General features: G+C 46.5%; 1 protein-coding gene and 1 long non-coding RNA gene across 7 annotated transcripts; one reads left to right on the top strand and one right to left on the bottom strand.

Moving 5' to 3' along the window:
* Positions 1-63,047: 63,047 nt before the first annotated feature.
* LOC119458592 (uncharacterized) lies at positions 63,048-187,538 on the bottom strand. 4 transcript variants are annotated; one of them, XM_049671288.1, is made up of 11 exons: positions 187,427-187,538; positions 167,619-167,746; positions 142,439-142,513; positions 124,990-125,135; positions 123,344-123,384; positions 108,200-108,305; positions 103,990-104,130; positions 95,265-95,406; positions 84,471-84,593; positions 78,215-78,258; positions 63,048-63,250 (listed from the first exon to the last, which is right to left on the bottom strand). In XM_049671288.1, exons 2-11 carry the CDS (start codon positions 167,646-167,648, stop codon positions 63,217-63,219), a joined length of 882 nt encoding a protein of 293 aa, XP_049527245.1. In that variant the 5' UTR covers positions 167,649-167,746; positions 187,427-187,538; the 3' UTR covers positions 63,048-63,216. The 4 variants fall into 4 exon arrangements, with proteins under 4 accessions (XP_049527245.1, XP_049527243.1, XP_037576361.1 ...); XM_049671286.1 differs by lacking the exon at positions 187,427-187,538 and adding an exon at positions 178,434-178,626; XM_037720433.2 differs by lacking the exon at positions 187,427-187,538 and adding an exon at positions 178,434-178,621 and having other exon boundaries at positions 142,451-142,513.
* On the top strand, positions 145,774-157,930 carry LOC125947016 (uncharacterized). 3 transcript variants are annotated; one of them, XR_007468070.1, is made up of 4 exons: positions 145,774-146,191; positions 147,060-147,153; positions 151,614-151,878; positions 157,491-157,930. It is a non-coding gene; the product is annotated as an uncharacterized LOC125947016 (long non-coding RNA). The 3 variants fall into 3 exon arrangements; XR_007468072.1 differs by lacking the exons at positions 145,774-146,191; positions 147,060-147,153 and adding an exon at positions 149,871-150,557; XR_007468071.1 differs by lacking the exons at positions 145,774-146,191; positions 147,060-147,153 and adding an exon at positions 149,871-150,566.
* Positions 187,539-288,358: the final 100,820 nt, after the last annotated feature.

Raw genomic sequence — 288,358 nt, 5'->3', positions numbered from 1 at the left:
AGCTTTTGAGGCACGCTCGCCGCACAGCGCGCTTTGTCGCATTTAGCGATAAGCAGCTCGGCCGTAGTGACAAAATTAGTTTGGCGTGTAATGAATTTTAGGGGGACAAGCTTGTGACGTTTTTTTTGTGGTCCCGCAACAACATATCCCTTCTTTCGGTACTCACCCCTGTCGAAAACGCGATGGGCGATTGCCAAGAGTGATAACATGGGAGTGTGTTGCTGGCGCCGGCAGAACGCGTGAAATATAACGCCGAGGAACATACCAGAAACTTGTAATTCCAAAATTACGTCTTCCAAAGGACTGAAAACAGGCCTTGCACGCACGCATTTGTCTTGAGTGCGAGTAGAAGGCATTCTGCGATCGTCTAGCGTGGTCCGGCTGGGAGCCTCTGTTGCATCCGTCTCTGTGTACGTAGCGTACCGTCGCGTCGCCCGAGGCCAAGTTTTGGAAACACGAAGTCGCCGGTGCATTTGTGCGATTAAATTGCAGAAAATATTGCCCGGAAATGGGGGGACGCTTGGAAATCAGATGTTTTCATATTTTACGGTATTGTTTGGGATGAGTCGGGTATTTTATACGTCATGTATGTAAAAGCGAATTGCTTTTGTTTGTAATGCCGCCCATTCACCGCTTTCGCACGTTACGTCTCTACACGCAGTATTCCTATGCCTGAATACAAAAATGACACATGCTTGTAACATGCTGTTACATGCTTGTAAATGCAACATGCTTGCAATTTGCTTTTTTTTAGCTGATGCTGCCCGGTGGAGCTTCATACGGGAACTACTGCTTACTTGGTGTCATAACGTTGTATGAACGCACAAAAAGCGCGGGATGAGCTTTTATGTAGAGAAAAATAATATTTCCGCATTCCACAAGGGGTCTTGCGTCTACTGTGTGAAATTGCACGTGGCACAGATTCGATGGGACCTGACAAGATCGTTCGCCATGATTTTTACCAAATACGAAAACAATTCCGCACAACGACCGTGCGTGGTCGAGCAGAAAATTAAGAAGGCGGGGGGGGCGCAGCCAGCGTGCTAGCTAGCGTTCAAAATGCGTGCGCCCAAATCCGAAAACGGAAGTGATGCATGCCGACGGCTTGGCTCGTTGTAGTCAATTCGGCCGCTGGACTCTATGGGATTGTCCGCTCTTGTTTAATTACAGAAATCATACATGAATATAAATAAATAAATAAATTCCTTTCTCTATGACGTCAGTAAGCATTTCTGGCCGCTTAGGCCGGAGCCGCGGTCTCACTGCGGTCTCGCGCTTGCACTGGAGCGGTATAGACGCTCACCCTTGTCGCCGCGCAAGAACTATCTGCAGCATCTCTGAGCATGACGGTACGCCACGCATTCGGGTTGCGCAAGTCGCAATGAAAGCGGGAAATCTGTTTACCTGTGCCGTGCAGACTGACCGTTGTCGTCTGCAATAGTTATTAATGCGAAAGCATTACATTCGCCATGAGGCAAAAAAGCCGGCGTCGGCCGCAACGAGTGGTACCAAAAATCAATGTGACATCATCAGCGTCTTGAATGAAATCAGTAGCAATACCGAAGAGAGTAAATGGTATGACAACGTTAATTAGTAGTAATTATGAGTAGGTATTGTGAATTGAGGTGAATTACAGTGAAGTGAATTAAAGTTAAAACAAGTTAGAGTAAGGTGACTTAAGGTGAAGCAAAGTAGATTAGAATGAATTAAATTGGGTTAAGGTCGATTAAAGCGGATCACAATATTAACTCGTAGCTACTTGGCGATGAGTTCTGAATGGTTGTGGTCGGGTCATTAAATAACGCAGAGAAAAAGAAGCGAAGAAACGATCGCAAACAGGTTGTAATAGTTAGGAAGTCTTTATTGGTGATAAATAAGACAAGTCATAATGCTTTCGCATTCAAATCACGTAAGGATACTTAAATGACATTATTTTTTGTGTATGCGCGGCTACAGGGCATTCGCTTTAAACCGCACCGCGCCTCTGCCCACCATATCAACCTTTGGAGTAAACCTTCTCTGGTAATAACGTTCATCATCCATCGTTAAAACACGCCGAGTTTGGCTACGTCATAGTGCACAGCTGTCGCTTCACTATCAACCGTACTTTTAATCTTTAAATTATGGAGTTTTACGTGCCAAAACCATGATCTGATTGTGAGGCGCGCCGTAGTGGGGGACTCTGGAAATTTGGACCACCTGGGGTTCTTTAACGTGCACCTAAATCTAAGTGCAAGGGTGTTTTCGCATTTCGCCCCCATCGAAAGGCGGCCGACGTGGCCGGGATTTGATCCCGCGACCTCATGCTCAGTACCCCAACACCATAGCCACTGAGCAACCATGGCGGGTGTCATTTTAATGTTCGGCGCCAACGTCCGTCACATCCAATTACCCTCGCGTTGCAACGGCCGCTCCCGCCATATCCGAGTTGCACTCCACCGCCCGTATACTTCGGCCGGCCGTATGCTGCAGACTGCACTGTCATTGCTTGAAGCTCCTGCTGCATTACGGCGCGAGGCAAGTTTTCTCTCCCTCGCCAGAAACCGGCGTAGTTTTTGCGCGCGTCTAGAGGGCCTTTTTCTATCCCGTTAACCACTGCGATTAGAAAAATCTAGGTAAATAAAAAAATAAATTATGGTGCTTTACGTGACAAAACCACGATCGGATTATGAGGCAAGCCGTAGTGGGGGACTCCGGAATAATTTGTACCACCTAGGATTCTTTAACGTGCACCTAAATCTAAGTACGCGGGTGTTTTTGCAATTCGCCCCCATCGAAAGGCGTCCGCCGTGGGCGGGATTTGATTCTGCGACCTCGTGCTCAGCCAACACCACCTGTTCACTACGATACATGACGTCATGTTACCTGGCGCGACTGCCATAGGATCTAATGGGGGTGCTCCAGAGTAAGCAGCGGTGATTTCGACGTCATCGCTTTCGTCACGCCAGGCTTGGGAATGGAAATATCGGGCCAGGTAGCATGACGTCATGGATCGGAGTGAACAGGCCTTGTGCTATCTAGTTGGTGTTGGCTCAGCAGCCCAACATCATAGCCACTGAGCAACCACGAAGGGTAACATCTAGGTGGCGTTGTATTTGAACTAGGAGCGCCTTCACGGCAACACCTGAAACAAAATGGCAGACCATTACTCAACTCTTCAAATCAGCGTTGCTGCCTAAAAGTACGAGCACATCGAATGTAACGTATAACTAGTGACCACTAATGACTCGAAATCATCAGTTAATAATGGTAACCAATGATACTCATGTAGTCACACTTTTTTAGTGCCAATGACGACGTGCCCGAATCAAGGCTACCACTGTCATACTAAACAGAATGATTTATGATCGCAAGTGACTTGGTTCTACCATCTCGTAGTTTTTATAATTAAATCAGCGTTTTTATGACTTTTCATTTGATATCCATTAAGCTATACTGTATGAAATGCGAGAACATTGAACTGAGCGTGTCACTAGTCATCACTAATAACTGCGCGTAATCGGTCAGCAGTGGTAAACAAATAATAATTTAATGACTTTTGGGAAAGACGAAGTTTCTGCGAGCCAGAACGCTACTTCTGTAGCTCTGCTGTTTTCGCCTGATTTCTCGGTAAATCTCCGGGTAGCCGTCATGGATTGTTGCACGGATGCAAGTTGACGTCCCGGCGCCTCTGCTGGGGATGGCGACTTCAGCGGTGGCTGCGTCTAGGAAGCGGACCGGCCTCCGGAGCGACACCGACAGCGACGATACCAGTGTCTACTCGCTCAGCAGTGCGGACTTCTCCGATGACGACTTTCAGCTTGTGAGGAGCCGCAAGGCGAAACGAAGAAACACCAGGGCTTATTTGTCTTCACGCACGTCGACTGCAGGACCAACTCGGAATAGCACAGTCAGTACAATTTTATTTATACCAGAACTCGCTACCGACAACCTGAGGCGACTCAACCGACATTCTGTCTCGGTGTTTCTCGAAGCGGTGGCGCCAAATCAAGTCACAGATGTCAGAGTCAACGCACGCAAAAATGTCTTGGCTATTGACGTCATACATGAGACGGCACGGATCACTTTGAGCCAGCTTACGGAACTTGGCGGCATGAAGGTCCGCTCGTGCATTCCTCTGGACAGTGATACCACTACTGGTGTCATCAGCGACGTGGACGTCTCCATCTCCAGCGCCGACTTGCCGATTTTAATTAAGCCAGCCGTTGATGGCTTCGCTATCACTCACGTGTCTCGACTCGGCACATCCCGCTGTGTGAAGGTGGTTTTCAAGGGCGAATCTCTTCCCTCACACGTCAAGGTGGGCCACTTTAGACACCCCGTGCGTCCATTTATCCAAAGACCACTCCAATGCCGCAACTGCCTGAGGCTGGGTCACGTGAGCGCTGTGTGCGAGAATACGAGAGTTTGCTCGCACTGCGCACAACCCCACGCTGCAGACTCCTGTGTAGCCACGGTGCTCAAATGCACAAATTGCATTGGGTCCCATGATGCTACCTCAAAGGACTGCCCTAAAATGAGGAAAGAAAGGGCGGTCTTGAAGCAGATGGCAAGAGACCATTCGTCTCGTCGGGAAGCTGTTGCGGCCATTAGAAAGCGACGCTCCCGACGCCGTCGACGCCGTCGGACTTCAAAGAACGAAGGTTCCTCTATGAAGAGCGCGGCACATCCGACAACTCCTCCTCCTCCTCTGCCCCCTAGGCCTGGCGGAGTCGAATCTAATACTGACAAGGTCGTGCCGGAGAACAATACTGAAGCCTGGCCCGCGCTACCAAAGCTACAGCCGCCACCACAGCAGAAGCCACAACCGAAACCACAGCGAATACCCCAGCTGAAGACACAGTCGAAGCCACAGTCATGGCCACAGCCGACGCCACAGCCGCCGCCACAGCCGATGCCACAGCCGACGCCACAGCCAACACCACAGTTGGAGCCACAGCCGACGCCACAGCCGAGGCCACAGGCGGAGCCACAACCGATGCCACAGCCGGCACCACAGTCAGATCAAAGTGTACAGTGCACCGCGGTAGAGTCGAGAATGCCGACTCTCGATAAATTGCCCGAAGTAGACCGGCAAGTGGTTGTGATGCTTCGGTCCCTTGTAAATACCCTTCGTATACTGTTAAGAAAGCTGCATACTCCATCAGCACAAAGTGCAGTGCAAGTACTGGATACTCTCAATCCAGTGCTTGCAAGTCTCGAGTAAGCCCCGTGGCTCACCCATCGCCTCCTATTCACGCAACGACCACTGGCCCTTGGTTCATGTCAGATGTCTTCAACGCACATTACCAGCTATGGAACTTGACTTTGGGGTCATGGTGCCTCGCTGCACACACAATGCTCACTCTATTCCTCTTTTCCTCTTTTTATTCCCCCCTTTCCCTTACCCCTTTTGTAGGGTAGCAAACCGGACGTTCGTCTGGTTGACCTCCCTGCCTTTCCTCTCTTCGCTTTCTCTCTAATGACTTTTGAATTGATATCAATGATGACGTAATGAATAAAGGCTACTGCTTTGACATTAAGTAAGGTGATCCGTGATCACTAGTAACTCAGTCCTGCCACTTCTAGTTATCATAATTGAATCACTGTTTGAATGATTTTCATTTGATATCTAAGACGCAATGCTTTATGAGAGGTAGACTTGGCGTTATCAGTTATCAATGTTAAGCAAGATGCTTATTAAAGCGCGAATGGCCCCAATTACGACGTGCACGAATCAAACTGCTGTACCAGTAAAATAATTAATTCATTATCACTACTGACATTACCATACATGTTCCCAGCAGGTCTAATCGTTCAATTACTTGTTTTATGATATTTCATTTGATATTCATTTCATTGCAGGTGTGTAAAACCGAGAGCACTAAAGATAATATGTCAGTAACCATTGTTCACTAGTTACTATAGTTATATTAATTAGCTTATTGTGAAATTACACAAATAATTGGTCAATAATTCAGTGTAATTACTGATGAGTATTCATAGGTTAAGCTAGAACGCAATTTTTTATCTTTATAAATACGAAATAAAACATTTTAACATGCGCTGCAAATTGACAATAAAAAGCGCGCATAGCCGAGCTTCATGCTTGCATGTATTTCCATAAAGCCAATCGTTCCGCTACTTGTTCCAAATTGGGCAGCGTCATCTTTGCTTGTACATCTGGGCACGAATGTGCATCACAGCTGCACATTCGAGTCTGTGAGCTTTAACGTGATCGACGAGCTCTTTCCCTTCAATACAACGACAGACGAATATTTTGCCCCTGTAGTGCTGCTTCGCCGCATAGTAGCTGAACGAAAGCGCCCCAGGAAAAAAATTTCCGCCAGCGGAATAAAACCAAACTTGACCTACATATGGAGGGAGACCTAGAGTATATGCCACCAGAGTGCAATTAGCGGATGAGTCCTCGCTGCGCTGCAATCAGAACTTAAAAATCCGCCCTTGCATTTTAAACGTGTCTACAAAAGCGTCCCAGGAAAAAAATCCAGCCATTGAAATTAAACGAGACGCCGCATATAGCTTGAGACCATTATCAGGATTAAGTGCCTATAGTGCAATTCGCGAAAAATGAGACATTGCTCAGCAATAGTTCTTTAAAAAATGCTTCCCATCGTGTTACGCAGACCGCATCACCCCCGGGCCGGCTTAGCGCAAATAGTTGATATGCCGGATTCCTGGACTTGTATGTTCGAATACTCGCCGTAGATGACTAAAATGACAGCTAAGCCGACGACAGCGATATCGAGCGTTGTTCCAATTCTGGCGATGCCCGCGGAAAGTCGCTTCGCAAGGACAGAATTGATGGGGAAACAATGCAGGCTGCTCTGCTGAACAAACGAGATAGACGCTGAGCAGAATGTTCGGGAACTCGACGAGATAGTCGCCCGCGTATAGGAAAATGTCGTATTTTTCCTTATGCGCTTAATGTAATCTATGTTGTGTTTTTCACAGGTTCGCGAACAATAAGGGTAATGAAATAATGATATATCTTTTTCTTAGTGTTTTTGTTTTTGTTGATATTTGTCGACAAAAATATCATTTGATATTCATTTCATTGCAGGTGTGTAAAACCGAGAGCACTAAAGATAATATGTCAGTAACCATTGTTCACTAGTTACTATAGTTATATTAATTAGCTTATTGTGAAACGCACGCACGCACGCAAAAATGTCTTGGCCACAGCCGACGCCACAGCCGAGGCCACAGGCGGAGCCACAACCGATGCCACAGCCGGCACCACAGTCAGATCAAAGTGTACAGTGCACCGCGGTAGAGTCGAGAATGCCGACTCTCGATGCGAGACCGGTTGAAAGACTGACGACAGCACATTTGACGCATACACTAACATAGACGAGGTGGAGTTATCCGAGCTGGAGCTGTGGTCTGGAAAAAAATGGAAGGAATATAAGTTTTATGCTTACACACAACGCAACTGAAGAAACAAATTTCAGCACTCTTTCCACGAAACGGTGCTTTCAATTCATCTACGTCAACCCTTATTATATTCTATTGTAGGATTTATGCTAAAAATATGGCACAAAGATTTAACAATCCAAATTCCTATTTTAGCTGCTACTATATTGCAACAACAGGTTTGACAATGCTGATTTCTCAAAAGCGGTCTGAAAACACTGATCAGTTTCTTACAGCTAAATTACATTGATTACTGAATTTCCTATTGACTTGACAATAAGGCACTGGCGGATTAGTTTGTTCAAATTTGTATACTCCTTGTCTTCTTAGTTCTGCAGAATGCCTATTACTGGAAGACGATCTTCCAAAAGTTGTAAGTCACTTGTAAGCGGCCTATGAGCATTTCCTATTATAGACCAATTTGGTTTGTACAGGGGGATTTACGGGAACACAGGAGCGCATGGCTTGCTCAGCGCCTATGTAAGCACCTTCGTACGCATTGCGTGCCAGCGCGACTTGACCCGAAATGTAAATTCGTTCGTTCTCAACAAAAACTGCACGCCTGCCTAATTTTCAGGTAACAACCCCACTGAACACACATTGCCGGTGAACACACACACCCTTTAGTTCAACACCAAATCTATTGTGAGCTAGGGGAAGCACAAGCACTAGTCTCTAGAAGCTAAAATTACGTCATATTACAATCCAGATGGTCTGTCTCCTTCCGATGTCAACTATCAACTAAATGTTGCTTACCTTCAGTGATCTGAACACGACGTAGGTTATTTCAATAGAGAATGTATTCTATGAAGTGACCAAGTCTTACTATGTGGAAAAAAAGTGAGGCAACAAATAAGCAATAAACATGGTGACTGTGAATATATGCATATTGCATAAACTACAACGGACATGACCTATTTAAATTTTAGTTCAACACCAAATCTATTGTGAGCTAGGGGAAGCACAAGCACTAGTCTCTAGAAACTAAAATTACGTCATAATACAATCCAGATGGTCTGTCTCCTTCCGATGTCAACTATCCAACTAAATGTTGCTTACCATCAGTGATCTGAACACGACGTAGGTTATTTCAATAGAGAATCTATTCCATGAAGTGACCAAGTCTTACTATGTGGAAAAAATGTGAGGCAACAAATAAGCAATAAACATGGTGACTGTGAATATATGCATATTGCATAAACTACAACGGACATGACCTATTTAAATTTTAGTTCAACACCAAATCTATTGTGAGCTAGGTGAAGCACATGCACTAGTCTCTAGAAGCTAAAATTATGTCACATTACAATCCAGATGGTCTGTCTCCTTCCGATGTCAACTATCCAACTAAATGTTGCTTACCTTCAGTGATCTGAACACGACGTAGGTTATTTCAATAGAGAATGTATTCCATGAAGTGACCAAGTCTTACTATGTGGAAAAAAAGTGAGGCAACAAATAAGCAATAAACATGGTGACTGTGAATATATGCATATTGCATAAACTACAACGGACATGACCTATTTAAATTTTAGTTCAACACCAAATCTATTGTGAGCTAGGGGAAGCACAAGCACTAGTCTCTAGAAGCTAAAATTACGTCATATTACAATCCAGATGGTCTGTCTCCTTCCGATGTCAACTATCCAACTAAATGTTGCTTACCTTCAGTGATCTGAACACGACGTAGGTTATTTCAATAGAGAATGTATTCCATGAAGTGACCAAGTCTTACTATGTGGAAAAAAAGTGAGGCAACAAATAAGCAATAAACATGGTGACTGTGAATATATGCATATTGCATAAACTACAACGGACATGACCTATTTAAATTTTAGTTCAACACCAAATCTATTGTGAGCTAGGGGAAGCACATGCACTAGTCTCTAGAAGCTAAAATTATGTCACATTACAATCCAGATGGTCTGTCTCCTTCCGATGTCAACTATCCAACTAAATGTTGCTTACCTTCAGTGATCTGAACACGACGTAGGTTATTTCAATAGAGAATGTATTCTATGAAGTGACCAAGTCTTACTATGTGGAAAAAAAGTGAGGCAACAAATAAGCAATAAACATGGTGACTGTGAATATATGCATATTGCATAAACTACAACGGACATGACCTATTTAAATTTTAGTTCAACACCAAATCTATTGTGAGCTAGGGGAAGCACAAGCACTAGTCTCTAGAAGCTAAACTTACGTCATATTACAATCCAGATGGTCTGTCTCCTTCCGATGTCAACTATCCAACTAAATGTTGCTTACCTTCAGTGATCTGAACACGACGTAGGTTATTTCAATAGAGAATGTATTCCATGAAGTGACCAAGTCTTACTATGTGGAAAAAAAGTGAGGCAACAAATAAGCAATAAACATGGTGACTGTGAATATATGCATATTGCATAAACTACAACGGACATGACCTATTTAAATTTTAGTTCAACACCAAATCTATTGTGAGCTAGGGGAAGCACATGCACTAGTCTCTAGAAGCTAAAATTACGTCACATTACAATCCAGATGGTCTGTCTCCTTCCGATGTCAACTATCCAACTAAATGTTGCTTACCTTCAGTGATCTTGCTAGAAACGGCATGCACTGCCCATTATGGTACGGGAAGACCCATTATGATTTTACTTACCTTGTCAACACTGATATAGATTTGCAGATGGAATAATATCAGAAACTCCTGCAACACTATTACAGAATTTTTACTTGCATGGATGTTTGGCACGCACAAGAATTTAGGTACACAAAACACCCTTCCATTATAGCATTACTTATATAGGAATTGAGTGTCTCCCTGTTATCTGCTACATAGAGAAATCAATGAGGATGATCGTATTCCCCGCAATATTGAAAAAGCGCGGTCTTTACCGACCGCACCACTCCCTATGGCCCATTACTTACTACCCACCATGGCAACACTGAAATATTGACAAAGCCACAAAAGCGATGAACACGTGTCAAAGCCACGTACGCTTCACATAAAGCATGATTGTTCACACAAATGAAGCGCTAAAGTGGTCAAAAGTTTCAAAGAATGTTTAATAAATCGGTAACGCTCCACTACATAAGCAAAATGTTTCTAATGCACCTCCTAGAGTTTTGCATTTTGGCTGTCTGTTATACAAATTGGTCACTTCACAATTCAGGGAACTGGCTTAGACATTTCTACAGGCTGATGCACCCGCTGGAAATTGAGCGTGTTCCAATGATGCTTGACCTCAGATTTGGCACCTGTAATTAGAAGGTAAGACAAAAGATTAACAAATATGTTACAGTGAAACTTCGTTATACCGAAACAGGATATAAAAATTATTGTATACAACAAAATGACATTCCCGCTGAAATCCCCGAAGATATCCATGTTTTTATAACCTCGTTTCAACGAAGTAAAATTATCCTGCCAATAGATACACCAAGCTTCAGTTTTCTCCAAAAAAAGAAATGCCCGACCCTTGTAGGCTCGCTTCTGCTTTCCGCAGGGTAGAGCACACATTCGTTGCCGATGTTTAAAACGTTTACGTATTTGCGTTGAATCCACCGTTGAACACTGGTCCTTGTCACCACTACGCGTAGTTGCGCATAAGCAGACTCTAGATCGCCATCGCAGTTTCTCCCACTGCGACACCGCGCAGGCTAGTTAGTGCAGCTATAGGCGTGGCCTCGGAGATTGCGCCGGTGCAATTTCAGAGGCCACGCCTCTTTGTGTGTACCACGTGGTGCTCGTACACGACGAACATTGTTGGTGTCGGAGCGTGTGACCTATTCAACCGCGTCGCCGTTTCGCCGGTTTCGCGATGCTAGAGACAACCCAACTAAAAGCGGTAACGAAAGATCCTCACATTGAAACAGAAGGCAGCTATCGTAAAGGCCATCGTGTCAGATGCTAAGAAGTGGTGTGTTTAGGACGCCGAAGTTTCTTTTGCTGTTTTATTAGAAGTTCAGCGAGCACGTGGCCATGTAGTGGTTCTGCTGGCCGAAAAGCCGTCTTCTCTATACAAGTTGAAATTTGTGCGCGACATTGCGCATATATTGCAGTGAACGGCAGTAATGAATATAATGACGTATATTTGGCTCCCCCTTCAACTTCGCTATAAAAAGATTTTATTGCATATGAATGATAAGAGTTCCCACTCCTACCGCAGCCTTCTTTGCAAACAGTAATTGTTAGAAATCCGGCCTAGGTGACTTCCGTATGCAGATGCAATAATGACATCGCTGCGATTCGGCCTTATCTGTAGCCTCGGTAGCAAGCCCCCGAGATACTACCGTGAAATCCGGATTCTTGGCGATAACGACAGCTTTGTCCAAGAAGGCCAGTGCCACGGTAGGAGGCTGCCACGTCCGCCGGAACTACGTCGCAAGCGGCATTTTTTCGTTTTCACATCATACACATGCTGCAAGCCCTTTTTCGAAATTGTATATTTTGTTGATTTAAACGTAGTAGCAGTTTGCGCCGAAAACCAATTCTACACCGTGTCCTTCACATGTACCAGTTCATGATGCTACGTGCAGGCAGGAACATATATGCGCCGCGCGTCATAGGTTTTCAGAACACGTGACAAGGCCTCCTTTTGGGGTCATGTTAAATGGCAGCGGCGACTCAAGGATGCGCGGCCAAGCGAGGTCACTGGTCAACTTGAACGATGTTCTACGCAACGAATGAGACACTTCCGGGGTAACCGCACTCAGAATGTTCGCGACGTAATTTGTGCCAGGCATGTAGCCCGGATATTTTTTTCAGGGGTAGGGGTGGGGGAGCTAAAGCATCCCGATCGTCCTGACTGCGGTGCTTCGTTCTTTTAAGCTCCCAGGCTTCGGAGAAGCGTTGAGACGCGAATGCCCATAATAGCCGCATGTAGCGAAAGCCCGGTCACCCTACCCCACCTAATACGTCACTGCCCTGAGCGTCCGTGATTTAGAGCAAATTTGCCGGGATTGCTGTAAAACTTTTACTTTAATCCTGGCGACCACATTTCTGACAATGACTTGCACAGATTACGTCCGAGTGAGCATAACCGGAAATGTTCATTCGTTCTATGAATTATCGTTAAGGCTTGCCACATTGCCGGCCACGCGCGTTCTCGAGCTTCGCACGACCCTCGCCTATGTCCCTTGAGTGAGCAAGGCCATCGCAATTGTTCGGAAACCCTATGATGTCAATGTCCTACGTTAGGCTCACTAGTTGCAGCATGAGCAGGCAGATGTGAAGATGCAGAAGATATGTTCCAAGCATTGTATACAGAACAGCCTGAGCGAATCGCGACTATCTTTACATCAGCGAAAGCAGTCAATCTGAAAGCGCTTGAAGCAAGAAATCTATGTGAAAGATATCAATTAGAAATGAATCAGAAGCGAAGAAACAATGTCGTTTCCATTGCACTTGCGGAGCGTGGCAGCCTGAATATGCCACCGACGAGACAAGGCTTGTGTCATTGCTAAGAAAACTGGATTTGAAGGGAGTTTCTGGAATCCCTTGCTATCCAGAAAAAACTACAGAAAAAACGCTGTATCGCTACGGTGGCAATATCCCGCCTGTATACGCAGAATGCCGTCGTTTCGAGCAGTTCATGTTGTGAACAAGGCTTCCGTGCGTCCAATTCTTATTAACACTTTTTGATCGGCGTCCTTTGTTTTTTTCTTCTTGTAACACATGAACTCCAGAACCAAGAGAAAGCATAAGCCAGATGCAGCATTGAATTTGCATTTATTATCCTAGCTGTTGCAAAGTATGGAAGTCAATGTGAGCAAAAAAATTTAAGACGGCAAAATTCTATGTATTAATCATTCTTGTGGTTTAAATTAGGACAGAGAGATTTGTCAAGAACCAAGTGACGCAGCATAAAAAAATTCGGTCCAAACTAGCAGTTAATGAGGACACAAAAATACATATGCCGCAGATGCAGGCCACACCGAGAATTTATTTATTTAAAGGCGCAAACGCGATAGGACATTACATCCGTGTGTTATTCTGAAGGCCAACATCTTGTTCTGTCATTACTGAGGCCGCAATGACGTATTCACATTTTCTGTCATCCTCGCCTCAGTGGTAAGCTCCACCTACTCAGCGGTTGGTTCAGCTTACCGGTAACAGCGTACTCAATTAAAATGAGAATTACATGACAAGCGCCATGGGCTAGTCGTATCACTACTTCAAACCATTACGTTAGTAAGCACCTGGAATAGCATGTCAGGCGAATAGCCAGGCTAACATCTCCAGCATCTCATTAAAGATTGTTTTTCCCTATGTGACACAGAAAGCAGATTAATAACGTAATGACTTGAAGCATGTGATATGACTGGACCATTGCGCTTGCCCAAGTGCTATCTGCCACATACAATGTTTTTTTTTTAATTTGGTTCAGTTGAAAAAAAAAATAAAGCCTTGTAGAATGAGAACATACGGCATGTTCTCATTCTACATGGTCCTTTTTTACTTTAGCTGAACTAAATTTTAAGAACATGTAGCAGACAGCACAATTTGGCTGTGCAAATTGTTCTAAATTACTCGATGAGGTGGCCTATTCTACGAAAAATCTAAACGTTTAACTGAACAGTTGACAGTTACACTAATTAGCTTTTTATTAATTACCTCACTGCACATATTTTTATCTACGAATTGCAGCTAGTGAATATGCCAGGCATATGGCAGTGGTTTATGGCAACGGTTTCGAGATATGCGGTTTCAAACTTGCAGTAAAAATGCAGAGTTTTTTAACTCAATTTTTGAGAAAACGCTGTTTCATACATTGAAGCACACACTAACAGGAACGCCAATGCATTTCGGTGGACACATTCAAAATTGTTATATCGAAACTAGCGTAGTCCTCAAGTCTCGTTCCAAGTCAATATGCATAGCGTGCCCACTAGCTACAATTCGTAGATTAAAATTTGTGCTGCAAAGTAGTTAGTGTTTATTAGCGCAATTAAGTAAATTATTCGAAAAGCATATTGGTTTCTCGTAACGTATTGGCCGCCTTATCGAGTAATTTTGATCAAGGTTTATAATTGTGCTATCTGCCACAGGCAATTTTTAAAAAATTGGTGCAGCTAAAAAAAGACACCATGTATATGACACATAATCCGCTCTGGAACGATAATGTGGCCTTACTTCTAGACTATATTTCCGCATGTCTATGGCACAAGAGGAATAAGAAATGACGTTTTCAGCGTTGCAAATAATTAGCCTTGCGATAACCAAGGCTCATCGTTATGTGGATCACAGGAAACCACTCTCTCATGCATCGTTCTGTTTACCAGCGCTTCAGCTTGCTGATAGAACGCTGCAAGTGTCTGATTTCGCTCAATGCTTGACGCTACGTGAGAGTGGGTACACATACAACAATTTATTTAATTATAAAGGGTACCTCGCAGGTTCCCACTGGGACATTAAGTGAACCAGCATTTACCATATGCCGCTCTACCATAGCCGCTACCGCATCCACCAGCTACCGGTTGGTTTGCTTGCATTGCCTAAAGCACGCCACGCGTACAAGAGGCGCAGCTTAGCGAGCATGCGCCAACCAGACCTGTGCCTGAAAACGTCGCGGCAACAGTATAAAGCGATATATAGCGCTATGCTAAACGTTCGTAACAACCCTAACATTTCAATTTCCCTTCCCTTCCAGAGAAGTGCGTGGGAGGAAATCGCTACCACCGATCCCATAAAACTCTGATAAAATAACGGGTAAACAAGAAACAAAGCAACAATTCACATCAGCATGAGCCGCCGCGGTGGCTCAGTAGGCTAAGGCATTGCGCTGCCGAGCGAGCACGAGATCGTTTTGATTGAGGCGAAATGCAAAAACGCCCGTGTGCTTGCGTTGTATTGCACGTTAAAGAACCCCAGGTGTTCAAAATTAATGCGCAGCCCTCCACTACGGCGTGCCTCATAATCAGAACTGGTTTTGGCATGTAAAACCCAGAAAGAAGAACACAATAGCGTGGAAACGCGTAGATGGCCTGGTTAACCAGAGGAACAAACAAGGAAACAAGATATGGGGCGTGCTGTTGGTGCTCAAATCCCGTCGGCGGCGGCCGCATTAAGGCCGTCTCACATGGTGCGATTTTGCAGTGCGATTTTCGCACCGGAAGTGCGATTTCCGCCGCATGCGACGAAAATCGCAGTCTCAGGGCCGATTCTGCGATTTTCGGCTGTGACCAACCGGTTGGTCGCAGCGTCGCAACGTCGCAGCAATCGCTGCGATTTTCCGACGAAATTGCGCCGAGAGGTATTTCGCGGTCTGTTTTGGAAAACGGCGGCGGTCGCTCAACGCAACGTTTATAGATACTTTTTTGTCTATAAATATTGGCTCAACAAGACTCGAACAGTGCAATTAATACGTAACAACAGCACCGACACGCGAACAGTGCAGATAAAAACTCGTAGGTCAGATTCGGTTCTGTGATTTCTATGCGTTTGTTGACGCGCTACGTTGCTCATCTGGCGACGCTGTTTTTTAGGTTGGCTTCGGGTGCTGATAGCTAAGTACTTTTACGTGATTTTGCGTTATTCACACGTGCTGCGATTTTGTAAATACTACAGGTGTCCCTCACGAGAAGGCATGGCCTTCGGGTGTCGTCCCAATTTTCTCGTTCTGGAGACAACTCGCGATATACGAAAACGCCACAGTTTTATCGCGGTATGCTTTTACGGACGGAACAATTTAAAGAATATGCAACTACAGACAAATTCTATGGTCAATAGGTCAAGCTATACGCGCGACCATTTAGTTCCAGTCGGTTGGTTAGGACTTTCATGCGCATATTCCCCAATAAATTATCTCATTTCAAGGTTCTGTTACTTCCGCTACGAGACGCAAAGCGAACGTGCATATCGTAATGAATGTTCTACAATAGCATATGTAACGCTTTTACTAGGAATAAACAGTCTTGCCAATTTGTTTTCGAAGCAATATTTAAATAGTTTTTTTTTCATTTTTCTGATGCATCATTTTTCTCCTGAATAAAAAAAAACCTTCAGTGTGTTGCAGACTTTGTATCCTTACTGCATCTGTATTAACCCTCACATTAAAAGGTAATTGCACATTTCGCTTACTTCAGTGCTACCAATTACTTTTCTACTTATCCGAGCTTGCTCGAATAAGTAGAAATTATAAAATTCTACTTATCCGAGCTTGCTCTGACTCATATTCACCAAAATTATACTCGGCCGAGCTTTATCTGACAAAAATTCACAAATATTCTACTCAGGCAAACTTGCATCGAGTCATATTCACCAAATATCTACTTAGCCAAGCTTGCTCTGACTTATATTGATCAAAATTCTACTCAGGTGAGCTTGCACTGAGTCATATTCACCAAAAATCTACTTGCCGAGCGTGGTTTGACTCATATTTACTAACATTATACTCGGATGAGCTTTCCCTGACAATATTCACTAAATATTCACATGAATATTCACAATATTCACATGACAATATTTACTAAAAGTCTACTCAACTGAGCTTGCTCTTACTCGTATTCACCAAAATTCTACTCCGTCAGGCTCAAACTAACTTAGACTCATGGTTAGTTCAAAGTCTTAGTGAGCCGACGTTTGAGTGAGTTCACCGTGCTATGTATATTATGTGACCTGTGCGGTGAATAAGCAAACATTGCTTATGAGTACATGTTGCATCGGGTGAAATAAGGACAACTGTAAACACTGCACTTACTTTTCTGGAGTTTAACTGACCGTTGCGTAAAAGCTTCACCTCATTTCGATTCAAGCAAGTGCATTGGATCTGCATCATACTTTTAGCCAATCCTCCTGGCTGTCCTGGCCATTACTGGGTGGCCACATTTTGTACATGTCAACACAAAGTTGAATAAAGGACAGTGGTACAGTATATTAAAAAAAGATGCTTGCATCACTGCAAGTACAACACTCAGAACATGATACAAACACATTCACATAAGATGCGCACAAATGCTAAATACATAAGCAGGCGGAGTCAGTTGGCCACCACTTATTGCAAAAAAAAAAGAGAAAGCACAGGCCAATGCTGCAACGACCACGCATATCCATCCCCTAAGCAGGTACATGGGCTATAGAAGAAATACACGTCCGCGGAACCTAGCAGTGATCTCGAGGTAGCTGCTATGGATGCTTTTGCATTCGCAGCTGGCCACTCAACCACTCAAGTGTGTTCAGTGTGCACTTGTACTTAGGCACATCTTTTATTGTCTATATCTCAAAAATTTAATGTGGCTCCACAAAATTTTGAGAATGTTTGGTTTCTGAGGTTTGCAAAGGTAAATATTTTTATTCCATTCTCGTTCAAGGTGAAGGCTCATACAAAAGCTTAGAGATATTGTCAGTGCCCCTCACTTTCTCTCAGAACATGTTATTGAGATTCTAGCAGCTTTTCAACAACGAGAAAGGAAATAAGCTTCCCCTGTTTTCATCATTGGGTTAATGCAGGCAATTCATGGAGGCATAACGTTTTGCTAATACAATCGGTTCGGGAATACCAGATTAGACTGTACCTTGACACTTTCCTTGCACTTTCTTATTTTGGTCAAATAACCTAGTTTGAAATGGCTCCATTTAGCATGCTCTAACATTGGTCTAATATTGGTTAACTACATGACAAGCTTAACAGACTTGGATGCTGGCTTTCATTTCCAGGAAAGGAACCATAGTGCCTGCTCCAGTTGCGTATGTTTTGGTTATCTGGGGTTTTCAGCCTCACTTTTAAGATATTGTGCTCAAGCAGGTACAAGCACATGTATGCTATTAGCGGATAGTTTCGATAGCTTCTTACTTTACACTTGCCACTATGAATACAAAATTTTTGCGTTCGATTTTGTTGTTAAACAACAAACGCACTCCTAACAAGGTATTTTAAGGTTAGCCGTGGGGCTACGCGGCTGCGCTACGTACTGCAGCGTATTAACTTAAGCTTCTTGATACAGATTCACAGCACACTAACAGCGCAAGAAACAGGACGAGAAAATAGACGACGCCCATGTCTGTCAGAATGATACGATACTACGTAGACAAATGACTGCAGCGCGTAAAAAATGTGGTGTCGGCTTTTACGCCTTTCGAAATATTCAGAGAGCACTTGTATGAATAATTACAGCACACGCGCCGAGACGGACGAACCAGGCTGGCGCTAAGATAAACGTTCACAACACCAATTCCATTGCACGTTCAGTAATTAAACACAGATCATTTGCGGCTTCCTTCAGCGGCAGACGTGAGCTTTTGGGTTGGTGCTTGCTGCTAAGTTTGGTGCAAGAATATTGCTAGGAGCAGGAACCGCTTCTGCACAATCACGAGCAATATACACATACCCTTTCTTCAGAAGCTGACGTTAAGCACGGGCAGCGCGAGGGTCTCTGCGTTGACATGACGACTTCGCTGCAGCCGAATTCCGAATACTGCATATGCGATGACAACAGCTATAGGGGCTTGTTGATAGGTCCTCTTGTAGTTTGTTTAACCGCAGGAAGAACGACACAGGCGTAAAAGACACACGAGACAGTACACAGCGCTGAACGACCACCTGCGAACATATGTTTACGTCCGCCATTTCTCCTCGTATTGATCTTCACAAACCGCTGTTGCTCACTCCAAAACAAAATAATCTTTGAAGCGTTTTTAAATTACAAAACGCACGTATTACTTGGTCCTAATAAAGAGAGGTCAATTATATTATAACGTGCATGTCTTTTTCATTACATTAAAAGAATTTATGCGGCGTGTGCGACAAAATCTGGTAGCAAGCTACCCTGGGCGTCGCCTCAGTCGCATTGTTGACATCGCACCATGTGAAACGGCCGCATCTGCGGAAATCGCAGCTTCGAAAATCGCACTGCAAAATCACACCATGTGAAACAGCCTTTAGAATGGGGGCGAAATGCGAAAATGCCCGTGTGCTGTGCATTGGGTACACGCTAGGGAGCCACAGGTGGTAAAAACTCATCCGAAGTCCCCTACTAAGGCGTACTTCATAATCATATCGCGCTTCCGGCGCGTAAAGCCCCAGATTTTCATTCATTTCAATTACGAGTTCACCTAACGTTTCGCTTTCAGCCCGCGAGATTTAGCATATTCAGATTATGACTTGCGGTACGAACGCCGATGCGAATTAATTTAAGCCATCCACAATTTCTGGGTTAAATTGATAGCGCGAACGAAAATTACGCGCAAAGCGGCGTGTTGCAGAGTCTGCATCCATGAGCAGGCACCAACAAAGATCGTAATATTTTAGAAGTGCCAACCAGCAATCAATAGATTCGAAGCGTGAGTGACTGTAGCTCGACCGAATGTGCAGTACACAGTTACATCACCATCACTGAACGCAAATGAAAAGAATAAAACAGGTGGGTCACACGCAACCAGTACGATACGAGTTGAAACGTAACATGTTGCGAGCAAGCGTAGTAACACGCAACAGCAAGCGCGCGATTTTACGCGAGAACAATGGGGATCAAGATTCCAGGCGGGAATATTTTTGAACGGCGCTACCGCGCCAGCCAGGAATTGAATAACAATAAACATGCCAAACAAATCATGTCGGCTACGCAAGTTTGCCTCATCGCGTTCGTGATCGCCAACAATGCGGGAATGGTGGACACTGGAAGAGCAAGCAGCGTAGTTCTATATCGCCAAACCAGCGACACTAGTTGAAGCCCTAAAGTTTCGGCATGCGTACAGCAGCAGCTGTGATAAGCCTGTCATGAGTAATTAACTCTCTTTAACGTTTGAAAATAAAATTATGGGGTTTTGGGCGCGAAAACCACGATCTGATTATGAGGCACGCCAAAGTGGGGGATTCCGGAATAATTTGGACCACCTTGGATTCGTGAGCGTGCAACGGGTGTTTTAGCATTTCGCCCCCACAGGGACACTAACTATACCGAACGCATTCGACGGACCATGGATGACTGGAATATAATTAGGAATTAAATTTGTCAGTGAAGCGCTATATCTTGCCACCTTGCCAGGATCATCGATAAAAACACGAAAACGCGTCATGAAATAGTTATTCACAATGTGCAAAAAGCAAGCAATAATTTATCTGTGACAAACATGTATCAACGTCTCATTTAAGACGGCGGCAAGCTGACAGTATACTTTTCGAGCGTGTCGCGCGAATCTGACATGCCCATACAAAAGGCATGTGGGGGGTAACAATTCTCTGAAATAAGGCACTTTCGTGCGGTACTCACTTATTTTTCCGTATCGACGAGGGCGGATCCGCTTTCAGAGTCAAAGAAACGACGCCGCGTACTCCGAGGGTTAGTAAGGGTCCTTGGTTAACGCATCGAAGACGCAAAATGGAGAGCACGCTCTGCCAGTTTTCGAAGTCGAAAACAAAGGCGCGAACCGACTTGCCCGAGCAACCGGCGCCGCTTCCCGCCGTGAAAGATGTGAAAGGGAAAAGATTGAAAGGGTAGGTTGCGAGAGAGAACGGCAAATGGAGGTTGAGCTCACATGACCAACGCAACGCCCTCGCTCATGGCTTTCGTCACGTGATAGTTGAAGGCGTCGAGAGAGCGTGGTTGTGAGAGGCGCTATGCAGCCGCAGGGCGCAACACTACATTTGCTACTAGGTACAGCGTTTTGGCGCTGAGCCGTGCTCCCTCAAGGGCTGCAGAAGATAGCGCCAACCTTTCCCTTTCCCTCAAGAACCACTTATCATCACAGCGTTTGACCGCTGGCGCCACGCTGCGCCGCTCGCACGTACCGCGTTTCTAGGTGGTTCCGTTCACCGAGGGCGCTCGAACGCAATGACATGGTTTGCACGAATGCAACCCTTGGAAGCGTGGCTGCATGGCTGAGTGGTTATGGCGCTCGCTTCGAGATCTTGCGTACGCGGGTTCGAAACCCGCTCTGGGTACTTTTTTAGGGGCGAAGCTCCTTATAGCGGCACCCGTTCGTCCCCGTCGTAGTAGGTAGCCACGTCTAGATTTATGAATTGCTCAATAGATGGCGTTGTGTGTCCGTATATGTATGTATACCCATATATACATATATATGTATACGTATAGTATAACCGGAAGCCGACTTCCGGTTCCGTTTCCACTTCCGGTTCCGGAAGCCAGCTTCCGGCTTCCGGAAAACGCTTCCGGCGTTTTATGAAAAAAGAAATCCGAAAGTTGTGTCCGTAGCGCGGAATCGAACCAGGGATCCCTCGCTTCCGAACGCGCGGCGCTAACCACTACGCCACGAAGCCACGCACAACGATGGCAATAAATACCCAACATTAACGAAAGGCCGCGTTTCTAGCGCGTTTCTAACGCGTTTGTGCTAGCGCGTTACGGCCCGTGTAAGAAGCTGGTGTAAGACGCTGTGGCCTCTCCGCCTTACCTTCAACGCGTTTCGAACTCGCTGCCCAAGGCGGTGGCAAGTCAAGTTCAAGTCGAGGAGCGTTTATGAATACGGGGGGTCAACAGTCATGTGATGGCGTCGGCAAACGCGGTGCGCGTTCCGGCATGTGTAAATGGCTGCGTAAGACGCTGTGGACGCTCCCCCTTACTAAAGAGTACTGCACGTTTCTAACGCGTTTGTGCTAGCGTCCCCTTAAGTGGGAGATCCCATGATTCCCTCCGGAGCTTCGCCCACTCACAATCATTCATCCCGTGGATATGCTGTGATTTTTTTTAATATCACGCTTTTCCCTTTTTTTTTCTCTCACTGTTTGCCAGCGCGGTCGCTTGAACCCCGGCGCCACGGCGGCAGTCGTGGTGCCGGGCGCCGACGCGAAGCGGCGGTCGTTGGGGTGTTGCGGAGCGCAGCGTAGCAACACCCCAAATAAATGAATACTGCTCCAGTCAGGTAGACTGCTCCCTCCCTGATAGTGAGATTATATTTGGATCATCAAAACAGTGATGCGTTTATAATACTTTGCGTTCACTAATGGCATGCGCCCTCTTCACCAACGAACTGCTTTTCCACTCGGCACAAACCACTGTACCGTATTGTTGCCAGGGTTTTATTTATCTTAATTCAAAGCAAGAGCCTTGTCTCGCTAGTAGATTGTTTTTTTGTGTATTTGCTTTGTGTGTGTGTGTGTGTGTGTGTGTGTGTGTGTGTGTGTGTGTGTGTGTGTGTGTGTGTGTGTGTGCGTGTGCGTGTGCGTGTGCGTGTGCGTGTGTGTGTGTGTGTGTGTGTGTGTGTGTGTGTGTGTGTGTGTGTGTGTGTGTGTGTGTGTGCGCGCGCGTGTGTGCGTGTGTGCGTGTGTGCGTGTGTGTGTGTGTGTGTGTGTGTGTGTGTGTGTGTGTGAAGATTCCTGTGAGACATACATTTTTATTACAATGAAAGCGTGGAAGCCCTCCCCGTGCAGAAATGGTATTAGTGGCTCAGCGAACTTATCGTCCACGAGTCGACGCCTATAACATTTTGTTGCGATAGTAATTAGGCGAACGCTCGAGGCGCATTCACGCCTTCGGCGTCTCCTTGCTCACCTTGGCCAGTTGACAGGGCACGCACGGCTCGCGCGCGAAGGCTGCGAGGGTATCCACAGACATGAAGTGAGTTTGGCCGGAAAATGACGCAATGAAGTGGACGCAGAGTCAACGCTACGCTCTATGGCTACTGCGGCGGAGCCAGGGCTGTGTTCTACCTACCACTGCTGCCATAAGCGTTGTGCGCACGCACGTTCCCGTTAAGAGCTGATCTGCGGATGTTTTGGTCTGAGCTGTAGACGTGAACCTGAGGTTATCGAATGTTTCATTGGGCACTGACTAACCTTAACGGTATCCCTTGCGTCTCGTCTCGTACCATCGGAATGCGACGCCGACGATGCCGCTACCAGCGCTCCAATCGCGCCAGGGTTAGGGAGCCTACATGCAAGCGCTGCTTTTAAAACGGCGGTTGCATGTAGGCTCCCTAGCGGAGCCTGCATGCAAGCGCTGTTTGAGGGTGGTGACAACTCCGAAATTTTGAACGGTATTCATCGCCAAATTTGGTGAGTAGCCATTTTGATTCCGAATTTCGCTAGAAGTCGCGGCGCATTCCTGCTTTCTTTTGGTCATGCTCTGATGTACCCATTTTGGCACGCGATCTATTAAATTTCTTTAATTTAGTTTTGCACCAATGCGCACACGAAACCTGCATACATCTTTAATATACTAGTTGTCTTTTCCTTTTATTTTAACACATCAAACATTTTTTCCATAGCATACAAAGCAACAATTTATAAGGCACGGTGGCATGCTCATGGTAGCAATTCCTCACGCCAATAATGTGAACTGCAATAAACATTGTCGTTGCCTTCCAGTTGTACATAATATATAAAGGGTGTTTTTCGAAGTGTGCTGTAATAAAAACTGCGCTTACAAGCCTGTTTAACTAAAACGTAGACGTGTCATGCACTGCTCTCAGGCACGCTATCGGTCTCTGGCTGCTGAGGCCAAAGTTTATTTTAAAAATGGAATTAGTTTCACGGCACCAACCGTTGCGGGAAACGTAGTCTGTCGGCTGGTCTTTTCGCCATTTTGATTCCCGCATGCTATATTTGGCGGAAAATTTTACCCGCCAATTTAGCTGGTGGCGGCAAGTACCCTTACAAAGTAGGGAGCCTGTATGCAACGACGTTTTAGGGTGGTGACAGCCTTTGTAAGGGCACTTGCCGCCACCAGCTAAATTGGCGGGTTAAATCTGGGGCACAAAATGGCGAAAGACCAGCGACAAACCACATTTCCCGCCACCCTTGGTGACGGGAAATTAACTTCTTTTAATAAACTTTGGCCTGAGCTGCCAGAGACAAATGGTGCGTCTGAGCGCCGTACACGGCACGTCTACGTTTTAGTTAAACAGGCTAGTAAGAACAGTCTTTATTACAGCACACTTCGAAAAGCACCCTTTATATATTATGTACAACTGGAAGGCAACGTCAATGCTTAATACAGTTCACGTTCTTGGCATGAGATAATGCTACCACGAGATCGCCATCGTGTTTTATAACTTGTTGCTTTACATGTGTCGCACGACATGCAATAGAAAAGTAAGTTTGATGTGTTAAAATAAAAGGGAAATGCAATTAGTATATTAAAGATGTATGCAGGTTTCTTGTGCGCATTGGCGCAAAACTAAATTAAAGAAATTTAGTAGATCGCGTGCGAACATGAGTACATCAGAGCGTGACAAAAAGGCAGAAGACTGGGGACCTAAATGGCTACCCAAGAAACACCGCATATCCACGGGGTGAATGATAATGCGTGGGCGAAGCTCCGGAGGGAATCATCGGTAAACCGTGAATCTTCCGTGTAATTCGCCCAGTCTCGCCACACTAATTCGAACGATTGACTTCCACCAATGACACGCGCCATATGTGACGTCATTCCTATTTTATAACAGCGCCCTTCATTATAATTGCACCATCTCCCGCTTAAGGGGACGCTAGCACAAACGCGTTAGAAACGTGCAGTACTCTCTAGTAAGGGGGAGAGGCCACAGCGTCTTACGCAGCCGTTTACACATGCCGGAACGTGCACCGCGTTTGCCGGCGCCATCACATGACTGCTGAGAGAGTATAACCCCCGTATTCATAAACGCTCCTCGACTTGAACTTGACTTGCCACCGCCTTCAACGCGTTTCGAACGCGCTGCCCAAGGCGGTGGCAAGTCAAGTTCAAGTCGAGGAGCGTTTATGAATACAGGGGTAAGGCGGAGAGGCCACAGCGTCTTACACCAGCTTCTTACACGGGCCGTAACGCGCTAGCACAAACGCGTTAGAAACGCGCAGTCTTTCGTTAATGTTGGGTATTTATTGTCATCGTGGTGCGTGTGTCCATGTGCGCTTCGTGGCGTAGTGGCTAGCGCCGCGCGTTCGGAAGCGAGGAGTCCCTGGTTCGATTCCGCGCTACGGACACAACTTTCGGAATTTTTTTTTCATAAAAGTAGACGTGGCTACCTACTACGACGACGACGACTACTACTACTACTACATACTACAGAGGAGGGACAGACCCACACCCTAAGGAGCTTCGCCCCTAAAAATTTGGCGGTAAATAGCAGTCAAAATTTTGGTGTTGTCACCACCCTAAAACGGCGTTGCATGTAGGCTCCCTAGCAGGGCGCTCTTACTTCTGCTAAGGAGCCTACATGCAACGGAACACCATCCGAAGAGTGCAAGCGCTACGCCGAACCTTGCTATCGCTGCCAATACTGCCAGCATTTTTTTCACAGCTTGGCAGCTCTCGGTATCTTTTCTCGAATAGCCCTCGTTCTTGGGCAGAGCTACTGAGCCTACAAGACTGTAGGCTCTGGAAGCCGGAGTAGGTTCGTGTTTTACTATCTATTTGCCTTCAATGTTTAGTCACTCTGCATAATGTGATTTGTATTATATCACATTTATGTTTCGCAGCCCGTATGCTACGTCACCCACGTTTAATGTACCTGTGTTTCACAAGGAATTTGTGTTTAGTAAAAAAAAACTCCTTTGCAATGCTGCCCTCGAACCCAACTATAGACAAAAGACCAAGGACGGCATTTCGTATATTGTGACTTCGAACACACTAGTACTCCTGCTGGAATACTTTGGTGGCGATGTTTAATGTACGCTCCCTTCTATGAAAACCAGACCAGGAACGCATGAGCTGACCCCCTGCTCAAGTCACTGAATTGCGAACTGTTTCTTCGAGGTGAAGATTCGGGCTCTTCTGCTTCCAATAGACGTGTTGTTTTTAATTGAGGCGTTCTCAGCGACTACGTCCTTTATTGGCCCGGATTAATGCTGATGAATTGTTCAAGACTATACTATGCACAACACCCGCTATGTGTCTATTTGCTTATATAGCGGTGTTGAAAGCTTGCCCCGATTTCATCACTTTAAAAGGTAGCTCAATGGGTCTTTGTAGACATTAAAATGCAAGTAGCATTGCATGTGACCTTTACATCAGTGTTGGTTCACATGAAAATAAGTCGCAGTTTGTACCGAAAGGCGAAGCATTGAGTGTGACAGCAAATTATTAGACAGCTTTTCAAAATAAAGCTTACTATGTAAGTGTGCTACGGTGGCTGCTACTAAGCTTCACGCACCGCTGTGTTGTGGACGATTCCGTGAACGAAAGCGTGAAGTCGCCCTGCGACGCTCAATGCACCAAGCTCTGTTCGCTTACTATAAGTAAATCAACAAGCACACTGTCACGCGTGCACAGGCGAACACGAACACTCCTCAGTTGATTACCGCGGACACTGGTTGTAAGTACGATGGCGCCTTTGCAATGCTGCCCTCTAACCGAACTATAGACAAAAAGACCCAATACGGCATGTCCTATATTATGACTTATAACCCACTCTCGCTTCAACGCAAACCAGGCCAGAGAGATCGCAGCACACACAAAACCGCCAGCTATGCGGGGCTACGTAGCCTTCGAACCTATCGCAGATTTCCTCCAAGATAGAGCGCAGGCGGCCGCGCTCAGCCGCCGCCATCAGCGTAGAAGAGGAGATGCGAACTAACGTGGCCCCTCCCCCGCTCTCCTCCTGTGTGGTGCGAAGACCGGGCAATATACGCGACCGGGCATCCTCCCCGGCTTCTTCCCTTGCGCGCGCGAGAAGACGCCGCCACCGCAACCAGCACCATCCTTCTAGGCTCACCCTCGCAAGCTTTCCCTCGCAGCTAGAGCATACGGCGCGCGGCCGCGTTGTTAACGCACTTGGACTTGATACGGAACCTCACGCCGACGCCGACAGCGGAATTTACCCTGGAGTGTCCACATAATTGCTATCGCAGTAACATCTAACTCTATTCTGCTTCGTAGATCTACTCTTATGCAATACTCCTTGGACCTTTAGGTAATAATTAAATAATTAAGACGACGATGCACACTTAATATTCAATATCACTGCGCGTGAGAAACATGTATGTTGTGCGTACCTTTCTGTCTACATTTTACCGCTTCTCATTATTATTAAGCGCTTTCTTAGACCTCCGCAATCAACAAATTTTTGGAGAGGTATTCTGTAAGCATCCACCTAGTGATATGTCCATTTCGTCTGCTGCTGTAGTGATGATTGGCTGTGGCGCGTACGAAAGCGCACCCCAGCCCAGCCATTCAGAACTTCAACAGCAGACGAAATGGACATGTCCACTAGGTGGACTCTTACGGAATACCTCCCAGATTAGCCGAGATAGCGTGAATACAGTAACACGCAGACGAAATATGGAAGTGCTGCCCAATGAGTGATGCATCGTCAGCGACGGCAAGGTTTAGCGTTATGCTTCAACACTTCCAAAGGTGTGGCGCGTCGCAGCACTCAAGACAACTGCCGCTGGCCATAACGAACCGCACCCCGACACCTACCACGTGTCTCACAACACGGGCGTGAAGAGGAGCCCCCCAGTGGCTTTGCAGGCATTGCAACTCAACGGCACACGAGGTGGGACACAGTCGCCTTTAGCGTTCAGTGAAACATTAGATAACATTACATTGCTGTCTCCTGTTCGTTAAGCTCAGAGCAGTGCGCCCATACAGCGCCTGAACAGGAAGATTAGTGCGCTTATAGGGTGCGTGCAGACAACGTTCATGCCATCAGCGGAAGACAGGGCCTTGGCTAAATTAACCACCGAGCGGATTGATGGGAGCGTTTATAGTGCGTCCAATTCGCTTTCGTTATTTCTGCAGCCGAACGCACTATGCGTCTCTGGATGCTCTTTCTCTCTCTCGCCGCGCACGTGACGCGCATGCGCTGTTGATAGCGAGGCAGCACGACGACGGTGGTGGCGTAGGCGAAGGCGGCGGCCACGACTTGAATGCCCCTCAAGCGTCCGCATAATTGTTATCACTATAAAAGGCCACCCGAGGCCACCAGGAGGTTAACAAAGAAGCTCGAGAACAAGTTAAGGACTGCACAAAGAGCGATGGAACGAAAAATCTTAGGGCTAACGTTAAGAGACAGGAAGAGAACGGTGTGGATCAGAGAACAAACGGGGATAGCCGATATTCTAGTTGACATTAGGCGGAAGAAATGGAGCTGGGCAGGCCATGTAATGCGCAGGGTGGATAACCGGTGGACCATTACGGTTACAGAATGGATACCAAGAGGAGGGAAGCGCTGTCGAGGTCGGCAGAAAACCAGATGGGATGATGAAGTTAGGAAATTTGCAGGCGCAAGTTGGAATACGCTAGCGCACGCCATGGGTAATTGGAGATCGTCCTGCAGTGAACATAAAATATAGGCTGATGATGATGATGAGGCCACCCAAATTACAACCATCATTATACGAAACTATTCATGGCGATGCACACTACTATGGCTCACAGGCGCGCGTCTCCACGGAGTGCCTTTTCCCGCGATAGCAGTATAGGCGGACTCCGCCCACCTTGCAGGTATCACGTTTCTCTGACGAAAAATATCCGGGCCGATCCCTAAGGTAATCCCGTCGGAAAATGTGGGTCGACGACGAAGAAAGCATGAGAAAAACTGACACGTGAAGCACGCGCCAGATGGTTCGAAGTGCGTGAGCAGCACCAGTGCTATGATGGCCCAATGGTTCTCCAAGACTGTCAAGACATGTTCACCATCTGTCTTGTAGTTATTTATGCCATTTTCGGTAGAATTTACCCACGTTAAAGCTATCTAACAGAAAACTCAAGATGTGATGTGCGTTATTGATCGCAAGTTTTTGATAGATGCGGGTGTATATACTCGCGGACAACTTTCTGTGGCAATGAAAGGAAAGCTCCGGAGGCAAAGCACGCACAAGTGAGAGCGCTTCTGAAAACAGTACCGTGTTTTAATCCACGTTGGTTTAGGCTGGGGAAGAGGAAACATAACCGCTTATTAGCAACAGGTAAATAAGAAAGAACACACCACTGAGTGTAAAAGTTTGCTTATTTTGCGGCTTTTCCTTTCCGCGTCTTGGCAAACGGGAAACCGTCGCTTGTGAAAGCGGCGTCCATTCAGCGTCTGTTCCGAGCAACCAAAAGCGCTGTGTAACGCTGCCGGACCACTTGACGCAGTAACACATGTGCAGCATCCCCGCGCCCGTAGCTTTCCCTTCATTGCCACAGAAAGTTGTCCGCGAGTATAGAAATGCCACTTCGATAAACGGAGAGCATACATGCTCGCCCATGACGTACGCAGGCACGCGCAGCTGCCGATGCATATCAACTATCACAATATAAGCATGCTGTATGTCGCATCCTGAAAAAATTGCCGCGTATCTGCGTGCTTCGCTGCAAATGTCGTCGAAAGATGATAGTCTTCTGCCGGCCGTACTACATGAGTGCTGGTCTGATCCGCGGCCACCCGTGATGCTGTTCTCGTACCATTTCCGTCCTGGCATGATAAATGCAATGGAGGTTTGTTTGAACAGATTTCATTTTACCGCATTATTTCATCAAGCGGCCATTTATGTTTTGCCCTGCCTCAGACAGCGCTTCCTTTATGTTGAATCGGCCGCATCTGGCTGGCATTGATAAAATTGAGGAGGCGCTGCGTGAGACATGGACGCCATCTGGCAATACATCGGGAAACATGAGCTTGTGCAGAGGGTTTCCTTCCTCCATGGCAGAGGGCGCTCGTCGGCGCGCAGTCGGGGAACGTCGTTCGTCGGCGCGCATAGCATGGCATTTTCAGCGCAGCTTAAGAAACTAGGGTCTTCAGAGTTACGTATCTATGTATTTTCTATTAAAGGAACACACCTCCTAATACTTACCTAGTGATGTTGCGCCTCAGATATGCGTAGTATTAACTTTGTGATCGATAACGTTTACAAGTATGAACAGCCGTACCAGTTTAAGTAGTGTGGGCGGTAAGCAAGTGGTCCAACTTTGGCCGGGTGGCTGAATCAGGTGACAGACAGCAGACAAACAGACAGACAGACAGACCAAATTTACAGCGTTTAAGTTCCCCAAGAAAGACTATCGTCTTTAAAAGCACTGAGATGTTCTGGCCTAGTTTTTTGCAGCGAAGCTGTTAAGGGCCCACTCTTCGATAGTCGCGTCCGGATGTGGAAAAATCTCTCACTGGCTGTATACTGTATGTGCGAGTGAAAGCGCGCGAAGGCCGCGCGCTTTCACAGGAAGCGAACGCACTGCGGAGAGCAAACACTTCTTCCATCGCGCGAAAGGCCATGGGGGGATAGGAGGGATGGGAGTAAACGTTGGGCTGCGGCACCAAATGCGTATCTTGCGGCCGGGCGCAAGGGGTACTGGCGACTCAATCTCCCACGAGAAAGGAGGACAGCGGGAAGGCAGCGGGGGAGGGAGGGGTTGCGGCTTCTGCTCTGCGAGCAACTTGTACTTTGCGCGGCGCCGAGCAGTCGCGCGCACCCTATCTTGAAAGCTATCTGCAACACAGCTCCTACCTTTGTATGCGCTGTGCTTTCGCCGCTCAGTTTCCGTTGAAGCGTTAGAGCGCATGAACCTTCGCTCGCTGCTGCTGGCGCGCTTGCTCACGCCAGCATTTGGACAGCGAATCTGTGCGGTCACACAAACAACGCCCAGAACTGTTGCGACAGCGGCGGCATTTTGCCCGCGTTCGCACCAAACGCGCGCGGCGTTGGTGACGTGTTTTTGAAGAACGTGCCAACCTTTGCCGTAAACCCTATGGCGGTGTACCGTAGCGACCATGAGAGTATATGATACCTGTCGTCAATAAATAAATAAAAACCACCGGATCATATCTATTTCTTATTTTTAATAGTTTAATAACCAATTACACCATCACATCTTAATAGTCATTATTGGAAATACACGTTTCCCACCATAGCACAGCTTCGCTGGTCTTCCATCTGCACCCCAGTGGAAGGGCCGGAAGGTTTTTTTTTTTTTTGTAGAGGTCCAGAGAGTGTCATTTTTCTATTATTGTGAATCAGAACACAAACAATACAGCATTGCAAACTACCCACTGACTAAGCGTCACTTGATTGCAGAACATCGAACAGCAGGGATAAGGTAATAGGATTATTTACAGAAAAATACGGTGTTTTGCTTCTCAAGAGCGAGAAAACTTTCCCATGACACTCTACGTAGTGGGCAGTCTAGATTATTATAGATCACCTGCCATTGTTTGGCGTGCACTTAAAGGTGGTCTGGGCTCCCCGGTGACCATCTGCTGACGCCAACACGTGGATTGGAGTCGACATATTCCCCAGCCTTACTTGGCTTTATGAAGGTTAGTTGGTTGTACAGCCCACTTATGAAAGGCGCAACCCCTTCCGAAATGTTGCAAATGAAAACATTGTTTTTCGAGCGTGCCGTCCACATGATATAAATGCTTATATACACATGTTATGTCGCACGAAAAGTAAATAGAACTCATAACTCTGAATCCGCTGTCTCTGCAAATCAAGAAAACAGGAATAAAGATTCCGCATCAACGAACCTTTTAGACAAGGTGGGTTTCTAGTGCTGATATTTGTCTATCTGTTTCAAACAGCGGCTTATTTCTCTGTGCTGGTACGCTCTAACAAACCTACAAAGACGGAACTCCTCTGGAGAAGTGGACTTCGAAGAGATATAGCACTTTTTTTTAGCTCGCACTTAATTTTTCGTTCTTGTTCTTGCCGTGAACAGTACACGTCAATTTCTGGCAACATTAAAACAGAGGGAAAAGCAAAGAACAACCTCCACGCCCTATTAGTATGAGGATGAAAGAAGAAGAGGACGAAGGACGGGGCTGACGTTTGTTCGTTATTGTCTGACCGCTTCTATCTTCACCGTCACCGAAGTCCAGGAATCCCGACGGAGGAAGGACGAGATAGTTTTTTGTAGGAAGTAAGTATGCTGTTTCATCCTTCAGGGCAGTACATGTATTTCAACAGAAGGTCGACAATCATTTTTGCTAATGTTTTGAGTGCAGCAATTAAATTAAGGTTGCCAGGAGCAACTGAAATCTCATCGGGCAGTATGTCATGGCTGGGTAGCGTTCCTTTTCTTCCGAAGATCATCTGTCAATGGCCATAGGAGTTCTCAAACATAATTTTTCGGTAAACACGAAGCTTGGGAATACGTCGATGGTGTTTGTCCGTCGTGATTTGGTTGTTTGAGTCCACAATCTGGAAATTTAGCAAGTACGATTTTCCCTACTTCGACTTCCGAGTTCAAAAACACAAAATTTGTGTTACCCTGGACATGAGAACAAATGCGCACTTTAGGCGTTGCTTTTCACCGTGCCGTTGCGAACACTGAAACTGTTTTCTAGGACATTGCTGCAGTACGCCGTAAAATAATTATTGCTAAAAGCAACTTGAGTGGGCAGTCATGTTTCGGCACTGTGCTTCCCTCGTCATATTTTCCCTAACTTTGCAGCAAAAGGAAAACTTGCCTTAAACACATCTGATAGTTTAGTTGCTTTGACGGCTAGCCAGCAAAATAAAAGTGCGCACAAACAACACAGAAGGTGAAATTGTTTATTATTGGTGTGTAAGATCAACGAGCGGATAATAAACCAGACATTCAGCAGTGACAGTAGTAAATTATTTGTAATGTTTATCTGATCGGGTAGGCTTTTTCTCACATGACCGTTTCCTTGCAGCTTTGACCTACGAGAGCTTCCTCGGCAGCCGTCCTGAGAGCAGCAGGAAGACCCCACGACGCTGCCTGCGTTCCGCAATGAGACAAAGGTTTTTGCACACCTATTATGTAGATCATCATCATTAGCAGCAGCCTATATTTAAGTCCACTGCAGGACGAAGGCCTCTCCCTGCGATCTCCAATTACCCCTGTCTTGAGCTAGCTTATTCCAACTTGCGCCTGCAAATTTCCTGACTTCATCGTCCCACCTGGTTTTCTGCCGTCCTCGACTGCGCTTCCCTTGTCTTGGTATCCATTCTGTAACCCTAATGGACCACCGGTTATCCATCCTACGCATTACATGGCCTGCCCCGCTCCATTTCTTTCTTTTAATGTCAACTAGAATATCGGCTATCCCAGTTTGTTCTCTGATCCACACCGCTCTCTTCCTGTCTCTTAACGTTACTCCTAAGATTTTTCGTTCCATCGCTCTTTGTGCGGTCCTTAACTTGTTCTAGAGCTTCTTTGTTAACCTCCAAGTTTCTGCCCCATATGATAGCACCGGTAGAATGCAATGATTGTACACTTTTCTTTTCAATGACAGTGGTAAGCTCCCAGTCAGGATTTGGCAATGCCTGCCGTATGCACTCCAACCCAATTTTATTTTTCTGGAAATTTCTTTCTCAAGGGACCCTGAGTAATTGACCTAGATAAACGTACTCCTTTACAGACTCTAAAGGCTGACGGGCGATCCTGAATTCTTGTTCCCTTGCCAGGCTATTGAACATTGTCTTTGTCTTCTGCATATTCATCTTCAACCCAATTCTTACACATTCTCGATTAAGGTCCTCAATCATCTGTTGTAATTCATCTCCATTGTTGCTGAATAGGACAATGTCATCTGTAAACCGAAAGTTGCTTAGATATTCGCTGTTGATGCTCACTCCTAAGCCTTCCCAGTCTAAGAGCTTGAATACTTCTTCTAAGCATGCGGTGCTTATGCAGATATATTATTGTAAATGGTAGGAGGAGCGTTTCATAAATAGGGTCGAATTCACAGCGGCGTTTCGAGTAATTTCCCTGTACCATTGCCAGGCCGCATTTGCATAAGAGATTTTAGCATCGTGATTAGCTGACATCTTCTCTTGCGCCCTAGAGTAAGGACAAGCTCGGGGACATTTCACCCGCGAGATTGTTGTGAAGAGCTGAAGCTAACGTACTTAGGTGCAGCCATAACTTTGTAAAGAAGGGAGCACAATATATCTCGCACCACAGCGTGCTTCGTATGACCCCATTGGGTGATCTAAGTACCCGAACAAAAATAGCATATTTAAATAGCACACTTCGTGATGTATGCTTGCGTGCCGCTTTCATGCTTTCTAGGCATTCCACTAATTATTAAGTGGGTCCGTATTCCACAAAATATTCTTATGCTAAAATTATAGGCAGCAAGTTAATTATGATCTTGGACATATTATTAGCGTTGGCAACCGTCGAATAGCAAACAGCGACGGCAAAACGTTTCGTGAACTTGGTGCCTAGCTTAATACAAGGCGATTCACTTGGCTGAGCGCATAAAATAAACCGAATTTAACGTGTATATAACAAGATATCCGCAACTGTGAAAATTTTCTACATACCTGCAGTTATTTTTCTTTGATAGTTTCGGTGTACTATGTCCAAGATGCCATTGGACCACGAATTATTCGTCTCGAGAGTTTCAATATCAGCCTAACCGGTCTAAGAAATTTTATGTAAATGTTTCCCTCCGATCTCATGTCTGCTTCTTCATGCTGCTACTTCTTTTAGCGAGCAACACATAAATTGCGCTGCACGTGTTTTTCTTGCATTACAGCCAGCCATTGGAAGATATGGTCGGAGCGCCAAAGGTAAGAATGCAGAAAAGTTTACGGTCTGTAAATGATCGCGTTTGAGCATTAGGGGCCGAATTCAAAAACCGTTTGGTTCGCACATGATCTTCCAATTGACTGTTTGCTTTAGCTAATAATGTGTCAAGCAAGAACGACGTCGCGGGATTAAATCCCGGCCGCAGCGGCCCATTTCAATGGGGCGAAATGCAAAAACGCCCGTGTCTCAAGCAATGGTGGCACGTTAAAGATCCCCTGGTGGTCAAAATTAATTCGGAGCCTCCCTCTGCGGCATGCCTCATAATCAGACAGTGGTTATGGCACGTAAAACCCTAGAATTCGGACTTCAGTTCAGTATTATGTACAGCAATAACATGGGCAGAAATTTACTCATACGAGCAACTTTAGGGTATGAATATGGACCCTCTATAGTAAGTCCTCTTTGTCATCTGTTTGTCGCCTTCACTAATGCACTGAAACAGCGTTGTAACGAAGTTGAAGGGGTAGCCAGAATTTCTTCGCTATTGTGCGTTCTATCTATTAATGCGTTCTATCTATTATTACCGTTTACTGCAATACATGCCCAATGGAGAAGTAAGAAGACGGCTTTGCGACCCACTGAACCGCTACATGGCCACGCATGCGATCAAACTCGACTAAAGCAACAAAAGAATCTTTGGCGTGCGCAACACGCCACTTAGCACCCGGCGCGACAGCCTTTAGATAGCTGTCTTCGGTTCCATCGTGATCGCCTTTCGCTTCCGCTTTCCACATGGCTTGCCGCGCTCGAGCAGCACGTGTCACCCAACACAGCGCTCCGCCGTGTGATCGAGCGGGCAAGTGAACCTCGCCATGCCGGCTTTGCTCGGCCGGCTCGTGGCCTCAGAGATTGCGCAGGTGACAAATTGATCTCAGAAGCCACGCCAAGTTGCTCTGTGCGGCGCGCCGCAAGGAGAGGGAGAAGTGAAGGGACGCCCTGGGCGTGACGCCCAAGATTGTACCTGGAAGATCTCGAAGGCCAGGCCCAGCTGGGTTGCCTGCGCGGCGCATCGTAGAGAATCAGAGAAGTGAATGCACGAATATTTCGCACAGCTGCGCGTAGCCGGCAAGCATGTAACGACTTGCGCTGGCTTCCGTATGATCCCCGAGATTGCGCAGGGGAATTCACGTTGGCCACGCCCATCTGCTCCTGCCTGCGGGGCGTGCAGCGCAGTAGAAATGAACGCACCGTCTAGCGTTGCCTAGCAGCAGCCAGGCCCGCGCAAGAGAGAGGTCAGTGCAAGTGCGATAGTGAGCCGCTGCTTATAAAGTTTTTTTTTCCAGGGGATTTAGCTGCTTGTGCGCAGGTGCGCCACTGTGCGCGGCGCTGAGAAAGATTATACTCGCGGACAACTTTATGTGGCAATGAAGCGAAAGTAACGGACGCGTGGATGCGGCACATGTGTTACCGCGCCAAGTAGTCCGGCACCGTTTGACAGTGCTTTTGGTTGCTCGGAGCAGACGCTGAATCGACGCAGCTTCCACGTGAGACGATTTCGCGTTTGCCCAGACGCGGAAGGGAAAAGCCGCAAGATAAGTAAACTTTTACACTCAGTGGTGTGTTCTGTCTTATTTACCTCTTGCTAATGAGGCGTTTATGCTTTCTCTTCCCCAGCCTAAACGAACATGGATTAAAACGCGGGATTCTTTTCAGTAGCGCTATTACTTGTGCGCGCTTTGCCTCCGTAGCTTTCCCTTCATGACCACAGAAAGTTGTCGGCGTAGTCGACGCGCGGACGCGGGAGCTTTGAACTGCCGCGGCGAGCGAGTGCCGAATCCAGCAGAAGGCGGCGTATACTCGGGGCGCAGCGTTCGGGCATTATTTGGCTTCGGAGGCGCATCTAGTTAATTGTATTTATCGGCAGAACACTTTCACTTTGTTAAAACGAGGTTTTAAATGCACGAATGCTTGTGGGACTTCAAGGGTAATTTAATTTACTTCGTTATATCCATTATTTCCTTATATCCCGTTTCATTACCAGAGATGTTCGAGTGTAGTATGTCCAGCATGAGGACTGAGTCGAATTTTCTTTTAAGAACAATTCAGACGTAAGGGCATTTTGTGGATACGGTCCCAGATTTCCATTCAACATATCTCCTTCCGCGGCCTTTACTTAAATTATTTGTGATTTCATCAGCCATTCTGACGAGTGCATATGCGTGTCTGTGTTTGCGGATAAATTGTATTATATTCCACAGCTGATATACGGGACATTCGCTCCAACGCGTTTTTTTCCAGATGACATTCCGCATGGTTGAATTAGGCTGCCTTGTTGCCGCGAACGTGAAAAGATACCGATCTGAAGGCGTCCTATTGTGGTGTGCTTGCAACAACCATGCAAAAGTGTGTCTGTGGATTGTTTTTTGGGGATTCTCAATCGTATTCGTCCACTGTCAGTGGTTCCAGCAGTGATAACTCACGGCCGAAACGGATAGTGCATGGTCCTCGTGTTGCAATTTCCTAAAAGTGATACAGTGCCTCATCAGCGTGCTGCGGTTTCGGGCACGTATTCACAAAAGTATCTCACGCTGGAATTGTTCGTAAGAGAAAATGCCAGCCAGTTCTTGTACCGAACATATTATTTTGGAAGGTGGCCGGCTAATGGCAAAAAGCCCTGGCGAACAAAAAGTCCTGTGAGTGTGGCTCGAAGTCCCCTTCATCAATACGCAGGGGACGCGACTGTTTGTGCTGGGTGTCAGCTTGGCCGGCGTGGTCACCAGCTGCTGCATCACGGCGCTGCTCATGATGTACTATTTCGCGGAGCCCGAGTGTGGAGAGCTGCCGAACTGGGACTCTCACGGTGACCCCGCCAGTGAGTGATACAAATGCGGTTACGATACTAACTTGCTCACCTTTACGAACTTTGCGTAGATGGGCTGAGAACTTCATATTATCTTAAGAATATAAGTCTATGTTGGTTTGAAGTCATGCCTCCCACTCAATTTTATGCCGCACTTGTCTTCCACAGTTCACGGCCGGCTCATCCTTTTGATGACGACGATGGAGTGTCTATCTGACCACTGACGAAGAGTGAAAAGGAGTAGCATCGAAAAAGGAATCGCTACAAAATAGCGGCTCAAAATCATTTTTTCAATAACTGAAATTAAGAGCCGCTCTATCTGAAGCCTTATGAACAAGACTTGAGCTAATCAAATGAGGTGATTCTGACATGTCTGTTGTGCCGAATTTACTGTAAGGTGGCACAACAAGCATGATCACCGGATATATGAAATTCCTTGCTAGTATTGGGAGTACCTAATACGTACATTGGCGCAGAAATCTCCTCGCTGTTATTTCAATCGCAATAATGAGTGCTGGGCGTGCGGCGCCACCAAATGACGCGGCGTTCTCACATGAGAGCAATTTTGAGACAACGGAACAACAACAGGAAACGAAGTGTTTTAATTCGTAGGATTTGTCTCTTCGTAGTATAGTCGCCACCAAACTAGCTTGTGCATTTTCTAAAGTCACAATGGCTCGCGTACGCACTTGGCACAGTGGATGGCCACATTACTTCCATTTCTTGGTCACAGCGGGTCCGCGGGAACATTCGAACGCGCTGCGAGCAAAAAACTGTCTGTAATGTGGCCATGCACATTGCCAATCCTGCGGTGTGAGCCAAATTTTAAAAGTGCGCGCAATCCTGGTGACGTATCGCGAGCAACGTGGGCGGGACAATGTCGATGTTTTTATTATTGATCACAGCAGGGCGCCATGTCTCAAGGCTCCATCTATTGGCCCCAGTGATAGAAAATTTACTTCACTTTACAGTTATTGCACTCGTGCTTCGAACTATGCACAACTTACTGGTGTCGGTTTCTTGTATTTTCTTCGCCTTCTGAGATTCAGAAGCCACCATTCATGCAATAAACGTACCTCATTAGGTACGTACATACGTTTATTGTGTCTTCTTGACCGTGTCACGTTTATAGGGCTGTTTTCTTCCAAAACAATAACCGACTAGCTCCGCTAGTCACGTTATTAAAGATGTCACCACTTCACCCACGTTGCTTGATATAGTAAATCATTCGCTCTCCCAGACTGTAACGCCATTTGTTTGCTTAGTATACTTTCGCCCAAATTGTCGGAAGATGTGACGCCGTGATAATTGCAGAACGGCAGAGCGCGTGCACCGGCGAGCCCTGCGAGGACACCAAGTGCGAACCGGCCCCTGATAACACCACCTGCGACGGAGTGGTTCGTTCCTTCGCCGACGCGTGTCGCTGCTGCCCGGCGTGCGTCACTGTACTCGGTAAGAGGATGCGGCGGTTAATGCTCAAGTAATGGTGTCTGCTAAACAAAATCCTAAATATGATTTGCTCTTTAGGGTTCATGTTGTCTTTTGTCTCAGTGCTGAAGAGAGTCACTGCGCGTAATTTTGAAAAGTTTGGAAACTCTTTTTTTTTTAGGAGAAAGGTAAATAATTTGTAAATAGGTTCGTCTTATGATAAGGTCGGAACGCGGAAAGGGGGAGGGAAGTGCAAAGCGCCTGTGCTGACTTTGGTGAAGTCTAAGACAAGAGCACTTATAACAAAAGACGACGTAGGCGTCGTGCTTTGAAAAAATTTCGCTAGGCGGACGTTCAATGAGAGCTCGCATTGTGTATGTGTAAAGATGTTGAAAGCAAGTCTAGAAAATAACTATGACCGGCTGTCGAAGCTGAAACTCAGTACCGCAATAACATGGCCATGTGCCTCCCCGCCTGACTTTTCACTGCTTATAAAATTACCACAGCAAAAATCCCGTTAGACCAACAAGCCATGACAGTGAGCCAACAAAATAAGTTGCAATAGAAAACAGTTAGAGTCCTTAAAGAGGCCCTGAAATACCGTGTTATCATAGTAAGACAACGTTGCCCATCAGTTTATCAGGCTCCCGTGGACATTCGAGCCAAATAATATAGCACTGAGTGCAGTAGGGGATATAATATCATGTCGAACGCAATGAAAAAAAAAACACTTCCTCTCGATTCCGCTATGTCGTCTTGCAGCGTCATCGCAAGCAATGGGACCTACAACAACTACTGCCTGATTTTGACATCGCGAGAACATTCTCAGTAATACGTTTATTGGTCATCTGAGATAAACGAAAAAATACATATGTCCGCGATCTAAAAAGAAGTATAGAAAAGCCATTTCATCTTTGCAAGGCGAGTGTAAACACGACCGTTGCACGTTGCTGCACGTACTGCGCTTTGACTTCGAGATGATGAGCGTAGCGTAGATACCACGGCCGCCACGGGTTGGCGCCACAAGCCATTTCGCGTTCAACCTTTGGGTGGGACCAGCGGTAAATTGCACCCTTCCATCCACTTGCCGTCTCCCTTGTGTAGTTTCCAGGATACTGGCGGAAATGAAAGGAGACAGCAAGCCGCTCATCGCTTCGATAGCTGCGTCTAACTTCGGCAGTGTTTCAAGGAATCAAACAAGTTTTGCGGCAGAAAATTCGTGAGACGACGTAATTTAATAGTGACGTCAGTCTATGAGTAGTTAGAAAACTGGGCTCGAATCCACAAAAATCCACAAAATCCACAAAAAATTGTTACGCTTGAATTATTTTTCAGAAGAAAGAATTTTAGCCAGTCCGGATGCCAGGCATATCATTACCGAATGGTGCCAGCCACTGGCAGAGCGAACTTACGAATGAATCGCTCGGTTAAAATTGCCTCTGTTTCATGGCCTCTGCAATACTGGCACCAAGGTTCTCTTGGGACTATTTATAATTTTCGTGTATGCATTTAATTATGTCATATGTTTGAAAGGAAATCTTTGAAAGAGGTTAATTGAAGAGAAGGATAGAAGATTAATAAATTGAGCCACCGATGCTTCATTTTAATTTCTTATGCCGAGCACAATGGATCTACCGCAAACTCCACCGGGTATTTCTACGAAAACTTCCAGTAATATTAGAAAAAAGCCATAGTGAAATAAAAGGTGGGTCGGAGACATGCCGTGAGTGGTGGTGACCATAGTGAAGAAAAAACAGGAAAGAAATATTTATGTTTCTGTATCTGTTACAGAAAATGTAGCGAAAGCAAAATACATCGAGGCCTGACAGAGGCTTCTGCTCCGTTTGGAAAACGGCAACAGCGACTGGTTAGATTCAGTAGAGAAGACAAATGCATCAAGGTCAACTTACAGCATTACAGCAAGAAAAAAAAAGCATTTCCCACCTAAACGTCGTAATAATACATAGGATACTTCATGCAAATAAAACAGTGGTTCATAACACATACGATGCACAAAGAGGATTACATAGGCTCAATAAATAAATGTACCAATACAACATTGCACACAAAATACTGGTGTACCTAAATACATATTCAATCTATAGTAGTAAATTATGCAACTTCCAGGTTATTAAGCTGCCTTGAAAAAACTTAGAAAAAAGAGGCAGAAACAACAGGCACTAGCAATAGTTCATTGCTGCACGCTTTAAATACATAGCCCATCAAAAACTTAAGGAAGTGAAATGCACTCATTTTTACTTTCAAATATTACTACCATAAATATACTACGTGTATTGAAGTCTGTAGACCCTAGAAAATTTAACAGTGCTGAGATTTGGAAAGTTGCGTTACTGACCATAACTGGTTCTTGTTCGTAGGGGCGTGATTAACAGTGGATATTGATTTTTCGGTTTAGCCATGTGGACATATCCAAAAGTTAATAATGCATTGCATCAACTTATAACAATATATCTGAGAGGCTTGAGGTATAGCATGTTTAATTAATAGAGGCTAATTACTGCGATGATTTACCTTGATATTTTGAAAACGTAAGCACTCTCTTTTGTAGTGTAATCAATTTCTTGTAGTCCTTGATATATGTGATGCCCCACACAAATATCACATACGAAATCCTAGAGTGAAATTATTATTATAGCACTATTCTTAATCAAGGAAAAATAATACCAATTATCATAAAGAAACTTCCCGTTTTTTACAACGTTATGCTGTAAGGATAATCACCTGAGTATTGCATGAGAGGGCTTCAACAAACAAAACACCCAGAAACATAGTCTTGTACCTGGTCCAGTTGATCAACACGAAAATGTACGGTAATAACGCAGTGATGCGCTTCGCTAATCGGTGCAAATGGTATGCCTTCAGTTTAGTTATTATTTAGCAGAAGCTTATTGAAGTTTCGCCGGTTTGACAACATATATGCCTGTGTAGTAATTGAACTTTGCAACACTAGTAGCTATGAGTACGCAAAAAACACATTAGTGTCATCCAGCCTTTCTGAGGCAGCTTATCCCTGTTTATAACCTTTCTATCACGTAACTTTGTACATGTCACTCTGTTGACTAAAACGTATTGATACCTATCTGAAAGGTAGCTTTGCAATAACATTAGTGCGTTTGCACATATTCCTTTGTCATAAAGCGACTTTGTCTATAACGACATTATGATTACCAGAATCAACAGCCTTCCTCAGGTTAATGAGCAGTCAGTTTATTATAGCCTTTATGAAAAGAGAACATTGTCAGCCACCCGATTGTGGGACGAAGCTACGAAGGAAACCCATACCTGTTCCGCTGCGGAGAAAAAAGATTGGCCTGGTCTGGGATTTGCAACCTTGGCCAACGCCTTTCCGGGCTGGTTCTCTACCATCTGAGCTAACCAGGAAGGATAGGAGATGGCAGTGCGAGAGGGAATTTTTCGCTCACTCGAATCACAGGGACACAGAATATGGCAAGTCTCTTCTGCGGAATCTCGCTAGATGGAGGAAAATGTAATGAAAAGGAAAGTTGTCACCAACCCGAACGTTGCACCACGCTTTCCTCCGACGAATGTTTTCTCATCTGCGAAGCTTTCTTTCTGAGAAACCCGTATGGGTTACCTTTCTAGCACTGTGCTACATTCGGCCTAGATTATTATTTTTTTTCATGACATTTCCTCTACGTTGCGTAATTTAAATTCTAGGGTTTAACGTCCCAAAACAACCATGTGATTATGAGGCACGTCGTAGTGCTAATTTCGACCACCTCGACTTCGAATGCACGGTACACGAGCGTTTCTGCATTTCTCAACCATTGAAATGTGGCCGTCGTGGCCGGCATTTGATCCCGCGACCTCAGGCTTATCAGCGCAACGCCTTGCACCTTGCGGAATTCTGCAGAGCTCATTTGCCATATTCTACAGCATTTGCTCGCAGTCACTTGTTATTTCATGTTTAGCATTCAATAGCGCCTGTTTACATGGACTTCATCTTAGAAATACCATACTGGGCATCGCGCATGATGTAGTTGATACAGGGTAATTTCTCGCTAATTAGAAAAGTCCAATAGTTAGCATCTGAACGTTAGATTACAGGGGACTCATCGCAAGTGGGAAACGGAAGCGATATTTCCGGACAAGCCATTTAAACTTTCTCATCTGAATTATGGCGATTGTCTCCTCAGGCGTGGCACGACAAACTACGGCAATAAGAGCGCGTGAAACAGAAAGTGGGGGCTTCACCTCGAGGCAATGAGGGTTTTTTTTTTTACGTCACCGGGCGGAGGGTGAAGCACGGAGCGTGGAGCACGGAGCCGCAACATGCTGGCTGTCCCCCGCTCGGTGACGGAAGCTCGAAGTCCCCTTCAGGGGTGCGCCTACGGTCGCGCTGAAGACCTCCAGTTTGATGTCGCGCGCCCTTTTAGCCGTAATTCACAGTGACACAGCTCTTCGGGTTGTAGCGAAGATGATGGACGCTTGCCAATCACCATCACGAGCGCAAGGCGCGGGATCGCTGCTCGTGATAAACCTTGGTGTTCTGACCTTACGGTCGCGTTAGATCCTCCGAATTGCCAATCAATGAACGTCTTAACGATTGGTGGAAGGTACGACTACATTGAAAACGTCCAACATCGAACTTCGGTCCGGCACGCTACCTCCAACCATAACCGACGACGAGTCGCGGCACGTGCCTGCTTCTGAATTGGTCGTGTGATCGGATGTGCGCCGCCAAAGGAACCTTGTTGTCTTCAGCAGCACGAATGACAACAATGTGGTGAACTGGCTCTCTTCTTTCGAGAGGGCAAGCGCGCACAACAAGTAAGACGGTGCCGTAAAGCTGAACAACGTGATCTTTTATCTCGCGGGTGTGGCAAGCCTTTCATACAAGATAAATGAGATCGATTAACAGACTTTGCCGCGTTTAAGGTATATTTCGTGAACGTGCTTGGTAGTTCTGCTGTTCACGAGCTGCGCGTAGAGAAGCGTTTGCGGGAACTAGCACATAAACCGGGTGAATCATTCACGAGGTACATCGAAGACATTCTGCACTTAGCACGACAGTCAACGAGAACATGACGGAGTCGGACAGAATTAAGACTGCATTTTTGTATGTTGCTTGCGAAGAATCTGCGCACAGTAACATAAATTGTTTCTCCGGTTTACGAGGAGCTGCGCAGGAAGCGGCCTTCAACCCGTGGCCCTTCTTCGCACGACGAACATCTCTTTGAATTGGCGGCTGTTTAAGATCCATCAACACTGCTCGCAGAGAAAAATGCGCTTGTGCGTTAGGAGGTTCCCCGTCAGCTCTACTTAGTGCTATTCGCTCAGTCGCAGCACATAGATTCAGCATGAAATCGTCGAGGTTATTCCTGCGCACCGCAAACAGCTGCCTGTAGCGGTGCCTCTAAGTTATGGTGAAGTAGTCACAGACTCCCTCCACTCCCTGCAGCTGCACCTCCGCCTCTCAGTTACGCCGATGTCGTACCTAGGTCCCGACCACAAACTGTTGTCCCGTTGTTTCCCAGACACCTCGTAAGCCGCGTCCTATGAGCTGGTCTGGGCCTACCATCGTGAACTCGTGGCGTACGTGTGATGATCGGTCAATATGCTTTGTGTGTGCCTAAGCCACTCATATCAGCAGCCACTGACGAAGGACTCAGCGGCCTGGTGCCGCATCACCCGTGAGATCCCCTGATACGGCCATGGCACGTCCATTTTACAGCTCTTACAACCCATTATTCTGCCTCGTCATCAGCTTTTAGTCCGTTCACCTTCTCCGCGTCGCCGTTCGCCTTCTCCGCGTCGCCGCTCACAATCTTTGATGTGACTTCGTTCTGTAGTTCGAGAAGCACACAACTTCTTGTCGCAGTGAACGAGGCAAGTACGGCTGCTCCGTCGAACTAAAAAGGTGCTTATCGTCGCCCATCCTAATGTTATAGAGGTTTGTGTTGAACGTGTTTGCACATTCGCTTTTGTGGATAGTGAAGCCGCCCTCTCTAGTACGGAAGCCAAACTGTCGCTTGCTTCGGAAAGTCACTACGCCCCTTTTGGGGGGCCCCTTGGAACAGCACGCGCGCAACATGCTCACCCTTAAGCTGTGAGCAAGGCACTTGTGGCTATTGAGTATGTCCTGTACACAAGCGAGTTCATTGTCATTTCTTCTTGCTCTCATGACATTCTCATTGCTTGGGATGTTCACTCGCGTCATAACGTCGTCATTCATTGCCCATGCGCCGAAATTGAACTATCTATGATGTTAAATATGACATTTGCCGACGTTCCTCTTTTTTTCTTGCTGCTTAAAGAAGATACAAACATTTCCCACAACGCCTGAGCTCTTCTGCCCGTGTGCCGCAGCAGCCTCTCCAATGCAAATGCACCGTTCTTTCCATCGGGTCTATTCCTTACAGGGAAAGCTGTTATGCTACCTTTTGCGGCTATGGACATTACGTACGGCTGTAGTACTGTCTTTCTTTCGAACCCAATTCGTATGCTGTGACACTGATTCCAGGAGAATGCCTTGGCCATGTCGAAGACATCGACGACATGGAAGTCGTCGACGTGTCGGATGGCACAGACTGCCAGCTAACCAACGTTCAATGATTTAGTTACGTCTGATACGTCCTCCACAGATGTTGTTTGATCCTTCCATCGCGGAATACCTTACGCCGGTTCTCTGCCCCGAGCATCTGAGTGTCTTGGACGGATTTCGTTCTTCGTTCGAGGTCACGCAAACATTCGGCCGTACGTTCACCATTACACATTACATGCACACTGGCTCCCACCCGTCATTGTAACCATGCCCGTAACGCAGGTTTGTCACAGAAAGTCATGTTTCAATGAGCAAGTCGACTACATGCTTTGCCGCCAAGGGATTCGACCTGCATATAGTCCACGGGCGAATCTTGCTATCCCTGTTATGAAGAAGGATGGCTCTCTTCGCTTCTGTGTAGATTACCGACGCCTTATCAAGATCACTCGCAAGGGCATATACCCCCTAGTGCAAATTGACGATGCCCAATGAGTGTCTACAAAGCGCAGATTATTTTGCATTCCTTAGATTTGCGGTCGGGCTATTTTCAAGTGACAGTGGTTCATGAACCAAGGACGTCCATTATTGTACCTGACAGCTCGTACCACTTTCATGTCATACTCTTTGGACTCTGTAATGCACCCACAACACTTTATCGCATGATGGACATAGTTTTACGCGGCTTGAAGCGCCACACATGCCTATACTATCTCGATCATGTTGTTGTCTTTGCTCTGGACTTCACCAACCAGCCGCAGCGCCTCAAATGTGTCCTGACATGCTTAACAAATGCCTGCCTAGCACTGAACTTGAAACAGTGCCACTTTGCTGCGAGACAGCTCAGTACATACAGTTATGCTATATCCAAGGCCAGCGTTCTCCCCGATCTTGCCAAACTTCGAGGCGTCACTGAATTCCTTAAACCAACGTTCATAAAGGAACTGCAGAGTTTCGTTAGCCTCTGCTTTTACTTCAACTGGTTCATTTGCAATTTTGAGGGCATCATATCTCCCCCCCCCCCCCTAACGAAGCTGCTCGGATGCAGCGGCATTCTGTTTCGTGGTTATCAGAATGCGATAATGTACTCAAGAATCTGCACAGTCTTCTAACTTCATCCCTAATTTTGTGCTATTACAACCCAACAGCCGCTACAAACGTGCACTCGGGCGCCAGTAATGTTGGCCTCCACATAGACCTTGCACGATGTAATCGTGCGTTAGCTGAATATGCCGTTGCATACGCAAGTCGAACAGTGACAAAAGCCGAGACCAACTACAGTGTGACGGAGAAAGCACTTTTTGGTCATGTCATGTCCTAGCGCCAATAAACCCCATATATCATGCTGTGGTGAAAGAATACTTGCCATCCTCTTGACGGAGGGTTCCACCTGCGACCGGCGCCTCCCGGCAGGAAGCGTCCCCATTCGATGTTGTACCAATATATTTTCTCTCCCTCTCTCTCTCTCTCACACGCTCTCTGGACCCTTACGAAGTTCCGTCCTTATCTATACCGCCACCCATACGATGTCATCACAAACCAGCACGCACTATGGTGGTTTCGGGCACTTCGCCTTCACGACGTATGCGTTGTGTGCCGAAACGGACTTGAAAACTGTTGCGCTAACGTCCTGTCATGCTCTCCGTTGCCTGACATTTTTGTTCCTCAGCGTATCAGCCTCCCATTTCGTCTATTGACATTGCCACCATCGCTTCCGACCACCGCAAGGAGGAGTAAATTGCATCTCTTTTAGAATTTTTCTCAGATTCGCCTACAGGACCAACAACTCGCCCGTTGCGTCGTCAAGTTCACCATTTCGCTATTCTGCGTTGACCCATTCCACCAACGCAATTATTCTTCAGACGGGGCTCAGTGGTTACAATAATTACCTCGAAGTCCGCGTTCCGAAATCGGTGCATTCTTCGACGATGGTCGACAGTGCACACTAAGGGGATTTTCAAAACGTAACAAGGTCTTCTACAGCGCTTCTACTGACGAGAGATGTGCAGCTAATTTCGTAAGTTTGTTCGCTTTTGCCGATTGCCAGTGCCGAAAATCTTCCCCCCACCAGTGACCAGGTACACTGCAGCATGTAACTCTACCTGGCCGACCATTCGGGAGCCTTGGCATCAATTTGTACGGGCTACATTCACTGATATCTGCTGGTAACCGCTGGGCTATCGCCGAAGTTGACGGGCTCACGCCACACGCCGACACCGTCGCCCTCCTGGCAGCTACAGCTGGCGATGTTGCCTCCTTCCTTTTTCTCCGTTTTTATCCTGCGTCACGGTGCGCTCCAGGAACTGCTCAGTGATCCCGGACGCGTCTACTTGTCCGGAATTGTACAAGTCATCCTCGATCCCTGCCCATCGCACAACTACAGCGTACCACCCTCAAAGCAATGGGCTTATTTCTCGGCGACATGCTAACAGAGTGTGTCTCCTCTGACCACACCAATTCGGACCTCGTTCTGCCACATTTCACCTACGCATAGAACACCGCTTCTCAAAGCAGTACTGGTTCTTCACCTTTTTACCTATTGTACTGCCGCCTCCCAAACTACGCTATCAACACAATTCTCCCGTACCACTCGTATGCATCTGAGTGTGCGCCCGTTTCTGCCGCTACGAGACATGCTGAGGAGCAACACGAACTCGCATAGGCCTAAACTTCAACTAAACAGTTGACCAGCCTCACTGAGAACACATGCGCGACAATTTCCTTTCTGATTCACTTGTTCACTTGTGTGGCGGTCATTTCTTTGCAATTCACCTCGTTTCTCTTTGAAAGCACTACCGAAGTAAGAATGCCCTTAACGCATCGCTGAACGCAAATATGCCTAAACTTACGTAACGCATCATACAGTCTTCTTACCTGTGCCGTCGGCGACGAGACATTCTCCATCTGCAGAGTCTCAAGACTTACCACCACTTCGTCATCGTGACGAGTTCTCAGGCCTAGCGGCCTAAGAGCTCGACACGCCACGCTAGCTAATCATCGTCACCCGCGCGATGCACGGAATGGTACTTGTGCTCACACTCGGTGTCAAACTTCACCATTGAGTTAGGCGCTCCGAATTCCCACTCAGTAAATGTCTTTGACCAGACTCACTCAGAACACATGCGCGACCCTTGGCTCACTTGTGTGGCGGTCATTTCCTTGTGATACACCTGGTCTCTCTTTGAAAGTACTACGGAAGTAGGAATGCCCTTAAAGAAGAGAACAGGCTGGCTTCAGGAAGAGATATTCTACGATGCTTCATATCCAAGTCATCAATCAAGGTAATCGAAAAATCTGCGGAGTACAATCAACCTATCTATATGGCTTTCATAGATTATGAAAAAGCATTTAATTCAGTAGAGATACCAGCAGTCATACAGACATTGCGTAATCAAGGCGTACAGGAGACATGCGTGAATATCTTGGCAAATATTTACAAGGATTGTGCAGCAACCTTGGTCTTCCACACGAAAAGTAGAAAGTTACCTATCAAGAAAGGGGTCCGGCAAGGGGACACAATTTCTCCAATACTATTCACTGTATGCTTAGAAGAAGTATTCAAGCTCTTAGACTGGGAAGGCTTAGAAGTGAGGATCAATGTTACGCCTAACGTTAAGAGAAAGGGAGAGAGCGGTGTGGATCACAGAGAAAACGGGGATAGCCGATATTTTAGTTCACCTTAAGAGGGAGAAATGTAGCTAAGCAGGCCATGCCTAGCTACATTTCATGTAGAATACATGAAATGCATGTAGCATGTAGCGTAGGGTGGATTGGGGTGGATAACCGGTGGACCATTAGAGTTACAGAATGGATACCAAGAGAAGGAAAGCGCAGTCGAGGACCGCAGATAACTAGGTGGGGTGATGAAGTTCGGAAATTTACAGGCGCAAGATGGAATCAGCTAGCGCAAGACAGGGGTAATTGGAGAGCACAGGGAGAGGCCTTCGTCCTGCAGTGGATATAAATAGGCTGACGATGATGACGATGAAATGTCTTTGCAGAGTAATTGTCTTTTTTCAGATGAGAAAGTTTGACTGGCTTGCCTGGAGAGTTCGCTTCAATTGAAAGTTTACACGCTGATTGCTAGATGTATTTCTTAATTAGCGACAAATTACACCGAATCACCTGCTACCCCGTGGCTGCCATCACGGACGGCATGTGCACGACGGAACTGAACTTTTCATTCAAAACCGGTATTTAAATAAAATTAGAATAGCCTTCGAAAGAAACACCTCTTATGTTTACCAGGCGTAGGTAACATTGTTGCTAATATTTCTTTCTGCAGGCTTGGACGAAGACTGCTCCAATCGCATCAGCGACCGTCGCGATGCTCGGCAGTGTGGCCTGGACCTTTACTGCAACAAACGCTACTGTACCTGCCAGAAGTACATCAGGGCGCCTTGATTTATTCTAATTAGCGCAACGCACCACGTGCCCACTGCTTTGTTTTCTAAAATATGCCGGCTGAAGATTGCACGTACATGCCTTTTCATCCTTAGATAATTCGAGACCAATAGCACTTGCCGGTAGAATAAACAGGTTTGTTCATTGAGAAGGGGTACGTCAATTTCGTTTGCGTCGCATGCTAAAATCACATCCTGTTGTAGGTATTTCCATCCTGGCACATCATCACTGCGCTACATTCCAACAAGCTAAGCTTTCTTTTTAGACTTCTACTGGTTATTAACCCACGCCGTGCTCCAGTTTTTCACATTGCTTTTATTTTCTGTAGCATCATGCATACATTTTGTATGAATACAGGAACTAGTATGCCTCTAACATCGTAATTCCAGCGGCTTTTATTGCGATAGCAATTATATGGACACTCAAAAGCAGATTGCTGCCGTCGGCGTCGCCGTCGCCGTCGCCGTGAGGTTCCGTATGACGTCATTTGGAGATGAAATCGTCGCCGCGCGCCGAACGCTGTATGTGCGAGTGAAAGGGCGCGAGGGGCGCGTCTTTCACGGGGAGTGAACGCACGGCGGAGAACAAACGCGCGTTCTGCGCCGTGCTCGCTTAAGGGCTGCAGAAGTAGGCGTCTCTTTTCTCCTGTACAATCACCATATATGTAGAGCAAACGCGCCTTCTTCCGACGCGCGAGAGGCCGTTGGGGAGGGGGGGGGAGGGAAGGGAGGCGACGTTTAGATGCGGCACCAAGTGCCTATTTATATCAGAGGCTCCGGCATCAGTCACCAACGCCGCACGCATTTTGAGCGAACGTGGGCAAAACGCCGATGGCGTCGACAACAGTTCTGCATGTTGCCGATGCTGCTGCATGTCCAAGTTTATACAGCTTATAAAGCTAATATCATTACTCCGTATAGCTCTCTACAAGTTTGCTATCGCAATTGATGCTTCGCCTTTCAGGTGAAACTGCGACAACTTTTTTTCTTCGTCGCATATTTTCTGTTTTGTTAAAGTATCAATGCCCGTCATACGATATTCCTCGCGCAGTCTTGGCAGTGGTGGTCGTTATCATGAATGTATCTCTAATCATTCGAAATATTAGTTATATAACAAGCAGCATGCATAACGTTGCACTTGGGAACATCGAGAACAGCTTAACGGTGCGTCCACTTGTCTTTGTCACTTTTGTGGCCTGAGGCACTACGCGTCTCCTGATACCTTATAACCGTCAACACGATGCTTGTATTGAGTATATATTGTATTGTTTTATATTGAAATGGATGCTGTTATGTATGTTGTATGCGTGATTCCAAAGAATGTATGCACTGTTCGCTTCACTTTGCTGAGTGATTGTAGCTTCGGCTATGAGCCATTGGTTTTTTGCTTGCTTACGTGGGTATGAGCCATTGACAATAATGGTTTTCTGTAGACGGACGCGAAAAACATCCCGGGACCCTAGCCATATGCAGCTTCGCTGCAAAAAGCTCGCTCAGAGCTAAAGAACAACAAAAACAGCATAGAATTGTAAGGGCAACATTGAAAACAAACGATTAGAAGCAGCTTGTAAAGATTTTCTTGTGCCTTTGTTATTTCTTCTGCGTCATTTATATCTGTATATCAGCCTGTATGGACAGAAAGCTCTCGCGCTAGCGTTGTTCGTAATAGTCTATTTCGGGCAATTCTCATACTGCCCATAATATAAACGAAGGTAAGAAAAACCTTGCATGAAAAGTGTATTCAAAGAACTAAAGTTTTCGAAAGGTCAGCAAGCTTACGATGCAGCAGCTGCAAAAACGATTGCTGTAGTCGAGAACAGGCATGTAGAAAACAGAGTGAAGATAGAGCTAGCTAGGAGGTGACAAAAGAAGAAGAGGTTGCGGGGGCTTCGTTCTGTTGTTATTCTTTATTCTTATCCGTGTTCTAAACAAACCGAAGACGTATCGGTTCTGCGGTCTCAATTGTCCTTCCTAAATATGGTGCCATTATCAGGATACCCGAATACGCGACTCCTTCAACCCCCTTCACTTCAACGGGTTGAATAACGGGACATTGGTGTCTTGCTTAACACCGAACCATCATGCGCGGGAAGGACGACGACCTAAGATCGTTGGCGACGTAGCTACGAAGGCAACTGCTCTTTCAACACGACTTTAAACATCAACTGCCAGGTTCTGTCCAATAAGCGCAAGACGCTTAAAGCAAATGTCTCAACGCTTACCAGCGTAATTGACACGAGATTTCAGAAGACGCCGACAGAGCGCAATTAACGATGCCTCGAAACCAGATGAAGAGCGTGTCACAGACATTACACCAGGTCAACGCCTAGATAGAATTGCTCACCTAACCGGAATACGCGGAAAGAGAATTTGAAAGAGTTTTGTACTATGAAATGAAGATTGTCGCCGCAACGACCAAGTTAGAAGAATTAATCGTCCTTCTTTTTTCTGGGGTTTTACGTGCCAGAACCAGTTCCAATTATGAGGCGCGCCGTAGTGGAGTGCTCCGGATTAATTTTCACCACCTGAGTTGGAGCAAGTGACACAGCAAACAACAGGAATATAGTGCCCGACCAAGTGAGCACACCGCAAGGTACTAACACGACTGCAAGAGCTAGATAAGTTACCACGGCTTCAGATGAATAAGTTTGATGGGAAAAGAACAGCGTGGCCGATGCTTCGGCATCAGTTGGAGACGTCGGTGCACAACAGCATGAGCATGCTGAAGAGTCAGAAATTTAATTACATTCTCGTTTCCCGCAGCGGAGAGGCAGCGTCTCTAGTAGAACGATTACAGTTCTCCGAGAAAAATTATGAGCATGCATCTTTCCATAATAAGATAATTACCTACCTGAAGAAACTCGCCAGCGTAGAAGCAGTGAGGAGTTCCAAAGATGTAGCTGGCTTGAAGAAAAGTTGCCAGTATACACATGAGTGTTGCAGTCATTAGGAATAGCAATGGTCGGTTACTCCACAGTTGTAGTGCCTGTCATGAAAACTGCACTACCGGAGGACATAAGGATGGAAATGAAGATTAAAGAAATGGATTAAGGCACACGCAACAGATCAGCAACGTCGGGGTCGAACTTAACATCAGCAGAGATCATGCGTAACCTGGAAGAAATTATGGAGCTTTTGAACATCCATATTCGTAGTAGAGAAGAGAGACGCGTGGATAAATAGGACGCGAATGAGTCCCCACGTAGTCTGAGACGAACAAGGCTGTCGACGCTTCTTTTTATTTATCATCAGTTTATTTTCATACATGGTTAAAGAACGTTGCTTAAAAAGCGCATTTTCAGCGAGATGACTGGGCATTAAACTAAACACGAGCACTCAAGTTGAGTGCTCGTATGTATAGAAAAGCCCAATGCATGGGCTTGTCTCGTGGCAGGAAAATAGCACGCGCCATCTTTTGAGTGAGGCTGGGATAAAAAATATGTCCAGAATGTACATCGGAGAAAACAAATATAAAGTAAGCAGATTGGTAATAAACTGAATATATATATACAGGGTGTTTAATTTGAGCTCCACCAAATTTTTTTAAATTGCCTGTGGCAGATAGAACAATTGTAATCCTTGATCTAAGCTACTCGATGAGGCTGCCATTACCTCCACGAGAAATCAAAACGCCTAAATTAATAATTAAATAGTTACGCTAATTAACTTTTCAATTAATTATTTACGGCACGTCTTTCAATCTAACAATTATAGCCAGTGAGTTCGCAAGGCGTATCCACTTGGAACGAATTCTCAGGACTGAACCAGTTTTGAGATATTAATTTCCAAAGTGTCCGACGAAATGCATGGGCGTTCCACCTAACTTTTATTGCGATAGCAATTAAATGGACACTCCAAGCGGATTTTTGCGCTGGCGTCGTCGTCACCATCGCCGTGAGGTTCCGTATACAGTCTAACAGCGATGAAATCGTCGCCGCGTGGCGTATGCTGTATGTACGAGTGAAGGATGAGGAAGAAACTATAAGGCCACCACTAAGGCCCAGTAATGAAGAGCGCTTGCTCCGCTAAGACCCGCTGATCAGTGAAAGCGTGCGAGGTACGCGCGCTTTGACGGGGAGCGAGCGCACGGCGGAGGGCCAACAGGACTTCTTCCGTCGCGCGAAAGGCCGTGGGGGGACGGGAGGGAGGGCCGGGAGGCGACGTTTAGCTGCGGCACCAAATGCGTATGTATCAAAAACGTTGCGAGGCGAGAAGGTTGTAAAGACTTCTGACGCTGCTCGACGAGTGTCCCGTTCTGATCTATTCGACAACCTCCGAGGCCCCCCCCCCCCCTGAGGCACCGGCAACAGTCACCAACGTCGCGCGCGTTCGGCGAGAACGCGGGCAAAACGCCGACGGCGTCGACAACAGTGCTGTGTGTTGCCCGTGCTGCTGCATGTCCAAGTTTATACAGCTGATAAAACTACTATCCTTACTCCGTGTAGCTATCTACTAATTTCCTATCGCAATTGATGCTTCACCTTTCGGGTGAAACTGCGACATTTTCTTAGGAAAACACTGTTTTACGCATTGAAGCACAAAGTTAACTGGGGCGCCCATGCATTTCTTCCGACGCCTTAAAAATTACATATCTCTAAACTGGTTCAGTCCTGGGAATTGGTTCCAACTGGATACGCCTTGCGAACTAAGTGGCATAATTCATAAATTGAAAGATGTGCCGTAAAGTAATTATTTTAGAAGTAATTAGCGCAATTACGTTAATTATTCAAGTAGACATTTAGATTTTTCGTGGAAGTAATGTGTGCCTTTTCGAGTAGTTTAGATCAAGGATTATGATGTTGCTGTCTGCCACGGGCAATTTTTCAAATTTGCGGTGCAGCTAAAATAAAACACCCTGGATATATATATATATATATACATATATATATGATAGTTGGGTCCTGAGCGAAACATCAAGACAAGGTGTTGTGGTAAGTCTGTACGCGTATTGCCTAATCTTGCCCGGCCTTATCGTGCTGTCCCCAAATGTTCTCAGATGTCGGCCCTCCGCAAAAAATGCAGCACAACCAAAAAAGTTGTCGCAGTTTCACCCGAAAGGCGAAGCATCAATTGCGATAGCAACTTAGTAGAGAGCTATACGGAGTAAGGATAGTAGTTTTATCCGCTGTACAAACTTGGACATGCAGCAGCACCGGCAACACACAGCACTGTTGTCGACGCCGTCGGCGTTTTGCCCGCGTTCGCACAAAATGCGTGCGGCGTTGGTGACTTTTGCCGGAGCCTCTGATATAAATAGGCACTTGGTGCCGCAGCTAAACGTCGCCTCCCTGCCCCCCCCCCCCCCCGCCCCCCCACGGCCTTTCGTGCGTCAGAAGAAGGCGCGTTTGCTCTAGATATATGGTGATTGTAAAGGAGGAAAGAGACGCCTACTTCTGCAGCCCTTAAGGGAGCACGGCACATAACGCGCGTTTGTTCTCCGCCGTGCGTTCACTCCCCGTGAAAGCGCGCGTCCCTCGCGCCCTTTCACTCGCACATACAGCGTTCGGCGGCGCGCGGCGACGATTTCATCTCCATTGACGTCATACGGCACCTCACGGCGACGGCGACGCCGACGGCAGAAATCTCCTTTGGAGTGTCCATATAATTGCTATCGCAATAAAACACAGATAGGTTCTCGCAGTAACCAGGCAGGGTGATAGACAACTGGATCAGTAGAATATACGTCACGATCAGGCGATAAACAACTGTCAGCCCTTCCACTGGGGTGGAGATGGAAGACCAGCGAACCTCTTCTATGGCAGCAATAATGTATTTCCAATTATGACTATTAAGATGTGATGATGTAATTGGATATTTGAACTATTAAAGAATGATAAATATATATGATCCGGTGGTTTTCATTTTTTTTAGTGACCCACCTATGTACCCACTATTTCTTAGTGGTAGGCAGTTTCTTACTCTGGGACCTCCTGATGCTGTGTAATATGTAAGCCCGTTTTTTGTACATACAATGACAAAAAATAAACTTTAACTTGAACTTGAACAGGGACCATGGCCTTATGGTCGCTACGGTACACCGCCGTAGGGTGTACGGCGAAGGTTGGCACTTTATTCATAAACACGTCACCAACGCCGCGCGCGTTCGGTGCGAACGCGAGCAAAACGCCGCCGCCGTCGAAAACAGTTGTGCGCGTTGTTTGTGTGACCGCACACAACCGCTGTCAAGGAAGGAAGGAAATCAACTTTATTAAAGGTCCTGCAGGCCACGAGAGCTTTGGGGCTCTCATGGAGCGGGCGTCTCCCACGACGGAACCGGGAGGTTGAGCTTCCTGGCGGCGTCGTGGACCTGCTGGACGGCCCAGAGTTGGGGAGCGAGTTCTTCGCTCCGGATTGCTTCTTCAAACTTGCGCTTGTCCGGTTCAGAGTTTATGTGAGCTTGCGAGCACGGCCAGAGTAAATGATAGACGTTAAGGGATGTATTACAATTGGTGCAATAAGACTTGTCGTAGAGCTCTGGCATGTAGTGGTGTAGTCTGTTTTGCGGGGGGTATGTGTCTGTTTGTAGCATTCTGAGAGTAACCGCTTGAGCTTGAGTGAGCATGCGGTGTGGCGTGCTAAACTCTCTACGTTATAGGTAGTAGTGTTTAGTGATTTCATTCTATGCAGTGGGGGCGTCCTTGTTCTCCGAATGGTCGGGTGAAGCCGCGCGGTCTGTAAGCGCGCGCGCAGCCTCGTTAGCCGCCTCGTTAAGGTTGGGGACGTCGCCGATCTTTGGTCCTAAGTGTGCCGGGAACCAGTATATGACGTGGTGCTTAATCTCTTTCTTTGTGACAATTCTTAGAGCCTGTGCGCAGACCGTGCCCTTTTGAAAAGCTCTAATTGCGGCTATGGAGTCACTGTAGATGTGATAAATATTGTCATTGGTCAGCGCAACGGCGATCGCAACCTGTTCAGCCTGTTCAGGCTTCCTTGCGATTACCGTGGCTGCATGTCTTGTGGATCCGCAGCCGTCCACCATCGCCACTGCGAAAGCTTTGTTTGCCGCGTATGCCGCCGCGTCCACAAAAGCTGAGCTTTCGCGGTTTGCCAAGGCTTGGTTAAGGAGGAATTGTCCTTCGCTTGTCGTCTGCCCCTGTTGTTTTCGGGGTGTACGTTTCTGGGTATAGGTCGGACCGTGATCTTAGCGCGGATGTCCCGTGGGAGGTCCGCAAAGTCTTTTTCTATGTTTCCTTGAGCAAAGCCCAGCTTCGCTAGGATCGTGCGCCCCGGAGGCGTCGTCGAAAGCCTAGCAAGCTGGGCGCGCTGCTGGGCCTCGGTAATTTCTTCCAGGGTGTTGTGCATACCCAGGTGCCCCAGCTTCTCGTTGCTGGTGCTGGTCGGAATGCCGAGGGCTTGCTTGGTGACCTTTCTGATTTGCGCATTGAGTCTGTCTCTTTCGGATCTTGACCAATTGAGCATTGCCGCAACGTATGCGAAGTGACAGGTGACGAACGCGTGTATGAGTTTGACGAGATTATGTTCCTTGAGGCCCCTGTGTCTATTGGCAATTCTTCTGATGAGCCCGATAGCGTTGTTAGTCTTGGTGATGAGCTTCTGAACCGTAGAGGCATTGACGTCTTTAGTCTCTACTATCATACCCAAGACTCTGATTTTGTCGACGCACGGGATGGCGTGTCCCGAATTGGTTCGTACGGTAATTTCCTGATTGTAATCGAAGTCTGTTGAATATGGCCTTCGGCCCTTCTGCGTGGGTCTGCGTACAAGCAGCTCCGACTTGGTAGGCGAGCATCTGAGTCCTGTGGGAATTAGAAATTCTTCTACGGTGTTCACTGCTTCTTGCAAGATGTACTGCACCATACCAGGGGTTCCTTTGGAGACCCACATGGTGATGTCGTCTGCGTATATGGTGTGCTCGAGCCCATGGATCTGTCCGAGTTTCTCGGCAAGTCCCGCCATGGCAAGGTTGAAAAGCATAGGGGAGATGACCGAGCCTTGGGGGGTGCCCTTGCTCCCCAACGAGAGTGTCTCCGTGGAGAGGTCGGCAAATCGGAGCGTAGCCGTCCTATTATCCAAGAATGACTTGACGTACGCGTGGAATCTAGCTCCGAGGTTGAGTTCGGAAATGGTGTCCACAATGTATTGGTGAGATAGGTTATCAAACGCTTTCTCGAGATCCAACCCGAGAATGGCTTTGGCGTTTCTAATGGGGTCATGAATGATTTGGTGCTTGATTAAAATCATGGTGTCTTGAGTTGATAGACCGGGTCTAAATCCTATGAGGGTGTGTGGTAACAGTCCCTTGTTTTCAAGGAATCTGGAGATTCTGTTGTAAACGGCGTGTTCCGCCGCCTTACCCACGCACGACGTGAGCGAAATGGGTCTAAGGTTCTCGACGCCCGAGGGCTTGTTGGGCTTTGGGATGAGAACCGTAGTGGCGTGCTTCCATTCCGGCGGGACCATGCCTGAATCCCAGACCTGATTGATTCGATCCGCTAGGAACCGGATGGAGTCTTCGTCCAAGTTACGAAGGGCCTTGTTACTATTACCGTCGGGACCTGGGGCCGATGTGCCGTTAAGGTTTTGAAGGATGGTCCTGATTTCTTCCAGGTTGAAAGGTTCGTCGAGGTCGGGGTTGTCCGCTCCCGTGTACGGGGAACCGGGTGCTTCTGCGTCGCTTTCGTGGCTGCTCGAGAGTGGCATGTATCTTTCGGCAAGTCTTGCCATAAATTCCTGCTCGTTAGAGTTTTTGAGGTCGCGTTTCGCTATCTTGTCAGCCGCCTTGGTCTGGGAGCTCTTGGTTTGACCCTTGTTAAGAAGATGTTTGAGCAGGTTCCAGGTTTTGCCCGATGTCATGCTGCCATCGGCCCTTGCACATACTTCGTCCCATTGTTGGTTGGAGAGTACCGCACAGTGATTCTCAATGTCTTTGTTCAGCAGTGCGATCTTTTTCCTGAGTCTTCTATTGAGTCTCTGAGTACACCATCTCTGCAATATGGATCTTTTTGCTTCCAGCATGTGAGCGAGCTTAGCATCCATCCCGATTGTCTGGACGTCCGTTTCGATTTCTTTGGTCGCGTTGAGGGCGTCCTCCTTGAGTTCGCGCGTCCACTGTTCTAGTCTAGCCGGCTTTTCGGTACGTTCCTTTCGTACCTGTCTAAACGCATCCCAATCCGTGTATCTCCACTTTCAGAGTGGTTTCGAGGCGATTGCTATTGACGTTTCTACAATGTAATGGTCGCTGCCGAGGTCCTCACCGGTATTATGCCAGGTGGCCCTCTCGACGTTGAGGACGAACGTAAGGTCTGGGGTGGTGTCCCTCGAAACCGAGTTGCCCATCCTGGTGGGGTAGAGCGCGGACGTGATCAGGGTGAGGCCCATCTCTTCCGTATCAGTGGCAAGATTTCTGCCTTTGGCGCTGGTGACGCCATATCCCCATTCTACGTTTGGGGCGTTGAAATCTCCGGCAGTAATCAGCGGGTTGTCTCCGGCTTTGTCCCTGGCCTTCTTCAAAATTCGTCTGAAACTTTGCGTTTTGTGGTTCGGGCTACTGTATGTGCTGAGTGCTAGTATGCTCTTGGCCTTTTTGCCTTTGGGAAACACTTCGATGAGCAAGTGCTCACATTTGCTGTCCGGATTACTTCTGTCAATCTCGGCCCATGCGAGCCTGTTACTAACAAACGTCGCTACACCGCTGCAGGCTTTTGTGGGTGGAACAGCAATTGCTTCATATCCCGGAAGGGTGGGTGTGTCGGTGTTGGTCTCTTGAATGAGTATGATGTCCTGCTTGTCTGTAGTGTGTCTGATGTGTTGTTGCAGGACCGATTTCTTGCTGCGAAAACCGCGACAATTCCATTGCCAGATTATTAGCTTCCCTTGATTGCTAATTTGCGCTTGGTGCCTTTCGGCTGGTTCTCGCTTATTTGCCTTCTCCATTTTTGCTTTCCACTTTGGTTGCGGACTTTACCGCCGTTTTGGGTGTAACGATATCGCTTGTTGCACTGTTCCTTCTGACCATGGGGTAGGCGGGGGGGGGGGGTTGACAAGTGTCGTGGAGTGAGTAAAGACGGTTCTCTCGAGAGCCTCGATCCTGGCGCCAAAGCCCTTCTCCATCACTTCTACCCTGCTCGTTAGGCCGTCGACCGCCTCTACTAGTCTGTCGTGACCCTTCTTGAGCGACTCGACATTGAATTGGAGTTGACCTAGGGTACTAAGGATCTTGTCCAATTTACCGTCTATGTCATTGGCAGGCGTGTCACCTTCCGTGGTCTTGGCCTTGCGTTTCTTGGTGGCTGGTGTGCCCGCGGGTGGGGTTTGACTAGCCGTTTCTGATTCCGCTACGCTGGGGGGAGTCGGACTGGGTGAAGTGTTCATGTGCGTATCCTGTGTCTGTGCGCTTGGTTTGCTGGTTTGCGTTTTAAGCAATCTATTCTCGTTAGCCAGTTCTGTCATTGTGCGTCTGAGTTGAGCGTTCTCGTGCTCGAGTGCTTTGATTCTTTCTAAGATGTCTTTGTGTACATTATTCTCTGGCCGTGCTTGCAAGCTCACCTGAGATTGGTCCCTCAGCGGCCTGCGGTTTGTGGGCAGCGTCCCCGCCGTTGCGGAGGCCTGGCATCCCGTTGTCGCCTTGACTCGCTGGGCCCAGCTGTTGGCTCCGGCCGGGGGTGCGAAGCGCACCCCCGTGGTGGAGCGGTCTCGGCTCCCGGGTGTGCGGGAGCGGCTCCTGCGACCTCTGCTGGCCGATTGGGATCCCGAGCTCCCTCTGGATCTGGAGCGTCCTCTGTGCTCACGCTGTCCGTCTGGCAACTGCGCCGCATCTGCGCCGTTGTGCCTTAAGAGACCAGTCGCCTTATCTCGAATTTTCTTGGCCGCAATGGCTGCCTGCTTGTTCTCGATTCTTCGCTTACGTACCACGTACGGGACCTGGTATCTGTTCTTGCATTCCTTGCTGGCCGTGGGGTGTTTCTCGCCGCACAACGCGCAAGAGACCTCTTCGCAAACGTGATCAGCTCCGGGGTCTGCAATGCGGCAGCCCCTGCAAGTCTGCTTTTCAGGTGCGGGGCATACGTCTGCTCGGTGCCCCAGTTTTCCGCAAGCCTGACATATTGCGATCTGCTTCCTGTAGAGCGAGCACTCTACCCATGCACATCCGTACATCACGTGGTTGGGAACTTTGTATCCTTCGAAGACCACAATCACCGTCCCGGTTTCCTTAATGCGCTTCGCCGCCAGTGCGAGTGGGTTTCTCGGGTTGACGACAGACCTGGTTATCGTTTCTTGCGTGTGGTGGAGCGGAATGTTGCGAATGACTCCCTTGCACGTGTCGTCCGGTGCAGTCTGGTAGGAGGATGCCTCGTACGTCTGTCCGGCGATGGTGATGCTCTGAATTTTCAAATATCCGTGGACATTCTCGGGTAGCGGAGAACTCACGACCATGATGTTCTGTTTGAGGTTTGGGCAACACGCGTCCCCGTGAAAACACGCGTCCCTCGCCCTCGCGAGCTTTTACTCGCACATACAGCATACGGCCAATGAGAGTTTTTATAGCGATAGCAATTATATGGACACTCAAAAGCAGATTTCTGCCGTCGGCGTCGGCGTCGCCGTCGCCGTGAGGTTCCGTATGACGTCAATGGAGATGAAATCGTCGCCGCGCGCCGAACGCTGTATGTGCGAGTGAAAGAGCGCGAGGGGCGCGCGCTTTCACGGGGAGTGAACGCATGGCGGAGAACAAACGCGCGTTCTGCGCCGTGCTCGCTTAAGGGCTGCAGAAGTAGGCGTCTCTTAAGCGAGCACGGAGGGAGGTTAAGGGAGGTTAACCAGTTCAGCACAACCGATTTGCTACCCTACACATGGGAGCGGATGAGGGGGAGGAGAGAGAGAGAGCACACAGCACAGCACACACATCGTCAGTCACAGTCCGTCACTCTTGCGTGGTACGTGACATCACTGTCAGAGCCGCTTGTCCAAGCCCGTTTCTTTTAAAAACCGAAGGCTCCCGCCTTCATCGCCCTTCATCGCCTTCAGCTGCGATCTGTTCTGTCGACATGTGAGAATCACTTCAACTGACATTGGTCTGTTGTCAAGATGCGCTAGAACGGACGCCAGGGACTTGTCTCTGAACATTATATTCAGGACAGTCGCATAGAATGTGTTCTAGCGTCTCCTCGCAAAGATAGGCATTGCAAAGGGCGTTGTCGGCCATTCCAATCGGAAATGAATATGATTTAGTGAATGCCACCCCTAGCCATAAGCGATAAAGCATAGTGGCCTCTCTTCGGCGGAGTCCAGTTGGCATACAGAGATGCATCAAAGAGGGCAGGTGGTATTGACGATTGCTCCAGTTGGTCTGGCCGCTTGGTGTGCACCTTAGAGAGAGCGTGATCTCCTTTGCAAGCACTCGAAGTCTGCTGGCTGCGTCGGACCGTGAGAGTGGTATGACCTCTTCCTGTGTGTCGTCAAGAGCTGCCCGAGCGGCATTATCGGCGTCTTCGTTCCTTATGACACCGTAGTGACTTGGAAGTCACTGAAATTCCACGTGGTGTCCTTTCTCATGTGATGTATGGAGTAGGTATATAATATCGAATACGAGCTGTTCGTATGGCCCGCGACGCAGAGCGTTCCCCAAGGCGGTGCTCTCAGCCCGACGCTATTCAACCTCGCTCTTCTTGGACTTCCTGAATACTTACCAACTACCATCAAGATTTGAATATACGCAGACGACATCTGTGCCTGGACTTCGGCAGTCACACGTCCACAGGTACGTTCGCGGCTTCAAAGAGCAGCAACTTTGACAGCGAGCTACTTGTGTAAACAAGGTCTCAGCATATAAAAAAATGCGCACTAGTGGCATTTACTCGCTTAACACAAGTTTTATTAAGTGGGTGGTGGGCCAAAATTACTGCGAGTGATACGCCTTTTAACCAAGCATCTGAGTAGATTCCGTAGGCATTTTTCTGTGAAAATTGGAAAAAATGTATTTAACACGGAAAGAAAAAATAAATTTCTTTACACGTAGATCACCCGCGCGATCCACAAATATAACTACAAAATGTACGTGCGTTTTTCTCTGCAGCGGTGGGGCTGTGCTGCCACTAAAGATATCAATATCTATTCGGACAACAAGGATATTCGAGGTCTCACAGAAATTGCCAAAGGGCTCTCAGACAGCAACTGCAGTTGTTGGGCACTATATATTTGTGTAACTACAATGCTTCAATCGGCACGGTTTTGTTCCGGGCTGGGTCTTCAGTGCTTGCTGCAAAGCTGATGATTCGGACCCCGACAAGAACAGCATATCGCAGGTTCGAGCAACCACTGCGAGATGCTTCAAGTATTTCAGCTCAACGTCTCGTATCAGCCCCTGGTCGTGGTCTCCTGGGCAGAGAAACCAAGTAAACGGGTGGTAAGGCCCAGCTCTAGAAACAGTAAGGCCACTAGAACAACTAAGAGCTTCACGAGCATTGACATTAAAAACAGTCCTTCTGCAAGAAGCATTTACCTTTAATTAAAAGAAGGCTTGCCATCGGTGGATGTAAACCTGTGAGCATTACTGCTTCACGGCACTCAGCCGATCGGCATCATCGCATAATATTTACAGAGTTACACAAAATTTTACGCCATACCACACCTCACTACGACCTCAGCCGCAGGGCTTTTCAAACAGCGTTGATCACGTAACTAAGGTCGGAGTTGATTCACATTACACGAACTATTTCTCCCTGTAATTATTTCCTCATTCTTCCCAGGAATGGAACCGCCTCCCGCCAAGTCTCATAGATTTCACCGATAACAAACGTTTTTTTTTAAGTATAATAGCTAATATTGTATTGACCCTTTTCGCGGAAAATTTTGTTCTCGAGAAACGAGATGGCGCTTTCGGCGGCGCGCCATCCGTTGCCTCAGCGAAAACGCGTGAATAGGAAACCATTACCGCTTCTGCTCTGTTTCTGTGCGATCAGCTGTCAGAAATGCAACTGGGTTTTCGATCGCGCACTGTGCTCAATTCACGCTGCAAAATGTAGAGCGGTGAATGAACACGTGCGCAGTAGTTGACTGCAAAAATACTGACTGAAATATTAAGAAATGAAATGAGTGTGTGTGTGTGTGCACAAGTTCACGGACCGTTGCTACATACGGACAGCCTGTGTTGCCGGCCCTTCTAGATGTACGACTTTCCTTGTGGACAAAAAAAATTTCACTCATCCGCCAGCGTTGTATCGCTAACCTCCAGAGAAAAGACTTCAACACCGGAACGTCGGCAAGAGTGAGTAACGCTCGTTAAACAATGACAAAGGGAGTAGCACCGCCTCCTGGCATAGTAAGTTTTCCACGCGTTATCTACACACATCGACACCAACTCACAGGCAAGCTTACGTACACTCTATCGCCAACGTATTAAGAATGTGTGAATGGACGAACACTTGAATCAGTGCACCAAAGCATGCGTGACAACGACTACATTGACAGCACATGAATGGTCGAAGCTGAATGTTTCGTGATGGACCACAGGAGTAAGCGAGTTGCTAGCAATATTACATCTTTGCTACACGCTATTAGTACAGAACAGCTACGTTCCAAGCCTTGTGTGCAGCAAGACTGAATCAATTGCAACTGAGCACACCTGCGAGCGATTAGGCAGAAAATAATCAGGTAGTAACCGGCACAGACGCACGTCACTGAGTCAGAAACGTGACTAACAACTTCTTCAGAGTATTTTCCAAATAAAGAGCGAAGAGCAAAACACACTGATCCTGATTCAATTCATAAGCAGGAAACTTGGATAGCTTGGAATACATTTTTAGCCTTGTTTTTAGAACAAGCACCGTATCCGCTGCTCGCGCCGTTTGGGCAAAGCTTAATGAGCTTAATGAGTCCTCTGAAGCTGTCGCCAAAGCTTAGTGTCGACCACTCAGTCAGCGACTACGATATCTTCCGCAAACGAGGTTTCCTGAGACGCTCCGGGCGTCATGCACACCCATTGTAAACACGGAGGTAACGGAGGCAGCTGAGGTAAGCAATGGACGCGTCACCACGTGATCAAACATGGCAGCGGCCACGGATCGCCACGAAAAGGGTCAACAATCAGAAGTAGCTTTATATCATTAGCAGTACTAGACGTATTAGTTATATCTTAATGATCTCTTTAAAATCAGGTGGCCCTGTGTGCATAATGTACAAAAAAAATAATCCGCTACAGACACATACTCGTCACTAGTCGACCCGCCGTGGTTGCTCAGTGGCTATGGTGTTGGGCTGCTGAGCACGAGGTCGCGGGATCGAATCCCGGCCACGGCGGCCGCATTTCGATGGGGCCGAAATGCGAAAACACCCGTGTACTTAGATTTAGGTGCACGTTAAAGAACCCCAGGTGGTCCAAATTTCCGGAGTCCCCCACTACGGCGTGCCTCATAATCAGAACTGGTTTTGGCACGTAAAACCCCATAATTTAATTTTTTTTCGTCACTAGTCGCAATGCAAGGAAGATGCAAGTGCGCATGCTACCGCAAATTGAAAGCCATGAAACAATGTCTCGAGATGATCTTCATCTTTCTTTCCTCTCACAAGTGCACACGTTGTAACTTGAAACCGGAGACACTAAACCTTAGGTAGACAAGTCGGAGACCAAAGTAAAGGGGAAGCCAGATTTTTAAGAGGAGCAAGACACTTCTTCAAAATCTTTCAAGGAACAAGACTGAGCAATTTGAGTACTCATGTCAGCGTCTGACGTCATTGATGTTCGACTGCGGTTAATGTCTGCGCGCCCAGTGCGGTGCAACTCGGCAAGCAAAGTTGAGATGTGCCGAGAGGGCAGGCCGTTGAGAGGAACAACGCTGTAGACGGTGTCGTCGAACGGCGTGCAACGGTGGGAGTGGCGGGAAACGGCGATTATTGCTGTGCCTTGTTGCCCTTGCTGATTCATGCTGCGTCACAATTTCAGGTGCTGGTACGGCTGTGCAGTACGGCTGTGGTTGTAGTGTGACTGCCAGCAACACCCTGGTCTTGAGATGGCATGGTCAGTCCTACCATGGGTTTATCCGGAATAGCGATTTTTTTTTGGGGGGGGGGCATGTTTCCAGTACGCAGGAGGGTGTGGATACGAACTAATTGGTTATATTGTGTATGAGTGACAGGAGGGTGGGGGGAGGTGCAAGGGGCTAGCGCTCTTTTTACCACGTTGTTTTATTTAAATAAGTCTGAATGCTATTTTTTTCAACAAATGGTGACGGAAAAGCTGCAAATTACCACAAGTACATTAAATAACATAATAATCCAGCATATTAAATCACATGTTACAATGGAGTTCGCCGTTGTTGGTGCATGTCAAGCTGATGTAGGTGCGCAAAAGCAAATACTACAACGAAGGGGGAGACAAACGCCACAGACAGGCGGCCACGAACGAACGCTGTATAGAAGGCCAAAATGTGTGCCTCGTTTGGCGGGATAATAAATTCAAAACTATATTCAAACACCCCTAGCCTTCTGTCACCACATTTGAAAATTGCAAGAACATCAGGGACAGCGCTTAGAGTTTTCATTTGATTGCACAAAGCTTAATTTTTTCTATGCAGAACAAAGTGGAGCAAGTTGTTAATCTACAAGTCTTCATAGAACAAACTTCAGACGTTTTCAAAACTAAGTGCGATATCATGTTGCACGAGAAAAAAAAAACTAGGCACAATAAACACGGAGCTGCCATATACCTTAAACAACACAATTAAGATATAACTAAGAAGAAAAAGTATATATGCGCACCATGTCTGCTACAATCCGGCACATACAATATCCCAAGAAACTACTAAGGTCAACCATGGCTGCCACATTCCAGAAAAAATAATTAAAAAGAACTGGGACTACACCAACTATTCAGTTGCACCGTGTCACCTTGCACGTATCTACAATACCCGACATGGTTTCTTCGGCCCAGATCATGTAGGCTCGGTCCACCATAATTCGCAGGTAACATATACCTGTTATTTGAATTATGTCTGTTTTCCTCAATTCACCACTATTATAAAGCTTCTTCGTCCACAGCATTATAGAGCATTGTAGCGGTGCGACTATCGCCTCCAGAGCCGGTGAAGAAGAACATGGATAACGTGCATGTAGCGCGAGAAAAAGAACACGCTAGCGCTCTCTACCTGAGCGGCCGCGGTAGCTGCCACTCCCGAGATCCCACGGCACCATGGCGCTGGCCGATCTAAATTAATTGTGGCCAAGGCTACCTCTTATCGCCGCCTCCCACAAATTGGTGACACCGGACGGCGCAGTCCAGTCATACCAGCCTCAAAGCAGTGACTCTACCAAGGCGAGAGTGACGTGGCCCCACGTGGTCCGGCAGACGTCCCGCGGCTGTAGCGTGTCCTGGAATTCTACATCGATATGCCGGACTTCTGGTTCATCCAGCTGCATAGCCACTTCTGTATCAACCAGCTTCCAGGCACCGGCTGCCACCACCCTACCCCGACTTCTACAAGGACTTGAGGGCAGCCGTCCTTGCTCACTACGCAACCTCCAGCGCTCATTCACAACAGCTCTCGCTATTTCAACCGTCGCGTCATTCCGCGTCTTGTCGTCCCACATCGCCTGGGCCTACCCTTGCTGATCGTCAGCACGCGCCGGCCCCAGCATAACACCTCCACTCGGTCGTGAGTCTCCTCCTCATCTCAAAGGCAGCTGCGCGACGACTCTTTCCAAGGAATTCACTAGGGCAAACGCAAGCGCTTTCTGCCTTTCTACGGCCCTCCACTCTCTTTCCACGGACCTTACCGCACGCTCTCTGCTTACCGTTTGGGGCCTTCTCATTCATCACCGATTCACAGGCTCTCTAACGGGCTCCACTAGGTGCAGATTTCACTCCCGCAGGCACGGCGACGCCATAAGCCCAACCTGCGCGATGCCTTCAGCGACAACCGCAACCCTGATGCTGTCGGCATTCGAGATTTCGCCGCAAGCAGCAGCAGTCGAGCCTCCCGATGTTCTGTGCTCGCACATTCCGCGGATGCAAGACCTACTGAAGGTTTCCAGGATCAGCTCTACCATCTGGCTTCTTCAGCTCGAGAATTGCTTCTACTCGAACAACGTGATTGAGCAACCCTTGCGCTAACTTCTTCAGCTCGAGAATTGCTTCTACTCGAACAACGTGATTGAGCAACCCTTGCGCTAACTCCCAGCAATTCGCGAGATGCCATACGGTATTCTTTCGTAGATCCGACTTTTACCAGGACCGGGCATCTACGAGAACCTGCGGCAGGTAGTGATTTCGCACTACTGCATCACTGTGGCTTCGCCTTGCTCACAACCTATGCTGCCGGTGCTGCCTGGTACATCTGTCACGGATTGCATGACCCCGATACTACCAATGACGACAGCATCTGCTTTCCGTAGCCCCTCTGACAAAAGCCCTGCCAAATTACGCAACAAACGATCAGCGGTCGGACACAGAAGAAGGCGAGCTTCCGCACTGCCTTTCTCCCTCTCGAGCGCGATTGAGCCGCAATTGTTGGCTGACCTGATACAATTGCATATGGCTCATTGAATGTGAACCTGGTTGGCCCGCGAAGTGTAGCCACCGAAGAAATAGGCCAAGCACGCTTAGTAGTTGGCCCGCTAAGCGCAGCCACTGAAGAAGCAGGCCAAGCACGCCTAGTCTTGATGAACACACATGTTTATTGCGTCTGAACGCCGACTACTGCGGCCACTTTTCGCTTGCCCGCTAGGCATGGTGCATCAGCAACACAAAGAGGCAGCGCTGCTTGGGGGCGCTGCATTCCGGCCGGCAACTAAAACATTGCATCACTCCTCCCCTCTTAAGATACAGGCTACGGGGAGTACTTGATAACAGGTCAAGTCAAGTCAATTTATTTCAGGTTTTCGAGTTCTTGTGCCACGCCGCAACTTTGGAGTGCAAGGTACAAGCCATGGCAGGGTTGTCCACAGCACAGCTACTTCCAGATACACTTCCAGGCGATTGTTCCTCATGTAGCACGTCGTCGGGTGCAGCTGGGAGATGTATGTCTGGTTTTTTCTCATGAAGCACATCCGGTACAGTTGGAGAATGGATAGGTGGCTGCTCCAGTTTAGTAAAAGCTTCTGCGCCAGCAGGAAGAAATGTCGCTGTCTGCGCAAGGCGCAAGTGGTCATTTGGTCGGTTCCATGTCAAACCGTCTTGACAAAGGACATAGGCCGACGGTCGATTGACATCCAAAACACTGGTAGGTACCCATGGTGCACCTGTGCGGAAGTTTATCGCATATACTTTATCTCCTGATTGGAGTAATGGTGCCTGCCATGACCCTCTGTCAGCATTCAACTTCTGTTTCAGTTGTTTTAAGAGCACCGATGCTTGTAAAATAGGCCGCAGGACATCTAACGGAGTCTTGAACACTCTCCCCATTAGGATCTCACATGGTGGCCGACCAGTTACTTCATGTGTGGTTGTGCGATAATGAAATAAGAACCTGGAAATATGTGTTTTGAAATCGCCAGAGCCAGACTTCTTAACTTTGTTCTTTACGGTCTGTACCACTCGTTCTGCTGCACCGTGCGAGGCGGGGTGATACGGTGCTACAAGCATGCGGCGTATTCTGTTTCGAGTTAGGAACTGGTACTGTGCACTGGTAAATGCAGGGCCATTTAAAGAGACTATTACGTCAGGGAGGCTGTCCTGAGCGCATGCAATCCTCAGGGCAGAAATGGTAGCTTCTGCAGAAGTGGATGACACAGGGAAAACTTCTATCTACTTCGAGAAAGCATCCACGACGACTAAGAACGTGTGTCCAAGAAATGGTCCCCCAAAATCAATGTGAATCCGTGACCAGGGTCGGTGTGGAAACGACCATGGCATCTGTTGGACCGACTGCGCAGCTCACTGTTAAGCCTGGCACGTAGCGCAGCTTTTCACACTGTTGGCAATGTGATTGTCTTTGCCTGGCCACCAGACATGGCTCCTGGTAATCATTTTGCTTTTTTCAATACCAGGGTGACTGGCGTGAAGTACTCCAAGTACTTGGGCCTGCAGTGATTTTGGAACCACGACTCTTGATCCCCATAGTAAGCAGCCTTCATTTTCTGAGCTTCTTGTGTTGAAAGGGTTCCACTCTGGCCCAGCTAGGAGGCTCTCTCCTTTCAATACAGAATGCACAACGAGACCCAGAACTGGATCGTTCCTGGTGGCCCGTGCCACCACACCAGGTGAAAGAAGTCGTGGATAGGCCTCCGTCAACATGAATATCTCGGCAGGGTCAGGCAGTGCGGTGCTGTTGTTAGGTCGTGGCAGTCTGCTAAGAGCGTCAGCATGGCCAAGCTCTCTCCCAGGCTTGTCTACAAGTGCGTACTTGTACGCGGATAGGTTTATTTGCAGAAACGCAGAGAGATCGGCTTGACCGTTAGTTTGAGCGGCTTGAGTAGCGGCTCTGGCCTGCTACTCTACACATGCTTGCACAGGGACAGGCTTGTTGGCACCCAGCAGTCCGAGAAGTGGCTTGTGGTCAGTGTATACTTCAAACGGTAAGCCCCACAAGTACTGGTGGAACCGATATACACCATACACGAGTGCCAGGGCCTCCCTGTCAAGTTGACTGTAGTTTCGTTCTGCTTTTGACAAGCTCCATGAGGCAAAAGCAATGGGATGTTCTCAGCACCACAGTCAAGCCGACGGACACATGTAGAATTCTTGGACTCCTCATACAGGACAATGGCAAAGCACACGCCGCCATCGCCACGATGAAGACCAGCGCAGAGATCTTAGCCATGCTGAGAAGGGTTTCAATCAAGTAGAAACAGAGGACTGAAGGAAGACGACGCCCTCAGACTAGTGCAGGCATTCATAACATCCACGATAACATATTCGGCCCCGTATCTCAATCTAGACAGGACTCAAAAGAATACACTCGATACCATCATCAGAAAGGCCACCAAGCAAGCCTTCGGCCTACCCATCTATTCGTCGACCCAGCGCCTTCAAGCCATGGGGGCACACAACACAGTCGACGAACTCATAGAAGCCCACCTGTCTAACCAGCGACTCCGCCTGAGCCAGACAAATCATGGCCGCGCGGTGCTGGATAAGATAGGGTGGCGCAAGGAGAGAGCAACAATCAAAAGATACATCCCAACTGAATGGATGGTGACAATCACCACCAAGCCCTTACCCCGAAACATGACGCCGGAGAAAAATGATGGCAGGAGAGAAGCCAGAGCCCAGGCGATTAATACCAAAATGCAGCGGTTGGAGGGAGTCCTATACGTGGATGTGTCCCTCGTCAAGGGCAGCAGCAAAGCAGTGGCGGTGGTAACCGACGGGGAACGGTCGATAAAAAGCGCTACAGTCAACACCAGAGAGTCAGCGCCAGCAGAGGAAGTGGCCATAGCCTTGGCGCTCATCCAACCGGGCGCCAGGGTGGTGGTTACCGACTCCAAAAGAGCTTACGGCGGCTACCGGAAAGGGGTGATCTCCTCATAGGCAGCCGCGATATTAACGAAGAAAAGGGCACCGGAGCGAGCCGTAGAGCTCGTATGGGTGCCTGCCCACACAGATGTAGCCGGAAACGTCATAGCTGATTACCATGCGCGAGCGATGACCCTCCGGGCAAGGCAGGACGCCGTCACCACCAACCCGGTGATCATGTACAGAGAGATTACCTCCGAGTATAGGGAGGATCGGCGCACCTTTCCCGAGCCGCCCCTCACCCTGAGCAGGCAACAACAATCACCAGGCGCATTCAGGCGGCTTCACTTACCCACCCTGCCCTGATGAATAAATTCTACCCATAAACCGAAGAGGACATTTGTCCGTTTTGCAAAAACGCCACAGGCACCCTCGCACACATCCTGATGGAGTGCACTTGACTCAAATCCCCTATTCAAATCCCCTACAGCATGAAGGTTGTTTAAATGCTCAGCATCATTTGCACCTGTGACAAGAATGTCGTCGAAATAGACGGCCACATGTGGTAGCCCTCTCAGCAAGTTCTCCATCTCAAGTTGAAATATAGCAGGAGCTGACGACACTCCAAAAGGCAAGCGGGTGTACTGAAACAACCCCATGTGTGTCGAAATTGTGGCGTACTCTCTGGAGGCCTCATCAAGCACTACTTGCTGATAAGCGTCACGCGAATCCAATTTGGTGAATTTCTGACCCCCTGCAAGGAAAGTCCACAGGTCCTCAATCCTTGGAATTGGATATTTGTCCACTGTCGCTACTGGGTTGATGGTGACATTAAAATCTCCACAGATTCTGATGCGCCCACCCTTTTTTACTACAGGAACAAAAGGTGCAGCCCACCTTTATGTTTTCACTGGAACAAGGATGGAATCTCTCCTTAATCGTTGTATTTCTTGTGTGACTCCATCTGTAAAGGCATATGGCAGAGGGCGAGGCTTGAAGAACTGGTGTGGGGCATTAGAAGGAGCATGTAATGACGCTTTAGCACCTTTGGCCGTACCAAGACCTTCTTCGAACACCTCTGCAAAACCTTGGACAAGGTGTTTGATGTCAGAAAGTGCATGTATATTTACTTCTTGGAGAGGCCGATGCCGAGCTCGCGCATCCAGTTGCGTCCTAGCAGAGTAGGTGAACTGTCCCCGGTCATAAAAATGGGTAGATTCGCCACCTTGCCATGAAACTTCACAAGGACATCAGCCTTGCCTTCAACTTTTTTCAGTTCCCTGGAATATCTTCGCAGAAACACTTGCGAATGCTGCCCATTAAGCGAAGGCACAAACTGTAGAAGCCGCGACTTTGCAATGGCGGAGACGCTTGCCCCCGTGTCCACTTCCATGCGGAGCGGCTTGCCGCAAACCTCAACGGTGACGGTGAACGGCGGAGGCGGTTCGGCGTAGTTAATTTGCCGCATGTCGTAGACTTCTGAAAGCGAAGCTGTAGCGGCATCATCATCTTTTACAGTGTGCACGCGAAGGCAGTTGCTTGACCGCTGCGAACTTCGTGCAGTGGACGAACGCTGCTTGTGAGGACTGCTGCTTCGGGCTTGGCTGTCCTTTCGTTTCGTCTTGCAAACTTTCGCCAGATGACCCCGTTTGTGGCAGTAACTGCAGACGGTCTTCACATGCTTGCATTCGGATGCAAGGTGTCCATCCCAGCAGCGATAGCAGATGACGTCCACGGAGCGTGACGAGACTTGGTGGGTCGAAAAGGTGCCGTTAGGGTTCGCTTGTGCAATCTCCCCGGCATCCTTTTTTGCTGCTTCCATTTCTAGGGCTGTCTGCACTGCATCCTGGAATGTGAGGTCCGCTTTTTCCAGAAATTTTGTTTGAATATGTGCGTTGTTCACACCCCACACCATACGGTCGCGTATCATGTTTTCTAGTTCGGCACCGAAGTTGCAGTGCTCCGAGAGGCTTTTCAGCGCTGCAATGAACCCGCTGATAGATTCGCCTTCCGCGCGAACTCGAGAGTTGAAACGGAAACGCTGCACGACTGCAGATTGCTTCGGGCAATAGTAGTTCCCAAGAACCACAAGAATCTGTTCGAGGGTTTTGTCACTCGGCTTGTCGGGTTTTACCAAGTTGCGAAGTAATACATTCGTCTTGTGCCTGCAACAACTGGTAAATACAGACGTTTGCTTGTCATCGGCGATATCGTTCACCGCGAAAAATGCTTCGAGTCGGGCCACATAGCAGGGCCAGTCCTTTCCTCCCCCCTCGAATGGTTCGAGACTGCCGAAATTTGGCATGGTAAACGGGTGGACGCGCCGTGCGGGTACGTACACTCACTTGAAACATTTCAGCCTCGTCGCCAGTTGATACAATTGCGTATGGCTCATTGAATGTGAACCTGGCTGGCCCGCGAAGTGCAGCCAGCGAAGAAACAGGCCAAGCACGCCTAGTAGCTGGCCCGCTAAGCGCAGGCACTGAAGAAGCAGGCCAAGCACGCGTAGTCTTGATGAACACACATGTTTATTGCGTCTGAACGCCGACTACCGTGGCCATTTATCACTTGCCCGCTAGGCATGGCGCAACAGCAACACAAAGAGGCAGCAATGCATGGGTGCGCTGCATTCCGGCAACTTAAACATTGTATCACGACCCTCGGGAGCTTTCATTCGCACATAAAGCGTACGCACGCGGCGAGCATGTATCGTGTTTGGACTTTATACGGAACATCACAGCGACGGCAGAAATGCACTTGTAGTGTCCATATAGTTGCTGTCGCAATAAAACACCGTTCTCTGCTTTTTTATCAGCTGCAATGAACATACTGCTTCTTCCCGTAGTAACTGCTGCCGCTGAAAGATTTTCCACCATGAACAGGACCTTGCATCACATAGATGTCGCATGACGCCGGTCCATGTCGACGCGCTGATGAAAATTTCTGTTGAAGCTCCAAGTATCCCCAATATTAGGAACGCGACATACGAAGAACAGGAGGAATATTTGCAGTATGTCGCCTTGAAAAAGATAAGTCCACTTCTCGAAACGTTGGCTCCTGCTCTCACCTCGTTCTCGTGTTGCTCATTACCATTATATGTGAAATTCGACAAGCAGACCTGTTAACTCAAAATAGTATAACACGCTCTAAGAACACGTAGCATTAACATAAAAGGCAGGAAGCTATCTTCTTGCGGTCGTGTTGGTGTGCTTGTAGATTAGACCAACAGCAACACGAACACATCTCCACAATGCGTGTATTCATTTCAAGTATTCGCACTTTCGGTACACGTCACCAATGCTCATGACCCCGATATTCCCTATATATCAAACTGGCTGCTGTATTTTGTCCTCCTTGGGGAGGGGAGAAATTGTGTAAGCACTTCATTTGAATTCTTTAAAGAGGCCGAAAACGAGTCTATAGCATTTTTTATTAGCCCCTACTTTATCAAAATAATTCAATTGAATTGTGGGGTTTTACGTGTCAAAACGACGATGTGATTAGGACGCGCGCTGTAGTGCGGGACTCCGGATTAATGTTGACCACCAGGGGGTCTATGATGTGCCCCCAAACCATAATAATTCAAACATTGCGTCCGTGTCACCCCCAATATTTCATGTTTCCTCACAATATAAGCTGCGCGTGTAATCGTAGCTTTTTTTAAAGAAAAACGACATGTCAGCATCGGTTCACATCCAAAGAAGGACAATGACTTCTTCTGCGCATTAGTGTAGCATGTGCTATGTTTTTTAGACTGCGCAAGCTTCGGGATCACCCACATTTTTCGACTGCACTACTCCTGGATTGGTCCATGTGTCTGTTTATTTATTTATTTTTTGAGTAAGCCCACACTTCCAGTAACGGTTTCAGGCGCCCACAGTTGAACAAATGCGTTTGGGTTTAAATATAGCTATATTGTGCTAATTAAGCATTATTACGGCACGTACATAACTCGGCGCTAACTTGGTGTGTCTTTTTGTTGCAAGCTTCTTTTTGACGCCCTTTTTGTTGTCCTGCATGCACTAGAAGGCCTGAAATCTCCTTACTTTGACGAAAGTGGGGAGGAAGTGCCAGCCAGATATCTAGTTCCTACGAATCCGTAATCGATATGAAGTCTTCAAAGAACATCTTGTCTTCAAAACTCAGGCAGAACAAATCCCTGTGTATATCATGGTAATCGAAGCTTTCTTTGTTCTCGGTAACGGTACACTGAAACACAACTCATGGGATACACAATGTGCTGATTCCCTTATTTACATATTACGACTTGCATATTGTTTCAGATCCTAGCGTGATTGCGAATAACATCGTACTGTATACGGCAGAGTAATAATCAGAATACTGAACGGCTTCCTTGTTGACAATTCCGCTGGCGAACATGTCATTGGTACTTCCGCCAAATCTCGATGTTGGTACCGTGTCGTCTAATGCCGGCGAGCAGTTGGAAAACGCCGCTGCTCTTGCTACTGCCGAGAGCAACCATGCTCATGATGTCCGTGTGTTTACATTGCTTGATACCTTGCGCATGCGTCATAACTCACGTGACCGTACTAAGAACACATATACCGCACAACCTTAGTGAAACACCACAGTCGATAGGGGCTGATTAGATATTCATGAGAGTTAGGGATGCCGAGATGGTGCAAGATGTGTTGTCCCAATTATGTGCAATATACGCCTATATAAGATTTTACCATCTGCCCCACTTAACGTGAGCCAATTGAACTGTTTAAAAAAAGGACTCCCTGATACGACGATGCGGCCGACAATGTTTTGCTGGTAGTCGCCTGGCGTAATCAAGGCGGGTCCGCTCGTTCCACACGATCGACTGTAGGGATCTCAAAAGAGGTTTCAAAGTATCAACACTATAATCAATGGATGACAGCGTAAAAGTGACAGGGCCATGGTGTAGCTTTGGGCTACTGCTACGAGCAAGCAACCTCGTCACGCTGCTTGCTACAACATTGCGAACCGTCTATATACGGCAGTAAAAGATACGACTCAAGCCGGAAAAAAGATAGGGGCAGCTTCACACTACTGGTGCGAAGACTGGGCAGACAGCGAAGCTGGCAGCCCCACCTAGATTTATCTCGGTGCGGCCTAATTTTTGCGAGGTTATGCTTCGAGACTCGGCCACATTTTGCGCAAGATCACCCCGGAATCATCGACAGCCCAAGGAGCAACGAACACTCGGTCATTAAATTATCTGGTCACTTCTGGACACTCAAACACTTGCTCGGTTTCGCGGGCCCGTAACTCCGGATTTTCGGTGAATCACCAACGTTTCGCCCCCGCTTAGGCGGCGCCATACTAGAGATCGGACCGAAGTTGTCTCACTCGCTCTCAAGTAGAGGCGCGACGGGTTTCGCTCCGCGCTTCCTCTTCTTCGGGAGTGCCTCTCTTCTTCGGCCGCCCCAACTTCGCCGCGATGTGATCGGTGCGGAGACGGCGGAGCTTTAGTGTCGCCGCGGTTGCGACGTGGAGCTATATATCCCGTAGGTTGGCGGAGTGACGTCACGGCTTAGCTTCGTGTCTGCGAAGCTGCGGCAACCACTCCGCACGGGGCGGTGACGTCATGTCTCGGAAAAGCTAAAGCGAAGCAATGCGGCCCGCACGGTGACGACACGGCTCACGCAGCTGCGGCGAGGCTCGGCGCGGTCTGCGCAGCTGGGACGAAGCATTGCTAGGCGACGCGTGGTAACGTCCTCGCTAGGTGGAGGTTTTACACAGGCGCATGTGCTATTGCGCTTGGTCCCTTTGTGCACAACTTCAAGGATTGGCCCACATTTTTTAGTTGCACTACGCGGCCTAACCAAGAGTTTGAACAGCTCCGCTGTTAAAAGGCAGCAAGCAGTGGTTGCTTGCTAAAAGCTGAAGACAGCGAAAGTCATGCTTCTGCTTTGAATTTGCATCCATTTTTCACCTTTTGCGCCACAACATCGAGACTCGGGAACCAACACTGGGGAAGACTTCGAGCTGAAAAGTGATGAATATGCTTTTTTTCAAATGCGAAGCACAATTCGACATTCGAGCTTATGCAGTTATTCAAGAATTATAAATTTAGGCAAATACTTCTGACTAATTAGATTATCACTGATAACAGAAATATTCACCAGTGTGTTCATGGCGACTGCTAACAAAACACCGTTGGCCCCATCGTCGTATCTCGTAGCCATTTTTGTGACTTGGCCCGCGTTAGCTGGGACACGCGGTATGTATATTGTAGCCCAATTTTTATGGATTGTGGGAGTGCGGAATTTTCCAGTCAGTATGCACCTGCGCCGTCGGTATTGGTTAGAAACGAATGCTTGGCGGAGGGGGCCCAAGAAAGCTTCATTTTTTTTACTTCTAGTAAGCTATTTAAATATACAATAAATCATTACATTCCACGTAAGCTGTTCAAATAAAGTCGTCAATGAGGCGGATAGCGGATAGAAGAAGGTAAAACCAAAATAGAAGGTAAAAATAGCGGTACTTGTCGAATATAGATTCCAAAAAGATTGTGTCGCAAAACTTTTTTTGCGTTGCCTACATGCGGCCGCTTCAGATTTGTTATAGGGAGTGTTGACGTGACCTCACATACGCCCTATTGTTGACTGCTTCAGAGCTTGCACTGTGCTGCTAGAAAAAAGCTAATCAATATAACGCGTAGATTTTCACCGTGCTGACTGTACACATATGCCGGTATGGATGAGGTCATTGCATGCCCGCTACACCTTTTTCATGCTTAGGTGAATCCACTTTGAGCATAAATAAAGCATCGCAATATAATTGTAAAGTACGCTCTCTCTGGATGAAAAGGCGTTGAAATTGCGTCAACACAGCACTATACTGGTGTCTATTTTAGCTCTTTCATCTACTAAAACATGTTCTTTTGCAACAACCTATGATTTTGCCGCCGTGAAATAGTTGCGAAAGCGACCATCATCAACAAAAAGAAAGATGTTTCTTACGCAGGATGTTCGACCCAGTCGGTGCATCTGCCATTGTAACACACCTGAAAAACAACATGTGGTTGGTGAGACATTGTATTCAGCGTAGAAGGCTACAGTGCTGAACCGATGAAGACGAAGACAAGAGGGGCACACAAAGTACACAGACACAGCGCTGACTTTCAAAAAGAATGTTTATTTTGCTGGTGCACAGCTAGTTTTATAGTAAACACTTCCCCCCCAAAAAAAGCAAGATCACACATGCGCAGAGAACCTGCTCATAAGGCTATCGCACCCTAGCTAGGAAGGTCAGGTTTTTTTCACACAACGGTATCGATGGACAACTCACGCACTTATTTCACGCACGTGCAATTGCGGCAGCCTCGATAATTTTTTAGTAGAATAGATTTACTCCTAGATACAATCTTAAATTTCTTGAAGACAGGTTTGCACCCACAGTCGTGACAGTGCACGCCTAGATGATTTTGAATTGTGTTGTAAACATTGTTGTGGTGTTCCCTTAGCCGATCCTTAATGCATCGGCCGGTTTGCCCGATGTAGACTTTACCACATGAGACAGGTATCAAGGTCCATCTAAATAGGTCGCGAAGCTTGGAACGAAAAACGTGCCATAACCTATCGCCAGAGATATCAGTTAGGTGGTGCACGATTGAAACGCGACTAGGTGAGGGGGGAGATAAACACTGAAGTTTGAAGTTTATTTCAGGCAACCAATAAAGTATGTACGCACATATATGTATATATACACACACATACAGTTGCCTAGGGGACCGCCGAAAAGGCAAAAAACCTGACAGGGCGCCTGCCCTCCGAAAACCCAAGTTCACCCCCATAAACACACAATGCTCAGTATTACTGAAACTAGGAAACCTATGCAAAAAAAAAAATTCGAAAATTTTTATCAGAGTGCTGTCATACGAGTCCAAATTACGTTTAAAGTATTTTTGCTGTACTAAAACAACAAATGCTAATTTTGTTCCTATTTCACAGTTGATTAGTTCGTTCTTGGTGATTCCTACCAACCAGTGATTCTGGCTCAAGACTTGGCAAGACTACGTAAACCAGCTAGTATGTCGTGCGGAATGGCGTTTCTCACTAGAACGCGGCGGTTTCATCCCAGTTTTTTTTTATTTCCTTGCGTGTTTGTTCAAAGTGGGGCGTGTGTTTCACTTCAAATTGGCGAAAGATGTGAGTGCAGGTTTCTTGTTATCGTGCAAGTTAACGCTGCGGCATCCGATGCGCTGTCTCTCTTCGTGACTATAAATGCGGAACGCTCCGCGAAGAAAGGTCGCGCTATGTTCGTTCACTCTTCGTAACACAGGCTCTGTGTGTCCGACGGGAAGCCAAATTAGTAAGTCAAATGTTTTCTAAATGACGATGCGCAGCAATGTTGTCTTGTCTGATAACTGTTGGATAGGAACACATGGTGTGGCACGGAATTGCGAATGATTCTTTGAAAAGGTTTCGCATGTTACTATACATTACGACTGTGTGCTGGCCATTGTACTTTTCATCCACTGAAACATGTTTTGTTTGGTCAATTACATTGGTTGCATTATTCTAGATGAATAAAAGCGAAGTTTGCTTGTAACCTCTGTCGAACTGTCATTTATTTCCATCCTATTCGCTCACCTTCGTAAGGAACCTACTGGAGCAATTGCCGTCAATAACAGCCTAATTATCATGACATTAAGACATACACCACTGCTATAGCTTAATGACACGCTTCAGCTGAGGCGAGTCGTAAGCTCGCCTCATCTCAAAGGAAAAATGGCGTTGCGGTCTAAATGCCGAATGCTGAATAAATTCAAACACTCGCGCCAAGCAGCCTAAGATCTTGACGTCACTGTCATTTCCGGTTGTGACGTCACTTTTTATTCTTTATTTTTTGCTTGCTGTTAATTGTCCCCCCCGATACGTATGGCGACGGTTGCAACGAGCCGCTATTTTCTTGACATGTGGTCTTCTATGGAAGCTACGCTACCAGTTTACATATACCTTGTAGGTATCGTATATACGACACACTGGGCATACTGTGTGAGGCGCTGTCGGTGCATGCTTTTACACTGGGCCTTCTCTTGAAAGACAGCGCAAGTTTGCTTACTCCGTGACTCTAATTTCGTAGGTGCGGAAAAAACAACATTAACATTTGCACTCCGGCCAACCTTTTCGAGGTTGCGTGAAATTCTGTGAAAACATGGGATGACTGCCTTCTTTGCATTATTACGACTTTGCCCTTCTGTAACATGCGTCCGTGCGCGACCAGCTCTTTTTGCGCTCTTAAGCATGCCTTCCGCGACACTAACCTGCAAACATAAGGCATATCCAGCTGTACTGAGGCGGGAGACCTGCGACCGAAAGCTTTCATCCGCCTTGTGGACACAGGACTTTTTCAAGGCAATTGTAAGGCAAGAGACTTCTCTTGACGAGTTTTGAGTGTGCAGACCTAAGTGGGAGTAATGGCTCGACGCCCTAGGTTCCAACATCCAGCACACGTGTTGCCTCAAAAACTGGAGGCGCAGTGTAAAAGCATGCACAGACAGCGCCTCACACAATGTGCCCAATGTGTCGTATGTGCGATACCTATCTCATGTGGTAAAGTCTACATGGGCAAACCGGCCGATGCATTACCAACCGGCTAAAGGAACACCACAATAATGTTTGCAACACAATTCAAGGACATCTAGGTGTGCACTCTCGCAACTGTGAGTGTCAAACCTGTCTTCGAAAAAATGTAAGATTGTATCTAGGAGGAAATCGAGCCTCACTAAAGAAATTACGGAGGCTGCCACAATTACACGTGCGGGAAATAAGTGTGTCAGTTGTCCATCGAAAGCCTTGTGTGAAAAAAAGCTAAGCTTCCTAGCCAGGGTGCGATAGCGTTATGAGAATGTTCTGTGCGCATGTGTGATCTCCGTGTTTTTTTTTTCTTTTTTGTCTGTGTGTTCCTTGTTAAGTGTTCACTATAAAACTAGCCGTGCACCGGCAAAAGAAACATTATTTTTGAAAGTCAGCGCTGTGTCTATGTAGTTTGTGTGCTTCTCTTGTGTTCGTTTTCGTCGTTTCCGCGCTGTAGCGTTCTACGATGTTCAACCAACAAGCCCAACTGGTTACTCTGTTCAACATTGTATTCACACTATGGAACAGCAAAGGCAGCGAACGGCGTTCCTTGCCACAAAGCAATTGAAAAGCAAGGTGTCGGGTAGCGTATTAATCAGTGTAATCTTCGCACGCCATCTAACTTAAGAGGAAGCTTAAGCTCGGGGTCACTCCGATGCTGCCTATTCAAATACATATAAAACGTATACATATTCTGATGAGGCACCCTATGGAACGACTTGAATGTAATTTGGTTAAAAGAGAAAGGTAAATTATTATTATTATTATTATTATTATTATTATTATTATTAGAGAAAGTCAATAAAATGTAAAAAGAGAGTTCTATTCTAGTGACATTTTGAAAGCAGAATTTAGATTTAGGTTTGGCATGTTTTACATCAAATTAAAATAATTGCTATGTTTCAAAAAAGTTAGCGTAGCTTGCAGTAGTAGGGCAAGGCTAAGGAAACAGCGGAGCCGATCGGCACGTTGCTGGTGCTGGCATTACAGGTGCTTTTCCGGAATTTATTGATTATTGCTGGGTTATCAAAAACCTATTGACTGTTTATCGATTGGATATCGCAAAGTATTGGCCACGTATATGGGTTAGGCTAAGTACTACCAAGTCATCCCCAGCATTTTCCGGAATATATTGATTATTGATTGATTATCAATTAGCTATTGATTGGCTCTTGATTGGCTATTGCAAGGTAAAGCGAAGCGCAGCTGTGCGCAGTGACGTCATCGCTGGGCGAGTTTTTGCGAACGCTACGCGGCGAAAGGAAAAGCTTGAACAGCTCCGCTGTTAAAAATGGAACCCCGAAGTTCACTAATTTGCACTTCTGCATCAAATACAGATGTAACTGTTCTGTAAACTGCAGCCAATACAGCATCTGAACGGGATAAATAAGGTATAATAATTTATATCGTACGTGAATTAGTTAGTGTTTTCAAGAGTTTTGAAAAGTCCTGCACTCACATGTTACTGATGTCTTTTGAGAGCCATGAATGATACATTACTTTCTTTCTACATTTCATATACTATTAGACGCTGTTTACAGAATTATGATGTCCTTGTTGAATGGTTAGTTGTAAACTTGAGAGTTTAATTTTCTGCAAATTTGCAATTTTCAACAATCTTTATTCAGAAATCGCCGACCTAAACCTACATTTCCCTTGCAATAGTCACTAGATAGTAGCGTTATTTTTTTTTTTCAAATGCAGTGAACCACATCAAATTGCTATCGGCGGTTGCCGAGAAAGACCATTGCTGTGTTCTCCTGTATCGAGATAGGAAGGGGCCCAGGAACATTAAGCTCGGCGGTTTTCATTAAGTACATGGAAACCCAAAATCGTTTTTTTTTCTTTCTTAGCAATTAATTCACCGATTTTAATGCGTTAGCATTAGGAGTGTAAAGTGTACGTGAAAAACAAAACTGGCCATCCCGCCGGTCCTGCAAAAGTGGATGTCTAGTTGATTTTGACAATATGCCGCCGCCCATATTGGTGCTGCAACAACATTGAAATCAGTTGCTAGACTGGTCATTTTATATACGAAAGGCTAGGGACGTCACACCCCACGTCAAGAGCTGGCGTCACCGCGGCAACTTGCGCACCAGTAATCTTTACCGGGAAACGTATGCGGGGAGCGCTACGTGCTTTGCATTGCCATCACGAGCGCCTTATCATCAATTACGTGGTTCGTACGCTTGTGTTGAGCTTGTTCTTTACTGAAACGTATGCTGTTCTGTATGTTGTATGCGTGATTCCGAAGAATGTATGCGCTGTTCGCTTCACTTTGCTGAGTGCTTGTAGCCTCTGCCTTAGGGGGCTATGAGCCATTACATTTTCTGCATGCTTACGGAGGTATGAGAGCCTACGGGGGCACGACCTATTGATGATGATAGTTTTCGGTTCGCGGACGCAAAAAAAAAAACAAAAAACTCCCGGAATCCTAGCCACAGAGAGCTTCGCTGTAAAACGACTACGTTCGTGTGTGAAGTGTACAGGAAGCCGGTCACGTGGTAGAGCTATAATTGGGATGGGAGAAGTAAGTAAAGCGTCTACATAATATATATATATATATATATATATATATATATATATATACCAAGAGAAAGGGATAATGAAGGGGTTCGCTTTTGGTGTTCATGATCGTATTGATACCGAAAAGCCGCCGCAGTGTACGGAACAGTAAGGCCATGGGTAAGCCTAACGGCCGGAATTGGTGCGACCATGTAATAGCCGTCAGGTACAGCTGGTGTGGAAAGCAAGTCGACTTGAGTCACAGATTTAGGCGGTAGTTGAATAGAATCCATGCCGCTTAAACGGCTTGGAGGCGGGTCCACAGGGTCGGCAAGAAGAGGCAAGTAAAGGCGAAGTGGGCCGGCCGAACAGTCAATGAGGGCAGAATGACTGGCGAGAAAAAGCCAGACCAAAAAATGATTTCGTGAGGCTAATGCTCGATGACGGCTAAAAAAACGATGGTGAGTCGCTCAGCAATGGTGAGTCGGGCAGAGCACATGCCAACAATAGCGACAGTTTCTCCGTCGGCGACTCAGACCCTATAACGTTATTAATAGCAGGCGTCACACCGTAACATTGTTAAGCCCTAAGATAATGAAGCCAAGGAAAGCATCGGGACAAATTAGCTGTGGTTGAAATTGAAATGTTGAAAATTATAAAGAAACGTTCGACAGCACGTTACACTCCTGTAACACGTGAAGGCGAAAATCTGCTGCACACTTGGTAATGCGCCGTCTCCCATCGCCGCGTTGCTGCTTTCGCCGTTCGCCTTCGTACGCTCGTTTTCGACGCTCAGCTGCGGCTTCGCGCGCTCGTGTAGCGGGGTCAGACTCGCGCCAACGACGTCTCTCTTCGACTTCACGTTATTGTTCGTGCCAACACGTTCCCGTCTACAGTGCAACCTAAATTTGATGGAGTTGTTAGGAGATGGAGGTGCTGTGAATACAGATGAAAAGCAATCATCGAACCGCTTAACAGAAAGCCTTACCTGGCGCTTAGCTTACTGGTATAAACTACAAGACCTATATTAGCTCCGATTCTTATTGAGTCGACTCTCAAGCAAGAGTGCCGACCTATGCATTGCACTGCTGCTGTGAATAAACTTTGTAATGACAATGTGATGGCCACTCACGTGGTTCCTCCTTTCACAGCGGGCTCCATCAGGTAATGGGTATTCTTCTCCTGCAGGCCCGTCTTTGACGAAAGCATTGGAGCAGCACTTCGCAATGCATCGGCTTTCGTACTCCCTCCCTGGCTGTTTCAAAAGAGGCAAATAATCTGACTAGTGTTCACAAAAACCTTCTACGCTAAAGGTGTCCTAAAAGGGTCGGATTGATCTATTTGCGTGCAATAAACATTTTTGCGTGGTCTTATAACGTTGTCGAACCCTTTCCGCACGTACACGACAACACGCTGCCCCCTTTTCTTAGCTCAGGATCCTTTCTAGCGGCCTTTTTACCGTTTCGTTGCACGCCACCGCGATTTTCTACCAGACACCAAAAGTTAAGCAAGGATAAGTGGGCCAATCGCCAACGCCGCCACTGCCCTTCTCATCCGGTTATCTGCTTTTACTGTGCTAACCCGGCCTCACCAATACCCTCGTCACATCTGCGTGCTCCTTGTCTCTGGCCGATCAATGAGATAAGAAATACTTGTCTAGATAGGCAACGCTATTACCTTTGAAAGCAAACAATAATTACCTTATATAAATGAGGATAGCGTTTCATTTGCGTGATCAACCAACGCTGTGGGTCACCGCCCGATGCTTGCGCCGGCGATTACGTGAATTTGCGGTCAGGATATTGGAACAAAAACATATTGAAATAGCTTTACGTTATAGGGCCCCTGGTCTTGATCGAGCCAATACAGGTGGGCATGCTGAGCGTACATAGTACCACGAAAATGAGAATATATATATATATATATATATATATATGGTCTTCAAATATACGTATTCAAGAAATGTTTGAGTGTGTGATTTGTAACACTTCATACAAGTAACATAAATGACACACAATGTTCTCTTGAGTCGTGCATATACTTAATTTCAACATAAAAGAAGCGTACAATAAAATTAAGCCCACAGAAAAGAAGCAAAGAGACCACACAAGACAACAAAGGTCAATCACATGATGTTAAAAAAAGTTCGGCAGCATTTCACACTTCCGTAACAAGCGAAGACGAAAGCCTGCTGCACACTTGGTAATGCATTAAGTTATGCGATCTGAGAGATCAGACTTCCTTACTTTGCATCCTCTCAGCAGTGCGAAACAGCACTCGCGGTCGAATGCCTTGTTCCCACCGCTTCGCACGTCGCACCTCGTTTCTCGCTTGGTGAGCATTCTCGGCCGTAGCGTACTTACGCAGCCTACCGCGCAATCCGCTGGGCCCCGGGCGAGCGTCCTCCATCGCCGTCTCTCTCGCTTCGCAGTCGACTGTCTCCACAACCGCCGCCGCGTGATCTCAGCGACGCAACACCTGTTTTAGGGGCGAAGCTCCTTAGGGCGTGGGTCTGTCCTTCCTCCGATGTAGTATGTAGCCACCTGTAGTTTTATGAAGTGTTCACTAGATGGCGTAAGTGTCGATCTTTCTATATATAAGTGTATATAATGTCACTAGATGACGCTAGTTTCTCGTATAGTTGATGAAAAAACCTACAATGTAGTGCGACGGGTTACCGCTAGGGGTGTTATAATAAAAGGTGCTCGCTCTTGGCGCGCTTTCTGTTTCGCTCGGAGTCGCCGGATGGAAGACAAGGCTGCGGAGCGGAGAGCACGGAAGGCGGCGGCGGTGCGCTACAATGCAGTGCGACGGGTTACCGCTTGGGGGTGTTATAATAAAAGGTGCTCGCTCTTGGCGCGCTTTCTCTTTCGCTCGGAGTCGCCGGATGGAAGACAAGGCGGAGGAGCGCAGAACACGGAAGGCGGCGGCGGCGCGCGCTTGCAGGCAGAATCCCGCGGTAAGAGACCGCGAGGCCGCGGCTTCATGACAGGCAGCGCGGCGGCGGCGCGAAGACCCCGCAGTGCGAGAACGAGAGGCAGAAGCCGCGCGGCTGCGGCGCAAACTTTGCCGCAACAAGAGGGACGCGGGGTTGGGTGACAGCGAGCTCAACACATTTCGAGTTGCTTTCCGTAACGTCAAATGTGTCATTGTTGACGAGGTTAGCATGCCGTCGCCCGACAACCTCAACGCCATCGATGGGCGGTTAAAGCAGATAACACAATGGCTCAACGAACCCTTTGGAGGTCTCGATATCGTCATGTGCGGTGACCTACGTCAGCTACCACCAGTCCGTGCTAACGAGGTGTACAAGAGGTGTAGAGATGTCGGTGGGCTCTATACTGGGCGAATTATTCGGAGTATTCACTGTTTACCGATGATCCCCCCGGAGCTTCGCTCCATCATCATCATTCACCTCGTGGATATGCTGTGATTTTGTGTATGTGTGCGTGTGTGCGCGTGCGGCTAGTTCCTATCTCCATCCACCCCTCGCTCGGAGAAGGTCACGTGGTTTCTGCGCGCGCCGCTAGCTTTCCTCTTCATCCGGCGTTCGCTCGGAGGTCACGTGATTTTTTGAAACTACTCGACTAGATGCCGCGTTTTTTTTTCAAGGATATCGCGCAACGAGCCATTTATTAACGCGCCTTAAAATCCTTCACGGGAAGGCAGTCATCCTGTTGAAATGCGTGAATGCGCCGGAGGAGTACAAAACATTTATTTGAAACCAGAGGCTCGTGGTTGCTTCAGATGAGCGAGGCGACGACGGTAAGTCGGCCTAGAGCCCCTGCTTCCTGGCAGCAGCCTCTGCCCGCCCCATAACCCAGGCCTGCTCATCCGGGTCGGAGGTGAGCAGTGTGGCCTCCCACTGCTGCGTCGTGGTAATTTGCAAGCCCTGTGGACTACCGCGGGTACGTATATTATGACAGCCTCACAGTATATTGAACAGGTCGGCCCGGGGAGCTCTGCGCAGCTTGCACTGCGGCGTAGAGGTTGCTGCATCGATGTATGAATACAGAATTGGTGTTGGGAAGGAGCCCGCCTGGAGCTATCTCCAGATGAGCTCCTTCCGCTTGGTTACTGATTCGTGAGCTCAGGGTATATAAGTCTGCCTAGTCTGTAATATTGCGTAATTTCACTATACGTCACCATACGATCTCGCGTCGACCACCCAAATTCCTCTGTCTCCTCACTATCCGTTGCGACCTGGGTTGCGCCGTGGGCTCGGGAGGCGAACGCTCGAGTCTGTTGGTGGGCGGCCTCATTGCCGGGTAGTGAGGAGTGGGCTGGGGCGCAATGAATTTGGACAGTGCGATATTTAGTGTTTTGGGCAAGGATTTTATTAGATAGTGGGGAAATGCGTCCTTTAATATAATTGCGAATAGCGGATTTAGAGTCGCAGATAATGAAAGCGTTGAGAGTGTTGGCTATGGCCAAGGCGATGGCCGCCTTTTCCGCCTCCTACGGGTTAGTGGTTTTGATAGAAGCTCCCGATATTGCTTGCCCTACATAGTTTATCACCGCGACCGAAAAAGCATGGCGTCCTTGGATCTCGGCCATGTCAACGTACGCTGCTTTCTGATTAGTTTCATATCGGGTGTGCTGGGCCTTGGCCCGTTCCACCCGTCTTTCGGTGTGATGGGTGGAGATCATATTACGAGCAATGGGAGAATTTTGATATGTGTTCTCTGAAGAGGGTATATATTGATTTTGGGGCTTATGGTAGGGGTGTAACAAATGCCGGCTTCTGAAAGAGTATGGCGCCCGGCTGTAGTTCGCGACAACCTCTCATATTGCGCTGTGAGGTGGGCCTCCACCATCTCCTCTAACGTATGTTGAGTCCTAGCGCGAGAAGCCTCTCCGTAGAGGTGTGGATCGGTACGCCGAGGGCCACCTTATACACCCTTTGTAGAAGTATCTCTACCCAAGACTTGTCAGCCTGCGTTAAGCGTAGATATGGCAGAGAGTACGTAATTCTGCTCAGCACGAAAGCCTGAACAAGTCGGATAGTGTCCGCCTCGTTGATGCCCGCGTGCCTGTTAGTAATCCTGTTTATGAGTCTTATTGTTTGTAGTGTCGGCTTCTCCAACCTGCTTAGCGTTTCAGCATTCTGCCCTTTGTTTTGAATATAAAGTCCGAGGATCCTAACCGTAGGGACTTCTGGGATCGGATTCGCTCCCACTAAGATTATGATCTTTGGTTGGGGGCTGCGAGCACACCGAGTGCCGCGCTGCTCTCAAAGTAGAAGTAATTCTGATTTCTCTGGCGAGCATTCCATTCCTCTAGGTCTGACGTAGTCCAACTATTTGCACTGCCTGCTTGCAGGGTTTCTTCTATGTGCGTGTCTTTCCCTTTGGATACCCAGAGGGTGACGTCATCACCATAGATGCTATGTTTGAGATCTGGAATCTAAGACAGTAAAGGTGGCAACCCTCTAATCGCCAGAATAAAGAGAAAAGGAGACAAAACCGATCCGTCAGGGGTCCCTCGACTGCCTAAGTGAATGGTGTTCCAGCACAGATCACCAAAGTTGATCTCCGCTGTCCTGTTGAGTAGGAAGCCTCTGACATATGAGTAAGTGCGCGGCCCCACACCTAGCTGATGTAGCGATTGAAAAATAGCTGTATGCGTAATGTTATCGAAGGCTTTTGTCAAGTCTAACCCCAATATCACCTTAGTGCCCGCCGCAAAGATTCGATCCAGCACGTCATGCTGAATACGCAGCATGGCGTCCTGAGTCGACAGCCCCAGGCGGAACTGAATCATGGTGGGCGGAAGCTGCGGAGTCTATTAAGGACAACATGCTCCATTAACTTTCCTGAACAGGAAGTAAGCAAATGGGGCGGAGGCTCTCTAAACATAATGTTTTGCCTGGTTTGGGTATGAAGATAATCCTCGCATGTTTCTGTTGCTGTGGGAGCATGCCCTCCTCCCAACATGTGTTCATGTATTACGTTATAGCCTTAATGGAGGTATCGTCAAATTTTTGAAGAGCTTTATTGGTGATTTGATCTGATCCTGGGTAATATTTGGCATTTAACTGAAGCGCCACGGCCCTTACTTCCGCCTCAAGGATGGGAGCATCCATGGTGGGGGGGGTTCGTGACCTGTGTAGACTGGGTGAACTTTGGACGGGTGGGAAGCTATGTATGTTCTTTGGAGGGCTTGTAATAGGTCATCATTGCTGCCCTGAAATTGGTGAGCTAAGCGAAGGAGCTTTTCTCGTTGAGCCAATTTACATGTGGCCGGTTCTAAAAGGTAGCGTATGATCTGCCAGGTACGATAGAAGTTTAGCTGCCCTTGCATATCATCGCAAATTTGATCCCACTGTTGGGAGGTCAACGTTTGGGCATATGCAGCGATTTGTTGGCCCAACTCTGCTACTCTGATCCTCAGTTTCTTATTTAGTCGCTGATGGCGCCATCTGTTGTGAATGCCGCTGCGAGCCTGCCATAAGTGCAGAAGATGGGAATCCACCGCCCCCAATCCGGCAGACTCGGGGACCTCCTCCGTGATAGTGGAGGTGTCTGGAATTAGTGTCGAGGTTCATTCGTCTAGAATATCTATATGAGCAGGAGCGTTTTGGTCTGTGTATGCACGGGATCTGTCCCAATTAGTGAAGCCGCATTTTTATTGCGATAGCAATTATATGGACACTTCAAGCGCATTTCCGCCGTCAGCGTCGCCGTCGTCGTCGCCGCCGTGAGGTTCCGTATAAAGTCCAAGGGCGATAAAATCGTCGCCGCGCGCCGTATGTGCGAGCGAAAGCGCATGGGGGACGCGCCCTATCACGGAAAACGAACGCACGGCGGAGAGCAAACGCGACTTCCGTCGCGCGAAAGGTCATGCGGGTATGGGAGGGAGGGAGCGACGCTGTGCTGCGGCAGCAAATGCGTATCATGCAACCGGGCGCAAGGCGAACTGGCGACGCAATCTCCCACGTGAAAGGAGCAAAGCGGGAAGGCAGCGCGGGAGGGGGGAGTGGGGCTTCTACTCTGCCAACAAATTCGTTCTTGTGCTTTGCGCCGGTGCGGGCTGTCGGTGTAGTCGCGCGCACCGTATGTTGAAAGCGATCTCCAGACGGCTCTGACCTTTGTATGTGCCGTTCTTTCGCAGCTCAGTTTCCGTTGAAGCAATAGACCACACGAACCTTCGCTCGCTGTGGCGGCCGTGCTCGTTCGCGCCAGCATTTTGACAGTGGTTGTCTGCGATCATCGAGCGTGATTTATTCAGGTTTGCTTGTGCGCGCTGACACCACGCTTGTTAATTCAGTTAGTAAGCGAATGTGTCAAGTTTATGCAGCCGATAAAGTTACTATCCCTACTCCTTATAGGTCTCTACGAATTTTCTATCGCGATTGATGCTTCGCCTTTCGGGCGAAACTGTGACATTTTTTTTTGGGGGGGGGGGCTACAAGTTTAGCTGGACCTGCTTGTATCTGTAATTGGGTGATGCAATGGTCACTACCTGGAGTTTCATTTAAATTTTGCCATTTCCTTTGAGGAATGTTGCGAACAAAGGTTAGGTCTGAGGTGGTGTCCCTCGTTGTACTTGTACCAATGCGAGTGGGATAGCTGTGGTCTGCAGTTAGCGTAAGGCGGTGCTGTTGTGGCCGATTCCACAGACATTTGCCTTTGGGTGTAGGCGTTAGGTATCTGCAGCCAATGTGGGCCGCATTAAAATCACCCACGATCAGGAGACTGCGGTGCTGCACCAGCTGGAGAGTCTTGGCGATGAGTGTGCTAAAGCGGTGAGCACGAGATATTGGGGGACTGTACATATTCAGGACAAACAGACTGGGACCGCCTCTTTCACGTGGAATGAGTTCTAACAAAACATGTGCTATACCCATGTCCTCGTCAAAAGTGTGTTGCAATACCGGGTGCTTGCGACGAACTAATATCGCTGTGCTGGGGCTATACGTAGCGTTTTTTGGGCTATAAGATTTGTAGCCGGCTAGCTTCGCTTCTCCCAGAAGCTTCGCTTCTCCCTCTTGCAGGGCAATAATATTGGGAGCATCTCTCTCGGCAACGAACTGCTGGAGGTTGCCTCGCTTGCGGCGGAACCCCCGGCAGTTCCATTGCCAAATCGTGCAGTTAAGGCATTGTGTCATCATAAGGAGGTGCGTAAGCTGCGCAGACGAAATTGGGCAAGTGAGTGCAGTTTGGGATGGTACCTGCATAGGGCGAGGTGTTGGGGTGGCCCACGGTCGATCGTATGGTTTAGTAGCTTTAGAAGCTTTAAATGACTGTGCAGAGTCCCCCTGACGTGTAACTGCGGCGAGTTGCGTGGGCATGTTATCAAGCCGCGTATATGTTGTTTGAACAAAGGTTTCTACTGTATGCACTAATTGCGCTAAGCTCGCTTGAAAATCGTCTAGTTTAGAAATTATTCGTGCGGTCACCTTCCATGGCCTTACGCTTAGGCGGAGGTGAGTTATCAGCCTGGCTAGGTTGTTCCTGCGGGATTGGGCTGTGAGTATCAGATTGTACCGCTGCAGGCTGAATAAGGTTAGGTAGGACCTTGGTTTTCGGCTCCTGATTGCGTTGTAATAACTTTAGCTGGAAGACATCTTTTTCCTATCGTAAAATAATTTCACTTAGCTGTGCGATTCGCACCTCCATGGCTTGTATTTTTTGTCATCGACTGCAGCCTGCTTGGGAGGCCCACAAGCCCAGCTAACCTGAGTGTTCCTGGGTCGGGAGTTAGACCTCGGCCTGATGGGTAGCGGTGGGCCGGAGAGGGAGTGGCTCCTGCTCCGTCCAGCGTCCGACTCCCTGCACTTTTGTTCCCTGGAGTGGCTGGGTATCACTTGAGGTCCTCCCTGGTCCAAGGTTTGTTGTGTAGTAAACTATCAGCCGTTGTAGGAATCGGCGTCGTCGGATTATCCAAAGACTGTAGGCAAAACATCGCCTACAGTCTTTGGAGCGTGCCATGTGCGGGCCTCCGCACACTACGCACTTCGGTTCACACTCGTGTTCCTCCCGCGGATTTTCTTGTGCAGACTTCTGGCACCTCTTGACCGTAGGTGTGAGGCATATGTCCCGGTGATGGCCTATAGCCCGGGAGATGCTACAGGCTTGGATTTTCTTGTTATACAGCAAGCAGCGCATAATCGTTTTTCTATACTTCACGTAGAGGGGGACCATGGGTCCTTCGAAGACAATGATAACAGAGTTAGTGGTGCCCAGACACCGAGCGTGCAGTACTCTGGGTGTATTGTTCTGCAAGCTGCTTATGAAATCAGATTGCGTGTCATACCCGGGGTTCTCATATAGAATACCTTAGCTGAATCGTTTGGAGCAGTGACGTCGGAGCTTAATTTGTAGAGTTTTCCGCCATGCGGGAGCTCTGCCTGGTTGCTGTAGGCCTCTGCTCGTCCTTCGTCCGGTCTTGAAACCAGGACAAGGTTCTGTGCTTGGTTCACCTGAACCACATCCTTGATAGTCGTGGCGTCCGGGAAATTTCCTGATACTGTCGGCGACTTCAACTTCACTCCAGAAGCTAAGGTTTAGTCGGTCATGAGGAGGAACGAGGATTTTGTAGTCATTCGCAGACATCCGCAGCGGGGGTGCGCGATGACGCGGCCTGTGCAGCTGAACTGTGTGAGACGCTTCGCTTGCTGCGACGCTGTTCTTTTGCGACGCTGCTTTTGACGCGCCGGCCTCCTTAGGTGTTGTACTTGCCCCCGTAGAAGCTCCGGTGGCAATCTTCGTCGTAGCTTTTCCACGTCCAAGGGCCTTATGGGCATCCATCCAACCAGGTTGATCAAATTCTTCAGAGGAAAGCTCAGTCCCCTCCAATTCCACCTCCATGTTGGCGGATTGGTAGTCGGTGTCGGTAGCTCAATCGGCGAAGCCGGCGCTAGGCTTAGCGCAGCTGCCGGTGAGCCTGTCTTCGAAGGTGGCACTTCACGAAGGTGGCACTTCACTTCAACGCGTGGGTTTGCCGAAATAACGGGTTCTCCGCGTGCCGGACGACTTCTGGCGTCGATGGTGAAGTTTGGTGCTGATACATGGCAAGAGCCGGTCACTGGAGTTCGAAAAACGCGGAGCCCATGCGAAGCGCTTCCGCTCGGCGTGACCCCCTAGCGGCCTCCTGATTGTGCCGGTTGCCGATTTATAGTTGATACCTCTAATAACTGAATGAAATTATGGGGTTTTACGCGCCAAAACCACGATCTCATTATGAGGCACGCCGTAGTGGGGGACTCCGGCATAACTTCGACCACCAGGGGTTCATTACCGAGCACCTAAATCTAAGTACACCGGTGTTTTCGCATTTCGCCCCCATCGGAATGCGGCCGCCATGTCCGGGATTCCATTCCGCGACCTCGTGATCAGCAGCCCGACACCATAGCCACTGAGCAACCATGGCTGGTTCTCTAATAACTCAGAGAGTTAGTGCTTGTTGTATCGCCATCAAATTGGTACAGTTTTCGTATTGTAAATGGAAAATATGTGTGTTTAAATGCGTCAACATTGTGACAATATTCTGCCAATGTGTGCAGAAGCTTACGGCCGCTTTCACGTGGCTGTGAATAAGGGACATATTTAAACTGGTCAACTTTAGAATTATTATGAAGAATTTGGAATAGAAGCGGTAATGAGGCCAGTTTTGTTTTAGCTTCTAATATCTGATGGCCAGAGGCAACGAACAGGTAAGTAGGGGACTTCTTACGTTTTTAGTTGTAAATCAGCCCAACAGTCTTGCGCTTAACTATTTCAAGCTTTTTTTTCTTGTTAATCTTTGAATGGCGGAACGCATAGTGTAGATAGATAGATAAACTTCAATCCAAAGATAGTTTTGTCTTGTCCCAATGGGGCATTGCTAATGGTCGGGGCCCTAGTCCAGGGCTCCGCTGGCTCTTGCCATCTTCTCTGCTCTCTGGATCAGCTTGAGCTCGTCGTCGAAGGCCGAGCTGGACAGCAGTGTATTAACATACTTCAAAACATGTCTCACCGTGGTCGTGCAAGTCAGGAGTTCGTTGTGCTGGCGTGATAGTCCTAGGCATCGTTCAATGTAGAACAGTTTGCGTAGTGCAGTAGTGGTCGGTATGTGAGTGTCCGATTTCAGATCAGATGTGAACTGAAATGACGTTCAACTGGCATCCTCCGAAAAGTGTTGTCGCGGGAACGTATTCGTGCACGCTCTACCCTGATGCTACAAATCACCCTCGACTTACTGCATTTACTGCAATATTACTATTTCGAAGGCTGCCGCCGTCCATCCACATCAGTGAGCGAGTATGAAAACTTATAACTTTTCTTCCCATTCGTCCATTATTGTAGAAGACTTCGGAGCGCAATTTGTCTCGCGAATCCCCAATGTAACGACAAGATGAAAGCCGTTCATTTGGTAACTGTGCTGCATACCAGCTTCTTATTCAGGAATATTCGACAAAAGAAATAGGCAGTGCAGGAGTACAAAGAGAAAAATGGAACTCGGCTTGCATAGAGACGCCTATATTCGTGCGTGACAGTAAGCATTTGCATATTTTGCTTTAGTAAATAACTCTAAATGAACCATGATAGAGGCTATGTCAAAGCAGACTGTCCAGGACATATTCATTAAATTAAACTACCCTTTATTCCACATACATACTTTCCCTAATATTTAATGTAAAAGAAATGAAGTGACTCTAAGAATGCAACAATTCTTTTCCAGTTTTTTTCTTCTCATGCTTCATCACTGCTTGAAAGAGTATTCCACGTTATCACTAGGATCGGCCCGTCTTCAGCGATCGATGATAAGAAAGTAATCGAATTGATTGAAAGGAATCACTAAATCACACCTTGCCTGATATTTTCTTGGGCGAGGCAATTAAATGCTTCCGGAGAACGTTAAGCAAAGCACTCGCACAAATACCCCCGTCGCCCCCTTTCCACCAAAGCCAGGCCTTTATAGGGGGAAAAAGATCAGTACTTACATCGCAGGCGTACATGCCTATATGTTCACAAACGTTTTCCGGGTAATATATGTTCTTGAGACCATACGAAGGTTTCCACTTCGTATAACTGCCTGTGATTTTTCTCCTTACAAGGCAGTCATTGTGATTCCTGTTGGCTCTCCTGAAATTTAGAAAGTCAAAATAAATGTTTCTGCATGTGTGCTGTAAGTAGTTTCTACGGTGTCAGCAGCAGTCATGTTTGCGAAGTCCTTTAAATACCACAAAATCTTCATGCAATAGTGTAGTTAACAAAAGTACAATGTGATTTTGCGATGTTCTTTCCAATACAAGGTAGTTTCGTGGTGAACGCATAGCTTTCATATTACAGCTGCGGAGGGTTTCCAATGGGAAAAGAAAATAAAAAGCAATTTGAAGAATACGCTGTGGAAATAAAATGTATTTTCAGTAGCAGTGAAGAACTAGCGGTGACGGACATCCCTAAATATGTGGCAATTACTCAGAAACGAAATAGGAAAAATTTGTCAAATAATTTAAAGTTAATTACTTATAGAGCATGCGCCAATTGGCGAATTGAAGTCAAGTGCAGGACCGCGCTGGCGAAGCTGCTTTGGTACCATGTTTGTAAGATGTCGCAGCGCGCCTCAAAGCTGTTTCACATGCTGCGACTGGAGCGGGAAAAAAAATCGGTGCAATCGCACGTGTCTCAATAAGGTTTTTAGGATGCTCATTTCACACGACTGCGATTTCAACGATGTGGCTGGTCTGACGCCCAGGGCTGCTTGCGGCCAGTTTGTGGCATAGGCCGCGTAATTTTTCATATGTAATAAAAAAACTGTACCTTATGATTCACTTGTTTTTAACAGGGGCAAATAATACGCGTGTTTTGTAATTTTAAATTTTCAAATTTTGTTTATATTTGTTTGGGAGTGCGCTACAGCGGCTCCTGAAGTTCAGTGTGAGGAGACATGAACGTTCACAGTTGCTCCAAAGTGCACCTGTTCGCAGTTGGTCGTTCAGCGCTGTCTACTGTTCCATGTGCATTCTATGTCGATGTCGTTCTACCTTTGCTGTAACAAATTAAAAGATGTCCTATCAACAAGCCCACCTAGCTATCCTCATCGCATATGCAGTATTTGGAATTCGGCTGCCGTGAAGTCGTGTTGTCAGCGCAGTAAAATCCACGCGCTACCCGTCTTTAGCGTGAGCTCATGAACAAAATGGGTGTGTATATTGTTCGTAATTGCGCATAAGCGCTGCCGCCTCCTATTCATATTGTGGCACCGTACTCATCAGCAAACACCTACCTGAAAGCCCTTGAAGGAATGTCTGCCCTTGAAGGAATCCGCAAACCAAGTGTGGGATTACTGAACGTGGAATGGAATGAGCGTTGTGAACTACAATCTTAACGCTAGCCCGCGTCGTCAACCGCGGCGCTTGTGCTGTAATTTCATATTGAAGTCATCTCCGAATATTTCTAAATGCCTAAAAACCGACACCACAAACTTTTTAGGAGTTGCAGTCATTGTGCACATAGCATCATAGCATTCTCGCAGGTATGGGCTTTGGCTACTTTCTCTTTCTGTATCTCGCTCTGTTAGTAAACTGTAGAGCACTGCACAGGCTCGTGCTTACCCGAAAGCCCTGGCCCGGGTAGGGCAATTTTGTCACGGGCTCGGGCCGGGCTCGGGTATTTTGACGCGGGCCCGGGCCGGGTTCGGACTTTCTGGTGGTGCGAATGTAACGTACAGCGAGTTATCCTCACGCGTCTCGACTCTGAAAAACCTGTTGCACCGGCGCAACTGCAAGCTACCAGTGCTACTCCTGTGTACTTCCCTTTTCTTCTTCCGTCGTATTTTGCGTTGTTGGCACAGAATGTAAAAGTCCAGAAAGACCGAAGTCGCCTCAAACCAGAGGATGCCATTGTATTCCTTACCTAAATCAGTATAATTAATTATTTCAGCACGGTGCAAGCGCGTTCGCGACTTGCTAATTCTGCAAAGGCGAATTGGTAAAACGATCACTTGTAAGATAAGATAATTCGTCACGCGGCTGAAATATGGCACTGCGTTCATGCATGATTGCACGCATGTTCTCAACCGGTGGCCTAGCAGCAGCGCATTACGCTGAAACATGGCGGCACGAGAAGCATTCTTTCTCCATTTACTCCATCCATGCGCTGCGCTCACGACCGGTCGTGGCTGTGCTTCGGCTATAGTGTACTATAGTACGGTGGAGTGGGACGCGCGGCTAGGGCGGCGCATGCTTTGCAATGAGGCGCCCGACGTGGAAAAATACTGTGGCGGCGCTGCGATAGAAGTGGATTGGGCTGCACCAAGGTCGCGCCTTCGGAAACTGCCGGTGATACTGCTCGGCAGAGTCATTCGTACTATTTCGCGCGCCGGTATTAGCGTTCAGACCGCTCAGATGGTGTGCATAATTGCATATGGCATTTATTTATGCCTTAAGAATAAATTTCTTTCTTTCTCTTATTTATTTTATTTTTTCAATTACGCTTGGTGATCGTTTCCGGTCTCGGGCCGGGTTCGGGCCGGTTTCGGGCCGGGCTCGGGCCTAAGGTAAAGGGGTAGTGGGCCGGGCCGGGCGGGTAACGTAGAATATTTCTGGGCCCGGGTCTCGCCATAAATCTTTTGGTCGTGCTCGGGTGGTTAGCCCAACGAAAAAGCGGGCTCGGGCTGGGCCCGGATTGGGCCTGGGCTGAAAACATCGGCCTGTGCAGTGCTCTAGTACACTGTGAATCTGTACCAGGAGAGAAAGAGAAACCAAAAAGAGGAATGGCTACGACGTCAACCAGACGAGCGTCCGATTTGCTAGAGTCCACTGAGGGTAAGAAAAAGCGGGAACACAAAGAGGAATAAATCAATATGCTGCAGTACATAGTGCGGTGGCGTAGCCCCGCGGAAAACCTGAAATACGTCATTAAATGTCTATTTGTCTGTTTATCAAAAATTCGGGGTAGCTTCCACTAGTGGCGCAAGGCTAAAGACACAGCGGAGCTGATCCGTTCCCACCTGGTAGTGGCTATACGAAATGATAATTTCCAATAGAATCAGGGCAACACTTGACTTCAGCCAACCAAGAGAACAGGCTGGCTTCAGGAAGGGATATTTTACGATGGATCATATCCATGTCATCAATCAGGTAATAGAGAAATTTTCGGAGTACAATCAACCTCTCTACATGGCTTTCATAGATTATGAAAAGGCATTTGATTCAGTAGAGATACCAGCAGTCATAAAGGCATTGCGTAATCAAGGAGTACAAGAGGCATTTGTTAATATCTTCGCATACATCTACAAGGATTCCACAGCTACCTTGGTTCTCCACAAGAAAAGTAGAAAGTTACCTATCAAGAAAGGGGTCAGGCAAGGAGACACAATCTCCCCAATGCTATTCACTGCATGCTTAGAAGAAGTATTCAAGCTCTTAGACTGGGAAGGCTTAGGAGTGAGGATCAACGGCGAATATCTCAGCAACCTTCGGTTTGCAGATGACATTGTCCTATTCAGCAACAATGGAGACGAATTACAACAAATGATTGAGCACCTTAATCGAGAAAGTGTAAGAATTGGGTTGAAGATGAATATGCAGAAGACAATGTTCAATAGCCTGGCAAGGGAACAAGAATTCAGGATCGCCAGTCAGCCTCTAGAGTCTGTAAAGCAGTACGTTTATCTAGGTCAATTACTCACAAGGGACCCTGATCACGAGAAAGAAATTTACAGAAGAATAAAATTGGGTTGGAGTGCATACGGCAGGCATTACCAAATCCTGACTGGGAGCTTACCACTGTCGTTGAAAAGAAAAGTGTAAAGTCATTGCATTCTACCGGTGCTAACATATGGGGCAGAAACTTGGAGGTTAACAAAGAAGCTCGAGAACAAGTTAAGGACCGCACAAAGAGCGATGGAACGAAAAATCTTAGGACTAACGTTAAGAGACAGGAAGATAGCGGTATGGATCAGAGAACAAACGGGGATCGCCGATATTCTAGTTGACATTAAGCGGAAGAAATGGAGCTGGGCAGGCCATGTAATGCGTAGGATGGATAACCGGTGGACCATTAGGGTTACAGAATGGATACCAAGAGAAGGGAAGCGCAGTCGAGGTCGGCAGAAAACCAGATGGGATGATGAAGTTAGTAAATATGCAGGCGCAAGTTGGAATACGCTAGCGCAAGACAGGGGTAATTGGAGATCGCAGGAAGAGGCCTTCGTCCTGCAGTGGACATAAAATATAGGCTGACTGATGATGATGATACGAAGTGATGCTAAGTTATACGAAGTGTATAAGCATTTCCTAGTGGTCCGTGGCATCGGGGAACGCCTCGCGAAGCACTTGCAGTCCGAGCACACGTAGGGGAAGTGGGGTGAACGCTATGCACAGTGTACGGGCGGCGCGCACCAGACGACATGCCAGGATGACATCACGGCTCATGCGCAGTAGCGCGCAGCTAGTGGGAGCTCAGCCGAGCCGCCGCCAGAGGCACCCGCTGCTGTCACGGACACCGTGATCGTTCGGCGCTAATGCGGGGAAATGGAGAAGCGCGGATGGCGTCGGCAGCACCTCTGCGCGTTGCCTCATTGGTGCTGTTACAATTTGTTTATCTCTCTCTCTCGCTCTATTTTCTCTATCTCTGTCGCAAGCATAGCGCGCAACGCGCGCACTCTCACTCGCTCTCGTTTTCTATTTCTCTCTCCCAAGCATGGTGCGACGCAGCATGCTCAACTTCCCTCTCCTTAATGTCCCATATCAAGGCAACATGTTCACGGCACGGAGAGGAGGCGAAGCACACGCCACTCCGCGAGGTGGTTGCTAGGCAACGCAGTAGCAGGCGGCACACATTACGGCCGGCCTAAACAGCTCCGCAGTTTAAGGCGGCCGTAATGCTAGAATTTTTTTATTCTTGGTGGCAAGGCGTATAGTAGGGAGCTATCTTGTGTACTTGCGTAGGCTTCTATACCTACTCCAGCACATTATCTTAATGCGGGTGCTTAAAACCCCTGAATATCGAAACCTTGTGCAACTGCAGCAGATGTTCTGGTTGCTTCACTGGAAATAAAGCAAGCATCCAATTATCTTAACCTAGACATGTACTTAACCTGTATTATATCAATGTTTGAGCATGGTGATAGTAGGCGTTCCGAACTAGATTATTCGACCAAAAGATGAAAATACAACGAGAGCTTCAAGGTACGGTCTATTATGCTATTCCTGACCGGATTGCATTAGCAAAATTCTATGCCTTTTTGAATTGCCCGCGTTATGCCAACGCTCTTAGGCTCTTCCTTGTTGTTACAAAGCTGCTTGAATGTCAATAGCAAATGCATATGCTTCTGATGAAAATGCGAAGCATCGGCATTATCTCTCATTTTATGTGCTTTCTTCGTCAACAAGAATGGAATAAAATTGTTTACTTCTGCATGATTCAGAATCCGAACATTGTTTTAGGAGACCACATTAAAACATTAACATATATAAATAAAAGTGTGCCTGTATATAAGTACAGACTGAACATGTCTAGAGTGGTTGAGTCGTCGGCTGAGGACTGCACCGGCGTCTGTAGCTGCTACCTCGGGGAAACTGCTAGGTTCCACATATGTTTCTCCTATAGGTCATGGACCCGGCAAGCGGCATGACCATGCGTGGTCGCATTGCAGTGTTGGCATGTGGTCTTTTCGTGCGAAAGCTGGCGGCCAACTCGGCCGAAGCGTTGTTCCGTTGGGACATGTATTTAGCATTAGTGTGTATCTTATTATGCGCAAGTGTTTGTATATTCAGGTTGAGCACAAGGCCGGCGGCAGTTAGGCACTGTAACAGTTCCTCCAGCCTACAGAGATGGATGGCAAAATCAATCGAAAAAATAACCCCATCATCTAAGTATCACAGGCACGTTTTCCACTTGAGACCACGCAAAAGGATGTCCATCATACGCTCAAATGTTGCGAGAGCATTGCAAAGCCGGAAACGCATGACACGAAATTCATATAGCCCATCTGGTGTTAAAAAGGCCGTTTTAGGTTGGTCTTCGGGTGCCATGGGGACTTGCGAATAGCCGCTGCGTAAGTCGATAGAAGAAAAGAACTCCGCGCCTTGGAGAGTGTCAAGGGCGTCGTTAATTCTCGGAAGAGAGTAAACATCTTTACGAGTTATTTTGTTAAGACTACAGTAATCGACACAGAATAGACTAGATCCATCCTCCTTCTTAACAAGAACAAGGGGAGATGCCCAGGGGCTATCCGAAGACTGAATGACACCGCGCTTAAGCATGTCAGCTACTTGGTCGTCGATATCGCGGCGCTCTCTCGCGGATACACGATATGGTCCTTGTCGCAGTGGCGCACTGGTACCCGTGTCGATGCGATGACAAACAGTTGACGTGTGTCCCAAGGGAGCATGCTGGCAGTCGAAAGACGAACGAAACTTGTCGAGAAGGCGTAGAAGCTGGGCGCGTTGGGAAACAGTCAACGTGTCGGCGATGGAGCTATGTAGAACATCGGGCGAAGTCGGCTCCAGCGCGGAGTTACAGGTCACTCCGGCAACCTCATGAGTGGCGATGGAACCAGTTGGCATGTCAATGATGGCAGCAGGGTCGACACACTGGACGCGGCCAACGCACTCCCCACAAAGCAAAGTGAGAGGACAGGACAATTGGTTGGAGACGAGCAGTCTACTGAAGCCGGCATGAACGTCCAAAAGAGCGAAAGGCAGCGGGAAACATTTGCGACGAGCGAACGTTTGCGACGAGCGTAAAAAGTGCGCTGGCATCAGCAACAATAATGCATGACACTGTGGCAAGGGCGGATGAGTGCGGTGGAATTGTAACGTCTTCGGCAACACATGTTCTAATTGTTGTACTTGCAGTGATGTAAGTGTTTTTCGATATATTGCACCACAGTCACTTATTCAACTTTGTGCTGAAATGTTCAAAATGTGGCCCCCCAGTAATGGTCGAGATAGCAGTAACAACAAAAAATATGCTGTAGATCCAATGCACTTCTGGCAATCGACATGAGGCGAAGCTTTCTTGCAATGGTCAATTAGATTCTATAAAGCTAACTGCATTGTTTACAGTTCTCCTTATTTTCATCCGACGCAGCACGGACTCCTATTCAATGTTTGCTTGCGCACAGCCCGTGTCGCAACGTTATTGTCATGTAATGTGTACATAGGTCAGTCCAAGCGCGAAGGCTTGGACTGCACACTAAATGGTCGCGCATATAGAACGACGTGGAAACGTCGGATACTATACGCCATGTCATATACTATCATGTCATATCCCCCCAACACAGCATTTGACCGCAGTTGCATATGAATTGCTCCGACCGTAAAAGTATACCGCGCTACAACTGTGGCGTTTTTGTATATGCATCTGTGCGCATCAAACCAGCAAAGACGGCATGCGAAGGCCGTGCCTTCTCGTGAGGGACACCTCGTAGTATTAACAACTCGCAGCGTATGTAAAAAAACTGAAAGACACGCAAACGTACATACTCTCAGCACCCGATCGAAGCTCACGCTAAAAAAGGTCACTTGGTTAGCAATGTAGTATTTCTACAAACGCATACAAATCACGAAACCGAATCTGACCTAGGATGACGTAAATTCGCTTAAAAAGCGTGGACGATAGATAAAGACGAGACACACAAAGCGCTGTGCGTGTCTCGTCTTTACCTACCATGTGTCTCGTCTTTACCTACACATCCACGTCTTTTAAGCGTTTTACATTTTTTTTCATGGTAAACCAGCTCGCCCAACGAAGTGTTCTCACCTAGGAGTTTTTATCCGTTTTGTTCGAGTGCTGGTGTGGATCCACTCAATTATGAATGGCTCCGCTCAACTAGTTGTTCTGTTCAGTGCTTGTTGGGTGACAGCCGCCATTTCCCAAGACAAACCACGAAATTGCTCTCGTGGCTTTCAGCGCAATTTCGACAAAGCGACGAACCGGTTGGTCGCAGTTACGAGGGGAAGGAAGGGAGGAGGGTGGGGGACGCTTGGGACTGCGGTTCCTTTCGTATGTGACCAAAATCGCACATCAGGTATGATGAAAATCGTGTTACGTCCAACCGCCTTCAGAAGAGCACCATAGTATGGCTGGTCAGCTATACTTTTTTTTTTACTGCGTGGTGCAGTCAGCGTGCGTTCACACGTTCACCGCATCTTTACTTCCTCGCTCTCTTTTCTTTCTATTCTCTTCCTCCAGTGAAGAGTAGCCAGGTACAGGCTTTTACGGTTAACATTCCTACCCTGTCTTGCTTTTTGTCTCTCTACTTTTCTTCCTTTCTGCCTTCAGCCGAGCCCATACCTACTCTATCATTTTCACCGGCCCCAGCAAGCACTACAAATGCTGTATGCAAAGAAAGCCGGCAGCACGCAACTCCGTGTCAGGCATCACTCGCGAGCGCATGGAGTCGTAACGAAAACATTTTCCGCTGGCCGATCGAAGTACGTTCATTAATTTAAATTATTTACACAGCGTTTACACACACTGTAAAATAGTGCTTGTGAACCCTATAAACGTTCAACTCTCGCTGGGTCAATGATTATCTACTGCAAAGGTTTCCACGCTACTGTTCCCTGTTTTCTCAACTCCTCGTTCACTCTTCCTCATTACTCCTCTCGTCATTTCAACACTTAGCAGAGTGATGGCAAACTCGCATTTTGTATTTTTTGAGGCTTCCATTTCTATGTAGTGCCATATGAACTCGAACAAGGTTGTACTTACGCTACTTGAATAGGCACGTTCCTCTTGGTGCAGCTAGAAAACGTGTAATCTATTAGCAACAGTACGTGTGTGCTCATGATTTGCCCATCCCGCGGAGCACATTCCTCGTAACCCCTTACGCCATCATGCTTCACTCCCAATCTGAAAGAGAAAATACTATCGTTAAAATAGCAGTCAATGTTCTGCTTTCGTTTGGAGGAGGAGGAATAAACTTTGTTTACAGAAATGAGCAGACGGTAAAATCGTCCGCGGTGGGCGGGGTCCCTAGTCAAGGATGCCGTGGGCTTGAGCCTATAGCTTGGCCCTGCTCACTAGGCAATGCTAGTCTTCAGGGCCCGGGCTTGTCAGCTGGATCTCCCACTGCTCGACGGTTGGTCTCGTGATGTGTTGTGTCGATTGATTTTGTCCACATTCCCATTCCATGTGGTAGAGTGTATTGGGCGCAGAGCAGAAGGCTCATTTGTGAGTACAGCGCATAGGATACATGGCGTGTAGCAGGGTGCCGTGCGAGAATGTGCCGGTCTGTAGTTTGCGGAACATCAGCACCTCTTCTCTTGCCGGCTTGGGATGCGGGGGTGGGCAGATCGTCCTGCCCAGTGTGTAATGACTTAGGATATCGGCATATCTTTTCGGGACGCTACCATGTTGGTCTACGGGAGCTCGTGAACGCGGTGGGGTAGCCCGGAGAAAGTGATCTCGGGCAGCGGCGTTAGCCGCTACATTACCCCCCAGGGACTTGTGTCCCGGGGCCCAGACAATGTACAGTTCTTGAAAATTGACTAGTTTTTCGATGATGCTCAGGGCTTGTTGGAAAATGCAGCCCTTTTGGTCATTTCTACATGCTGTTTGTGAGTCCGTGATGACTGTGATGTGATCTTCACATTCACTTGTTGAGGATCAGGAGCTACGACTTTCCAGGCGAGCATGAAATACCACAGCGGTGTAGATAATGCTCGGTCCTGTCGATGGCTTCCTGCGCGGCATCTTGTTGTTCGCCCGCCGATACCGTGCACGTCCACACGGTCAGGTCGTCTGTGCACATTGCGTGATGGATACCCCTGATATTCTCCAAGAGGCTCGGCAATCCCCGCATCGCTATATTGAACAGCAGCTGGGATCCCGATCACCGACGCCTGGGGGGTTCCTTTCTGCGGTTTTTGGAGCTTCTCTGTCCTGAGGTTACCTAGGCCAATCGTCACCTTTCTACCCGTCAGGAATTCCCGGACGTAGTTGTATGTCCGCCGTGAGCCGTTGGTATGTTGTAGGCTGCTTAGCACTGCTTCGTGTGAGACGTTGTCGAAGGCTCCCTTCACGTCGAGTGCCAGGATGGCACTCTTGTGGCGTGTGCTGAGGCCGTCGATGACGTCTTCTTTTAGATGAAGTAGAATGTCCTGGGTGGAGAGGTGAGGCCGGAAATCGAACATAGTGTTCGGCAGGTGCCCCCTTCTTCCAGGTAGGGCGAGAGTCGATTGTGGACCGTTTGCTCGAAGAGTTTTCCCGCGCACGACGTGATTGTGATCGGGCGCAGGTTCACGTGCTTTCACGAAGCCGGTGTACTACTGGTCTCCCACCTTTCATTGGCATACTTTGCTAAGCTCTCCGTTGCCCCGTATTCCTGGTTATGGAGGGTCTTGTTAATTTTATCCCGGTCGTATTGGGTTCCCCCTCGTACTCCGGGTGAATGACGGGCTGCGCCTTCCATTGTTGCTCCTCTCCGAGGTATTTCTCAGTGATGGCTTCGAGCACTTCTTCCTCGGTGCCCTGGAAGTTGTGCATAAGTCTTTGTATGTGTTGCCCCGTGACAGTTTTTGATTCCGTCTTGACAAGAAGGGTCTCTAGAAAGGCCGAGGTCTTTCTGTTGTTGAGGGTTCCCTGTAGTTGGTCGCAAACTTGATTCCAGTTCTTTCGTCCGAGTTTTTCAGCGTACTCCTCCGCCTGTTGCGAGACTGTGGCAATGCGGATCTTGAGTTTGCGGTTTCTCTCCTGCGTCTTCCATCTCTTCAAAAGTCCTCGCCTGGCCTCCAGAGGCGAAGTAGGTGTGGGTCGACTTCGGGATTGTCCGCAGTGAGTTGGATGGTCTTTGTGTACTTGATAACCAAGTCCATCACGTTGTTGGTCCACTCCTCGATGTCCTCTAGGCTTCTGGGGTGTTCATCTTTCCGGAAAGTGGACCATTCTGTAATTTTGGCCTGACCTAATTTCACGGGAGTTTTGTGGTGCGTGATTTTGGTCTGGAGGATGTGATGGTCGCTGCCCAGAGTTTGCACTGCAACAGGCAATCATTGTCTGCTTGTGCGTTCTGCACCCCGCACCGGTTGCAGATATGTTTATCTGGGTTGGGGCATACGTCCTGCCGGTGGCCGATTTCTCCGCAGGTCTTGCAATACTGTACCGACCTGCAGTATGGGCGGCAACGTTTCTACGGGCTGGCCATATTCACATAAAAAAGAACGTACGGACCTTCGAAGGTGATAACTGCTGAGGGGGATTTGCCGAGCATCCTCGCATGCAGGATGCCACAGTTGTTGGCTGCCAAAAGTTCCGCAAGTCGTTTCTCCGTCGTACACGCAGGGATACCGTGCACGACTCCACGTACTGTTCCTCGGAGTGGTTTGAAGTACGGCGTCATCTTGTGTATGGCCGCCCCTAGTTCGATGCCGTTGATTGAACCGAGCTTGAGTGCGTAGTCCTCGTCTGCGGTGCTGGCAATTATAAGGTTCTGCTTCCACTGCGTTTGGATGGTTACGTTCGCGCAAAATTCTTTGAAAGGGGAACCACTTGCCCTTGCAAGAGCCTCGGTGATCTACTCGTCTGGCCAGCTCGACAGCTTCATCCTGGTTCTTAATCGATACACCACCTTGTAATCATTATTTTGCAGCGGCGGCATGGCACGTTTGGTTAGGGAAAAAATACAGTTCATCTTACGCGGATGAGGCAAATTCCGTAAAAATCTGCATTAAGATAGTCCAGGATAAATACGCGCACAATTTAATCTAATTTTCAAGCATTCACAAAGCTCAAACGTGTAGACTCTTATTTACAAAAAAGAGTTCTTACTCTGCAACTGCAGCTAACAGCAGCATACATTCGATAGTTATGTTGGCCATAGATTTTTAGCGAAGTTAACCCATAAAAAGATTGACAGCCTTTGTCAACTAAAAGCTTTCTGAATTTGGCCCTGATCTTTATGATCGCCCTCAATACGTCTGGGCATAACTGAAATCTGTTCTTCATTCAGTTTTTTTTTCTACATGCCGTTCATGTAAGACTGCCAATATTTGTTATCTTAACTTGGCGCACGGTCATAAGCGTTAACTTTTGAGTAGGCTAAGGCCTACAGCTGTCTGGTCGGGAACCTAATTGTTTCAGCAGATGGTGACTGTAATATCTTCAGTTTCAGTTTCCGAATCTTTTGACAGCTAGCACCACGCCCTCTGGGGCGGACGTTTGGTCCCCGTCCAAGGAAGTCGTTTCATTTACCGCGGCGCTCCGCGCCCTCGGCCTTTGGCCTACTCCGTAGGCCCCGCGTTCCGGCGGCCCCGTCGAGGCAACTACAATTCACGGAAACACTACAGGGACCCTGCGTGATGAAGACAAAAAGCAAGTTCGCGTTTTAAATGTGTCTGTTTCTTGGCATGTTGTTATCAATGAACTACTTTATCCTAGTATTTTTGTTCGCTCCACGGCAGGAGGATCTTGACATACACTTGCATAACATACTTCCGTGTCACGTAAGTACTTGAGAGTCTTCACCAATACAAACATTCGAATTACAAAGTACGACTTGCAAAAGCTATTTGCCGCCGTTGGGAGCCAACCTCACAACCCCGCATTACGCGCAGGTTCTTAGTTGGCTTCATATGGTTGTTATGAACAAAAATTGGGCCCCTAAGTTTCCCTTCTAATTGAATTGAGTCAATTTGTTCGAAATCAACTGATATTTTTTTGTCTGTGAAACAAGCGTGGAAACTTAATTAGCGTTATATACCTAAACCTCGAGAAATCACAGTGAAACCACCGACCCTTCAAATGAAATTTGGTGAAGGCTTAGTTCAAGATCATATTGTCAGATATTGCTAGTGACCTTGGTTCAACTAGTGACAACTACATCTTTGCCCATCGGTATAGCCCGGCAGTGCGTACCTTTGCGTGTCAAGCTAAACGCGGTGAAGTGCCGTTTGTAGGCACAGCAAAGGCCCCCGCTACTCACGATCGTAGAAGCAGCTGCACCATGTTATTTACAGTGGTGTAAATTCCTTTGTGATGAACCACGGCGACCCGGTTTGCAGAACATATGTTCTCAAATTTAACAGCACCTGGCGAACCAAAAAAAGAGCAAAGCAGAGCGATTGTTTATCGTAGATGCCATGTAAAGTACAATATTTTTTTAGAAGTATTAGTGGTCATATATGTGTCATTGGGATATGAATTATATAGACAGTTGAGGGGCTTTCAGACTGATTGATTGTTCAACGTGCGACAGCGCATGCGCTGTCGCGCCACGACCGATCACGGTCATCCAATAGCTTTGTACAGGTGTGTCTTTTGGTGCGGGACACCAGCCTTGTTTAGTGAGCGGAAGAATGTTTACGTCACTATATACTGCGAACAAAACTACGAGCCATGCTTCCTGTAATAATATAATTTACTATTGCTGTAGCCGCCTTATACTTTCTAGTAAACGCCGAAGGCTTGCGTATTCGCAGGAAGACAACACTCCTATAACATAGCGATGTAAATTGTTGCGCGCATTGGTACATGATTACGAATAAGAAAATGCAAGCATGAAATGGGACAAAAACAAAGAATACGACAAGGTGAGTGCTTTATTTTTGTTATTACTAGTTTTTATTCTAAATGGCACAAAATTATAGACATAAAACCTTGTCATTCAGACATGCGCATGTGCAAGGTTATCACACGTGTAATACAATGCGTCTTCCAATAAAATCATGTTCTTTTTTAAGGCAGGAGCCTTAGATCTCAGTTTCAAGATCGTTTGTAACGTACAGACAGTCACGTGACCCAAGGAAGAGCACAAACGAACGTTCCCTGGCTATCGGTCCAGATATCTGTATAATGTTTATGTGAAAAAAAAATAAGGCACTTGCACTTACAAAAAGAAAGCATGTCCAGCCATGTATAAGAGATGAATAATGATTATAAAAGTAATAATGTATAATTAGTGATTCGATTACGGTAGATTAGGGTTGATTAAGGTGGATCATACCTGCGACGTGGCAGAGGGTGCTGAGAATCTCTGGGTGCGGACAGGCCGCCACTGGAAACTGAACCTGGCAACGTTCAATACGCGCACCCTGTCGAGTGAGGCTAGCTTATTTGAAGAATTATTATGTATTGCCTGGGATATTATTGGCCTTAGTGAGGTGAGAAGAACTGGTGAGCCTTACAGAGTGCTGGCTAACGGCCACTTCCTCTGCTACAGAGGTCTTCCAGATAAGAGAGAATTGGGAGTAGGATGTCTAGTCCATAAGGACATAGCGGGCAACATGGATGAATTCTACAGCATTAATGAGATGGTAGAAGTCGTCATAATAAAGCGCAATAGGAGGTATAGAATAAAGGTAGTACAAGCCTACGCCCCAACCTCCAGCCACGATGAAGAAATAGAACACTTTATGAAGAGGTTGAACTTGCGATGAGACAAGTGCAAGATCAGTATACTGTAGTCATGGGCGACTTCAATGCAAAAGTGGGGAAAAGCAGGCTGGTGAGCAAGCAATTGGCAACTACGGCATCGATTCTAGGAACACTAGAGAAGAGAGGTTGGTAGAATTCGCAGATAGGAATCGGCTGTGAATAATGAATACCTTCTTCAGGAAGCGTAGCAACAGGAAGTGGACCTGGAAAATTCCTAATGTGGAAACAAGAAATAAACTATATTGCATTCTCTCTGCCGATCCCAGCATAGTGCAGGATGTAGAAATGTTAGGTAGGGCAAAGTGCAGTGACCATATGTTAGTGAGGTCTAACATTTCTCTCAATTTGAAGAGAGAAAGATGTAACCATCCGCATCGCCAGTGGCCACGGAGCAGGAAGGTAGAAGAGGACGGCGAAGAAGAGAAGCCTGCTTAATAATGGCACAAAAACAGATAAGAAAGGTAAGAAAGATAATAAACAGAAATAGATAAGAAAGATAAGATAATAAACAGAAGAAGAAAGGGAAGAACCGAGACGACACCTCACAGTTCTGCCACGTTCTGCCAAGAACGATTCCGATCGCTGGGCTCCTCGATCGCTGACGTGTCCGAGAGGGGATTGGTCACATTTTAACTAATTTCAGTACTTTGTTCATTATAAAGGTTGTTTCCTTTCCTTTCCAGGGACTGTGAATGCCGGTCTCTGGTCCCGGCCAGGGCTCGCCCTGGTCGGCTAGCCGTCCCACTGAGTCGGTGCCTCTGGAGTGTTTCCTTCGGAACGGAGTGAATACCTTGCCCGAGGTGCTCGTTCCCACGGATGGTGGGTCCATTCGATTGACTGAATCGGAAAGCTTCCAGGAGGAGCTGCGTGCCATAACGGAACATTTCATTGACATCTCGGAGGTGAGGCGGTTTGGCAAGACTGGCATTCTATGTAAGTCGTCTAACGTTCAATGCCTCAATGACTTACTGAACTGCTCGAGATTCGCTAACATCGCGGTTCGTGCATTCGTGCCACCGCATCTTGCATGCGTCAAAGGCATTGTTCGTGGGGTTCCCACTAATATCACTCCTGCGGCCTTCTTAGTGATGCTCTCTCCGGCTGGCGCTGTTTCTGTCTACAGATGCAATAGATCAGTGGGTGATAAACACGTTCCTACTGAGACCGTTATTGTCTCGTTCGCCGGCTTAACGCGCCCCTCCGAGGTGAAGGCATGGCCATATTTATTCCGTGTGGAGACATTGACACCTAGACCCCTGCAGTGCCGAAACTGCTGGAGATATGGACACAGCGCGAATGCTTGCAGATCTTCTGTGAGATGCTGCAGCTGTGGCGGCCCTCATTCCGCATCAGCATGTGACGTAGATGAGCCAAGGTGCTGCTTGTGCGATGGAGCACATATTGCTACGGATAATAACTGTCCTGCGCGAGGGCGGGAGACAGGTGCTTGAGATTGCAGAGAAACGCCACTGTTCTCGTGCGGAAGCCATAGCAGAAATTAAAGAGCGTGATGTTGGATACGCAGCTGCTGCATCCCATCAGTCCACATCCCTAGAAGCCACGGTTTCGGCCGCCGTAGCCGCCGCTATTGACAAGCCAATGCCAATAGTGATGGAGCGACTTTTAAAAACGTTTGCCGAAGGTATTACCAAGATGCTGACTGCTAAATTCAACAGCCTCCTTCAATCGCACTCTACTGTTACTGCTCCCAATTCGGCTACTAGTTCTGCTCAATATTCAAAAGAAACAAACTTGGACCGACAGGCAGAGGTTCAGTCTGAAACCTCCGTGGCTTCTCCGCTATCACCGACTGCGGTGCCCAGCACCTCTTTTGGGCACATGAGGCTTGGAACCATCAGCAATAGACGTAAGAGTTCCCCACTGTCTCCAACTGATTCTCCTAAATCTAAGGCGAAAAAAGAAAACAATATTGAACACCACGAGCCGTGGAATCATCCATACTAGGCTCACAATAGCATCAGTAGGAGTCCTTCAATGGAATTGCCGCTCTATTTGCTCCGCTTACGTTGACCTTCTTTATCTAGTTCATAATCTAATTCCAGATATTATTTTACTTCAAGAATCATGGCTTTCATCACATGAACGATTTACTATTAATAATTTTCGAACATTTCGTTTAGATCGCCCAGGTAGAGGCGGTGGGCTACTAGTGTTAGTTTCCTCAAAAATGTACCACAAGGTAACTGTAACTTTTGAACATGTATGTTCAGACTGTGACATTTTAGGTTTATATTTTTTTACTGCCTGGTTGTGCTGCGTTTACAGTGGCTAATGTGTACTTCCCGAATGGAGTCAAGTGCACTGATGACCTGGACTCATTGTGCCGAAATTGTTCACATGCAATGCTCCTTGCAGGAGACTTTAATTCCCATCATACATCTTGGGGAATGAAAACGGATGTTTGTGGAAAGAGGCTGTGGAATTGGATCAATGATAAGAATTTTCAATGTCACAATTCAGGTCAAATTACTTTTCTACGTGGGCGATTCTCATCTGCATTAGACCTGACTATCTCTTCCGCTCAGATGGCTATTTCATTGTGGGACACCTTTGATAATGGAACAAGTAGCGATCATTTACCCATTACATTTGAAATTATGCTTTCACATCAGGTTTCTATTGTATGGCAAAAACGGCTCATTAATTATAAAACTTATAAGTCAGCTATAAATGCAGGGGTATCATCGTTAAGCCCTAGTGATGAACAGCGGAGGGCTGACTCGGTGGTATCGCTTTTACATTCTTCGATTCAGTCCGCTGAGTTTACGGTGATGTCTGGGAGCTCACCGTCAAACTCAGCTTGGGGGAATGAAGCATGCACACGAGCTTATAGGCGCAGAAAAGCAGCATGGAAAGTTTCAAACATAATCATTCACCGAAAAATTGGTTTGACTATAAATTATATGCAGCAGTATTTAAAAGAACTGCGGCAAAAGCTAAAGAGGAGCAAAAACACGGACTGCATTCATCTTTATCAAAACCAGAAAGAAGATCTGCACTTTTTAGGTTTCTACGGAGCAAAAAATCTTTCCAGCAGTCCGTACGGCCACATTCCGATGTACTATCCCCCAAATAAGCGGCAGATTTACTAGATGACATCGCGAAAGGTCTTGAAGCTCGTTTTTCTTCGCTGTGTCCTAGACCTAGAAGGCTTCATAGTTCGATATACGAGTTTGTAGAAGTCACCATGACAGAATTATCCGATGTCATTTTAACTGCTCATCAATCGGCTCCTGGACCTGACCGTGTCACTACAGCAATGATTAAATTATTATTTAACTCTTTCCCTAATGAGCTTTTGAATATAGTTAGCAGTTCCCTTCAATATACGTGGATCCCGGACTCCTGGAAAATTGCAAAAGTTATACTCTTAGTAAAAAATCAAAACCTCGGATATGTCTTGGACAACATTCGGCCCATTTCCCTTACATCGAATCTAGTCAAAATAATAAAAAACGTAATCCATGTCCGGCTCAATGAATTCACTTCTTCCAAGGGTATTCTGTGCTCGAGGCAAATAGGATTTAGGCCTCATTATTCAATATGGTCAGCTCACGTTGATTTAGAAAGCCGCATTCGACTCGCAGGATTATCAGGAAACGTATCAGCTTTAGTAACTTTAGATATTACAAAAGCATATGACAGTGTCGAGCCTGGAATTTTAATTTCTAGATTAGTGAGCTGTGCTGTTCCATACTATATAGTGGCCTGGATAGAAGAGTTCCTTTCTGATAGAAAATTCTTTTGTTTCAAGGATGGGGTGACATCGGATATGTATAAACAGACGAAAGGCGTACCACAGGGTTCAGTTCTCTCTCCGCTTTTGTTTAATATTTTGTTGTCTTCTGTCCCAACTCATCAGGATGTCCAACTCTACCTCTATGCTGATGACATTGCATTTTTCTCCTCATCACGGGATATCAATACAGTTGCAACAAATTTTGCAATCTTATTTGTCTGCACTCGAGATCTGGCTGGACGGACTGTCATTTTCCCTTAACGTGAAGAAATTTCGCGTTACTTGTATTTCCACTATCAAATCCCATTTTCATTTCTGTTCATTATCGAAATGAGCCAATACCGCAAGTTGCACATGTGAGGTACTTGGGGATAACCTATGATGGTACACTAAACTGGCAACAGCAAATCGAAACAAATGCTAGGAAAGGAGAATGTGCAGTGGTATTCTTGCGCCGTTACAGTAATAAAAAGACGGGTATGCGTACGGCTACGTTGCTGATGATTTACAAACTCTACATCCGCCCTATTCTCGAATTCGGCTGTGTTCCTTTTTCAGGATGTGCAGCATACAAGCTAAGACCTTTAATACAGCTAGAAAGGTAAGCGCTACGTATTTGTCTTGCGTTGCCACGTTTTGTGGCTAATGATGTGCTTTATCTGGAGGCTGGAATTTTCCCGCTTGAGTTCAGGTTTAAGCAACTTACTGTCGTGACTTTTCTTAAGCTTTATGATACATCCCTATCCCGTTTGCAATCCGTTTTCACCATTTATCCCGATTTATTTTTCCAAACACATTGGCGGCGTTATCGACAACCTCAATTGTTTTTGTTCAGACGCTGTTATCAAAACTTCATGTTCGCCTACCGTGCCTGATTTCTCCAAAAACTGATTCGTTAAAGGTTAACTTGATTTCTGATGATATTTTTCTAAAACACGCTAAACTTCTTCCGTCACGCATACCTGAAGGTCTCCTCAAGATCATCTTAATCAATTTCAGTCTCACTTGGTTATTTCTACGGACGCTAGAAGGCCGGAGTGGGCATCTTTTCAAATCAGCTTAACTGGTCTTTTGCTCTTCGTGTAGCAGATTACACCCCAGTACTTCTTGCCAGAATTTCTGGCCATCATTTTAGCCTTACAAAAATTGGGTACCCAGACATCGAAAGTAATAATTGTTACCGATGCGCTGTCGGTTTGTACACATTTAACTTCTACAAATCATTCACACCTACTGAGTATATTTTGGACTCTTGTTCCAGACAATTTGTCTGAAGTCCGCTTTTTATGGGTCCCCGGTCATAGTGGAATTTCTTTAAATGAATCAGCTGACTCGCTCGCATCATTGTCACTAAATGGTCCTGTCTTAAATATCCTTCCTGATTTCGCTTTTATAACAGGTGCTAGATTTAAACGCTTTTTTTTCTAAATTGTACTAAATCATCCCTACTTACCGCAGAGGATTTTCGACATCTAAATTTCCGGTGGAACACGAGCAAATGCGAGGTGACATTATCAAGCTTCCGTTGTAGAGTTCCCCGCCTAAATTTTTACCTTCATAGATCTGGTTTGTCTATAACCAAACTTTGTTCTTTTTGTAATGAACCAGAAACTATGGACCATTTCTTTCTTTCTTGCCGCCGCTTCTCCTCCCTCCGCAGAATGTTCCTAGTATTTCCTACAAGTAAGCTGGGTTTAGCGCTTACTACACCAAACATTTTGTCCTTTGGTGCGTGTCAATTAGGCACAAGCCATGGGTCAATGATTTCTGCTATCCACAAGTTTATTGAAGCGTCAGGAAGGCTTAACTGCTAGGATACCGACCGTGGGACACTTCACATTATTTTTCCCCCTAAATTTATGCATATGCCCTCTGAAATTTTCTGTTGGCATTGAGTTGAATATTGCTATGTATTAAATGTGCCTTTCTCACATTTTGTTTTGTTAGACGCACATTTCAAATCTATTGTGGCCAATCCCCCCTGCGGGTACGAGCCATGTTTTGAGGCAACAACAACAACAATAAACAGATAGAGTCACTATGTCTACGTAGAAACTTTACATTGGCGCAGTCGAGGTCGGGAACCTGCAAATGAAGATCAAGTTGGACATCACGCGCCGTGAGGGGAGACCCGTCATCATGGGCTTCCAACCGGATGGTGAGAGATACGTCAGGCTGCCGGAGGACACCACCCCTCCGAGTCTTCTGAAGACGATTTCCCATGTAACCGAAGCCTCTGCAGATGACCTCGTCACTCAAGGTAGTGCGACTGTCAGCATGAATCTTTATAATTTGGATGCTTGTTTAGGAAGAGCCCGACCGGCACGTGAAATGCAGACGCCAGCTAATTTCACTGATTCTAAGACAGAATGCATCATTCGCGCATTACAAGAAATGCAGATGATGCATATGGCACAGCAGCAGCAGCTGTTAGCACTTGTTATTTCAGCTGCTAATGTGAGAGGGAAGCGCGAAGACCTTTTTGTGAAACCAGACTTGTTTGATGGCACTTCATCAGGCGTAGCCTTTTGGCTAGATTTCTACGAATATGCCTGTAACAAAAACCAATGGACAACAGAAGAGACCACACACGTAATATGAGACCTTTTCTCTGCGGGAACGCACGGATGTAGTTTGACTTGCAAATAACATCGCATGGAAACTCTTCTTGGACGGAATGGAGGAAAAGCTTCTCGAGTGCTTTTCAGATGAATCCTGTAGAGCTCTGGAATAGTGCTATTGTCTACAGGCAGAGAGGCACTAATATCAAAGAGTACGTTTTTGAAAAGTGGCGGTTGCTTCGTACTGCTGACACGACATTGGCGTATTCTTCTGTCATCACTCTTGTTGTACATGATATGAAAAGACATTATAAAAGACAGAATCAAGTGAGGTCGCTTACTACTATGGACGAATTGCTACTAGCACTGACATATGTTACATATCCTGGATACCGTGCACCTGATAAGGGGATGTCTGTCGGCAGAGGCAATTACCGTGACAAGAACACAGCCACATTATTGGGGGCAGAAAAGACTAGCACTGATTGTAACCGACACTGCAGCATGACGCCCAATGTACAGGCTCAGGACTTGGATGAAGAGAAATGCACTGTTGAGGAAACGGTATTTCTCACGAAGACAGGCATTTTGAGTGTCCAGATGCTAGTGGATGGCCGCACTTTGTCAGTCTTGTGCTGGTGCTTCCGTAAGTTTATTCAACGAGAGCCCAGTCGATGCTGACAACATTGTGCGTGGGAAGACAATTCGTGTCTGCGGCTACGATGGTTCTTGTCGAGAATATAATAGACGGACGTCAGCTTATCTGAAGTTTGAAGGTGAAAAATCAAAGGTTCAAGCATTGGTGGTGCCCAGAGTCAATTTTGAATTTATCTTATCAAGAGCTGATATGAATGCGCATGAAGACTAATATCCTCTGGAATGATTTGGTCACGATAGGAACAGGCTGTCATCAACTTCATATCGCCCAAGATACTGATCGTGAACTGTCTTCCGCAGAGGATGTGCCTTTGAAGTTTTCAGAGCTTTTGTGCATTGGCTCATATCCAGAAGCCACAACAGTCCTTGAGGTGCCTTTCCTCTTACGCGACAGCACTATAGTCAAGAGAAAGCCATATAGCCTCAGCCACGAAAAAAAGGTATGGTTAAAGCAGGAGCTTCGGGGAATGCTGGAGGCGAGAATAATCAGGCTTTCTACTTCGTGTTTTGCCTCACCTATTACGATTGTTCCAAAAGAAGATGAGTCATTTCGCCTCTGCACAGATTATAGACTAGTAAACAAGCAAACAGATCTCTTCCCATATGCAATGCCTTGAATTGATGAAATAATTGACGAGACTGGAGGATGCCAATGGTTTTACCGCATTGACCTATGTAAGGGATAATGGCAGGTACCACTAAGAGAGGATACCAAGAAATTTACTGCATTTGTTACCCCTTTCGACTTATACGAGTACAATAGGCTGCCGTTTGGATGGAAAAACTCCGGATCATAGTTTCAAAACATGATGAACAATGTGCTAAAGAACTTCATCGGAAAGTTCTGCAATGTGTATGTCGACGACATAATTGTATACTCGAAAACAAGGGAAGATCATGAAGAGCATCTGGGAAAGGTCCTCGAAGCCCTCAGCACTGCTAGACTGCAGATCAACATTAAAAAAGTGAATTCTTCGGCAAGAAAGTGGTATTCCTTGGAAGAGTATTTGATGGAAGAACCAAGGGCACTAAAGAGGAGAGCGTTCAGCGCATCAAGAAGCTGGCCAAACCCTATGACATTCATTCATAAGAGTGTTCCTTGGGCTCGCAGGTGACTTCCGCGCGTTTATAAAAGACTATGCGAGAAAAACTAAGAGTTTCACTTCTCTGACACAAAAAGGCATGTAGTTCGTATGGTCCGAAGAATGTGAGAATAGCTATCTGGAACTTGTAGAAGCCATATCCTCCGATCCTGTGCTGACCCTCCCAGACTTTGATTTGCCGTTTGAGATTTACACGGACGCATCTCACTACGCTGCTGAAGCCATTCTTTATCAAAGAGATGAAAACGAACAGCCTGGCCGGGAACTCAAGGTCGTTGGATACTATTCTTGTACCTTCACAAAACCACAAGAAAACTACACGACAACAGAAAAGGAAGCACTAGCGGTTGTAATGGCCCGAAGATACTTCAGAAGCTACATGGAAGGCAAACACTTCAAGCTCTTCACTGATAATCAGGCATTAACGTATCTCTTGAAGCTCGCACTGCCAAAGGGCAGAATAGCCCGCTGGGTGAGCGAGATTCAACAATTCATCTTCGACATAACGCATAGGCCAGGCCAGAGGCATCAGGACGCTGATGCATTATCCCGACTCCACGTACCGCAGGATATTTCGAAAGGAAGTGTTAACTTGATGCAACACTAGGAGGGTACGCAAGAGTTGGAGCTGCGCAAGGGGAAATTCTATGTTCATGAAACAAAAGTGCCCACAGTGCTGAAGTTATATCACAGCAGGCCACAATCGGGAGGACATGACGGATTTGGGAAGACCTACCACAAGCTCACCAAGAGGTTTACCTAGAAAAACATGAAAGCAGATGTTGCCAATTATTTCAAAACGTGTCACGAGTGTCAGATGGTTAAATCAATATACAAGCCTCGTGGGAACAGAATGGTACTGCCAGAATACTCAACGATCCCATTCGAAGTCATTCATCTCGATTTTGCTGAGCTCAAAAAGAAAGGTGAAGGCGTTAGAAGAACTCAATCTTTTCTGGTCGCCGTGGATGAATGCACGCGCTTTGTTGCCGCCAAAGCTGGAAGAGAAGATGCGAACTGCGTCATAGCTCTTCTCGAGCGGGACATCTTCAAGAACACTAAAGTAATTGTTGCGGACAATGGACCAGCTTTCAGAAGTGAGAAGTTGTGCAAATGGGCTAGTGAGGAAAACATTGCGATTCGCTACCTAGCACCATATCATCCTGAGGCTAATTCTCTCGCCGAGCGCATGATCCGGGACCACAAAATGTTTATGAAGCTATACCCAGAGTTTAAGGGAGGCTGGAAGAATGCCCTGGAGGCAGCAGTGTTGCACCACAACGGATCCTACACCGCAGGCATAGGGTGCAGCCCATACTTTGCTGCATTCGGCACTATTCCTTGGTTGCCGGCTGACCTGAGAGCTGGGCTTAGTCAACCGGATTCATTTAAAGGAACAGCCAAAGACCCAACTGCAGCGACAGAAATACCGGACGAATATGAAGATGCACTTTGATCGTCGCCACAAAACAAAGATGCCAGAGATCGACCCTGGATTCATGGTACTGGTGCGAAAAGGATTGAACTCAGACTCCATTCACTGGTCCGTACTTCGTTGTTAAACAGCTAAACAACAAGGACTGTTGAAGACCATCTATTATAATGGACCAAGTGGTAGAATTGAAGAGGCATCTGTCGGAAATGTGCTACCATTTTACCATCGCCAGGGCAACGACAGCCGGGCGGGAGAGTGTAGCGATCCACATCGCCAGTGGCCACGGAGCAGGAAGAGAGAAGAGGACGACGACGAAGAGAAGCCTGCTTAAGAATGCCACAATAAACAGATACAGTCACTATGTCTACGTAGAAACTTTACAAAAGAATAAAATTCGTCAAGAAGAAACAGGCCAACCTAGACGCAGTAAGGGTAAAAGCAGACCAATTCAAGCTGGTACTCGCAAAAAAATATGCACCTTTAGAACAGAAAGATGAAGAAAACATATGGGGAATATAATAAACCGTAACTAGGCTGATCCCAGAAGCAGCAATTGAAGTGGGAGGTAAGTCACCAAGGCATCCAGAAGGTAAGCTCTCGCAAGTAACCAAGCCCAAGCTCTCTCTAATAAAGAAACGAAAAAGCATGAAAGTGTCCAACTCAAGAGATCAGATAGAATTCGCTTAACTGTCGAAACTGATCAACAAGAAGAAAGTAAGGGATATCAGAAATTATAACGTGGGAAACACTGAGGAAGCCGTAAAATACGGACGCAGCACAAAATCAGTGAGAAAAAAACTTGGCATAGGGCAAGGCAAGATGTATGTACTGAAAGATAAGCAATATCATCAGCAATTTCGATGACATAGTAAAAGCAGCAAAATAATTCTATACTGATTTATACAGTACCCAGAGCAGCCAAGCTACTTTCATTCCAAAAAGTGATGACCATGCAGGAGATGGAGGATCCTTCTATAACTAGTGATGAAGTCAGAAGAGCCTTGCAAGACATGAGCCAGGGAAAAGCTCCTGGAGAACATGGAATAACAGTAGATTTAATCCAAGATGAAGGAGATATCATGCTTGAAAAGCTTGCGGTCCTTTATAGGCAATGCCTCACAACTTCAAGTGTACCAGAGAGCTGGAAGAACGCCAACATAATACTAATCGATAAGAAGGGAGACGTTAAAGAATTGAAGAATTATAGACCCATTAGCTTTCTTTCAGTACTGATCAAATATTCACCAAGATGATTTTCATTCGAATCAGGGGCAACACTTGACTCCAATCAACCAGGCGAACAGGCTGGCTTCAGGAAGGGATAATGGGCGGACCATTAGAGTTACAGAATGTATACCAAGAGTACGGAAGCGCAGTCGAGGACGGCAGAAGACTAGGTGAGGTGATGAAGTTAGGAAATTTTCAGGCGCAAGTTGGAATCAGCTAGCACAAGACATGGGTAATTGGAGATCACAGGGGTAATTGGAGATCACTTCGTCCTGCAGTGGACATAAATATAGGCTGATGATGATGATGATAATGATGAAGGTAATTAAGGTGAATGAAGGAGGATTAAGGTGGGTTATGGTAGATTAAGGTGGATTAAGATGTAATAAGGAGGATTAGGGTACATTAAGGTCAATTAAGGTGGATGAAAACTGAGATCAAGACTGAGAGCTCGGCGATTGTTGGTAAGATGGGCCAACTTCAATTTGGGGCGCACGCCAACTTCAATTTGGGGTGGGCCAACAGAAATTTGGGGTCGGCAACTGACTTCTGGGTGGGCCAGCTGAAATTCGGGAGTGGTCAACTACATTAGCAGATGGGCCAACTTCAAATTGGGACATGGGCCAACCGAAATGAGGGGGAATGCTTACGCATACTTAGACAACTAAAGGGGAGTTCCTGCATTCTGCAGAGGTGCCCAATTTGCATATACATATATATATATAGAGAGAGAGAGAGAGAGCAGAAAAACCACTTTCGCGTAACTGTTAACATATTGGAATACATTCGTGATGAAGCCAGGACCCAGCTGAAACGTCCTAAATAAATTTGTGTAGGTTTTCAACGTTAAATTTTTCATATATAGTTTCGGCCGGGAACCAGCCTTTATCGAGAGTTGCCAGAACCTGTTACTTTTGAACTATATATATATATATATATATATATATATATATATATATACATTGTACGGCGAAATATTTGCGTAATATTGCTCAGATGCTCTGTACCGATAACATATTCCTACCAATTGGCGCTTGAATCATTTCCTATGTGCAGCTATAATACGTTATCTGGTAGTCTAATAATATACAGTCGATCCCTTAGATATATATATGCAGGGTGTTTCAGCGAACACTTTCAAAATTTATTTAAGGTTGCCTGTGGCAGGTAGCCCTATTCTAATTAATGAGCTGGTCTACTCGAAGAGGCGGACATTACTTGCACAAAAAATTCAAATGCATATTCGAATAATTAGCAAATATTCACTAATTAAGTTTTCAACATAATACCTAATGGCTCATATTGCAATTGACAAATTGTAGCCGTGGAGTTCGCAAGGCTACACTTAAAAATAATTCTCAGGATGACACCAGTTTCGAGATATTAATTCCTGAACTTTGTGGAGAAATGCATTGTCGTTCCCGTTAATTTTGTGCTTCAATGCATAAAGAGATGTTTTTTTAAGAACCTAACTGGAACGCCAATGCATTTCTCCGCAAAGTTCGGGAATTAATATCTCGAAACTGGTGTCATCCCGAGAATTCGTTCCAAGTGGATCGCCTTGCGAACTCCACGGCTACAATTTGTAAATTGCAATACAGGCCATCGGGTAATTAGTTAAACACTTAATTAGTGAATTTTTGTTAATTATTTGATTACGCATTTCAATTTCTTGTGCAAGTGATGTCCCCCTCTTCGAGTAGACCAGCTCATTAACTAGAACTGGGCTATCTGCCACCGGCAACCGTTAAGAATTTTTGAAAGTGTTCGCTGAAACACCCTGTATATCGAATCTGAAGGGGATCGCAAAATAATTCGATATATAGGTAATTTGATATGTAAAGATGATTGAACTGCTGTTCGTTATACACAATAATTCGTTCTATGTGGTTTCGATGTGTGCATATGTCACTGTATATATATCACGCTCATGACAATGACTTCTACCATCATCGTTTAGCGTTTCTTTCACTTAGTACTCATGTCCGAACCCATTTCAGTGGTTTTTGAGTGTTAATCTTTTTCCGCTTTGTCATTGTCCTGTTATCTGAGTCATGCTCATGACTACGACTTCTGCTATTATATATATATATATATATATATATATATCCTCACCATTATCCTATATGTATGTCCACTGCACGACGAAGGCATCTCCCTGCGATTTTCAATTATCCCTGTCTTGTCCAACTTGCGCCTGCAAATTTTCTAACTTCCTTACCACACCTACTATTCTGCCGTCCTCGACTGCGCTTCCCTTCTCTTGGTGCCCATTCTGTACGAGGTTTCGCGAGTTTGTCTCTGTTTGATGGATTTGGGTTTCTTTTCCAAGAAACCCAAACCCTTCAATATAGAGACACACTCGCGGAAACGGCAGCTACTGGAGTCATGGCAGACTCAGTGTACGGGTGGGTAATATAAACCGTGTGAAGGGCAGCCTACCCTCTGCGTATGTCCAATACCTTGGAGACACGACGAAAAGAAAAAAAGAAACCCCGCTCTAGGTCACCAACACCAAAACTTCTCGCTCCTCTCTCCCCCGCCACCCATCAACGGCATTCCCGCGGGTAAAGGGCCCCAGCATCGGTCATCCCAGCCGACCCGCAACGCCGCAGCCACCTCACCCTTTTCGCCTTTTCCGTCTGTTAAGAACAGGTGCCCTGTCCAGGGTCTTCCCACCTTCGACTCTCCCCGCCTCCTCGTTTCTTACGATGGACTTTCTAAAGCTGCACACCGCCACCTCCGCAGAATACCCCCTGAAGAAGGAGCTGGCTGAGCTCCGAAACTTCAGGCTAATACATTCCCTTGTTTGGTTGCAGTCACTCTCTAAGTCCTCATCGATTTTCCCAACCAGACAGGTAATTTGATAGAAATGTTTAGCTTCAAGTCTGACAGCAGATGTGCGCTTAAATTAGGTTGCCGAACGAAAATGATGAGGTCAGCAGCTTACCTCCTACCAGGTCCTGCTCAACGCCACTGTGAAAGAGCCTCCTGCAAACACGTTTACGTGAACATTCGTACACATGCAATAGACAAATCATAAACGGTGAAGCTAACAAAAAGAAGCTGGAGATAGAACTAAGTGTAAGAGTTACCTCAAGTTCACCGTACAATGTCTAACTCAATTAAGGCTCATAAAACTCCGACCAAAACTTATTAAAAAGCATACGTTTCAAAGTTGGAATGACTTCGTCAAAGGGGAAATGGTGAGAGTTCCAAGAATGTTTATCAGCGTTTAGCCTGGCTTCTGGCCTCGACAGGCGCATGTGGTGACCTTTATCATGCCTTGCACATACATTCTCTGGAGTGTTACCGAAGGTCGGTTGGTGTATTGGGTCATTCGTAGTTTCTGAAGGACGTTTGCCACTGTTGGAACGACGGACTTTGGTTGGAACTTTTCTCCCGCGCCATAAAGACAGTGCAGCGATCCAAAAAAGATCAGTGTGTGGTCTACAAGATGCACTGCTCCAAGAGTTCGAAGCATCTTACATCTGTCGACGCAAATAACTTAACTGGAAGAATTCAACAAAGCAAACATGAACTTCGTCATTTCAACAGGGAGCGCAGGGATCCGGTGATCCATTCAAACACCGCATTGACCCTCACGGTGCCATCGTTTTGGGGCGGGAAACTAATTACCAGAGGCGCATACTTTCGGATTCAAGCCGCATCTACGAAATGACCCGAAACATCAGCCACTCCTCGTGAACAGTCCGGAGAAACTATGCTCAAGGTCCAAGAAGGGCCAGCGCATATGTGTCGTAGACAGCAACTAGTATGAAACTTTTATAAGCACCGGTGCACCTGTCGCCATCTCACCCCTGAAGAAAGAGTGGGACGTCTCAAAACGATGAGATTTCAATTATTTTTAATTTTTCTTTTATAAGCTTTATAATTATGATTGTTATATTTATCATGTGAACGTGTATACAAACATGAAAAAGAGAAATGAAAGCAAGCGAGTAATTGATTCAGAAAAAAGACGCTACATCCATCCGCTTGCAGACGAGCGCAAAAAAGAGAGAGAACAAAGAGAGAAGGCCAGAAAAAAAGAGGGGAATAAAGAACAAATCACACATTCCACGCAAGCTTTGTACATGTGCTTGTGCATGTATGGAAATCACGTTAAGTTTTATTCGGTTAGTTCTTCCTAACCAGGCACATCTCTGCACAGTGTTAAATTAGGATGTCTAACAGTAACAAACATTTTTGTCATCTTTAACAGTGCTTTTTTTTTCTTTTATCACAGCTGACTTATTTGAAATTGCTATCTGGTACTTCTTCTAACATCCAAGTTGACGCAGTAACTGATCGAGCTCGGAACAAATAAAACATTTACTCGCCATACCGGCCCTCTGAAAATGAATCTCCAGCGAAGCTGTTGAAAACCACCAATACAACTGCTGAAGGGGGTGTCGAACAGAACCGTTGTGGCCTCATTACACAGGACAAATTATAGCATGTGTGTTACCAACACATTATGTTCTGCCATAGACAAGCGTCCAGTCGGGCGCACTGGCGCCGCTATGTAATTCCGCATTCGTCTTGTATAATTCGCTTTGATGACTTAGGTAAATGCAGAAAATGTTTTCTTACTGCGTCATTAGGATGACAAGGTTGGCATTTCGCCATGCTTTCGAGTGATATTTCTTTACGATCTCAGAAAATGGAAATATTGCATCCCATGGGTCCCAGTAATGTCGACGTTGGGTGAAGATTATGTCGCTTTCTTGCCTTGTTAGCTGCAAAAGATGGCGATATAGTAACAATATAACTAATACTCTACAAAATATTCTTCACAGAAATATTGAAACCACCAACTTACTCTCCACCTTTAACGAAGTCACAAAGCATTGTCAACTTGCTCGCAGGGCATTCCCGTTGCCCTAAAGAAACCTATCACGGCCGCAATCGGTTACGCTTAGGTATCCACGCACTCGTATCCGCACTCGTATGCGCACTCGTATCCCAGCCTCTCGATCTATAGACGTTTCGCGGAGGCCTCCCCTTCGTGTCCCGACTGCGGCGGATACAGCGATTTTAACCATATGCTCTGGGAGTGCCCGTCTTTACAGCACCACACGGATCAAGGGATCTCGCAAGACACATTTTATTTACTGATCAAGAGTCATGACTGGTTCCATCAACTCAAGGCAGTCCAGAAGGCCCATGATGCGGCAGTGAGGCTTGGCCTTCCCGTCCCAACGTGGAAGCGGCCCGCGGTGCTTCCTCCGTAAAAACGAGGGGTGACTACTTCAGGACGTCAATAAAGTTTACTACCTACCTACCTACCAACTAAGCTCAGGCATGTGGGAATAGTGGAGTCGCAATGTGTGCATTACGAAGCAGCTGGCATGACTTATGTGTGGAATATGTCAGTGTAATAAACCTCGCAGACATTCGTAACGCATGGAAAGGTCTTACTTATCCTCTTACCGAAGAAGTTCACTCGTCAAGCTTTAAACGAAATAGGACGCACTACCAAGGAAGTAGATAACGATGCTTACTTTGGTTTGGTAATCAGGATGTTTTCCACTGTGCCTAATAATGAACATCTGGCGACTTCTCGCGTGCTCACGACATATTTTGCTGATTTTAAGAAATGGCAATTAACTGTTATGCTTTATTCGAAGCCTTCCAATGTACTCAGTCACCGTGATCTTGTGTGCAATCAAGGGCGGAAAAGTACAGGTAAATAAGGAGGTTTCTGTGCAAACAAATGGCGGTGCTAAACCTGAATCAAGCGCATGAGCCCATGACGACTCCTGCGGCATCAAATTTTTGCGTCGGGAATGAGAGAGAACAAGAGAACCTGATGTTATACTTCTGAGGCCTATTTCAACACGAAGACGTCAAAACGTCACACGCAGAGCACCTCTATCTAAATAACTACTGTCCAAACGACAGCGTAAATCAGGTAATTAAGTGCCGTCTTTGTGTACAATGTTCGTAACGACAATGAAAACAGCATCTAATATGAATTGACGCGTTGTTAGAACAAGAGCTTATACAAACACCTCTAACTTGTTGCTCAGTGACTTTACCTTCAGTCCACGGATTGAAGTAATGTTGCTTTGCCTTGTACAAAAAATAACAAGGTTAGCAAATTCGTCAGTAAATCCCAGCGGTAAAAGATTTCCACAAGTGACTAGCGGCCCGGAGCGTCAAAATAGCGACACGCGGCGCTGTTGTTCCCGGGTGCCCCAATAACGAGAGGGCCAGGAATATTTCATTGTCCTAAGCAGGCGTGGCCAGCAGAAAGCAACCCATCTTAAAGCCCGCATTTCGATAGCTATATCGTATTGCTCACTTTTCGGCCATTCTCGTCTACTGCTAAATTCTATCAGTTTTCGAGGTGTGTAGTTCGTTTTCACAGTCTCCTCGGTGAACTATGCAAATAACGTTGTTTATATTTCGTTGAAATAGGTAGCCCTTTGTTTGTTGCTGTACGAGAAATATTCAAACCCTCTAAGGTTTCCACAGCTTTTGTACAAAAGTACCTATTCAAGCGTTCCCAAAGGTTATAGCACCGTGATGATGTGTATTGATTATTGCAGCAATGGCCAGCCACTTGATACCACGGTTATCCGGAATATTAGAAAGCCCTGAAGGAACTGTACTTGACACCAAGTTCACATTAAGTGGAAATGTGGGGCATGTTAAGTATAATGTCCGAGGAAGCTTTACCTTTCCTAACCTAATTAGCTTCGCAAATATTTAATAAACGCTCATTTATACTTTTATTTTCATGTGTTACGCGTGGTTATAGTTGCTTTTCCTGAGTGTCCTCGGTGAACTAGAAAAGGTACCGGGTTTATATTTGGGGAAAATACGAAGCACGATAGGCGTAATTCGTAGCCAAAGTTGAAAGTGTGTGCGGTAATTGCGCGTTTTCCAAGTAAATTCCGAACTTAAGCGCTCCGAGGTCGTATTCGTGTTATTTACGAGTGGTGCAAGATTTTGTCTGCTGTCCTTGCATAACTACGAATGCCACCGAGATCACACCTTTCGAAATAAGGGCGATTGTCTCAAAAGGTAATCAGCACACTGGTTAAATGATCTTCTCGTTCGACATTAGGTATTTATGGTATTCATTGCGACACAAGGCACCTCTTGTCTGTATCCGTGATTTGGCCATTTTTATATTCGACGTGGCTGCTTATTAGAGTGTTGGCGGGATATTTCTTGAAGGTTTTATGGAAATGTTAGACATGCACCTAAGATTCAAGTTTGCAACTTTGGATGGTCACGTTTATTTGCAATGACAAGGGAAAATGCCCTGCAATGACAAGAGAACAGAGCTATGCCTGAGCATCGGCTCAGGAACTATAGCCCCAATTCATGGCGATTTGTTTTAGCGAGCTTCGACAGCACCATTCAAGAGTGCCTTGAAAGTTTAACAGTTGCAAAAGTTGCAACCTCTACGAGAATTTCTGTTTACTGACTGGGAAGCCTTTAGAAAAATCCGGAAAACACGCTCCCAGCAAGAGCAACAGAGCACGATAGTTAACCTGTATCAATAGACCGAACAGATCAGGGCAGATATTAAAGCGGCGACTAGGAAGATACAGACCGACCTCGAAGTCGACAGGGTGGATAGTCGGCTGGCACACCTACTCGAAGCAAGAACATCGCTACTGAACAGGTGGTAAGGGCAAAGGCTCAATCGGCGCCTTAGAAAAAAGATCGCAGAGCTTAACAAAGCCATTGAGGAGCACTGTCGGTTACTAAGTCAACAGCAGTGGGATGAAATATGCAATTAGGTTGACGGACAAATGAGAGTGGGCGCCAAGTGGAATTTCCTCAAACACCTGCTCGACGCAACCAATGCTAGATCCAACCAAAGTACTGGAGAGAATTGTACATGAGACCACTAGCCAAGAAGACGGGTCGAAAGCCCTGGATTACCTCGCTTGTCGGTATCTCCCACTGGGCTTGGCCAACCCAGTCGACTACCCAACGTATAGGGGCGGTTCGTGCCCCGAGTTGGACACCCCCTTCAAAGTCTACGAGGTCAGGGAGGCCCTACACTGCCTCAATGCCAGTTCCGTGCCAGGGCCCGATCAAATGAACAATAAGGCTCTTAGAAACTTTGACAACGACTCCATAGCGTCGCTTACAGAAGAAATCAGCAAGGCCTGGCAGACAGGTGAAGTCCCACGAGGTTGGAAGAGGCTCTGGTAATCCTCATTCCGAAGCCCGGCGAAGCTCCAAACCTGTCCAACCTCCCACCGATTTCCCTTACATCCTGCGCAGGAAAGGTAGCGGAACACGTAATTCACAATCGCATTACAAAGCACGTTGAACGCAGCGGTCTCCTGCCCTACAACATGGAGGGCTTCAGACCAGGCCTCTCGATACAAGATGCAATGAAAGTAATCATTGTAATCATTAATCATTAATAAATGTGTGGGATTTGGAGCCGGCACACTTGCCGACATGACGCTTACGCCGCTGTTGCTGGTGCAGGTACCTCTGGCCCTTGTTTCGGCGCTTCGTCTCGAAGCAGCAGAACACGGGGCATGGCCTTTTTTGTCTGAGTCCTGGATAACGTCTGCAATATCTCGCCTATCGTCCACCCGTGTGCATGAATCATCAACTGTCGTTGGCAGCATGCGTGGTGCGAACGGCGGATGGATCAGCGAGGACCAACCAATCGGCTTCGACCAACAGGACCCACGTGCTGCCGATCGAGCTTATATAGACACTCGACACCATGGCTTCGTGGGATTTGGAGCCGGCACACTTGCCGACATGACGCTAACGCCGCTGTTGCTGGTGCAGGTTAGTCATTACATATACATCTGAATCGCAGAAGTTAGTGTGCGCGTTGCCGGCTCCTCCCACGATGCCAAGTGTTTGTACTAAAGTCGCGGATGCAGCATGCACAGATTGCGTCTGAAGGGATTCCGTTATTTTCCAACAGAGTTATCTACTTGATTTTGTTGTTAATTCTCGCGGGGAATGTTGAACTAAATCCCGGGCCTACTGACACACTGGAGATGGAATTGCTGCAAGGTTTGCAAAGTGGGCAGGAAACCTTAATTTCAAAGTTAAACGGCATCGAAGCCAGGTTCGAAAGGAATGAGAACCTACTGATGGAAGTGAAAACTAATCTTAGCCAAACTCAGAAGCAGATAAAGGACATCAGTATGACTGTTACCGAACTGGCAGCTACAATACGGCATCTCATGCAACAGGTGAAAGATTTGCAGAAGAAAACAAACGACCTAGAGAACAGAAGTCGCCGGAAAAATCTTGTTTTCTATGGTGTTGACGATAAACCCTCAGAATCATGGGATGAATCCGAAGCTACGGCAAAGAAGATTTGCAAAACGAGCCTTGGAATTGAACTCGGGTCTCTGGAAAGGGCGCACCGCTTAGGACGCTATAACGAAAATAGAAAAAGACCGATTATTGTTAAATTTTCCTTGTATAAAGAGCGTCAGGCGGTGCTTCTTAATGCTAAAAAATTTAAGAATTCGCAGTACAGCATAGGCAAAGATTACTCATCTGAAACAAGAAATACAAGAAAGAAGTTATGGGAATACGCTAAGGCAAAAAGAGCAGATAAGAACAATAAAGTGAAACTGAATTTCGACAAACTGATCATCAACGGCAGGGCTTTCAGGTGGGATGAAGACAAAGAGGAGGTCTTCCCATTACGTAGGCAGTGACAGACTAGAAAAAAGCAGAGGTACCAATGTCGAGAACTCGTTGCTGTCATCGTGAACTGCCGAAGCATAGTAAACAAAACAGCCTAGCTTTCTGGGTTGATAGAAAGCGTTCACGCTGACATAGTCCTTGGCACTGAATCTTGGTTAAAGCCTTCAATTGCTGATAGTGAGGTGTTCCCAGAAAACTACGTCGTCTATCGCAAAGAGAGGCCCACTGCAGGCGGGGGTGTCTTTTTGCTTGTTCATTCATCATTACGGTCTTCAGAAATTTATTACGAGTGCAATGCACTGGAGTCTGTATGGTGCAAAATAGTCCTATCTGATAATTTCACGTTCACTGTTGGAGTCGTTTATCGTTCGCCCAGCTCAGATATTAGCACAGTGCAAGCATTATATGAAATTCCCACCGAGGCGTCAGCTCAGACGATGCTTCTTGGGGGTGATTTTAATCCCCCTGGGTTATCTTGGTGTAATGATACGTGTACAAGTTCTGGCGGGCGCATGAACCTTGCGATGAAAATATCGTGGACACGTTTGTTCTGAGGCAGTACGTTACCGATACTACTCGCAATTACGCTGTGTCAGACTTGCTGTTTTGTAACTCGCCAGATTTTGTAAGAAATGTGACTGTCATTGCGGGAATTAGCGATCATCCTGCTGTTGTTGCCGTTATTCGAAAAGAAAAAAACCCTGCGAAGTTATCTACGAGTAAAAGAATCTACTTTTATGAGAAGGGTGACTACGATGCGATTTCTAAGGAACTTCGTAATTTATTTTCGGTTTTTGAGCGCTTATCTGAGGAGCGTAGTGTGCCCGATATGTGGGACAACTTTAAAAATATGTTACTCGAGCTGGTAAATGCACATATCCCCAATGCTGATTCTTCACGGCTTAAAAAGCACAAGCAGCCATGGGTAACAAGACATATACTAAAGCTTATCAAGAAAAGGAAAAGGGCGTTTAACGCATTCAAGAAAAACAAATCAGCTGCTCATTTTGCAAAACTACATACGATTACACGCAAATATAAGCTAAAGATAACTACTTCACCGAGCTGAACAACAACATGAAATCAAACCCTAAAATGTTTTGGAAGTACTTGAAACAGTGTGGTTCAGATTCCTTCGGCATACAGGAGCTAAATTATAATGGAACGATAATTACGGAAGACAGGGATAAAGCTGCGTGCCTAAACAACTCTTTTCATTCGGTTTTCTTACCCAACCACACCTGTCATACTCATACACCTACAATGAATATTTCTCCTGTGCTTCCTGTTGAGCTTAGTGTTAATGGAATTGAAAAACTATTGAAGGATGTTGATGAGAGTAAATCTAGTGGTCCGGATGTAATTTCGCCACGTGTAATCAAAAGTTGTGCGGGGCCAATTTCTATGTACCTTTATTTAATTTTTGAAAGATCTTTATCGACAGGTATTTTACCACACGACTGGAAAATTGTGCACGTTGTTCCCATACATAAAGGTGGGTCCAAAAAAGACGTTGGTTAAACTATAGGCCAATATCACTTACGTCTATCCCGTGTAAAATACTTGAACATATCTTATATAAAGAAATAACAAATCATCTAAATGAGCATAAGGTACTGATTAACGAGCAGCATGGCTTTCGTAGGGGACTATCTTGCACAACACAACTAGTTGAATTTTATCATGACATAACATCGAGGGTAGATGCAGGAGGACAGGTAGACGGTGTGTTCCTGGATTTTCGGAAAAGCTTCGACGCTGTGTCACATTCACTCTTATTGTTTAAGCTTAATACCCAAAACATTGATGCAACTGTTTTTAAATGGATTGAAAGTTACCTTTCTCAAAGAAGGCAATGTGTAATACTGAATGGAAAATGCTCCGAATATGCAGATGTTACGTCAGGAGTCCCACAGGGCTCAGTTTTGGTTCCGCTATTATTTTAATTTATATTAACGAAATCTTTGCCGGAATTTCATCTTCTATACGGCTGTTTGCGGATGACTGTGTTGCGTACAAAAAGATTGTCCATCACAATGATACAATTGAACTTGAGAACGAATTATCACTTATTCATGACTGGTGTACTAAATGGAAAATGACTTTGAACATAGCAAAGTGTATGCATATCTCATTTACTAAAAAGAAAAAAACCAATTCAGTCGCGGTATCATCTGAACAATGTACTATTGAAGCAAGGCAGTACGTATAAGTATCTAGGTGTGCTACTCTCGTCTGACTGTTCGTGGAAACCTCACGTAGACAGTATCATTGCCAAAGCTGGTAAAGCTTTGATTTTTATTCTGAGAAACCTGCGATGTTCACATGAGAATTTAAAACATATTGCATATACAACTTGTGTTAAACCAATCTTAGAATATGGCTGTGTTGTGTGGGACCCCACCGAGGTAACCTTCATTGCCGCTCTAGAAGAAATACAAAACCGTGCTGCCAGGTTCATCTTCGGGCGGTACGGAAGGAGGGAGAGCATCACTGCAATGAAGGCTGAGCTATGATGGGAATCTCGTTCTGCTCGCAGCAATAAGCTGAGATTAAAATTTTTATATTCTATTTACTATAATAAAACTGGAATTAATATGAAAATTTACCTACGAAAACCTCATTACATTTCAAAGCGAACTGATCATAGTTGCAAAATCCTCGAGTACTCTGCCCAGACGAACTATGTACATGTATGCCGACTCATTTTTTGTTCGAACAATCAAACAGTGTAATAGGTTGAGTGAACATCAAGTCAATTGTGTGAATGAAGATGTATTTTATTCCATGTTGTAACCCCCCTGCTGTAACGTCTTTGGGCGCTGCGGGGTAATCGATGAATAAAGAATAAAAATCAAGTTTCAAATCATAGACCAAGATATGAAAGACGTGCGGGGCATTCTCGGGCTTGACCTAGAGAAGGCCTTCGACAACATATCACACCGACATATTCTGGAATCCATCTCGGATCTTAACTTAGGACAAGCCTTTCACGGTTACGTAAAATCATTCCTGTAGAACCGCAAAGCCACGTTAAAGCTTGGAGACCACAAATCAGAAGGGTATTCACTCGGACCGAAAGGCACGCCTCAGGGGGCAGTGCTATCGCCCTTGTTGTTCAACCTAGCCCTCAGACAACTGTCGGTATCCCTGTCGGGAATCGAAAGAGTTCACCACACGATATACGCCGATGACATCACCATCTGGTGCACCGGCGGCAGCGAAGGGGAAGTGGAATCGAGCCTACAAGAAGCTGTCGACCGTACTGAAACCTTCCTCGATGGCACAGGCCTACGATGCACGACAACCAAGTCTGAGCTACTTCTCTACCGACCGGTCCGCGAAGGTCCTAAACCCAGGGGTTGGAAGCCCCTGGACGAAGTAGACATAGAACTGCACACCAAAAGCGCGGTGAGCATTCCTAGGGTCGACACCCTAAAGGTGCTGGGAATGTTCATCGAGTCTACCGGAGGCAACATTATGACGCTCAGAAAAATCACGACCAAGACGGAGTGCATGATTGGATTAATCAATAGAATCTCTAACAAGAGGAGCAGTCTAAAGGAGGACAATCTCCTACGGCTATTCCACGCATTCATAATGAGTCACATAATTTACGTGGCTGCAATGCACAAGTGGTACGTTTCTGACAGGAACAAGCTGGACACGCTTATCCGTAAAAGCATCAAAAAAGGTATAGGAGTACCAACAAGCGCCAGCACGGACCGCCTTCTTCAACTAGGTGTACATAATACACTCAACGAAATCATCGAAGCTCAGCAAACGGCTCAAGTATTCCTAGGTATTCCGATTACGATTCCGAAGTATTCCGATTGCGAAGCAAACGGCTCAAGTATTCCAATTCCTAAGCCCGCGAGAATCTCGTGGTCTTAGGAATCGGCTTCACTGTAGCGATGGAACGTACATGTGAAATGTCAGATCACCTACTGGACAGCATTATGGTTGCTCCTTTTCCCAAAAACGTGCATCCACAACACAATGCGAACAGGCGCAAAGCTAGGGCTGTGGCATTGCTCCGGAGGATAAAAGTCTCACCTCACACGGTCACTTTCGTTGACGCAGCCCACTATGGGCACACATCGGACTTCCTAGCAACGGACAAGTCAGTTGTGCGACGGACAAGTCACTTGTGCGGCCTCCATCAGAGACACCATCCAGGGTAGGGCAGAGCAGGCTGCGATTGCTCTGGCACTTCTAGACGATGAAAGAGCTGAAATATTCACTGACTCGAGGGCGGCGGTACGGGCATTTGCCACTGGTACCATCGCGGAGGAAGCACATCGAATTCTCAAAGGCAAAGTCATCCAGCCACATACAATCACGTTGTTCCCGGCACATCTCTAGCCCCAACTCGACTCCTTCCCCAACCTGAGTGATATCGCACACGTCCAAGTGCGCGAACTAACCCTCCGCGCTCACGCCACTGCGATTCGAGGCTCCGTCAATTCGAGGCTCGTCGACTTCCGTGACACTCTCTCCACATATAACGAGGTTACCAAACACTACTACCTTGGTAGGAGACTATACCCTCCCCCACACGGCACACTAACCAGACCTCAAGCTGTCCCACTATGCATGCTTCAGACCGGATTATATCCCAACCTGTATTTATTTCACTACATCAATCCAGACTGCTTTAGTCCAGACTGCTCTAGCTGCGGACAACGTAGAAGTTTAGACCACATGCTCTGGGGATGCCCCTCGTTACAGAGGGGCCCGCCTCGAAGCATTGCAGAGGAGTGGAGCTCTGCTCTTCGGAGCTCCGACCAGTCACGCCAATTTTGGGCTGTCCAGAGAGCCCACGATGCGGCGCGGGAGCTCGGTCACTCCGTCCCGACGTGGGTGTGGCCCGCGGCTTCGTCGCCTCCCTGAGAGGGGGCAACGGAGCTTCTCAGGAACTTCAATAAAGTTCTCTGTCTGTCTGTCCGTCCGTCCGTCTGTCTGTCTGTCTGTCTGTCTCTGTCTGTCTGTCTGCCTGTCTGTCTGTCTTTGTCTGTCTGTTTCAAAAGTCTTCCGCTATGTTGACAATTTTCTATTCCTGTTGGAAGCTGATGTCTTGTATTTTCATGCCTGCATGGGTCAAACTCTGGCCATTTCCTGCAACTGTCTTTCGCCCCTTGTTTTGACTTCTGAAGTTGTCAGCATGCATGTATTAGATGTTTATATTTAATGGATGCGCTGTGTCCTGACCACTTTGTTGGGTGTACGAACAGCGTGCTCTAAGTGTCCACCTACTGGACATGTCGACTTCGGCTGCTGCGGAAATTCTGATTGGCTGGTCTGGGGTACCCGTCAGAAGGAGACAGGCCCCAGCAGACAATGAGCACTTCAGCAGCAAACGAAACGGACTCACAGACTACTACCCCTGTGTTCCCCACTCATGCTTTGACAGCGTTCGCTGAGAGCTTGCTGGAAGAAACCGAAGTAAGCGATATGACGAGTCGTCAAGCTCGTCCATGTGACAGAGGGCGATATGGAAGATAGTTCGCCGTTATTCTGCACATCCACGACGTGGCCCACAACCTCAAGCGAATCGCAGACAAATGTGGTGTGGACTTGGTTTGCTCCGCCACTTAAAAGCTTTCTATAGGTTGTGAGGGCCGTTAAATCCTCTACCAAGAAATCTAGAGCCCGCAAGACAAAACATCGCGAGTGTTTCGTCACTTGCATGGAAGCGATGTTATATTCTCATCCCCTGTCATGAGGCACACGTTATAATTAACCGACCACTGTCTTAATTAGCGGCTAGAAGAAGCGGTCTAGAGTGCTTCCTCGGAGATATATGGTAACCTTGGCATTCATTGCCTTGACTGCGGCTGCGTAACTGATGTTTAACGATGTGAGGTTGTCAAATGTCATCGAGACCAGCTGAAACGAGAAATCATTGAGGCCGTTGAAAAGACCACACTAGACGACATGTGCGTAAGCAAGCCATCGCGTGCGCTGTCAAACAAACAGATTGATTTTCTTGGTTCCTCACATTGATTGGATTGTGCGCATGCTCTGGACCGCTATACGGTGACGTTGTTTTTAGCCCATTATGCCTTTAATTTTCGTTGTTATACTTACGTATTCTTCTTTTGTTGTAGACAGCGCGATCATATATTGCGCTGTGCCAACAAATAAAACTTATTTGCAAGTCCGTGAAATTTCTGTGCCTTTCTTCGGCGTGTCCCGTCTTGTTGCGTTGTTTTACCAGCGGTGCTGTTCAAGCCGACCGTTAGTCCATGCAAAACGAACAGAAAATGTGGGCCGATTCTGGCGGTCCAAGCGCAATGGCACATACCCATATATAAGGTGTTTAAGCTCGAAGATGGCCAATCGAGTGTACGGCGCAAAACCTACGCCTGCCAATGACGTCACCATGCGTCGTCTAGCAACGCTTCGCCCCAGCTGCACCGACCACGCCGAGCCTCGCCACAGCTGCATGAGCCGTGACGTCATCGCGCGCACCGCATTGCTTCGCCTTAGCTTTGTCGACCATGACGTCACCGCGCCGTGCGGAGTATCCCGAGTATCGCTCCGCCGAAGCGGCGGCGAAACGTCGGCGATTCGCAGATGATCCGGAGTAACGAGCCCGTGAAGCCAAGCAAAAGCGTTTTAGCGTCCAGAAGCGTCCGGATACTTTAATGACCGAGTGTTTGTTGATGCTTGGGCTGTCGATGATTCCTGGGTGATCTTGCGCAAAACATGGCCGAGTCTCGAAGCATAACCTCGAAAAATCTGGCCCGAACCAAGATAAGTCTAGGTGTGGTCGCCATCTTCGTTGTTTTCCCACTCTTCGCATCACTAGTGTGAAGGTGCTCATAATTTTATAATCTCAAGAAATTAAGGGGGCGACTGTGGCAAATCAGTGCGTGAAGATGAATTTGTTAGGGTCAAAAAGAGGGCCTCTGTAAGAAATTGCTTCAGCATATGCTCAAAAGCGTTATACGGCCATTTTACGATATATTTCCCAAAGTTTAAGCACGTTAATACATCCTGGAAGGCGTTTTCCATGGTGGCGTGGTGGCTTTTGCGTCGCGGTACTAAGCTGGAGGGCGCGGGATCAAATATTGGCCGCCGCGGCCGCATTTAGATGGAGGTGAAATGCAGGAACGCCCGTGTACAGTAAAGATTTCCTCTATCTATCTATCTATCTCTCTCTCTCTCTCAGTGCAGTGCATGCACCTTTAAGAACCCCAGGTGGGCAAAATTAATCTGAAGTCCACCAAAACGGCGTGCCTCATAGTCATATAGCGGCTTTGTGAAGCAAAACCCCAGAATGTCATTTACTTTTATTGCGAAAGCAATTATATGGACACTCTAGGCAAAATTCCGCCGTCGCCATCGTCGCCGTGAGGTTCGGTATAAAGTCCACGGGCGATCAAATCGTCACCGTGCGCCATACGCTGTATGTGCGAGTGAAAGCATGCGACGGTGAGACGGCAATCGCTGCTCGCGTACGCAAGGGCGGGAAGCGGGAAGGAAGCGCAGCCTTCCAGTCGCGCACAACGCTCTGGAGGGAAGGTACGGAGGTGGAGGGGACGCGCGCTCACGCCCCGCCGGAAGGCTTCGGGGGCAGATAAGAGGGGGGGGGGGGGGGGGGGGGCGTACTGCACTGTGAGCGCCCACCCGCGCAACTGTATCTTGAAAGCTATCTGGGGTGGGGTAGAGTCCGCCCTCCCTTTGTTGTCGCAGCTAAGATCGCGTTGATGCATGCGCCGGCACGAAGCTCAATTCGCTCGCTGCTGCGCTGACTCACTCCAGTGTTTTGACAGCCAGTTTCCGCGCTCATCGAGCGAGATGCGTTCATGTTTGCTTGCGCGCGCATAACACCATGATTATTGATTTAGTTAGTATGCCTATGTTTACAAGTTTATACGGGTGATAAAACTACTATCCTTACTTTGTATAGCTGTCGACTAATTAGCTATCGCAATCGATGCTTCGCCTTTCGAGCGAAACTGCGCCTTTTTTTTGATGGAACAGAGACAAAGTATAACATTTACTCGAAAACAAAATTTTAGCACAGCGTTAGAGGATAAGCACCCATGCTGCCTTCGAATAACATCCACGATTCTCAAAAGCAAGTTCTCGCATTTTCTCTCAAATCAACCAAACCCGTTTTCCTCTAAATCCACACACACTTAATTATCAGAGTAATCTTTCAGTATAGAGGTGTTCTAACCTAGAGCACTGCACGGGCCTGATTTTTCGGCCCGAGCCCGGCCCGGGCCCGCTTTACGAGGCCCGAGCCCAGCCCGGGCCCGTAATACAAAGCCTGAGCCCGGCCCGGGCCCGGGCGTACATGACCGAGACCAGCCCGGGCCCGGCCCGGGCCCGTGGTTCCAAGCCCGGGCCCGGCCCGGGCCCGTGGTTCCAAGCCCGGGCCCGACCCGGGCCCGTGTTACTGAGCCCGGGCCCGGCCCGGGCCCGGGCGTTCATTACTAAGCTTAGCTAGGGCCCGCGTGTGCATGACCAGGCCCGGCCTGTAAGAAAAAAATTCTTTTTTTTTACTTACAGATTGACCGTATCTGCCAGCCACACCTTCTAGAGGTTTACTACGCTGCAGTAAATAAGCAATAAAAGGCCGAAAACTTTGTTTCTCCCACGGGAACGTCAGTAATCCGGCCAATTGCCTGAGCTACTATTTTTCTGGTGGTGCACATGTACTTACCTAGATTTGTAGGATATGGTTCTATGATGTCATTTAGCATGCAAGTATACAGAGCGTTTCATTTTAGCTGAACCAAATTTTTAAAGATTGCCTGTGGCAGATAGGACAATTATAATACTTGATCTAAACTACTCGATGAGGCGGCCATTACTTATACGACAAATCAAAACGCCTAATTGAAGAATTAACATAAATACGCTAAAAACATTTTAATTAAATATTTTATGGCGCATCTTTCAATCTACTAATTATAGCCGCCGAGTTCGCAAGGCGTATCCACTTGGAATGAATTCTCAGGACTTAACCAGTTTCAAGATAATAATTTTCAAAGTGTCCGACGAAATCAATCAAATCAAATCAATTTATTGTCCAGTTGACATGCTGGACGGTCATTTTGTACTAAAAGCTACATATGTAGCTTGACGTGACCCAAAAGACCAGGCAAGGCAATAATACAACAAACAGTGTGCACACATGCACAATAATTCACTATATTTCCAGCTATCGCTGGAATTCCTCAAAGACGAAATAGCTATGAACGCAAAGACAAAAATATTTGTGTCACGGCAAGTTAACAGAATTGGAAAAAGTTTTAACAGAATACATTTTAAACAACACTACAATAACAATACTAGCTAAACAAAACAACGCAACACCAGCTATACAACATAGCATGAGACAGAATTTTACAAGATCAACATTTGCTAAGAAAACGAAACAGGATGTACATTATATACTCAGAACCATACACAAAGGCAAAATGATAATCACATCAGATGCATTACAAGCGACCAAAGTGTCAGCTGAGTTCTTTCTTACTGAAATTACCGCTATTTTTGTATTTGTTCAATGTGAATGGTTGGTAATGTTTTAACGACTGATGCTTATAGAGTGTTCTAAAGTATGAAATTGACCATATCTCGGGATTTCTCGTGTTCGCATTATTGCGACGATGCTCTAAGTAGACTAATTGTTTTATGTAGTTCCAAGCTAATTCTGACATGGATGGCCTAATGGATAGTCAAAACGCCTAATTGAATATTTAAAATAATTACGCGAATGAACTTTTTAATTAATTACATTACGGCACATCTTTCAATCTACGAATTATAGCCGCTGAGTTCGCAAGGCGTATCCACTTGGAACGAATTCCCAGGACTGAACCAGTTTCGAGATATTAATTTTCAAAGTGTCCGATGAAATGCATGGGCGTTCCAGTTTACTTTTTGAGGAAAACGCTGTTTTATGCATTGAAGCACAAAAGTAACTGGCCTTAGCGCAAAAATAATGCCGTAGTATCGAAACTGGTAATAGTGCGATCGCAAAAGAGGTAACATGGAAATAGTTTGAGGAGTGGTTCTTTGTATAATTTATTTTTCCTTATGCGGAAACAATGTTCGTTTTTGCGGAAAAAAATTAGCTTAGCTTGCACTGGCGGCGCAATGCTAAAGAGACAGCGGAGATGATGAGCACCTAGCTAGTCCTGGTTTTTGGGCTAGGCTAAGCACTTACAAGGCATCCCCAGCATTTCCCGGAATTTATTTATTATTGATTGATTCATCATCATCATCATTTCATCATCAGCCTATTTTATGTCCACTGCAGCACGAAGGCCTCTCCCTGCGATCTCCAATTACCCCTGTCTTGCGCTAGGGTATTCGAACTTGCGCCTGCAAATTTCCTAACTTCATCATCCCATCTGGTTTTCTGCCGACCTCGACTGTGCTTCCCTTCTCTCGGTATCCATTCTGTAACCCTAATGGTCCACCGGTTATCCATTCTACGCATTACGTGGCCTGCAATCACATTGATTGATAATCGATTAGCTATTGATTGCCTATCGATTGTCTATTGCAAGATATTGGCCACATATTTGGGATAGGCTAAGCACTGGCAAGTTATCCAAATTTATTTATTATTGATCCATTATTGATTAACTATTGATTGGCTGTCGATTGGCTATCGTAAGGTATTGGCCACGTATTTTGGCTATAGGCTAAAGTCATCCCCAGCATTTTCGGGAATTTATTGATTATGGATCGATTATCGACTAGATATTGATTGACTATCAAATGCCTATCGATAGGCAATTAGTCCCCACCATTCTTAGCTAGACTTAACCAGGCTCGTCTTCGCTAGTTCACAGGTGTATGTGCCATTGCGCTTGGACCCTTTCTGCACTGCTGCCAGGATCGGCCCACAGTTTTGGATTCAGCGGACACATTAGGCCCGGCTGAAACAGCTCTGCTATTAAAAATCAGAACTTCATCTGTTTTACTATTTTCTTTGATAAGATATAGTCATCTGATAAGATATTCAGTCAAGAGAGCGGTGTGGATCTGAGAACAAACGGGGATAACCGATATTCTAGTTGACATTAGGCGGAAAAAATGGAGCTGGGCAGGCCATGTAATGCGTACGATGGATAACCGATGGACCATTAGAGCTACAGAATGGATACCAAGAGAAGGGAAGCGCAGTCCAGGACGGCAGAAAACTAGGGGGGGGGGGGTGATGAAGTTAAGAAATTCGCAGGCGCAAATTGGAATCAGCTAGCTCAAGACACGGTTAATTGGAGATCGCAGGGAGAGGCCTTCGTCCTGCAGTGGACATAAATATAGGCTGATGATGATGATGACAGTCATCTTGCACGTGTCACTTCAGCTTGGCACAGAATGCATTGAACAATGCAATGCATAACGGTGGCGTGTGCTCGAAGGCCTACTTAGGCCCTTCAATGAGCGGGCCCGAGTCTGGCCCGGGCCCGTGGCGTCAAGCCCGAGTCCGGCCCGGGCCTACGGCCTCAAGCCCGAGCCCGGCCCGGGCCCGCGGCCTCAAGCCCGAGCCCGGCCCGGGCCCGCGGACTTAAGCCCGGGCCCGGCCCGAGCCCGCCGACAAACGCTTCGGACGGCCCGGCCCGGCCCGCGGGCCGGGCCGGGCCCGGGCTTTCGGGCCGGCCCGGGCCCGTGCAGTGCTCTATAAATCTAACCTACTCTACGACAATGTATTATTTTTGTGATCAATACTTAAGCAGTGCCCTTGGTGATGTTGGCTGCTTTCAAAGATGCGAATTGTTCTCAGCAGGTACCAAAAAAGTTGTCGCAGTTTCACCTGAAAGGCGAAGCATCAATTGCGATAGCAAACTTGTAGAGAGCTATACGGAGTAATGATAGTAGCTTTATCAGCTGTATAAACTTGGACATGCAGCAGCACCGGCAACACGCAGACCTGTTGTCGACGCCGTCGGCGTTTTGCCCGCGTTCGCAGAAAATGCGTGCGGCGTTGGTGACTGTTGCCGGAGCCTCTGATATAAATAGGCACTTGGTGCCGCTGCTAAACGTCCCCTCCCTTCCCTCCCCCCCCCCTCCCCCCCACGGCCTTTCGTGCATCAGAAGAAGCCGCGCTTTCTCTACATATATGGTGATTATAAAGGAGGAAAGAGACGCCTACTTCTGCAGCCCTTAAGGGAGCACGGCACAGAACGCGCGTTTGTTCTCCGCCGTGCGTTCACTCCCCGTGAAAGCGCGCGTCCCTCGAGCCCTTTCACTCGCACATACAGCGTTCGGCGGCGCGCGGCGACTATTTCCTCTCCATTGACGTCATACGGAACCTCACGGCGACGGCGACGGCAGAAATCTGCTTTGGAGTGTCCATATAATTGCTATCGCAATAAGAGTAGTAAAATACTTCGCGACATACATAAATACATACCACCTTAAGATCGGTTAAATAGAGCAGGATATCTTCACCCAACATATCAAGCCGATTCTGCATCTGAAAATTCATAAACAAAAGCAAAAATGTACAACAGCACAGGAAAAACAATGAATTCAAAAATGCGAAATTGCGTGTTATTCCCTGCGTCGTCATATAACTACTCGATCATTAGCATGCTAGGTTCAATAACGTACAATTCCTGCCAAAACAACAGCCCCACATCAGTTAGTACCAGTAGATTTAATAAAATGTAAAATAAAATGCTTGTTCAGAAATTGAAGTGGCACCGACTTTTTTCTTCTTTCGATGGAATGCTATATATTGTAAAAACTAATATAGGCTGATTGCTAAATTTCTACTTTTCACTTATGCAGCAGGCATTTCGTTATCTTGGAAAAGTACTTCAAGACCATATTATCATTGTCCAGTTATTACGCAGTGTTGTGTCACAGCTTGATGTTGTACCATCTGTTATATATCACTGTAAAAAATTTCCGTCAATATACAGAGGATTTCCGTCATTATACGGAAAAATTGCAGTAAAAATACGGAAAATATCTCATTTTCAGAAATACAGCAAAATTTCCGTTAAAATACGGAAAGTTTTCCCCGTTTTAAGTTTTACGGACATTTTTCCGTAATAATACGGTGACTACACTGTTCTGTACGAAACAGACAGAATTCCGTATTTTTGTTATGCGATCATCCGTATTTTTGCAAGGAAAACTACACACGCTGTCTGTGTGAGCGCTTGTACCCACAAAGTTTCCTCTAAGAATATTTGATTGCAACGCAAATGGCGCCTGTGTTTGTACTGACGTTTATTTCGTGTCACCACTGTATATATATATATATATATATATATATATATAAGTTTTAGTGAACGAAGAGCGGTGGCCATACATGACAACGTAAACAAACGTGCGCCGTTAAGGTGCTGGTGCATTGGCGCAAAAATTGTGCGCACTCTAAATCAGTACCGAAACGCAGTACAATGACCACGATTGCGCTTACATTTAACAAGAAATGGCCCCGAAGAGAACTGGCGGCCTATAAATCCAAGTACTTCGGCTAGATGAAATTTTAGACTGAGAGAAAGAATTAACTGAGGAGTGGAAGGGTTTTACTGAACTGTAAGTATTTGGTTTCAATCATCCCATAGTATTTGCAAATTATCTCATGTCTGTCAACTTTCATTCATTGACACACCCCCATTACGCATAATCTGCACTGTTCAATTGTTGACAGTGTTGTCAATTCTTGCGGTAAGGTGCAATCGCAAGCATTTATTCTTATTTATTTATTTAGATACCCTAAGGGCCCACAGGGGCATTACATAGGGGGGGGGACATAAAGAAGAACACAATTTTCACAAATGAAGGAGCATCGCAGGTGGTAAATACAGCACTTTGGGGTACAGCAAGTCGTGAAACATATTAACAAGGTAAATATTCTTATAAATTTCACACTCAACGAAGCAAGAACAAAATAGCGAAAGCGAATAAGTGCTCTGGGAGAGAAAAATGTTACTAAATGTGCTAGGATTGTAAATACGTTAGTAATGCTGAATGAAATAAAGAAGACTGTGTGTTATCGTGGCAATTCTGGAGGGTAACTCATTCCAATCTTTTATTGATCAGGTTAACGGCGAATTCTTGTACTTTTCCGTCCGGGCGAAGATAGGGTTAACTTTGTAGGCATGATCGATGCGATGTGAAGTATGAGGTGGCGGTAAAATGTGTGACCGGGCAAATGATGTGTTGCTGTGGTACAGTGTGTGAAAAAAGCATAATCTGACGAATTTTCTGCGCATTGCGAGTGGCGGCATGTTGAGTGTTTGCTTCAAAGAGGAAACGCTTTGAAATCGGGAGTAGGATGACATGATGAATCGCGCTGCTTTATTCTGGACGGCTTCGAGTAGATTGGTAAGGGCGATCTGGTAGGGACGCCAAATGACTGATGCATATTCCAGGGAGGGACACACGAAGAAAGTGTACGCTTGAAGCCTGGTGTCCCTGTCGGTCAGATGCAAACGTCGCTTCAGAAAGCCAAGTTTCTTTTGCGCTTTAGTTGTGATATATTTTATATGACCAGTCCATATTAAGCTAGAATTTATGTAGACACCGAGGTATTTAACCTATGTAACCGAGTTTACTATGCTATTGTCTAAGATATAAGTATTAGTTTGAGACTCTGGAACGGAAGTGAAGTTCAGGTGATTGGCCTTTTCTGTGTTAATTTGCATCTGCCATTTGGAGCACCATTCCGTTAGTTTATTAAGGTCAGATTGCAGTGTTATAATGTCGTTAGGGCTAGCCATATATCTCTCTGTAAATCACACAATCATCGGCAAAAAGGCGAACTGTTGAATTAATATTTAATGCTATGTCATTAATATAGATAATCATGTATCATTTAGCGCTTCATCTTGAAACAAGACCGGCGAGCGCACACTTTCATGTACGGAATTCTGCTGTACCAAAACAGATGGACGCATTGTGAGTGAAGAACAGAAACGATGGATGGTTAGGCTGCTTGACTCTCGGCATGTTTGAATGAGCAAAGTTCCGAATTTGTCGCTGTGTGGTGTATGTTTGTGTGCTCGTCATGTGCCGTCATAGCGCGGGTATACTTGCGCGGAATGTGTTTCACTCGGCTACAAAACCTTGCACGCTGCGGCATCGAACACGCACCAAACGTGTGCAAACTACGGGAAGGTGATCGAAGATGAGGGATATAGCACTGTGTGAACTGTCAAAAGGAAAGAAAGAAAAAAAAACAAAAAAAAACGCCCTGTTCCGAGTTGGCATAACGATTCAACCTTTATTTCTTTTTTAACCCATCATGCAACGCCATTTATTACATGAGCTTTATCCATGGGTAAAAGTAACGGCACAACTTATTATTTGACCGTTCATTACATGCACCAGCCAGTCCAAATTAACACTATACTAGAGCTTATTGACGCATCGCATTACACTCTAGCACGGCATTGCAACGCTCACCGGACTCTCGTCTGGTTGACTTCTCTGCCTTTTCTCTCCTTGTATACATGTATACAAAGAGATATCTCTTTGGGCAATGTATACAATGTATACCATGCCCTGTGGCAGAGAAAGCGATCTCCTCTTCCAGAGTTCAATTATTTGTCAAGCATTCATTTCTCTCTTCCAACAACTACTGCATAAATGGGAAAACGAAACCGATTTTGTTTTGTTCTCCGCGCTCCCAGCACCAGGTGGAACCACGCGCGTCGCTTCCGATCTCGGAGGATGTAACAAGACGAGCGGTTAACGCAGCTGCATTGTGTGTAGCCAGCCGGCTTTTATCGTTTTATGTTGGACAGTTTGTTAGTTTACCGTAAATATGTCTTGATTTGTACTCAAGAGTGGAGCAAGGCCCTAGGGAACAGAGATTCACGCATCGTGAGCGAAGAACAGACGCGATGGATGGTTAGGCTGCTTGACTCTCGGCTGTACGACTCTCGGCATGTTAGGACTGGCAAAGTTCCGAATTTGTCGCGGTGTGGTGTACGCTTCTGTGCTCGTCAAGTGCCGTCATAGCGCGGGGATGTTTGAACGGGAATGTGTCCCTTCGTCTACAAAACTCTGCACGCTGCGGCATCGAAGAAGTCCTGTGTACGGGTGCACGTATGCGCTTGGATACCGGATAGCCTGCCCTCAACGGATGTTCAACAGTGTACGCACGCTGCGCGTACGTACGCGTACGTATGAGGTAAGCCCGTTGTAATTCTATTTGTTCGGTTTGCATAGCGTAGCTGTTTAGATGATGTGTGGTAAGGTGGCGTCGCGAACAGAACTATTTTCTTTTTCAAAAGGCCAGTAAACAGCGTCATTGGGCAAAAATGGCGCGTGAATGGGAAAAAGGATCACATATAATTTCACGTCGATCTCCATGGTAGCGCGATCGAAATTTTTCGGTGTGGCGCGTATAACCTATTGCTCATGCGCGTTAAAAACTTAGAATAAGAGTGCATTCAGTTGCGCACATAATTTGTATTGACGCTTGTACTGGCACCATACGTGCGATAGTTGCCTCCTTGCTTGCATGCATTTTCATTGTAGTTACCAAAAAAAAAATTGTTAGCTCTGCTGTGTGTTTCCTTGGTGCAACTGCTTGGCCGCTATTTTGTAGCGATGCCTTTAAAGTAATGCCTTTTCGCGCTTATCGCGCTTTGTCAGTGGTCAGAGCGACGGTCCGCTCACGATATCAACGTTGATAACGCGAGCGGACCGTCGCTATGACCACTGACAAAACGCGATAAGCGCGAAAAGGCATTATAACTTTAAAGGCATCGCTACAAAATACCGGCCCTTGTGGTGCAGCAAGACGTTTTGCTTCTAATGATGTCTGGGCAGTGCAAGCGTTCGTGTCGTATAGCTAGCTGTAAATGTATCAGTTGCAAAAAAATTGTACATGCCAGAGAAGCAAATGCAATCAACATAGACTGTATTTTATAAATACTTCAGTTGAACTGCTTAAGCAGAAAGTAGATATGCATGAAAATCAGATGATTGTGCTGATGCTTAGCAAGAACAAGGTAACATAACATTACTGATTCAATATTTTCTTTTACTGAAAGACTCATTGCTGGTGTCCTGCTGGAGCTGAGAAGAGATCTGCTGCCTGCCATGACGCCATGTCTCTCAAGTTACTGCAATATTGTTGCCTTCAAAGTGAGTGGATTTGTTTCTCTCGGCATTTTACTACCAGCCTGCATCATGGCGATCCACTTAGCTGTGTAGGTGATCACTGTTAGTGACATTGGAGTGCTGGTGGACAAGCACCCTTTGAATGTTACAGCACGCAGCTGTGGCAATATGTGAAGGTGTTAATATACGGAGTGTCCCAACTATGATGCATAAATATTTTTAAAAATAAAGATGCCACGTAGCTGCACAAAACCAAGTTATTATTACGTTTGCCATTGCTTGGAGATACTGAGAATATTCTTTGCATTCCGCCTAATTAGATCATTAGTCTTAATTAATCAACCTCTCAATTACTCTAATCAGATGAAAAGTGTAAATGAGGAAATTGTAGAACACCATGAACAACTCCCGATACAGCATCCTGTTGTGCAAAAAGTGCTACATAAAAGTGTTCTTCCGACCGGGAAAGAAGCTCGCGAATACACATAAAATTGCCGCACGAATGGCTGCTCGAGGCTCTTTGCGTGTATTCGTGGCTTTCTTTCACGCTCGGATAAACTTTCATGTAGCACGTATTTCATGTAATTATAATATTTGAGAAGTTGATTAAATAATTTACACTTAATTGTGCAATTAGGCAGAATGCAAAAAAAGTATCTTAGATGATGGCAAATGTTACCTTGGTTGTGTCCAGATACGTAGCATTTGCATACTTCCAAACCTTTGTGTGTAATAGTTGGGACGCCCGGTATAAGCCAGATTTGTTTCTCCAAGTTAATATATTGATGACATTCGATTGTGGTCAAGCAGGCAAAAATGCTTAACAGGAAGAAATGCTTTTAATTTGCTCTTGGTAGGTTGTTGAAGCAAATCAACCAAGTTGTTACACATGAAATGCGGCATTTGTAGGTGTGTTCTGCAACACTGCAGCCCTGCAGCCCTAAATAACTTTTGAGTAAAGTGCTACTACTATAATTTCTCTAAAGCATGCAGCAAGGTTCAGCGTTCCAGGAGGCTGGCATCAAGAGAGATCTATTTATATGAATTTCATATGTGAAAATGAGGTGTTCTTGTTTGGATGACTGTATAAACTTATGCTTTAATTCCAGTCTTGCATGAGGCAGACTTGGACGGGAAAATTGATTTCTTATGGGCGATGTGGTACAAATGAATGGGGTAATGCTTGTATGCATACACATTACATCCCTATTGCTTAGCCAAGTGGTGCCCCTGCATGTTAAATCATGAAAATTTATTCTATGTAAAACAAGCCATGCTGCTTGCCGATTTATGCAAATATAAGGCAACTTTTCTAGGAATGTTTCTGGCCTTGTAATGTACTTCACGTTATATTCTGTAAGACTATAAAGCAGATTGTTCTTCTGTACATTTTCTGGAACTTTAAACTGCGGCAATCTAAACCACTTGGCAACAATGCTGTGATCGCTACCGCGTGTGGAGCCGTGTTCAAACACACATGAGCAAACGCAGCTTTGCCTTGTTCAGTTGTGTCGCGGGCACTTCTGAAGCGCTGCCTATTTAGTAAATAATCTTGGTGGCATGGAAGCGCCATCTGCTTCTATGCATTGCTTTGTTTTCTTGTGGCATCACGTCACATTATAATCTTAATATCATTTTTTTTCGTTTTCTGAGAGTCTCATATTGCCCCCCCCCGCCTCATGCTGTAATTGTGGTTGCGTTATTTATGTGCAAATATGTATGTATAGATGACCACTGCTCCAAGTTCCATTTTATCGCAAAGTAAGCTACGAGTACCCAAAGAATTATGTATAGCAAAATACCAAAGTCAAACTGCCGAACACAACCAAGCAGACTCAGTGCACAGTCTCTCACCAGATTGCATTGGTCATGGCAAAGGTGCACAGCATACCTCTTTATTACTTGCTGAACAAGCTGTGAGAAAACTGAATATTTATGTAGCTTCAATTAAGTGCTATCAGCCATTAATTACTTCTGCCCTCGGCAAATGTGGACTATTATCACGGCATTTCTTTTTCTAACTCATTTTGCTTATTATAGAGGGATTACTGCCTGTGTTCATAGGAAATAAATCATGTGGGCAATCAAACGCCAAGAATGTATAAACTTGGAACATTGATTGTGCAGTTTGATGGTTCAGAATAAGTAGAAATACAGCATAAAAACTTTTACTTGAAACAACACTAGAGCATACAGTAACCATACTTGCCTGCTGTAGCCCCTGTGCCAAGTAAATTTCAATTCTGCTTCTTGCATCCTATCAGAGCGCTTGTAACATGTTTCACATTTCTATCAGCCAACTAACCTGTCTTGTAACAGTAAAAATGTGCCAACTATATTTTTTAAAAGCATGCTAGAATATGCAGGCAGTTCGCTTAGAAAACTAAAGCCATAGAATCAATACAGTGATGCGACTTTAGGTTCGCATGTCACAGGTTGAGAAAAGTAAGGTGGGAGCTGTTTCCAATGTTCCGACTAGAAAGCAAAGCTAGTATAAAAGGTTGCACACCACTGAGCTCTACTATAGAGGGCTGGATAGCGCATTGAGCGCCTTCGACGGAAGCCAACCTTGTCCCAGAAGTTGGTACTTCACGGCTTTGCTGTGGCATTTCACCTGCACTGGAGTGCGGCATTTCTTCTGCTATAATGCTTGCCCGTTGTGCCGTAAGCTACCGAAGCAGTCCAGAGAAGTATTTCGAGAAGACGTCTAGAATTTTCCATCACAGCACTGACAGCATCGCTAACATGAGTGGCGCGTGCTGAAAACACTTGTGAATCAGAAAATGCTTTCTGTAAGAAAAACTTATCACGTACAGGTTCAGAACGTCGTAAAAGCTCTCACCAGACATGTGGAGACATCGCCTAAATGTGGAAACCACAAATAAAAATTTTGTGGCAGCAATATTATGCAACGGCACACACTAGTAAGTGCAGCGTATGCCCTACTTTTGGGACAAGCCGCTGCATGACACTGCATTTCCGCTGGCTTCATCTACGCCTGGCTCTGTGGGCAGCGAAGCAGCATCCAGCAAAACATAGTAGAGATCAGTGGTGCACATAGTATTTTATGTCCCCTTTCTCGATGCCAGCTGAACACACGGTAACTGTTTCCAAAGCAGAAAAACTAAGGGCAAGGTCTCTGTACACATGGCATTGTAAAGTGGCTGATGCTTGGGCAAAGCAAATACTGTGCATGGTAGATTTGTATGAGGCAAGCTAACGTCAAAAAGCCTGCTGGATACTACCAAATGACCAACATATTGTTGCATGTTGAAATTCTTTTTTTATTCCTCATCACTCATTTGTGTAGGGGAGACGGCTCTCACAACTGGAGAAGCCTGGGAAGCATGCAGTACTCCACAAAACCGGTTTCAACGTAAAATGTGTCTGCATCTCATAATTTCATGGCTGCAAGAGTGAGCCCAATGGTAAACACGGTGAGTGTTCATGATGTCATGCATTATCCACTTTATCTGCACGTCATACCTATCTTGAGAAAGCTGATATTGCCTTTAGAGAAATTTTAGATGTGAGCTTGCATTTCAGAACGCACAAGCTTAACACATACAACACCAGAACAATTTGTTGAGAATTTTTGATCAGGAATCTTCGAAGCACGATTTGTTTAGTGGTGTTAAGATTCTGCTTAAGGTTGTTGATTGTTACATTCATATAGTGTTCAAGCATTGCTGTAACAACATTCTTCGCTTGGAGTACATAGTAAGGGTGTACTCCACATGAGCTGGTGGCATTTTGCTCCATATTCAAAAACTGGTTTCTTCTTCAGTTGAGATTTTCAAGTTTGCATTCTTTATTAGCTGTTGTATGTAACCTATCCTAAACGTTTGAATAGTGAACACGTGACCTTTTTGATTGATTTTGTGGATTGTACACCCTTGCTGCAAACAATTTGATTTGATAACTGTTTCCACCTTAATGAAAAATAATTGCTTGAAGCAGCCATAGCCACCAATAATACTAGCATGACACGATTACGAAAATTGGGATATTGTACTTTGATTTATAATGTTTTTAAACATATGGAGCTCTGCCTGTGGTGTAAATGGGTTCCTGATATCCATTCGTGATGCAAGAATTTCGTGATGCAAGTATTTGAAGAATAAACTGAAGCAAGAATATTTACTTACTTTTCAAGAGAAGCTCATGGCAATTTCCTCATGAAAAGTAAAATAACTAGAAATAAGTTTACTGAGCTGAGAAGAGTGCTACAAATGTCTCATTCAAATAGTGCCATATACAGAAGCTACAACAAATGTTTACTATTTTGGTTGCATTTGTATATATGGTCTTGTCACGTGTTGCAAGCTGTATTCAGAATGGCCACAGCTCAGTCATGATTGTGGTATTGTGCAATGAAGTACAGCTGGCATCACCCGGAAAGTGTCGCAAAGTTACAAATACAACTTAAATGGGTTCTTTTAGGAAAAAAGACTTAGCTCAGAAAATTATCCTTTTTTATGCAGCCTGTCGAGACAAGGTTTCTTTACATGGCCATGGCGCTCAAGGAAGAAACCGAGACTGCAGACTGCCAACGTTCATTCCTGTTCCGGCAAAGACGGGCCAGCAGTAACCAGCAGGGTTTTACAAAGTGAACTCATCACAGCTTGAGCCACTCCATGTCACAAGCAGTTGCTCTTCGAGCCACCGTGCAAAGGTTCCTTGGGGCACAAGTCCAACTCAGCGCCACCACCTTTCTTCTGCAGTTTTTCTACCTACTTAGCTAACCAGGTGGGTCAAAGATGGCAGAGGGAAAGGGAATCACAGCTTTAAGCATAGAACCTGCTCAAGCCTAATGCAGTTTGAGAGTGAACAGTGAACGAGAAATAGGTAGAGAGAAATAGGACACCTCTTCTCCCTCAGAGAATTGGCAGTGAAAAAAAACAGCTTATGAAGGCTTGAATATTGGTCGGAATAATTTTGCATAGGTAGGATAAGGACTATGAATGTTTCTGGCAAAGCTAGTGGTAGTAGGCTGAATCAAGGAGTTTAGATATAGATTAGAAAACAGATTTCATTCCACTACCAGAATTTTAAATCATCCCAATAATTCCTTTAATTGACGGTTTATGCGTGTTGAGTGACAACTGCTTCTTGATGCCTGCTTATTGCTGAGATCATTCTTATGCTGCATAATTCACCTGTTCAAGTTCCATGTTTCTCCCGTACAAGCAAACTTACTTTCATCACAAGAAAACTTATAGATGATTTCCAGAAACTTGCTGATTAAATGAGAGAGCAGCATGCACCCCAGGCTTTCTTAGATATGCGTTCAAGAGCCTCAGATCTCGTGAATGTTAGACATACTCCTGCTGAGCAAGTTCTTGGTATCATCTACAAGGTCATTTCAGAATATGAGTTTGCTTAAGTTGGAGAAACAGTCAATCGGAGACATGTCAAGCAATATCACTGTCGATGCATCTACATTCCAACTGAAATAACAGTAAATATAGCACCAAACGCAAGAATTATTGGGATGATACCATTCTTGCAGTGGAATGAAATCCTTCTTCTAATCTAAATATGCGACCCATAATAATTCAGACTACTAAATACTTCAATAGGGGTTGCGTCGTGAATTATGCATGTTGTATTCCGTATTTTCTTACTATAAGACCCAACGATGCTTAAACAGCAGAGAAAACATTAAGAGCTGAGTACTTAATACTTTATACTGCTCCATAAATTAGTTTCCCTGGCAACCTCAGTATCCCGCGCTAATAATGTTTGGGAGAATGTGTGAAACAAGGCACCTGACACATAGGGTAGTGCTGTTCACTTTGTTTGGGAATGAAGGTCATACTGTACATGCATGTGATAGCCATACGTGTCATTACCTTTAAAAAAAAGGAAGCAAAACTGCGAGTCGGCCTAAGTGGAACAGATTCATTTAAAAACATTTTTTGTGCATAAACAAACAAGGACGAAGAAAAGGAGCAACACAAGCACAATCGCGTTCTAACAACTGGTTTTATTTTCGAAGAACCATTTACTTAAGAACCCACAGATCTGTGCTATCCAGTCAACAGAACACATCAATAGCGTATATAACAATACGTGATAAAAATACCATGGATAAGCGCGACCCGGTCAACATAAAAACAGCAATGTGCATAAAACAAGCACTTAAGATGAAAAGACATTAGCGAATCTAGCAGTGAAACAGAAGGATGACTGATGCATTTTTCCTTTAGTTTTGCAATCCAGTGCGCTTCCACAATTTCTCTCGCGATTTGATTTCGATGCCTAAACAATATGCCGGTGCTTCTAAGTCAAGGTGAGCACGCATGTTCTCGACAAAGCATAGCCAAATGTTTACTAGGGACACCTTAAAGACTGGACAAGTGTTCCTTTAGTCTTGTGTTAATGCATCTTGCAGTCTGCACTACTTACACATGACCACCTGTCATAGGAACCTGATACACAACTTTCTTCGCGCAATGAAGAAATTGGTTCTCACGCGGATTTTTAATACTGCATTCTTTCTTTGCATCACCCTTACTTTCGAACTTACTTTTTATCCTAGAACACACACTACCTCTTGTTTTTAGCCGAAAGCACCACTTTTACTTCGTAACTCCCAGCCACCTTTTTAAGTCTCTGTGAAAGGCCATGCACATAAGGAATCACTAAAACCTTGGAAGCTAATTTCTGCTTTTGATTTTTTGTGTGTAGTTCTTCATTGTGTTTAAGTTTTTCATTAGTCTAGCACATGACGCCAGCATCACAGCGAGCAGGTACCCGGCCTCTTCAACGACTTCAACAATGCTGACCAGCAACATGAAATGACTATGCCATTCTTCACAAACCTGGAATGGTTTGAGGCATAGTTCATAAGCGGTTTTCCAGCTCGGGGCGTGAATGACCAACACACATGTTCTGGTAAAATTTCTAACTTGACATAAAGGAACTGTAGCTTGTTATCTTCCGGTACTTCCGAAGTAAAAGTCAACCCTTCACTAGTAGTAGAAGCCTTTGACTCTCTAGGCAAGGGCTTAAATTTTACTTTGCAAGTACTGGTAGATAAGAAGCTACAGTTTCTTGATAACAAGCTACATGAACTATGCCTCAAGCAATTCCAGGCTTGTAAAGAATGGCACAGTCATTTCATGTTGCCAGTCAGCATTGTTGAAGTCATGTTACCGCACTGTAAACGTTGCCTTTCTTGAGCAAGTTGATCAGTTGAGAGAGGCCGGTTACGTGCTCGCTGTGATGCTGGCGTCATGCGCTAGCCTAATGAAAAAACTTAAACAGGATAAAGAACTATGCACAAAAAATCAAAGGCAGAAAGAATTAGCTTCCAAGGTTTCAGTGATTCCATATGTGCATGGCCTTTCATACAGACTTAAAAAGGTGGCTGGGAGTTACGAAGTAAAAGTGGTGTTTTCAGCTAAAAACAAAAGAGGTAATGTGTGTTCTAGAGTAAAAAGTAAGTTCGAAAGTAAGGGTGATGCAAAAAAAGAATGTAGTATTAAACATCCGCAAAGAACCAATTTCTTGATTATGCGAAGAATGTTGAGTGTCAGGTTCCTATGACATGTGGTCATGTGTACGTAGGGCAGACTGCAAGATGCATTAACACAAGACTAAGGGAACACTTGTCCAGTCTGAAAGGTGGCCCTAGTAAGCATTTGGCCATGCATTGTCAAGAACATGCGTGCTCACCTTGTCTTAGAAGCACTGGCACATTGTTTAGGCAACTAAATCAAACCGTGAGAGAAATTGCGGAAGTGCACTGGATTGCAAAACTAAAGTAAAAATGCATCAGTCATCCTTCTGTTTCATTGCTAGATAAGGAGAATTCGCTCCTGTCATCTTATCTTTAACATAGTTTCATCTTAAGTGCTCGTTTTATGTGCATTGCTGTTTTTATGTTGACGGGGTCGCGCTGATCCGTGGCAATTTTATCACACGTGTTGTTATATGCGCTATTGATGTGTCCTGTTGATTGGATTGAGCAGATCTGTAGGTTCTTAAGCAAATGGTTCTTCGTCGTTGTTTGTTTGCGTGCAGAAAATTTTTTAAATAAAAAGAGTTTCAAAACTGCAAGGAGGTTTTTACTGTGTGCAGTTTAAAAAAAGAAAGAAGCTTCACAGCTGTTACTAAATGCACTCTCCAGAGCTTTACACTATGCAGCTGTACTAGTCTACACAGAATACACTTCACCTCTCGTCACGACCCAGGTGGCTATTCAGGTTTTTCAAAGGTGTTTCATTGTATGGGACGGCACATAGAGCATCACTTATTTGCAAGATATTTCATTCCAATTCTGTCATATGAGATAAATTCGTTAGAGAGTTTTAAGTTGCCCTAAATGTATTACAGCTGTGGACCAGTACACTGGTAGTAGCTTGCAGTAACTATAGCTTGTGGAAATATAATTGCAACTGCCATGTTATGTGTACATGCTAGTGCACAGGCATCGGCCACAGCAATCTTCAGGGTACACTAGTTTCTTCTATTTTGGAGTACGCATCCTCCACCAGGTTAAAATGTGAAGTGGATTGTCATTTGCGGCGTATACTCCTGCCTAAACTTCATAACCATTTCTCCTCATCTGCTCTACAGATCATTGTTGGTACAACTGCAAAATCAGGGTGCCTGTTACAGCACCTGTAGAGAGCAAAGTCTGCGAATCTTGAATGAATAATCAAATAATTTTAGTACTCTTCAGCAAGGTTAGCACTTTGTGCCTTTCCACTGTGGTGTTTTTCAAATTTAAAGGTTGGCACATGTGCACAAGGTTTGACTACAAGATGTCATTTTGCAGGAAAAAGTGTATTTGCGCGTTATGTTCTGCTGCACAGAATGTCACGAGTTTTCTTATGTGTCGGTCACCATCTCGGAAACTGCTCCTTTCGGAATTGGAAGCAACATTAATGCGAAGCACATTTAATGTTCGAAAAAAAGGATGTGCCCTCTGATCCCCTTATTTTCGATGGGGGCGAAATGCGAAAACACCCGTGTACTTAGATTTAGGTTCACGTTAAAGAATCCCAGGTGGTCCAAATTCCTGGAATCCCCCACTATGGCGTGCCTCATAATCAGATCGTGTTTTTGGCACGTAAAACCCCATGATTTAATTTATTTGATCTCCTTATTCTCCTCACTTGATGCCTAGTGTTCTAATAGCATGATCGACACGATGAGCATCAATGTGATGTGTAATTATTGTGTATTGGGGGCCAGGGTACATTTATTTTAGCAGCTATTTCGGTTTATTTGAATCAGTATTGTAGAATGCTGTTTGCTTCTTTTACTCATTGTTACCAAATATCACTTTTGACTGCGGCAACAAGTATAATGTTTGCTAGCGCTCCTGCCAACCGATATAACTTGAAGGCATCTGTGATTAAAAAAAACAGCTAATGATTTCCCAAGAGGTAAGGTCCAGTAATAAATTTTAAGCTAATATGGATGGTACTGCTGAATGAATGCCCATCCAGTAGGACTGTCCATACCATTTTCTTCCATAAAATTACATTGAAAATTTGAACAGAATCTGAACGTAGACTTGTCTGCAAAGTGACCCATTTCCTTATCCAAGTAATACAGCTTCAGCAGGAAGACTGAAACTTCAAGTCGTCAGTAGTGGCATGAACATACAGTAAACAGTGCTAAACTTTTCTCTATCTTGCACCTTGTTATCATTTCCCGTCCGATTTTTTTTCACAGGCTGTTCTTTACTATTTATGGTCATACCCAGTTTAATTTGGTGTCCTTACTTATTTAATATTTGACCAATATCTTTTTTTCTTTATTGGATCTTGATGAAATGTTTATTGATAACGTACCTTCATTTGCCATTTCCACTGATCTTAACCAGACACACAGACACATTATGTTGCAAAGTTTATTTTGCCTAATTCTTCATTGCTTTTTTTTGGCAAGTGTCCAAACAGTTTATTTTAATTCCTATGTTCATTTCTGGGAAGAATAGGTCTACTAGGTCTACAGATCGTTTTCTGTTTAGGTCATCCCTACTCATTGTAACAACTTACAGCAGTGCCCCTACACACTCCATCACAATCACTGCGAAACACACCCTTCCTACCTTTATTTTAACACTTTGGTTTCTCTTGACCTACTATATGCACCAGATGAGGGTAGGGGCGAGTGAGCTATGCACATCCAAAACCGCTGCCAAGGAAAACAGTTGCTGCCCTGATGACACGTATCTGTCGAAATGTTGGCTACAGCAACATCCCTTGTTCTGACAATGTTGAACCACGTTCATGGTTTTTTTAATACTTCAGTTACCGCTTGTTGTGTTCTGTGATTGTCTTTTGTTGCCACTTCGTTTAGGATGGAAATTCACCAATATTATTTGTTTCTCCTAACAGCAGCAAGTTTATCCTTGCAAGGCATGTGGGAACAGCTTTCACCAGGAAACAGTGCAAGACGAGTGGTCGAAGAAAATAAAATTGCTTCTGTGATCTAAAGTACTTGACGAATAAAATTTTGCACTTATTTGTATATATGTCGTGCAATTCATTCATATCACAAAAGGCAAAGTGTTTGATCTTTTGAGCTATTTCAATGTGTTGGCCAGACAGTTTTCTCCATAGCGACCTGCTGCTTCTGCGATGAGCTGCATTCATGACATTTGCATTAAAGGATATGTACTATCGGGGACAAAAGTGCCCAGGACTGTGCGAGTGTCGACCAAATTGCATCTCTGCACTATCAGCCGCTATCATCTGCGTTGCAGACCACTTTCCGAATGCAAATGTTAGCGTGGCTGATCCCAGCAGAAAGTGCACCAATAAAATTCGGTCGACATTCGCACATTTTGGGCACTTCTGTCCCCGATAATACATTCTCTAAACAATCAATATGCTCTGTAAAACGTAATACAGAAACACCTGTATTTTAACGATTGGACCGTATAGTACAGATTTAGCATACGGAGCCTTTTTATTTCTGAGTACGGAAACACCTGTATGTTAACGGTTGGACCGTATAGTACAGATTTAGCATACAGAGTCTTTCGTTTTCTGGATACGGAAACACCTGTATTTTAACGGTTGGACCGTATAGTACAAATTCAGCATACGGAGCCTTTCGTTTCCTGGATACGAAAACACCTGTATTTTAACGGTTGGACCGTATACTACAGATTCAACATACAGCGCCTTCCGTTTTCTGAATACGGAAAGCACCTGTACATTAACGGTCGAACCATACGATTCAGCATACAGAGTCTTCCGTTTTCTGAATATGTAAGCACTCGTATTTTGTAATACGGTGTATATTTTTACGGTTGTCCGTTCTACGGAAATGACCGTTATTTACTTACGGAAAGTGTTCGGTCACAAATTACCAGCAGATTTGCCGTAAAACCAAAGCAATTTTTTACAGTGTACTTACTGCTGCATGAATATCCTTTTCATTGATTTATTGGGTCTTTTTTGAGAAAAAAAGAAAACATTGCGCAGCGACCATCGACGATGATTCTCAATGTATAAACGAATAGCCGGAACAAATGAACGCACGAGCAAGGGCGAATGAGGGAACGAAAGAGTGAGAAAGAGGTCGAATGAGAGCGAGAGCCAACTAGAGAGAGTGAGTGATAATAAGTGAGATTGAGCGAGAGAGAGAGAGGTAGCGAGAGAAAGTGAATGTTCGTTTCTCTTTTAGAGTCCGACCACCGAGGTACCTTTCACCGACCTGCCCTGAAAACGGCCAAATAAGCCAAAGAAAGCTGTTCGCTTTGAAAATTATAAATGCCACGGGCTGTGGGAATCGGTTTTAGTGAAGCTCTGATTGGTGTTTGAGGAGAACGCTGGTCTTGCTTAGCGATTATTTGCAAGGATAGAGCACATGACCAAGTTGGACGCACTTTCACCGCTCAACAAAAGTTGTGGCACCAGAACATACGGATCCCACGCACGACGAGGACGTATTGGCCAACGATGCAATGACGACGGCGTAGTGACGCCATGAGGGCACTGGAAGGACGACAATACACCCAGTGAAAGTGTTTATACCTAAAAAGGTGTAAAAAGGGTGTGTTCACGTTTTCGCACCCTTTCACACACCCTCTTGCATTATTTGCAATACTACACCCTTTAAGAAGGGTAGTTACATAGCTAGCACCCTGTTATTGGCACCAAGGGCGTTTCTTTATGCTTCTGTAAATGGGGTGTAAATGAATTCAGGGTGTTTCACTTAGTTTGGGCCTAACTTTAAAAATATACTACTTAGCTGAAGAGACCCAAGGTAACGCTGTTTGCCGTCGCTTCGGGATACTGAGATTATTTTTTGCATTACGCCTAACTAGAGTATTAATTAATTAATCAACTTAATTACCATGATTGGATGAAAAGTGCCATTTAGAAAATTGCAGAGCAACATGAAAAGCTCCCGATACAGCCTTCTGTTGCTCAATACGTGCTACAAGAAAGTGGCAGTGGTTTATTTCTGGTTAAACCTAGTCGAGCAGCGATACCTACGGACCCCCGGCTCCGCTTCGGCTTCGTTTGTAGTTAGACATGTTATTAAACTTAGTGGCTTCCCACTATATTAAGAAAGCAGAGACGTTGGGGTTAACCGACGGTTAAGACGGTATTTTTCACGCCAATGAAGACACTTCTATGATCCGTATTGTAATGGGCTTTTGTGGCGACATCGTCAATGGCATAGTTAGACTCATCAAAGTTCCAGCTCCAAACTACTTCCCCACTGGGCAGCAACTGATTCACCTCAAGTTGATATCGTTCTTCCAGGCCTTGAATGAACGCGTGGTCTCGTTTCGAGTCCTTGTTGAAAACGCGCGTCATAATGGTTAATCCTCGTTCTGATTTCCGCAATTTACACGGGTATAGCAGACTCGCACTCACTCTGTCTAATCGTAAAGTCAGTCTTGCATTGGTCGACCCCATCAACGGTTTGTGAACGGGCTCTTCTAACCATATCTCTGTTCCGTCGTTTGTCGAGTAGTTCGGTACGTTCCTCTTCGGTCTCTTTGACACGACGTTTCTTCGATGTTTCAGCACGTCTGGCAAGGCGGGCTCCCTTCAGACACGCAGAACTCAAGCAGCTTTCATCATCAGAGGTCGGTGCTGTAGATTCATTGTTAGAGGCTAAGCGAACCCGTCTTGTGGCATCTCTTTCACGGCGTTTGGCCAACCGTTCGGCACGCTCCTCTTGAGCCTCTTCAGCGTGCTGTCTCCTCTTCAATTAATTTCTACGGCGATCCCTGGCCTCCTTCAGGCCGGCCGACTTCTCACCATCCGTACTGCGGCATCAACTATGGCTGCAGCTACGCGAGCTCTCCGCTTCTATTGACCCTTTTCGCGGCAATCCCCTGGGCGCTGCCATGTTTGATCACGTGGTGACGCGTCCATTGCTTGCCTCAACTGCCTCCGTTGCCTCCTTGCTTACAATGGAAGTGTATGACGCCGGCGCGGCTTATAAAACCCCTGTTTTGGGAGATATCGTAAACGGTCGCTGGGTGAACGACACGAAGCTTTGATCACAGCTTCAGAGAACATGCAAAAGCGCTTTCGGAGCTGATTAGCCTATGTCCAAACAGCGCAAGCAGCGTATATTGTGCTTTTTATAAATACAGGGCTAAATATGTATTTCAAGCTATCCAAACATTCCGCTCGTGAATTGAATCAGGATTAGTGTGTTTTGCTCTTTTTTCTTTATTCGGCAAATATTTTCACGCAGCGGCTTGTCAGTTTCTGGCTCAGTGAACTTCCTCGGCGCGGCCACTATCTGATTATTTTCTGTCTAATCGCTCGCGGGTGTGCTCAGTTCCGATAGATTTGTTCTTGCTGTGCACAAGGCTTGAAACGTACTGTTCTGCACATTGCAATACCGTGTAGCAAATGCGTATTATCGCGAGTAACTCGCTTACTCTTGTGGACCGTCACGAAACATTCAGCTTCGACCATTCGCGCTATACCGATGTAGTACCGTCGCTTATTGTGCGTATATAGTGCGCACATATTCAAGTGTGCGCCCATTCACTTAATCTTGACACGTTGGCGAAAGAGTGGGTGTAAGTTGCCGTGCCGGTTGGGGTAGATGTGCGTAAATACTGTGCGCGAAACCTACTATGACAGGAAGCGCGCTACTCCCGTTATCATTGTTTAACGAGCAATACTCAATCTTGCCGACGTACCGGGGCTGAAGGTTAGCAATACAACGCTGGTGGATGAGCAAATTTGTGTATCCTCGAGGAGAGCGGTACACCTCGAAGTGCCGGGAACACGTACGGGCAATTGCAGCAGCGGTCCGCGCGAACTTGGCCCCACATATTCATTACATTCCTTAATATGCCAGTCACTATTTTTGCAACCAAATACTGCACACGTCTTCAATCCACAGGATTCAAACCAGCGTGAATAGAGCACAGTGCGTAAGCGAAAATTCAGTTGCATTTCTGACAGCTGATCACACAGAAGCAAGGCAGAAGCGGAAATGGTTTCGTATTCGTGCGCGGTCGCTGAGGAGACGTATGGCGCGTAAAGTCTCTTGATGTAGGAAAGTATACCGCCACTCTTTGTACTTTGCCGCCGGCGCGCGACCTCCTCGCCTCCTCCTCGCCCCTCGCGAGTCCCCTCCGCGACAGACGGCCTTGGGCGCATTTTCCTGCACGATGATTGGTCTCCCTGCCATTGCGTTTGGAAACGAGCGGAGCTTGCGTTTTGCATGTGTTTTACTTTTTCGTTCGCGCCATTTTGCGCCTCAGCTCAGCTGGCTCGGCGTATAGAGAACGTCGCGCGCTATCATTGCGCGCTGTTTCGAGCACTGTCTGCTGGCGCTATGCCGTGCTGCTGCGCATATAACTGCAGCAAGAAGCGTGATGATGGCTATGCAGTTTTTACGTTACCGCAAGGAAAGCGTGATGGCTTGCGCAAGAAGCAGTGGCTGCACAACATTGGCCGGAAGAACTTTGTTCCTACAAGGAACAGTGTTGTTTGCGAGGTAAGGCGCCTTTCTTATTTCTCGTATAAAAGCATCCCCTAATGCTGCATTTTTCAATTCTTCCGGCCTGCTCATTAGCGCTTTTGCTGCGGCAATTTGTACGTTGCGTAAAAATGGGGTTCTCCTCAGGATGCTGAATATTCTGCTGGGACTCCATCACCTCGCACGTCGTCAACTCTCATTCAATCGGAAATGGCATATTTGTACACTAGCATTGTTTCTCATTCTTAATATTATATGATACTCTTCTACGTTATCTGTATCTTGTCAAATAACGTTTTTTGCGCGTGCACGAAAATAAAGCATCTTACTGACCATTCTTTTTGTTTTTTGTGTGATAAATGTTTTTCTGATGTCTAATCAAAATCATAATTTTAACTATCCGCCTACTACACAATTTAACGGTATGTTGGTGTGAACTATCAAAATATCTTTTCCAGAGGCGTTTCTTTTGCCAAAAAAATATAGAATGCCTTCTCCCATAGATATACCGATTATTTTTAAGCTTCATTGACACCGACGCCTAAAGAATAATCTGTAAATACATTTCCTCAGATGCTGTTATTGTGGGTGATGAGTGGCTGCCGGCACCGTTTCATCGCACTGAAATTGCGCAACCGTCCTATTCAATGCAGAAACCACAGCGCAAAAACTACTTTGACATTGAGACAAACACATGGACGGACGATGCTCTCGCCAGTAATTCATTATAAGAAGGCACACTGAATATAATACCTGCGGTGCACATGCGCGCACATACAAGAAAAAACTGCCAAACATAGAGCGATCTGCCACAAGCAATACTAGATCAGATACAAAAAGTAAAGCAGCGTATCGTATGGTATGGTAAAACTTTATTATTGTCCCTCAGAACGCGCGTCAGCACGTAGCGGGCCGCTCCGACACCGGCATAGAAAGGCCGAGCCTCTCTGCTGCGTCACGGGCCCGATGGAGAGCCCATAGCTGTGCTTCAAGATCGGGGCTGCTTAGGGCAGCCTCCCATTTGGTCGACGTGACATCGTCGCCGTCGTGTAACGCGGGGCACCGCCAGAGCATATGTTCCAAGTCAGCTAGGTCTGAGCATAGCTCGCAAGCGTATCGTGTGGCAGAAAAAATAACTGGAGTATAGAACTCGCCTCAAAGCTCCTTTTACATCAGTCTGTGTCATTCATACGGCTTTAAGATAAAACCAACCTCCTCATAAACGTTGCCTTCAGCATTCTCCATGCTGTTATCATCATTTTTCAAAATATTCTACGCCACTGGGGCGCGCAACTGGCCCAAAATAATGCACCTCCATCGAATTCTGCGGCCCGTCCGCGGGAGCCAGGCGCAATAGCGTGCCGTGCGCAGCGCGCGCAGCCGGCCGGCGAGGAGAATTGAGGAGAAAAGTGCGCGCGCGGAGGAGAGTGTCGCTACTTTCAAGATCAAGGGGCTTTAATGGCGCGCCGCCGTAAGCGCCATCTCGCTTCTCTGAAACAAACTGCTCTGTGAAAATGGTCAATACTCCTGGTTATCACAGCTGCGGAGCGTGGAGTGTGACGTCATGCAGAGGGTGCAGCGAGCGTCCAACGGCAGGAGCGGTGGCCGCGCGGCGACCGCGACGATGCGACTTGCCGCATAATCGAAGCCCGTGGTGTGACGTCACACAGAGGGCGCGGCGAACACGCCAGCTGTGGGGGTTGCCAGGCAACGGCGGAAGCGTGCCTGTAGGAACGGTGGACGCACGGCGACCGCGCCGAGCCTAGGGTGCCTCGATGCCAGCGCCGCCGTTCAGGGTGGAGACAACCCCGCTGGCGCCGCCATATTGAATCACACGAGCTCAGACTCGGCTACGCTTGCGTTCATAAATAGTGTTACTCGCGGCGCGCTTCCAAGTGCTTTGCCTTGATGAGGATTTTTTTTATCGGTATCGCATCTGCACACCTATATAACCAATAGCCGTTAACTCGTCGAAGGTCGAAGACGTAAATGTATGGCGCCGAGAACATGCCCCAAATTGCCTAATTCAATCACATTTAATATGCCGTGTGTATGTTTGAAATACGCACTACTTTTTGCGCTTCGATGCTTGGTATATAAGGTTTGCGACCCGCTGTGTGTGGAAGTTTTTATTTTTCGCTGTTGTATTTTGGCTTACACGTCACGCCTCCTTTACCGTAGCCAGCCACTCGCGCACGGCGGTTAGTTTCCCTTGCGTTGCGCGTGCTCTTCGCGTTCGTTGCAATTATTTGACGATATCTACGCGCAATTTGGCTTTTTTTGCCCACAAAACTGTGTGCTGACAAGATTAAGCTGGTGTAAAAATAACTGCGATGTGAAAATAAGGTTTAGCTAGTGCTGTAGAGAAAAATGTACCGCAACTTGTCTGTGTCAATCTTGCGTAGTACACACAAGAAACCAAACGACGCACAAAATACATTTACTTAGTAATGTCTAGTACAGTCAATCATGAAAGAGATATGTACATGAAAAATTATATGTACTGTGTGGCGCCTGAAAGTTATGTTGAAAGACGAGATAAAAAAAAATTCGCAAGGTAGGCTCGACACACACAATTCGGGATAGGGAGAGTTTTTTTTATTTATGCATTACATGGGGGGGGATTTCAAGTGAGTACATCAACGTTATTACACACGATATAAATCGAAAACAAGAATACAAACAAGAAAATGCAACCGCGGGTAATATTAATCAAGATATCCAGCCAGAATACATCAGCTACCATCGAATACGTCGCATCAGCCAAACACATCGATGGCGAGTACAGAACATTTTATAAATAGCCATTAGAACACTGATAACTACATTGAAAAAATAAACAACACTGTATACATATTGCGTACAAAAACCGTAAATGAAACTAAGACAGTCAAACACAGATTAGCAATGTTCTTCACTTCGAAAATATAGTCCATGATGATGTAGGGCTGTTGACTTTAACAGACGGCGCCCATCCTTTCGATTTCCCTCGTACTGGTCCTCTTCAAAGTGTTTCTAAGTACAAGTAAAACAACAAAAGTGATTATTAATATGAAAAGTTGCCTTGTAAATACAGAGAACCCATTACAGTGCTTAAAAATAAATTTTCGCGGAAGTAATGCTGTATTATTTCGCTTCACACGTTTCGAAGAAATGCACAGGCTACAAAAGACACTATGCCAGAAAGCGCCGAAAAATTTTGGTCCCATGATGCACCTTAACTCTACTACACCTGGGCATACCGTGCACAGGCATTTAAAGACCGTCACAGTAGCCACTACGATCGGGAATGAGCACGAATGACCATCGGCTTACGAGCACCACGCCACAAATATATTCGCCTAAAAATCAGCTATATAACGTAACAACCTGAGATCCGCAAGATATCTGCTGAGAAATCAGAGAAAATAACAATGCTTCGCTTGCCACGTACACAACAGCCGCTCTCCCCAGAAGAAGCACTGCGTTCTTTAGTCCCAAATAACCAGTAGCGAAAAAAGAAACTGAGAAAAACAAAAAGAAACAACAGACACACACGATGTGTGCTTCCCGTGCAAAAGTAAAATAGGTGGTTTACATGACGATTTGTAGCTAATGTAAGACTATTCGTCGTAAGCATTTTCGTCAGTCCTTAAAATAAGGGTATAGACTGCGCCGATGAAAACGGCAAAAGCCTATTCGACGCGCCTCTCAAACCATAGGCTACTCAGACAGCATCGGTGCAGTGCTTAGTTCGTGAGCGAACGTAGGTACATCAGCGAGGATCAGAGAATACTTTCTTATTTAAATGAAAAACACGGTGCGATAGTCTAAACTTTCTTGACACTTACCTCGGAAATGTAGGAGCTATCCGTTGCCTTCCAGTGATACCGCTTTACTTGGGCTTCCCATCTCATTCCTTCGCTCTGGGTACCGGGGGAAGCGTAAACAACGAAGCCCTTTACGCGTCGATCCGGTGCACTTGGGAACACACCAGCCCGTCATGTCGACTGGATGCACTTGACAAGCTTGTCATTCATGCGGCTGAACACTGTCCAGCAAAATAGAAGCGTCAGCGAAGCATCCGTGCGCACTGTGTCTCGAACTAAGCACCGGCACCAAGCAATCGCAACCGCTCGCTGTGATTCAGGATGGCGTCGCAGCGAGAAAGCGGCGGCGCGGGTGCAGTCAAAGGATGGCACCACCCTGAACGGCGGCGCTGGCATCGAGGCACTCTAGACGAGCCGAGTCGCCGGAGAATCAAGGGCTCGTGATGTGACGTTATACAAGGGCGTGGCGAGCGCCCAACAGCACGAGCGGTGGCCGCACGGCGACCACGATGAGCCGAGTTGCTGGAGAATCAAGGGCCGTGGTGTGACGTCAAAGTGCGGCGACGGCGAAGAGGCGAAAACCTGGCGTAATGTAGCTATCGCTACAAAAAAGTGTTTTTCCGAGCGTGAAGGAAGCCCGCGAATACGCGCAAAATTGCTGCGCGACTGGCCGCGCAGCAGTGATAGAAATGATTTTATGGTATCTGTTAATATTTTTTTCAGAACAAGAAGACGCTGTCAACCGACTTCAGCAATGATGTACAATGCTAACAAGCCTGCAAGCGACTTTACGAGTGGGTCATTTTCGTTGTGCAGTTGTTCTTACAGGAAAGAGTAATGACCATTCTCGCACGTTCGGACCAGCGGCGAGGGAATTTGCTAGCGCACGAAAATTGTTTCGCATCTATTCAATTATCGGCTCTCGCTATTGCATAGCATATCAGCTGCGGCAGCATGTCTAAGATTTCACTGAGCATGCGCCAATATTTCTATCTGCACATACGGACTCTTGCCTCCTCAAGACACTATAGGCAAAGCGCTGAACGATGCTGCAACCGATGAATTATTATTATTATTATTATTATTCTTTTGTTGTTGTTGTTGTTGTTTTGAAAACATATATACACTAAACAGGAAAGGGAAAGCGAGGAACGGGCTTCCAACTGCCACCTGGGGGGGGGGGGGGGAGGGGCACAACGCCTGCCCACACTTCAGAAAGGAGCAGACAGCAACATATAAATGGAAGATAGGAAGAAGGGGAGCAAATATGAAAGAAATAGAATGATCACAAATGTAATTATACAGAACACACGCAGTACAGGTCACACACACAGTAGGGCTGGTCACTGCAGGTCATGCCACTAAACACTGTCGCAACAGAAGAAATAGTGTCTGAGGTTCCGTCACCCGAAAACAGAAATAGGCTACAAACGTGCATCGAAGTTTGATTCTTTTAGAAATGCAAGAGCGCGATCCGCCTGATTGCGTTGAGACGAACAACCACTGTGGTACAAACATTCGTCGAGTGTCGTACAGCGTAGGCCATGGAGGTGACAATTTCTCCCTATCGACATGCGCTGCGCAATGAAAGCGGGACACTCCAGTATCAGGTGCAGAAGTGCCTCGCAGCAACTGCAAGACGTACACGATGACTGGTAAACATTCGTATGATAACGCATGAACCATTCCTTGGGACACGTTGATCGGTTCTTCCTTACTGGAAGCACTTAGCATACTTACCATTTCAACATATCTTCTGTAATAATACATTTCCTTTCCCCATCCATCCAAAACGTGAGAATAGTTGTCATGGTCTACAAATATGGCCAAGGCAATGCACGGGCTTTTGTGAAACCACTTCTGTGCACCTGCAACGAAGATATCCTTAAGCTATTCATTGTGACCGATGCTCCCGCACAAGTCACCGCGAACATCACTGAACAGCAACGTCGATACTCCTCTACTTTAGAAAATCAGTCTCTGTTGCGCACTTGTTGAATAGAATGTTTATCATCATCATCGTATTTTATGTCCACTGCAAGACTTCTCCCAGCGATCTCCCATTACATTTTTCTTGCGCTAGCTGATTCCCAACTTGCACGTGCAAATTTACTAATTTGATCACCCCACCTAATTTCGCGCCGTCTTCGACTGCGGTCCCTTCCCTTGGCACTCATTCTGCAACACTAATGGTCCACCGGCTATCTGCCCTGCGCATTACGTGGCCTACCCAACTCTATTTTGTCCTCCTAGTGTCAACTAGAATATTGGCTATCCCCATTTGCTATCTGATCCACACCGCTCTCTTCCTGTCTGTTAACATTACGCCTAATGTTTCTCGTTCCATCGCTCTCTCCGTGGTCCCTAACTTGTTCTTGAGCTACTTGTTAACCTCCAAGTAGCTGCCCCATGTGTTAGCACCGATAAAATGCAATGGTTGTACACTTTTCTTCTCAACCAGAGTGGTAAGCTCCCAGCCAGGGTTTGGTAATGACTTCCGTATGCGCTACAATTCATTTTATTGAGATAACCATTACATGGACGCACCAGCCACATTCCCGCGAGGGCGTCGCCGGGAGATTCCATATAAAGCCCAAGCGCGATAATATTATCCGCCGCCGTATGCGGTTTGTGCAAGTGAAAGCATGCCAGGGTCAGCTGACGATGGCGGTCTAATATTACGCACGCAAGGGAGGAAAGCGGGGAGGAAGCGTGCCGTCTTCCGTCGCGTGCAAAGCTCTGGAGGAGGGGAGGGGGATGCTTCCTACTCCGGCGGTTGCTGAGTAAGGCGCGGCCGCCCTATCTTGAAAGCCGTCTGCGACGAGGACAGAGTCCGTCGTGCGCTGCGTTTCGCGGCTTAGGTCGCGTTGATGCCAGATGCAGCGCGAAGGTCAATTCGCTCACTCCTGCTGCCACGCTTCATCACTCCAGCGTTTCGACAGTAAGTTTCCGGGGTTATCTAGTGAGATGTGTACATGTTTGCATGCGCGCGCGTCAACATGCTTGTTAACTTCGCAAGTATGCCTACGTTTGCAAGTGTATAGGGCCGATAAATTTAGTATCCTTAATTCGTATAACTGTATACTAATTTGCTATCGCAATCGACGCTTGGCCTTTCAGGTGGAACTGCGGCTTTTTTATTCTTCTGTAGATTTCCTCCACATGATCAGTGTCCCCTGCGCGTTATTGACCCAGACGAACGTACTCCTACATAGACGCTAGAGGCTTATTGGCAATCATGAATTGCTGTTCCCTTGCCAGGCTACCTTTATCTTCTGCATAATAATCTTCAAACCTTCTGTTACACATTCTCGGTTAGGGTACTCAATCATTCGTTCCAATTCATTTCTGGTGTTGCTTACAAGACAATGTCATCTGCCATGAAGTGCTATTCGGTGAGTTGTGCTTAATTGTCGATGTCGGTAAGGTATCATAAGCAGTGGGACCACACGGCTTCCTCGAGAACCCAGTTCATCAGCTTCTGAAAGGTCACCGAACCATTCAAAAGAGCAAATAGCATGCTAGTATACCCTATCAACCCTCTCAGCCACGTGAACTCGGTCTTGCCCCGGTCACGATCATCCTTCCTTACCTGTCCAGGTTCCCTACACATCCGTCACACTGCCCAGGTTTCCTGCAATGGAGCTAATCGGGCACTAGAAGAGGTAACCGGGCACTAGAAGAGCGTCGGGTAATGTCCGTAGCTATAACATCTCATCCAACAAACCATCAATCACTGCCTCTTGGCCAAACTAATGGGCCTGGGGTTGCACTTCTGTGGAAGCGCATCATCATAATGTTCTGCCTGTTGTCGCCGAGCGCTCACTGGATACTAGCTGGAATATATTCAAAGGAAAAATTCACGATCTTGTCAACTAGTTTATCCCGACGTGGCCCCTTTGCTCAAATGACAATGCGTCGGGGTATACTAAATCTTTAAAACGCGTATCTAACAGAAAAAAACAATTTTCTTACACATGCAGCTAAGCGGACGCGAAGCCAGGCTAAATGGTCTTCGTACAAAGAAGCTACTTCGGCCTACTCATCTGTGAAGAAGACTACAACAATAGTTTACCCGCCGCGGTGACTCAGTCCGCTAAGGCGTTGCGCTAATGAGCACGAGTTCGCGGATCGAATCACGGCCGCCGAGGCCGCGTTTCGATGGAGGCGAAATGCAAAGACACCCATGTTTTTGCGTTGTAGAGCACGTTAAAGAACAACAGGTGTTCAAAATTAATCCGGAGACCTTCACTACGGCGTGCCAGAAAGAACAACAATAGCCTTTTGAACATTCAGAAAAATAATCCAAAAAGGTTCTGGACTGGTAGTAAGGCCTAGTTAATCAAAAATGATATCTCTAGGCACGTCTTCCAGCGAACCTGTACCTTGGCAGCACTGCGCTATGATGCTAAATAGTGCGTTAATAAAAGCTTTCACTCCAACAAGACATGATCGGGATCGTCCAAGGCTATCGCGCAACAATTTTGTACTACGGATCCCATAATTTTGAAGTCTACTGGCATAAAAAGAAAATTAGAGACAACCTCAAGTTTACGTCTTCTTGAGGTATAGATGACATCACGACGAAATTTCTAAAACATACTAGTGAGTATTCCTCTATCATCTTAGATAGCATTTTTTTTCAAAGTTGTACCTCTCTTCATGCTTCCCTCATGACTGGAAAACAGCAAAATTTATTCCGATCCACGAAATGGGGCGAGACTCACGATCCTTTTAAATACAGGCCCATATCTATTACATTAGTACAGTGCAAAATAATGGAGCACTATAGATTTTCAACTTTCTTGACGGAAACCTTTTTTTTATCTAATAGGCAACATGGCTTACGCAAACTCTTTTCTTGGGAGACTCAGCTAGTATCTTGTACTAGTAAATTGCATGTACTATACATTGATAGCAATTTTTTACCTAATTTCACATTTTGGGATTTTGCGAAAGATTTTGACAGGGTTAACCATGTATTTCCTTCTACATACCCTAACCACACTAAACATTGACCCGGAAGTACTCAGCTGCATTCAATCGTTCCTTTCGTCTCGCTTATGATTTGTTGTAACTAATGACTCCACATCTAACACGGCTCCAGTTCCATCCGGTGTTCCGCATAGGTCTGTCCTTGGTCCTCTGATTTTTAACATCATAATCATCATCAGCCTACCTTTTTTTATGTCGACTGCAGGACGAAGGCCTCTCCCTGCGATCTCCAGTTGCCCCTGTCTTGCGCTAGCTGATTCCAATTTCTACCACCAAATTTCTTAATTTCATCACCCCACTTAGTTTTATGCCGTCCTCGACGGCGCTTCCCTTCTCTTGGTATCCATTCTGTAACTCTAATGGTCTACCGGTTATCCATCCTACGCATTACATGGCCTGCCCAACTCCATTTTTTTCTGCTTAATGTCAACTAGAATATCAGCTATCCCCGTTTGCTCTCCGATCCACAGCGCTCTCTTCATGTCTCTTAACTTTACGCCTAACATTTTTTGTTCCATCGCTATTTGTGCGGTCCTAAACTTGTTCTCGAGCTTCTTTGTTACCTCCAAGCTTCTGCCTCATATGTTTGCACCGGTAGAAAGAAATGATTGTAGGCTTTTCTTTTTAACGACAGTGGTAAGATCCCATTTAGGATTTGGCAATGCCTGCCGTATGCACTGCAACCCAATTTTATTCTTCAGTAAATTTCCTTATCATGATCAGTGTCCCCTGTGAGTAATTGACCGAGATAGAATTCTTATCTATCAGGACCTAGCGGGCAACATTGACGAATTCTACAACATTAATGAGAGGGTAGCAGTCGTCGTAATAAAGCTAAATGGGGGGTATAGAATAAAGGTAGTACAAGCCTACGCCCCAACCTCCAATCACGATGATGAAGAAATAGAACAGTTTCATGAAGATGTAGAATTAGCGATGACAAAAGTGCATACCCAGTACAGTGTAGTCATGGGCGACTTCAATGCAAAAGTGGGGAAAAGCAGGCTGGTGAGCAAGCAATTGGCAACTACGGCATCGATTCTAGGAACACTAGAGGAGAGATGTTGGTAGAATTCGCGGAAAGGAATATGCTTTGAATACTGAATACCTCCTTCAGGAAGCGCAGCAACAGGAAGTGTAACTGGAAAATTTCTAATAGAGAAACAAGAAAGAACATAAATTTCATACTCTCGGCCAATCCCAGTATTATGCAGGATGTAGAAGTGTTAGGTAACGTAAAGTGCAGTGACCATAGGATTTCTATTTAATTTGAACAGAGAAAGAGCAAAATTAGTCAAGGAGAAACAGGCCAACCTAGATGCCATAAGGGTAAAATCAGACCAATTCAGGCTGGTGGTCGCAAACGAATATGCAGCTTTAGAACAGAAAGATGAAGAAAACATTGGGGTAATGAATTAAACCATAACTAGGCTGATCTTAGAAGCAGAAGATGAAGTGGGGAAAAGGCACCAAGCGAACCAGTAGGGAAACTCTCCCAAGTAACAAAGGACCTCAGAAAGAAACGGCAAAGCATGAAAGTGTCAAACTCAAGGGGTCAGATAGAATTCATTGAGCTGCCAAAGCTGATCAACAAGAAGAAAGTAAGGAATATTCGAAATTATAACATGGGAAACATGGGGCAAGCCGCAAATATGGACACAGCATGAAATCAGTGAGAAGAAAACTTGGCATAGGACAAGGCAAGATGTGTGCACTGAAATATAAGCAGCGCAATATCATCAGCAATTTCGATGACATATAAAAGCAGCGGAGGAACTCTATATTGACCTGTACAGTTCCCCGGGAAGCCAAGTTACTTTCGTTCGAAGTAGTGATGAACAGGATACAGAGGCTCCTTCTATAACTAGCGATGAAGTTAGAATGGCCTTGCAAGACATGACACGGGGAAAAACTGCTGGAGAAGATGGAATAACAACAGTTGATTTATTAAGAGATGGAGGAGAAATGATGCTTGAAAAGCTTTCGGCCTTTTACACGCAATGCCTCACGACTTCAAGTGTACCAGATAACTGTAAGAATGCCAACATTATACTATTCCATAAGAAGGAAGACGTTAGAGAATTGAAAAATTATAGGCCCATAAGCTTGCTTTCAGTACTGTATAAAATATTAATAAAAATAATTTCCAATAGAATCAGGGCAACACTTGACTTCAATCAACCAAGACAACAGGCTGGCTTCAGAAAGGGATATTCTACAATGAATCACATCCATGTCACCAATCAGATATTTGAGAAACCTGAGGAGTACAATAAACCTCTCTATATGGCTTTCATAGAATATGAAAAGCCATTTGATCCAGTAGAGATACCAGCAGTCATAGAGGCATTGCGTATCAGAGAGTTCAGGAGGCATACGTGAATGTCTTGGGGAATATCTTAAAAGGTTCCACAGCCACATTGGTTCCCCACAAGAAAAGCAGAAAGTTACCTCAGGGTCAACGGCGAATATCTCAGCAACCTTTGGTTTGCAGATGACATTGTCCTGTTCAGCAACAATGGGGACAAATTACAGCAAATAATCGAGTGTCTTAACCGAGAAAGTCTAAGAGTGGGGTTGAAAATTAATATGTAGAAAACAAAGGTAATGATCAATAGCCTGGCAAGACAACAAGAATTCACGATCGCCAAACAGCCTCTACTAGTCTGTATAGGAGTACGTTTATCGAGGCCAATTACTCACGACTATGTTATATATCCTAAATAACTAATGCTTCCGATATAACAACACTTCAATCAAGCATGGCTCCTCCCCACGCACAGTGTGGCTGAAGGGCCTCGCTGACCGGCAGTGGTGGCGGTATGCGCGAGCGGAGAGAATGTCCCCCTGTATGCGCTTCTCTGTCCGGTTTCCCATGCAGCCATGCGCGGGAGCCTCAGTCAAATGCCTACTACACGAAGACCTGCGACCCTGGAGGCGTGGCTGGCGGACTCCTCCACAGACATTATGAAGGCACTGCTAGCCCACGTTAAACTTCTGGGCCTATCTGACGATTAGGCTTCGCTCTTTTTTTAGTGGACCCGGACTGGTGTTTATTATTAAATAAAGTTGTTCTCTCACTCTCTCTCTCTCTCCTCGGCTGCCAATTCCTCTAAATTTCGGAGCTGATTACCACGCAGGTAGGCTGGAAAATTCGGATGTGCCTTCCGTATCACCCATTCGATGCGTTCTTCGTCTGTGGCTTGGGCCTCAGCGATAGAGAACTCTTCCATCGCTCGCACGTCCAGTCACTCATCTGGAGTCTGCGTTCGTCGCTCCAGCTCTCGCCGCATCGTACTACGGTAGTCTGCGGGTAGTAATTCGCGTATGTAGGCCACGTAGAACTCCCCGCGCTTTACTACCCGGTGACCGACAAGTCGATGCCACCTGACTACCGCATCAGTCAGTGCGGCGGGAACGACGCGTCCCGACACCTCGAAGATCAGCAACGGCTCTTTGCGAGGGCCCAAGACGCTGCCCGAGCTCAAGGCATTCCGGAATGAGGACGCCTCTCCAAAGCTCCATTTACCTAATAAAGGTGTTTATTCACTCTCTCTCCCCGCACCTCATGTTCATCCATTCGCATGGTTTTCTGGTAATGCGCCAGGTTCACCTGGACATTCACCGGATCGCCGGATCGACGGTACATCGGGATGGCCAACTTGACCACGAGGCGAGCGAGTCTCGGCGTAGGCACAAGTGATTTCACCGTCTCAGATAGCGTTTGGACCATGCCAGCAACGTTGCGAAGCAATGTCTCTGCTACAACTTCTCAGGGAACTGTTGGAGCGTTACGGGTGTTCTCGAGTGAAGTAGCTATGGCTCCCAGCTCTATGAACGGCGCGGGTTCCAATGCGGTCCCGTTCGCTCCAGCCCCAGATCAAAGGAGGAGCAAACCATTGTCTTCCGCCACTATAGCTACCAAGTGCGGCGTAGTCACTCAAAGGGGGCCTGAACCACTTTGAAGAAAGACATTTGACTACAGTGGAGAAAGACATTTGAAGCGAAATAGGTTATTTCACAATCACTTTGCCGCATAAAGTACCTCAATGCGTTTAGTAGAAGCAGAATTATTGGCAATCAAACACGGCCTCCGCTTTGCTCCCCTTTCTCCTTTAATGCCTTGCACTGCGAAGGCTACGGCGGAGTGGGGCAAGGCCTCAACGCTCCACCTCGAAAACGTCACCATGGCGCGCAGTTCAAATTTCATTTTGGACTTACGATTTTGGTGCCTACGAAGCGCTAAACGTAAGCCAAACGCGGTTGTCCTCAGCGAGCCGCAGTGTGCTTAGCCACTGGACTCAGGGCGGCACCTTGCGGCGGCCGTGGTGTAGCCCACCGCAGCGACAAATAGCAGCCGTATATTGGAGTGTGCTTTATTACGAAATAAAGCCCACGGAAAAGAGCAAGGATCGTGGAGTCTTTTAAGATTAGAGCGTTTCAGAGAAAGGTGACTTAGCGTTCCGCTTGCGAGCTCCACGGACCGCGTGCGACAGCAGATGTTGGCTGAGATGTTCACAACAGCGTATGCTACCCCCGGACTATGTTATTTCACCAAGCCCGAGGGGTGGTTCAGGGCCCCTTTAAGCCACGTTCGGCCAGCGCTGACAGGATGGGTCGCCGCTTGAATGCTGCGCCATTGGGCGCTGCACAAAATTGTTTGTAGAAAGGCTGGGTCTCCACCGGGGGTCGCAGCTGACCACGGTGTCTTCTGACTGATCAAAGTGTTTGACCAACGGGCAATCGTTGGCTGCACTAGCAAGCATGGCAACGCGTCAATGGACGGTTCACAACTCATGCCCATGGAATGCTTTCTCTATGCCCATAGTGCCGCTTCTACTCAATAAACGGGCAGGCAACGAGCATATCGCGTTAGCCTCATGTCGTGTGCTGACATCGCTGATGCGGGAAGCCAAATGCTTTCTGCAAGCATTCACTTCGAGCTGTGCCAACGCCTCCTAGATAGCAGGCCAGTGCAGCCTGTTTATTGAGATTATGCTACTTGGACTGAAATTTCCATTGTCGAGCCCGGCGTGACGAAAGTGGTGACGTCAAAATCATCGGGGCTCGCTTGGGGGTATCGCCATTTGATTCTATGGCAGTAGAGTAAGGTAGCATGACGTCATGGATTGAATTGCACAGGCCTTGGACTATCTAGAAGGCGCTGACTGTGCACGCTTTCTTAATGCCATCAGCAGAGAAGGCTATCTACCATAAATATAGAAATCAGCCATACTTTTCTTTTGTTTAAGTACAGCAGGATTAATTCGCGTAAATCTTTATTTCATGCCAAATTTCCTGAGTGACGCTGACAACCGTCAGAAACGACGTATTGCGATAGACGCAATACCCACCTGCAAATCTGTCCACCTAGTCATAACCATCAACTGACTACTCTCCTCCCCGTGTTCGATGTGTCGGAACCCCAGAAAGGGGAAAAGTAAATGGCGATACTTTTACATGTTGTAACACTCCTCAGTGAGGATAACAGTGTGCTTCGGCCCGCCAGTGTAGCAGACAGCCATAATTGGACCATACGACTCGACACCGATGACCATATTCTTTAACATCGCGACCAAAAGGTACAGCAGCACAAGCTCGCTGACGCTTGCGACAATCACGACGCAACCACCCAAGCATGAGTCGGCGACACATTGCTTTCGCTACTGGACAAAACAAAGCGTCGTATATCCGAGCACTAAACACGCGTTGTACGATGCTATATATCACTAGCTACTGCTGACTATATATAACAGTAGGCGACAAGTACCTTAATTGTGCCTTGTAGGCTCCTGAAACTAAATGCCTTAAAGACAAGAGTGATTAACTGTGGAAACACATCGTATGACGAAGTACAAGAATAAGCACTGTCGAGTGAAGGTTATGCATGACGTAGGACCATTTTAGCTTGGCCTGAAATTCGGCAAAGCTTGTCAAAGCGTCCACTACTAACTTAATTCCCAGTTGGTAAACTCCATCATGCCACGTTGGAGTTTCAGTTTCCGTTTCAGTTTATTCAGTCAACTTCATACAAAAACATGGTTACAAAAGTATTTGGACCATTAGCCTGTGTGGCTAGTTAGTGGTCCAATCTATTACATGTTTATTTTTTTTACATGTCAGGAGCAGAGGTGCAGTTAATATGACTATGAATCTATACACAAATTCTATGAAAGGGTGGCTTTTAAGGTATATTTTATCTAATTAAATACACATGACAATAAAAGCTAAATAGCTGCAAATATTTTAAGTACACAAGTAATAAAGAACGAAAGGCATACAATGTAACAATACAGAAGATAGTGATACCACGAAATAATTAGCACAATTTAATAATTAATAATTAACACAAAAAATTTATTATGCCAGATGAGTGGTAAAAAAGTGTGGACATGAGCTTAACTTTTGTTAAGAACATGAAAGACTTACAAAGTGCATTTTACAAGTGAATTTAAAGTTGCGGGCAAGTTTAATTTCAAGTGGAATTGTGTTCCAGATTTTAGCGCCAGTAAATTGTATTAACCGTTCGCCATATACATTCCTACAAGTAGGAAGGTTGAAGTTGCCATTGCCTGCATACCTTGTGTTACGGGTCGGTGTTGAAAACGTACTCACAGGTAGTGGAAAGTTGGTGTTAATGATAGAATTTATCAACACCGCGGTTGCGACCTTGAGTTCAACTTCCTAGTCCTCTATTGGTGTTAATACATGTCCTGGACAAACGAGCGTTTCACAAACTCGCCAGAATGCCATGACCATCTCTTTATTGAAGGAATTATTTATAACCCGAGTAAGAAACGTGACTGCTTTGGGCCAGTTGATCATTTCTACTGTGCAAAATTTCCAACGAACGTGTTCCTTGGAAACACTCCCTTGCAGCAAACCAACCCCCCCCCTCCACCCTCCAAAAAACAACAACAAAGAAACGGACTTTTCTGCATTTTGGTGTTAGCCCCATGATCACAATAACGACAAATTCTCACTCCCTGCTTCTTACAGCGGGCAGAAGTGCCCTTTGTGCTATGGCTAAGAAAGACTACATGTTTCAAGTAAATCCAATTACGCCGATCAAATCATTACATCGTTGCCAAACCACCACTCTGTCAAAGAACCAGACATTTACACTTCTGAATGAACAATATTACTAACGAATTCCCCCCCCCCCCCAAGCTTAAACGGAGCACTATTCTTGCACTTACTAGAGAATTCATGATTGCAGCAGATTCAATGTAAAATGTAAAGAAAAAAGGTTTCTCATTCACTGTTTATTTCACTGGCCACAGGTGCGAATATATGGCAGTGCAGTTATTGTAAACACCTATTGGTAACTGATCTATGGCACAAAACGGGCCTGATGAAGAAAATAACTACCGCTTAGGGTACAGATGTTTGGGCTAGCTGGTTTATTAATACATGCCAACTGAATGTTAGCCCACTTTGCTCGCCGTTATTTCCTGTCCGCGTCACTTAAGTCCAATGGTCACTGTAAACGGCAGCGATGTTCCTCTATCTCTATGACCAGTTGTGATCTGTATATCCAAAAGCTTTCTTATTACGTACCTGCTTGTGCCAGAAGGGACATCAGAAAAATAACGCATGTCATGTTATCTCCCACGAAGCCGCGCAATAGCAGGCTGGGCTAATTCATGTCATTCCTCCTTGTGTATGTATTCACCACAACAAGCTAGCACTGAAAAAGCCTAGTTTGAAGTTGCACCTGTATTTTACGCAAACCTAGTTATTTTGTCAGAGCTAGCGAAGGAAGAAACAGTCCACCTGGCTTCCGAATAGTCCTGCAAGAACATATCGTGTGATTGTTTCTTTGTCTCCATAAAGCACCTGTGCTCCTTCCTTATTTTTTTCCTATATTAAATGCCACGAACTTAGTGATTCTCTGCCAAGAACAATTGTAGTGTTCTTGACAATATGAATCTGTTTTAAGCACAAAGGTGACTTCGCGTGCGTCAGACGGCACAGTACACAAACAACTTCAGCTAAGTGGCTATGATGTTCTGTGCTCAGCACGATAGCACTGAGGGGTGCTATGCAGGATGCGCCGAGTTTCTCGTTCACCCGAGTTTTACCCGAGTTTGCTCGATGGCAGTCAGTGAACGAAGATAGCAAGGAACGTGCAATAACAGCAGGCAAAAAGAAATGTCGAGATAAAGCCGCGTATGACAACATGAGCGCACCCTGCGCGGCACAGTGCTGCCGGGCTTCAAGCACAGAGGACTGCGCAACAAAACGCGCCAGCGCCACGTATTGTTATCAACGTATTATCGCAATTTTAGCAATACCGTCACTGTCCCGCTGTCTCTCTGCACACTTGCCGAGAGCCGCTTGCCACGCCTTTCTCGGGCGCGTCAAGGGCGTGCCTCCTTTTTCGGGCATTATCTTTCTATCCTCCGTCGAATGCGAACAGGGCACATGCGGTGCATTCTTGCACCTATACTTTCCCTCAATCGAATACTTTGAAATACAAGAAATAAAATAACCAACATTTTACTTCTTAAAGTATCGGTTTTTTTTGTTGTTTTGAATGCTGTAAATTTGTGATGACAAACGGACATATAATGAATTATTAAATTTTGTACTTTTTTGCCGCGAGTGGCGACAGTGAGGCGAAAGCTTACAAGCGGATACATTCTAGAGGGTCACACGCACGAGGGAGTTCATGCGGTGAGCAGTCGCCAGGGGCGCTGCAGTGCTATGTTCGATAAAGTCAGTCATGACAACGATCTGCCCATTCCCTGTCTAATAGGGGAATGGCAACGCAGCGCTGCGGCATGGCTGTTCACCGCAGGTGCTTCACTGCGGCGGCTATTAAGGCCGCCGCTTTACCAACTGAAACGACACTTTAGCCATAGAGACGGGAGCAACGGCTGTCGCTGCAAAATGGCTGTGCGGTATTCTGGGTCCGTAGTGACGCAGCACAATGAAAATGCACCAGTTTATCTGCGTGCGCGAAGTCTCCGCGATGCATTGCGAACACGAGCTTGCTGCCCAGCGACACAGTTCGTCGCTTGTCACCGCTTGCCCATTGAAGGTGCCTCCGTGCGCATGTGCGCAGAATTTGAGTGTGTTGTTCACTCCAATGTGCTTGCCGATTGCCTCTGCTGCTGAGCTAACAGCGATCGCAGATGGATATCGTAACGACAGCGCAGCAATCGCATTTTGGTGGGTGAGGGCTGTTGTGTGCAGTTAGGAAATTAGACTTCGAACGCAGGAAGGTGTTGCAATTGTTTAGTGTGCCGTGCTTGTGATGACAAAATGCCATTGCACTGGGTGTGTTTGCGCTGACCGCTGACCGTGTTTGCTGCACTATATCATTGACAGAGCAGCCATCTCAAATGACAGCTGCGATACGTTGCCGTTGGAAAACACTACGCACTGCTCAAGATCGTCGTCCACCACGGCGCATCGACGCCTTGCAAGCAGCTACAGTGACGTGCGGATAATTATTTGCTGTGCGCTACGTAGCCACAACGCAGGCAATGAACCGTGTTGTGGGGTCATCACAGCCCAAGAAGACATATGCATAAGGCAGCGAAAGTCGACGCTTTTTTTTATAGTGGTGCTGAGTACATCACCGATGACAGTGCGTTGTGCGTGTTTTATTTCGCCGGTCAAGATTGTTAATTCCTCTCAGTTCCGCACCACGTCGCTGTTGTGGAAAAATAAGTTGGGCGTGGCCCAACCGTGGCGGGCGCGCACAAGAGTTACATGCCTCGCTCGGGGCGTGACCTATGGTTTTGATTGACACGCGAACTCGGGCCAAACTCGTACATCGCGAAACCCCTCTCGAGTTAAACTCGGGAGCATGGCGGCGGCAGCAGCAGCCTGTGTCATCGCATCCAGCGGCGGCAAGCGTCAATATGACCATCTGGACCCGTTCAGCTACATGACCGACGTAGAGTTTCAGCGTCGTTTTTGCCTTTCCAAAACGTCAGTGCGCTGGCTGTGTGACGAGTTAGGCGAACGCCCTTGTCTGCGGAGACTGCGTGGCGGGCATATTATGCTTTCTGAGCACAGACTGATGTGACTAGGCTGCGGAGGAAAAGTTCGTGCGATCGCTTCGGCTCTCTCCTGTTTCAAGCGCTGCTCGTCCACCGCGCCCTAGCCCCAGGCCAGGTCCGGCGTCGTCATCGGAGTACTGGGGCACCTACGAGCACCTGGGGTTCAACCCGGGCCAACCAACCTGCGTAGGCGAAGTGGTCACATTATATTGGAAGACTCAGAATGGAAGCCGGGCTGCCTTCCGATGCAACAGGTGCCGAAATCAGTTTTCGCAGTTTCACGGTAAAGCTGCACTGCACGGTCAGAGAGGCGAAGGACGTTACTTCGCCAACACGGACCGCCTCGGCCATCCGAATGACCACCTCTCCAGGCGGCAAATGATTTGGCTCACGTACTGCGTGAGCAAAAGCGTAGACATATGGCTGTTGAAGGAGATGACCGGTGACTTGTTTCCTCTATAGGAGCACACCATCGCCGACAGGACGAACTACCCCCGTAAGGTCGCGAGGGACGAGCTGCTGGCGCGACCTCCACTTGGTACCCCGGGTAGATAGCGCAAATTGATGAGTGCCTTCTTCGCGGCGAGCAAAAGTATACAATCGAGGCCGCCTAATGACGGGCGACAACTTTCCGCCAGCCGCCAAAATTACGGTGGTGTTAAAGTTGGGGGCCCATGGGTCTTCGGCATGTTCTGCGCGACCAGAGGGGTGTTGCGACTTTCAAAGTATACCGACGAAAGGCGGCGAAGCTAGACGCCATTATTGCAGCCAATGTTCAACCGGGGACCATTATTCATAGTGACGAATTGGCCGCATACAAATGTATCCCAAATTTAGTGGATGCTAACGGGGCTATGCGTCAATCCGCATTGGTAGACAGTCAACCAAAGCGTGAACTTTGTAGACCCCATCACGGGCGTTCACACGCAAAAAAAAAAGAAAGTTATTGCCAAAAAGTGAAGCGCTCCCTCGTCAGCGATGGGTACAGGGTAACTGCACCGATGCTGGAGTCCCACCTGGGATGCATGTGGTGGCAGTCAACATCCACGTGCGCTGCAAATACCCTTTCGTGCGTTTGTTAGAAGCCACGGATCGCTCGGGCTAGCCACTACAAAGACTCTTTCCTGCGGTTGTTAGAAGCCATCGCTCGACGCTTGCCAGTATGGAGGTGTATCGCAAACTAAAAGAAAATAAAGCGTAGTTTTCTGACCCTCGTATGTGTGCTTTCCGGCATTTCTGTGTGCTTACACGGCAAGCGCGCGGCAAACCACTTATGCGCTAGCCGACGCTCACTTCGTCTTGTAGCTGGATGCGCGCGCTACTCGCAGCTTTTCTTTAGCGCGAGCAACGAGCGATCTGTTAAAAGCCCAGTGTGAAAACCAGGCGCACACCAATCTCTGCTCGGAAATGGGAGCGCAAGCTTGTAGCGAGCCGCACCAATCCAATCTAGAGCAAAGGAGCAACGAGCGATCTGTTGGAAACCCAGTGAGAAAAGCAAGCGCACACCAATCGGTGCTCGGAAATGCTAGAGCAAGCACGTATCGAGCCGTGCCAATCGAATCCAGAAAAAAAAGAGGGGGGTGAGCGTCCCCTCGTGGCATAACGCGAAACGTATTTAAATACAAATTAGTCTAATACACATTCCGTGTACATCGTGGAAACATTAAAATGCTTACAACCCACGTTAATGTGACTAATATTATTGTACTAAATGAATTTATTTTATAACTTGCTTGTGCCTGTATTGCACTCGGTGGAACGACAAACAAGTGAAAGAAGGCACGACCATGCACCGACGGTATGATCACGTGAGCCCCAGTTTGTCGACCGCCCATATGGCAACGCCCAAGGGATAATAGCCACCCAGAGTGAATCAAGATAAACCAATGAAATTGGAGGTGTGCCGATGGACAAACGTCGTCTTGTTACCATTTGTTCTTTGATCTTGGGGCGTCGCCAGAGCTCGTGAAGATCCCGAGTTTCACCAAACTCGGGGCATCCTGCATAGCACCCCTGGTTGGATTCCCGCCAACGGCGGCGGTATTGTTATGAAGGAGAGCACCAGTGCACTTAGATTTCATACATGGCAAAAAACGTATAGTGGTCAAAATAAGTACACGCTAAATCCTGTGTCCGTGTCTCCACGCCTTACCTTTTTTCACGTTACATCCTGTGTCAGCTAAACGAAAACGTAACTTGCGCAAGTCTTTCAGGAAATAAACAATAAACGTCCCTTTCATAGCACTAAACAAGCATCAAATAAAACTGTTAAAAGGACGGCTTGGACGCTCAGCTTCGAAGTGGGATGGTTCCAAATTAGCCCAAACACGCAAGACAAAAGCGGGGAAAATATGAGGTAGGTTTAGTACCCAATGGCGTAATTTCTTTCTTCCAATTTTGCAATTCCAAATAAGGCGTTTTTGTTTTTTCTTCCCCCGCGTAAACTGACTCGGATGAGAATGTCTGACTTTCTTCAGGAGCGCTCCTAGTTATGGATTACCTGGCTTAGAAGTTTGCCCTTCTTTGTCACAGAATTGAAGGGTTTTTAACTTTTTGTATGACTGAGGCATCTTCTCTTGAGAACGTGTAGGATGGTGCGTTGAGAAGAGTTGGTCCGTAGGGGAGCGCTCGATGCACCTTCATTCCTACCAATTCAAAATTTTTGCCGCGCACTTAAAGTTCAGTACACGAGCTTTTTTTACATTTCGACACCGTCTTAACTTCCTCAGACCCGAACACAACTATGGGACGTAATCACTCTTTACGGTGTTTTTTATTGTCTACCTGTTATGTTATGAACTTGAAAAACATTTTCTTCAATACAAATGCCACGGTTAGATGCCAAAACCTGCGTCTAAATGTACGTGAAAAAAATAACTATCTCCATCATCTCCTTATGTTTGCTATGGTAAAAACTGCACTTTATTGTTTAAACACACCGATGAAGACGGAATTAGGTGTAGTAAATTGCCATGTTGCTGCCACGTACAATATGTTCACGCAACCTCCGTGATTTAGAAATACACCTGAAGGTTGCTTTCGACCATCTGGGACGACAGAGAGGTATAGATCAATTTACTGTCAATTAGTGCCAAATTTCTCGAACGCGCATAACAAGGGTATGAGTAAACCACTCAATGAAACCTACAATGACACGTCAACCGACTAACGCACGGCGCTGCCACAAATCGCTCCACCGACTATCAATAGCGCATTATCTTTGTTTTCAATTCTACACCCTCTCCGCTAACACACTCTTGCTCCTTACCTCGCCCACCCGCCTTACGTTCTCTCCCCTTTAGAAGAACCCTACCTGCCCTACCTATATATACTATGCCGAGAAGAGCATATGTCACCTTGAAGAAGACAAGTCCACTTGTCGAAACGTTGGCTCCTGCTCTCACCTTGTTCTCGTGTTACTCGTCATCTGTAATTTATATCTCCCGCATTGCCCGTGTTTTCCCTTCACTTCATTATAGTTACACATGCACCATACTTCGTACTAATAGTTAATATTTTCCATAATCACTCCCGAGTGAATTTGCAAAAAAGTTGAAGGCAATGTGCAATGTATTGTACAAGGGATCTTAGGAGGTTAATGCGGCAGCCGCAGCCGATAGTCGACCCCATGACCCAGATCGGGCTCAGCGGCACATCGCATAGCCCCCGAGCCACAGCGACTGGTAGAAACGCATCAGTTCAAGCTTTTCGGCTAGTAGGTTTGATACAGTTGCTGTGGACATATTGACACGTGTACGCACGCGTGGCCAAGGTCGGCCACAGCCGTCGCAGTGTTTCCGGAGCTGTCAGTCCCTTGCAGCGTTTGTTTAACCCCTTTCGGACATGTTCGCACGTGGTCCGTCTGAAACATTATCCCCGTCGACGCTCCACGCAGGTGGTGCGTCTTACATGCGCCTTCTCAGGGTCGTCGTTCGGTATTGACGCGTTTGTCGCGGCGGAAGGAAATGCCCAGACATTGCTGTTATAACAGCATTGTCGGTCGTGACACGCTGTCACACACGTTTCCCAGAGACGAGAAGGTGCGTAAACTTTAGATACCTGCCTGTCAGCCATCACGCCCAGCCTGGAGAGCTCTAAAAATGACTTCATTTGCGCGGACCACATCGTCGATGATGATCATGTGATCAGCCCCGCTGTGCTCGGCATGCCGCGCCTGCATGCCGACATGCCGTGCCTCGGCATGCCGCTGAAAAGGCAATGCTTAAAGCCTGACGCTGTGCCATCGGTCTTCTCACGAAAACGCAAGGCAGAAATGATCAGCGGCGCGTTTGAAAAGAGGAGGCGAAAAGATGTCGGTACTTTTTTCGTTCACTTGCAGCATTCTTGAGCAGTGTGAGGGCGAGGCTGGGGCGAGATGCCCGAGGCTGGGCACGAAGGCAGTAATATCTTTAAAAATGTTGGCAAAGCATTGTAAAACAATACAAGGCTAGCGAGCGCCAGCACGACTCACGAGATCAGTCCTACATGGCAGCGGGGCAGACACACACACATCTCTGCTTCTCCACAGGCTAAAAGCAGGAAAAACTGGGGAGAATGCCAGACAGGTGCTGCCATCTGTCGGGCGGCTGGCGAAGTGTACGTGAGAATCTCGGAGGTACTGATACCTTCCAGCATTTGCTCACGCTGATGGCATAAACTACTATTCAGTCACCGACGCAGTGCTGAAGTGCCCCTCAGCTGCCTCGCCTGCGTGCGCTCTTAAAAAAGCAAGTTTACAGAGGAAACAGTTTACACGGACTCCCGAGCGGCAATTAGAGCGTTCGCATCGCGATTGATAGCCAAATAGGCAGCCAGGATTCTCAACGGCAGACCCCCCTCAGACACTATTCATCACATAGTCTGGTTCCCAGCACACATGGGATCAGACGTATTACACGGTCACCTGAACCCCAATGAGATAGCCCACGACCGTGCGCGAGGTTTCATATGCCGCGACGGGACGGTGTCTCTGGTGAGTTCGGGAGAGCTCTTCCACAGTGATCCTCTAGTTACTTTTCACGAAATCACATCACATTACAGAGGGGATAGGCAGAGTTTTCCCTCCCCCCATCATAAGCTCGACAGATCACAATCTAGCACGCTCCGCATGCTCCAGACGGGGTCCTACCCCTCTAGGGGCTTTCTGAACAAACTTCACCCCGACATCGATCCATTCTGCCTAGATTGTGGCACTGAATTTTTATCATTAAATCAGATGCTCTGGCAGTGCCCTGTGTTACAGGATTTTAACCAAGAAGAAGACTGGGTGCACGTTAAAGAACCCCAGGTGGTCCAAATTTCCGGAGTCCCCCACTACGGCGTGCCTCATAATCAGAACTGGTTTTGGCACGTAAAACCCCATAATTTAATTTTAATTTTTAAGAAGAAGAGTGGACGAAGGCCATCACAAATCCCAGACAAGACGTCCAACTCCTGGCTGTCCAGAGGGCCCGTGAACGAGCGGAGGCACGGCCTCTCTGTTCCGACATGGGACTAGCAAACGGCTAGCAGGCCCCCCCCTGCCTAGCTTCTCAGGACCTAAGTAAAGTGTTTACTACTATTACAGAGGAAATGATAAATATTTCCTGCATAACTCCCTGGTGCAGAGCGCAATCTTCGCGCTCTGGTTCGCGAAAACCTGACGGGCACTTCCACGGCCACCTGCTCTTCTTCGTCGCTTGACGCGGAAGGCTCTTAACCGTAAGCGGTAATATTTCTTGCCAAGTTGGAATGGTCCTCGTTTTCAGTTCTGTACTCATCGCTGGTAGAGGCACCAGAACTCGAATCCATGCTCGCGATAGCGGCGTTGACGCACTTCGAATGACCGGGACCCGCCGGCTGGCTATCCGACGAGGGTGTCGTGACGTCACGCGGTCCAACTCCCGCGGGTCGGGCGGCGAGGCGCGCCCTCACAAGAACGCCAAAAATAAATTCATCGGCTCAAAAATGAGCTAAGTGGCTACTTCTTTTCGGTGTAATCACACATTGAGGATTCATTTTCCGCATTTTCATAAAATTTGCAGATTCTGTGTACGTATCCCTTTAAGTGTATGTATCCACCTAGCTGTATTAGGTTGTATCATTATTAACTAGCTATGCGCTTGACTTTGTAGCTGCTACTACACATACACATATTGACTGTGGGCCTACATTAGCCTTTAGCGACTGGCCCAAGAGTGATTTTGTACAAATTATTATCAATGAAAAATAAACTGAATTGAATTGAAATTGAATTGAATTCCTGAAAAATTGCACAAGTTTGCCGGGTCTCATTTCTTTTTTAGCGCCTACATGTAACATACGTAGTTAGCAAGCATTACAAACGCGTGATGAACACTGCTACAAAGGTCTGCTGCGTAAGCTCCCGATACACACCCTTCCTTTCGAGCCGACGTTTGCACAACAAACACATAACCAGGTCACCAAGCAAAACCAAGGGTCGACTTCGGGACCTTGGTATAATTTCGACTGTGTCAAAAAGACCACGAAGGGTTCGGAATTCTTTTGACGCTTATAGCTTTGCGACGGAGGATTTACAAGGCTTAAAAAACTTTTGCTGATGTCTTCCACCACTCGGGGCTGCCCGCTTGAGCCCATATGGGCCTTATTAGGCGCTTGGCCACCCAATTATTCATAAAAATCATCGCATTCAGTTACACGCCGCACCCAATACTGCTGAAGCACACGACAGAAAGAAGTAACATGTCTACCGCACACAAACAGAAATATTTTTTAATGGTTCGTCAGGGAACTACGTATCTCGATGACAATGAGCATTGTTTCACACAGCTAGGTGGGATTTCGGATTGTTTTTCTGCCATTGACATGTCGCAAGGTTTAACAACCAATACGACTTCGCGAAGTTCTACTTTCCAGAACCGCAAAAATTGCGAAAGTGAAAATATCGCGAACGTGACCCAGAAGGTAATTTTTGTCGTCATAGCCCCGTTGACTCACAACGCTATATATAAAAAAAGCACTAAGGACAATGGTCTGTTCCGCCCTGCTCGTTCACGAGAAGCAGAGCAAGACGCCTTCTTAACAAAGCCGTTTTCAAAAATCCTTATTGTCCTTCATGGCTGTTTTCGACTTTTGCCGTACATATGCTAAATATGCTTGCACAAAACAGCAAAACAAATGCAAAAAAGTTTCACGTGGCTGTGCATACCACTCTTTCTTTTTCTCTTCGCTTTTATCCTTTTCAGAGGCAACAATGCAACGGTAAACATGCATCTGTCATCGTACGCATGAGTAACGCCATACGTACATTGGGTCAGTTGGTTCTGCCAACTGAAATCGTAACAGTGCTACATCGGATAAGGAGAAAATCCGAATAACAGACGAAAACAAGCGATGACGCTTATTTTAGAATCTTTATTACAAGTCACCAATATTTCCGACTTGCACAAGGATAACACTGAACCTAATTCGTTCATCTGTAGTTTTGCATAGTGTCTTAGTTGCAGCGAAGTAGACACAAACATTCTTTGCAGTTTGTTTTATGCTTCTATGAAGTTGAATGGCGTGGTCTGACAACAGCAACAAGTCAACTAATTGGCACATGTAATGCAGGGAGGCAAGCACAACTAAACGAAATAAATATTAGGCACTCTTAAACACGGGACGAGCGCTGAATTACTCACTGAAATTTCGTTCGCATAGACTGCGTTTGTAGGTGTTTTTATAAGTTTTATAGGTGTTTATTAAAACAAATGCAGCATCGCATTCGTGTAACGGCTGATACGGCACGGCGTACCACCCCTCTCTTTAGTCGACGAGCAGCGATTTAACTCAAGAGTATCATTCATGCACGTCCTTTAACGGACGTTTAATCGTTCGCTGCACTCGTTTTGACATTGCGAAGCCAAGGTTAATGACCTTCTAAAGCTAAATTTTTTAGCCACGTGCTCTTTTAACGGGAGGGAAAGACTGTCATCTGTCGCATGGTAGTCTGCAGAAACCACAATTATTGTTTACTGCGGGCATGCGGCTTGTTTAGAAAAAAGAAACATCTGCACTTATTGTAAAAGAAAGTAATTTTATTGCATTCCACGGACGTGGTCGTCAGTAATGTACTAAACTACACATAAGGAAACAAAATTGCGCTGTTTAAACCATGCTCGCTCGTTGGCCAACCGATCAACATTATTATATTACCATGCAGAAAGAGGTTCAGCACGTAAGTGGACTAGGAGAGCAGACTATATATGTATATAAATGAAAGCAAGCAATTCATCCTACGCTTTTCTTGGCGGAATTGTCTCTTCGCCTCATGTGATTGGTATTTACGAAAATTGGGCGCCACCCTTCCACTGGATCAATACATAACGACGGTCTCCACTCCGACAGCTTCGTAGCCTTCAGGTAGCATACGAGAATTTATTGGCCAGGTGCCTTCTACCAAGTTCACGTATCATGTGACGCCTCGTGAGACAAAAGATATTCCACATCCGCTGCCAAGGCGATGAGTGGTGGCGCTGGCTAACACTCGTAGGCCTAGATCTAGCACGCATATAATACCCATGGCACCGCGGATGGCACAATGGTAGCTCAATAGGTAAGAGCATCGCACGCTTAATGCGAAGGCGTGGGTTCGTATCAAACCTGCAGCCAGTTGATCTTTCGGCCACTTTCATTTCCCTTATTAAAACGATGTGTTCAATTTCCCGCGTTCATCCTACAAGAAAGAAGAGAACGAGCATCGGGCCAGGGAGCGCGTGAGCGCGTTCGAAGGGACTAGCTGCCATCTTGGATGTTCTGGGCTGAGATGGACGCTAATAAACGCCTCTCTGAATCTCGAGTTTTTGTCGGCTGTTCCGTGTGCCACCGAGTTGCTCCAGAGGGAAGTCAACAAGCTGACAGCCACAGTGGAGAACCTGTTCAAGCAGCGTGATCACTTGCTTGTAGAGAGGGACAGCCAGGCTCGCCAGCTTGCCCTGCTCATTGAAAAACTCAATAAAAAGGATAAAGATACACAGACTGCCCACTTCACAAGCCGAGCTACAGAATCACAGATTGACAAGCTGCAAAACAACCGAAACAGCAAGGAGAGTGATGTTGTGAGGCTCACATGCCGAGTGAGAGAGTTGGAAGCAGAAGCTGCATCAGCAGCCGAGTCCCATTCCCACCTCCTGCATGAAAACCAGAGGCTTCATCAGAACTTTACACTTGTGGCGAAAGATTACAAGACGATGTTTTGTTGCCTACCATCCCATGGTATGGCCTGGGTCGGGCGTTGTTCTGTCTGCCAGTGCTTCGCTGGTCGGGTTCTCACTGATTGCATTCAACATCACTTTTAAATAAACGTGTCCGGCGCCGGGATTCGAACCACGTCCAGCCAGCGCAGCAATCTCATTCTTTACCCATTAGGCCACAAACCTTTTAGCTTCTTTTTTTTTCTTTTGTCATTATTCCCGCTCCAAAGTGGTGGGCCACCATTGCGACCCGGATGCAATACCAGCGAATACTTACTTTCGGGAATGTACGCTATGCTTTTTTGAGTTACGGAAACAACTAGAGTGTGTTACCGAGGTGCTGCACAGGGTTGACCACCTAGGTCAACTAAAGAAATTCTAAATGCGCTTGTGATGCGGACGCACGTAATGTACATATAGTGTCATTCATTGAACATCAACCTTTGTGTTTGACCTCTCATGAGCATTTCGAGGTAAAAGAAGCTAATAGGCCACAAGAGCACGTATGTTTTAGGGGCGAAGCTCCTTATAGCGGAACCCGTTCGTCCCCGTCGTCGTAGTAGTAGTGTGTAACCAGTCTGAGAAAAATGAGAAAAAAAATTCCGAAGTTGTGTCCGTAGCGCGGAATCGAACCAGGGACCCCTCGCTTCCGAGCGCGCGGCGTTAGCCCACTACGCCACGAAGCGGACATGGACACACGCACCACGATGGCAATAAATACCCAACATTAACGAAAGGCCACGTTTCTAGCGCGTTTCTAACGCGTTTGTGCTAGCGCGTTACGGCCCGTGTAAGAAGCTGGTGTAAGACGCTGTGGCCTCTCCGCCTTACCTTCAACGCGTTTCGAACGCGCTGCCCAAAGCGGTGGCAAGTCAAGTTCAAGTCGAGGAGCGTTTATGAATACGGGGGGTATACTCTCTCAGCAGTCATGTGATGGCGTCGGCAAACGCGGTGCACGTTCCGGCATGTGTAAATGGCTGCGTAAGACGCTGTGGCCGCTCCCCCTTACTAGAGAGTACTGCACGTTTCTAACGCGTTTGTGCTAGCGTCCCCTTAAGCGGGAGATCCGATGATTCCCTCCGGAGCTTCGCCCACTCATCATCATTCACCCCGTGGATACGCTGTGATTTTCTTTTTCTCGTGCCAACACCAGCTAGCTCTTTGGGATAGTTGCCGCATGTTGATTATGACGCTACAATGTTACAATGCCATTTCCATGCTACAATGCGTACCCACAACGGGCGATTGGCCAAGAAGCGTGCCGGCCTGTTGATAATGATGATGATGACTTCCATACAATTTCACATAACCAAGAAGCGGGCAGTAAAATGGAACTGGCCCACAACGGGACGTTGGCCAAGAACTGGGCGGTACACACGAATTGTGACAACGCCTACTATGCCTTTGAGGTTATCAAAGCGTGCTGATAGTGATGATTTCCACACTATGCCACATGTTCACGACGAGGGATTGGCCTAGGAGCAGATGGTACATATAGTGCCACGAACTAGCTATTTGAGATTATCGCGAGATGTTCATTATGATCATGATTTCCGACCAGCAGTGGTTGCTTAGCGCAAAAACGCATCATATGCCCCGAAATTGAGGCCCCCGAAGGAATTTGCAGAAAAGTAAGGAGACAATAAACAATCATTTTCAGGTGCTGCAGAGAACTTCACATCAAGCATATGTGATCAAATGACTTACTCGCAAAGACACTACCCTGCTGTATCGCATTAGGACCAACTCCACTTACCCATTGGCCTGGTTTTTTAATACTGGGCAATTCGCTTCATCGTTTTCTGTTTGATGTGGTGAGATCGGTGATGCGGAGCACTTTATGTAGTTATGCCCACAGTTTGACGCGGAAAGATATGCGTTGATTCACAGTCTGCAAAATAAATGTCTTACACACGCAAGCAATAAGGATGTTGTGTTTCCTGAAGATCCCGGAGTTATCAGAACGAGAGTGCTACGATTATTGCTTGCCTTTATTCGAGACACAGATTTGGCCAACGTCTCTTGACGCGCCCTTGCTAAAAAATGTCAGGTGCTCAGGCGAAACAATTGCCTGATAAAATGCGCATGCCAGGCTAACCCGGCCTGCTGCTACCCCAACACCACCACCATATGCTAGCTTTGATTCCTTCAGGTAGCATGCCGGTATTGTCCAGTCACCTTCTCCCAAGTTCAAGTATCCTTGGGATAGAAAATATGTTCCGCATCCACCACCAAGGCGGTGAGTTGTGGCGCTGGATTACACTCAGACACCTCGAACTAGTACTTATATAATACGCAAGAAAGTGGATGGGAAAACGACGCCACGTTAGCTCACTTGGTATGAGCAGCGCATGCTTAATGCGATTACAAGGCTTGGTATCCCCCCTGCGGCCAGTTGTCTTTTCATGAACTTTCATTTCCTTTAATTATCATTTCTGCATTTTAACTAAAAACAGCTAATCACTCTTATGCTTTCGTTGGTGTCACTGTTGGTTGACTTCCTATGATTGTGACCTATATATATATATATATATATATATATGTATATATATATATATATTGTAAGGAAAAAGTGCACGGCCGAGCCAAGGGAGAAGCGGAGCGACGAAGAGGAGGTAGAAGTAAACAAGGCGTTCTGGCGGAAGGCCGATTGTCTGTCTGCTTCTCCTCATTACAATGGCGCAGACGACAATGAACCTGCCTTAAGGTGTTCCAGCCTTCAGTGTTCCTCGCACGGTGCTTCGGCGTGCCCGGTCCCTCCTTCCCAGGAAAGCCGTTCACGCTTCCTCCGGTATGGAGCCCGCCACCCTACCGTCTCAGGTACCCACTGCACCGTCCGGGGACGGCGTCCAAGCCTCCTCGGTGGCTCTCGGACAGGGCTATACCGATGCCCTCGTTCACGCAATCACCGAGCTGACACAACAGCTCCAGGGCATGACGACCGCTTTCGCGTCCGTCGGCGGTTGCGTCCTGCCTGGGAACGCCGTCCACGCTTCCCTGCCGCCGGCGTTCGTGGAAATACCGACGTTCTCGCGGCTTTCCAGACGAAGTCATCCTTTGGCTCCGCAACATCAATGCCTTGGGTGATCGTCATGCCTAGCCCGACCGCACAAGATGGCTGGTTGCAGCACAACGACTTTGCGGTGCCGCCAAGGCATGGGAAAACTATGAAGGCATCAAACAGCTGTCCTGGTCTGCATAGAGCGCAGCTCTGATAGCTGCTTTCGGCCCATTTCCCCATGCCTGCGGTGAGTCCGATCAGCACAGTTCTGCGCACGGTGCTCCGGAGAGCTACCGCTTCGATCCTACGGCAGGTGTGCCCAGCAACGCCTCGACAGGGAGAGCCGCAGGCTGCCCCGCCGTAGGCGCCGGCTCCCCGGCTGTCGTCGTCGGCTCTACCGAAGATGGTGGAACAGCGCTTCGGGCCCTCTGTCTTGGACCTGCCCTGCCTGGGAACGCCGTCCACGCTTCCCTTGGCGAAAATATTATGCCCAACACTTCTTCGACTCCGCCACCAAGGTATGCCGTCGATGCTTCGTTTGTGGTAGAACCGGCTGCCACGACTACCACAACGACCGCACTATCCCGTGGACACCGGCCCTGGTACCTCGGGCAGCTAGGACAAGCAGCCTGGCGGAGATGAGGCACCGCGATTTCCAGCAGCCAGCGGGAATAGCACGGCAAACTACTGCTCTTGCTGTGACCCACCGCCAGCAACCTCCGAGCTTACGCTTTCCAGAAGAGCCGTTCAACCCATAACAACTGTTGGCGGAAGCGAAGTTCGAGTTCACGAGCGACGGCCGTCTACGCCTCTAAACATCGCGGGTCCGTCGAGCTGCGATGATGGGGAGCTAGCGGTCCGCAACCGTGATCTATCTATGGATTGCGAAGGCGATAAACTTCTGGACCCTTCGGAGCCACACCTCGGGATTTCGCAGCAACCGTTGGCTGAACGTGCGACCATTTGCATTCGCTACGCACTGAGTGAGGTTTCGGTAAAGGAAGCCCAGGCGGCTGGCATCGCTGAGACCATAATTATCGAAGACATTATCGTGCCGCCTAAAAGTCCCTATCATACGAACAAGATGATACAGACTAAAGAGCAGAAACAGCTGTTCCCTGGTTCCAGCGCGGAAAATATCGCGGGATCTGACCAGGCATCGCTTTTGACTCCGCCTGCGGACATAGACGACTCGGCAACAGTCGGCATATTGTCGAGCTTCGCCGATTCGAGTGCAATGGCGAGCCTTGATCCGTCAACGGCAACGTCGCGAAGAGGCACACGATGGTTGAGCACATGATTTCGCAGTATGTATGGCGCATCAGTGCGGCCAGCCGCTGTGCAGTATGCCGTGCTTCGCCTAGTGAGACCCGAGCGCAACACTCAGTGCCGACCCCCAGAGAAGCTGGTTGCGCACAGGACGGCCCTAACGATGACGAATTCCATTCCCAAGTCATGTCGATTATAGTTGTCTATCACCAGCACGCTCTCCCAATCGCCTGAGCTATCTTCAGCAGCGTGGCCGAGTGTAAGGAAAAAGTGCACGGCCGAGCCAAGGGAGAAGCGGAGCTACGAAGAGGAGGTAGAAGTAAACAAGGCGTTCGGGCGGAAGGCCGATTGTCTGTCTGCTTCTCCTCATTACAATATATATATATATATATATATATATATATATATAAGTATAGAGAGAGGGAGTGGGGGGAGTGAGGTAGAGAGAGTATTTTATTTTACACATCACGGATATGTCCACCAACAAATAATCAACCATCGAAGCGTCGTTCCAAAGCACCTGAAAGCAAAAAAGTAAGCAGGAGGATATGCAAGGGGTAGAGTTCCATAGGCATCGTGATTCTTTCGGAACAGAGCTCCAGTGTCTTCTGGTTGAGCAGCTTTGTTTCTCAATGCTCTCTGATCAGTACTCTGTGGTAGAAGATGGCGCAGGACAGGAAGTATGCCTGCAAATATAAGCATTGCGAAACGTTTTTATTGCTCTAATTGATTGCGCACAAGTGAGGCAGTAAAACACAACAAAAATGATTTCTTGTTCTCTTCTAATGTCTAGCCTTGTAAAAATAAGAAGAAAATAACGCCTTGGCTTTTTGTTCTCTCGCGTTAGTATGGCTGTTTCTCGGATAAAAGTAATGCCCTTGGGTTTCCTCAACATCACTTTCCAGTGCAGTTTATACAATTGTACGCGCCATGATAGCGCATCAAAGGCACGAGTGCAGATAAAATAATGATGATTAGAATGTGTCACATACGTATTGAGACGCTTCTGATTGGACGTTTGTTGCGCATGTAAATAACATGTGCGAGGTGTTTCAGTGAAAGGAGTTGGAGGCAGAGGTCTGGGGGGTTCGCTCTCGGTGCCAATATGTTTTCATGTAGCCGGTACTATCTTTCATTGTTTCTTTGCAATGTTTTACCTAAATCATATATTGTTGAAGTGACTACATGGGTGCATGCTAAGCATGCTGGAGACGTATAGTTGATGATTTCATTTTTATGTTGCTGTAGAAAGTTCGCGCAAGGTGCGACTATTTCCTAACCTTGAGAAAACTCATTTATAACTGAACATTCTACAGCCGTCCTGCTACAATACGCTTTCGATGATGCTGAAGATGCAAAACGTATGATTAAACTGAGTTTTGAATGGAAAGAAATAAATGGCGTCTGAAGGAGCTTATAGCCGTGTAATCCGACTGATAGCTGAGTAATTGGGCCTTTGTGCACTACAGATGCACCTTCGAAGTAAAATTTATAGATGGGATAGTTGGAATGGTGTCATTTTGTACAACGCGAAAAACGGACGACTACGTAGACAAAACCACAACACAGCACAGATTCTTAACTGAAGGTGCTTGCTCTGTTCACCTAATATAGACATTGAAGAATTTCAGAACTTCCCATCTAGCATCGCACGGACGCATATGTGGCTGTGTGGCTTTGTTCGATGATACTGATGTACTCTGTGACACTATAAAGAAACTGATGAGCAAAACGAGAACATGATCAACGCAGGATCCAACGTTTCGACAAGTGGACTTGTCTTTTTCAAGGCCACTTATCAAGTCACTAGTTTTGGGGAAACTAGTGATATTATAATCGAAGCGCTAAACAATTGTGATACGTATGCGTTGGTCAGGTGTCGATCGTGATTAGGCGTATGGCGTTCACCTACATATTTTGTTCTTTTTGTCTATTAAGTGTTTCTTCAAACCTTTTCCCAACCTTACTACGAGTTTATCTTGAGTTGCTTTGGTAAAGAAAAAAATGCTATATATACTGTTTATTTCAAATAATCCCTTCAGTTAAAAGTGGTCTCGTTGTGTTCCTGTCTGCGTAGACCTCTTCTTTCGCCCGGCATAAAATGAAAAGGTATCATTATTTTTCCGACTAACTATACAGTTTAAAGCTGATCAGGTAAACAACATTATAAAGAACTCCATACAGTGCTTTAATGTTACGTCATCAATCCAGTTAAGATGAAGAAAACACTTATTTGAAGGCTCTCCTTCTTGTCATAAAAAATTTCGGTATAAACTATCGATAATAATAGTAAAAAACAGCGTTACTTTGTTTATATGTTGAACCGCTTAGTTCGGCACATAACCGTCAAAGTGAATGCAAATTTGTTCGAGTAAAAGTTTGCACGTTCCTGATTGCAGTACAAAGCTAAATTGTTGTGCATACCACCATTTCTACCCACATTTCTATACACTAACAAAATCGCCTACTTCCAAAAGTGAAGTTTTCCTCTCGAGGAACATTTACAGGTTTATTAAGCGTTCGGGCTCAATTCGAGTGGATACTAACTTTTGCCTTAAATAAATTGCAGCTTGTTAAACACATTCAGGTGTACTCACTTCCACAATTGCAAAGGCAAACATCAACGTTGCGTTGACAGGCTCCATCATCTGAAAAACACAATATATTTTTACCTTCAATTTCATCTTAGCCAAGAACACTCTACGCCCGCCGCCAGAATCAGACAATCCAAAATGATACTGTTTGTTTCTTTTGTTTAGTTTATCACAATACTGTACGTTCTGCCAGGTGTTTACAGGATTGGCAACGAGCGCTATACGAGGGCGGGCAGAGTAATATATACAATGTCGTATAAGAGATGAACATGTTATAATACTTATGGGAAAATCAGTTTTAGCTGTTGCTGAAGAGAGTCAGCTGATTAGCAATCTCTAAGACTTGCGAATAAGGCTTGTTCCACTTAGTAACTATTCGGCGTAAGAACGTCAACTGATGTTTTCTAAGGCAAAGCAGTATCTGATCAAGACTTGGTACCGGCGTCCGTCAATAAATGAACGATGATGAGGCACACTCATATTTAAGAACACGTGAGTTTTCCAGAATACGTATGTGCCCTGATCGAAGCATTAGATCCAAAATCTGTGTCGCATTAGTTTCTTTTTTCTATATTACAACACTTTCTGTTCTTGGCGATTGGGAGATGTACCTTTTACGCCTCTCGCCATCATGCAGCAGTAAACAGACTGTCTTCACATTGCTAAAGTGCCCACAGATAAAAGGTGAGAATTCTTGCGTACGTTTGTGGTTTCAGAAACTATGACTGGTTATCTTTCTTTTTATTATTTCTAAGTTCCTCTTCTCCTGCAGGCCAGCTTAGTGCATTGAACATCTGTTCTAAGAGACGCCAAAAGGCTGATTTCACGACGAAGTTCCCCGCTGGTAGATAAGGTCAACCTGATTTGATACCGTGGCACGGACAATTTCCGTATAAAACAAAAAAAATGAAATTTTGTAAAGTTGGTGTCGAAATCATCATCATCATCAGCCTATATTTTATGTCCACTGCAGGACGAAGGCATCTCCCTGCGATCTCCAATTACCCCTGTCTTGCGCTAGCGTATTCCAACTTGCGCCTGCAAATTTCCTAACTTCATCATCCCATCTGGTTTTCTGCCGACCTCGACTGCGCTTCCCTTCTCTTGGTATCCATTCTGTAACCCTAATGGTCCACCGGTTATCCATCCTACGCATTACATGCCCTGCCCAGCTCCATTTCTTCCGCTTAATGTCAACTAGAATATCGGCTATCCCCGTTTGTTCTCTGATCCACACCGCTCTCTTCCTGTCTCTTAACGTTAGTCCTAAGATTTTTCGTTCCATCGCTCTTTGTGCGGTCCTTAACTTGTTCTCGAGCTTTTTGTTAACCTCCAAGTTTCTGCCCCATATGTTAGCACCGGTAGAATGCAATGATTGTACACTTTCCTTTTCAACGACAGTGGTAAGCTCCCAGTCAGGATTTGGTGATGCCTGCCGTATGCACTCCAACCCAATTTTATTCTTCTGTAAATTTCTTTCTCGTGATCAGGGTCCCCTGTGAGTAATTGACCTAGATAAACGTACTCCTTTACAGACTCTAGAGGCTGACTGGCGATCCTGAATTCTTGTTCCCTTGCCAGGCTATTGAACATTATCTTTGTCTTCTGCATATTCATATTCAACCCAATTCTTACACTTTCTCGATTAAGGTCCTCAATCATTTGTTGTAATTCGTCTCCATTGTTGCTGAATAGGACAATGTCATCTGCAAACCGAAGGTTGCTGAGATATTCGCCGTTGATCCTCACTCCTAAGCCTTCCCAGTCTAACAGCTTGAATACTTCTTCTAAGCATGCAGTGAATAGCATTGGAGAGATTGTGTCTCCTTGCCTGACCCCTTTTCTTGATAGGTATATTTCTACTTTTCTTGCGGAGAACCAAGGTAGCTGTGGAATCCTTGTAGATGTTTGCTAAGATATTCACGTATGCCTCCTGTACTCCTTGATTACGCAATGCCTCTATGACTGCTGGTATCTCTACTGAATCAAATGCCTTTTCATAATCTATGAAAGCCATGTAGAGAGGTTGATTGTACTCCGCAGATTTCTCGATTACCTGATTTATGACATGGATATGATCCATCGTAGAATATCCCTTCCTGAAGCCAGCCTGTTCTCTTGGTTGGCTGAAGTCAAGTGTTGCCCTGATTCTATTGGAAATTATCTTGGTGAATATTTTATACAATACTGAAAGCAAGCTAATGGGTCTATAATTCTTCAGTTCTTTAACGTCTCCCTTCTTATGGATTAGTATAATGTCGGCGTTCTTCCAGCTCTCTGGTACACTTGAAGTTGTGAGGCATTGCGTATAAATGGCCGCAAGCTTTTCAAGCATGATATCTCCTCCATCTTTGATTAAATCTACTGTTATTCCATCTTCTCCAGCAGCTTTTCCCCTGGTCATGTCTTTCAAGGCCCTTCTAACTTCAGCGCTAGTTATAGAAGGAGCCTCTGTATCCGGTTCATCACTATTTTGAATGAAAGTAGCTTGGCTGTTTTGGGCACTGTACAGGTCAGTATTAAATTATTCCGCTGCTTTTACTATGTCATCGAAATTGCTGATGATATTACCATGCTTATCTTTCAGTGCATACATCTTGCCTTGTCCTATGCCAAGCATTCTTCTTCACTGATTTAATGCTGCGTCCATATTTTACGGCTTCCTCAATCTTTCCCACGTTATAATTTCGAATATCCCTTACTTTTTTCTTGTTGATTAGTTTTGACAGTTCAGCGAATTCTATCTGATCTCTTGAGTTGGACATTTTCATCTTCTGTCGTTTCTTTATTAGGTCCTTTGTTTCTTGGGAGAGCTTACCTACTGGTTGCCTTGGTGCCCTACCTCCCACTTCAATTGCTGCTTCTGAGATGAACCTAGTTACGGTTTCATTCATTACTTCTATGTTGTCTTTATCTTCCTTTTCTAAAGCTGTATATTTGTTTGCAAGCACCAGCCTAAATTGGTCTGCTTTTACCCTTACTGCCTCTAGGTTGGCCTGTTTCCTCTTGACTAATTTCACTCTCTCTCTTTCTTCAAATTGAGAGAAATCCGAGACCTCACTAACCTATGGTCACTGCACTTAACCTTACCTAACACTTATACATCCTGCACTATGCTTGGATCGGCAGAGAGTATGAAATCTATTTCATTCTTTGTTTCTCCATTAGGGCTTTTCCAGGTCCACTTCCTGTTGCTGCGCTTCCTGAAGAAGGTATTCATTATTCGGAGCCTATTCCTTTCCGCGAATTCTACTAACATCTCTCCTCTTGCATTCCTAGAATCGATGCCGTAGTTGCCAATTGCTTGCTCACCAACCTGCTTTTTCCCCACTTTTGCATTGAAGTCGCCCATGACTAAAGTATACTGAGTTTGCACCTTTCTCATTGCTAGTTCAACATCTTCATAAAACTGTTCTATTTCTTCATCATCGTGAGCTAGAGGTTGGGGCATAGGCTTGTACTACCTTCATTTTGTACCTCCTATTCAGCTTTATTACGACAACTGCTACCCTTTCATTAATGCTGTAGAATTCATCAATGCTGCCCGCTATGTTGTTATGCACTAGAAATCCTACCCCGGATTCTCTCTTATCTGGAAGACCTCTGTAGCAGAGGAACGTGGCCGTTAGTCAGCACTGTGTAAGCCTCACCAGTTCTTCTAACCTCACTAAGGCCAATAATATCCCATGCAATACCTGATAATTCTTCTAATAGGCCTGCTAAGCTAGCCTCACTCGAGAGGGTGCGCGTGTTGAACGTTGCCAGGTTCAGTTTCCATTGGCGGCCTGTCTTGACCCAGAGATTCTTAGCACCTTCTGTCGCGTAGCAGGTCTGACCGCCGCCTTGGTCAGGTGCTCCGCAGCCACTGGGAACTGAGGGCCATGGGTTAATTGTCCGAGTCATGAGGGAGGTAGTGGCCGAATACTGCACCAGGGAGGCCAATTCCTGTTCTGGTGAGGGAGTGACTTTTGATGAAGCTTTATGGGCCTTCCTAGTTTGGTTGCACCTGAACTAGTATAGCCCCACTAGCTCTCAGCGATATATATTTTTTTCTTGCCGGTGTCAGGCACCCCTCCATGCCTGAAAATGTGGTGGACTGGAGTAGGATTCGAACTTACGACCTTCAGATTTGAAGCCGGGTATTCTACCTCTGCTCCACGCCACCAGTACTGGTGTCGAAATGCGCCCTCCTTAATTGGGCAATGTGTCAAACACACAAGGCAACGTTTACCTTTTCAAATAGTTGGGCCCGTGTTCAAGAAAAATATTGAAATAGAATTGTTCATAACAGCCAATTGAAACCGATAATGATACTGGACGTATTACTAACGGAAACAGCCGACCTATGGCAAGCTATTTACGATGGAAACGCTTTCTGAATTCGGCCACTGTTCCTTTTTAATTCAAACGAGGTGCCTAAATTAACAAAAGTCTTAAAACTTCCTCCAGCTTTATACGTATTGTGGGAGTAAGGAAAAGGAGTCCAAGAACCAGTTTCATGGTGACAGATCATCTTTATTTTACTTTAGCTCACACGACTATTAATACAGCAAGATATATTGAGTCGTGCTAATATTTCGCATTGGGGTTGGCAGCGAGATTGCCACTTCACGTGTCTGGTGATGTGCCCATAACGCTTCGTCATTTACGGCTAGCACGGAGATATGCAGAACGTTTCTCAAGAAAGCTATTGCGGACGTTGACAATCATCCTTAATTGTTTCTGCCACAATTTATTTTTCTGCATTATACCCGTGTAACGTGACCTAGGATGTAAGCAACGACCTCGACAACAGCCACGTACCGCAATGACTGCTCATCCCTCGTTGCGGTTGGTGGTGGTTTAGAGCCTCGTACCTGTGCATGCTAAACATGCAAAAAAATGCTCATTTTCGCGCTATTCGGTGCGGCTTTACGATCTTGCAAACTGCCACTACATAAGAGAATAACTTTTCATTTGGCTGCGAGCTGCTTAGCCAGTGGTGGATTGCAACGACCCGTCGAAATAAACCACGAGGGGCAATTATAGGCTTCCTCGTTTCAGTTTTGAATGCCCTAAAGTTATTACGAAGGGCAGACATGAAGACGTCTGAATAAAAACTTTATTTCTTGGAAAAGAAAAACTGCTGCATGAAGACAATTCCAGTGCACCACGATGTAGCTAGCTAGATCAAAGATGTAGCTAGATAGATTCCAGTTCGCTGGCAGCGTATGTCCATCGTAAGCCATCAATGGATGCCATGTTATTATTGCTGCATATTGATTTAATACTCCAAAGTATTTCTTTCGCGTTTTCGCTTATGTGACCATCTCGGAGCCGCGTGCGATTCGTCCCTCCCTCCTTTCATTCTTTCTTTTCTTTAATCGAAGCTTCCTTAGCCTCCCTCCCAAATTTCCGAGCGCTGCTGCTGTGATTGTCTAGCTCATGCGCGCTGGGTTTCTTACAACGCCACCAGGTGGCGCTCGACTCCGCGAATCGCGGCCGGCGCCGCCGCGACAACGTATCACAGCTTGTGCGTATGGTACTAGGCTGTACTTGCTTTCCTATGCGCCAAAAATGCAGGTGCTGGGCTGTGGAGGTCTCATGCTGGGCTGCGACAGTGTAAACATTACAGTCGTCCATAGGCTGAAGAGAGCGCTTGGAGCTGGCGTCTCAACACCGTGCTGGCCACGTATGTGGAAGGACCACGTAAACACGCGCCAGCAAAATGGCTCCAAAGCGTTCACTCAGCGTCGAGGACCCCTAGACCCGAAAGAAGCGTCGCGCGGAACAGGAGCATTTTCGGTACGGAGCGAAACGTTCTGCAGACCGCGAATGTATGCTGACTCGAAGACGTGAGGCAAGGCAACGACGCGAGGCGGCCATGAAAGACGGCGCGCGTCGTGAGCACTACTACCAGAAGCCACAAGCGGATGCAGACCGCACAGATAGCTTCGCTTAAGTCGATTCCCACAGTGCGTCGGAGCTGCATATTTTTTTTTACAGCGAAGCTGCCTACGGCTAGGATTCAATGTGTTTTTTTTTTCTGTCAACTGATCTGCATGTGCAAAAACTCAGCTCCCGGATTTGATGCAAAATTGCCTAATTATATGTAAAAGCTTATACGTCTCATCACTTGGATATGCATTTTCAGTAGATTAGTTATCAATAGGCACCATTTTCAAAATCAGTAGACTCCCAGGTAGATAATAAGGGTTTCTCAAAGATTGCAACCCGCGTCGGCTATGTGTACACTCGCACCGCCCTGTGTTTGTCGTCATTCCAAGCGCTTGTGTGCCTAGTTTCCTTTCGCTCTCCCGGCGTGGTGGTCCCGTCGCGCGTGTATAGTTTCCTCCGGCTCCCCGAGGTGGTGGTAGTCTTCCACGCGAATGTATGCCGCCGATCAAGACAGCCGATCAAAATAAAAGTGTGTGTGCGCGTGTCTTTCTTAGGGATGACAGCCGACGCTGCGGCTCAGAACTAATATTTGCTCATACGTTCGATCTAAATTCTGTGTCACCTCCATGTCGTGTGCTAAACTGCTTCGCTGGTAATCCAGCCTAACCGCAGTAGAATGGCGCGTTAATTTTTTCATGCTGCTCTATTGTTTTAACATTGACAGTTTTCTGCATTTTTTTTCTCTTTTTCGTGCGGAGCGATTCAGCGTTCGAGGAAAAACTAAATCGCCACATTTACCACTACTGCCCGCTCGTCGGGCGCGGAAGAATGTGCAAAGCGACATCATGATAACAACGCCATACCAGGGGTTTGCGCCAGTGACGCCCTTCATCGGGCGTGAAACTTTTCATAGCCGCACTACTTTTGGCGGTTACCTGTACAATTCAAGTAAAGTGTACCATTGCTCGTAAAGCATAGTATGTGTCAGCATATCACAATCAGTATTCACTGGTCAGGACCGCTACTAGTTTCCGATTTATTAAGTTGTTATCTGCCATGCTCCACGCGACGTAGTTGAGTTCCCACTGTTACCAGTGCACTATCATTATTTCCTCCGGTGCGCCAAAAAGTCTGTATGAGCTCGTTCCTCTCTAGAAAAGTGATGCATACTGACAGATGCCAGCTAAAGTGCTTCACAGCGTTGTAACCGCTTAAGCCGGTGTACCAAGCTCTTTGACTGCGCTAAATTAAGGTTTCAGATAAGGAAAGCACTCAACGCCTCTGAAAAAGCATGCCTATAGTTTGTATTCAGCTCGTCACCCTATGACTAAAGAGAGCAGGCATTAAACCAGTGCAGTAAACTGCTGCATGCTTCTCCCTAAAACACTTGCAGTTTGATTTGTGACAGCAAACAGGTCAGGAAACAAAAACGGATACGATGAACATACACCACTAAGCACAACGCCTTCTGGTGTGTGTTCATTTCCTTGTCTTCAATTTTTTTCTTTTTTTGTGCTTTCTACCATCACAAGCCATATTAAAAAACTAGCGCCGCATCGTATGGTGATGCTATTTCATATGTATATTTGCATCGTTATTACTTACCTTGCTGTTTATGGCAGCCCAGACCGCCGCTCCGACGAGCCACAGCGTAAAGGGCAGCATAGCCAAAATCCACGGGACCATAAGTCCGGATATTTTCTGCGTGCAATAAGGTTACGTCTGCAGCACCCTTTTCGAAACCTTATACAGGCTTGAATCCTGCCCTTTCGTTTTAGAACATGGAATAATGCGTGCTTCTCTGAAGCAAAATAACATGGGCAAACTTTCCTGTCAAAGAGTTTCAGCGAGACACATGCACCGATTTACATCACTGTAATATGATCAGCGAAATTATAAAAAAAACGTACAACCGTTAGCGACTTGGGGCGCTATACCGTAAAATGGTTCCAAACTGTTTTGATTCCAAACTACTGACGTCAAATTTACGCAACCACCGACGCAAGCATCGGGTGGTGACCCGCAGCGTTGTCTGAACAACCCAATCAAACAGTCTCCTCGTTTATAGGAGGTCACCTTTGTCCGCTTTCAAAACCAACAGCATTGTCTGCACTCAGCGGTTTTTCTTATCTAATTGGCTGACAAGAGGCGAAGAGCACGCTCTAGTGGAGAGGGTTTCGATGGGGCCGAGCCAGCACAGTGAAAATAGATAACCGCATGAAGAGGGTGCTGCCGGCTTCTCCGATTGGTCCGCTTCGCCTTACTTAGCTTGCGGTGGCTGGTCGAAAATCGCGGCGGCGTGCAACGGAAGGACAAGAATGCCCCTAAAACGGATCCTCAGCTATGAAGAGTTGGCAGAGCGATGCCTTATGCATGCCGATGGGCTCGATAACGTTTTATTGGCACGCAAAAAGGTTTATCGTGCGCAAATAAATGCATGCTCACCGGCAGGTGCGAGTAGCGAGGGCCTGAGCGATCGGCGGGCAGCCATCTTCTATTCCTTTCGGAATGGCCGGGACAGTCTGTGGCTATTCAGAAAATTCTTCAGTTTTTTTCGGCATATTAATGCATTTTTTCTCTTACACGTCACTTTGACGCGGTGAGTTTTCGCGGTTTTGTGATGTCGCGTGACAGACAGGCGAAGTGGGCGTATATAGCCAGAAAACATTGGACCAATAGCAGAGGGCTAATGGTGAAAAGGCGTCGAATCAGGAATGTATATTTTTCTTTTGTGCGGTATAACCATGGAAAATCAGTGTGTACACATTATATCAGATGGGGAGCTATCGCGGTTTTCGTGACGTCGCGTGACAGACAGGCAAAGTTGGGAGTGGCCCGAAAATGTTTTCGCCAATCGTGGAGGCTGATTGCAGAAATTGGAATCAAAATAGTTTGGAATCATTTTACGTTATAGCACCCTTGTTTTTGACCGCAGTGCATTAAATTTTCGGCTACGCACTACTCTTATGGGAGTTTCAGCAACACAATTTTCCTATACTTAATTTGGCCCATTTACACCACGAAACATTGTTAGCAAAGCACCATAGAATTCAGTTATAGAGAACCTCAGAAGCTTCCACCGAGGTCGCTGCACTTTCCACCTACGTCGTGACACTTGCTTTTTCAAAAATACGTGTGCGTCAGGCTAATGTACAGATTAACTTCGTACCTACTCATTCTTAATTCACACGGTAAAGCAAAATATGCTTGACCAGAAATAGATGTAGAGTAAAAGATAATGTCCATTTCCAATTTTAATTCCATCTTTACTTCTATCCTTTCTGTCACAGTGACATCACCGCATCAGAGCTGCTGGCACCGGCTGACAAGTACATCTTTAACGACATCCCACTGATATTGAGGTACATAACTAATGTCCACAACTGCCCATATTTCCTAAGAATTCAAACAAAGGCCAAACATAAATCACGAATACTTGCCTTCTGTGACTAAAGTAAAACTGGCAATGTCTAGGAACGGCACCGAAACAGAAAAACTTACGTCACCAACTCCCTTGACGAACATTAACGAAGCGATGAGCAACAGCGATGCCATGCAAATCCACGTCAAGTGGAAATCGGAAAATGCTGCTAGAGGAAAAAAAGAACAACCCCCAAAAATGATTATAAATGCAGCTTCCGTATATACAACACTGTTTTGAGACGTGTCTCTTCTATATTCTAAGGAGCTTACACGACTTGGAAAACTTGCTTTCAAGTTTAACGTGGTTTTCTGAACTTGTAGTAAACTTGGGCAATACCCATGTTCACTTACAATCACTATCAGTCAACATAGCCGCTGTGTCTTGAAAATTCTTGGTGTTCTGCAGTTTCTGCAGCTTTCGGTGGAATATCAGGATTCGCAAAATCACAAATGCAAAGTTCATTTAAAAGTTCCCTTTCATTCTCGCATTGGGACGTTGGTTACTTGCTCCACCAAATCCACATATTATCGCATTGCGAAGCAAAAACGCTAATGCAATATGCATAATATGAACAGGAAGACTGCACAATGGTTGAAGCCCAGATGGGAACGCTAAAGCAAACATCACGTGACACGGATAAAACATCTTGATTGAACCCTCTCAACGAGTCTTTAATAACGAAGGTGACTTAAATATCAGCAAGAAAATGAGAAATAAACACTGACTAGCTTTTTTTATATCTTTTTCGGGTCCAGAGAGCGGGATGGGGACCTAATCAGTTAACTTTGCAGCTAATAATACATGTTCATAAATTTTTGTTAGTTTTTTTTCCGCGTGTTTATATCTGCAAGAAAAGCCTGCAATGTCTGCCTGAATGAATACTTCGTAGCGGCGAAAATATGCCTGACCTAATGTCCCTTAGAAAGCCGGGCGTGGTCACTGCCGCAATACGTCACGTCACATTGCGATCATCCGGGAATTACTATTCGAGTATAACATTTGACGTGAGCCCTTTACACTCTATGAAAACACATTGGATGTATACTTACAAGACTCGGCATAGGAAGCGGACCCTGCCAGGATGATGAAAATACTTTGTATCGGTCCAAAGAAAATGAATAAAAATTGGCGCCGCCCTTCAGAAGTTCTTACCGCTCCATATACTTACGTCACGTACTTTTTTCTCTAAGATAATACTATCGCCTCTGCCATTATTAGTCGCCAGCGCGGTGGAGACTCATTGTAGAGATAATTGTAACAACTTTAATAGTCACTTAGTGTGATCAGCACAGAGTGGCCGAGAAGGTAAGATGATACAGCAGCCGCCCACATTACAACATTACCAGTGGTGTTGGTGATAACGTTGCAACAAGCGGCACTGGCATGGCAAGCGAGGTCGGCAATTGCTCCACCTGTAGCGCCTCTTTCAGTGTATCTATGGTTTGTCACAACACATCTGAAAGTGCACACTCCCGGGGAAGCACAAGCAGGAGGCGCAACATTTCTTACGATCTGTTGGCTTTCTGGAAACGCTCAACGTTGTAGGCAATCGAGTAAAATTCCTCTTCACCACTGCGCAGCAAGTAACACATTTCGCTCCGCAGTATAGCGCCACCAGGATTGAAGTTCTCCGCGTCGCCCAACTCGCAACATTGCCCACATTGTGGAGAAGCCCCGCTCCCATCCTGGAACGACCAAGCTGGCGTGTATGATGAACCGTGTTCTGATTCAAACAATAGGGGGGCCTCCGAGGCGTTAGTATCCAGGGTTCAGGCGGTGGCATCGCGAAGCTTCCAAGAATGACCACCTACTTTGTGAATTTAAACAATTTTGTTGATTTTATTTTTGGGACGCCTGATAACACCCTCGGCTTTCGCAGTTAGAACGCCAACGGCAACACTAAGCACTCAATGAACGTCCGATAGCAGCGCTGATTGCACCTCCTTCGTCGAAACCGCATGATTCCTAATAATTCAGATTATATATTATGATCTGTACAGCAAGAAGAGGCACGACGCTCTCAAAGCATGATATCAACATCCTGCAAATGACGGAACTTGTTTTCAATTCCATGCAACGTCGACTCGGTGCCATTTTTTTTAAAGTACTGCAAATTAGGCACAATAACCTCGCACTGGTTCAAAAGCACAACAACATATTCCACCTCCTAAACCTATAAGCAGTAAAAACTCAAAAAAGTCATTTCACAACAACAACAACAACAGCAACAAAATTCAAATAAAGAAGCTTGTGCTCACCACCGACACCATACCGATCAAGATGTTACCAGTCCTGAGCTCAAAATAACCCAAAAATTTCTTCATGGCTTCCGTATGTTTGTGCCCTGTCTTGTTCGTCTTGGTCTTCTCCAACTGTACGCGTCCCGATCCGTTTGTGATTCACGTAATTAGCTCTCGACGCGCCTTAAACGCCGCCAGCTATCCCATGTGCTACCAGCCAGACACCAACACGTGCATCGCAGCCGGCTCGACATCCCGAAAGTGACGTCACGAATGCGGACGAGCTTATCACCCGATGGCGCACGTCTGACGTTTCCGGATGAGCAGAAGAGGCCGCAAGAAAAAAATACGAGTCTACGAGGAAGACATATGTAAGTCGATTGAAATCGCACGCGTGAAATGCCCGGTAGTAGCTAAAAGGTACTTTTGTTGTGCTCACATTATTCATACGTTGACATTGACAGATTCACTGTATATTCCTAAACGGTAGAAGCATTAGCGATTCCTAGTGTAGGGAATGGGACACCGTCTCCAATATGACAGCTGGTGGAGCACCCTACAGTTTATCTAAAACACGCGTGACTGTACTGGCAGGACACGTCACCAAAATCTTGATTCATTCCTAACTAGCCACCCATGTGTCACAGGTATTGAATTGACATTAAATTATTAGCATTAAGACAGGCAATGTAACCGCGACATCTATCCGGAGAGAACATCAAATCGGCACCTTCTGCAAAGATCGCCCAGACGTTAGCGTCGCACATACATCATAATGAAACTTTTGCTTTGTTGTTAGTCTACGCTAGTCCTTGTGTACTTCTTCGTTGTGGTTTCGTGCTGTGTGCGCAAAAGTTTCATTATGATGCCAAACCAACTAGCCCGCCTATCCGTTTTAATGCACATACATATTTTGACGCCGAATGCTTCAACATGGTAATTAGGCATAAACATTCATAGCCAGTACCTTGAATACTTGGTGTCTTTCGTTCCACGAATATAAACGCGCATGTAAAATCCGCGAAATGAAACTGGAATCCAGATGACGCCAGAAATAAGCTTGCTCGCATTCCTGATATTCTAAAGCCATGGTTAGCACTAGCAGAAGTAGGCACTACGCACTTTTTCTAGATATAATGGCGCTATTCAGCAACTACAGGTGTATTAATTGCTACTGTCCCTGATTAGTTATACACAAATTAAGGCAGCAATGGATCCTACCCAATAATATTCAATAGTTCTGAGAAACAAACCGCGCCTTTAGGTTGAGTTGTAAGCAACAAATTGTTTTATTCTCACATATACGAAATTATGTACTCATATTGTCACTTTACATTTAAGCAACTACGAAATGGAGCGATAACGTTGCGCGCCTTGCCAATTTTGTTCGAGTGACAAAATTAAATAACGTTTAGATGCAAATTTAATGCAAATACCATTATGCATTATTCTCGCGCACTACACATGGCTGGCCATACGAAATATGTGCTTGAAAGCTTTCTCTACGCGCTTTGCCGACCACTTTTACCTCCGAGGCCAATCTTTTTTTTTAGGGACGTGTGTACATAGACTTTACGTTAAAGTGGAACACGATCACTGCAGCTGATGCTTCGCATCCGATCCCACGCGATGTACCTTTGCGGCCAAGGACAGAAGCTTCCCCAAACGCACTCGTCAGAATTGCTTATCATCTTTCGTTCGCTCTCTCCCACGCACTCTTTCTCTTTTCCGCCACTCCGTTCTCCTTCCTTCACGCTACCGTGATCGGCCTTCAGAGCTCTGTCACCGTATCCCCACCGCTTCGTCAACACAACTGGGCTAGCAGAAGACCTCTGAGATGGGACGTCACCAAAATAAAACTGGGGCGTGATCTGCATGCGGGGCAGTGCCTCTTTGCACTCTGAAGCGTTTTAACGCCAAGCATTCTTGGCCTCGTTCCATTCGCTTTGCGGCAGGTATGTTCTTGTCTAGCGTAATTTAACGCGACAGCGTTAAGGGCCCCGTGTCGCAGAAACTCCGGCGTCGGTGTCGACGGCATTGGCCGTTAAAGAAAACTATATTTGGGTATAGAGGGGTAAGAACATGACGTCATCCGCTAGGAGCACAAGCGGCGGTCGCCTTAACTTCGGTCGCGAGTTCGCGCTGCCAACACGACCAGGCCTGCATCGCCAAGCACTTGCCAATACGCAATAACCTTCCAATGTCCTTTTCAAAGTGTCTTTCCGACTTGGCTATAGAGTGGTGCGTCGTACGTCAACGACGCGCTTAATCGTGTACGCGCGTGGGTTGAGTGAACAAGGAAAATCACAGTATGAAAACGAAGTGCGGTTGTGCGACTGTGTAGACCCACTCGATCTCAAAGATGATAAACTTCGGCGCGATGTTGAAATACTGCCTCGCGTAGATCTCGCCGACATCAAGGCTTACCTTGTGAATGCAACGAGCTTCGTGACCCACGGAGAACTGAAACTTAGAAGTCGATGGAAGGCCACAATTATTTGACGAGTGGCTGGTGCAGCAGCCGTGCGTCAATGTGCTCGCAGACAGCATGGTCGTTGTTGGAAAGGTAAGCTGATTTTCTTTTGCTTCAGTTTCATGGCGTTCCTCGGGCAGCAAACCGTGGGAACCCTGTGTGGATGGCGTCACAATAGTTACCGAATGCCTCGAATATCGGGAAGGGGGGCCAGTTGCTCGGGGCTCTTTTTAAATGGTGTTTCTGTGTACGTAAACAAGATCACGGCGCCGTGCATGAGTTTAGCAGCGCTACTCTAGTGTTTAGTGCTAATATTAGATATGCTCGTTTCTTTCACGAGAAACATGCGTGACCTTTTTTTTTTTAACTTTCCACCATAGCAACATGATCACCTTCACTACGGAATTTACTGCGTGTTGTCCACTTCCGTCATGTAGGGTAGCGTTAACGTTGCTTCACCGAAAAAAAAAACCCCGGCAGCTAAACACTGTTATTCCACAACCTTGCTAATGTTTATGTTGCGTCCATTCTGCTCGTTTTGCCAAAACAATTTTTTTGCCCTTCCATGTTCGTCATTCAGAATCATTCAATGAAAAGCCACTCACACCATGGCTTGTCGTAAAAGGCGAAGGCGCTGGCTGCGCATTGCACCTGCAAAGCAGGCGTTGGAGAGGCAAGCTCGCACATAGCTGCTGTGCCCTTTTACATTCAGGCTGCAGTGAAGAAGAGAGATAACCAAGTATTAAAAATAAACCAACCTGGGCAACATTCCTATCGCCGGGCTTTTTTCTTGTGTGATTGCTGCAGCTAGACACGACACAGTTCCCATGACACCGAAGCTCAGTTGACACACGACCACGGCGTGTAGCCTGTCTGGATACGCAAACCTGTTCAATAAACAAATACCAACAGCACCGCGCACGAAACACTGAAACGTCCGTGCTTATATATCAGCGACTGGTTAAGTCCACATGGCGAACGGCGGCTGGGTATTTTTTTCGACGCTCCGCGACCTACGCGACCGTAAACATGGCGCGGCTGGCCCGGCGACGCTGTCGCCGCCTTGCCTATAGAGCTCAGTGCATACTCCCTATCTGTATACTCCACGCCTTGCTATATGGCATGCGGTATTGCGGGTTATACTGACACACCATTCAATCACTAAAAATACCTTGTCTTACATTCTTGACAACGCTATCGCTCGGAATATTGAGAATGACAGCCCACAGACAAATGGCATGAAACAAAACAGCCACAGCGCATGCCTTTTATGTTAATTCTTCTCAGACTGAAATATTAGTGCAAAACAATAAGCGAAGATAGGTCCGCGCAAGAAGCCGCGTTTCTGCCAGAAATCTCACCTTCGTGCATAGCGTTCGCCCTAAGCGTTACTCGGTAAACATTACGGTTACATACACTGCAGTTGCCGGGAACCCTGAGAAGCAGTCAGGGATCTTTGCATGCTATCGCGTTCCACTCTTAAAGGCGAAGCATAAGCGTCCTCCAAGTTTTTCAGGATTCTTCAATAAAATTAAATGCATAACCAACGCCGTGATCGAACAACTAACTTCTAGCACAGCAGGCCGACGATCTAACTATTAGGCCACAATCTTTTTTTTTTTCGGCTCAGCGTCGACCAGTGTCACGACGCACCTCACACGCTCATGACGCTTTGCTCACGCTTGCAGTGGAGCAGAGCGGGCGAAACAAAACACTTGGTGGAAACGCCGCGACGCCACGTGACCTCGACGTAGCCGATACGGCGACGCGACGCCCGCGGCATTGCGTCGATGTCCCGTTAGTGAGCGCACCTGCTTCCTCTGTCTCTCGTCGCGCAGGACGTCGGTGGCATGCGGCGTCCTTGATTTGTCACCAATTTCGTCCAAATGATTCCGGTCTACAGTCAATAGGCTAACGAAGAAACTGTACAAAAAAATAAGCCGCACCAATTACCTCGCAGACCGCGATAACATACCCCGCCGCAAAACTCGAACACATTCGAAGGAGCGCTCAGCGGCGTTCAATTGGACATTAATGCAGCGCTATGCAATGCGCAATCACCGCCGTAAGTCCGAGAGAGAGAGAGAGACGCATTCACGGAGCGGGTCTGCTGGAACGCGTTGTCGGCATTGCAACGTGGTGTCGGCATTTTGGCTGGCTTCGCGGTGTTATGAGCATTGCGCGGCATAGTGCAAGCTTTCGCCTTTTTTAACTGTGCGCTACTCCTGAATGGATATCTACATTGCGTGTTTTTTTATACTAAAGCGCCAAATGGCTCATTGGGCGAAAAAGCCGGCGTGCGGTGTCTGTAGTAGCAGCGAAAGGGCACCCTAAATTCCCATTTTCTGCGACGTCACATCACGAGCACGTCTTGACAGAGCAAGGCGGGCGAAAGGTGCATGCACCTGCTGCGGCAGTAGCGCGCCACGTATTGCTTGAAGAGAGAGGCGTCACCGCGACGTCACGTCACCCTCGCTATCGGAAGCCCGTGTTATCCGCGCGTTCCTTGACCGCGCAAGCGCTCGCCTGCGTTCGAACTGCGCCTCGGTAAGGCCAAATCAAAACGCGCCAAAATTCTCAACGCGCTCGCCTGCCCACGGGGTGTTCATAACTCGAAGGACCGCTCAGCGGTGTTCAATTGGACATTAACCCTTTAATGGTAGCTCAACAATACTGTTCACCCAACAAAAGCATATGCAAAAAGTAAACAAATCCAAATATTAGTCTGTGCCTTTCAATTTACCTTTACTTTTGTACCTCCTCAACGGTGGTATTCACTAAAATGTCGAGCGTGAGCAGCAGCTTGGTTTGGTTTGGTTTAGTTTAGTTTGGTGCCTATAGATATAGCACAACACACTACGGGGGATTGGCCATGAATCGGGCGGCAGTGGGAAGAAAAGTGATGGATACTTAAATGTGATTTTTTACTTAATAATGAGATAATAAATTAGTTCTAATCGTTAATATTATTTTAATGCTATAGCATCTTAAAATCTGAAACAAATATTTTTGTTGTCTTGTTGTGAAACAAAAATAGCATGGCAGTCTCCTTGTTTCCATTACAAAATTAAATATGACATCACATACGTTCCTATTACAGTGTTCTTCTTATTTCTGGGGTTTTATGTGCCAAAACCAGTTCTGATTATTAGGAACGCCGTAGTGGAGGGCTCCGGAATAATTTTGACCACCAGGGGTTCTTTAACGTGCACTACAACGCAAGCACACGGGCGCTTTTGCATTTCGCCTCCATTGAAATGCGGCCACCGCGGCCGGGATTCGATCCCGCGCTCTCGTGCTCAGCAGCGCAACACCTTAGCTGACTGAGCCACCCCGCGGGTCCTATTACAATGTCCTAGTGCCGACACCGCCAGAGATGGAATGATAGGTAGCGTAATGGTCAATCCAAGTTAGCGGAGGGGACCTTCTAGAAACAACTTCTACAAGTCGTTTTCTATGCGTGGTGAACCTACGACACTACATAAAGAAATGATCCATAGTTTCGGGTTCATTGCAATAAAAACATTGAGGGGAAGGTGCCAAACCAGACTTATGTGAATATAAATTTTTCCTTGGTATTCGGCAACGCATTCTAATAAATGAAACTTCAAATTTTCTTGTTGAACACTATCTGCGTTGCCAAGGAAATCTAAGGTGCTGAAAATCGGTGTTATTTAGTACATATGATTTGGCATGTTCTTCTTGGACGGGAATTTTTAAAATCTATCAGAAGTGATGCATGCCGAAGGTCTTAGGACCCTCAGTACCGGGCCTTTCAGAGATGCCGCTGCTAGTGCATCTGCTTATTCGTTTAAAGTGAGCCCCACGTGCCCTGACACCCATACCAAGGCGTAAATGTTGGGGGATGGATGAATGGAATTCTCGGAGAATGATAGATGAATTGGGCACTGATAAAGCGGAGCAAGCAGACAAGGAGTCGGTTAAGATTACGGCTGAAGTAATAGATGTGATAAGCTTTTGTAGAGCTAGGATGATCGCCCATAACTCCGCCTGAAATACTGGTGTAAAGTCGGGTAGTCGAAGGGAGAAAAGCCAATTTAATGATGCCGAAAAAATACCCACTCCTGCATTCTCTTCACTGACAGAAGCATCTGTGGCAGCAGATGTATTGGTCACAAAACCTGAAGGCTTCGTCGTTATCTTCTTAGCGCACGTGGGGTCATATTCTTACCAACGCGAATTTTTCAACCTTTTTTTAAACAAACTCTTATTTCTTAACTCCATAAAAGTAGATCTCAAGAGTAGACATTGACCTTGCCAAAGCAAGTGCCAGAGACCAGTTTCGGACCACACATTTATCTTTGACCGCCTGGTCGACAATAATTTTGACCTACTGTATCTCGCTTAGTTTTTAGAGGAACCGTTCAATATTTAAATTGGTATGTATTTGAGCAAAGTAAAGAACTAAAGCAATAAAGTCATTCTAGGTCAAGTCTTTCTTATCTTGCCAGTTAAAGGGCTAATTACCACCGATCCCAACAGCAGGCTAAGTCACCACCAGCCCAGCGTTTTCTCCGTCAACGCCTCCTCCGTTCCAACGGCGGCGGCTCGAAACATGGTACGCGCGAGCGGCGCAGCGTGGCGCCAGCGGTCAAACGATGTACCTACTAGCAAATGGAAATACGCAGCCAGGGCCGCCGGGCATGGGGGGAGGTAGAAAATTCCAATTTCATCCTCCCTCCATGTCTGCCAGTCGCGGCGCCGTTAGCCTTTCGTTAGCACGAAGAACGGAAACTCCGGAAACGCGCTCGTGTAGAGCGCCCGCACTGAAATTCGCAATGCTTGCAGCGTTAGCTCCGGATACTTAGGAATGGTGAAATCCACATTCTAGGCAATCGCTACTCCGATTTCGATGATGTTTTTTTGCATTTAAAATAAAATCTAAAATCAGGTATGGGCTGGAAGCAGATGTTGCTTTAATGGCGGCGCTGTATTTCGAGAGTCTCGAAAATTGGAAAGTATCAAGTTTACAATTCTGCGACATAGCAATACTAAGCGATATGGCAATTTTGTAATGTGCACCTAATAACACGTCCAAAGCACACAAAATAAGTTCAGTATACGCGGCTCTAAAGATAACGCGAATTATCGAAGGTGATTGTTTTTGTGTTGAAAAGCCCTTGTAAACGCTGTGAGAAGTGCACGTGGACTGCAAACTTACGTCTAAAGCAAATTTGCCCGCCTTAAGTGCTCCAATCTAGGCAGACACTGGCATAATACCCCCCCCCCCCCCCCCGCCATGCATCGGCTGAATATGGCTGTACTGAGCTGCTGGCCAACCGTGCGCAGTCCTGGTGACTGCAATATCGGTTTTAGGGCAGTGTTACGAGTTTGTTAAGTGCGCGCTTCTATTGCGAACAAGATTCCCAGTAAATATATAAAGCAAGGTCCTTCAAAACATTTCAAATATGTCGCAAATAAACGTTGCAGTATTGAAATTTCTGCTTACGATAATATGTGGTGCACTTCTAAAATCGCCGTGCTGTGGTTGCAAATAATTGGGCAAAACGAACACGTCAAGATGAAATGCCATGATATGCTTCTCTCTCCCCAAAGCACACATCATTATTTAAAGCGCCAATTTTAGCTATACCTTTTGAAGCCTATATAGGTATTAAATTTGAAAGTGCGGTGGAATGAACAATTCAGTCTCGCAACATCGGAGCACACGACGCTGAAATGCGTTATAAGGAATTGAAGATCTTGCGATACTATAGTTTTTTACTGCTTGATCGAACAGCTTACAGTGGAATTGTGATGCAACTCAATGTGCAGATTTTGATAGGAGCGAAAAACTGTCAAATAACGCGCTGGCGCGGAGTTTGAACTAGCATCGTGCGAAAAACGCCAATTGCGACAGCCTGCAGCAAACCGCACAGGTAAAAACCCGAGCGATCTTCTGCCACAAAAATATGTCATCGGACTCGCCTATTCATCGATCTGAAACTAACGCTCACACTAAATTTGCGCAGCTGCTCAGCGTAGGCACACGTTTTTCTCTTACCCGCCACGGTAGCTAAATGGAAATAGCATCGCGCTGCTGAGCTCGAGATCACGGGTACGATAGGAGGAAAACGCAACAACGATCGTGTACTTAGATTGATGTGTATCTTAAGGATCCCAGGTGGTCAGAATTAATCCGGAGTCTCCACCTACGGTCTGCTTCACAGTTTAGGAACGTAACACCCTTGAATTTATTCTTTACTTTTTATGTTTTCTCAATTAACGTGGTTAAAGGCATTAGGTCTCTCATGTATGCTGCCTTCAATCTAGCAGATTTTTTTACATTTGCTTCATGTTTTTTTCTTTGTGAAACGAAGAAAAAGACTCTACGTCTGGACGTACAGCGCAACGACACATGTGCAGCGAATAGAAATGTACACCTTACAGGATGGTAAAAATGACAGACCAAAGGAAAGGCTGTGCATGTACATGTTTTGAACTACAGGCTGTGCGGCCAGTATGGGTGCTAGATATCTAACAACCGTATAAAGCAGCGGAAAGAACTGAAATACATATTTTATACATATATCTGAATAAATATCCGCACAGATATCTTCGCGACGTTTTTACAAAACGTTTTCTAGCCGTCTTAGGAAGATGAGAGCTTAAGACAGCTTAACAAGACGCCTTCAAGGCGTCCCTCGCAAGACGTCTTCAAGACGTACGTATATAGACATTCTGTGGCCGTCTTAAATAGTTGTAGACGTCCTAGTTCATTTTGGCTTGTCCAAGACGGCTACAAAACGTCTTGTGTTCAGTGGGAACCGCGAACATCGCACATCGACGATGAATATTCGATAAAGAACCGAAAAGCAGGCGTTTTCTTTTTTCTTTTCTTTTCGCGACACATTTCGCGGGGCAACGTAAAATACACTTGGCGCCGTAGCAGCAACGCGAAGGAAACGGCGCTTGCAATGCTTTCTGCCCTAGCGCAGTGCACCTTCAACTGGCCTCCGCACCTTGTGAAGCTCTAGGTGACTTGCAATGTCTAACCAAGAACAGAAAAGTCTCTAAGTTAACCCATTCCTGCGTGCAGTAAGCATTCAAGGATATTCAGCAATGTTATGAGTTTATTCCATAAAGCGAACAGCAGTCGCCGATATATTTATTTATTTATTTCAAAATACCTTACAGGCCCCATAAGGAGCATTGGGTAAGGGGGGAATCACTGCAAGACAGTTTTACACGTGAATTCCGGGACTAGAGGACTACAAAAATAAGTAAAAATCATCGTCGCAAAACAGGGTTACTAATGAAGAAGATGCGTTAGCGTACAAAACATCTGTCAGATGTTATCACGCATATTGCTCGCGCACATATCGAACATCGTGTAAATATGTGTATTTCAAAGTATGAAAGAAAAAAAAAGCAATACTAACAATACGTAGATAAACAGAAATAACAGTTCAATGTAGTGTACAAAATACCGGAGATATTTTACCAAGCACATTGTTCCCGCCCATAATCAAACATTGCGTAAGAAAAGTTTACTTTGAAGCATGAATAAGAAACAATAGTCAGCGTGACGTTACATAGAAATAGAGAGCATGGCATACAGAATGACACATTTTTAGGACAGAAACTGCAACTTCAAGGGTTTCCTAAATTTATCTCTGTCCGTTTGCATGACAGCGCTGTCAGGGAGGGAATTCTACAAGCGGATGGCTCGTGGCAAAGCCGACAAATTAAATGCATGAGTGTTTCCGTAGATGCGAGTGAAACTTAAATAATTATTCAGTCGTTGTGATATGCAACTTGCACGTTCCAGCAGCAAAGACGATGACTTCAATTGATCAACATATTTATGGAACAAGGACAGCAATGCCACGTCACGACGACTACTTAGTGCAGGAAGCAAAAGGTCCAGTTGGATTCGAGTTATGCTTGACTGCCTATTGTAATTGCGGGAAATTAAACGACTAGCTCGGTTTCGGATGGCTTCTAACATGCAGATTAGGTACTCGTGATGAGTAGACCAAATTGGGGATGCGAACTCGAGCTGTGGACGGACGAACGTCAGGAATGCTAATTTGCGGATATCAGACGGAGAATTTCGTAGGTTGCGACGAATGTGGCCTAGTGTTTTTGAACCATTAGCGCATATGTTTGTTATATGAGAGGCCCAAGAAAGATTTGGTGCGAGATAGACGCCTAGATTTTGTACAGATAGGTCGGCGCACTCACTCATGAGTGCACTCACTCACACTCATTTCAAAGGCGTGAATGCGAGTGAGAGTGAGTGCCAGGGAATGTGAGTGGAAGTGAGTGTGAGTGAGTGCCAGTGAGTATGAGTGCAGGTGAGTGCGAGCGAGTGCCAGTGAGTGTGAGTGCAGGTGAGTGCGAGTGAGTGCCAGTGAATGTGAGTGCAGGTGAGTGCGAGTGTGAGTGAGTGCAGGTGAGTGCGAGTGCGAGTGAGTGCCAGTGACTGAGTGCGAGTAAGAGCCAGTGACTGTGAGTGCGAGTAAGTGCCAGTGAGTGAGAGTGAGTGCCACTGAGTGTGAGTGGTGGTGAGAGCCCATGAGTGTGAGTCGAAGTGAGTGTGAACGTGGTGAGTGCCTGTGAGTGTGAGTGGAGCTCAGTGTGAACGTGACTGAGTGCTGTGAATGTGAACGTGGAAAGTGCTTCTGGGTGTATAGAGGTCAGTGTGAACGTGAGTATGAGTGCAGGCGAGTGTGAACATGAGTGAGTGCTTATGAGTAGGGGTGTGAACGCGGTGAGTGCTTGAACGATAAGCAGTGGTGAAATCGGTTCACCTTGCGTGTGGAAAAATGGAGGCACGTTGTGTGTACAAGCTCACTCGCGGTGATGACTTATCGCGCTAGCAGATTGTGCACGCCAAGATAGAAACTACTCACTAAGATAGTAATAATTCAAGGTTCAGGCATTGAGTAAGACAATGTATAATGACATGAGCAGATATATTATATTGCGATAGCAATTATATGGACACTCCAAGCGAATTTCTGCCGTGGTCGTGGACGTCGTTGTGAGGTTCCGTGTAAAGTCCAAACACGGTAAAATCGTCGCAGCGTGCCGGCGGTACGCTGTGTGCGAGTGCAAGCTTGGCAGGCTCAGCCGACACTTGCTGCTGAATCTCGCGCGCGCGAGGGAAAAGGCGGGGCGGAAGCGCGCTGCTTCTGTCGCGCGTCAGGCACGGGGGGGAGGGGGGGGGGGCACGAAGGTAAATTCGCTCGCGGCTATAGCTGCGCCTCCTTACTAGGTACTACTAGGCTGCGCCTCCTACTAATAGCGTCAACCTTACCCTTTCCACACGAATCCACTTACTTACTACTTACTCCAGCGTTCTGACAGCGAGTTTCCGCGGTCATCGAGCGAGGTGCGTTCATGTTTACCTGAGCGCGCGTGACATCGTGCTTGTCTATTTAGTTAGTAGGCGAATGTTTACAAATTTATACGGACCATTACTACTATGCTTGCTTCGTATACCTCTCTACTAATTTGCTATCGCAATCGAAGCTTCGCTTTTCGGGCCAAACTGCGAAATTTTCTTTAATACACCAGAGAATATGTATGGGCTAGAGCGCTGATGGCAGACATAGCCAAATCATGACCGGCAAATTTCGGCATGACTTCCACTGAGTGAAGACGCTTAATACCGTTGTGATTTGCTACACTTTCGCTGGTCATCCGCCTTCAGAGGGTGGAATGGCTCCTCATTTTTTTCCTGCTTCTCTCTTAAACGTACACGTACAGGCTCCTTATATAAACAGGCAGAGCGCAAGACGGACTAGCCAAGTTAGCACAGAGTAACAGGCACGCACGCTCGCATACATGGAGACAAAGCTGAAGATGCAATGATAGATACCGCTTTGTTCTCCGTTTTGTGTTTGTTTCGGCGATAACTGGTTGACTAATTATACGGACAGTCAATCTCTCCCTCTATTTCCCGCTCTCTTGGCTCAATCCGACCGAAGGGGAGCTTAGCGAGCATGGGCGGCAAGCATGCACACCTCTAATGTTAATGACATAGAGATGGACAGAGAGAGGTTGGGGCTGACGTTAATGTTTATGTCACCATGAATAAATTGAAACAAAACCTTTAGTCGTGCTAGTTTTGATCTATTTTGCAGTGTTATTAAACCAGCTCCGTTTAATAATTCAGTCAATGAATCCGTTAACTTGTATTTATTAAAACGGAACCTTATTGCCTTCCTCTGCACCGCTTCCATTCTTGCAATGAGTTCTTTTGTGTAGGGAAACCAAACAATAGTGGCGTGCTCGAGCATTGTTCGAACTACGCATTTTGTAGGCCAGCAAATTTTATCTAGGGGCGCATGACGAAGGTGTCTTCTCAGAAAGAAGAGTCGCTTTAGTGTTCAGCATGTACTTTGATTTCCACTTGAGGTTATTTTGTTAACATGGCTTTCCCATCGGAGAGCGTATGTTAAAGCGACACCTAAACATTTACGCTGAAATGCACAAGTGAGAGGAGTGTACATTAATAATGTAAGTAAACTCAGATATCTGTTTCTTTCTTACTGTTAGCGTTACACATTTTTTGGCATTTAGAGTAATCTGCCACTCCTGACACAAAGAAAAGGCAGAATATTGTGTATGGTGATTATCGCTTTGATTAATTTCGCGGTACGAAATACAAAGGTCATTGAATAGACGGATGTTACCATGTAATCGGGAAGGCAAATCTTTTATGTATATTTAAAAAAAAATTACATCATGTTCCCGTAGGGGACCCCTGAGTATTATGCGAAGCAGTCATGGGGTCGACTCAAGTTCCCATTAGTTTTCAGTTCGTCGTTTCCATTAGGTTGAGGTACGTAGCTACCGGCTTCGCGAGCCCGAAGTTTGGGATCGGCCTGTCGCCGCTGCCGTGTCGTGGCAGCGGCTCGAGCCTTCTTCTCCGCGGCGCTGTCCACTTCGCTGACACTGGCGGTGACGCTGGCGCTGTCCGTGGCACTCATCGCGCCGTTACAGGAGGAGAATGAGCGGAGCGCGCGCGCGCGTCATTATGCCGCGAGCTACAGTGGCGCCCCCCAGCGGAGTATGCAGCGCCTACCGTCGCGCCTCTAACCTAAGCTGCTTCGCATTATTGCGCGCGGAGCCACAGGTGTTGCCATTCCTTGCGCAATCCGGAGAGGAGAGGAGCGTCAGAGAGGAGAGGAGGAATGCCGAGAGGAGAGGAGACAAGGAGAGGAGGGGAGGAGGATGCGCATGCACAGTGTGGGTGTGTACGCTGCACGGCTGATGGATGGAGGGAGGGAGAGAGTGACATAGCCCTGACCATAAGCTGCTTCGCATCTAAAATAAAACTAGGTCCAAAACACTGCCTTGGCGCACTCTCGATGCAACAGGTGCTAAATTAGAAGCTTCGTTATGAATATACACGAACTGTGAGCGGTATAGATCGGCACAGTGACTCATCAGTGCACTCACTCACACTCGCACTCATTTCAAAGGGGTGAGTGTGAGTGAGTGCCAGTGAGTGTGAGTGCAGGTGAGTGCGAGTGAGTGCCAGTGAATGTGAGTGCAGGTGAGTGCGAGTATGAGTGAGTGCCAGTGATTGTGAATACAGGTGAGTGCGAGTGCGAATGAGTGCCAGTGATTGTGAGTGCAGGTGAGTGCGAGTGCGAATGAGTGCCAGTGATTGTGAGTGCAGGTGAGTGCGAGTGCGAATGAGTGCCAGTGAGTGTGAGTGCAGGTGAGTGCGAGTGAGTGCCAGTGAGTGTGAGTGAGGCGAGTGCGGGTGAGTGCGAGTGCGGTTGAGTGCCAGTGAGTGCGAGTGGAGGTGAGTGCCAGTGAGTGTGATGCAGGTGAGTGCGAGTGTGAGTGAGTGTGAGTGAGTGCCACTGAGTGTGAATGCAGGTGAGTGCGAGTGAGTGTCTGTGAGTGTGAGTGCAGGTGAGTGCGAGTGAGCGCCAGTGAGTGTGAGCGGAAGTGAGTGCCGTGAGTGTGAGTGGAGGTGAGTGTGAACGTGAGTGAGTGCGAGGCCTGTAAAAAATTATGGTGAGTGAGTGTGAGTGAGTATTCTCCCACACTGCCGACCTATGTTTGTACAGTGAAGCTTCGGATACTAGATCCGCATTTATGTAATAAGAAAAACTTGAGCTAAAGTGTTTGCGTGTGAAAGTCATTACCTTGCCTTAGATGATTTAAGTGTCATTAACGATAACGAAAAGCAATTTCCGTCAGCGGTTCAGCTAGCACTCACTCGTCTCTGAAGCGGCTGTCGATAGATAACTTCAATGTATTTACACACCACAGAGAAATATATCGCGTACGGAATACTCTTCCTTTGGTCTCACAGCCGTTTCGATAAGGTTAGCGGCTATTCGATATAGCAACCACATAAAAAGCGTGCTTACCTTTCATTCTCTTGGAAGCGGAAAAAAGTGGCCCTGCTGTCCCTTCCCGTGCTCGTCAACCACAGAGCCGCGCGGAAACGTCTTTCTTGTGGCCTTTCTTCTGTTTTTTGTACATCGCTGGAGCCACCCGCCGATGCATAAACAAAATGTTGCCGCGCACAATAGAATTCAAAGGCGTGCACCTGTGCAGAGGTGCAGAGAGCGGCAGGAGCAGACGAACGGAATGGCAGCCGAAGTGATAAGAACGAAAGCGCCGCCCGTTGGTGCAAAATGTGAAGTGACAAATTAAAGATATAGCATGCTAAAAAAGAAAACAGCCATTAACACATTTTATTTATACATTTAATTGCATGACTTTACTTCATTGCTACGTAGGTTGAAAAGATAGAGCCACATATGCAAAAGTAATTGAATTTTTCCTTTGGCTACCAGTGTCATGGCGACGCTTTATTGCCGATACCGAAACTAGCCCGAATGTCCACCGCCGGCCCTAAGCGCGTCCTGCAGGACCTAAATAAAGTTTTCCAGTCCAGTCCAGTCCGTGAGCATACGTGAAGCCTGCTACCGCTCTTGCTGCCAAATGAAAGGAGCAGACGGTGCGCTCGGCGCTTTTGTAGTGACCGCACAGGTGACGAACCAATGGGGTAGAAGGGGCAGTGTCGCAGTCAAATTGCCGTAGCTTGAAAGGTGATGCAAACGTAGAAAACACAGCTTCCCCATCCCCGGCTATGAAGCCCGAAACTGTAGCGAAGCTACTAGCGCCGGATTGCAGGATAAGGCGTCAGCAACGCCTGCGTAAAAGATGCGAAGCGTCCGTGAGCACCCGTGAAGCCCGCTGCCGCCCTTGCTGCCAAGTGCGTTATGTATCCCAATAATGGTAATTTCAATCAAACTGTTTCTGGGCAAAGTAAGAGCGCAGTAAAGCTGACCACCAACACATAAGATTAGCGAGTTGCAGTTTCCGCAATTAGAACGTTGGTCAGGATATCACTTTATTTTTGTTGAGAATTGCATTGGCAGAAATCTTCGAGTTCTGCATGAATATTTAAAAAAAGAACTCAGTACCGATAGTGCGGCCGAGAGTTCCACAGCTTCTTTCATGTGCAGTATGCACGTGCGCCTTTGCAATTATTGCGTTTTACATTCACCTTTCATTCCGTTTTCCATTTTCCCGCGTTTTGATGCTTAATCTAACGTCACTACAAGATTGCTGCAGCTGGGATATATGCTAAATGGGAGGTGGTGTAATAAGTATACTGCAAAGGGAAATAAATCATTACAGAGTACTATAAAATTTGAATGTGTGTTTGCAACCTAGTTAAAATCATGGCGACTTTTATTGCGCCAAACATTCTGACCATTTGATATTTATGCAGACTTGGGTGCTGACGAAAAGTCAGCGATCTCCGTCATATGAGAACAACAGAATTTAGAGGATCACGGCGCCGTTGCTTCATTCTGGAAGGTTCCCCGTTACGTAATTGTTCTCGCAGAGCTGACCACGCCGTCTTTATTCGAAGGTGCAATAATAAATCAATAGCTTCGTATCATCGTGCTGCTGTACGTATAAGGCAGCAATATATTTGCAAGAGAGAGAAGTAGTCGGTATTGTGATGTCACGTGCCCATTGCTACGCAATCCTGATGCCCGAAAAACAATGGCCTTAGCAACACGCCAGGGCCAATCAAGTTTTTTCCCGAATATCCCAGTGACGAATCGCCGAATTTCGCCTGCCGCAGAAATCCACGAACACTAACTTCAAGTGGAACGCACGTCTTCAACCGTACCACAAAATAGGTTTAAGAAGTCGAAGCCGGAGTATCTTTAATTTGCGTAAGCTTTTCTTTTTTTTTTCGAAAAGAGATACTATAGCGCATGGTGGATCACGAGTTGCTTAAGGCGCTAGTGCGGATAGTTCGAGATATATGGCTTACGACAAGCGCCACTTGCACGCTATTCTCGAAATTTTAAGCTTAGTCATTCTATATCACACAAATTAGCGATTATTATCTTTGTCAAAGGAATACCATCGCTGACAGCCACGAACAGTGAATTTTGAAGATACTCTAGGTTTCTTCGTGAAAGTGTTTGTTATAGTGCATTGCAGATGTTAAGGCACATCTAGACGAAATTAGGGGCCCTCATGCGAAGATTACAATAGAACTGGCCTCACGACGAATGTGGACGTTATGCCGATAAGTGCCGGAGCATTCTAGTGGCAGACCGTATTGCTACCGTATTGCCACAGTATTGCCACTGGCGCCGTGAATGATACCTATGTGCAAACGTACTCGCCTCTCGAGCATCCCTCATCACACGCTTGCCATCCAACGGCAAAACCATAACGTCCCCACGTGAGGCGTGTCTCCATATAGACTATGCGGGCTTGATTCAACTGAGAACCGCAAAAGATTCTCAGAATATTTTTGTCGTTGAAGTCTGGCAGATACCGAGTGTGAGACACCCAGTTGACTATCTTGGCGCCAAAAGAGCACATTCAAGAATGTGAAGTACCAAGAGACCCAAGTTGTGTCAAGGAGGTTCAATGAAATGGGCAAAACTCGGGTGCACATACCCACGGTTTCAATTTTGTATCGAAGAGATTATTTCAAGATCGGCACATACGCATTATCAGTTTTCAACACAGTTACCGAAACCCAGCAGCTTCGATACTCTGCTGATTAGATTATCGACTACCCTATAACCTAAACTGACGGCAAAACGCTTAACAAAAAAGGCTCAAGATTTGCAACATCCCAGAAAGTGCGTTACGTCGTCCTAGGAATACTAAACTCATTAAAACTGTTTCCGGGTAAATCTTTAGTGCAGTAATGCTGAGAACCGAATAATAAGATCGCCGAGTTTCCACAATTAGAACGCTTGTCGGTATATCACCATAACATTTCTTTATAAATCCATTGGCAGAAATCGTCGAGTTTTACAGGAATGTTTAAAATATAACTCTCACTATCGATGGCGTGGCAGGGAATTCAACAGCTTCTTTCATATCCAGTATGTACGGGGTCCTTTGCGATTATTGTATTTTGCAGTCACCATTCATTCAGTTCTCCTGCTGAATCTAGCGTCACTACAATACTGTTGCCACTGGGATATATTCTAAATTGGACGTGGTGTAATAAGTATATTGTAAAGGAAATTAATCATTACAAAGTACTTTCAAATTTGAATATGTGTTTACTATCTAGTTCAAATCATGGCGATTTTTATTCCACCAAACATTCTGACCACTTGATATTTATGCAGACTTGGGTGCTGAAGAAGAAAAGTCAACAATCTCCGTCATATGAGAACGACAGAATTTCGAGGGTCACCGCGCAGTTGCGTCATTCTGGAAGCTTCCGCGTTGCGCCATTGTTTTTGCAGAGCTAACGACGCCGTCTTTTATTCGAAGGTGCAATATTAGATGAATTGCCTCATCTCATCGTGCTACTATACGTATAAGGCTGCAATATATTTGCAAAAGAGAGAAATAGTCGGTATTGTGATGTCACGTGCCCATTGCTTCGCAACCCTGATGCCCCAAAAACAATGGCCTTGGCAACACGCCAGAGCTAATCAAGTCTTTTCCCGAATATCCCAGTGACGAATCGTCGAATTTCGCCTGCCGCAGAAAACCACGAACACTAACTTCAAGTGGAACGCACGTCTTCAACCGTAGCACAAAACAGGCTTAAGAAGTCGAAGCAGGAGCATATTGAATTTGCGTAAGGTTTTTCTTTAAGTGACTACTACAGCACATGGTAGATCATGCGTTGTTTCGGGCGCTTAATTCTACCAATTTAAATGTATCAATACGGCTTACAACAGCGCCACTTGTGATTCTCGTAATTCTCAATAGAGATTTTAAATCACAAAATTCGGCAAAGATTATCTTTGACAAAGCAACCCCATCGCTAACTTTAGGAAACTGTGGATCCCGCAGCGACTCTAGGTTTCATAGTCCAAGTGTCCTGACATTGCGCATTTCTAGTCTTAAGAAATATGTTGGACAAATTGTTGCCCCTGAAAGAAAATTCTGACGGAATAAGGGCCTCCCGATGAATGTTGACGTCCATGCTATTTGTGTCGAAAAAATCTAACGAAAGTCCGTGCTGCCACTGTGTCGGCACCGGCGCCATGATTGAGAGGTAATTGCAACCGGGCTTTTTTTTCGAGTATGATAATAATCTTAGCGTACTGGCGTGCCCTTACAGCGCAGTGACAAATAGTCCTCTCGCCTGCTGCAGTTAATCTGTACAAACCTTTTGTCCCACATTTTTTCTATACATGTGCTTAGTGTTTTTTCTCTTCCTCAAAACTTCTCTATCTACCTTGAACCGGTACCTATGCTCGTAACAGGTGCGGTCTGATAAATCTCTTCCCTGATGTCTTTTTCCGCCAATACTCCAAAAGTGTCTTGCGTATCTACACCGGTGGCCGTTGAATGATTCCATGCACTTCATATCCAAACGCTTCTTGAAGGTGTCCGTTGCCTACGGGTCGCACTGTGTAGATACCTTCGTATTTCCTTACATCGCGCTTAGTGGTCTCCGCAACTTTGCTGCAGCAAACATTTGCCTCAACTTATTGCGAGTCTTTTCTCCAGTATGTTTTCGTCCTTGCTTAACGACATCCAGCGTCAAATAACAAGGTACTGCCCTTTGTGTAAGCGTACCGATTCTCCCTTCTAATTTATTTCCTGCCACAAAATGCACTTAACTACAGTTAAATGCATTTCTTGTAAGCAATAACATTATCTGCCCGTAGCAGCATGGCCTTGTTGCGGGTTAATCTACATCAACCGTAGTTTTAACACTCTCGCAATTCATTAACTCTGCTTTTAACAAGCAGACACTTGCTGTATCAATTTTTCTTGATGTAAGAAAGGCGTTCCCTACAATCTGTCACTCCATAATGTTAGAAAAACTGGAATTTTATGGTATTGTTGGAAACGCGCTTCAGTTCATCAGCAGCTATTATAAAGCACGAAGGCAACAAGTGGTAATTATTAACATCACTCCGCTTTCACAGATGTCATATGTGGTGTAGTACATGGCTTGGTTTGAGGCCCTATTATGTTTTCATCATACATTAACGATTTATCACATGCAGTAAAGTTGACACAAGTCGTATTGTATGCTACAATACCGCCTTAGTTTCCTCAGGCGACTCACTCTTGCCATTGCAAGACATTATATCCGGCGAACTACTAAAGGCAAACAAATGGTTTTCAGAAAATACTCTACCCCTAAATACTAACAACACTAAATATATCCAATTTCACTGCGACAAGAAAATACTAGATTAAAGCGCCTTTAATCTGACTTTAGCAAACTGAACTCTGGATCGTGTTGATACGTTTAAATATTTAGGGGTTGCTTTAGATGCATTGGAGAGAACACATGCACATGCACATGCATTGGAGAGAACAAATTAACTTTGTCTGCAGGAAACTCGCTTTCAGCTGTTACACCCTGGCTCGTTCCCGGCAATATTGTCCTCGTGCTTTGCTTCTTTGCGTATATTTTTCTTTATTTCATACCCACCTGGCTTATTGTAGTGAAATATGGGGCCTTTCATGTGAAACTTACTTAACACTAATAGTGCAGTTACAAAAGCGCGCCCAAAGAATAATTGCATTTTCATCTGTTCATCACCGTAGTAACATTCTTTTTATTGACCTTTTTATCCTTTCTTTTGCGGTTTTAAGAAATTATAAGATAACTTGCTTAGTTCTCAAAATACTCAACACCATCTTCTCCTTAGCCAACACCAGATATAACTTCCTGCGTGCAAACACCAGGCAAGCAACTAACTTTAAGTTTCAGTTTATTAGTCCTAGAAGATACATTTTTGGTTGTTAGTAGTATGCAGGCGAGGGTCCCAAAGTCAAACGACTGCAGCGGGACCCGCGGTTAGCAAGGAAATTGGTACAAAATGATAGAGCAGTATAAAAATTATGCAATGTACAAGTAAATAAACAGTGAACGTTGTAGTGGAAAGGAATACATTCGATTCTAGAAAAGCGGTGATGCATGTAAATAAAAAAATTACGCACATTATCAATTTAAATTATACAAAGCTATTTAACTAATGAAGTACAGACTTTATATGAAAAGTAAATTAAACAGGACAGCTAGTTATACAAAATGAAATTTTTATGTTCATATCTGAATGCATGTGTGATGATGATTTAAGTGCATAGGGTAAGTTATTCCAAAATTTAATCGCCGAGAAGTAGGATGTCATTTTGCCATAGTTAGTGTTACAATAGAAAGTTGTGATTATGGGCAAACTTAGTGCTATTGGTATTTGTGAGCAACCTAGAGTTTATTAATTGAAAGGCGAGCTGTTTGTGCAGTAATTTATATAGAATATTAAGTAAATGAAATTTGTACAAACCAGATACGGGAAGAATGAAGTTAGCCTGAAGGAGCGGAGAAGCATTAGAGTAAAAAGAACTCTTGGCAATAATGCGAATGGCCTGGTTCTGAATGTGCTGTATGGACGAAAGGGGACCGTTATATATATTTCCACACGAAGTAATGCCATATGTGAAGCGATTATCCATGACGGCAAAGTATAAAGACAGTAAGGTGTGAAGAGAAAAAAATGGACGAGATTTAATGAGAGCTCTTTTACCAAAATAGTTTTTTAACAGAAGCAATATGATTAATAAACTTCAAGTGGGGGTCTAATTTTATGCCAAGGAATGATACATATTCAGCCGCTGGGATTAAATGATGGTCTATCAATACTTGGGGTAGATAAGGGGGATCTATTTGAGATGTTTTAAAAATAATGAACTGAGTTCTATGTGGGTTTAAAATTTGGTTGTTTAAACGACACCATTGAAAAACTTTGGTCAATTCATTGTTCAGCTTAGTGATTAGCATTGTTAACGATTTATGTGACATGGAAATGGTGGTATCATAAATTTAACTTCAACCTTCCTGATTGCAGCAATGTTTTTGGCGCTATATCTTGAAACACTGTGCCTGTGGAAGTAAAAGTAACCAGAAACTTTGACATTGCATGTAAACGCTTCTTCTTGTCTAGTCAAACTTAATAACAGCTCCTTTACGAAATAATTGTCCTTTATGTCAGCAATGCTCTTACTCACTGAGCAAATATGTACATATATGGTTGACCAATATATGTTATTTATGTATTGGACCACGTACTAGACACATAGCTATTAGTTCAACTATTTTTGTACGCAATCCTTGAATTGTTTAAATAGACATTATTTTATATATATTTTTGAATCGATGATGGTTTGACAGCGCTGTCTTACACAAAGTACGGCGAAAGCGGCGATAAAAGAAGACAAGCGCTGGCACCACGTGGTACCTGCAGCGCTCGCCCTAGTTTTGCGCCTCTTCCGCCGTCCTTTGTCTATGGGGCCCCTGCGTTGCCCAGGGGGCGCTGCGAAAATAGTGCTAAAAAGTGCCCTGAATCCGAAGCTGGGTGATGGGCGTGGTCTGTGAGAATTGACGAGCCTTTTCGCACTCGAAACAGGGCAGAAAAAAGTGCGAATCGACGCAAAATTCGGGCTCGAAACGTGCTTCGCCACAGCCAAGGCTCAGTACTACCCAAGCTGGTACTACCCAGATGACGTTTTTCGCCGCCACCAGGCCCCGCTATTATACCACAAACTCGAGCGCAAGACGCCCATGTTGGCGCTGTCCATCATCATGGTTCCGCACCAACACGCCCGGTCGCATACTTTGCGGCAGCTTATTTGTATCGAAATGGAGCGCCGACAGCTTTGCAATTCATCAGAGGGAAGCATCATCGACGACTACGGCTTCGGCCACACATTAGGAAGGCCTCGAAGTCATCGTCTTCCTTCAATGGGAAGAAATGAACGACAAACATGCAGTCTCATTACTATCCTTTTAGCTACGCTGTGCAGATTAGTAGATACACGCATTTGCACACCAGACGTTCTAGCAATAGTTTTTTTGTGGCTCTTCTCACGCCCACTTGTGTTGTCTAACATTTGCAGTGAATACGTATGTCCAATCAAGCTGTTATCTATGTCTGGGGACGTCAAGTTGAACCCCTGTCCTTTCATGACGTCCTCGCAGCAATTGCTGCTCCATCAGCTAAGTCGAACGCTTGTAATGCCGACCACATCGCTACGCTAAAACATTCAAAAAATAAACCAGAGCAATTGGTAAATAGGTACATGATTTGGCTACCCGCGCTGTTGCCATTGAGTCCCTTGCCAAGGCCTTCGACGCACCGCAAAATATGGCGAATGTGCTGAGCACTATCAACGAAGCCGTCAAAGACCAAGCTGATTCTCTAAATTCGCGCTTAGATGCACTCGACGACAGATCACGCCGGGATAACCTTATTTTCTACGGGCTCACAGGCAACCTATCTGAAATATAGACACAATCTGAACATCACGCACGTGACGTCCATTCGACAGAGAGTGAACTTTATTTAGAACCAGCGGATTAGTCGGCTGGGCCTAGCCTCCCACGATGGGACGTCGAGGTCTTTCTTCTTCGCCGCTTCGTAGGCCTGCTGGGTAGCCCAGATTTGGTCGTCCAGATGGGAGCTGCGCAGGGCGGCGTGCCATCTCGACGAGAGGGTCACGGGATTAAAGTCTGTGTATTTATGTTTGCACTCCGTTAGCATGTGGCGGAGTGTTGCTGGTTGAGTTTTACATATCTTGCACGTGTGGCTTGTGTAGATGTCGGGGTATATGATGTGATATCTTGTAAGGGAGGGGCATGTATTGGTCTGTAACAGGCGAAGGGCGGTTGCCTGTGCTCTGTTTAACTTGCCGTGAGGAGTGGGAAAGATTCTTCTTGCGAGGTAAAATGACTTCGCAAGGTCGTTGTATCTTCTAAGGCGGTCGCGTCTTGCCGGTGGACATGCACCGTCTCCGGTAGGGTAGGCTAGTTCTCGTGCTACGGAGTGTGTAACCTCGTTGAGGTTACTTTCGAGAAATTTAAACTTTAGTTTCTCTGACGGAAGTATTTTCCGTACTCATAGATTAGGGCAGTGCAATGCCAGACAACCAGGAGCAATTATTGTTAAATTCGCATCGTCAAAACTGAGGGAAACTATATGGTTTTCCACCGCTCCAAATTCAGTGGCTGAAGCGTCTTGGTTAGTGAAGATTTTTGTTGGGCTACGTATCTGTCGCGTAAAATGCTGCTTGATAAATGAAAGGTACTAGCATTTCAATTATCAAGCAGTTTTTATCAAGCAGTGACGAACAATTTAGGCTCTTTTTATATAAACCGTTAATTAACTGGAAATGCAATCTATACTGTCATGTTGCCAGCCAAATACGTGCAATATATCTTTCTGATGGCAGGAAAGCTAACAGTGCTACCGGTCTTAGATTTTCCCGTATGCCACAGTGATAGTACCTCATGCTACAAAAAAATTGTTTACTTGATTACACCGTTGATGTTACAGCCATATTATCGACTAGCTGCGCGAATACATCTATTGGGAAGAATAGCTATCAATTTATGCTGCTGGGATGTGTGTGCCATAATGCACTCACATTTTGAGACGCGTATTTGATTCGCAGCCCTACTGGTGGTCTTGACTGTGGTCCATTTTTTGAAGGACGCAGGTAGGCACAGCACCGGCGCGAAGCTCCTCATGGACAAGATGATGGCGTACAATCCAAACTATCGTTGGACAACTGCTGCCTTCGCGCAGTTCGTAGCAATCCGGGAGAAACGAGGCTTTCATCAAATATACCAGGTAAGTCATCATACGTGCCTCGCCGGGGATTCGCGACAGTTTATTACAGTCATTCCAAACGGTTGTTTTGTTATACAGCTCCTAATTTCAGAGAGAGCAAGAACGACGCGAGTCAGTCGTATGTTCACCCGGTGATTCAAGCGTCTTGTTTTTAGGAGGTCAATGGGATAGGGAAGGGCGGCGGATCGGACTGACAGACCTGTAGATGTCCGCTAAAGAATGTGAAAAGTTGCAGGAAATTTTAGAGGAATATGCAATGTGCTCCCAACGCATTGCCATCAACCTGTGTTGACAATTCAGGCTATAGCGTGCCATCATGTCTACGACAAATTACATAACTGAACAGCTCTTTGTGCCAGTTACTACTACTCGTACACTCAAAGTGCAAAGGAGAAACCAGAAGGTAATGCCAGCACTTTTTGTCGAATTCGTGGCATACCCGCAAACTTTGCCGCTACGATATAGGGCGCGCGTCAGATCAACGTTACAGCATACTGTGTTTATTTCGTTCAGTAATAGTGGTTGCCTATAAATTATGGTGTAGGCCGCGGTGGCTGGCATCACGCGCGCGACAGTGTGTTGCATGTAGTAAACGTCAACAAATAAAACAGAAAGCCGTAACTCAGGGATACCCGCCGACCCTGTAACTCATTTACTGGCACCGCAGTTTTAAATAGAAAAGAAAAAAGATCGTTTTCGTGATGTGGGAAGGAAGGAGACTCGGATGAAGCATCGCGTGATACATTGTAGCCTAGTCATAACCCTTCATGAACGTGTTTCCTACGGGCAACACGCCAGAAAAAAAACTTACCTCTCTCTTAGTTTTGGTACTGAGTACGAAGTTGCTGGTTAAATCTCTTGGGTCAACAATGAACGGCAGGAAGCAAGCGTAATTTGTATTCCTTTCTTTTGAACAGACAGGCCGATGCAATTTTCACCGACTGCCGTTGTGTCGTCCAAATAATGTAATGCAAATCAAATAGACACCTATGATTGACATATGAAGAGAGCTGTCGGTGCAAAATACACACAAAGCAAACGGTGGCTTGGGGTGAAGCCACTTCTAGTTTCCTGCGGGGCGTTTCCTTCGTATATACTGTTACGGAATTTCCCTTCGAAATCCCGTGATAACACCATTACCAGAGGTATCAGACGTGGATAAGCTGGAAATATTTTCCGTGTCCCTTGATGTCCCTTTACCGGCTCAGAGAGCGGCATTTGTTCCAGTGAGTTCCACGCATGACCATCCGCATCGCTGTCATGGTTTAATTGAGCCATACTCACCTACCATGTTCAAGAAAAATATTCTGGTTCCTTGATCCATTATAGAATGTTTAGATGGTCGTGCTCACGTGTGGACGGTGAATACGTCTATGCAACAAGTGTTACTTCCGACTGCACTGAAGCTGGCCACCTTTGACTCCGAAGCGACGGACCGTATTGCTGCCGTTGACGCTTCCCCTGACGCGAGCACAGCAAATCGCGACTACACCTTGGAGTTCTACCGCATGACGAAAAAGTCGCTGTCCTCTACAGAGCGGGAAGAATTGCAAAGGGTGCTCTTCCACTATGCGCCAGTATTCGATTTCGCGCAAGACAAGCGTCCAATTTCGCTTGCTGACTCGCGAACGCAACACCGCATAAACTCGGGCCAAGCGACACCTATTCGCCAAAAGCCATACCGCGTCTCTCCTACAGAAAGAAAAGTAATCGACGAGCAAATTCAAGAAATGCTGCGGAAAGGTGTTGTCCAGGAGTCTTGCAGTCCCTGGGCAGCTCCAGTGATACTAGTCAAGAAACAGGGCAGTTCTTGGAGGTTCTGTGTTGATTATCGAAGACTTGACGCAGCCACAAATGAGGACGTATACCCTCTGCCACGCATCGACGATGCTATCGATTGCCTTCATGCAGCCTCCTACCTCTCCTCCTTTGACTTACGATCAGCATACTGGCAAATACCGATGCACCCGACTGATAAGGAGAGAACTGCCTTTGTGACCCCAGACCGACTCTTCGAGTTTAATGTCACGCCTTTCGGTTTATGCAACGCGCCAGCAACTTTTGAAAGGTTTATGGACACAGTGCTACGCGGATTGAAATGGGAGATATGCATGTGCTATCTCAGTGATGTAATCATTTTTGGCAAAACACTCGATGGGCACAATCAGCGACTTGGCGTCGTACAGGATCGCATACAAAACGCAGCTCGGTTTTCTCGTCGACAATGATGGTATATGACCTTACCCTGAAACGATTGCTGCAGTGCGCGATTTCAGCCAACCGAAGCCAGCAAAAGACCTCCGAAGTTTCCTACGCCTGTGTTCGCATTTCCGCCGGTTTATCACGAACTTCGTCCAACTTGCTCACCTACTCACGTGCCTCCTTCAGAAAGACAATCTGTACGAATGGACTACAGAGTGCGAGGACGCGTTCCGTCAGCCGAAGTACTTATTAACCTCTGGGCCAGTCTTGCGCCATTTCGATCCCGATACACACTGATGCTAGCGTTGTGGGCGTTGGCGCCGTCTTCATTCAACATCACCATGGCCACCACCACGTCATTGCGTGCGCAAGTCGGACACTGACGCGCGCGGAGCGAGATTACACTGTCACCGAATTGGAATGCCTGGCAGTAGTCTTCGCCATCCAGAAATTTCGGCCATACCTGTACGGTCGCCATTTCAAGATAGTCGCGGATCATCATCCCCTTAGCTGGCTTGTTGGACTGCGGGATCCTTCTGGACGGCTGGCACGTTGGGCGTTACGCCTTCAAGAATACAACTTTCCTGTGCACCTACAAGAGCGGTTGGTGTCATACCGATTGCCGACATGCTTGTCTCGTCTCCCGTCGCCACACTCCAACGCTAACGACAATGACTTCGACGACTATCCTGCCAGGATTACCGAGTTTCCTGACGTCAGTACCTTTAGATGTGAACAATGCCGCGATACTTGCCGACCACGCCGTCCACGCTGTCTGACGGCCTGCTTTAGAAAAAGAATATCTCAGAAAATGCTGCAATATTTCTTCTTCTCTTCCCCTTCCCTTACGTAGAGTAGCAGGCCAGATGTTCCATTTTCCGGCCGACCTCTCTACATTTTCAAATCATTAAACTACTTCTTCTCAGCTGACGGCGCTTCGTTGCTCCTAGTCGTTCCCGAGCGCGTACGTACTGCGATTCTTCGCGCCATGCATGATGACATCGCGTCTGGTCACCTGGGCTTTGCACGCACGCTTCATTGATTACGCCAGCGCTTTTATTGGCCGAAGCTTTGGAAGAGCACAAGACAGTACATTGCCGGTTGTCCAGGTTGCGAATGTCATAAGAAGCCGGCATCGCCTCCTGCAGGCTTTTTGAAACCAGTGAAACTACCTACTTTACCATTTGAAAAAGTTGGTATCGACTTGCTCGGCCCGTTTCCCAAGAGCTCTACCGGCCGTCGCTGGATTATTGTGGCGTCGACTACTTGACACGCTATACTGAGACTGCGGCGCTTACCTCTGCTACCGACGCCGACGTGTCGTACTTTCTACTTAATTCTGTCATCCTATGCCACGTGTTGTGATAAGTGACCGCGGACGACAATTCACCGCCGACGTTGTTGAAGATCTGCTGCGCTTTTGCGGTTCAACTTATCGCCATTCAACGCCATATCATCCTCAAACAAATGGCCTGACCAAACGCAGGAATCGTACTCTCGCCAACATGTTGTCACTCTACGTCTCAGCTGATCACAACATTTGGGATGCTGTGCTGTCCTTTGTCACGTACGCATACAATACAGTCAAGCACGAAGTAACTGGGTATGCGCCTTTCTATCTGTTGTATGATCGCAGTCACCAAACTTTCGTGGACACAATTTTGCCGTTCACACTGAACAAAGACACATCCATTGCACAGATATTGTGTCGTGCCGAAGAAGCGCGTCGGCTTGCTCGCCTAAGAACCCTCTCTTCGCAAGTTTCAAACAAAGCACGCTATGACAGCCGGCATATACCTGTCACTTTCGCTTCGGTCGATCACGTTTTACTGTGGACACCTCTACGGAAGAAAGGCTTGTATCGCAAGTTTATCGCAACGTATAGCGGTCCATTCGTGATACTCAACCGATTAAGTGACGTCGACTACGTCATAGCAAAGCTGACCTCCAATAATCCCCGGTCACGGAAGACACAAGTGGTTCATGTGGCCCGCCTGAAGCCCTACCTTCATAGGGTTCCCGAATCGAGCGCTACCAACCACGTAGTTCGTTAACTCGCTCGGCGAGCTTCGTCTGCGCCGGAGGAAGCTGTTTCGCTGCGCGGCGGAGCCGAAGAAGAGGAGACGAAAGAAGTGCACGCGGTGTAGAAAAATGCCTGACTGCCTGCGGTCTCGTCTGTACACCCCCTCGATCATCTTGTAAATAAATCTATCTCATCCGTAACAATATTTATATATTTACTTTTTTGTAAAATTCTGCAAGCCCTATTTTAGGCCCTAGCAGGAGTAGTAATAGTTGTACGTTAGAGAAATTCAACAGTATATGCATAGATCATGTGTGTGCAAATTAAAGCAAGCACAACAACAAAAGAAGCAACAAACACACTATGCATGAATGAGTCTATTACATCAATCTTAAGAGAAATTATACAACAAAAATCAGGTACGACGTAAAACAAGCACATCCGTAAGAGGCAAGAAAACTTTCTAGATTATAGTAAGGTAAGAGAAGACGACATATACATAAAACACACAGGAGGAAATACTACAATACCCAAAACAACCTGGTGTTCAGTCGCTTAAGTGCTAAGTGGTGACATCAACGGAAGATGGTTCCACTTGTCTACAGTGCGTGAAAAGAAAAAAAACTTGAAGGCCATTAGTTTGGTTTTGGCTTGAGTACGCGGGCCACATGATGATGCCTTGTCGTTCTAGGTATGAAGGATGAAACGCTAATCCGCAGAATTTAAAGGCACTTTCCTATGCTTGAGTTGAAAAATAAATTTCAATCTGAGTTTTTCGTCACAGCTGCAAGATTTGCATATAATTAAACAGGTCGGTGAGTCGGCCTGTCGAGACGTAGAATAAACTGGACAGATTTTCTTTCTATCTGTTCCAGTACATCAATGTTTAGTCTCTCATGTGTGTGTTCCAAAAAATTGCTTTGTACTTAGATTTAGGTGCACGTCAAAGAACCCGAAGTTGTCTAAATTATACCGATGTCCCCCACTACGGCGCGCCTCATAACCAGATTGTGGTTTTGGCAAGTAAAAACTCCATAATCTCTCTTTTTTTCAATTGTTGCGTATATAAGTTTGGGTCTAAAATGCACGTAGATGCTAAATGTTTCGTTTTGGCTGGTGCATCTTTTAATTTATGTCTAATGAAGTGTAGCACGGGCATAGCCGCATCGCCAGTTCCAAGAAGATCGCAGCGACAGCGAAAGCCGCCCAAACGCCTAACTTATAATGAAAACTTTGTTCAAGTGACGTGAATGAATCCTAAACATTTTGCGAACGTACTACACTTCGATTTGAATTGTTTTGTGCAGCAAGGAGGATGTATCGTATCTTGCGCAGCGTGCGCCTCGTGTTTTAAACCCGCCCCTTCATGATATGGTTGTGCGGCGAGGGTGCGCACCCTTTCTCGTTTTGCTCGGCATATAAAGGCCCGCCCCAATAAAGATGCGGCGCTTCTTCACAACGAACCCCTGTGTCATGCCACGTTCAATCCTCCAGACGATACATGGTGCCAGAAGTGACTCGTCAAGCCCACGACTTCATCGGAGGACGGCGACGACGGAACAGACATAGACTTCCTCAAGCCACCGGACCCGCTGCGTATGTCAGGAGACATCAGCAAGAACTGGAAGCTGTTCATTCAGAGGTTTGAACTTTTCTTGACCGCATACGACCCTCCTGAAAAACCTCGATCGACCGGGACGAAGGCAGCTTTACTGCTGTGTGTTGCCGGCGAAGAAGCGCTCGAAGTTTTCAACACCTTCACATTCGCAGACAGTGAGAGCAAGGAGGACCATGCTACGATTGTGAAGAAGTTCGAGGAATACTGCGCTACAAAGTACAGCAAAGTATATGAGCGCTACGTCTTTCGGAACATGAGTGAAGCCCCAGGAGAGCCACTTGAACACTTCCTACGGGATTTGAAAAGCAGGCCCTTGAGTGCAACTTTACCGCACTAACAGATTCTGTGATCCGGGATCAACTCGTTTTTGGGCTAAGCGACGAAAAAACCCACGAAAAGCAGCTCAGTGACAAAACGATAACCGTAGATAAGGCCGAGCATGTTTGCGAGGCGGCGGAGGCAACAACGGCTCACCGAGGAATATGGGAAGGCAGGGAAATCAAGTCTGTTCGCAAGACAAGGCAGAGTGAAGACGAGAATCGACAAGGCAACCGTACATGCGGATGCACGCACGCACGCTACAAGAAATTGCCCTGCATACGGCCGGAGATGCCAACGAAAAAAAAAATACACTGCGCCGTATGTTGCAGAAACGCAGTGCAAGTTGACGAGGTAGAAGACCTTGAAGACGACTTTAAAGTTCTGAATGTGTCCGTAAGAAGATTGAGAAGCCAACGTGACTGGGTGGTTCAGGTGCAATTACAAAACGTCGCTGTTATACTGAACTTTCATACGGGATCACAAACAAATTTGGCGCCTTTCGGAGTGTTCGGCCGGATGCATCCGAGGCCGGCACTGCAGCCCAGCTATGCAGTACTTCGCTCATATGGAGGTGGAGTAATCAAACCCGCAGGGCTGGCAGCGTATAGAAGTTACAGTGGACGACCGCACCACTGCACTCGACTTTTTCGTTGTGCACAAGCAAGCAACTCTGACACTGATTCCGCGCACACACGCAGTGTCTCGTACAAGCTCCGAAGAAATTGTCTACGAATTTCGTCACCTGTTCACCGGTATCGGTTGTGTCAAACGCGCCTACAAGATGGTCCTCAGCAAGGGAGCCGTAACAGTGGTCCAACCAACTCTACGTGTACCACTAACTCTCCAGAAACCACCTAAAGAAGAACTAGAGTGAAAGGAACGGGACCACATCATCACAAATGTTGACGAACCGACGGGCTGGGTGAGTCCAGTTGTAAGTGCTCGGAGAAAGTACGGGAAGCTACGTATTTGCATAGACCCAAGAAAAGTAAACCAATGCCTGAAACGAGAGCCCTACGAGATGCCTAGGTGAGAGGACATAGAAGCTGAGCTGCCTGTCGTGTGGCTGTTCTTTCGCCAAGGCACAAATTCAGGGTTACATGAAATCCCACTCGATGAGTAAACTTTAAAATTTGCACTTTCTCAACGCCGTTCGGCCGGTACTGCTTCCTGAGATTACCGTTCGGTATAGCATCCGCATCAGATGTTTTTCAGAAAACCTTACCATGAAATTTTTGATGGTCTTCCGGGTGTCTGAGTCTACACTGATGGCATTCTTATCTGGTGCGCAACTCGGCAAGAACATGACGCGCGCCTAAGATCGCCGCTAACAATCAGCCGAACAAGCTGGCTTAACGTTTAACCTGGCAAAATGCACAATCGGAGTACAAGAGATATAGTATCTTGGCCATATGATCAGCAAGGATGGCATCAGACCGAGCCCCTCGCTGATAAAATGCATGCTGCAGATGCCTGCGCCGAAGGACAAATCGGCAATCGAGAGAATGCTAGGAGTCGCCAATTATTTCGGGAAGTGCCTTCCATTACTAGCAGAAAGGACAACGCTCTTGCGAAGCCTGCTGAAGCGAGATGCAATGTTTGAATGGAATACAAACCACGCGATTTAGTGGGAGCAACTGTGCACCGACATCAGCAGGCAGCTGGTACTTCCCGTTTTTGACTCCACAAAGGTGACAAAAGTATCGTGCGATGCATTGCAGAATGGAATCTGAGCGGCGCTGGTCCAATGCAACAAGGAGGTATGGAAGCCGGTCGCCTATGCCTCCCGTGTGCTGACCGAAGCCGAGCAGCGCTATTCACAAATAGAGAAGGAGGCGATGGCTATCGTTTATGACTACGAACACTTTGACCCTCTTGTGTATGGCCGAAAGGCTATTGTAGAGACCGACCATCACCCTTGCACTCGCTATTGCTCAGAAACCCATCGGTGAAATGCCGCCCCGGTTGCAAAGATTGTTTTTGCGAATGATGCGCTATGACACGGAAATGCGGTTCGTTCCAGGAATACAGCTTCTACTGGCCTACATGCTATCTCGGGATCCCACCTCAAGTCTTGCCGGTGGCGTCGGCAGCGATGACGTGGAAGTGCTCGCCGTGAGCGTCGCTTGATCCCTCGTCAGCAACGAAACATAGGAACAACTGGCCGCAGGAACGACTCGGACCACATACCTGAAAAGGGTGCTAGAACAATTCAGAACAAGGGCTACGTATAGAAGGTCCGCTGAGGCCGTTACCTTCGGAGCTGACGCAGGTAAGAGGTGTTCTGCTGAAAGACCGTAAGTAATCATTCCCAATAGTTGGAGAAGGGACACCTTAGACAAAATTTGCCAAGGACACACGTGCATCAACAAATGTAAAGAAAGGGCAAGGCGGCTTGACTTTTAGCCTGGAATTAATGTCGACATTCCAGCATTCATGTAGAAATGTGCTATTCGCCGGAAGTAAGCATACATGCAGCCATAAGAACTTTATTGATGCGCCCTGTGCCTAAACAGCCGTGGCATAAAGTTGGCATCGATATTTTTGAGTACGGCGGACGGTCGTACCTCATCGTATACGACGCCCTGTCAAATTTTCCGGAGGTGCAATAGCTACGTAAGGCATCGTCGAGCTCGGTTATTCAAGCAACCACCGCCATATTTCCGAGGTATGGCATATCATTGGAAGTCCAGAGAGATAATGGCCCTCAATTATCGTGTCATGGCTTCAGGTCCTTTTCCAAGGCGTACGACTTTCGACACGTCACATCTAGCCAAGGATTTCGGCAATCAAATGCTTTGGCCGAGAAAGGCGTCCAGGTTTTCAAGAGAATTCTAAAAAAAACGCATGAAGCAAAGCAATATTTCTGGCTTGGTCTCCTTGTTTACAGGTCAACGCCACTAGAGTGCGGACAGGCCCCATCGGAGAGATTGGAAGGCAGGAGACTGCGCAGCACCTTGCCGTTCGTGGGGACTGGACCGGAACACGCCATTCGTGAAGCGCTACCAGACCGACCGTCCCAGAAGACTGCTGGCGCCGCTCGAAACAGGAGCCACGGTTCGTCTGCGTTCAAAAGGGGCCTGACAACCAAAGCTAAAGTCCTGAGGCCGTCCGGACCCCCTAGGCGCTACGACTTCACGACAGAGAAGGGGCGGCAGATGCGACGGAATCGTAGACATTTACTGCTAACCAGCGAGACCTTCAGCCCGGACCTTCCCGAAAGCGGAGAGGATGAAGCGCAGTCTACGACGGCACAAGAGGGCTCAGTGGCTTGGCCGGGTTCCAGGGCTGCGGCGCCGAGCACGAGCATAGCCGCATCGCCAGTTCCAAGAACATCGTAGCGACAGCGCAAGCCGCCCAAGCGCCTAGCTTGTAACTAGGGCTCCGTGTTTTCGGGTAAATCCGAAAGAACTCGATAAACACTCGCCGGTAAATTTTTGGCAATGCGGATTTACCCGATAAACTCCGATTTTAACGGCCAATGTGACCCTGTTCCGTTCTATATCGAAACGGCATGTTCTAAGCAGTTATTGAAACATCGGCCGGTTTGGTCGATATATATTTACCTCACGTCAACAGTATCTGGCAGACCACACCCATCGCACATTTAACAAAGGGCTTGTCGCGCACGGAGCGAGAGACGTATGACCACTCAACGACTGTCGAAGACGTTCATGATACTACGCTGCTGTCACTGAAAAGCGGAGACACAGTTGAGAGGAACCTTTTTGATGCGCTCCAGTCCACCAGTGAATCGTTTTGGTATAGTGTTCAAATTGGGAATCTAAATGTGAAGCATGAGTTATCCCGCGCGCTCGAAACCTATGCGCGGTTTGTGTTTTTGAAACTGACGACATGAGCTAACTCATGAGTGATTTTGCGAACTATCAGAGATAATTAATCCTGAATCCCTGTCGTTTTGGGGTCTACACACTGTCCAGGTCGCCAGTGCTTTCTCGCTGCGCGCTGAGTCTTCTAGCGCAAACGTTGAAAGCGCATTTTCAAAGCTGAGAATAATCAATCGAAAGGAGCATGCTTCCATCAGTGACAGCAACCTAGTAAAGTATGATTGCGTCAACTACAACAAGCTTTAAGGTTGTAGCACGCACAAACGTAAGTGTTTTACATTGAAGTATTTGTGCTTGTGTCTATATGTGTTTGTACGTTGAAACTTTCCAGGCAACAGAAATACGCTTCGTGTATTCTGATGTTTTGGTGTTCAGATATCATTTCATCTAAGATTTTGGAGTATTGAGAATAATGCAAAGTTTAACTCCGAATTTCGGAGAATTGGGGATATACGAGAAATAAACTCCGATAAACTCCGAATTTCCACCAGCAAATAAACTTCGAAAAACACCCTCCGTATTTCAAGAAAAATACGCTTCGAAAACACGGAGCCCTACTTATAACGAAAACTTCCTTCAAGTGCCGTGAATGAATTCTTAACATTTTGCGAGCGTACTACTCTTCCATTTCAATTGTTTTGTTCACCGCAAGGAGGATTGATCATATCTTGCGCAGCGTGAGCCCCGCGTTAAACCTACCCCTTCATGATATGGTTGTGCGGCGAGTGTACGCACCCTTTCTCGTTTTGCCCGGCACATAAAGGCCGCCCCAATAAAGATGCGGCGCTTCTTCACATCGCACCCCTGTGTCATGTCACGTTCGTTCCTCCAGACGAAGCAATGCTTGGGGAAGGAAGATGCGAACTCCTTTGATATGTGCCAATTCTACTTTAACGTGTTTGCTATAGTGACACCCAGATATTTGAATTCATCGACTTCGACAAGTAGCTGTGACGCAAGTGTGCGCTGAAAAGGTAAAAGTTATTTTTTTCTGGTTATATTGATGGAAACAGTCTTCTCAGCATTAAGCATCATGTTCGACTGTTCGCACCATTCATGAATATTCTGCAAATTATAACTAAGGTGCGCTTGGTCATCAGAACATTTAATTTCAATAAATAGTGCGCAGTCTTCAGTGAAGAGTCGGATGTGCACTGACTCATTAACTAAACCGATAAAATCATTTATGCAAATCGAGAACAAGGATACAAGGACGCATCCTCGTGGTACGCCTGAATTTACCTTTCACAGCCCTGAACAATGTCCATGAATGCTTGCAAACTTGGACTTGATCAATCAAATACGCAGCAATCCAAGAAGCGGCTAGTAAAGCTAGACGCTGCGGCTTTAAAACTAACTTTGAATGACATAGAATATCGCTAGCGTTCTTAAAATCCAAAAATATTGCATCAACCTCAGCTGACTTATACAGAACCGATGCAAAGCTTTGAACAAACCGACGTCAGCTAGGTGACTTTAGAACACCCCCTACTAAAGCCATGCGGAATAGGGTTTTTATTCTTATTTATAAACTTAGTTTTTTGATTTGCGATAAAGTATTCCAGAAGTTGATAGCATGATGATGCGAGAAAGATAGGTCGATAATTTGGGCTTAAAGTGGAGTGTCCTTTCTTTAGGACAGGAACGACTCCAATAGTTTTCCGGTGGGTAGGAATGCTAACAGATGATAAGGATTCACGGAAAATTACGACAAGGAATTCAGCTAGTACTTCAGCATAACGGCGAAGAAAAGGGTTCGGTACATCGTCAGGTTCAGGCGAATTTTACTGTTAGAGTAGCATTGAAACGATACTTAGTTCTTATAGAAGGGTACTAACTTCACAGTAGCTACGATGGTTGCAACATTTTGGTTCAGTTCGTTTGGAATAAACACTGTGAAAGTATTCACTGAAATATTTTGCAATGCAATGGGTATCATCAATAGTTACGCCACCATGCAGTCAACTGCTTTCATTTTCTTTGAAAGATGCCGTTTAAATTTCTCAGGTCAATTTCGAATGAACTTAGTTAAAGTGTAATTAAAGTAGTGGCGTTTAGCGTTATGGACTGCTTCGTTCAGCATTTTCGCATCGCTTTGTGTTCCTATTGGCTCTTGATCGGTTAAATCTCAAGTTTTCGCTTTAAGTGCAACATGTCTCATTGTTTTCCAAAGGTAATTTTAAGTATTTTCTTTAGTTTATTCAGTATCAAGCTAGCCAGACCGTATGTACTATCGACGAAAAGTTTACGGACCAAGGGATCTGACAAAACGCTGAGTATCTCCGCAGCCTCCAAACGCAGCCTGGTATTCCCATTTCCAGCCTCTACTGGCATATGCGAACAACAGTGTGATGCAAGGTTTTACTGGCTACGTTTAAAGGTTGCTCGGATATTTAGCGCTTTCTGATATCCCGTGGTCCGTAAACTTCTTTGGTGGATAGTACATGAGTCCTTAAATGTGATACACAGCAAATTGGCATCAGTACAGTTGAAAAGGCTAAAATGCAAGTAATCAGCAATGCTTTCATCCCAGAAAGCCAGGAGTCTTTTATTAACACTGGAGCGACAGATGTTTCTTAATGGAACATGTAATTTTAAACAGAGTAGATAACTTCTTAGAGGATAATAACATATACCCAGATACAATGATAGGATTTCGCAAAAACCTTTCGACACAAGATGCAATGCTTCTACTTAAGCATCAGATAATCGACTATAAAACGCGCTCTACAAGGGCCATCTTGGGCCTTGATCTTAAAAAGGCTTTTGATAATGCAAACCACGCAACCATATTGGGAAACATCGAGCGATTAGGACTAGGGCAACGGAAGTATAACTATATCAAGAGCTTCCTAGCAGATAGGAAAGCAGTCTTCTCCGTCGGAGGACTCACGTCACACGAGATCGACATCCGGGGGGGGGGGGGCGGCACGCCGCAAGGCTCTGTCATCTCCCCGATGCTGCTCAATCTCGTCTTGATGGGACTCCCCGAAAAACTAAATCACATAGAGTCCCTCAATCACACGATATTACTATCTGGGTCTGTGATGGTAGCGACGGATCAATAGAACAATGACTCCAGACAGCAATAAACACAGTAGAGGGACACCTGGTAGGAACAGGCCTCACATGCTCTGCAGAGAAGTCCGAACTTCTCTTATACCGCCCCACACTTAGGGGCAGGCCTCCCAAAGGATACGACGGAAACGAGGCTCACGAGGAAATCAAGGTACACACCAAGAACGGGCGGAATATTCCAATAGTCAATCAGCTCAAGGTACTGGGTCTAATAATCGAGAACAAAGGTACATACGGGGAAACCATAAGGAAGTTAGACACATAGGTAACGAACACCATGCGATTAATCAAACGAATTACTAACAAGCACCAGGGTATGAAGGAAGAAAGTATCATACAGCTCATACAATCATTCATAATCAGTCAGATCACATACATAGCAGCCTTCCACAGTTGGTTTGCAGCTGAAAAGACCAAAATTAACAACCTCATAAAAAAAGGCATACAAACTAGCACTAGGGATTCCAATCAGTACGAGCACAGATCTCTTCCTAAAGTTAGGACTCCACAACACACTGGACGAACTCATAGAAGCGCAACAAACATCCCAGGCGGAACGACTAACCAAAACCAAAACAGGGCGGCATATACTACGCAAGCTAGGAATGAATTACCACAATCAATACGGGGAAAAGAGGACGATAACGAGAGAAATTCGCGACAAACTCCTAGTAACAAATATACCCAAGCACATGCATCCCGTTTACAACAAGGGCAGACGCACGAGTAGAGCAGAGAAAATTATCCGAAGCTATGGCTCAGACGACAGAGCAGCCTTCGTAGACGCGGCTGAATACCCACACAGAAATAGCTACGTGGCAGTAGTCGTAGATCACACCCAAAAGCCCCTTACAAGCGTATCAGTTAATACCAAACATTCCGAGACAGCGGAAGAGGTAGCCATTGCACTAGGATTCGTCTCCACAAACGCTCAATACATAATTAGCGATTCTCAGGCAGCCATTAGAAACTATGCTAAGGGTAGGATCTCTCCTGAGGCGTGGCGCATCATCATAGTCAACAAAGCAAAATTCTCTAACGCAGAGAAGAACGGCAGGTGATTGCTCTGGTTCCCAGCACATACGACTCCAGGCATTCACGCGATCAACCCCAACGAGGTAGCACACCGCGAAGCTCGAGGTCTTACTCGCCGAGCTGAGCAAGGAGTGACTTCTATCGGTCACGGCAACGCGGAGCAGGAGATCTGAAGAGAAAAAGACAGATTAACAAGATTTACCGATATTACAAAATTCAATCAAAATCAGAGGCGAATATTACCACCGCCTCACACTAAACTGAACAGAACTGAGTGCGTTGCTTGGAGGCGATTACAAACAGAAACCTATGTGAATCCCGTGCAGTTAAAGACTTTCTACCCCGAGATATACGCCAGCGATATATGCAAGCTATGCAAGTCTGCTAGAGCCACCCTTCAACACATGTTGTGGGGATGTAAAGTATATCAAGAAAAAATGGCAGTCTCTCCGGAAAATCTACGGGCGCGGTGGTCGGCCACGGTACTCAGCTCAGAACTCCTAGACCAACTTTGGGCCGTCCAGCGAGCCATGGATGCCGTGCGGGAGCAACAGCTCCCAGTGGCCATCTAGGCGGCCCCAGGCCCGGGCCTCCCAATCGCCGGATTTCAAATAAAGTTATGTCACTCACTCACTCAGTTGATATAGTTCACAGATGCGCGTTATAAGATTATGTTCGTTATAGATTCTTTAGCTTTCGCCACGTATATTTATCTGCTAAACAGGATATTCAAACAAATAACAAGGGTTTTTATCACGAAAACGTTTTATGCCAGGTTCTACGACTGATTTCTGGCAAAGGATGTTACGTGCCGCCATATAGGAGCGGTGAGGCGGATTACTGCATAGTGACACTAACGAGCGCCGGCAGGGCGCGCTTAGGTAGTCCCAGCGCAGCAGAAGCTCCAACGCGGTGTAGCCATAGCCTCGCATATGGAGTTTCATGCAATAATCATAGAATAAATAATCATAGAATAGAAACGTTAAGAAAAGTATCTGACGGCCGGATTCGAACCCAGGACCTCCAGTACAAAAGTCTGGTATTGAAACATTTCGACACTGACGTATGCCACGGCCACGACCTACGGTACTACTGACCTGACCAGCGAGCAGAACGCCAGCGCTCCTGTTCTAGCTCATATTTCTGCCACTATGAGGTTATGGCGCTACTAGTTACCCCATCTGCGCCGCACATTTAGCTGCCGTCGGCTTGCGTCAGGCCGCGATGTTTGCGTGGATATGCACTTTGTACGACTTTGTAGGAGCAAAAGTACGTTTATTGAGTAAAATCAACAATAATACTGCAGTGCTACGTGACTTTGCGTAAATCACGGCAAGGTAAGGCGCCTTGTATTGTTCCCGCTCTACGCACCTGGGTGAAAAAAATGTATCAAGGCATGCAGTTTCTGGAAAAGTTGAGGCTGCCCTAGTGTTATTTGGCTTGCCAAAAGTGCAGCAACCTGCCTTAAATTGCTATACGTAGGTGTTCTATGATTACAGTGATGTTCCCGTACATTTATTGTCACTGAGTGGCATTTCCCGAATACCTTCAGCACCGGTATCAAATTTACATTGCGAGCATGCGAGGCAAGAGTTGCACAAAATATTTTTGCAACAAACATTCGTTCAAATACATTTTGCCACAAAAAACTGTGTTATCGTTGGTGGCTTATCACGCCCGTTTTCATTATTTATTCGTCTCTTTTAACGGCCCGACATCCCCACAATCAAGTTCAGATTGGAAGCATATAGCCTTTACTTCACTTGAGATGGTTTTAGGCCAGAATATGACATAAAGACTGAAGGCAAGATGTACTGCGTTCAATACTTCTATCCATTGTACCCTAGGTGCACGTGCTACGCCTGCCGTACCAAAGCAAGCCACTGGTAATCAGCAAAACGGAAGTGGAACGAGGTGCAAGCGTGCACGCACGTTATAGAGTCTAATGTTATACAGTAAATAAACGGTCCTCGGTCGTATACATTACGCACGTCGCAATGCATGTCACAGAACGACAACTCATGATTTGGTACAAACAGATGCACCACTAATCTTCAATGAGAGTTTAGAAGGTTGCAAAGTTGGAGTGCGGTGCCCAGACTTACACACTGTGCCTTGGAATTCTATTGCAGGTTGTAGACTTTCTTGAACAGTACAATGCAGCTTAGACACTGTCCGGGAGCCAAATTATTTATAAAAGGGTCGAGAATAAATCTAGCTGCATGAAAACATTCATCGCCAGCTTTCTAGTAAGAGCAGCAAAATATACAGCGATATTGCAGTGGTGCGTGGAAAGCTATAGAGCTATAGGCCCCATGCTCTATCATCTTAGTTGCGACTGTGGCGATCATTATGACATGAAAAGGTGGGCTGCCGTACCTGAGACAAGAGTTCTCTGTATACGTGCATGAGGTAGATGCTAAAGCTTATGCGCTATTGCCGGATTAAGAAAGCAAAATAAAAAGAAAGAAACATCTCAAGTGCCCTTCGAACGACCGCTGGAAATAGTATTTACACAGGAGGGCTCTACTGAAGAGCGCATAAGAAGGTTCGCTAAGCTCGTGCGCGACAAATAAGCTTATTTCTCCCTTGCATGATCAACAAAACAAAGAAAGACACGTGCGCAAAATGAGTTATTTGCTGTGGAACCGAATGGTGCACCGGTTTTGGTGCCGTTGCTTTTTTTCTAAATAAACGTTTTGAAATGTTGGCTGAAGTTCACATAAACATTCTCAATATCACAAGCATTACTATGTGTCAAAATATGCCTAAATTTGAGCACGTTGCGTGAGTGAAGCACTTGTACAGCGCGCCCGCGTGTGCTGTAAGCATTGCACGTCGATGCTCGGGAGGGGTAACTCGAGGCACCCTTAGCGGCGAAGTCTACAACAAGAATCGGCGCAGGCGCCTCCATAGAGAGCCGCCAGCTGAGCAGATCGCGGGCAACTCGGCGTGTTAAAGACGCCTGGCGCGCCTCGACGCCACTGGCCAACAGGACGCCGGGCGCGAAGCAAACATGCAACACCGTCGCCGTCCCGCAAATCACGCGCCTTTCGCTGCAGCGGACCGTGAGTTCACGAAGCAAAGATGCAACAGCTTCGGTGAAGACACGTTTCACTTTGGTGTTCTGCCAACTCCTATGAAGGAGGGATCAATCGTGATATTTTTGCGACATTTCTTCAAGAATTTTTCTCCGATATAAGAATCCCCACATTAGTCTGTGTACGGCTCAGGTAGACTTCAGGACTAGAAATAAAAAAAAAAGATAAAGGAAAAGAAGTTTGCGGTGTGATGGGCCCAAACGTGACATATTTTTTCTTGTTCGAATGTGTAGACACAAATGCACACAAAAATGAACTAATGAATCATTAGATTAAATTGCCTTTTTATTTTGTAGAAAAACAGACGCTTATATACCGTAACATGCTTTGCGCACTTTCAGGCTGCAGATTTGGCCGGGTAATCAAATGTGTTTAATTTGTGATCAAAGGCATATGACACAATCGCTACTTGTAAGACTACCATGGCTTTGATGATCTGTTTAGTCTTCGCTCCTAGCTACGAATAAACAAGGGTGCCACTTTAGTTTAAAAAGCAATACTGTTGTGCATGAGAAATGACTGCAGCTTTTTCTTAGGACAGGTTCCAGCTGGACTTTCACACTTTGGCCGGCGTACCATTTACCAGAAGTGCGTCCGGTGCCCTTTTTTACGCGTCCGTGCCTTGCAGCGCTATATAAAGCCCAGCTCCACCACACAAGTCAACATGCACAAATCGCTATGACGATGCACTTTGTCTAGCGCTACCCGCCAGTCTGAAAGATAACCCACCATGGTACCTTAGTGATAGGGCATTATGCAACCAAACAAGAGTTTCCGCAGCAATATTAGGTCACGGCGGCTCCATTCCAACGAAAGAAGAATGGAAAATGGTCGTGCACCGCGCTTCGGGTACACATTGAAGAACTCCTTGTGATCAAAATTATTTCGCAGCCCTCCACCGTGACGTTTCTCTTAATCGACTGCGTTATAACTACCTGGAGTCTCAAAGAAAGGTGAACCTGACCACAGTTGAGCTGTCGCACTCACCTCGCAACAGAAAAAAAGAGTAATAAATCGACGACGAGCTGCATGACTTAAAGTCACGTCTGTGCGCCGAAATCTTCGATTCGTATTTTCCGTTTGCTATGGTGAGCTACTTATTTTTGTACCAAAAGCTAAGAACTGCAGCGTTGCAGAAATACCCGGCTAATATTTTTCTGAAAATTTTGCAATCCGCTGCGCAGCGGAAACGGAAACCGAAATTACAATACACTTGTAAGGTGTTTATGCCTTTTATTACCGTAATCCCTCAAATCTGTCGCAGGCAAGGAGCATAAAGCATTTTTGGAAGCGACAATTATAAACATCCACAGCGTCCTATCAAAATTAGAAAAAGGCTTCACTTTCAAGGTACATTTATTTCCTATTTAACGAGAAATGATGAGGAGCAGTCGAACAAGGAATGTCGCCTTAAGCCAAAGTTTCGACGAAAGAGCTTGTTTTCTTCAGGGTAGCAGGTGCTGCCCTATTAAGACAAGTTCCTTTGTCGAATCGTTAGCTTAAATCGAGATTTCCTTTTTGAACACGCCTCATCATTTAAAGTTGACATCTTCCGTTGAGCTTCTACCTATATAAAGAGCGTAGTTTAGCGTTTATCACGCGGTGTTTTTTTATTCGCATTCTTGCTGTCTCCAACAGAACGGGTTCGTACGGAGCAATGACTACGAAACTAATCTGCCAGATATCATGTACAATGGGTTCACAATTCGTGTTTTCATGTACAGGTCGAAAAGACAACCGTGAGTACCATGAATGCCAGCTACTAGTACTCGTAAATGTGCTAACCTAAAGATCTTGTGGCTTGAGGTTTCGGGAAGGTGGATGCATAAAATTAAGCCGTAACATGTTACTTCGTTTCTCACCGTCGACAGAGGTCATCATAGGGAATAGAGGTCATAAATGGTCCTTTACATGAGCCGATACAGTAGTTCATTGCATACCAGTTCCTGCGACGGTGCGCATAGACTGCCTGCACCGTCGAGTGCAGTTTCAGTAGTTTTTTTTTTATTTAGGACTAGAAGACACAAATAAGTTAATGGTCTAGTAAATAATATTTCATGAAAGCCATTAGGTAACACTTATGTTACCGTAATTAAAGCGGGAACAAAGGCTGGTTAGTTGTACATATCCGAATGGTCACAACGCTAGGGAATCAGAAAAGGGTTAACGCACGTTGAGAACGACATGATGTGTTGAATAAGAAGTGCTGCTGTTATTACGAAGGACAAACATATAAATGCGCGGGAACGCATTGGCAAAGGTAAATGCCATAAAACGACGACGAGGTATGAAGTCATCACGCGTAAACAATTCAGCATGCACTGGTTAATCTTGCCGAATAATTGGTTTCTCAACCCTATGAGAGGTTATGAAGTATGGCGCACACGAACGCCTCAAGCAACCCCCCCCCCCTGTGTGCTGTGTACGACGCAGACAAACAGTGGGGGCACGCAAGGTAACGTTCATATCAGCTCACCAATCTGGTGCTGGAATAAACGTTGAAAAAATTACACATTGGCCGTCGACATCTTCGCTTATTATCGTCAGTCAAAGCAAACAGCACAGAAAGCTTCGCTTCCATCGATTCCCACTGCACGTGGGCTCTGCATAGTATTTACACAAGCAAACAATTCTCTTTCTGATAGCGCTAAAGAAGTCACGGGTCAAGTTTTCGGTTTTGTCGAGAGACATAAAATACTTGTATTATTCGATTCCTAATAGCCCACCTTCGCACGTTGAACAATGCATAGATGAGTATGAAACCGTGGCAGTTATGATCACACCAGGCATTTACGTTCCAATCAATCTCTGTCACACCAGGTTCTGTGTCTGTCAATCTGTTTGAATTCCTTGTTCTCAACATGGGAAGGGGTACGTTTCTACAGAAATGATCTTTGTATAAGCTCGTGCACAGCCCTTACTTAGAGCGACATATTTTCACGAGTCTGTCTATCCGTCTGTCCGTCCGTCCGTCTGTTCGTCCGTCTGTCTGTCCGTCTGTCCGTCCGTCTGTCCGTCCGTCTGTCCGTCCGTCTGTCCGTCCGTCTGTCCGTCCGTCTATCCGCCCGTCTGTCCGCCCGTCTGTCCGCCCGTCTGTCCGCCCGTCTGTCCGCCCGTCTGTCCGCCCGTCTGTCCGCCCGTCTGTCCGCCCGTCTGTCCGCCCGTCTCTCCTTCCGTCCGTCTCTCCTTCCGTCCGTCTCTCCTTCCGTCCGTCTGCCCGGCTGTCCGTCCGTCCGTCCGTCTGTCTGTCACTTAGCCTCTTTCTCCGATCATTCAGTGGCATTAAATTAAATTACGCGGTGGCATGTGTTTTCTACCACCTTGGGTAACTAGTCGTGTGCTCGTGGTCGTGATGCCATTGTGGTCGTTGCATCATCATTATTCCGGCTGTGTCGTTCGACTCTCGCCATGCTGTCTTCGTCAGGCCATCATCGTCATACTGTCGTAATGCATTCGCTGTCAGAGCACTGTCGTGATGCAGTCATGGTCGTTCCATCGACGTCACTACTGGTTCGACATTGTACTCTCGTAATGCCTTCATCGTCACGTCATCACCGTCATGAAAGCTTCGTCATACAGTCGTCGTTATGCTATAGTCATCGTAAACTCGTCGTCACCTTATTTTCCTCATAACACTGTCATGTCATCGTCGTCACAAAGTCCTCATCATACCCCTGTCCTCATGTCATCGTCGTCACACTGAATGCTTTACCATCTTCACTTCAGCAACGTCACCCCAATGTCGTCATACCGCCTTCATTCTTTCATCCATGTCAATCCTTCTTCGTCATTTTATCGCAAATATGCATTTGTGATTCAATCTTGATTATGCCGCCATTGTCATGTCATCGTCGTCATCCAGTCACTATCATGTATGTGTTCTCATACTGTCGTCGTCTTGCCGTCGGGGTAATTGCGTCGTCGGTGACATTCCAACGTCGGCGTGAGACTCGTCATGCGGTTGCCCTCATCGTTGACGCGTCGTTATCCTATCGCCCTCATACCACTGTCCTCCCATAGTCGTTATTGCGTCTTCGCACTATTGTCGGCGTGCATTCGATGTCATCGTCGTCGTGATGCCATCGTGGTTGCTTTATGAGCGTCACTATTTTACATACGACTCTCCTCTTGCCATCGTCGTAACGTCATCGCCATCACAGAGTCGTCCGGCTGTCGTAATCATACTTTCGTTTCATCATCGTCATCTCTTCCGGGCCATCATGCTATCGTCGTCAGAGCACATTCGTCGATCCACCGATGTCATTCCTTGTTTGGCATTCTATCGTAATCATGCTGGCGTCACTCAATAATGATTAGGCTGCGGCTGTCATGTCACCGTCGTCGTCACGCGGTCATGCCATCGTTATTTAGGCTGCGTCGTGCAATTCTCATCATACTGTGGGCGACATGCCATCATCGTCATGCACTCAACAAATGTCCACATTCATGTCCTCTTGTTCTCATCATCACGTAGACGCTTCTATACCGTCGCCATCGTTTGGCAATTCTCTTCTCATTGTCGTCTTCCCGTCGTCATCGTACCGCCTTTTTCGTACCATCGACGTAATTTCTTATTTATCATTCTGTCGTCGTCACTGCGTCGGCGTCATACAGTCGTCATAAAGCCGACATGCTCCTGGACGACCTGGGAGCAAGCAAGTGCTATTATAAATAAATCTACAGCCCCTGCCCTGTTGATGAAAATGGGCTAAGTGAAGCTTGTCGTGTGCTTCTTCGGTGTTCCTCGGAAGGAATTGCACTGACGAGTACCACGTTGTGCTGGAACCACAACCGGTCGCACGAACTCTAGCTGGCTCCGAAGTTCCAGTTGATAAACTCGGGTTGAAACCTGGCTGTCGCACCGGGGAAGTTGGAGCTAGGGTTGCCAAGGCGTGCACCACCGTTGTCGGGGTCCGGGAGGGCAAGACGACGTTGATGTTTCGCCTTGGTTTCGGAAGCCCTGACATTGAATATGCGGGTATGCGCCACTCGTGACTTTTTGCGGGACTACAACGCCGCCGAAACTTCTGAGCCAATACAAGCTTCGCTTGAAAAAGGATTGCACCGAAGTATGTCGTATATAGCCAACGTAACGGAAGTTTCAGATGCTAAAGGTGACTTGAGAAATGCGGTGTGTTGCAACTTTGACTACTAATTGCATTACCATCGAATGTCATCCTGTGCTGAGTTATACCATAATTGTTTGATTAATGTTTCACCATAGTTTTTAAATCTGTATATAATTTTTTGTATTTGTAGATACAACCAGGCGATTTTCGAGCAACCCGCAGAGCATTGAGCATTGTGTTGCAGATGATTCTAAGTTGTGCGAAGCCTATCTTAGCGACCCAAAGATTGCCAAACGGCAGTTTCATCCGGTTTCTCGATTTACGCATCGAATTAAATGCGTGTGTTGGTGCTATGAACCGCGCAGCATGAAGCCAATCTTGTCGTTTGACAGCGCTCATTCCAAGTTAGTTAATATAGAGATTTGATAGTGATGTTTGTTGAACGCCCTTAAAAAATCGTGCAGCCATATCAAGCGTGAAAGTTTTCGAACACAGGTATACAGGCTGTTTTCGATGTGATCGGTTTGGCTGTACTTGCAGCATTTCTTGCCCACAAACAGTTTCTCATAGAGCTGTTGAAATGCCATGTTATGTTATTTGCCTTATTCTTCCCAAGATTACGTGTTGCCTTGACTCTCAGCAACATTTAAGCCTGAGATGCTTGACAGCCTTATTTCTTTTGTTTTATAAGTAGAGAGCTTCACAGTAACTCGTCTGCATTTCTCATCAGTGAAAGCACCAATTTTGTGCGCTATGGCAAACATGACGGACCCATCCAGCTCTAATTTGCTCTTAACAATATTCAGAAATTTTCTTCGGGTTTTGGTGAAGTTTTGGCCGTGACACTCATCAAACCAAATAAAGCTTACATATGACGGCACTGATCCTCTGCGTCATACAGCCTGGCTGCAGTGCACTTGTGCGTATAGTTCTTGGTTGGTATCACTCAGCTTATTTAGGTCTCACAGCCACTGCTTACGAACACAGGCTTGCTCGTTCACAATCCGAAGTATTTTTGTGTTTTCTTTTTTGACAGCGGAGCTGTTTTCCGACCGTTAGTAAATGAGTCGTGATCAGAAAATGTGGGCCGATCGTGGCGGTAGTGAAGAAAGGGTCCAAGCGCAACTGGCACGTACCGCTGTAAACTAGCGAAGCTGAGCATGGCTAAGTCTAGCTAAGCACGCCAGGTCACGGGATCGGATCGCGGCCGCGGCTGCCGCATTTCGGTGAAGGCGAAATGCAAAAAAACCCGTGTGCTTGCGTTCTGTGCACCTTAAAGAACCCCAGATGGTCAAAATTATTCCAGAGCCCTCCAGTACGGACGTGCCTCATAATCAGAACTGGTTTGGCACGTAAAACTCCAGAAAGAAGAAGCTAAGCATAGTTGGTCTACATAAGCTTAGTCAGTCAACGATAGCCAATCAATAGCTAATCGATCAATAATCAATAAATTCCGAAAATGCTGGGGTTGACTTGGTAGTGCTTAGCCTAGCCCAAAAGCCGAGACTAGGTAGGTGTCCATTAGCTCTGCTGTCTCTTTAGCATTCCACCTCCAGTGCAACCTACGCTAATTTTTAGGTGAATATACAAACACGAATATGACATTTTTATCTCGCTAGGAACTTCCAGCTTGTGCTCACCAATGCTCATCCCTTTCGTGCTCTGCTTTGATTATATTCTTATCTATTGTTAGTTCAAATGTTTGGGCTAAATTAAGTACGTAAGAAGGGTTGCTTTTGATTGCTCAGTATTGAGCCCAGATACTCTCAACCTTCCCTGACACAAGCACCAGCAACGAACAAAACCATTGCTTAACTGATTTGCCCAGCAACGAATAAGCCATTGGATTTAAACATAGAAATAGCAGCGTTGAAGGTTAACTCACCTGAGCAATGATAAAGCTGACCGTGAGGGGCTCATTCGGTCAATACTTTGATACCCACTCTTATTCCAATCTTTATTCGTTTCCTCATTTGGTGACTCATTGAGGCTGAAGGGCCCCGCCTGCGCACCTGTGTTCGAAAGCGAGATTCGTGGTGATGGTGTGGAACAGTTCCAAGGCGGTAGTGCACCGTGTACTGTGCGACAAAAACTTCAGCGACGATTTAGTGGTGAATGCGATAGAAACGCGTTTGCATTACGTTGCACCTCTTTGAGGCCCGGGTTCGGTGCTTTAAACCACAATCATCACATTGCAAAGTTTTGTTGAAAAGCTCACTCGACGCGCGCTCTGCCTCTTGGATGAACGAAGTGCAACGAACTGTGGTCCATAGCAGACTAGTGTATGTGTGTGTGTGTTTATGTGTGCGTGTGTTTGTGTGTGTGTGTTTGTGCATGTGTGTGTGTGTTTGTGTGTGTGCGTGTGCGTGCGTGTGTTTGTGCGGGCTTCTGTGTGCGTGTGCGTTTGTGCGTTTGTGTGTGTGCGAGTGTGTTTGCGTGTGTGTGTGTGTGCGTGCGTATGCGTGTGCGCGCCTGTGTGTGTGTTTGTGTGTGTATGTTTGTGCGTGTGTGTGTGTTTGTATTTGTGTGTGTGCATGTGTGTGTTTTTGTGTTCGTGCGTGTGTGTTTGTGTGTGTATTTGTGCATATGTGCGTATGTGTGTTTGTGGGGGCGTGTGTCTGCGCGTGTTTGTGTTTGTGTGTGTTTGTGCGTGCGGGTGTGTGTGTATGCGTGCGTGCGTATTTGTGTGTGTGTGGTGTGTCTTTGTGTTTGTGTGACCAGATTGTATCATTCCAGACTGATACTTTTTTCACTTGAATGCTCCTAAGCTAACGCAATAACGTTATCATGGAAACGTCATCTGCTGTAGCCATTGTCATGCAGTCGCCTCCATATAATGGGCTTGATTGAAAGATCGTCGTCCTGTTTTCTTCGTCGTCTCAGTTCTACCATGTATGCCTAGTCCGAGTATTCGTCGTTCTACCAGCCCTTCATCATCTTATTTCTACCCTTCTACCCTTCTAAAAATCTCAGTTCAATCGTGTAGTTCTCACGCATTAGAAAAACATCTGCTGCAAGTCATGGTAAGTATCTCGATGGAATAACATCATTTCAAGTACTCAGTACGGTTTTATACCAGGTAAAGGCACACAGGCTCTCTTGGAGGATATTTCAGACCTTATAAATTCAGCTTTCGATGCTAACCAGGTTGCATGTGCTCTCTTTCTAGATATTAGCAATCGTTCCGACAATGTAAGTCATAGTCTTTTATTAACTAAATTATCGTTTGTGGGATTTCACATGTCCTTTCTAAAAGTGCACACTAACTTTTTAGACGAGAGAAGGAAATTAGCCTCCTTATAAGAGTACCGGAGTAATATAACCTTGATAAAATCCGTAGTATGTCAGGAATATATATTAACTCCTCTTCTTTTTAATTTATAGGTCAATGATCTCATCGCTGCTATTCCTACCTATACAGGGTGTTTCAGCGAACACTTTCACAATTTATTTAAGGTTGCCTGTGGCAGATAGCCAAATTCTAATTAATGAGCTGATCTACTCCAATAGGCGGACACTATTTGCACAAAAAATTGAAATGCATAATCAACTAATTAAAAATTCACAATTAAGTTTTTAACTAATTAGCTCATGGCCCATATTGCAATTTACAAATTGTAGCCGTGGAGTTCACCAGGCGGATCCACGTGAAAGTGTTCGTTGAAACACCATGTATATGTCAGTACGCCGTCGACACATATATATTGTCTCAACATTCTCGTTTTTCAGATGCACTCTCCCTTTTGCAAGATGAAGCGAATAGCGTTATGAATTGGCTCGATAAAATGTGATTAAATGAATGTCTCTAAAACATCGTATTTGTTTCTACAATCCCTTGAAGAAAGTGAGCTTAAACCTTCCACAACTCGCACATCCTTCAACTTCTCCTTGTACCTGCACGCCCATTTCATTTATTTTATTTGTTAAATAACTGGGCGTCTTACTTGATAGTGACTTCGCCTGAATTCCCACCTGGCTTATGTATGCTCAACGCTTCGTGCAGTTTCAGGTACAATTTACAGCATTCGATATTATACGGCAATATCTGTTCGTAATATGGTTCTACAAGCACTGTGTTATTGTATACTTCGTTATGGGATTGCGGTGGTCGGTCACTGGGCCATTCGATGAAAAAATTGAAAACATTGTATGCTTCCATCTATTCTGAAAATAATTAGCTACGATTTAGGATTAGTTTCCGGCACTGACCTTTTCAAAGCTTTAAGATGCTTAAATTTTAAAGCACTTCTCATACAAACGGCTATCTTGAGGCATTCTTGGTCAAATAAGTATAAAGTCGAATATGTTCCGGTGATTCGCTGCTCTACCAGATACGGCCAGGACACTCGTAATTACTTCATAGCCCCCTGTTCCAATCAACCACCAGCAAGTGCCTTTCGCTTAAAAAGAAATATAAACTAAAGCAAATGCTTCATCTCTGTGTTCTCGGCACCCAGCGGGCGTTGATGCGACAGACAATAGCACGAAGGTCACTTCCCTCGCTGCTGTGCGGTGTTTCCTCACGCCAGCGTCACTATGCTTGTTAATTTAGTTAGCAAGCGAGTGCTTACAACACCATATGGCCGATAAAAGTACTATCCTTACTTCGTATGACTCTCTGCTAATTTGCTATCGCAATCGGTGCTTTGCGTTCCGGGTGAAGTTGCGACTTTTTTTTTCTTGTTTCATCTTCAAATGTTACCGCTGGATCTGAGCACGAAAGAATCGCCGCTTTTCGAGTAATATATAGCTGCATGATCACTATTTCCTCGCTTTATATTATACATGCTACCTCTCACTACATTTCCGCGTAAGTTACGTGGCTTGTTTTTATTTTATTTCTCCACTCATTGCTGTTGAGCTTTGTTATCTCGCATGTTCCTGCTAAATAACGTTCCTAAATAATGTGGTGTCCGCGATGTTACAGTTTTATAAACACTGCCTGTCGGCTCTGCCCTTCAAGGCCAATGCGGTTTTGGCAGGCCTATCGTGTATTAGTGCTGGTGGAACTCTTATGCCAGTAATTTAATATTAATATTATTATTCGCGGCGTCTTCATCATACCGCCTACAGAAGCGCCAGATTATTTTTAGAAAACTCGTGTGCACTTGAGCATCATCCAGGAGCGTAGTAGTTTAAGTCAGAAAGCATCGTTGACACTCAAATACCACGGCGGAAGATACACACTAAGACCCCCAATGATTCGACGGCCTCAGGAATGGTAACCAAATCCTGTGCATGCAGCACTGGTAACGCATTAGCGTTGCACACTGGTCACCGTCGTGTGACTCTTTAAAGCGACGCTTTCTTCGCTGATCCTCCCGACTTCACTGATGGGGGTGCTGCAGGATTTCTTGCAGAATAGCTCGCACGCAAGACAGCACTACCATCTTTACTAACCTCACATGTGATCGGCTGATGGCCTTCTGTTCTGCTAAATGACGCAGTGATCAAACTAGTGATACTGAAATGTCAGAGTGGCTTATTTGGGCGAGTTGGTTAGTGGTATTATCTAATGGGCTGTCGTCAAATTGAAAGGAAATAAGAAAAGGTCTCGAGTAAGAAAGAGAAAAAAAATTTGTGGCAGCGTTACTCTAGTGTTGCGAAGACAGGGCAAATAGCGAAGCTGGCGACCCCACCTAGCTTTATCTCGGTTCCGCCAAGTTTTTGCGAGGTTATGCTTCGAGACTCGGCCACGCTTTGCGCAAGATCACCCCGGAATCATGGACAGCCCAAGGAGCAACGAACGCTCGGTCATAAGTGTATCTGGTGGTTTCTCGATGCTCAAACGCTTTTCATAGAGAAAGGAATTCAACAAGAGGGGACACTCCCATAGGGCCCAGCGGCCGAATTGACTGCAGCGCGCCAAGCGGTCGGTGTCGATCGCTTGCATCACTTCCGGTTTCGGTTTTGGGCGCGCGTATTTTGAACGCAACCTAGCACGCCGGCTGCGCCCCCCCCCCATTTTCCTTTGTTTTTTTGTGCTCTTCGTGCAAAATCGGTTTATTATTTAGTAAAAAATGATTGCGAACGATCTCCTAAAGTCCCATCGAATCTGTGCCACGTGCAATTTCACAAAGTAGACGCAAGACCTTTTGTGCAATGAGGAAATATTTATTTTGCTTTCTATAAAAGCTCGTTCCACGCTTTTCGTGCGTTCATCCAACGTTGTGACACCAGCAGGTAAGGCAGTAGTTCCTGTATGAAGCTCCACCGGACGGTACCAGCTGAAAAAAAAGTAAATTACAAGCATGTTACATTTGCAAGCACGTAACAGCATGTTACAAGCATGAGTCATTTTGGTATTTAGACATAGGAATACTGCGAGGCGAAACGTGCGAAAGAGGTGAATGGGCGGCCTTACAAAAAGCAATTCGCTTTTACATACATGGCGTAGAAAATACCCGACTCATCTCAAACATATATGAAAACATCTGATTTCCAAGCGTTCCCCCATTTCCGAGAATTATTTCCTGCACTTTGGCAGTACAAATACACGAGCGACTTCGCGTTTCCAAAACTTGGCCTCGGGCGACGCGACGGTACGCTACATACATAGAGACGGACGCAACAGGCTCTCAAGACAAATGCGTGGGTGCAATGCCTTTTTTCAGTCCTTTAGAAGACGTAATTTTCGAATTACAAGTTTCTGATATGTTCGTCGTTCGCGCGTTCTGCCGGCGCCAGCAGAACACCCCATGTTACCACTCTTGGCAATCGGCCATCGCGTTTTCAACAGGCGTGAGTACCGAAAGAAGGATATATGTTGCTGCGGAGCCACAAAAAACGTCACAGACTTGTCCCTCTAAGATTCATTACACGCCAAACTTTATCACCACGGCCGAGCTGCTTATCGCTAACTGCGTCACAGCGCGCTGTGCGGCCAGCGTGCCTCAAAAGTACCCCAGAAAGTAACGAAATTACTTTTCAGTAATGTCTGGCGTCAGAGAAAGCGGCACAAACTTCTAGGAAGATGCACTAGACTACACACCACGGCTGAGTTCTCGCTAACTGCGACACGGCGCCCTGTGCGGCCAGTGTGGCTCAAAAACCGAAATAAGTTACAATAGTCCCATAGGAAGCGTCGGAAACATGTCTCAGCACGATTAATTAACTCAAATTAACTGCGCCAGGATGGCCGAGCTGTTTTTCGCTAACTGCGTCTTAAGTCTCGGTCCCGTGCCGTAAGCCTAATTGCGTCGTCGACTGTGAAACAAGATTTCTCACCTTGCCGTAGTTCAATAGTGCAGTGGTGTCTTGTCCCAGTGCAGAAGGAACGCAAGAATACGCCGAGAGCCCAATAAACCAGGTTACATTTAAAAAAGAAAAAAAGAATCAGACAGACGGGTCGCCGCGCGCGAGCGCTGAAACGCGCGCGCAGCCATCCTCGCTGGCTTCGGGGGAGTGTCTGGCGGATGACGCATGTATCTGGCGCGTCACTGACCTGTGGCTAGGTAAAGCAAGGAAAATAAGTCGCAAAGCTTAAGTTCATTTATACGCAAAACGTTTTAGTTTTCGCGGGAAAGAATTAAAAAAATAAATAAATGCCTGTTAACTTAAGTTCACTTTCTTTTTTTTCGATGCTCGCGGCAGCTAACGTTCGGTGTCAAAAGTATAGCGTGACGTAGGGTGACGTGTTTCCTGTTGCCAGTTTTTGCCGAGTGTCCCCTCTTGTTGAATTTCTTTCTCTATGCGCTTTTGCTCAGTTTCTTGTATCTCCGGATCTAGTGCGAAGCACCTATGTTTCGCCGCCACTTCGGCGGCGCGATTCTCGTGATCCGACCTTAGTCGTACCGGGGGCCCGGTGTACAGATTATCGTGGTGCGTTGTACTTATTTGAGGCGGTTGAGAATATCGCACGTAACTTTATGTATACATGGCCGTTCATGTAGGCTCGACATGCTGACAATCTGTAAGAATATATATTTTATCATCCTGTATCAATGCCGGGATGGCGAGGGCAATGGCAGGCTCTTCAGCTGCGGCGACGTTCTGCGTACAAACAGAGGCGGACACCAGTTCCTGCTGTTTGTGTCCAGCCACGCTGATTACCATGCCCTCCCCATTCGGGTACATGACGCATATGTCCAGCGAACAGTGGAGAAAGTGCCGTATCTCCTTCCAATGGCTTTCGCTCGTGATTTTGTCCTGCCCAAGTGATCTTCCAGGTGCATGTTACGCGGAATAGGAACCACCATTATTTGCTCAAGTAGGGACTTGAGGAGTATTTGTTCACTGTTGGTTGTCGCCACGGGGCATTGCAAGCTTCGAAGAGTTGCTGTGCCTGTTCTAATGAGGTTGAGGCGTGTGATTTGCGCATGTCGGTGTGCCTCAATTAGTCCTTCTAAGGTGTTGTGGATGCCCAGCGCTAGAAGTTTCGTTGTTCCCGTGCCTGAGGGAAGGCCGAGGGCTTGTTTGTACGCTTTCCGCAGTAACGCGTTTATTTGAGCTTTTTTGTTGATGTTAGGTTGACGTAAGGTGTCGCGGACGTAACTATGCAGACGATAAGGGCCTGAGGCAAGCGTAGAAGGTCTTCTTCCTTCATGCCATGTCTGCGACTGGCAACTCTATTGATCATGCGTGCTACGCTGTAGGCAGCTTGCTTTATTTGTTAGTGTGGTTATTGGGACCTGTATGCATGTAGGTACCTAATGTGCGGAATGTTTCGACTCTGGGTATAGGTTTTTGGTTGAGGTGCATTACTATGGCTTCTCTACCTGTGCTTTTCCTACTGGATTTCTTTTTGATGACGAGGAGCTTCTATTTTTCTGGGGAGCATTCCAGGCTGCACTCTATGGAAAATTCGGTGGCATCGTCTGCCGCCGCTTGCAGGGCGACCTGCCGAGTCATCCGAGCCTCGAGTTGTCCAAATGGTAATGTAGTCCGCATATATTACATGACTAAGGTGGGCAATCTTCTCTAGATCCTCTCGGAGGTTTTTCACGGGCTAACAAATGTTAAACGTTATCGCTAGGCACAGGACGCGCCTGCATGTATCGGAAGTTTCTCCAACGTTATTGATGCTTCTATCCGTTGTCTGTTGTCACCGACGCTTATGTAGTCTGAGTGTATGAGCGACGCGAATTGTCTAGTACCTTCTGGAAGACACGCGGGCACCAGCGAAAAATGTGGAACCTTCGATGACTCATGTATAAAAGCCGCCGCGTTTCGCCGTTGATCTGATTTCGACGGTCGCCGACTGGGTTCGCCGCTATCGTTCTGCTTAGAGTGCAACTTGCTTTTGTGGGCACACGTTCGCCCAATAAAAACACCGTTTCTTAATTCACAGTTTTGCGACTGTTCTCTTCCCCCGTCACTATACGTGACATCTGGTGGAGGTGCTTTTGTGTTCATGTTCCGGACGCTCTCGAAAAGCCGTGATCCAAGCCCGAACCCCGAACACAGCACCAGCATTGTCCCGGATCATCGAGCTAGCCTCAGGCTACAAAACTCACCCCCGGAATACGGACTTCTTCCCGGGAAGACCAGGAAGTGCACGGCCATGACCGGATCAACAATGACAGCACCAGTGCCGCCCGTACCGATCGTGTTACAGCACCCACGGTAGCCACCGACGTTACGCGGATCAACTTTTGAGGATCCAGAAAGCTGTCTAGAGACGTATGAAAGGGTAGCTGTATTTAACAACTTGAACAGCGCCAATCTGCCCCATGTCTCCTTCTCATTGGAAGATGCCGCCATGACGTGGTTCGAGAATCAGGAGTCGACCTTTACAACATGGGACCTGTTCCGCCACGGCTTCCTGCAGACCTTTACAAGCGCTGTACGCAAGTAAAGGGCAGAAGTTCTCCTTGCAACTGCCCAAGTAGAATATCACTCACGATTTTCACGGAGGAGATGGTTTGCCTGTTAGAGCATGCCGACCCCAACCTGCCAGAAAAGAAAAAAGTTCGCTTTTTGATAACTGGAGTCAAACAAGAGCTCCTCGCCGGATTGATACGCAACCCGCCCAAGGCTCTTGCTGAATTTGTTTTGGAGGCCACAAGGATCGTGAAGACGCTTGAAATCCGCGCCAAGCAATACAACCGCCATGCGCTGACGAACTACACCGACGCTCAAGCGTTGGCGCCGACGACCTGCGAGAGACGACCAGAGCGGTCGTGCGGGAACAGCTGCAGAAGTTATGCCCAAACTCTCAGCCACTGGTGGCCTCGAACATTGAAATAGTTACAGAAGAGATTCAGCGGTCACGGGAAGTGCCAGAAGTTCCGGCGTCGCCTCAACCACAGCCGGACGCGATGACCTACGCCGCCATCGCCCGCCGTCAAGGTCCCCCTCCACGCTCGCGACAGGGCCCCGCAGTGCCGCAGTTCCGTCGTCCACCGCTGCCGCCGCCGCCAGGACGCCCGCACGTCGCACAGGGCAGCTACCAGAGGAAGACGGACATTTGGCGAGCCCCCGATCACCGCCTGCTCTGCTATCACTGCGGGGAAGCCGGCCATGTCTACCGCCGATGCCCATACCGCTGAGATGGGCCTACGAGGGTTCGCCGTCCACGCGCCACGTCCACAGCTAGATGAGCGGCCACGTGACATCGCCGACTACCTCGCCGGATCCCAGTGGCAACCACGACGACCCTCACGCTCGCCGTCTCCAGGCCTCTACATCTCGCCGCATCGCCGGCTGTACGCAGGCCCAGTACTGGGTCGATCTCCTAGCCCTTACCGTGGAAACTAAAAGCACCAACCGATGGAGGTTAGGTTGCTGTACGACGCAATGTTTAAGATCCTCCGCCAGCGACGGAAAATATTCGCAAATCATCCCGACGAGGTACCAGCACGCCACCTGGCAAGAGCCTTGACAACACTTCGCCCCTGAAAGAAGACCTGCCGACGCGACGTAGCAGCAGCGGAGCTATCCGACGCCATGAGTTAACCGCAATGCCAGATGACGGTCATAATGTCACCGCTTTCGTCGACATTGAAGCCGACTATTCTGTCTTCAGCGGCTCGTTCGCCGCCAAGTTGAAGAAGGTGAAAACGGCCTGGCAGGGACCCGATGTCCGGACAGCGGGAGGCCACCTAATAACGGCGACTGGAACCTGCACAGCGCGAGTCACGGTAAACAACCGCACTTACCCGGCGAGCTTCGTAATCCTGCAGCACTCCTCCAGGGATGTCATCCTAGGCATGGACTGTCTAAATCAACACGGTGCAGTCATCAACCTAAGGTCCAAATAGATAACGCTTTCAACGCACAACGCGATACCACCGGATACAAACATCAGTTACCATGCCTTGAATGTGCTTGAAGAACAAGTCACTGTTCCCGCTCGCGCCAGCGTAATGATTTGCGTCGGTACCGAAGTGCCTGCAGACATGGAGGGCGTCATCGAGGGCGATCATCACTCGACCGTGAAATTTGCGTCGCTAGAGGCGTAGCTGAGCTACGTGAAGGGAAAGCAAGAGTGATGCTCACGAATTTCAGCCACAAATAAAATCACAATAACACAGGCACCACAGTCGCCTACATCGACGAAATAGTACAAGCCAGCAGTACTAGCGCCGATTCTATCGCACCTGCAACGACGACTGTATTACCTGAACCAGCTTTCGACGCCAATCAGAACCTTCCCAGGCATAAGAAAGCACAGCTAAATGTTCTGCTCCTGCTTTACAAGGACTGCTTGTCGTCGTCGTAGAAATTCGACAAACCCCTGTCGCCAAGCACCGCATCATTACCGCCGAATATGTCCGCCCACTCCGTCAGAGCCCGTACAGAGTTCCGGCGCGCGAACGCGAAGCGATAAGGCAACAAGTAGACGAAATGCTACGTGACGACATCATCCAGCCGTTCAAGATTCCGTGGGCGTCCCCCGTGGTGTTAGTCAATGAGAAGGATGGAACCCCACGTTTCTGTGTCGATTATCGTCGCCACAACAAAATCACGAAGGAGGACTTATACCCTCTCCCTACGGATTGACGACGCCTTGGATCGACTCTACAACGCAAAGTATTTTTCGTCGATGGACCTCAGAACCGGCTACTGGCAAATCGAATTCGACGAGAGGGACCTGGAGAAGACTGCCTTTATAACACCAGACGGACTGTTCGAGTTCAAGGTCATGCCATTTGGTCTTTGCTTGGCACCTGCAACTTTTGAACGCGTCATGGATACAGTACTGGCAGGCTTGAAGTGGCAGACTTGCCTCATCTATTTGGACGACGTCGTTGTGTTTGCCTCAAGCTTCGAGGAACACCTGCGGCGCCTTGAAACAGTTCTTCAAGCAATCAAGACCTCCTGACTCAGCCAGAAAAGTGCAGCTTCGCATAAGAGGAGCTCTTGGTTTTGGGCCACGTCATCAACAAGTCTGGAGTGTGCCCTGACCCACAGAAAACTGCGGCCACCACTGACTTTCCTCCGCCCACCGACAAGAAGGCAGTGCGTAGATTTCTTGGACTGTGCGCATATTACAGGCGCTTTGTCAAGGACTTTTCACGGATCGCCGAGCCACTGACGTACCTCACGAAGACCGACGTCGAGTTCAAGTGGAAGACGCGGCAAGTCGAAGCATTTAAAGAACTGAAGCGACCCCTGCAATCGCCGCCAATACTTGCGCATTTCGACGAAAACGCCGATACCAAAGTACACACCGACGCAAGCAGTGTAGGACTCGGTGCCGTATTTGTGCAGAGGAATGCCGGACTAGAAATGGTTGTAAATTAAGCTAGCCGGGCGCTGTCGAAGGCGAAAGCAAATTATTCGACAACAGAAAAGGAGTGCCTCGCCATCATCTGGGCTACATCAAAGTTTCGCCCCTACCTCTATGGCAGGCCCTTCAACGTTGTGAGTGACCACCACGCCTTGTGTTGGCTAGCTAACTTGAAGGATCCTTCAGGTCGCCTCGCACGATGGAGTCTGAGACTTCAGGCATTCGACATCACCGTCGTTTACAAGTCCGGACAAAAGCACTCTGACGCCGACTGCTTGTCTCGCACCCCTGTCGAACCTCTGCCACAAGATGAAAAGGATGACACTTTCTTGAGACTCATCGTGCCGACGAATTCACCGAACAACAACGAGCCGACCCGAAACTAAGGAGCCTTGTAGACTACCTGGAAGGCAAGACCGTCATTGTGCCCAAGGTGTTCAGGCGAGGATTGGCGTCGTTTTTCTTGCTAAACGACATTCTCCTTAAGAAGAACTTCTCGCCACTCCGAGCCAACTACCTCCTCGTGGTACCCTCAGCATTGCGTCCAGAGGTTCTGCAAGCTCTCCATGACGACCCGACGGCTGGACACCTCGGTTTTTCCCGCACGCTCGCGTGGAAACAAGAAAAATACAACTGGCCTCGCCTCACTGCTGACGTCGCGCATTACGTAAAGACATGCCGAGAGTGTCAGCGACGCAAAATACCGACGACAAGGCCAGCCGGACTTCTACAGCTGAACGAACTACCTCGCCAAGCTTTCCAGCAGATCAAGATGGACTTACTGGGGCCTTTCCCGACGTCGACGTCCGGGAATATATCAATCATCGTAGCTACGGACTACCTCAGCCACTACGCCGAAACAAAAGCCTTGCCCAAAGGCAGTGCCGCAGGGGTAACTAGGTTCTTAGTTGAGAACATCCTCCTGCGTCACGGTGCCCCAGAAGTCCTCATCACCGACAGAGGTACGGGCTTTACGGCGGAACTAACTCAAGCCACCCTGCGATACAGCCAGACAAGCCATCGCCGGACCACCGCCTATCACCCACAGACGAATGGCCTCAACGAGTGCCTAAATGAGACCATCGCCGACATGCTGGGAATGTACGTTGACGTCGAACACAAGATATAGGATGCCATCCTTCCATACGTGACGTTCGCATACAACACGGCCGTGCAAGGAACGACGCACATGCCGCCGTTCAACCTGGTCTATATACGGAAGGAACCCGGCAACGACGCTTGACGCCATGCTACCGGACGTCACCGACGAAGAAAATCTCGACGTTGCCACCTATTTTTGCAGCGTGCCGAAGAAGGTCGACAGCTCGCCCGCCTGCACATCAAGAACCAGCAGAGGACCGACAGTCGGCAATACAATCTTCGACGACGCCACCTGGAATACCAGCCCGGCGACCGTGTTTGGGTCTGCACTCCGATACGCCGATGAGGGCTTAGCGAGAAACTGTTACGTCGCTACTTCGGACCCTATAAGATCAGCCGACGTATTGGCGCACTGGACTATGAGCTCGTGCCTGACGGCATTGCACAGTCACAGCGGCGCTGCGCACGACCTCAAGTCATCCACGTGGTGCGTCTTAAGTCATTTTAGGCCCGCTGACGAACTTAGGTACTTTGTTATTGTTTTTTTCCTTATTGCACGTGGTTTGGTTTTCGCTTTCGTGTTTGTAGCATCGGGAGGATGCTTTTTAAGAGGAGGGTATTGACACCTATACATGTTTATATTTCACCAGTGACGGCTTTTCACCGGCTAACAAATGTTAAATATAATCGCTAGGCGCAGGATGCACCTGCATATATCGAAAGTTTCTCCAACGTTATCGATGCTTCTATCCGTTGTCTGTTGTAACCGACGCTTATGTAAGCTGATTGCATGAGCGACGCGAATTGTCTATAGTACTTTCGGGAAGACACACGGGCAACAGGGAAAATGTGGAAGCTTCCATGACTCATGTATAAAAGCCGACGCGTTTCGCCGCTGATCAGATTTCGACGATCACCGACTTTGTTCGCCGCTATCATTCTGCTTCGAGTGCAACTTGCTTTTGCGGGCACAGGTTCGCCCAATAAAAAGTCCGTTTCTTCATTCACAGTTTTGCGACTGTTTTCTTCACCGCTAGTACTGCGCGACAATATATACAAATTAAGGTGGCGGTACCACTCCGGCGGCACGAGCCCCCCTGTTTTCTGTACTTTTGGAGCAACCGTGGCGGCTCTTGTACTTAGGATATCAAGTTGTAGTATATACCATAAATAAAGCTTAATTCTTGTGGATTCCAACTATACATAATATAAAGAAATTGATTAATGTGATTTAGAAAAAAATGTTCTAGAACAAGCATGAGATACACGGTTTTTGCGAACTGTCTCTCAGTTGTGACCATATTTACAAGAAACTAGCGCATTTACTGTAGCTTTAGGACATATTTATCTATTTCCTAGACGCAGGAAAATAATGTTGAAGTTTTACTTTTTGGATAATTTGCTTTTGAAGATTGCCAAATATCGCAAATTCTGTTGTAAATAGCCCGGCAACTACACACTCAAGGAAGCTAAATTTCGGAAGAATGAGAGTTCAAGGAATTTTCATTTAGGACGCCAAGTATCATTCATGTACCTTTATTAGTTTTCCTTATAATGCGACCGAAATTCAGCAATATTTATAATTCTGGTCCTACTTGTGCCCATTTTTCCGCGAAGGTACTAAAGTTACGAAGCTGCGGTTTTGGATGAGACAATTAGAAACCTTAATTCAAAATCTCAACGCATACTTTTCCAATAAAGCAAAAAGAAACGCTGTACGGGACGCGTGAACTTTACTGTTTTTTTTTTCACTGGTAACATCAATAAGGTCGACGCAATCTTCAAACCATTCCATAATCTCAGGACTCGTATCTCAAACATTAGCAGCTATGGTCATTTGTTATTGTAATATGCTATAATCACAGCGACAAACTGCTAAGAAAGTAATAAATTTGTACTATTTTTTCACTTACATGCAAAATTTTCACCTAGCGCCATCTACACGACTGCCACAAAAGTGCTGAACCGGGAAGTTCACAGTTTCTCTGAATGTGGCGGGCCAAAACATTTTACCTCAGGAACGAACGTTTCAGACTTTTCCGCCGAAGGATTCCTGGGTCGGTATTTTGTAGCAATGTCTTATGACTTATTCTATACAAGTCTTTTGATCCACCGCTCACGGCCGGCTAATCCCGTTGATAACGCGAGCGGACCGTCGCTCTGACCACTGACAAAGCGCGATAAGCGCGAAACGGCATTAGCACCGGAAAGGCATCGCTACAAAATACCGGGCCTTGGGCGGGATCTTATAACGGTTCCGAAAGCAAACCGGTTCTTTTGCCCTCACGTGATTGGTCAGAATTGTTGTTGCGTCAGCGGCCGTCAAAGACAGCGCGGCGGTACCGCAAATTTTGAACACGTCACGTATCTGTCAATCACTTTCAAAGCGAACCCGTCGTCGGCCATGAGTGGAACCAGCGAAGAGGTAGTCCGCTTTGGGTTCCGTTATGCCATGTACACACTAGCGGCAAAACGCGCGCGGCGCGCCGCCGGCGGCAAGACGCGCGCCGCGAAAGCAGCCGCGAAACAGGTTTTTGCTGCCGCGGCATGGATCGCTCCTCGACCGATTTTTTGCGGTTTGCCGCGTGCCGCGGATGAAGGAGACCAATGAGAGCGGCCCGCTTCTGTGACGTGCGCGCGGGAAATGGTGCCATGCGGACCCACCCGACCGCTTGTTTCTCGTTTCGCACTATCATCTGCACGCGTCAGCTCCCGGATAGTTCGAGAAGGGGAGAGGAGTCTAGTCTGTCACGTGATTGCCGCAGCGGCGCGCCGCCGGTTCGTGTGGCCGCACTGCCGCTGCTGCGTTTTGACGCCGGCGGCGCGCCGCGCGCGTTTTGCCGCTAGTGTGTACGTACCATTACTGTGGCTTGGCTGTTTGCTTGCGACCTTGGCCGCGCGCGCGGGCCGTGCCGCCTCGCAGACTCGCGGGTGATGCGCGCTCGCGCGCGTTGATCATCTCTAAGGTACGACTTCATACACATGAAAACATGGCGGCGCCCCTCATTCTTTGCCTCGGGTTGCTCTCCCGGACCTGTCAACGACTTGAGGTGCTAGACGCGTTTTCGGAGCTGATAGAAGAGCAGTTTCGGCGTCATTATCGTCTGTGAAAGAGAACCATCCGATGGCTGTGCAACGAACTGGAGGAGACGAGCAGCCATCGCTCTTTGCCGGTGCGAGACGTGCGGCACGAGGAAAATGTCCCTGTGCGACGACGTCATAGAATAAAGAACCAACTTTCAAGATTTCCGCACAACTGATGGTGATGGGGCTATTTCCTTTGATTCGAGTGGTAACTATCTCTAACGCGTGGATTACCACCTGGCGACGAACAGTTAAACAAATGGTAATATTATATTGTCTAATCTACCCTAACATAATATGTCAACAAGCTACGATAATTGAACACTTTCAGAACAATATTTAAACAATAGTTCATATTTATTGAGCAAGAAGACACAATCCGCAATTCCTCGATTCGACACCACGTACCCGAGCACATGAGGGTTGGACCCTCCCGCGTGTCGCCGTGCGTGGCTTAGCCGTGTCCGGGGAAAAGGGGATCCTGGGGGTTGAGCCGAAGCCGGGCGTTTGGACCTTTACGGCCCCTCGGCAGAGGCAACACACCTCTTCGGCCTCTGCTTCACGTAGACGGCCCCCCTGGGCTGACCCACCCAGGGGAAACCGGCTGGTCGCCTTTTCCTATCCCCCTCTCTGCCCTTTTTCTTTTCTATCTCCTTTCTTTACTGTCCTGTCTCCTATTCTCTTCTGTTACTTCCACGTTTTCATAGGCGGCTCGGGTTAACCTTGTGTATGTGCCCTCTCTTGGGTATCTTATATTGGGTTATAGCAGCAATGCACGGCTGGCGTCTGCAGCCTTACACCTTAAGTGCTGCAGCGTCCCCTAGTTGGGCTCCGTGGTGGGTGGCCGCCATTGCCGCCGAAATAAACCGAACTAATATGGGAACACCTGCATTTCCCCGTCTACTTGATTGTCACCCTCACAAGAGGGGGCGCACCGATGAAACATTAAACCTATTCAGACCGAAAGAAATTTTTCCCCGATTCCAAGTTGTGCACAGTGAGAAAACTGAAAAACCAGCTCGAACCGTATCCCCTTTTCTTGTTGCGAAAGGCTTGACTGACGCCCTTGGCCCAGGTTACAAGGTCACCAAAATGGCGAGCGGGGACCTCCTGCTTGAGATCCGTGACAAAGCGCAGCACAATAAATTGAACAAGCTTGTGGCATTTGGAGACATACCTGTTACCGTCTCACCTCATGGGTCTATGAACACAGCACGTGGAGTAGTGTCTGATGCAGATCTAATCGACTTGTCTGAAACCGAACTATTGGAAGGCTGGAAAGAACAAAACGTAACAAACGTACAGCCCATCATTATCAGAAGAGAAAATAAGGAAATTCCCACTCAACACCTGATCCTGACTTTTGCCACTTGCGATCTGCCACAAACCATAGAAACCGGATACACAAAGTTAGCTGTCAGGCCATACATTCCCAATCCCAGAAGATGCTTCCAATGTCAAAGATTTGGCCACGGCTCGCAGAGCTGCCGTGGTAGACTCACATGTGCGAAATGTGGAACGCAAGGTCATTCCTCAGACAACTGTGAAGCGACACCTCACTGTGTAAACTGTGATGGTGAGCATCCAGCTTACTCCCGGTCTTGTCCGAACTGGAAAAAAGAAAAAGAAATTATCGCTCTCAAAGTTCGTGAGAACATCTCCTTCAAGGAAGCACGTAAAAGGTGCTTGCCATTCCACAGCACAACATATGCCGAGGCGACGCGTCAGGGGCAACGTCGCACCGGCTTCCGCCACCTGCCGGGCCCGCGCGCAGCGAGCCGCCGGCTGTGGCAGCCGCCCCTATGGTGGGAGCAGCCAAGGCTGCCTTGCCATCGCCGAACTTGGCCACACCAGTGGCCCCTGCTAGCTCTGGCAGCAGCCAGGATAGCACGGAGGCTAAGGAGGTACCGTCAACCTCCGCACTGGTGGGGACAAAGGCTTCGTCTTCCGAGGCGAAGCCAAACCGACGTACACATCGCTCGTTAGAGCGAGTGTCCAACGCCTCGCAAGAGGCAATGGACACAACTTCTCAGACGGCACACGGAGTGCCTAGGGAGAGGCGACTCTCCCAAGAACGCTCCAAAAAAGACAAGACACCAGTTACAGCGCCTGTAAAAGGCTCTGTAAAATAGGCTGTACACACCCCTTGAAACACACAGCGCCTTTTATTTTCCTCCAACATGAATAAAATAATGCAGTGGAATGTTAGGGGACTAATCCACAACCTAGACGATATCCAAGAACTTCTCAGTAAATTTAATTCAAAGGTGCTGTGTGTTCAAGAAACACATCTAAACTCCAGAAACACCAACTTCCTACGTCAGAATATTGTTTTCCGAAAACATCGCGAGGATTCTGCCGCATCATCTGGTGGTGTGGCCATCATACTCGACAGAAGTGTAGCCTGTCAGCAACTTCCACTTAATACGGCACTTGAGGCGGTAGCCGTTCGTGCTGTACTTCTGGGTAAACTCGTTACCATTTGCTCGCTCTACATACCCCCACATTATCCTTTACACAAGCATGAATTTCAGTCACTTATAGATGAATTACCAGAACCTTACATCCTTCTTGGTGATTTCAATGCACACAGCAGCTTGTGGGGCGACACGCGTATCGATGCGCGAGGACGCCTAATCGAACAATTTCTTTTCTCCTCTGGTGCGTGTCTCCTGAATAAGAAGGAACCCACCTACTACAATCTCGCAAACAAAACGTTTTCTTCCATTGATCTCAGTGTAGCTTCCCCGTCTATATTTGCTGAACTTAAATGGGAAGTTATAAAAAATCCTTACGGGAGTGACCACTTCCCGATACTGCTGAGATCACCACTCCAAAACGAACCTCCACCACAGGCACCCCGTCGAAGTTGGATATGGCAGATTGGGAGAAATTCCAAAGTCTTACAAGTAGTATCTCGTGGTCTGAAATATCTTCGCTGGGAATTGATGCTGCTGTCGAGTATTTTACATGTTTTATAATTGATGCCGCTTCAGAATGTATACCTGAAATAAGTGGTGTGACCTGCAAACGCCGTGTCCCATGGTGGAACGAGGAATGTCGGAAGGCTCGTAGGAAACAGAACAAAGCGTGGGGGTTGCTACGCGACTCCCCAACTGCGGAGAATCTTGTCAATTTTAAGAAGATAAAATCGCAGGGGAGAAGAACACGTCGACAGGCCAGGAGAGAGAGTTGGGAGAAGTTTTTATCAGGCATCAACTCGTATACAGACGAGGGCAGAGTCTGGAAGAAAGTTAATAAGATAAAAGGGCTACAAACTTATTCACTCCCGTTGGCAAACACACAAGGCGACAGTCTGGAAGACCAAGCTAACTGCCTGGGAGCACATTTTGAACATGTGGCAAGCTCATCCCATTATTCGCCAACATTTAAAAGACACAAGGCTACCATAGAAAAACAGAAAATAGAAAGAAAATGCACCGGAGACGAGGCATACAACCAGCCATTTTGCATCGCTGAGCTCTATGCGTCGCTTAGTTGTTGCAACAAGTCTGCCCCAGGCTCTGAGCGCATAGTTTATCAAATGCTAAAACACCTTCCCCATGAAACAAAGAAAACTCTCCTCTGCCTTTACAATGCTATATGGTCCTCCGGCAAGATCCCCGCCGCCTGGAAAGAGGCCATTGTCGTCCCTATACTGAAGCAGGGCAAGGACCCATCGTCTGTTTCGAGTTACCGGCCTATAGCACTAACAAGCTGTCTCTGCAAACTGTTCGAAAAATTGATAAACCGCCGACTAATACATTTCCTCGAAACAAACAAACTGCTTGACCCGTACCAATGCGGGTTTCGGTTTCAAGAGGGTCGATCCACCGTCGACCATTTCATACGTATTGAAACGCAAATTCGTGAAGCTTTTGTCCATAAGCAGTTCTTTCTGTCTGTATTCCTTGATATGGAAAAAGCCTACGACACCACGTGGCGGTTTGGAATACTTAGAGACCTCTCACACGTTGGTATACGTGGTAACATGTTAAATGTCATAGAAAGTTATTTATCTAATCGCACATTCCGTGTTCGTCTGGGAAATGCTGTATCAAGACCATTTGTGCAGGAAACTGGAGTGCCACAGGGCGGGGTGCTGAGTTGCACTCTCTTTATCGTGAAAATGAGTTCTTTGCGTCTGTATATCCCAAGAAACATGTTTACTCTGCATACGTCGATGATGTACAGTTAGGTTTCGCCTCGTGCAATCTTGCAGTGTGTGAGCGGCAGATTCAGCTTGGTCTGAACAAGGTGTCTAAGTAGGCAGACGAAAATGGATTCAGCCTTAACCCACAAAAGACCACCTGCGTCCTGTTCTCCAGGAAGAGGGGTCTGCACCCCGATCCTGACGTTGAGTTGCAGGGACAACGTGTGGCCGTAAAAACAGAACACAAATTTTTAGGTGTGATTCTAGATACGAAACTTACATTTGTGGCACACATACAGTATATAAGGAACAAGTGTATGAAAACAATGAATATTCTAAAAGTGTTGTCACGCACCGTTTGGGGTAGTGACACAAAGTGCCTTTTAAATCTGTATAAGAGCCTCGTACTCACACGACTAGATTACGGCGCCATAGTGTACCATTCCGCTACGCCAAGCGCCCTAAAGATGCTGGATCCTGTACACCATCTAGGCATCCGCCTAGCCACTGGTGCCTTCAGGACAAGTCCTGTGTCAAGCTTGTACGTAGAAGCGGACGTGTGGTCGCTTGACATGCAACGTTCATACTTAAGCCTTACCCATTTCCTGAAAGTAAATTCGAACTCGGAACATCCGTCCTTCTCAATCATAAATGATATGACCAGTGCCACACTCTTTAATAACCGGCCGACAGTAAGAGAACCTTTCTCACTACGTATAAGAAAAATAAGCGCAGAAATGGATATCCCACTACTTGAAAACAATTTGATGGCCCCAGCAAATCCAGTGCCACCATGGCAGTGGCAACTCATAGAGTGTGATACTTCGTTTGTAGAGGTCACAAAAGACGCTCCAGAGGCACAAATCCAGATGCATTTTCTAGAAATCCAGTTCAAGTACTCGTCCTGCACTCAGTTTTACACTGACGCTTCCAAGTCACATGCAGGGGTTTCTTATGCAGTAGTCGGCCCATCGTTCTCCGAGTCCAATGTACTGCACCCGGAAACAAGCATTTTTACGGCTGAAGCCTATGCACTTTTATCAGCCGTGAAGAATATAGGCAAGTCAAAACTCAAACGATCAATAATATTTACAGACTCCCTTAGCGTTGTAAAAGCTATCATGACTCTACACAGACACAAAAACCCTGTACTCATTGAACTGTATTCTGCCCTGTGCAAAGCATATATGTCTAACCAGCATATTATTTTGTGCTAGGTGCCTGGCCACAGAGGCATCGAGGGCAATGTTCTGGCTGATCAAATGGCCTCATCAACTACATCGCGAGCCCTTAACCATACAGCTTCTATCCCTGCCGCAGACCTCAAGCCCTACTTAAGAAATAATCTTCGAAGCCACTGGCAGCGCTTGTGGGATGCCGAAACGAACAATAAGCTCCATTTAGTTAAGCCACAGATAGGTCCCTGGCATCCCGTTACGAAAATACGAAGAACTAATGTCCTATTCTCTCGTTTGAGAATAGGACATACATACGGCACCCACAATTTTCTTTTAACTGGAAATGACCCACCAACCTGTGGTAGATGTGGAGAGAGGCTTACCGTGCTCCACGCCCTCGTGGAGTGCAGGGAAGCCGAAACAGAGAGAAAAAGGCACTTTCCTCTTGCGTACCGGTACTGTCTCCCTCTCCATCCCGCTATGTTTCTGGGTGATAAACCCCTCTTTAACACCAAAGCTGTCCTGGGTTTTCTTAGCGATGCTACATTGCATGTTATTTGCCCAATTGTTTCATAGCGCATCCTCTCTCAGAGGATGCCGCTGCGATAGTAGTTTTGTATAGCACGCGTCTGCAGGCCCTTGCATTTCAAAGGGCCTGTCAAGGCAGTAGTGCTTTTTGAAACAACTTATCAGTGATAAATTCTCATTTATCATCATTATCTTGCAATTTGTTCTTTCGTTTCATAAGTGCACCTCATTAGCCATTGCCATAATTTTATTACATATATATTTTACGCATTTTACAGCGATTGTTTTTAGGCCCTTTTACAGCCACGACACATCTACCTTTCGCAATTCATTGCTCCATTGTCAACTTATTAACAGAGGCCTGGCGCTCTTTGGCCATACCTGGCCCTTGCGCCATTAAACGCCATACATCATCAATTCCTCGATTAACACGTGATATGATGACGTACACTTCAGAGGCGGCACCCTCACGTTTATTGGTCGCGTCCTCCCCGTCTTCCACCTCCGGCTGGGAGCGGCCTACTTAGTGACGTAAGCGGCGAAGCGAACCGGTTCGCATTTGCAAGCGTTATACCATTCCGCCCCTGGCCTCCCCCTCAATGCCTGTCAATCATCCTGAATAGTTAAAGGAACCACTCCTAGAGGCAGGGCCAAGTGGCCACGAGACGCGCTGTTGTTTCCTGCTTTTGTTGGCCTAGTACGTACATAGCAGCCATGGCGAAAGCACATGTCAGCCAAGCATGAGAGCCGCCTGCGTGGCCGAAGAAGGGAGCAGGCCTGCCCGTGGTGCTCTAGAATTCGTCCGTGAAACTTCTGTTCAGTCGTCGACCTTGTAGGTGGCGCGATTACAGTAGCACAATAGAGGAATCTTCCCCGTCTCTTTTTCTTTGGCTGACACAACGCATTGGAATGGAGTTGTATTGACACGGCGTGTACTTCTTTATATTCTCTTTATATTTCACCTGTGACCGCTTTTCACCGGCTAAAAAATGCTACACTTCATCGCTCGCCGCAGGACGCGCCTGGATGTATCGGAAGTTCCTCGGAACGTTATCGATGCATCTATGCGTTGTCTGTCATCACCGACGCTTACGTAATCTGATTGTATGAGTGACGCGAAAGGCACACATGCTGTAGTACTAGCTGTAAGACGACGCTGAAAGAACAAATTGCACCCCATCCACACACGTGGTGTCGCCCATTGGCCTGGGCCGGTATTTCGTAGCGATGCCTTTCCGATGATGATGCCTTTTCGCGCTTGGTCAGTGGTCAGAGCGACGGTACGCTCGCGTCCAAGGCACAAGCGCGCGAGCCGTCTGTATAGTAACAGCTTATGCAATTGAAAAGCTTTTTAGTGTTCTTTGAAGACGTCCCACGGGAAACGAGCCTGTGGTTATTCCTTCACACGATGTACAGTTGTTTACACGTGGTCGCGGCCCTTGCAGTGTTGATTAGTAGATTTGCTGCGCTTACTTTATTTAGCTTTTTTGTCGGTGACTATTTTTCATAAGATTGTCACTGTTATTCAGGGGAAATTCAGTGAACTTTGCAGGGAGACGTGCCTACTGTGTCCGAAAGTTTTGAATGTTATCACCCATTTTGATAGCGAAAGTCTTGTCGAATCAGATTACGTGTGCGACGGAAATGTTATTGTACATTCTCGAATGCAAGCGAGCACAATCGATTACTTGAATGTACCGGTCCTAATACGTGTATAACTAACGCGCGACTTGACCCGTTATTTCAGATTGGACGACTGTGTTCACGCAGTAATCTGCTAATCTTTTTCAACAGAAGGTCTGATTGGCGAGAGAAAAATCGCGAACGTTGACCCGTACCGGCAGCATCTTTTTTTTTTTTCTCCGCCGGCTTTGTGCGCCAAGCGCGAACCTATTCATTCTCATAGCATAGTGAAAAACAGGGGTTTTTCCTCCGAATAGAGAGGAAAAGGCACCCTGCATGTAACTTAGATGTGTTTGGTACTTGAAAATGTGCCCAACAGAACTTCTGTGCCATATCTTTTGAGAAAAGTATTATCGACTGGTGTGACGCTTGGAAGGTACACGACAGTACTCATACGGGGAAAAATTCCTCTGCTGAAGTCAAGGTCACGGGTTCGACACCAGGCCGTACCGGCCGCATTTTGATGGCAGCGATCAGCAAAATTACCCTTGTTTGAAACATTTTGAACCCTGGGTGACATGACAAAGGAAGCACACGTTGTGAAATATGCGCGAATCATATTCTACTAGCAAGATTGTGGAGCCGATGGCTTGGTTCATCCTGCTTATCTGAAATTGGGCAAGAACACCGTCAAGCGAGCTAGCCTTACACAGATATATGTTACTTCGATCAAAGTGTGCTCTGTACTATGGGTTTTTTGTTTTACGTACGTTCTTCCGTTTCTCCTTCGTTTGGATACATAAACTGTAATAGCTGGCCTCAGTCTAGTTCCCGAAGAGAGAGAAAGAGAATAAAAAATGCTGTCAATTGTTCCATTCTGTCTTTTCTACGTGTCCTGTTTTAGATGATGGGGTCGTAATCGTTTCTAATCGATAAGTTCTTTTTGTCATTTGCGCACGTGCGGCCTGGCAGTGTCAATGTAAAATCGACCTGAGTATGCTATTCCACTGCGGAAGTGGGGATCGCACACGCCCTACGATTTCATTTGTGACTATAAATGAAACTGACAGACTATTTGCAAATATATGGAAGTTGGCGGCCCTAGAAAGCTACCTTCTAAAGAAAACTCACCAACAGTCGAGCGTTCCGAAAAACGAACGCCGCGGAGATCGCATTTATCGATTACGTTATGTTTCGGCAGGCTATTCAAACTTGATGTGCAATTTCACCGTTCTATATACTATTCTAACACATCACTAAAAGCCGAGCGCAAACTAAATGCAAAAAGTTTTGCTTATTGCATTGTCATAATAAGTAACTTCAAGGAGAGAACATGTGAAGAAGCGCACAAAAAAGAGCAGCTCATATGTTGATAATGCTGAATACATTATAAAACATCAATTTAGTACATATAGTACGCTGACGAGGGCCCCAAAATCAACGGATGAGAAAGATGAAAAGGGAGCCTCGTGGCCAGCATTATTGCGAATGTCCCGTCTATTTGTGTTTTTTTCACGCCATTTCATACTTGGGCAGCTGATACCCCCCTCCTCCCGAGACATGTAAATAATGACGGGATCGTAAATACAGCAGTATTAGGTATAGTCTCGGGGTCATGTGTTGTTTTGCACAATACCGTACGTGTCGATAAAGTGTGACAAAGAACATCGCTATGTGCCTCCATTATCGTCGCTTTTCTGTCCCGTAATTTATTGTCGCAAGTTGTTACGTCCTTGAAGTAAGCCAGGAATGTAATAGAGTGAAAACATTATATACATAACATGTCAATAAAAAAGACAAACGCCTGCTTTAGCAAAGCCTTCAAAAAAAAAACGGAAAAAAGCAGTAATAGCGAAATTTGCTCTACTTGAATGCGCCTTTTTGACGAGATTCCTTCAAATTTTCGACGTGTACGAGAACAGTATCCACTCATGAACGGCCGAAGAAAACGCACGTGCGCGCTTTTGTCCACGACCTGTATTTCGCGCGGAACAAGAGAGCGCTGGCCACGCAATGCGAGAGCGCGCTGAGTTATCACATTCCCTCCTGTCTACTGTTTATCCTATCCTCCTGCTAGCCGATGTTCAGCTGTCAGCCATCCGCATCGTCAGGCCAGCAAAACTCTCCTCTGCCTTTTCTTCTCACAACGAATAAAATCCACGCCTTGTCATCTGCGCGAGGTAAGTGCGTCGGGATGGGCAGCAAGACGACCGCTAACACAGGGAAAGGAGAAATAAATAAAAAAATTACACCATCTTACCGTAGGGGAACCCTGAGTAGTATGCGAAGCAGCCGTGGGGTCGACTCAAGTTCCCATTAGTTTTCAGATCGGCCTGTCGCCGCTGCCGTTTCCTGGTAGCGGCTCGAGCCCTCTTCTCCGCGGCGCTGTCCACGGCGCTGACAGTGGCGGTGACGCTGGCGCTGTCCGTGGCACTCATCGCGGCGTTGCGGAAGGAGGATGAGAGCGAAGCGCGCGCGCGTCATTATACCGCGAGCTACAGTGGCGCCCCCCAGCGCAGTACGCAGCGCCTACCGTCGCGCCTCTAACCTAAGCTGCTTCGCATTATTGCGCGCGGAGCCACAGGTGTTGCCATTCCTTGCGCAATCCGGAGAGGAGAGGAGCCTCGGAGAAGAGAGGAGGAATGCCGAGAGGAGAGATTACACAAGGAGAGGAGGGGGAGGAGGATGTGCATGCGCAGTGCAGATTTGGACGCCGCACAGCGGATGGAAGGAAGGAGGGAGTGACATAGCACCGACCATAAGATGCTTCGCATCTAAAAGAACACAGGACACAGACGCATTCGAGTTTCCGGGCATGTCACATTGGAGTGTTTTAGCTGAGCGCTTGCTGTCCGCTCCGCTCAGACCGGCATATGGTAGCAAATGCCACACAAGCGCTCAACGGGAACGCTATTGCGCTTGCGCACAACGCTCATACCGGCAGCGGAACGAAGACCGCATCCCTCGCTCCGCTACAAAGCCGACTGAGCGGAGCGTGACGGCATGTCTACTTGGCCTCTTCGTCGTTTTGCAGCCGAGTTGATAGCGCATCGCTCGCGTCTCGGCAAGACGCGCTTATCAAATGTGAAATCTACGCAGTTCTCTGCAGTATCTGAGAGCGTGAAATCTGAGCGGACAGCAAGCGCTCAGCTAAAACACTGTGTTGTCGCGGAGACACTGAGGTCGACAGACTACCGTGCTTTTCTTTTGTGTCGTGTACCTCTCACGCTATATACTGAGATTCCTAAATAGACACTAATCATTGGCTCAGCAGATCAACCTGCAGTAAGCTTCATGGTGAGAAGGATTTTGTCATACTCTTGTTCAGTTTTATTTCTATTGTCACGTAGTAGTGACGGTGAAGAAAAGAGTCGCAAAACTGTGAATGACGAAACTGATTCATTATTGGGCGAACCTGTGCCCACAAAAGCAAGTTGCACTCGAAGCACAACGATAGCGGCGAACACAGTCGGCGATCGTCGAAATCTGATCAGCGGCGAAACGTGTCGGATTTTATACATGAGTCAGCGAAGGTTCCAGAGTAATCGCTGGTGCCAGCGTGTCTTCCAGAAAGTACTAGACAATTCGCGTAGCTCATACAATCAGATTACATAAGCATCGGTGACAACCGTCAACGGATAGAGGCATCGATAACGTTCGAGAAACTTCCGATACATGCAGGCGTGTCCTGCGCCGAGCGATAACGCTGTGCTGTATTGGCAAAGGGCATTTCTTCAGTCATGACTGAGTGGCGTCGCCTGGTGGGGGAACATGAACTACTGGCAAGATGGCTGCAGTAGTACCACCTAAATGTCCTATATAGTAAAAGTACCGCCATTTACTCTTTCCTCCGCCGTCTCCTCTTGTAAAACGCTTGCTTTTTTCTTTATTTTTATTGCGATAGCAATTATATGGACACTTCAACCGGATTTCTGCCGTTTTCGTCGCCGTGAGGTTCCGTATAAAGTCCAAGGGCGATAAAATCGTCGCCGCGCGCCGTATGCGCGAGCGAAAGCGCATACGGCGCTTTCGCTCGCGCATTTTCGAGACGCATTTACTCGCGCAGCAAATGCGTCTCGAGACGTGACCGTATGATTAAGCGAATGAATAAGCAAATGAGGGCTGAGGCCGCGAACAGAGACAGACTATGGCAATGGCTGTGCCAGGAAATTCGGAAGCTTAAAGATGGCCCAGCACCATAACACAATCTCCCAGTGGAACTGAAGGGCTTTGTAGCTCAAACGAGCTGTTTTTCAGTCGTTTCTGACCAACGGGGATAAGCGGGAAGTCATAGCGTTACAGGAATGTGGAAAGAACGATAAGATTTCTAGCTATATATAATATGTGGCACGAGTGGACAATACCCAGGTCGTCACTCTGGTCAAACGAACGTCACATTATTGCAGCACGAGACCGGGTCGATGCAGACGGATCATGTACTGATCGAGCTAGTCCCTCGTAAGCGGAGGGATAAATTTTTTTGTGTGTTAAACGTGTACAGTTACCCTAGGCAGAGGCGTTACTGCAGCTTTGTCGATCTCTTCGCAAAATCAGGATGATCGCGAAGGTCAGCCTCCCCCTCGTAGTGGGCGACTTCAATGCGCATTACCCCGTGTGGTGGTACAGGTTTGCGCTGGTTAAAGGGAAGAATCTGTAGAGTAGCAAACAGAAAAGCGGTCTGACTGTTTTGACGGATCTCTTGAGGCCAACAAGACAGGGTGACAGTGTCTCCCAAGACACCACGCCTGATTTCAATCTGGTTCGAGGAAGGATCTCGGCTATGGTGCAACACGGGTGAAGATCTGGGTAGCGACCACAGAATAAATGAGATAATGGTAGAGGACGGTCCTCCAGTTGCTAGCAGGAAGAAGCTAGAAGCTGTGAATTGGCATGCCTTCAGCGACGGTTGGTCCTGCCAGAATGGCATAGAAGACATAGAGAATGAAGAATGCCAGTGAGGAAATCGAGGTGGGTGAGAACCAGGAAGGGAGAACCAGGAAGGGCGGCGCAAATGCAAGAGCTCGACACGAGGCTCGCACAGAAAAGGGCGATAGAAATCTCCGCAGGCAGTTGGCTGCGTTGAATACGGAGTTAAAAGAATATACTTTGACCCTTACCACGCAAATCTGGAGCAGCATTTGTAACGAAATGGTTCGAAAAAGTTGGTAGTGCGACGATCTGGCATCTGCTACAGCACTTGCTAGACCCGGACAAATTTAAGCTAAGGCTAGGCAGCAGCTACAAAAGCTCGTTTACAAATACGAAGGAACGCCCGATTAGCTCATTGTCGAGGTCAGGGGAAGATACGAGTACCTCAGCTGTCCGGAGTCTGGGTCTCTACGGCGGAGTATTTGGGTTTAGAGAACCCGGATCTTGACAGTTCGATCACGGTAGGTGAGGTCAGGACCGAGATAAACCATCTGACGACAAAGACGGCTACAGGGACGCATAATAAAAGTAATAAGATGCTTAGAAATCTCAACGATACGTCGGGCAGAAATCTGACACCGTACATGCAGGACTGTTCTGACTGAGGGCAGCTTCCGCCTGCGTTGAAGGATGCCAACCTCGTCTTTATTCAAAACCTGGGAAAGTATTCTAGTTTTGAACACCTGAGGTAACATGTTCCATTAATTTGGCCACGCAGGAAGTGCGTGGCCAAAAATAATGGAACATGCTATTCAGAGCAGGGTGAATAGGTTTCTCGAAGATCAGGGACAATAATACCCCGACACCATGTTAGCTTTAGATCTCATCTCTTGGCATGCAACGTCATCCTCTAGCTCAAAAAACAGGTGATAGACCAGGGTAGTCGAGGTGGACACCAGGGTAGTCGTGGGATTTGACATTTCTAAAGTATTAGATAATGTGAAGCATTCGGCCATATCGGAAAGTCTCGCAGCTCTCAATTTGGGCACGAATATTTACAACTATGTAAAATATTTTCTTACAAATAGAACGGCAACTATCAGCTTGGGAGGGCAGTCATTGGAAGGAATTAAACTGGGAAGCAAGGGTACGCCGCAGGGATCAGTTTTGTTGCCCACCTTGTTTAACGTCACGATGATGGGTCCCCCCGGGAAGCTGGCAGGCATAGGACTGAACCAAACGCTGTACGCGGACGATCTCCCGCTATGGATGAGCAGAGGCAGTGACGGGTAAATCGAGCAGACACTGCAGAGGGCAATCAAAGCCATCGATAACTACCTTGAGCCGACTGGTCTCAGGTGCTCGGCGTAGAAGTAGGAGGCCCTATTGTTAACAATGCACTCACGCCGAGAGGGAAGGAGACAGGACCCAGGGTACGGAATCGAGCTGCAGGCAAATGGTAACATTATTCGCTCTGTCGACAGTATCAAGGTCTTGGGTTTGCGGATTCAAACGAACAGGCATAATGCCGAGAAGATCCAGCGACTGGAAGCGAGTACCAGCCAGGCGCGCCGATTTCTCAAGCGAATAGCGAACAACCACGTGGGTATGAAGGAGGCGAACCTCCTAAGGTGATTTCAATCCTTCGTAATTATCAGAGTCGTATATGTAGCCCACTACCTGAAGTTCACCAAAGCGGAGAAAGACAAGGTAGAGATCATTATTAGGTAAGGGATCAAGACGGCTTTCGGTCTTACGCCGAACACATCAATGGACAACAACTTCGGTTTAGGAGTGTCCAACACCTGACACGAGCGCATTGAAGCGGCGACAGTATCGCAATATGAGAGACCGCTGCGCAGTCAGGCTGGTAGAAACATCCTGGAGCTGCTGGGGTTCGAGCCCAAGGCACGTTCCAAGCAGACAATCAAAGTCCCACCACAGAGTCAGGGGCAGGCTTAGAATACCCCAGTTGCCCAATAATATGCACCCGGTGCATCCCGCGGGTAGGCGAAGGGAAAGGACGGAGGCCCTGCAGAAAAGACTGGAAGGCAGGCAGGATTTGATATACACGGACACGGCCGAATACAAGCACGGCAAAGGTCAGCCGCTGCCAGTCTTGTAAATACACTGTAAATACATTTCTTACTTCTTTTCCCCGTAACATTTTTGGTGGAGTTTGCGGGCTCAAGCGCAAGACGGATTTACGCAGCGGGCGCTCCTTGGCTGCATCTACCATGCCAACTCAAGGCGAGGATGCTTCGGGCTCGTCGGCCCCCACGCCAACCGTCATTCTGGCACAACCACGACCCCGGCACCTTTTCCGGCACTGACAACACGGATGTTGAAGACTGGCTTCAACTTTATGAGCGGGTGAGCAAGAGCAACCATTGGAACCAGACCGCCATGCTGGCTAATTTGATATTCTATCTCGCGGGAACGGCACGCGTCTGGTTTCAGACCCACGAAGAGGAACTTACCACCTGGGACATTTGTAAACAGAAGCTCACGGATTTGTTTGGCAAGCCTGTTGGACGTCAGCGCGCCGCTCAAAAAGACCTCGCTTCGCGTGTCCAGACGTGCACTGAGTCCTACCTCACATACATCCAGGACGTGCTCGCTTTGTGCCGCAAAGTGGATCCTAGAATGTCCGAAGCTGATAAGGTCGCACATGTCATTAAGGGCATAGCAGATGACGCCTTTAACCTCCTCGTCTTTAAGAATTTTTCTACTGTACAAGCCATCATTACCGAATGCAGGCGGTTTGAAGAAGCCAAGAGCCGCTGCATTGCCCACCCGTTACCCTGCACCTCCACCAAAAATGTTACGGGGAAAAGAAGCAAGAAATGTATTTACAGTGTATTTACAAGTCTGGCAGCGGCTGACAAGATCATAGTAAGCACGCGAAGTCCCGAGCTTCGTCTTCTTCAAGTGCTCTCAGAACGTCTTCTTCATCGCTCTGGCACAATATCACACATATCACACACATCTTAATATCTTATTATCGTATTTATTGTATAGTTTGTATAACTTACACTGCATATATCGTTTTTACTATAACCTGAATTTTTGTTTGACTTGCGCGGTACATAAGAATTACTGTACTGCCCAACTGCCACCCTCTCGAAGGAGAGCAGCAACATTGAAAATAAATAAATACGCAGCCGTAATTACACGCAAGAATGGAGACCCTGACTCGTGCTGCAAAGTGAGACATTAAGGAGCAACAGAGGCCGAAGAAGTCGCCATTGCCCTGGCTTTGACTCAAGACTATGTGAGGGTTATTTTTAGTGATTTGAAACCTGCAATCAGAAATTTTGATGCAGGCAGGATATCAACCGCAGCTGTGCACATACGTATTATCCGCCGGGAAGCCTCCGGCGTAGCAGGTTTCGCTACACCGGCTCATCAGGGTTTGCGAGGGAACAAGAATGCGCACGCGTTGGCCCGAGGTTTCACTCTCTGGGATTCTAGTGCTGTCTACACAACTTGGCTATTTATGATTTCTAGACCTAGCCCTAGGTGTGTTAGCCAGGGCCACTCAGAACCATGGGGGGCGGATGCGGAACATACTCTTTATCCCGATGGCGCCACGTAACACATGACCTTGGGAGAGCGGGAACGTGGCTAATAAACCCTCGCATGCTACCTATTAACATCAAGGCCACCAGATTCGAGACCCTCGCAATAAATAAACGAAAGAAGAAGGGGAACCGAGGGGCTCAATTTTGGTAATCATAACCACATAAAGCCAACAGACAAAGAAGCCAAGGTAAGCATCATG

Source organism: Dermacentor silvarum, chromosome 7 (genome assembly GCF_013339745.2).
Source record: "Dermacentor silvarum isolate Dsil-2018 chromosome 7, BIME_Dsil_1.4, whole genome shotgun sequence".
In the NCBI taxonomy this organism is placed as follows: Eukaryota; Metazoa; Arthropoda; class Arachnida; order Ixodida; family Ixodidae; genus Dermacentor; species Dermacentor silvarum.
This window is presented reverse-complemented; position numbering and strand designations above follow the sequence as displayed.

What these genes read in the sequence shown, in the direction of transcription:
- LOC119458592 (XM_049671286.1), bottom strand. Translation starts at nt 178,476, where the DNA reads ATGACATGCGTTATTTTTCTGATGTCCCTTCTGGCACAAGCAG. An exon ending in ACAGAAGATATGTTGAAATG is followed by an intron (nt 142,514 to 167,618) that starts GTAAGTATGCTA and finishes ATGAATTTTCAG; the next exon opens with ATGCAGAATCGGCTTGATAT. An exon ending in AACGTGCCTATTCAAGTAGC is followed by an intron (nt 95,407 to 103,989) that starts GTAAGTACAACC and finishes TCTAAATTTCAG; the next exon opens with GAGAGCCAACAGGAATCACA.